This window comes from Talpa europaea (genome assembly GCF_964194135.1).
Source record: "Talpa europaea genome assembly, chromosome: 1".
NCBI lineage: Eukaryota > Metazoa > Chordata > Mammalia > Eulipotyphla > Talpidae > Talpa > Talpa europaea.
The window spans coordinates 11417642-11694722 of record NC_140073.1 but is presented as its reverse complement, the minus strand read 5'-3'; the positions used below and the strand labels follow the sequence as shown (position 1 = coordinate 11694722).

The window sequence follows — 277081 nt, the reverse complement described above, 5'->3', positions numbered from 1 at the left end:
AAAACCACAGTTTGAGACTTAAAATAAGCTAGAGAAAGTTTGTTCCAAAATTTGCTGCCTCTAAAACATATGAAGTGAATGCTTAGGTCAGGATTTCATTCACAGAAAATGCATAATAAATATTAGCTATCATCAAAATCACCAAAACCATCACCATCATCACCTATCATCACAGTATCATTGTTACCACCATCACCATCATCCTTATTTTTATCTTATTTCATTCCATGTTTCTTGGGAACTACAACTAGATCTTTCAGATGAATTGAATTTATTAAACATATTGTTGCTTGGATTTTTCACAATATTGTCACTCTAAGGAACTTAGGGGAAATAGCTGTGTTTTTCAAAGCCTTTATTTACGGTGTGATCTGAACTGGTTTCAGGTCCTGAGAACACGAGAAATGTCAGCATCACATGCTATTTGAATCTTGGGTGAGAAATCTCTTCCTGACAACGCATTTGTGAGCTCTTCCCTAGGAATCACAAGCTCTGCACAGAGAAGCCTTCCAGTCTCTGGCTCTGGATGCCCCTTTCTCCTTCCACAGGACCAGAGGGAGCCCTCGTAGTGAGAACTTTTCTGCTCAGGCATCTCACAATTGCACCAGCCAATTCTTGCACTGGTAGCTGCAGAGATATTCAAGGGCATTTCTCCTAGAATAGGGAGTTGTGATGGGTAAGATTTTAGTGTCCAGAGGCCTGGTCACTGACCCCATTAAATATCCTTGCTGAGATAATAGCTCACCTCTCTGCTGTCGCTACTTATAAGGTGTGGTATTTGTGACAGATTTTGAAGTGATGTGCTTCTAGGACACACTTTGTCTCCCATGATCATGGCAGTGAAGGACAGTAGCAGTGACATGGGCTTCTCTGTCAGGGTCTGCTGTCTCCCTCATACCTTATGCCTGGTGACATCTCTGAATGTGGTACAGTGTCTTGCAGTTTTTATTTTCATCTGCCTCAGATTATAGTGAGAGCTTTTCTGCTCAGGCAATATTAATCATTTACTTTGCATAATTTATAGTCATCTATAGTATCATTTCCTTTTTACAGGTGAAGAAAATAGGTAGAGCAATGAAGTAACATGCTTATATTTATAAGGCTAGTTAGTGATGGAGCTTGGGTGAGAAATCAGGACCATTTGGTCAAAGCCCTTAAGCTGTGACTTGAAAGCCACAGACATCTTCTGGATCTCTTCAATTTCAGTATGTTCACAGTATGGATTGGGTCATGCAGTTCTGATCCATGATCACTGTTGCCCATTTCCATGACACAACTTGTTCCCATCTCACTGGTAATTTCTTCTAACTGCCATTTGTCTTCAGAAACTTTTCTGTTGGCTGTGTCTAAAGTCAGACTTGAAATATAATTTTAAAAAAGTAGCTCATGTGCAAATGTTATCTTCATGGCATTATGATTAAAAAAATACATTACAGTCTGTGGTGGGAGGACATTTGTACACCTTTCATACTTAGAGATGAGAAAAAGTATATTGTGATAGAAGTATTTCTTGAAGATCTTCCTTACGGCTCTACCCTTTTTTCATATATAGTCATTTATTTTTGTTTTTAAAATTACATTCTAGCTATAGTGCTGGTGCAGAGTGTTCAGGAATATTGCTGTTGACAGTTTCATATCCATATTTAGGGCAACACTGTGACTTTTGTAGACTGTTGGTACTTTTGTCCTTATAGGCTTTCCCCCTCCATTGTATGAAGATTGCTATAATCTAGTTATATTTGGATTGCATTCATTTCTCTTATTTTAAAAGAAATTAAACACATTTAGGGACTACTAAAATTATCACACTTCACTATATCTTTTGTGCCTTAATGGAGAGGTCAACCTGCCAACAACATATGGGATATTGGGATATTCCAGAAAACTGGTTCAGGTACAATAATTGACCGATCCAGTCCTAATTAAATAAGGAGACTAAATCTGTCTAAAGTATCATTAGACCTTTTTTTCGCTAAACACCAGCTGAAAGGTTTATTTATCTGCAGTTTTCATTAATTGGCTCCAAAGTTTCTTTATGATATTTTTCATCTCTGCATTTCTGAGGGTGTAGATTAAAGGGTTCAACATAGGAGTTACTATGGTGTAAAACACACTCACAGCTTTGTCAATGGGGAAGGAGATCATGGGCCTTAGATACAGGAATATGCAAGGGATAAAGAACAAGATGACCACGGTGAAGTGAGAGGCACAGGTAGACAGGGCTTTGCGGCGCCCCTCAGCACTGTGGTTCCTCAGGGAGCGCAGGATGATGATATAGGAAGCAATCAGCATAGCAAAAATAAGCAAACACATTGAGCCACTGTTGGCGGCAATCAGGGGTCCCAAAGTGTGAGTGTCCATGCAGGCTAGTTTCATGAGAGCCATTACATCACACAGAAAATGGTCAATGACATTGGGGCCACAGAATGGTAACTGGACCATGAACACAATCTGGATGCCTGCGTGAAGAAGCCCTAACACTCCTGCTATTACTACAAGAAGCACACACACAGGTCGGCTCATGATGGTCATGTAGTGCAAGGGCTTACAGATGGCCACATAGCGCTCATAGGCCATGACAGTTAATAAGGTAATCTCGGCTGCAGCAAAGAAATGTTCAGCAAAGAACTGGCTCATGCAGCCGTTGAAGGATATAGTGTTCTTTTCAGAGATCAAGCCAAAGATCATTTTGGGTGTTATGGAAGTAGAGTAGAAACCATCTATGATGGACAGAATAGCCAGAAAAAAGTACATGGGAGAACCCAAAGCTGGACTGATGAAGATGGTGATAGAGATGAACAAGTTTCCTGTCAATGTGATCAAGTAGGTGATTAAAAACCCAGCAAATAAGAGTTTCTGCAGTTCTGGATTTTGTGTCAGGCCCAGTAGAACGAATTCTGTTACATTATTCATTCTTTCCATGGATTCAGCTTTGAGTGCGAGTACATAGTCCATCTGGAAAGATGACAGTAGTTTGAGTGATATTTTTAATTCAGTATTAAAAATTTCCATTACCTTTGAGTCTTGGTGTCCGGATTTGGTGGAGCTACACCATCCACTCACTTCTGTTGTTTTTCAGATTATTGTAAAGAAGAATGGAAGGAGGTTAAATTATATTCATTGAATAGTAACAATATCTTACTAATACCACAGTAATATCTAGATGTTATTAACAATGTTGAATTACAGTTGACCTCCAGACTTTCTTTGCAGCTTTAAAAATCTCACAAATTTATTTCATACTTTGGGACACATTTCACTAATAAGAATTATTTTGAATTTATATCTGTTTATTGACATGGATTATAATAAGTATATAATGTCAATATTCTTTTAAAAGTCCTCCTGTATCAGACACAACACTGTCAAGCCCTATTAGATCTAAACTAGTGGTGTCTGTGAGCTTTTAATTATTTCTGCATGTGTGGATTAATGCACATGCAAAAATAAAGACAGCTGTTGATGGATTTTTCTTATAATTTTAAAATTTGTACATATATATTTTACATTATTAATTTTTGTACAATGCATGCTTGTACGCTTTCTTCTTTCAGGTGTATTTCCCATACAGTTCCCACCACCAGTTCACCCATGAACTGTCACCATAGTCCCTTGAGCTCTTCTCTCCCTTGCTTTGATTTCTCTGCTTCCTCCCTTGCAAAATATCTCTTATTTATAGTTGCCTGCTAATTTAAAAAATTTATTATTATTGTTATTTTTTTCCTGATCCCTTATTTTGTTCCCCTGTATTCCTCCTGTAAGTTTTTCTTTCTTTCTTATAATAGCTCATTGAGTAGCATTCACTCAACAGCCCTGGATGTTGAGTCTGGAGTCCTGTCAACATAACTCTCTTAGCTTCCTTCTTCCACATTGTCAGTTTGGACAAATGTTTGGTGCAAAATCCCTTGAAAAGTTCTCACTGTCTCTTAAGTGAAATTTTCATGCATTTGGTCTCTCATTGTAGATATCACTAGGTATATAGTTCTACTCACATCTTACAAATAGAATATGATGAGGCAGGGAGTTTCCTAAGTTTTGCATTGACAAGACGGAAATGTTAGGGTTACTTGAGATAATACAATTTTTCCTTTAGTGTGAGTTAATCAATTTGGTAAAATGATCTTTTCATAAGCAATGAATAAAAATAGTCACGTGTACATGAATATATTTTTTCTCTTCAGTGTTCTTTTCCCAGAATTTTAAGAGTTAGTATATATTGTTGTTATAAACATCACGAAATATTTCATTCCTTCTTTTCCTCTTTTTCTGCTTTTCTCAGTCTGTGCCAAAAAATCCATAACTATGTATTGTTTCTGTAAACATTTCTGAGCACAGAAACCAGTATCATGACCCTTCATTTCAACAGTGGTGAGGAAAGGTATCTTACTTTGCAGGAAACTCAGTCACTGAGGTGTTTATTCTCTCTCCATGGTTTCTGTAGATGGTGATGATGTGGTTAGTCATTCTTAATAGATTTAATTTGTCACTTGTAACTTCAGTGTGATGACATGGAAGTCATGAATAAGGGAATTATTTTCAAAGTATTACAAACAGATATGTATACAGACTCACTTTAGGCATACATGTCATGCACAATGTTTCAAAGTTCTCAACAGGTCATGTGTTATCTGTATACATTACAGATAGTGTGTTTTCTATTGGTATTTTCATGTCATTTGTCCAAATTCATTTTTAGAGAAAAGGATCAACTTCAACTCACAGAATCTAAATGCAAAAGCAATGTCAGTGACAGTATATTGGTCAGATCAACTCGATTAGCTTAAAATTTTGGGAAAAGATTTAGTTATTACTGACCTGGATCTAGTTGATTGTGGATTCCTCAGTTTTCAAATGGAGTATGGTCATTGCTTTCTTCTCCTCATAGCAGAGGCCACGCAGCTGCAAATGCACGTCTCGAACTAATGTGGTACACTGGGATTCTTATTACACTATACAACTCTCCAATCTTGGACATTTTAGGGTTTTTTTTGTTTTATCAGTTGAAATAATTAGAAAATAAGTTAAGTTAGGGAAATTCCATGTCTCTAAGATTTATTTTTACTCACTTTTTTGACTTCCTATGAAAATATAAACACATCTTCAAAATAGATTATTTTGATCCCTTTGAAGTATAGTCAATCTAAATTAAAAACCATAGGACCAAAGAAAAATTCTTCAAATCAGTAAAAATAGTATACAGAATTGTAAAATGTAAAAGTGAGTCAAAATCACTTGTTGGAACATTGTTTTCTCAAACCAGTTCTGCCAAATTTTTGGTTCTTGAAAACATGGGCAATGTGGAGATAGATACATTCATTCCTCATTTAAACCCTTCTATCTCATGCTGAGCTTGAGAGCATTTTCTCCTGAACAAGTCTTCAGCTTGTTGATACATAGCTCTGCTGCTGTGATTTACTTAAGTGTCCTTCTATGTAATTCTTTCATTGACTCTGGAGAGATGTTTAAATAGACCTTCCTGACATACAGCATTTGGAAATGTATTGACCCTTTCAAGTCTTCAGAGGATTAATAATTGGCTCTGTTGTAATTTTTGTTGACGCATTAGCCAAGGTCTTTCAGTTACTCCCGCTGGCACCAACAAACATCATTAAAGCCCAGTTTTAGAAATGCAGTTGAGCTTTGTTTAAACATATGTCTGGTTACATAAGACCTGAAACCATAAAATACATAGAAGGAAATATAGGTGAAACACTACATGACATGCACATCAAAGACATCTTTATAGACACATCACCCAAAGCAGTGATAGTGAAGGCAAAGATAAACAGCTGGGACTACATCAAATTAAAGAGCTTCTGCACAGCAAAAGAGACAATAACCAAAACAAAGAGCAACCCCACCGACTGGGAGAACATTTTTGCACACAACACTAATGATAAAGGACTGATCACAAAAATCTACAAAGAGCTGATGAGACTCAACAAAAACAAAAAAGATAATCCAGTCAAAAAATGGGCAGAAGAGCTAAAAAGAAACTTCTCCTGAAGAGGAAATGCAAGTGGCCAACAGGCATATGAAAAAATGTTCAACATCACTTGTCATCAGGGAAATGCAAATCAAAACTACCATGAGATACCATCTTACACCAGTGAGAATGGCACATATTAAAAAAACTAGCAACAACAAATGCTGGCGAGGGTGTGGAGAAAAAGGAACTCTTCTGCACTGTTGGTGGGAGTGCAAACTGGTCCAACCACTATGGAAAGCTGTGTGGAGATTTCTGGACCTACTAAACATAGAGCTTCCATATGATCCAGCAATTCCACTCCTAGGTATTTACCCAAAGGACACAGAAACATCAATTCCAAAGAGCACCTGCACCCCTATGTTTATAGCAGCACTATTGATAATAGCTAAGCTTTGGAAACAGCCCAAATGCCCAAAAATAGATGACTGGATCAAGAAGATGTGGTACATATACACCATGGAATATTACTCAGCATTCAAAAAAGATAAACACATGCAATTTGCAGCAACATGGATGGCGCTGGAAGGGATCATGCTCAGCGAAATAAGCCAGAAAGAAAAAGAAAAATACTGATGGTCTCACTCATAGCAGGAATCTAGAAAACTTAAATAAGGGACCAGGAAAAAGAATAACTATAAGAAAGAAAATATCAAAATCAACAAACAACTATGAAGCAGAGACACTCTATGTGGGGGTGGGGGGCAGGGAAAGGAGGGCTTGGGGTAACAATAAGGGGGTTGTAATTGTATGGGGAATATAAAAAATAAAATTTAAATAAAATGTGAAAAAAAACAAACATGTCTGGTTATAGTTGAAGAATGATACTTAGGTTAGAATGCTTTATGATAGGGATGACTTTGGAGATTCTGTCTCCAACAACAATGAAAACAATGTCAAAGTAAGTAAATTGTGCTACAGCAAACCAAAAATCTTCTGCAGTGAAAGAACAGAAACTCTACTGACTGGGAAAGTTTATTTTGCACATCACAGGTCCAGCAATGGGCTAACATCTAAGATCTACAAAAAGTCTATACAACTCAGCCAAAAGAAAATAAAAACCAGTCAAAAAGGAACAGGCAACTTTAAACCAAACAAACCCTAGATATCCAGTTTTAGAGTTGAGGCTACCAGGGTAGAGGATCATGGAATGTTAGGAGCAAAGGGAGAAAGATACCCAGTGGACCATGGTGGAGGACTATGGGTGCTTTGGTGATAGGTATGTTGTGGTAACATACATCTGAAGAGCGCTGATACTCTAAAATCATATATACTGTTTTAAACCAGTATTCCCTCATATAAAATAATACAAAAATAATTTGATAAAAAGTTATGTTAACCTTTTCTCATCTTAACATTTATGTAGCTATTTTTCAAGATACAGTTTGTTGCTGCATTACAATATGCTGCATTTTGATGCAATAATAAATCATTCTTGAACTCTAGGTGCTTTAATATATATTTTATTTTCTGTTAGGTCTGCTTCACTGGGGTTTCTGTGATCCTCTATCTAGATCAGCTTTCTTTCGAGCAGTAGTCTGTATCTGCAAATATTTCCCTTGTCATTTTCTAGAATTAATCTGAAATTTTCCTTTCAAAGTTCTATCTTTATGCTTTGCTTTGATTAATGAGATATAATCAATTTTCTCTTTTGTACTTCACACTTTTCTTTCTGTTAGCTGTGGCACAAGTTCATCCAATATAATCTACTTTGGATATCTTTATAAAATAAAGTGCTCCACAAATTATTTTCAGCCTAAGATATCACATGTAAGATTTCTCTGTGGATGTAACTGTAAGAATTTTTACATCTTCAATTTAGGCAGAAAATAGTATTTTATACTGGAATAGCCCAGATTTCAATGTAAACGAGTCCCCTGAAATTATGCAAATAAGCACTTTTAAATTGGGGTTGAGTACTGCTTTAATTACTCTCATTCTTCAAAAACATTCATTTCTTAGTTTGTTCAATAAATGGTGCTGGGAAAACTGGGTCGCTACATGCAAAAGAATGAAGCTTGACCACCACCTCACACCATACACAAAAATCAACTCAAAATGGATTAAAGAACTAGACATAAGACCTGAAACCATAAAATATATAGAAGGAAATATAGGCGAAACACTACGTGATTTGCACATCAAAGACATCTTTACAGACACATCACCCAAAGCTGTGATAGTGAAGGCAAAGATAAACAGCTGGGACTATATCAAATTAAAGAGCTTTTGCACAGCAAAAGAGACAATAACAAAAACAAAGAGAAACCCCACCAACTGGGAGAACATTTTTGCACCCAACACTAATGATAAAGGACTGATCACAAAAATCTGCAAAGAGCTGATGAGACTCAACAACAACAAAGAAAATAATCCAGTCAAAAAATGGGCAGAAGAGCTTAAAAGAAACTTCTCTGAAGAGGAAATGCAAATGGCCAACAGGCATATGAAAAAATGTTCAACATCACTTGTCATCAGGGAAATGCAAATCAAAACTACCATGAGATACCATCTTACACCAGTGAGAATGGCACATATTAAAAAAACTAGCAACAACAAATGTTGGCGAGGGTGTGGAGAAAAAGGAACTCTTCTGCACTGTTGGTGGGAGTGCAAACTGGTCCAACCACTGTGGAAAGCTGTGTGGAGATTTCTGGACCTACTAAACATAGAGCTTCCATATGACCCAGCAATTCCACTCCTAGGTATTTACCCAAAGGACACAGAAACATCAATTCCAAAGAACACCTGCACCCCTATGTTTATAGCAGCACTGTTTACAATAGCTAAGCTTTGGAAACAACCCAAATGCCCAAAAATAGATGACTGGATCAAGAAGATGTGGTACATATATACCATGGAATATTACTCAGCATTCAAAAAAGATAAACACATGCAATTTGCTGCAACATGGATGGCGCTGGAAGGGATCATGCTCAGCGAAATAAGCCAAAAAGAAAAAGAAAAATACCGGATGGTCTCACTCATAGCAGGAATCTAGAAAACTTAAATAAGGGACCAGGAAAATGAATAACTATAAGAAAGTGAAAATCAAAATCAACAAAAAACTATGAACCAGAGACACTTTTAGGGGGGCGGGGGCGGGAGGGGGAGGGATTGGGGTCAGAATGGGGGGCTGCAATTGTATGGGGAATATAACAACAAAATTTATAAAAAAAAAAAAAATACAACCATCAAAAAAAAAAAAAATAAAACAAGTTCATTTAAAAAAATAAAATAAAATAAAATACATTTATACTCTTTGAAAAAAAAAAAAAAAACATTCATTTCTTATTAATTTATCTTTTGCAATAATAAATCTACATTGATTACAATATTGAGGATTAAAACTGTACATTTTGAACATAATGTAATAGAAATTTTCATTGGAAGAAGTATCATTTATTCAGATATTGACTTTTTATGACAGAGGATCTGTTACAAAGATTAGAAAGCAGGGAGCAGGTTATACTTAGCTCACATTATGACTACAAGACAATTATGGATTTGGTTAGTCATTGTTCTTCAAGGGTAAATAGATTTTGTTTTAATCTCCTCTCTTTTCATGAAGTATTAGCCAAGATTACTATTTTGTTAAGAGTGTTTCATGGCATTTTCACATCTGAGTTCCTAATGGTGCGGATGAAAGGGTTTACCTTGGGTTGCGGCCATTGTTTTATCATTGGAGAAAGTGATCATACCAGTTACCTGGTATTCACAGGTGGAGACAGTCTCCCAGTGCCCTTCTGTGCTATGGATTTTCATGGAGCAAAGAATGAGGCCATTGGAAATGGTAGGTATAGGAAAAATGAGCATACTCACCAGCCCACTGTTGGTGGCAACAAAAAGTAAAAAGATTTAGTGTGAGTAGAGGGATGATTTAGCAGAGGGAAAGATCACAGATGAATTCATCAATGACATTGTGATATCAGACAACCAGACCATAAAATGAATGACTGAAAGATTGAAACTTCCCCAGTCTCAGCCCCAAGCCCTGGTCACTAGGAGGCTACTCATTGTGATTATTTCATTCAGGGGTTTAACGATGTTTTATTAATGTTCGTATCTTGTGGGTAATGTCATAATTATGTTCAGATAACAAAATGTTATTATTTCTACAGTTTGATGCTCAGAATAAAGACAGAGGGAAATTTTGTTCATAAAATTACTGCCTCCAAACAACAGAAAACGAATACTTAGGTCAGAATTTTATCCACACAGTGTGTTTGTTGAAAATTAGCTATCATATCAGCATCATCAGGTCATTTTCATCATGAGCAACATTATCATCATCATTGTTTTTGTTTTGCTATCCTATTGCATTCCACATTTCTTGAGAATTAAATTAGATCTTTAAAAGATTAATTTTATTATTTTATCAGCATAAAAAAAACTTTACGCACAGTGTGATCTGACTTGGTTTAAAGCCTCGAGAACACGAGAAATGACAGTGTCACATATTATTTGAATCCTGGGTGAGAAATCTCTTCCTACATGTTTCTGAGCTCTTCCCCAGCAATCACAAGCTCTGCATAGATTGGTCTTCCAGTCTCTGGCCCTGGGTGCTTCCTTCTCTTCCTTCCACAGGACCAGATGGAACAGGAACCATCCTAGTGAGAGCTTTTCTGCTCAGGCATTTCACAGTTGCTCCAGCCAGTTCCTGCACTGGCTGCTGCAGAAATATTCAAAGGCGTTTCTCCTAGAATAGGGAATTGTGATGGGTGAGCTCTTGGTGTCCAGAGGCCTGCTCACTGGCCCCAATGTTGTGATAATAGCTCACCTCTCTGCTTTCCCTACTTGTAAAGGGTTGTATTCATTAACAGATTTTGAAGTGATGTGTTGCTAGGACACACAGTTTGCCTCCCATGATAATGGTGGTGAAGGACAGTAGCAGTGACTTGGGCTCCTCTGTCAGGGTCTGTGGTCCCCCACACTCCTTAGGCCTGGTGATGTCGGTGAAGGTGATACAGTGTCTGAACAGTTTTCATCTGTCTCATTTTCTCAGTGTGAATCATTTTTATAATTTGAGGAAGTCTATAATTTTATTTCCTTTTTACTGATGAAAAAAGCAGGTGGAGAGGTGAAGTAACATGTTTATAATTAAAGGCTAATTAATGCTAAGATGAGAAATCAAGCCTATGTGGTGCAAAGTCCTTTACTGTGACTTCTAAGCCTCAGACTCTTTCCAAATTTTTCAAAATTTCAGTTTGTTCACAATATGGTTTCTTTAATTCAGATGGGTCATCACTGTTGTGCATTTTCATGATACAACTTGTTAGCTCACTAGTAATTTCTTCTCAGCTATTTTGTCTTTAGAACCGTTTCTTTTGTATCTGAAACCAGACTTTAATGTACAGATATCTCCTGCTAAACTCTCCAGACTATCAGTCTTATTTTTGTGCCAATTCTGCTTCCAACTGTCTATCTAGACACTTGTATAACAGGAAATGTGGACTTATAATTTTTAAAAAGTACTTTCTGTGTGTGAGTGCTGTGTTCTTGGCATTGTGATTATTAAAACGTTTTCCATATGTTATGGGAAGACATTTTTAAACTTTCAAACTGAGGAGGGTTAGAAAGAACACTTTGATAAATGTACTTCTTGAAGATCATTTCTCTACTATTTTATGCTTTTTTGATACATACTTTTTGCTTTCAAAATAAAATTTGTTTAGCTGTAGTGCTGGCTACAGTATTCAGAAATATTTCTGTTGAGGGTTTCATATCCATTATCAGAGCAACACTGCGACTTTTGTGGGTTGTGGGTACTTTTGTTCTCAGAGGTCCTTTTCTCTCGAAATAATAAATATTATATCATGACTGCATTATTATAAAATGACTATAAGCCAAGTTGGATTTAGATTATATTCTTCTCTGCTTATTTTGGCCTTTGTATTCATGGTTATCTAACTTATTTTATGGTGCCATTTTTTTTTACTGCAACATAGTAATAATAATAATTTAATAGTATATTTGTAAATTTTTTCTTTATTTTTCTTTTTTTCCCACACATCATTGTTAATTTTTGCACAGTGCTTGGTTTCTCCCCCAGGTATAGTCCCCATAGTTTTCCCACCACCACAGCACCGGTGACCCATCACCACAGTCTGGTGTTGTCTTCCTTCCAAAACTCCCCTGTTTAGACCACTCTCCCTCTGCCTCCCCCACTGATACCTCAGATGTATGGTCAGCGTGCAAGCTTTGTCTTTTTTTAATTAAGAACTTTGGTCATCAGGTTTCTTTACCAGACAGTTTTCTTGACATTTAAATTACATATTTTTTCCTTCATAAGAAATAGGTAATTTTTATTTATCTTCAGTTTTAATTAATTGCCCCAACATTTTCTTCATGATGTTTTTTACTTCTGCATTTCTGAGGGTGTAGATCAAAGGGTTCAGCATAGGAGTTACTATGGTATAAAATACACTCACAGCTTTGTCAATGGGGAAGGAGATCATAGGTCTTAGGTACAGATATGAACAAGGTACAAAGAACAAGATGACCACAATGATGTGAGAGGCGCAGGTAGACAGGGCTTTGCGACGCCCCTCAGCACTGTGGTTTCTCAGGGAGTACAGGATGTAAATGTAGGAAGCAACGAGCAGAGAAAACGTGAGCAAACACATTGAGCCACTGTTGGCAGTAATGAGGGGTCCCAAAGTATGGGTGTCTGTGCATGCTAGTTTCAAGAGAGGAATTAAATCACACAGAAAATGGTCAATGACATTGGGGCCACAGAATGGTAACTGGACTATGAACAAAATCTGGATCCCTGCATGAATAAGCCCTAAAACCCCTGCCATTGCCACCAGGAAAATACACACAGGTCGGCTCATGATGGTCATGTAGTGCAAAGGCTTACAGATGGCCACATAGCGGTCATAGGCCATGACCACTAACAAGATGATCTCGGCTCCAGCAAATAAATGTTCAGTGAAGACCTGAGTCATGCAGCCATTGAAGGATATGGTATTCTTTTCAGAGATCAAGTCAAAGATCATTTTGGGTGTTATGGAAGTAGAGTAGAAAGTGTCTACGATGGACAAAAAAGCCAGAAAAAAGTACATGGGACAACCCAGGGCTGGGCTGATAAAGATGGTGGTGGAGATGAACAAGTTTCCTGTCAATGTGATTAAGTAGGCAATTAAAAATGCAGTACCTAAGATTTTCTGCAATTCTGGATTCTGGGTCAGACCCAGAAGAACGAATTCTGTTACATTGTTCATCCTTTCCATGGATTCAGGTTGGGTTGAGGCCATTTGGTCCATCTAGAAAGATGACAGTATTCTGAGTGATATTTTTAATTCAGGACTAAAATAATCTATTCTATTTTACCTTCATTCGTGGTCTCTGGGATTGGTGGAGCTATAACTTCCACTCCTGTCATTTTGTAGGGAGTTATATCGATTTAAGGAGGTTAAATTGATATTCATTGAACAGTGACCACATCTTCCACCACAGTAAAATCAGTGTTGAGTTATGATTGACATCCAAACTTACTTTCCAGCTCTAAAAGTCTCAAAATTGAATTTCTTTTACATGCTGACATAAGTTTCTATAATGACATTTAAAACAGCCTATATGTTGGTATAAATATTAATAGACATATCAATCAGTATTCTTTTAAAACTCAACTGTGTATCAGTTTTGATAGTGCCAAGTCTCATTCTACTCATATCAGCTGTGTTCTTGAATTCCATTTTTTTCTGTTGACTGAATGTGCATATACACACACACACACACAGAGACGGAACTGCAGATGAAAGTTTTTTGCCTTCTAAATGCCTGGGAACTATGCTTATAACAGCTCACTCAGCAGCCATGGATGTTGTGTGGGGCTCAACATGAATTTTTCAGATCTCTTGTTCCACATTGTTGCGTGTTTACATGCACATGGTATAAATCCCCTATGAAGGTCACTGCATTTCTTAAGGCCACTAAAGTGTGTGTGTGTGTGTGTGCACAGAAAATATATATAAATATATGTATTTATATATGCATATATAAATTTATATGTATATATGTATATATTATATGTATTACATGTATTTATATATACTATTTTACATATATGTATATAAATATTTACGTATATGCATATATAATATAAATATATACATATATACCTATAAATACCTATAAATATATATACATACATATATATTAATGCTCTAGATTGAGATATAATCCTACTCACATTTTACAAATGGAATTAGATGAGTAACAAAATTTCCCAGAGTTTCTTGTTGATAAGATGGAAATGTAAGGTCACTTGAGATAATAAAATTTTCCCTGGACCACAGAGTCCCAGGACTTTCCCATGGATTTACAAGAGTTAGCACATGTTACTAAATATCTTGTGTATTATTTCTCCCCCCAGTTTTTTTTTTTAGCTTTTCCCAGTCACTGCCAAAAAGCATAACTATGTATTTTTCCTCCAAATCTGTGGACACAGAAGTCAACATCATGACCTCTCAGTTTCACTAAAAAAAAGGTACAATACTTTTGTTTTGTTTTTAGAAAGCTCAGTCTCTGAGTTGTTCTTTATCCATGGCCTATAGATGGTGACCATGAGTTTAGTCACCCTTAATAAATTCATGAATTTGAACTTCAATATTATGATATGCAAGTCATGAAAAGAGGAGAGAATTTCACATTATTACCCACAGAAGTATACAGAATTAATTTCCTTCGGGAGACTTAAATATTGCACAATGTTTAAAATTTCTCAACAGATAGTGCATGTCTGGCCACCGTACTGATGGTTGTTTCTATTGCTAAATCGTGTCACTGTGTCCAAATTCATTTTTAGAGGAAAGGCCATCTTTGATGAACAAATCTAAACACAAAAACAGTTTCAGTGAAAGGAAATTGGCTAAATTAAGTTAACCTACTTAAGATTTTGGGGAAAAGAGTTAGTTATTACTGACCTGGATCTAGTTGAGCCACTGTGGATTTCTCAGTTTTTTAATCGAGTCCAGTCCTTGCTTGCTTCCCCTCGGGGCAGAGGACACACAACTGCACACACGCTTGGACTAACAGTGGAACTCTAGGCTTCTCATTTCTTTAGATCACTTCCCCAATCCTGGACCTTGTGGTTTGTTTTGATTCCCTTTCCAGGGTCAGTCTGGATTTTCTCAGAAAATGCAACTATTTTACTTAGAAAAATTTAATAGCTCTAAGATTTAATTTCTACTCAATTTCATGGATTCTTGTAAAAGTATAAACACATTTTCAAAATAGATGTTTTTCATGTCTCAGCAGCATATTCGATCTAAATTAAAAACAGTGGTGACAATAAAAGATTCTTCAAATCAGGAGACGTTAGTACGTGGAGCTGTGAAGTGTAAACGTGAATCAAATCTACTTGTTTGGACATTGTTTCCTCAAATCAGTTCTGCTAAATTTTTGTTTCTCAAAGAGATCCTGAGAAGTCTGGGAGAGAGTCACATTTATTTCTATGGAAGCCCTCTGTCTAACCCACTCTCCGCTTAGCTGCACTGCCTCCCAGGCAAATCTTCAGCTTGTTGATTCATGGCTCTGCTGCTGTCATTTACTTAAAAGTCTTTCTGTTTAACTCTTTCTTCATTGACTCAGGAGAAGTGTTTAAATAGACTTTCCTGAAGTACAGGATTTGATAATGCATTGACCTCTCCAGTGCTTAGAGGATTAATAATTGGCCCTGTTGTAAGCTTTGCTGAAGCCAAGGTCTTTCATTTACTCCCACTTGGCACACTTCATTAGAGGCCATGTTTGGAAATGCAGTTGAGTTTTGGTAAAACACACGTCTCCTGGCTATTAGTATGAAACCCGGGTAAATTAACTAGAAGTGTTTTATTGTAGGGCTTAGTTACTCATTTTGATATGGTAGATTTGGACAAGGGTACAGAGGCATAGGTCAGAGTTCAGAGATTGGATCTCTGAAAATATGACTTCAAAGTGGTATAGTTACCCTGAGAATGGAAACCCCAGACTTTATGTGCCAGTTTAACTTGGGAAGTTGTGACATTTTTGTAAGTTACTGACAGAGGACATTCAAATGGCAGGATTCCCAGCTATCAAAGTTTAATAATCTAAAAGTCATAGACATAGCAACCTCCTCTGGAGTGAGTACCTAGACAACAGGTTCTCATGATGCATTCAGGCTACTGTAGCCTTTCTTTCTACTCCACAGGAGTGACTCATGGGGACTTAGAGTTAAGTACTAATTGCGTTTGCACAGCAGCCATTGACAAGATCACACTCAGTCAAGCACTTGTGTATAAAGACATCCAGAAGGAGAGGGAAAAAACCCTAGAGAAAGGAACCACCACTACAATCTTCTCTGCCTCAGTTTCTGAGGTAATGAAGACATAAATGTAACTGTTCACAATCACCATTTTTAAAATCAGCCTTTATCTTAAACCAAAATGACACACTCCCACTAGTTCAGAATCTTAAAATGGAAGCAGTGCCTTCAGCTCTGTCTTCAACTTTAACTTTTGCTCCTATGTGCTGCCATGTCATTCACAGCCTGATGCTCCCTTTGGTATTTTTATTTTTTAAATTGTGATAAATATATGCAATGTGAAATTTACCATAGAACTATTTTAAGTGTGCAGTTTAGTGGCATTAAGGTCATTCATACTGTTTTTCAAACATCACCAATAGAAAAGTCTATTCAGGTCCGTTTTAATGACCACTTTGATAGTTGGGTTATTTTTTCTGTTAAGCTGCATGAGTTCTTTACCTATTTTTGATATAACCTCATAAAATATATGACTTGAGAATATTTCACCATAGCCTCTAGGCTGCCTTTTTACTCTGTTTATTGTTTGGTGGATTAAACCTGTTTAGTTTGATGCAACTCCATCTTCTATTTTTGTTTTGTTGCTTGTGCTTTGGTGTTACAGCCAAGACTTTCACCCAGCCCTACACCACAAATATCTTCTGCTATATTTTCCTTTAGAACTTTCATTGTTTCAGGTCTTATATTTAAATCTTTAATCCACTTGTACATATGGTGGAAGATAAGGGTTCAATTTCATTCTTTTGCATGAGACTTTCCAGTTTTCTCAGTACCATTTATTCAAGAGACTGTCCTTTCCTCATTCCATACTGTTGGCATCCTTGTCAAAGGTCCGTTGATTATATATCCTAATCTATATGTTTGCACAGATATGTATAAATTATATATTTACATATACATATATTTACTATCCATATGTAGATATGGAATAAACATATAAATATAGCATTATACACAGTTTTAGACAAACAACACAACACACACACACACACACGCGGTTATTGCCAGACTATTATTCCATTGGTCTATATATCTGTCTTTGTGGTTCCACTCTTAAAATTACAAAAACTTTGTTTTTTTTCTAAATATTTTTCATTTATTTGTTTATTTATTTATATTTATACAAGCACTGGGTACAATCAGAAGCGTGGGAGGGTGAGAGAATTCACCAGAGCCAGAGCGGGGAGCAGAGCAGGCAGAAGGACTGAAGTACACTGCTGAGGGGAGCAGCAGGCGGCAGGAGAGGTCTGCGCACCATGTGGGACCCTCCTCCGATCCTCTGATGCCAGGGGAGCAGCCGGAGATTGAACCGGCGCTGCAGAGGCTGCGGGCAGCTTCGCAACCCAGTGCTCAGCCGCTGCGCCACCGGGGAGGCCCAAAATTACAAAAACTTTGTAACACAGTTTGAAGTCAGGAAGTGAGATACCACCAGTATTTTTTTTCTTTGACAAAGATTGATCCTGCTACTTATGCCCTTTGCGGTTTCATATGAACTTTAGATTTTTTTTCTATTTCTGTGTGGATGCCTCTGAGATTTTGACTGGAATAGTATTAATCCTTCAGATTTCGTTGAGAAGAGTAGACATTTTGATAATATTGAGACTTACATTCCATGAATGTGAGATGACTTATTTGTGTCCTTTTTATTACATTCTTTCACCAGTGTTTTGCAGTTCTCTGTTTACAAGTCTTTTGTTAAATTTATTTTGATGTATTTTAATATTTTTTATGATTATAAATGGGATTGTTAATTTTTTGACAATAGTTTATATATAAATGTAACTGGTGTATATGTTGATTTTGTATCTTGCTGATGGCTCAACTCATCCCTTGGAGGGGGAGGAGTTGCTTAGAGTTGGGGGGGCGGTGGCTTAGAGTTCTCTATACAGTTCATGACCTCTGAAAATAGAGACATTCATTACTAACCCAGTTTGATGATTGATTTCTTTTTTTCTTGTCCTACTGCTCTGGCTAGGGCTTCCCATACAGTGTTGAATAGAACTGTATCTGTCTTTGTTCCTAATTAAGAGGAAAAGTTTTCAGTTGTTTACTTGATGAGTTGTTGAAGAAATATTTTTCAGTTTTGGGGTATGATGTAATAGTCATTGTGAGCTTGTTACATATGGCTGGTGTGATGTTGAGGTAATTTCCTTCTATTCCTAGTTTGCTGAGTTTTTTTTTTTTTTTAAATTGGGAATGGGCAGGGAATTTTTTGAGCTGTTTTTTCCATCCCTATTTATTTGAACATGATTTCTGTCCTTCATTCTGTTACTGTGTTTTATCAGATTTATTGCTTTTATATGTTGAAATATCTTTGCATCCATGGATATCCCATTTGATGTTTTCAATGTGCTGTTGAATTTAGGTTGGTAGTGCCTTGTCAGAGGACTTTTGCATTTATGTTCATCATGGATTTTGCCCTTTATTTTATTTTGTTGTCCTTATTTGGATTTGATAGCCACGGTATGGATCAGAACATTTAAATTTTTCTCTCTGCTTTATGGGGAGATGTAAAAGAGAGGATCTGTGTGAAAGGGCCCAGAGCCCACGCCCAGAACACAGAAGGTGCTTCATGAACACTGTTGTTTTTTGTTATTCAGTCAGGGATCTCCCTAAAGATGCTGAGCCTCTGGTATCCGTTCCTGAAATATCCTCTTTTCCTCCTGACAATATGTAGATTCTCTAGTCACTAGGAGGATCTGGGGCACTTATTGGAAGAGAATTAAGGCACTTGTGAGACCAAAATGCATTCAAAGGGATTAATTACGTGATGGCTTCAACATTGTTCCAACCTGTGAATGAAGAAAAAGCCAGTTCCAAAATGCCTCAGCATGTGGTCTGTGAGCAGAGACTGTCTCCCTGGGAGAGAGAAAGCACAGAGCCCTGGTCATCCCCATGTTCTCACTCCCACCTTATAAATAACCCTTCTCAGAGGAAGGAGAAAGATTTTTCTGTGACTGTGCTGATGAATATTCTTAGCAAAAATAGAGCTAACAAGTCAACTACTCCTGTGATGCTCCCTGCAGTGTTGGCAGCAGCACTTTGTTTTTGATAATCAAAGAGAGAGAAAGTGATATGGAAGATGGTAGTTATGTTGGGAAGAGGGTGAGGGGAGCCATCAGCAGCCTGAGTTCTCCCTCTGCCTCAGCTACGAGTCACCCATTTGACTTCAGACCTGCTGCCCCTAATCCATCTGAGTCTTAAATCCACCATCGTAAACATGGAGACAACTGGAGAAGATGATTTTATAAGCCATTTGATTATTCCACAAATGAAAGGGAAATGGATAATGGAATGATTCCTAGCTGCTTGTAAATGACCTGAATCCCTTTTTGGTTTTTCACTTGCTTCTTCTAAGCCAGTCAGCTCAGAGGAGTTGCTATCATCAATAACTGCTGTCAGCATGTGCTTTGCCTCAATGAAAAAACAATTTAACCCCAGCCAGGAGTTTAATCTTGTGATCTTTGAAATTTGGGACAACAAGCTTGAAACTGCTTTAGAGCACTGTTCACAAATTCACCCAGGTCCTCTTATTTTTGATGTTAGGATTTAAAGGCAAACAGAAAACAAGAGAACCCGCCTGGTGACCTGTTGCCCTCTGATACAGTTAATGTAAGTTTTCTGGATTCTGTTTGAAAAATTGAGTGAGTGAGAAATGCAATTCTAATAAATTTTCAGAGGAATAATTTTACTGAAATTCTCATTTGACATGAAATCACTTTGCTTCTTCTGGATAACTCAATAGGAGACTTTTTTCTTAGTTTGTTACCAGTAGTTTATTTTGAACACTCATAAATTTGAATCATATGATCAATAAGCTTAAATTTTTATTTGAGGGCATATAAGTTCATTATTTGGCTAAATTTTAGCCTACTGATGTTGATTGAATTTTCTTGATTCTCTTGTGCTCTGTGCGAGGGTCAGTATTAGGTCATTTTTAATCTTTATAGTAAGATCATACCCATGTCTGTCTCTACTGAGTGTTAATATGTGCATTCAACTCCTGAAGTCACATGAATTTGTTGCCCATGGCATTGAAGATGGGATGTTAGAGATGTCACTTAGTAATTATTTGTCACATCCAGGCTCTATAGAAACACTTTCAACATACTCTTTATTTATAGCTCTCTCCACCTCAGTGGGTAACAGTGCCTTTTCATGTTATAGATGAGAACATCGAGACTTTGAGAAGTTGTCCGTGGGTACATGAGCATTCAGTAGCAGAGCAAGTAAGTGAGGTTAAGTGACAGGTCAGTGCAGGGCAGCCCACAGCCTCTGCAGTTAGACTGCTGTTGTCCACAGAGTATGTTTCTGTAATGTGCTAAGTGTGTGTCTTGCTCTCTTCTGCAAAAGGAGAACAGAAACAGTAAAGTGCCTCATGGGATTCTATGAGGAATAAATAAGCTGAGGCATGTCAGGCAGGTAGGACTATGCTTGACAAAAGCTAAGTGCTACGTACATGTTTGCTCTTTTACAGCTGTCTTTAGTTCAACACTCTCCACCAGGCTTGCGGTTGTAGTAACTATATTCATCTTTTTGCAGTAAAGCTTGGCAAGAGAAAAAGGGGGCAGTTTTCTGGTCAACACAAGGATTTTCTCTCAGATATTTACTTTCTGTGGGTCTTTCTTCCTGTAATACTCCCTATAATTTCCCTTTTATCATACTAAGCATCAATCTTCAGCAGTTTGGAAGATTTAACTACTGTAAGAAGATACATGTTAGGAAAATAATATGTTGGTGGTGTGTGTAGTTAATGATTCCTTTTTGTTAGACCCAGAATAAGTAGGCACAGATACCTCCTTAATGTCACTAGGAGAATAAAGGGTGAATAGAAAAATATTTGGTGAGATAGATTCTAATTTATAGCTGCTTAGGACAGGGCACCTGTCCTTTCTATCTGCAGTGTCCTTTATATTATGTATAGGCAGGCAATGATTTAACAGACTTTAACTGATGTTCACTAATATTTTATTATTACTTTAAATCCTCCCTCTGGACAGTAGGACTGATAACTGCTGTGTCACTCAGCCCAGGGAATGCAACACCTAGAAATGTGTAAAGCTAGGGGAAATGTCATTTCCTAGGCACGATGCTGTCCACAGCCTGGAACATGGAGGGAGCAAATGAACAATGAGCAAAATGAAGAAATCGAGCAAGTATGCTGCTGCAGTGGAGTCAGGTTCTCCCACTCTTGCTTCAGTTTGTTCTACATCAGTTTGTGTTACCATTAGAAACAATGGCCACTAGTTATGTCTAGTAAATCTTACTGCAAAGTCCAGAAGAAGAATTTGATTCAAGGCGTATAGACTACTTGTGCAGAGATTTTAGGAGATCCTAAATATTCTTGTCAGTGCCATTGATCTACATCAACCCTAGAGATATTTGTCAGAGATGTTCTCCAACTGGAATCATACTCATTATCTGCCAGTGTTCAATTTCAGGAGTAACAAAAGAATTGAACATTTTTTTTTTGTAAATTATTACTAAAAATAACATGGGTGCCCAGTGATGCTGAAGTCAACAGAAAATGTTCACATTTGTGGTTAACAGAATGAATTGGCACAATAATTTTGGAGCTGAAAGGGGTTAAGAACACGGGGAAGAGGCTGTGTTAAGGAAACCTTGCATATTTGTCCACCTGTAATTCATTTGGTTACAGTTATGATTCTGTCTTGACTTTTAGGCAATACTGTACCTGCATTCTCCATGCCCTGGGGATCTATGGAAGTACCACACAATATCACAGAATTTTTCATGCTGGGACTCTCACAGAACCCGGAGGTGCAGAGAGTTTTATTTGTGCTCTTTTTGATCATCTATGTGGTTACAGTTGGTGGTAACATGCTCATTGTGGTCACCATTGCCTGCAGTTCCACTTTGGCATCCCCAATGTACTTTTTCCTAGCCAACTTGTCCTTTATAGACACCTGTTATTCCTCCTCCCTGACTCCTAAACTCATTGCTGACTCTTTATATGAGGGCAGAGATATTTCCTTTGAGGGCTGCCTGGCTCAGCTCTTTGGAGCCCATTTTTTGGGAGGTGTCGAGATCATCCTGCTCACAGTCATGGCCTACGACCGCTACGTGGCCATCTGCAAGCCCCTACACTACACCACCATCATGACCAGGCAACTCTGTGGCCTGCTGGTGGGGGTGGCTTGGCTGGGGGGCTTCCTGCATTCATTGATTCAGCTTTTCCTGGTCCTTCAGTTGCCCTTCTGTGGGCCCAATGTGATCAACCACTTTGTCTGTGACTTGTACCCCTTGCTGGAACTTGCCTGCACTGACACTTATACCATCGGTCTGCTGGTGGTGGCCAACAGTGGTGTGATCTGCCTGTTGAACTTCCTGATGCTGGCTGCCTCCTACGTCATCATCCTGCGCTCCTTGAGGTCCCACAGTGCAGAGGGGAGACGCAAAGCCCTCTCCACCTGTGGGGCCCACTTTACTGTGGTTGCTTTGTTCTTTGTGCCCTGTGTATTCACTTATATGCGTCCAGCATCTACTTTATCTCTAGACAAAAATATGGCAGTATTTTATGGTATTCTGACACCTATGTTGAATCCACTCATTTATACCTTGAGGAATGCAGAGGTGAAAAATGCCATGAGAAACCTCTTCACACAGAATGAAAGTGCAGGTGGATAATGATGTGAAAACAGGAAATAAAAACACTTTACTTCTGTAATGGAGCAATCAAAAACTTTTTTATTATATGTCATCTTGGTGCATCTCATCCATCCATTTATCTTTACAGAATTTCATGCTTTACTTTTTTCACCTGAATCCAGGATTTGATTATAAAATGACTGTGAAATACATATGGCTTGTATGTTTATTATCTCAGTTTTAGAAATGAGGGGACTGTGTCTCGTGGTTATTGATTAATCAAGCTGATTTATTTTGAAGGAACCAAATTTGATGGCACTCATCATGTATTTTTGATCATCATGTAGTTCTTGAAGCAGCAATCCATGTTGATACTTGATTTTGTGTGATAGCTATTATCGATGTGTAATACAGAACACTGAGGCAAAATACAACCAAAGGCAAATGATGTCATGCTTAGCCACCTCCAGCAGCTGGTGTCAGGCAGGTGTGGCTTCTGTTCCTCTCATCACCCCATGTGACCTCATCATGTAGCTGCTGTGTCATAGTGGAGAGTGTGAGATCTGGAAACAGAGCAACTAGGTTTGTTTTAAATTCCACACTTACTAATGGCATGGCCTTGGGTGAGTGACCAAGCCCCGACAGGTATCAAAGATAAAGAAAACACATGTCTAAATGTTACTTTAAGAATTACATTAATCTATGTACAGTTCTTCATCTACTTTTTGGCTCATTTAACTGGAATATGTTTTCCTTGACATATTATATATACCTCAATATATTTCCTAGCCTCCACAAAGAGGTTGCTTTCTTTTGCTTTTTTCTCCAATAAGTTTGATATATATGTCACACTGAGAGTGGACTTATTCTTTGAACAGTGATGCAAAGTGGTTATTTTAGTTTCCCTAACTCCCTTTTCACATTCTGAGGGCTGCTGGAATGTGTCCATTTCCACCCCATTCTTTTCCTGGTTTTACAAACTATCATCACATCTCTTCTCAGGATTCACTCTAAAGAGTGTAGGCTCCTTAACTTATAATAAATTTGTTCTTTATTTGAGAAAGAATCTGCAATTCACAATGTTGTAACATATGCACTTTTCACACAAACTAAAACATACAAGAATCAACAAAAGCAATATCTTTACTGCAAGTGTTTGAAAGTGGTCTCCAGGACTAAAAAATTCAAGATGTCATCAGGAAAAAAATGTTGTTTTACATCAAACTACTATGTCCAACAAAAGCAACATTTGCACAGAGCTCTTCGGCACAATGAAATTGTCTTCTCTTAGTGTTCACATTTGATAGTCTAATTAATAAAGGCAAAGTTTAAATGAGACCTTGAAATTTTGTTTCTATTTACTCTTTTCTGCTGTTAGATACTTAAAGTGTAATTGAGTCAATTTTCCAATGCAGTAAGACATATGAAGTCAGGGTGGGGCTCACTAAAACCGAGCTTACCTTATTGCAGGGTGCCACAACCTTATTCCAAGGGATTTTCTAAAACGGCATGCTTACTTTTTTTGCAATTTGAGACACAAATTTATTTTTTTAAGCTCTAAGTAAGTCTATTTTTTCCCTCAAATTTCATTGATTTGCTGTTTGCTTATAAAACTATAATTTCGGGAGTATAGCTTCATTCCCCACCGCCCCTCACCCACCAATGTGTGCTGACATTTCACTCCCCTCCACTGTGCTCTGCTCCGGCCTAGAACCTCCTCACCTTCCCTCTCCTGCTCCCTCCATTTATTTTTAGTTACAGTTAAAATATCAAATAGTATAAAATAATGATCTAGTGTCCCCTTGTTTATTGTTATCTGAGTCATGATTAGCAGTGGCCCACCTTACTTATGAGTGCTGCTTATTAAAAAAATTTCAACCTGCTAGAATAAAGACATAGTAAATATCAGACATTTCCTATGTGATTTAAAAGTTACTATTAATCATGTCCTCAAAAGCAGTGATTCCTCCATTTGGTGATTATGTGAATTATCTTACTTTAATACCATTTTAAAAAGTTTAGAATATAGGAAAATAAAGATGGACTCTGCGTGTGTGTGTGTGTGTGTGTGTGTAAATCTGCAAGTCTGATATCTACAGTTGATCACTGTGAACATTTTGATGGGTCTCTTTCTACTCCTCAGTGCCTATTTCTCCTCCTCTTTCTTTTCTTTCACCTCTTCTTTCCATTTGTTCTTTGATAAAACTTGATTAAATCTCTGCTATACTAAAAGGCACTCTCTGAAGTTAAATTATTTCTTTGTTAAGTTTGCAAGGCATCTTAGGCAAATAAACTTTTATGAATGACATTTTCAAAAAATGAGCATTTTCAGCTGCTCTCCTGCCTCCCTGTGACTATGCAGGTGACTTTCTTTTTCTTTCTCCTTTCCCTGTTAAACCTGTCCTTTTAAAATGTTAAAGAACAGGAAATATTCATCCTTAGTTTATGCCCTTATGAAAGGAGATGTGTGTGAAGAACAGGGTGTCTGATGGGCTAACAGGTGTCTCGTAAATGCTAGTTCCCTTTTCTGCCAGTGGAATACAGAAGAAATAAAGCTAGAAATAACACGAGCCTCTCAATTTTAAGTACAGTTGAAAATATGCTTGTGGATTAAAAGACCTGTATTTGAGATTTTTATTCCACACTCATGGTTATGTGCAAGCTACTTACAGCATAGCTCTTCTCCTCTGTGAATGTCACTTCCTCAATGAAGTTTATTTTTAAGTGAATGGCAACTAGTGAACACATACGTCAAAAACATACTTGCTTGTTTTTTAAACTTTTTTTGATTTTTGATTTTTTTATATTTATATATTTCTTACATCATTTTTCATTTTTGCACAATGTATGCATTTTCATCTTGGTTATATTCCCCATACAATCCCCCCCCCTTTATTTTGACCCCGATCCCTCCTCTCTTTGCCCCTTTCCTCACCCCCCCCTTAGTGTGTCTCTGGTTTATAGTTGCTTATTGATTTTGATTTTTTCTTTATTATAGTTATTCTTTTTCCTGGTCCCTTATTTAGGTTTTCTAAATTCCTCCTATGAGTGAGACCATGCTTGTTTGTGTTTATTTATCAAAGGAAAGTACCATATAAGCCACAGGTTGCTCCATTTTGTATGAGCAGTGTATGCAGAGAAGAAATGATTTCAGTAAAATTACTGATTAGGTGAGAATGAAAATACTAGTCATTCGCCAGCTCTTACAGACTCATACATCTTTAGCCTAGTCTCACTGTGAAGGAGGCCCCTCTTAATATTGGTTCAAACAATGATCACCGAAAGGTTTCAAGAAGAGAATTCCAGAGATTAGAAGTGTAAAAAGTTAATTTTGTGGTCTGTTCATATTAGGGGGATGCCATATGAGTTTGATAAAACACAAAAACTTTTGGGCAGACAGACTGAATTCTGATTGAGTCAAACTGTAGCTTGGTCTTGAGCAATAAAAAGACTCTCCCCAAGCCTTGATTTCCTAATCTATGAAATGGGATATCAAAATAATTGTACTTACTGAGCTGTAGTAAGAATCAACAGAGTAATTATAAATAACTGTACAGAGCAAATGCACACAAGCTGCATAATTGTTCATGCAAATATTTTATTGATGTTCTTACCACCTGTGGGTAGGATCATCATTATGTCCAAATAATAAATTGTTTTAAATGAAGAAAACGCCATGGCTTGAGGCTACACATACATTAAAGACAGAAAGAAATGAATTGATTTGTTGCCTCCAGAACATATAAAATGCGGTGAGGATTTTAATCTAGAAAGTGCTGTCATACCCATCATCATTATCATCATCACACTTATTGTCACCATTGCCATCACACTTATTGTCACATTATCCTATTTTATTATTTTTCCCAAGAGAGAGCTACAGATAGACCTTTAAAAGGTAAATTTGATATTTTAAAACATTCTTGTTTGTATATATTCACAAGAAACTCACTCATAATGAATTATGGCAAAACATCTGGTTTTTTAGAGGCCTTTCTCTATAGTATGATCTGACTTGATTTAAAGTCCTGAGAACACGAGAAATGTCAGTATCACATGCTATTTGAATCCTGGGTGAGAAATCTCTTTTTACAACATGTTTCTGAGCTCTTCCCCAGGAATCACAAGCTTTGCACAGAGAGATCTTCCAGTCTCTGGCTCTGGATACCCCTTTCACATTCCACAGGAGGACCAGAGGGAGACCTCATAGTGAGAGCTTTTCTGCTCGGGCATCTCACAGTTGCTCCAGCAATTCCTGCACTGCTAGCTGCAGAGATATTCAAGGACATTTCTCATAGAATAGGGAGTTGTGATGGGTGAGCTCTTAGTGTCCAGAGGCCTAGTCACAAGCCCCATTAAATATCCTTGCTCAGATAGTAGCTCACCTGTATGCTGTCGCTACTTGTAAAGGGTGGTTTTTGTGATAGATTTTGAAGATATGTGCTGCTAGGACAGACATTTGCCTCCCATGATCATGGCGGTGAAGGACAGTAGCAGTGAGATGGGCTTCTCTGTCAGGGTCTGCTGTCTTCTGCACACCTTATTCCTGGTGACATCTCTGAATGCGGTACAGTGTCTTGCAGTTTTTATTAATTTTCATCTGCCTCATTATAATGAGAGCTTTTCTCATCAGCAATATTAATCATTTACTTTGCATAATTTATGGTCATCTGTAATGTTATTTCCCTTTTACAGGTGAAAAAATAGGTAGAGCGGTAAAATAACAGCTTATATTTATAAGGCTATTAAGTGATGGAACTTGGATGAGAAATCAGGCCCATTTGGTCAAAGCCCTTAAGCTGTGACTTCAAAGCTGCAGACTCCTTCTGGATCTCTTTGATTTCATTATGTTCACAGTGTGGATCGGGTCACGCAGTTCTGATCCATGGTCACTTGCCCATTTCCATGACACAGCTTGTTCTCATCTGACTGGTAATTTCTCCTAACTGCCATTTGTCTTCAGAAACTTTTCTGTTGGCTGTGTCTAAAGTCAGATTTGAATTATAATTTTAAAAAAGTAGTTCATGTGCAAATGTTGTCTTCATGGTATTATGATTAATAAAATAAATTCATGGCTGTGGTGGGAGAACATTTGTACACCTTTCATACATACAGAGATGAAGTACTTCTTGTGATAGAAGTACTTCTTGAAGATCTTTCTTACTGCTCTACCCTTTTTTCATCTGTACTCTTTTTTTTTTTGTTGTTGTTGTTTGTTTTTAAAATAAAACTTCATTCTAGCTGTAGCGCTGGAATAGATTGTTCAGGAATATTGCCGTTGACAGTTTCATATCATATTTAGGGCAACACTATGACTTTTGTGGACCCTTGGTACATTTGTCCTTATAGGCTTCCCCCTACCCCAAAGATTGCTATAATCTGGTTATATTTGGATTGCATTCATTTTTCTTATTTTGGAAGAAATTAAACATATTTGGGGACTACTGAAATTATCACACTACACTATATCTTTTGTGCCTTAACTGATAGGTCAACCCTGCCAACAATATATGGGATATTGCACAAAACTGATTCAGGTAGAATAATTGGCCAATCCAATCCTAAGTAAATAAGGAGACTAAATCTGTCTAACATATCCTTAGACATTTTTTTCCCTAAACACCAACTGAAAGGTTTATTTACCTGCAGTTTTCATTAATTGCCTCCAAAGTTTCTTCATGATATTTTTCATCTCTGCGTTTCTGAGGGTGTAGATTAGAGGGTTTAACATAGGAGTTATTATGGTGTAAAAAACAGTCGCAGCTTTGTCAATGGGGAAGGAGATCATGGGCCTTAGATAAATGAATATGCAAGGGATAAAGAACAAGATGACCACAGTGAAGTGAGAGGCGCAGGTAGACAGGGCTTTGCGGCGCCCCTCAGCACTGTGGTTCCTCAGGGAGCGCAGGATGGTGATATAGGAAGCAATCAGCATAGAAAAAATAAGCAAACACATTGAGCCACTGTTGGCAGCAATCAGGGGTTCCAAAGTGTGAGTGTCCATGCAGGCTATTTTCATGAGAGCCAACACATCACACATTATATGGTCAATGACATTGGGGCCACAGAATGGTAACTGGACCATGAACACAATCTGAATGCCTGCGTGAAGAAGCCCTAACACTCCTGCTATTATTACAAGAAGCACACACACAGGTCGGCTCATGATGGTCATGTAGTGCAAGGGTTTACAGATGGCCACATAGCGGTCATAGGCCATGACAGTTAACAAGGTGATCTCGGCTCCAGCAAAGAAATGTTCAGCAAAGAACTGGCTCATGCAGCCATTGAAGGATATGGTATTCTTTTCAGAGATAAAGCCAAGGATCATTTTAGGTGTTACGGAAGTAGAGTAGAAACCATCTATGATGGACAAAAAAGCCAGAAAAAAGTACATGGGAGAACCCAAAGCTGGACTGATGAAGATGGTGATGGAGATGACCAAGTTTCCTGTCAACGTGATCAAGTAGATGATTAAAAACCCAGCAAATAGGAGTTTCTGCAGATCTGGATTCTGGGTCAGGCCCAGTAGAACGAATTCTGTTACATTATTCATTCTTTCCATGGATTCAGCTTTGAGTGCGAGTACATAGTCCATCTGGAAAGATGACAGTAGTTTGAGTGATATTTTTAATTCAATATTAAAAATTTCCATTACTTTTGAGTCTTGGTGTCCGGAATTGGTGGAGCTACACCATCCACTCACTTTTGTTGTTTTTCAGATTGTTGTAAAGAAGAATGGAAGGAGGTTAAATTATAGTCATTGAATAGTGACAGTATCTTCCTAATACCACACAAAGTCTAGGTGTTATGATGAATGTTGAATTACAGTTGACCTCCAGACTATGTTTTCAACTTTAAGAATCTCACAATTTTATTTCATAGTTTGGGACATTTTTCACTAATAAGAATTATTTTGAATTTATATCTGTTTATTGACATGAATTATTATGAATATATAATGTCAGTATTCTTTTAAAAGTCCACTGTGTATGAGACACAACAAAGTCAAGTACTAATTAATCTAAATTAGTGGTGTCTGTGAGCTTTCAATACTTTTTTTGGTGAATGAATGCACATGCACACATAGAGACAGCTGTTGATGGATTTTTGTTTGTTTTTCTCTATAATTTTTAAAATTTATGCATATGTATATTTTACACCATTGTTAATTTTTGTACAATGTATGTTTGTATGCTTTCTCCTTTCAGGTGTAGTCCCCATAAAATTCCCACCACCAATTCACCCATGAACTGTCACCCTAGTCCCTTGAGCTCTTCTCTCCCTTGTTTAATTCCTCTACCTCCTCGTTCCATGCAGAGTTTCTCTGATTTATAGTTGCCTGCTAATTTTTTAAAATTTATTATTGTTTTTTTTCCCCCGATCCCTTATTTGGTTCCCCTAGATTCCTTCAGTAAGGTTTTTTTTTCTTTTTCTTTCTTATAACAGCTCATTGAGTAGCATTCACTCAGCAGCCTGGATGCTGAGTCTGGAGTCCTGTCAACATAACTCTTTTAGCTTCCTTCTTCCACATTGTCAATGTGGACAAGTGTTTGGGGCAATATCCCTCGTAAAGCTTTCACTATCTCTTTTTTTAATTAATATTTTATTTTATATAATTCTTACATTATTCTTCATTTTTGCACAATGTATGCATTTTCATTTTGGTTATATTCCCCATACAATTGCACCCCCCCTTGTTTTGACCCTAGTCCTTCCTCTCCCCTTCTCTTCCCTCCCTCGTAGTATTTCTCTGGTTTATAGTTGCTTGTTGATTTTGATTTTCACTTTGTATTAATTAGTTTTTTCCTGGTCTCTTATTTAGGTTTTCTAAATTCCTGCTATGAGTGAGACCATCCGGTATTTTTCTTTTTCTTTCTGACTTATTTCACTTAGCATGATCCCTTCTAGCTCCATCCATGTTGCTGCAAACTGCATGTGTTTATCTTTTTTGATTTTGCTGGCCCTTACTATCTCTTAAATGAAGTTTTTGTGCATCTGGTCTCTCTTGCAGATGTCAACTGCTCTGCACTAGGTCTGTAATTCTACTCCCATCTTACAAATAGAATATAATGAGGCAGGGAGTTTCCTAAGTTTTGTATTGACAAGACAGGAATGTTAGGGTTACCTGAGATAATACAATTTTTCCTTTAGTGTGATTTCAATGAATTGCAGTAGTGTGATCTTTTCATAAGTAATGAGTAAAAATAGTTAACATGTACATGAATATATTTATAGTCTTGAGTGTTCTCTGCCCAGAATTTTAAGAGTTAGTATGTATTGTTATAAACATCATGAAAGATTTTTTAAATTTAATTCTTTATATATATATTTTATTTAAATATTTTATTTTATATAATTCTTACATCTTTTTTCATCTTTGCACAATGTATGCATTTTCATTTTGGTTATATTCCTCATAAAATTGCACCTCTCCCCTTATTTTGACTCTAGTCCATCGTGAGATATTTTATTACTTCTTTTCCTCTTTTTCTACTTTGCCCAGTCTGTGCCAAAAAAACATAACTACATAATTTTTCCTTACATTTCTGAGCACGGAAATCAGTATTGTGACCCTTTGTTCAATAATGGTGAGGAAAGATACCTTTCTTTGCAGGAAACTCAGCCACTGAGTTGTTTATTCTCACTCCAAGTTTCCTGTAGATGGTGGTGTAGTGGTCAGTCATTCTTAACAGATATAAATTGTCAGTTATAACTTCAGTGTGGTGACATGGAAGTCATGAATGGGGGATGGATTTTCAAATTATTACAGAGATGTACGGACGCACTCTATCTCGGCAAATATGTTATGCACAATGTTTCAAAGTTCTCAACAGGTCATGTCTTATCTGTGTACATTACAGATAGTGTGTTTTCTATTGGCCTTTTCATGTCATTTGTCCAAACTCATTTTTAGAGAAAAAGATCAATTTCAACTCACAGAATCTAAATGCAAAGTAATATCAGTGACAGTAAATTGGTTAGATCAACTCGATTAGCTTAAAATTTTGGGAAAAGATTTAGTTATTACTGACCTGGATCTAGTTGATTGTGGATTCCTCAGTTTTCAGATGGAGTCCGGTCATTGCTTTCTTCTCATGGCAGAGGCCACACAGCTGCAAATGCACGTCTCAAACTAAAGTGGGACGCTGGGATTCTTATCATGCTATACAACTTTCCCAATATTGGACATTCTGGGTTTTTTTTTTGTTTGTTTTATCCATCTGAAATTATTAGAAAATGGGTTAAGTTAGGGAAATTCCATGTCTCTAAGATTTATTTTTACTCACTTTTTTGACTTCCTGTGAAAATAGAAACACATCTTCAAAATAGATTTTTTTGATCCCTTTGAACTGTGGTCAATGTGAATTAAAAAGCAGAGGACCAATGAAAAGTTCTTCAAATCAGGAAAAGCTAGTATACAGAACTGTAAAATGTAAAAGTGAGTCAAATTCACTTGTTTGGACATTTTTTCTCAAACCAATTCTGCAAAATTTTTGTTTCTTGAAAACGTCATGAGCAATGTGGAGAGAGATCCTTTCATTCCTGATTTAAGCCCTTCTTCTATCTCATACTGAGCTTGAGACTAGTGTCTCCTGAACAAACCTGCAGCTTGTTGTGTAATTCTTTCTTCATTGACTTGGGAGAAATGTTTAAATAGACCTTCCTGACATACAAGATTTGGGAATGTATTGACCCTTTCAAGTCTTGAGAGGATTAATTGGCTTTGTTGTAATGTTTGTTGATGCATTAGCCAAGGTCTTTTAGTTACTCCCACTGGCACCAACAAACATCATTAAAGCCCAGTTTTAGAAATGCAGTTTAACTTTGTTTAAACATATTTCTGATTATAGTTGAAGAATGAAACTTAGTTTAGAATGCTTTATGATAGGGATGACATGGAGATTTTGTCTCCAACAACCATGGAAACAATGTCAAAGTAAGTAAATTGTGCTCCAGCAAAACAAAAAGTTGTCCTAGTGAAAGAACAGACACCCTGCTGACTGGGAGAAAGTTTATTTTGCACATCATGGGTCCAACAAGGGGCTAACATCTAAGAGCTACAAAAAGCCTACACAAGGTAAAACACTACAAGACTTACATCTTAGTAACATCTTTGAAGACTCATCACCCAAAGCAAAGAAAGTCAGAAAAAGATAAACACCTGGGATTACATCCACTGAAAAGATTCTGTACAGCAAAGGAGACATTAACCAAAACAAAGGGACACCCCACTGATTGGGAAAAAAAATTTTTGCACTCCGTACAACTGATAGGGACTGATCACAAAGATATACAAAGAAATCACATGGCTCAACAAAAACAAAGTAAACAATCCAGTCAAGAAATGGGGAGAACTTAAAAAACATTTTTCCCAAGAGGAAATGCAAATGGCCAACAGGCATATGGAAAAATGTTCAACATCCCTTATCATCAGGGAAATGCAAATCAAAATCACACCAGGATACCACCTTAAACCAGTAAGAATGACACATATAAAAAAATACTAGCAAGAACAAATGTTGGCGAAGATGTGGTGAAAAAGGAACTCTCCTACATTGTTGGTGGGAGTGTAAACTGGTCTAACCACTATGGAAAGCTGTCTGGAGGTTCCTCAGGCTACTAAAGATGGAACAACCATATTACCCAGTAATTCCGCTTCTAGGTATCTACCCAAAGGACACAAAAATTGATTCAAAAGAACACCCTGTACCCCTATGTTTATTGCAGCACTATTTATGATAGGTAAAACCTGGAAACAAACCAAATACCCAAAAATGGTGACTGGATCAAGAAGATGTGTTATATATATGCACATGGAATACTATTCAGCAATCAAAAATGATAAAACTCACGCCATTCACAGCAACATGGATGGAGCTAGAAGGAATTATGCTCAGTGAAATAAGTCAGAAGGAAAATGAAAAATATCGGATGGTTTCACTTATAGCAGGAATATAGGGGAACCCAATAAGACATCAGTGTAAAAAAAATAATAATACAAAGCACAACAAAACAAAAACAGACAATTATAAACCCGAGACATCCTGCAAGGGAGGGGGAGGGAGAGGGATCAGAGGGACAGAGGGAGGAGCACAGGTGACTGTGGTGTTGGAGCCTGGGTACATTGGTGATGGATATTCTAGGGGATTATGCCTGGGTCGGGGAGCAAATCTTTTTTAAAAATGACAGTGGGGCGTCCCTGGTGGCACAGGCAGTTGAGCACTGCACTGTGAGCCTGTCCGCAGCATCTGCAGTGCGGGTTCGATCCCGGCGGGCCAGGGAGAGTTCCACATGGTGAGGCTGACCTCTTCTGTCTTGCCCACTGCTCCCCTTAGCAGTGTTTTTTGTCAGTCTGCCTGTTCTGTTCCCCACTCTGTCCCTGGTAAATCCTCTCACCCTCCCATACCATCTGGCCTGTACCCCGGTTCTTGTATAAATATATAAATCTTTTAAAGAAAAAATGACAATGATGTAAACAATAAAAAAAATATTTATTTGGAAATGTTTTTCAAAAAAGGCTATACAACTCAGCCAAAAGAAAGGAAAAACCCAGTCAAAAAATGGGCAGAATTGTCTGTTTTTGTTTTGTTGTGTTTTGTATTGTTATTATCTTTTTACACTGATGTCTTATTTGGTTTCCTTATATTATATTCCTCTTATCAGTGAAACCTTGCAGTATTTTTCTTGTTCCTTCTGACTTATTTCACTGAGCATAATTCCCTCTAGCTCCATCCACATTGTGTGAATGGCATGAGTTTATATTTTTTGATTACTTAATAGTATTCCATTGTGTATAAAGGCACCAAAAGTTAATAAGTAAAGACAAAGTTAAAGAAAGGCTGATGAATCAATAGGATCAGTTTTTCAGATAACCCTGTCGAACCTCAGGAGACACTAGGGCATTTGCTGTAATTCATAGGTCTCCAAGCTCAGCTGGAAACTATTAAACTCTTTTATTATTTGCAGTCCCTTCCAATCTCTACACTTTTCTTTAACTCTATTTTCTGCCTTAATATTTGAATTTATTCCATTAATCACACTTCTGAAAACCACAAGTTTTTTCACTGTAATAAAAAAATATTTACTAAAAAAAATAAAGTGAAATAAGTGAAATGGACACTATCCAAAGAAGATAAATATGTAGCCAACAGGCGCATGATAAATGCTCTTATCACTTATTAGGGCAATAAAAATCATACCACCTCATACCTGTGAGAATGGCTTATATCAAACAGACGAGGTTCAGTAAGTGTTGGCGAGGGAGTGGAGAAAATAACCTCTGTACACTGTGGGAATGTGGACTTGTCCCTGCCCTCCAGTTCCTCTAGTATGAAGTGTCTCAAAATGTTAAAAATAGATCTACCATATGTTTAGGGAATTCTACTACTAGTTACCTATGCAATGAATATAAAAACACATATTGCAAGGAGTGTATGCACTCCAGTGCTCATTGTACCATATTTACAATCATCAGTTTATGAAAACAGCCAAAGTGCCCAACAACAGATGAGTAGATAACTAAGATATGGGATGTACACAAATGGAATATTATTCAGCTATAAAAAGGTGAAATCTTGCCATTTGCAGTAACATGGGTGGAACTGAAGGTGATTATGCAAAGTGAAATGAGTCAAAAGGTGAAAGACAAATAACAGATCTTCATTCATACGTGGAACAGAAAGAAACTAGACCAAGGAAAAGGCAAAATTAAACCAAACAAACCCTAGAAATCTAATTTTAGAATTGAGACTACCAGGGTGGAGAATCATAGGATGTTGGGAGCAAAAGCAGGAGACCCAATGGACTATTGTGCAGGACTGTGGGTGCTTTGGTGGAAGGTGTTCTGGTAACATACATCTGAAGAGCCTCTGATACTCTAAAATCATAAGTACTGTTTTAAACCAGTATTCCCTCGAATAAATAATACAAAAATAATTTGATTATGTTAACTTTTTCTCATCTTAATACTTATGGACATGTTTTTCAAGATAAAGTTTGTTGCTGCATTACGGGATGCTGCATTTTGATGAAGTGTTAAATAAATCATGAACTCTAGGTGCTTTAATGTATATTTTATTTCCTCTTAGGTCTACTCCACTGGAGTTTTGGTGATCGTCTAGATCAGCTTTCTTTTGCACAGTAGTCTCTATCTGCAAATATTTCCCATGTTATTCTAGAATTAATCTGAAAATTCCCCTTCAAAGTTCTATGCTTATGCTTTGCTTTGATTACTGAGATATCAGTTTTCTTTTGTACTTCACACTATTTTTTCAGTTAGCTTTGGCACAAGTCCTTCTAATATAATCTGTTTTGGATATTGTTACCAAATAAATACTCCACAAATTATTTTCGGCCTAAAATATCACATATAATTCTTCCAAGAAATAGAGCAAATACCGATGAAATTCATATGGAACCACAAAAAACTATGAATAGCCAAAACCCTACTGATTAAAACAAAGGAGAAAGGTGGTATCACACTTCCAAACTTCAAGATATACTACAAAGCCATACTAATTAAAACAGTTTGGTATTGGAGCAAAAACAGACACACAGACCAATGGAACTGCATAGAGAACCCAGAAATAAAGCCACGATTATATGAACAACTAATCTTTGACAAAGGAGCAAAGAATATGTAATGGAACATGGATAGTTTGTTCAATAAATGGTGCTGGGAAAACTGGACCTCCACATGCAAAAAAATGAAATTAGACACTACCTCTCACCGTGCACAAAAATCAACTCAAAATGGATAAAAGAACTGGACATAAGCCTGAAATCATAAAATATATAGAAGAAAATACAGGTAAAACACTACAAGACATACATCTCAGAAACTTCTTTAAAGACTCATCACCCAAAGCAGTGATAGTGAAGGCAAAGATAAACACCTGGGATTACAGCAATCTGAAAAGCTTCTGTACAGCAAATGAGACATTAACCAAAACAGAGAGACACCCCACTTATTGGGAAAATACCTTTTCACTCTGTTTCGCTGACAAGGAACTGATCAGAAAGATATGCAAAGAACTCAAACAGCTGAACAAAAACAAAATAAACAACCAAGTCAAGAAATGGGCAGAAGAACTCAAAAGACATTTCTCCAAAGAGGAAATGCAAATGGCCAATAGGCATATGAAAAAATGTTCAGCATCCCTCATCAGGGAAATGCAAATCAAAACCACACTGAGATACCACCTTATACCAGTAAGAATGGCACATATCAAAAAAATACTAGCAACAACAAATGTTGGCGAGGATGTGGTGAAAAACGAACTCTCCTGTATTGCTGGTGGGAGTGCAAACTAGTCCAACCACTGTGGAAAGCTGTCTGGAGGTTTCTTAGTCTACTAAAATGGAGCTACCATAAGATCCAGCAATTCCACTCCTTGGGATCTACCCAGAGGACACAAAAACATTGATTCAAAAGAGCACTTGTACCCCTATGTTTATTGCAGCACTATTTACAATAGGTAAAACCTGGAAACAATCGAAATGCCCCCAAATAGATGTCTGGATCAAGAAGATGTGGTATATATACACCATGGAATATATTCAACAATCAAAAAAGATAAACTCATGCCATTCGCAGCAGTGTGTATGGAGATAGAAAGAATTATGCTCAGTGAAATAAGCCAGAAGGAAAAAGACAAATATCGGATGGTTTCACTTAGAACAGGAATATGGGGGCCCAAATAATACATCATTATTAAATAAATAATAACAGTACAAAACACAGCAAAGCAAAAACAGACAATTATAAACCAGAGACATACTGCAGGGGAGGAGGAGGGAGAGGGGGAGAAGGAGGAGCACAGGGGACTGTGGTGATGGTGCATGGGTGCCTTGGGGAAGGAAATTCTATGAGGACTCAATCTGAGGGTGGGGGGAAACAAATATTATTTAAAAAATTGAAAAATTAAAAAAATAAATAAAAAATAAAAGTATAAAAAAAGATATCACATGTAAGATATCTCTGTGGATTCAACTGTAAGAATTTTTATATCCTCAATTTAGGCAGGGAATAGTAATTGATTTTGGAAGAGCCTAGATTACAATGTAATTATGTACCTGAAATTGTGCATATCAGCACTTTTAATTTTGGGTTGAGTCCTGCTTTAATTACTCTCATTCTTTAAAACTCATTCATTTCTTGTTAATCTGTCTTTTGCAATAATAAATCTACCTTGATTACAATTTTGGGGATTCAAACTACATTTTGAACATAATGCAATAGAAGTTTTCATTGGAAGAAATATTATCATTTATTCAGATACTGACTTTTTTATGAAAGAGGATCTGTTGCAAAGTTTAGAAAGCAGGGAGCAGGTTATACTTAACTCACATTATGACTACAAGACCATTATGGAGTTGGTTAGTCGTTGTTCTTCAAGTGTAAATAGATTTTGTTTTAATCTCCTCTCTTCTCATGAAGTATTATCCAAGATTACTATTTGGTTAAGAGCATCTCATGGCATTTTTTCACATCTGAGTTTCTAAGGGTGCAGGTGAAAGGGTTTACCATGGGTTGTGGCCATTGTTTTATCATTGAAGAAAGTGATCATACCAGTTACCTGGTATTCACAGGTGGAGACAGTTTCCTAGTGCCCTTCTGTGCTGTGAATTTTCATGGAGCAAAGAATGAGGCCATTGGAAATGGTAGGTATAGGAAAAATGAGCATACGCACCAGCCCACTGTTGGTGGCAACAAAAAGTAAAAAGATGGTAGTGTGAGTAGAGGGGTGATTTAGCAGACAGAAAGATCACAGATGAATTCATCAATGACATTGTGATATTAGGACAACCAGACCATGAAATGAAAGACTGAAAGATTGAACCTTCCCCAGGCTCAGCCCCAAGCCTTGGCCGCTAGGAGGCCACACTTAGTCTGTTCATTGTGATTATTTCATACAGGGGTTAACAATGTTTTATTAATGTTCAATCTTATGAGTAAGGTCACCATTATGTTCAAATCACAAAATGTTGTAGACAAAGAAATTCTACAGTTTGAGGCTCAGAATAAAGACAGAAGGAAATTTTGTTCATAAATTACTGCCTGCAAACAACATAAAAATAATGCTTAGGACAGAATTTTATCCACACAGTGTGTTTGGTGAAAATTAGCTATCACATCAGCATCATCTGGTCATTTTCATCATGAGCAACATTATCATCATCATTGTTTTAGTTTTGTTACCCTATTGCACTCCACATTTATTGAGAATTAATGTAGATCTTTAAAAGATGAATTTTATTTTATCAGCATAAAAAACCTTTACACACAGTGAAATCTGACCTGGTTTAAAGTCCTGAGAATATGAGAAATGTCCATACTGCATGCTATTTGAATCCTGGGTGAGAAATCTCTCTCTAAGAACACGTTTCTGAGCTTATTCCTGGGAATCAGAATCTCTGCACAGAGAGGTTTCCAGTCTCTGGCCCTGGGTTCTTCCTTCTCCTCCTTCCACAGGACCAGATGGGACAGGAGCCATCCTAGTGTGAGAGCTTTTCTGCTCAGGCAACTAACAGTTACTCCAGCCAGTTCCTGCACTGGTAGCTGCAGAGCTACTCAAGGGCATTTCTCCTAGAATAGGGAGTTGTGAAGTGTAAGGGCCGGACTGGGCACAGGTGCAGGTTTTCTGATCCCATGCAGACCGGGTAAAGGAGGAGTCAGAGTCCTCAGTGGTTTTGCAGGTCTTTTATTGGGGTTCACCAGGCATATGGCAGGCAGGGGTGCTGGCTGGGAGGCTGGCAGGCCTCCCAGCCCCCAGCAAGTCTTTACTCTATCTGGGCTCTCTGGCGTTCTCTGCTTCTGCTTCTCCTTCAGGTTCTGCTGCTGCTGGCTGGGGCTGCTGGCATCACCCCGTGACGCCGCCCTTAAAAGCACAGTCTTAGCTCAGCTGAATCCCATCTACCTATGCCCACACCCTATTCCAGGTGCCCGCCATCAGGCATGCATTCAGGACAAGGATCCATCATCTATCCTGATGGCGGAAGGGCAGAAAAGCCTGATATTTTCTTTGCCCTACATGATGGGTGAGCTCTTAATGTCCAGAGGCCTTGTCACTGGTGCCATTAAATATCCTTTCAGAGATAGTAGCTCACCAGTATGCTGTTGCTACTTGTAAAGGGTGGTGTTTGTGATAGATTTTGGAGAGATGTGCTGCCAGGACAGACATTTGCCTCCCATGATCATGGCGGTGAAGGACAGTAGCAGTGACATGGGCTTCTCTGTCAGGGTCTGCTGTCTTCCTCATACCTTACGCCTGGTGACATCTCTGAATGCGGTACAGTGTCTTGCAGTTTTTATTAATTTTCGTCTGCCTCATTAAAGTGAGAGCTTTTCTCATCAGCAATATTAATCATTTACTTTGCATAATTTATGGTCATCTGTAAAGTCATTTCCCTTTTAAAGGTGAGAAAATAGGTAGAGCGGTGAAGTAACCTGTTTATATTTATAAGGCTAATTAGTGATGCAACTTAGAAGAGTAATCAGGCCCATTTGTTCAAAGCCCTTAAGCTGTGACTTCAAAGCCGCAGACTCCTTCTGGATCTCTTTGATTTCAGTATGTTCACAGTGTAGATCGGGTTATGCAGTTCTGATCCATGGTCACTGTCATCCATTTCATGACACAACTTGTTCCCATCTGACTGGTAATTTCTTCTAACTGCCATTTGTCTTCAGAAACTTTTATCTTGGCTGTGTCTGAAGTCAGACTTGAAATATAATTTTAAAAAAGTAGCTCATGTGCGAATGTTGTCTTCATGGTATGATGATTAATACAATACATTCATGGCTGTGGTGGGAGGACATTTGAACACCTTTCATGCATACAGAGATGAGGAAAAGTATACTGTGATAGAAGTACTTCTTGAGGATCTTCCTTACTGCTCTACCCTTTTTTCATCTGTAGTCTTTTTTTTTTTGTATGTTTTTAAAATAAAACTTCATTCTAGCTGTAGTGCTGGAACAGAGTGTTCAGGAGTATTGGCGTTGACAGTATCATATGCATATTTAGGGCAACACTGTGACTTTCGTGGACCCTTGGTATTTTTGTTTTGTAGGCTTCCTCCCCACTCCCAGGATTGCTATAATCCAGTTATATTTGGATTGCATTCATTTTTCTTATTTTAAAAGAAATTAAACACATTGAGGGACTACTAAAATTACCACACTACACTATATCTTTTGTGCCTTAATGGAAAGGTCCTCCTGTCAAAAATATATGGGATATTGCAGAAAAATGATTCAGGTAGAATAATTGACCGGTCCAGTCCTAATTGAATAAGGAGACTAAATCTGTCTAAAGTATCCTTAGACTTTTTTCCCCTAAACTCCAACTGAAAGGCTTATTTATCTGCAGTTTTCATTAATTGGCTCCACAGTTTCTTCATGATACTTTTCATCTCTGTGTTTCTGAGGGTGTAGATTAGAGGGTTCAACATAGGAGTTACTATGGTGTAAAACACACTCACAGCTTTGTCAATGGGGAAGGAGGTCATGGGTCTTAGATAAATGAATATGCAAGGGATAAAGTACAAAATGACCACAGTGATGTGAGAGGCACAAGTAGACAGGGCTTTGCGGCGCCCCTCAGCACTGTGGTTCCTCAGGGAGCGCAGGATGATGATATAGGAAGCAATCAGCATAGAAAAAATAAGCAAACACATTGAGCCACTGTTGGCAGCAATCAGGGGTCCCAAAGTTTGAGTGTCCATGCAGGCTAGTTTCATGAGAGCCATTACATCACACGTAAAATGGTCAATGACATTGGGGCCACAGAATGGTAACTGGACCATGAACACTATCTGGATGCCTGCGTGAAGAAGCCCTAACACTCCTGCTATTACTACAAGAAGCACACACACAGGTCTGCTCATGATGGTCGTGTAGTGCAAGGGCTTACAGATGGCTACATAGCGGTCATAGGCCATGACAGTTAACAAGGTGCCCTCAAATCCACCAAAGAAATGTTCAGCAAAGAACTGGCTCATGCAGCCATTGAAGGATATGGTGTTCTTTTCAGAGATCAAGCCAAAGATCACTTTGGGTGTTATGGAAGTAGAGTAGAAACCATCTAAGATGGACAAAAAAGCCAGAAAAAAGTACATGGGAGAACCCAAAGCTGGACTGATGAAGATGGTGATGGAGATGACCAAGTTTCCTGTCAACGTGATCAAGTAGATAACTAAAAACCCAGCAAATAATAGTTTCTGCAGTTCTGGATTCTGGGTCAGGCCCAATAGAATGAATTCTGTTACATTATTCATTCTTTCCGTGGATTCAGCTTTGAGTGCGAATATATAGTCCTTCTGGAAAGATGACAGTAGTTTGAATGATATTTTTAATTCAATATTAAAAATTTCCATTACCTTTGAGTCTTGGTGTCCGGAATTGGTGGAGCTACACCATTCACTCACTTCTCTTGTTTTTCAGATTTTGTAAAGAAGAATGAAAGGAGGTTAAATTATAGTCATTGAATAGTGACAATATCTTCCTAATACCACACAGAGTCTAGGTGTTATGATGAATGTTGAATTACAGTTGACCTCCAGACTTTGTTTTCAGCTTTAAGAATCTCACAATTTTATTCCATACTTTGGGACATATTTCACTAATAAGAATTATTTTGAATTTATATCTGTTTATTGACATGAATTATTATGAATATATAATGTCAGTATTCTTTTAAAAGTACACTGTGTATGAGACATAAAAAGTCAAGCACTGATAAATCTAAATAAATCTGAATCAATTCTTTTTTGGTGAATGAAATCACATGCAAACAGACACAGCTGTTGATAGATTTTTGTTTTGTTTTTCTTTAAAATTTTTAAGTTTATACATATATATATATATTTTACACCATTGTTCATTTTTGTTCAATATATATTTGTATGCTTTCTCCTTTCAGGTGTAGTCCCTGTAAAATTCCCAACACCAATTCACTCGTGAACCATTACCATAGTTCCTTGAGCTCTTCTCTCTCTTGTTTAATTCCTCTGTCTTCTTCTTGTACCTTGCAGAGTGTCTCTGATTTATAGTTGCCTGCTAATTTTTAAAAACTTATTATTGTTATTTTTTTCCTGATCCCTTAAATTTGGTTCCCCTAGATTCCTTCTGTAAGTTGTTTTTTTTTTGTTTTTCTTATAACAGCTCACTGAGTAGCATTCACTCAACAGCCCTGGATGTTGAGTCTGGAGTCCTGTCAACATAACTCTTTTAGCTTCCTTCTTCCGCATCATTGTCAATGTGGACAAGTGTTTGGTGCAAAATCCCTTGTAAAGCTCTCACTATCTCTTTTTTTTTTTTTTTTATAAATTTTATTGTTATATTCCCCATACAATTGCAGCCCCCCATTCTGACCCCAATCCCTCCCCTCCCGCCCCCGCCCCCCTAAAAGTGTCTCTGGTTCATAGTTTTTTGTTGATTTTGATTTTCACTTTCTTATAGTTATTCATTTTCCTGGTCCATTATTTAAGTTTTCTAGATTCCTGCTATGAGTGAGACCATCCGGTATTTTTCTTTTTCTTTTTGGCTTATTTCGCTGAGCATGATCCCTTCCAGCGCCATCCATGTTGCAGCAAATTGCATGTGTTTATCTTTTTTGAATGCTGAGTAATATTCCATGGTATATATGTACCACATCTTCTTGATCCAGTCATCTATTTTTGGGCATTTGGGTTGTTTCCAAAGCTTAGCTATTGTAAACAGTGCTGCTATAAACATAGGGGTGCAGGTGTTCTTTGGAATTGATGTTTCTGTGTCCTTTGGGTACATACATAGGAGTGGAATTGCTGGGTTATATGGAAGCTCTATGTTTAGTAGGTCCAGAAATCTCCACACAGCTTTCCACAGTGGTTGGACCAGTTTGCACTCCCACCAACAGTGCAGAAGAGTTCCTTTTTCTCCACACCCTCGCCAACATTTGTTGTTGCTAGTTTTTTTAATATGTGCCATTCTCACTGGTGTAAGATGGTATCTCATGGTAGTTTTGATTTGCATTTCCCTGATGACAAGTGATGTTGAACATTTTTTCATATGCCTGTTGGCCATTTGCATTTCCTCTTCAGAGAAGTTTCTTTTAAGCTCTTCTGCCCATTTTTTGACTGGATTATTTTCTTTGTTGTTGTTGAGTCTCATCAGCTCTTTGCAGATTTTTGTGATCAGTCCTTTATCATTAGTGTTGGGTGCAAAAATGTTCTCCCAGTTGGTGGGGTTTCTCTTTGTTTTTGTTATTGTCTCTTTTGCTGTGCAAAAGCTCTTTAATTTGATATAGTCCCAGCTGTTTATCTTTGCCTTCACTATCACTGCTTTGGGTGATGTGTCTGTAAAGATGTCTTTGATGTGCAAATCACGTAGTGTTTCGCCTATATTTCCTTCTATATATTTTATGGTTTCAGGTCTTATGTCTAGTTCTTTAATCCATTTTGAGTTGATTTTTGTGTATGGTGTGAGGTGGTGGTCAAGCTTCATTCTTTTGCATGTAGCGACCCAGTTTTCCCAGCACCATTTATTGAACAAACTTTCTTTGCTCCAATGCATAGTCTTTGCTCCTTTGTCAAAGATTAGTTGACCATAAATCTGTGGGTTTATTTCTGGATTTTCTATTCGATTCCATTGGTCTGTATGTCTGTTCTTGTTCCAATACCATGCAGTTTTGATGATTATGGCTTTGTAGTATAGTTTGAAGTCTGGGAGTCTGATGCCTCCATTCCCTTCTTTTTTTTTCAGGAGAGCTTTGGCTATTCGGGGTTTTTTGTGATTCCATATGAATTTCATCAATAATTGTTCTATTTCTTTGAAGAATGACATTGAAATTTTGATTGGAATAGCATTGAATCTGTATATTGCTTTTGGAAGGATGGCCATTTTAATAATGTTTATTCTTCCAATCCATGAGCAGGGGATGTCTCTCCATTTCTTTGTGTCTTCTTCTATTTCTTTTAACAGTGTTTTATAGTTTTCTTTGTATAGGTCCTTTACCTCTTTTGTTAGATTTATTCCCAAATATTTGATTTTTTTTGTTTCAATAACAAAAGGGATGGTCTTTTTGATTTCTTCTTCTTCAGATTTATTGTTTGTGTATAGGAAGGCTACTGACTTTTGCGTGTTGATTTTGTATCCTGCCACTTTACTGAACTGATTGATGAGTTGAATTAGCTTTTCTGTGGAGTTTTTGGGGTTCTCTATGTATAATATCATATCGTCTGCAAATAGTGATAGTTTGACTTCTTCTTTTCCTATTTGGATTCCTTGGATGTCTTTCTCTTGTCTTATTGCCCTGGCTAGGACTTCCAGTATTATATTGAAAAGCAATGGTGAGAGTGGACATCCTTGTCTTGTTCCAGATCTTAATGGAATAGCTTTCAGCTTTTCACCATTGAGAATGATACTGGCTGTTGGCTTGTCATAGATGGCCTTTATGATGTTGAGGTATGTTCCTTGTATCCCAAGAACTTCAAGGGCTTTTATCATGAATGGGTGTTGCACTTTGTCGAAAGCTTTCTCAGCATCTATTGATATTATCATATGGTTTTTATATTTCTTTTTGTTGATGTGTTGGATAACGTTGATTGATTTTCGGATGTTAAACCATCCTTGTGCCCCTGGAATGAATCCAACTTGGTCGTGGTGAATTATCTTATGGATACATTGTTGGATTGTGATAGCTAAAATTTTATTGAGGATTTTTGCATCAGTGTTCATTAGGGAGATTGGCCTGTAGTTTTCCTTTTTTGTGTTGTCCTTGTTCGGTTTTGGTATTAGTGTAATGTTGGCTTCATAGAACGTGTTTGGTATTGTCCCTTCCTTCTCAATTTTTTGGAAGAGTTTGTGAAGGATAGGCACTAATTCGTCTCTGAATGTTTGGTAGAATTCATTTGTAAATCCATCAGGTCCTGGGCTTTTGTTTTTGGGGAGGTTTTTGATTACCATTTCAATTTCGCTAATTGTAATTGGTCTGTTTAGGTGTTCTATTTCTTCTTTATCTAGCTTTGGGTGATTGTAGAGTTGTAGGAATTTGTCCATCTCCTCTAGATTGTTAAACTTGTTTCCATATAACTGTTCATAGTAGTTACTGATTATTCTTTTGATTTCTGCTGTGTCCGTTGTGATTTCTCCTCTTTCATTGATGATCCTGTTTATTTGTGCTTTCTCCCTTTTTTCCTTTGTGAGCCTGGCTAGGGGTTTGTCTATTTTATTTATTTTTTCAAAGAACCAGCTCTTGGTTTCATTGATCTTTTGGATTGTTTTTTTAGTTTCAATTTCATTTATTTCTGCTTTGGTTTTTATTATTTCTTTTCTTCTACTGGTTTTGGGGTTTTCTTGTTGTTCTTTTTCTAGATCTTTGAGCTTCGAGATTAGGTTGTTTCTTTGCGTTCTTTCTTGTTTCTTGATGTGAGCTTCTATTGCTATATATTTTCCTCTTATTACTGCTTTTGCTGCCTGTCTCACTATCTCTTAAATGAATTTTTTGTACATCTGGTTTCTCTTGCAGGTATCAACTGCTCTGCACTAGGTCTGTAAATCTACTCCCATCTTACAAATGGAATATGATGAGGCAGGGAGTTTCCTAAGTTTTGTATTGACAAGACAGAAATGTTAGGGTTACCTGAGATAATACAATATTTCCTTCAGTGTGATTTTAATCAATTGCAGTAAAATGATCTTTTTAAAGTAATAGTAAAAATAATTAACCTATACATGAATATATTCATTCTCTTGAGTGTCCTCTACCCAGAATTTTAAGAGTTAGTATATATTGTTGTTATAAACAACATGAGATATTTTATTGCTTCTTTTCCTCTTTTTCTACTTTGCCCAGTCTGTGCCAAAAAAAATAGCTACATATTTTTTCCTTAAACATTTCTGGGCACAGAAATCAGTATCGTGACCCTTCGTTCAATAATGGTGAGGAAAGATACCTTACTTTGCAGGAAACTCAGCCACTGAGTTGTTTATTCTCACTCCAAGTTTCCTGTAGATGGTGGTATAGTGGTTAGTCATTCTTAATAGATATAAATTGTCAGTTATAACTTTAATATGGTGACATGGAAGTCATGAATGGGGGAATGATTTTTAAATTATTACAGACAGAGATGTACGGACCATGTTATGCACAATGTTTCAGAGTTCTCAACAGGTCATGTCTTATCTGTGTACATTACAGATAGTGTGTTTTCTATTGGCCTTTTCATGTCATTTGTCCAAACTCATTTTTAGAGAAAAAGATCAACTTCAACTCACAGAATCTAAATGCAAAATCAATGTCAGTGACAGTAAATTGGTCAGAAAATGCGATTAGCTTAAAATTTTGGGAAAAAGATTTAGTTATTACTGACCTGGATCTAGTTGATTGTGGATTCCTCAGTTTTCAGATGGAGTCCAGTCATTGCTTTCTTCTCCTCATGGCAGAGGCCACATAGCTGCAAATGCACATCTCGAACTAATGTGGGACACTGGGATTGGTATCATGCTATACAACTCTCCCAATTTTGGACATTCTGGGGGGTTTTTTGGTTGTTTTTTTGTTTTATCAGTTGAAATTATTAGAAAATGAGTTAGGGAAATTCCATGTCTCTAAGATTTATTATTACTCAGTTTTTTGACTTCCTATGAAAATGTAGGCACGTCTTCCAAATAGATTTTTTGGATCCCTTTGAACTATAGTCAATGTGAATTAAAAACGACAGGAACAATGAAAAGTTCTTCAAATCAGGAAAAGCTAGTATACAGAACTGTAAAATGTAAAAGTGAGTCAAATTCACTTGTTTGGACATTTTTTCTCAAACCAATTCTGCGAAATTTTTGTTTCTTGAAAACATCATGAGCAATGTGGAGAGAGATCCTTTCATTCCTGATTTAAGCCCTTCTTCTATCTCATACTGAGCTTGAGAATAGTGTCTCCTGAACAAACCTGCAGCTTGTTGATACATAGCTCTGCTGCTGAGATTTACTTAAGGGCCCTTCTGTGTAATTCTTTCTTCATTGACTCGGGAGAAATGTTTAAATAGACCTTCCTGACATACAAGATCTGGGAATGTATTGACCCTTTCAAGTCTTCAGAGGATTAATAATTGGCTCTGTTGTAATGTTTGTTGATGCATTAGCCAAGGTGTTTTAGTTACTCCCACTGGCACCAACAAACATCATTAAAGCCCAGTTTTAGAAATGCAGTTGAGCTTTGTTTAAACGTATGTGTCTGGTTATCATTAATAAATGGAACTTAGTTTAGAATGCTTTATGATAGGGTTGACTTTGGAGATTCTGTCTCCAACAACCATGGAAATAAAGTGAAAGTAAATAAATTGTACAGCAAAACAAAAAGCTGCCCTAGTGAAAGAACAGACACCCTGCTGACTGGGAGAAAGTTTATTTTGCACATCATAGGTCCAACAAGGGGCTTACATCTAAGAGCTACAAAAAACAACACAAGGTAAAACACTACAAGACTTACATCTTAGTAACATCTTTGAAGACTCATCACCCAAAGCAAAGAAAGTCAGGAAAAGATAAACACCTGGGATTACATCTACTGAAAAGGTTCTGTACAGCCAAGGAGACATTAACCAAAACAAAGAGACACCTCACTGATTGGGAAAAAAATTTTTGCACTCCATGCAACTGATAGGGACTGATCACAAAGACATACAAAGAAATCACACGGCTCAACAAAAACAAAGTAAACAATCCAGTCAAGAAATGGGCAGAAGAACTTGAGCCATTTCTCCCAAGAGGAAATGTAAATGGCCAACAGGCATATGGAAAAATATTCAACATCCCTTATCATCAGGGAAATGCAAATCAAAATCACACTGAGATACCACCTTAAACAGTAATAATTACCCGTATCAAAAAAAAAAATACTAGCAACAACAAATGTTGGCTAAGATGTAGTGAAAAAGGAACTCTCTTACATTGCTGGTGGGAGTGCAAACTGATCTAACCACTATGGAAAGCTGTCTGGAGTTTCCTCAGACACTAAAGATGGAACAACCATATTACCCAGCAATTCCGCTTCTAGGGATCTACCCAAAGGACATAAAAACATTGATTCAAAAGAGCACCTGTACCCCTATGTTTATTGCAGCACTATTTACAATAGGTAAAAACTAGAAACAACCCAAATGCCCAAAAATAGATGACCGGATCAAGAAGATGTGGTATATATACACATGGAATATTATTCAGCAATCAAAAAGATAAACTCATGCCATTCACAGCAACGTGTTGGAGCTAGAAGGAATTATGCTCAGTGAAATAAGTCAGTAGGGAAAAGAAAAATATCAGATGGTTTCACTTATAGCAGGAATATAGGGGAACCAAATAAGACATCAGTGTAAAAAAATAATAACAGTACAAAGCACAGCAAAACAAAAACAATTATAAACCAGAGACATCCTTCAGGGGAAGAGAAGGGAGAGGGATCAGAGGGAGGGCGGGAGGAGCACAGGGGACTGTGGTGATGGCTTAAGGGTACATTGGTGAGGGATATTCTATGGGGACTATGCCTGGGGGGAGGAGCAAATCTTTTTAAAAATGAACAACAATGTAAAAAAAAAATATATTTATTTGAAAATGTTTTTCAAAAAAGCCTATAAACTCAGCCAAAAGAAAAGAAAAACCCAGTCAAAAAATGGGCAGGGTTGTCTGTTTTTGTTTTGTTGTGTTTTGTATTGTTATTATTTTTTTACACTGATGTCTTATTTGATTTCCCTATATTCCTCTTATAAGTGAAACCTTCTAATATATTTCTTTTTCCTTCTGACTTATTTCACTGAGGATAATTCCTTCTAGCTCCATCCACATCGCTGCAAAAGGCGTGAGTTTATGTTTTGTGATTACTGAATAGTATTCCATTGTATATAAAGGCACCAAAAGTTAATAAGTAAAGACAAAGTTCAAGAAAGGCTGATGAATCAATAGGATCAGTTTTTCAGATAACCCTGTTGAACCTCAGGAGACACTAGGGCGTTTGCTATAACTCATAGGTCTCCAAGCTCACCTGGAAACTATTAACTATTAAACTCTTTTATTATTTGCAGTCCCTTCCAGTCTCTATACTTTTTCTTTAATACTATTTTCTACCTTAATATTTGAATTTATTCCATTAATCACACTTCTGGAAACCATGTTATTTTTTACCATAATAAAAAATTATTTACTAAAAAAATAAAGTGAAATAAGTGAAATGGACACTCTCCAAAGAAGATAAATATGTAGCCAACAGGCACATGATAAAATGCTTGTCATCACTTATTAGGGCAATTTAAATCATAACCACAATGAGATACCACCTCATACCTGTGAGAATGGCCCATATCAAACAGACCAGGATCAGTAAGTGTTGGCGAGGGAGTGGAGAAAAGGAACTTCTGTACACTGTGGGAATGTGGACTTGTCCCTCCCCTCCGGGTCCTCTAGTATAAAGTGTCTCAAAATGTTAAAAATAGATCTACCATATGTTTAGGAATTCTACTACTAGTTACCTATGCAATGAATATAAAAACACATATTGCAAGGGGTGTATGCACTCCAGTGCTCATTGTACCATATTTACAATCATCAGGTTGTGAAAACAGCCAAAGTGCCCAACAACAGATGAGTAGATAACTAAGATATGGGATGTACACAAATGGAATGTTATTCAGCTATAAAAAGGTGAAATCTTGCCACTTGCAGTAACATGGGTGGAACTGAAGGTGATTATGCAAAGTGAAATGAGTCAAAAGGTGAAAGACAAATAACAGATTCTCATTCATATATGGAACAGAAAGAAACTAGACCAAGGAAAAGGCAAAATTAAACCAAACAAACCCTAGAAATCTAATTTTAGAATCGAGACTACCAGGGTGGAGAATCATAGGATGTTGGGAGCAAAACCAGGAGACCCAATGGACAATTGTGCAGGACTGTGGGTGCTTTGGTGGAAGGTGTTCTGGTAACATACATCTGAAGAGCTCTGATACTTTAATATCATATGTACTGGTTTAAACCAGTATTCCCTCGAATAAATAATACAAAAATAATTTGATAAAGTCATGTTAACTTTTTCTCATCTTAATACTTATGGACATGTTTTTCAAGATGAAGTTTGTTGCTGCATTACAAGATGCTACATTTTGATGCAGTGTTAAATAAGTCATGAACGCTAGCTAGGTGCTTTAATGTATATTTTATTTCCTGTTAGGTCTACTCCACTGGAGTTTCAGTGATGCTCTAGATCAGTTTTCTTTGGCGCAGTAATCTGTATCTGGAAATATTTCCCATGTTATTATTCTAGAATTAATCTGAAAATTCCCTTTCAAAGTTCTATGCTTATGCTTTGTTTTGATTACTGAGATATCAGTTTTCTTTTGTACTTCACACTATTTTTTTCAGTTAGCTGTGGCACAAGTCCTTCTAATATAATCTGTTTTGGATATTGTTACCAAATAAATACTCCACAAATTATTTTCGGCCTAAAATATCACATATAATTCTTCCAAGAAATAGAGCAAATACCGATGAAATTCATATGGAACCACAAAAAACTACGAATAGCCAAAACCCTACCGATGAAAAAACAAAGGAGAAAGGTGGTATCACACTTCCAAACTTCAAGCTATACTACAAAGCCATACTAATTAAAACAGTTTGGCCTTGGAACAAAAACAGACACACAGACCAATGGAACTGCATAGAGAGCCTAGAAATAAAGCCACACTTATATGAACAACTAATCTTTGACAAAGGAGCAAAGAATATGTAATGGAACATGGATAGTTTGTTCAATAAATGGTGCTGGGAAAACTGGACCTCCACATGCAAAAAAAAATGAAACTAGACACTACCTCTCACCGTGCACAAAAATCAACTCAAGATAGATAAAAGAACTGGACATAAGACCTGAAATCATAAAATATAGAGAAGAAAATACAGGTAAAACACTACAAGATATACATCTCAGGAACATCTTTAAAGACTCATCACCCAAAGCAGTGATAGTGAAGGCAAAGATAAACACCTGGATTACAGCAATCTGAAAAGCTTCTGTACAGCAAGCGAGGCATTAACCAAAACAGAGAGACACCCCACTTATTGGGAAAATACCTTTTCACTCTGTTCAGCTGATAAGGAACTGATCAGAAAGATATGCAAAGAACTCAAACAGCTGAACAAAAACAAAATAAACAACCAAGTCAAGAAATGGGCAGAAGAAAAGACATTTCTCCAAAGAGGAAATGCAAATGGCCAACAGGCATATGAAAAATGTTCAACATCCCTTATCATCAGACAAATGCAAATCAAAACCACACTGAGATACCACCTTATACTAGTAAGAATGGCACATATCAAAAAAACAAGCAACAAATGTTGGCGAGGTTGTAGTGAAAAGGAACTCTCCTATATTGCTGGTGGGAGTGCAAACTGGTCCAACCACTGTGGAAAGATGTCTGGAGGTTCCTTAGTCTACTAAAAATAGAGCTACCACAAGATCCAGCAATTCCGCTTCTAGGGATCTACCCAAAGAACACAAAAACATTGATTCAAAAGAGAACCTGTACCCCTATGTTTATTGCAGCACTATTTACAATAGGTAAAACCTGGAAACAATCCAAATGCCCAAAAATAGATGACTGGATCAAGAAGATATGGTATAGGGCCTCCTCGGTGGCGCAGCGGTTGAACACTGGGTTGCGAAGCTGCCCGCAGCCTTTGCAGCGCCAGTTTGATCCCCGGCTGCTCCCCGGCCACCGGAGGAGTGTCCCACATGGTGTGCAGACCTCTCCTGCCGCCCGCTGCTCCCCTCAGCAGTGTACTTCGGTCCTTCTGCCTGCTCTGCTCCCCGCTCTGGCTCTGGTGAATTCTCTCACCCTCCCGCACTACTGACTGTACCCAATGCCTGTATAAATAATAAATAAATAAATCTTAAAAAAAGAAGATATGGTATATATACACAATGGAATATTATTCAGCAATCAAAAAAAGATAAACTCATGCCATTCGCAGCAACACGAATGGAGCTAGAAGGAATTATGTTCAGTGAAATAAGCCAGAAGGAAAAAGACAAATATCGGATGGTTTCACTTAGAACAGCAATAAGGGGACCCAAATAAGACATCAGTGTTAAAAAAATAATAACAGTATAAAACACAAAAAATCAAAAATAGACAATTATAAACCAGAGGCATACTGCAGGGGAGGAAGAGGGAGATGGAGAGAGAGAGGAGCACAGGGGACTGTGGTGATGGTGCATGGGTGCCTTGGGGAAGGAAATTCTATGAGGACTCAATGTGAGGGGGTGGGGGGAAGCATTATGATTATTTAAAAAATTGAAAAATTAAAAAATAAAAAAATAAAGGTAAAAAAAAAGATATCACGTGCAAGATTTCTCTGTGGATGTAACTGTAATAATTTTTACATCCTCCGTTTAGGCAGGGGATAGTAATTTATTCTGGAGGAGCCTAGATTACAATGTAATTATGTATCTGAAATTGTGCAAATCAGCACTTTTAATTTTGGGTTGAGTCCTGCTTTAATTACTCTCATTATTTAAAACTCATTCATTTCTTGTTTTCTTGTTAATCTGTCTTTTGCAATAATAAATCTACCTTGATTACAATATTGGAGATTCAAACTGTACATTTTGAACATAATGCAATAGAAGTTTTTATTGGAAGAAATATTTTCATTTATTCAGATACTGACTTTTTTATGACAGAGGATCTATTACAAAATTTAGAAAACAGGGAGCAGGTTATACTTAGCTCACATTATGACCACAAGACCATTATGGAGATGGTTAGTTATTGTTCTTCAAGTGTAAATAGATTTTATTTTAGTCTCTCTCTTCTCATGAAGTATTATCCAAGATTACTATTTGGTTAAGAGTATCTCATGGCATTTTTTCACGTCTGAGTTTCTAAGGGTGAGGTGAAGGGTTTACCATGGGTTGTGGCCATTGTTTTATCATTGGAGAAAGTGATCATACCAGTTACCCGGTATCCACAGGTGGAGACAGTCTCCCAGTGCCCTTCTGTGCTATGGATTTTCATGGAGCAAAGAATGAGGCCATTGGAAATGGCAAGTATAGGAAAAATGAGCATAATGGTGGCAACAAAAAGTAAAAAGATGGTAGTGTGAGTAGAGGGGTGATTTAGCAGACAGAAAGATCACAGATGAATTCATCAATGACATTGTGATATTAGGACAACCAGACCATGAAATGAATGACTGAAAGATTGAACCTTCCCCAGGCTCAGCCCCAAGCCCTGGTCACTAGGAGACCACACTTAGTCTGTTCATTGTGATTATTTCATACAGGGGTTAACAATGTTTTATTAATGTTCAATCTTATGGGTAAGGTCACCATTATGTTCAAATCACAAAATGATGTAGACAAAGAAATTCTACAGTTTGAGGCTCAGAATAAAGACAGAAGGAAATTTTGTTCATAAATTACTGCCTGCAAACAACATAAAAAGAATGCTTAGGACAGAATTTTATCCACACGGTATGTTTGGTGAAAATTAGCTATCATATCACCATCATCTGGTCATTTTCATCATGAGCAACATTATCATCATCATTGTTTTAGTTTTGTTACCCTATTGCACTCCACATTTCTTGAGAATTAATGTAGATCTTTAAAAGATGAATTTTATTTTATCAGCATAAAAAAACCTTTACACACAGTGAAATCTGATCTGGTTTAAAGTCCTGAGAATATGAGAAATGTCAGTACTGCATGCTATTTGAATCCTGGGTGAGAAATCTCTTTCTAAGAACATGTTTCTGAGCTTATTCCCGGGATTCAGAAACTCTGCACAGAGAGGTTTCCAGTCTCTGGCCCTGGGTGCTTCCTTCTCCTCCTTCCACAGGACCAGATGGGACAGGAGCCATCCTAGTGTGAGAGCTTTTCTGCTCAGGCAACTAACAGTTGCTCCAGCCAGTTCCTGCACTGGTAGCTGCAGAGATACTCAAGGGCATTTCTCCTGGAATAGGGAATTGTGATCAGTGAGCCCTTAGTGTCCAGAGGCCTGGTCACTGGTGCCATTAAATATCCTTTCTGAGATAGTAGCTCCCTGTATGCTGTCGCTACTTGTAAAGGGTGGTGTTTGTGATAGATTTTGAAGATATGTGCTGCTAGGACAGACATTTGCCTCCCATGATCATGGCGGTGAAGGACAGTAGCAGTGAGATGGGCTTCTCTGTCAGGGTCTGCTGTCCCCTGCACACCTTATACCTGGTGACATCTCTGAATGCGGTACAGTGTCTTGCAGTTTTAATTTTCATCTGCCTCATTAAAGTGAGAGCTTTTCTCATCAGCAATATTAATCATTTACTTTGCATAATTTATGGTCATCTGTAAAGTCATTTCCTTTTATAGGTGAGAAAATAGGTAGAGCGGTGAAGTAACATGTTTATATTTATAAGGCTAATTAGTGATGCAGCTTAGAAGAGAAATCAGGCCCATTTGGTCAAAGCCACAGACTCCTTCTGGATCTCTTCAATTTCAGTATGTACACAGTGTGGGTCGGGTCATGCAGTTCTGATCTGTGGTCACTGTTGTCCATTTCCATGACATAACTTGCTCTCATCTCACTGGTAATTTCTCCTAACTGCCATTTGTCTTCAGAAACTTTTCTGTTTTCTTTGTCTAACGTCAGACTTGAAATATAATTTAAAAAAGTAGCTCATGTGCGAATGTTGTCTTCATGGTATTATGATTAATAAAAATACATTCATGGCTGTGGTGGGAGGACATTTGTACACCTTTCATATGTACAGAGATGAGGAAAAGTGTATTGTGATAGAAGTACTTCTTGAAGATATTCCTTACTGCTCTACCTTTTTTTCATCTGTAGTCTTTTTTGTTGTTGTTTGTTTTTAATATAAAACTTCATTCTAGCTGTAGTGCTGGAAAAGAGTGTTCAGGAATATTGCCGTTGACAGTTTGACATGCATATTTAGGGCAACACTGTGACTTTTGTGGACCCTTGCTATTGTTGTCCTTATAGGCTTCACCCCCCCACCAAAGAGTGCTATAATCCAGTTATATTTGGATTGTATTCATTTTTCTTATTTTAAAAGAAATTAAACACATTTTGGGACTACTGAAATTATTACACTACACTATATCTTTTGTGCCTTAATGGAAAGGTCAACCCTTAATGGAAAGGTCAACAATATATGGGATATGCAGAGAAATGATTCAGGTAGAATAATTGACCAATCCAGTCCTAATTAAATAAGGAGACTGAATCTGTCTAAAATATCCTTAGACTTTTTTCCCTAAACACCAACTGAAAGGCTTATTTATCTGCAGTTTTCACTAATTGGCTCCAAAGTTTCTTCATGATATTTTTCATCTCTGCGTTTCTGAGGGTGTAGATTAGAGGGTTCAACATAGGAGTTATTATGGTGTAAAACACAGTCACGGCTTTGTCAATGGGGAAGGAGATCATGGGCCTTAGATAAATGAATATGCAAGGGATAAAGTACAAGATGACCACAGTGATATGAGAGGCACAAGTAGACAGGGCTTTGCGGCGCCCCTCAGCACTGTGGTTCCTCAGGGAGCGCAGGATGATGATATAGGAAGCAATCAGCATAGAAAAAATAAGCAAACACATTGAGCCACTGTTGGCAGCAATCAGAGGCCCCAAAGTTTGAGTGTCCATGCAGGCTAGCTCCATGAGAGCCATTACATCGCACATAAAATGGTCAATGACATTGGGGCCACAGAATGGTAACTGGACCATGAACACTATCTGGAGCACTGCGTGAAGAAGCCCTAACACTCCTGCTATTACCACAAGAAGCACACACACAGGTCCGCTCATGATAGTCGTGTAGTGCAAAGGCTTACAAATGGCCACATAGCGGTCATAGGCCATGATAGTTAACAAGGTGCCCTCAAATCCACCAAAGAAATGTTCAGCAAAGAACTGGCTCATGCAGCCGTTGAAGGATATGGTGTTCTTTTCAGAGATCAAGCCAAAGATCATTTTGGGCGTTATGGAAGTGGAGTAGAAACCATCTATGATGGACAAAAAAGCCAGAAAAAAGTACATGGGAGAACCCAAAGCTGGACTGATGAAGATGGTGATGGCGATGAGCAAGTTTCCTGTCAACGTGATCAAGTAGACGATCAAAAACCCAGCAAATAATAGTTTCTGCAGTTCTGGATTCTGGGTCAGGCCCAGTAGAACGAATTCTGTTACATTATTCATTCTTTCCATGGATTCAGCTTTGAGTGCGAGTACATAGTCCATCTGGAAAGATGACAGTATTTTGAGTGATATTTTTAATTCAATATTAAAAATTTCCATTACCTTTGAGTCTTGGTGTCCGGAATTGGTGGAGCTACACCATCCACTCACTTCTGTTGTTTTTCAGATTTTTGTAAAGAAAAATGGAAGGAAGTTAAATTATAGTCATTGAATAGTGACAATATCTTGCTAATACCACACAAAGTCTAGGTGTTATGATGAATGTTGAATTATAGTTGATCTCCAGACTTTGTTTTCATTTAAGAATCTCACAATTTTATTCCATACTTTGGGACATATTTCACTAAGAATTATTTTGAATTTATATCTGTTTATTGATTGACATGAATTAATATGAATATATAATGTCAGTATTCTTTGAAAAGTCCACTGTGTATGCGACATAACAAAGTCAAGCACTAATAAATCTAAGTTAGTGGTGTCTGTGAGCTTTCAGTTCTTCTTTGGTGAATGAATGCACATGCACACATAGAGAAAGAGCTGTTGATGGATTTTTTTTCTCTATAATTTTAAAAATTTATACATATATATATATTTTACACCATTATTCCTTTTTTGTACAATGTATGTTTGTATGCTTTCTCCTTTCAGGTGTAGTCCCCATAAAATTCCCACCACCAATTCACCCATGAACTGTCACCATAGTCCCTTGACCTCTTCTCTCCCTGTTTAATTCCTCTACCTCCTCGTACCATGCAGAGTTTCTCTGATCTATATTTGCTTGCTAATTTTTAAAAAATTATTATTAGTGTAATTTTTTTTTCCTGATCCCTTATTTGGTTCCCCTAGATTCCCTTTGTAAGTTTTTTTTTTTTTTCTTATAACAGCTCATTGAGTAGCATTCACTCAACAGCCCTGGATGTTGAGTCTGGAGTCCTGTCAACATAACTCTTTTAGCTTCCTTCTTCCGCATTGTCAGTGTGGACAAGTGTTTGGTGCAAAATCCCTTGTAAAGCTCTCACTATTTCTTAAATGAAGTTTTCGTGTGTCTGGTTTCTCTTGCAGATATCAACTGCTCTGCACTATGTCTGTAATTCTACTCCCATCTTACAAATGGAATATGATGAGGCAGGGGGTTTCCTAAGTTTTGTATTGACAAGACAGGAATGTTAGGGCTACCTGAGATAATACAATTTTTCCTTCAGTGTGATTTTAATCAATTGCGGTAAAATGATCTTTTCAAAGTAATAGTAAAAATAATTGACCTATACATGAATATATTCATTCTCTTGAGTGTTCTCTACCCAGAATTTTAATAGTTAGAATATATTGTTGTTATAAACATCATGAGATATTTTATTGCTTCTTTTCCTCTTTCTCTACTTTGCCCAGTCTGTGCCAAAAAAAAATAACTACATATTTTTTCCTTAAACATTTCTGGGCACAAATCAGTATCGTGAACTTTCATTCAGTAATGGTGAGGAAAGATACCTTACTTTGCAGGAAACTTAGCCACTGAGTTGTTTATTCTCACTCCAAGTTTCCTGTAGATGGTGGTGAAGTGGTCAGTCATTCTTAATAGATATAAATTGTCAGTTATAACTTCAGTGTGGTGACATGGAAGTCATGAATGGGGGAATGATTTTCAAATTATTGCAGACAGATATGCATGCACCATGTTATGCACAATGTTTCAAAGTTCTCAACAGGTCGTGTCTTGTCTGTGTACATTACAGATAGTGTGTTTTCTATTGGCATTCTCATGACATTTGTCCAAACTCATTTTAGAGAAAAAGATCAACTTCAACTCACAGAATCTAAATGCAAAGCAATGTCAGTAACAGTAAATTGGTCAGATAAATTAGATTAGCTTAAAATTTTGGGCAAAAGATTTAGTTATTACTGACCTGGATCTGGTTGATTGTGGATTCCATGGTTTTCAGATGGAGTCCGGTCATTGCTTTCTTCTCCTCATGGCAGAGGCCACACAGCAGCAAATGCACATCTCGAACTAATGTGGGGCACTGGGATCTTATCACGCTATACAACTCTCCAATCTTGGACATTTTAGGGTTTTTTGATTTTTTTTTGTTTTATCAGTTGAAATTATTAGAAAATGAGTTAAGTTAGGGAAATTCCATGTCTCTAAGATTTATTTTTACTTACTTTTTTGACTTCCTATGAAAATGTAAACACATCTTCAAAAAAGGATTTTTGGATCCCTTTGAATGATATAGTCAATGTGAATTAAAAAGCACAGCACCAATGGAAAATTCTTCAAATCAGGAAAAGCTAGTATATGGAACTGTAAAATATAAAGCGAGTCAAATTCACTGGTTTGGACATTTTTTCTCAAACCAATCCTGCGAAATTTTTCTTTCTTGAAAACATCATGAGCAATGTGGAGAGAGATCCTTTCATTCCTAATTTAAGCCCTTCTTCTATCTTATACTGAGCTTGAGAGTAGTGTCTCCTGAACAAACCTGCAGCTTGTTGATACATAGCTCTGTTGCTGAGATTTACTTTAAGGGTCCTTTTGTGTAATTCTTTCTTCATTGACTCGGGAGAAATGTTTAAATAGACCTTCCTGACATACAAGATTTGGGAATGTATTGACCCTTTCAAGTCTTCAGAGGATAAATAATTGGCTCTGTTGTAATTTTTGTTGACGTATTAGCCAAGGTCTTTCAGTTACTCCCACTGGCACCAACAAACATCATTAAACCCCAGTTTCAGAAATGCAGTTGAGCTTTGTTTAAACGTATGTGTCTGGTTATCATTAATAAATGGAACTTAGTTTAGAATGCTTTATGATAGGGTTGACTTTGGAGATTCTGTCTCCAACAACCATGGAAATAAAGTGAAAGTAAATAAATTGTACAGCAAAACAAAAAGCTGCCCTAGTGAAAGAACAGACACCCTGATGACTGGGAGAAAGTTTAGTTTGCACATCATGGGCCCACCAAGGGGCTAACATCTAAGATCTACAAAAAGCAACACAAGGTAAAACACTACAAGACATACATCTTAGTAACATCTTTAGAGACTCATCACCCAAAGCACAGAAAGTCAGGAAAAGATAAACACCAGGGATTACATCCACTGAAAAGATTCTGTACAGCAAAGGAGACATTAACCAAAACAAAGAGACACCCCACTGATTAGGAAAAAAATTTTTGCACTCCATGCAACTGATCGGGACTGATCAAAAAGATATACAGAGAACTCACACTACTCAAGAAAAACAAAGTAAACAATCCAGTCAAGAAATGGGCAGAAGAACTTAAGAGACATTTCTCCAAAGAGGAAATGCAAATGGCCAACAGACATATGGAAAATGTTCAACATCCTTTATCATCAGGGAAATGCAAATCAAAACCACACTGAGATACCAGTAAGAATGACCCATATCAAAAGAAGTAAGAATGACCCATATCAAAAGAATACTAGCAACAACAAATGTTGGTGAAGATGTAGTAAAAAGGAACTCTCTTACATTTCTGGTGAGAGTGCAAACTGGTCTAGCCACTTTGGAAAGCTCTCTGGAGGTTCCTCAGGCTACTAAAGATGGAACAACCATATTACCCAGTAAATCTGCTTCTAGGGATCTACCCAAAGGACATAAAAGCATTGATTCAAAAGAGTACCTGTTGCTGGGAAAACTGGGTCGCTACATGCAAAAGAATGAAGCTTGACCACTACCTCACACCATACACAAAAATCAACTCAAAATGGATTAAAGAACTAGACATAAGACCTGAAACCATAAAATATATAGAAGGAAATATAGGCGAAACACTACGTGATTTGCACATCAAAGACATCTTTACAAACACATCACCCAAAGCAGTGATAGTGAAGGCAAAGATAAACAGCTGGGACTACATCAAATTAAAGAGCTTCTGCACAGCAAAAGAGACAGTAACAAAAACAAAGAGAAACCCCACCAAATGGGAGAATATTTTTGCACCCAACACTAATGATAAAGGACTGATCACAAAAATCTGCAAAGAGCTGATGAGACTCAACAACAACAAAGAAAATAATCCAGTCAAAAAATGGGCAGAAGAGCTAAAAAGAAACTTCTCTGAAGAGGAAATGCAAATGGCCAACAGGCATATGAAAAAATGTTCAACATCACTTGCCATCAGGGAAATGCAAATCAAAACTACCATGAGATACCATCTTACACCAGTGAGAATGGCACATATTAAAAAAACTAGCAACAACAAATGCTGGCGAGGGTGTGGAGAAAAAGGAACTCTTCTGCACTGTTGGTGGGAGTGCAAACTGGTCCAACCACTGTGGAAAGCTGTGTGGAGATTTCTGGACCTACTAAACATAGAGCTTCCATATGATCCAGCAATTCCACTCCTAGGTATTTACCCAAAGGACACAGAAACATCAATTCCAAAGAATACCTGCACCCCTATGTTTATAGCAGCACTGTTTACAATAGCTAAGCTTTGGAAACAACCCAAATGCCCAAAAATAGATGACTGGATCAAGAAGATGTGGTCCATATATACCATGGAATATTACTCAGCATTCAAAAAAGATAAACACATGCAATCTGCAGCAACATGGATGGCGCTGGAAGGGATCATGCTCAGCGAAATAAGCCAAAAAGAAAAAGAAAAATACCGGATGGTCTCACTCATAGCAGGAATCTAGAGAACTTAAATAAGGGACCAGGAAAATGAATAACTATAAGAAAGTGAAAATCAAAATCAACAAAAAACTATGAACCAGAGACACTTTTAGGGGAGCGGGGGCGGGAGGGGAGAGATTGAGGTCAGAATGGGGGGGCTGCAATTGTATGGGGAATATAACAATAAAATTTATTATTAAAAAAAAAAGAAAACAAAAAAACAAAAGAGTACCTGTACCCCTATGTTTATTGCAGCACTATTTACAATAGTAAAAACGGGAAACAACCCAAATGCCCAAAAATAGATGACTGGATCAAGAAGATATGTTATATATACACAATGGAATATTATTCAGCAATCTAAAAAGATAAACTCATGCCATTCACAGCAACGTGGTTGGAGCTAGAAGAAATTATGCTCAGTGAAATAAGTCAGTAGGAAAAAGAATAATATCAGATGGTTTCACTTATAGCAGGAATATAGGGGAACCAAATAAGATATCAGTATAAAAAATAGCATTGAATCTGTAGATTTTTTTTGGTAGGATGGCCATTTTGATAATGTTTATTCTTCTGATCCATGAGCAGGGGATGTCTTTCCATTTCTTTGTGTCTACTTCTATTTCTTTTAACAGTGTTTCATAGTTTTTTTTATATAGGTCCTTTACTTCTTTTGTTAGGTTTATTCCCAAGTATTTGATTTTTTTGTTTCAATAATAAAAGGAGTGGTTTTCTTGATTTCTTCTTCTTCAGGTATAGTGTTTGTGTATAGGAAGGCTACTGATTTTTGTGAGTTGATTTTGTATCCTGCCACTTTATGAAACTGATTGATTAGTTTAATTAGTTTTTCTGTGGAGTTTTTGGGCTTCTCTATTTATATTATCGTATCTTCCTCAAATAGTGACTTCTTCCTTGCCTATTTGGATTCCTTGTATGTCTTTCTCTTGTCTTATTGCTCTGGCTAGGATACATTGGATATCTTTACCAAATAAACTGCTCCACAAAATTTTTCGACTTAAGATATCACATGTAAGATTTCTCTGTGGATGTAACTGTAAGAATTTTTACATCCTCAGTTTATGCAGAGAGTAGTAATTTATTCTGGAAGAGCCAATTACAATGTAATTATGTCCCTGAAATTGTGCAAATCAGCACTTTTAATTTTGGGTTGAGTCTTGCTTTAATTACTCTCATTCTTCAAAACTCATTCATTCTTGTTAATCTGTCTTTTGTAATAATAAATCTACCTTGATTACAATATTGGGGATTAAAACTGTACATTTTGAACATAATGCAATAGAAGTTTTCATTGGAAGAAATATTACCATTTATTCATGTATTGACGTTTTATGACAGAGGGTCTGTTACAAAGTTTAGAAAGCAGGGAGCAGGTTATACTTAGCTCACATTATGACAGCAAGACCATTATGGATTTGGTTAGTCATTGTTCTTCAAGTGTAAATAGATTTTGTTTTAGTCTCTCTCTTCTCATGAATTATTAGCCAATATTACTGTTTGGGTAAGAGCGTCTCAGGGCATTTTTTTCACATCTGAGTTCCTAAGGGTGCAGGTGAAAGGGTTTACCATGGGTTGCGGCCATTGCTTTATCATTGGAGAAAGTGATCATACCAGTTACCTGATATTCACAGGTGGAGACAGTCTCCCAGTGCCCTTCTGTGCTATGGATTTTCATGGAGCAAAGAATGAGGCCATTGGAAATGGTAGGTATAGGAAAAATGAGCATACTCACCAGCCCACTGTTGGTGGCAACAAAAAGTAAAAAGATGGTAGTGTTAGTACAGGGGTGATTTAGCAGAGGGAAAGATCACAGATAAATTCATCAATGACATTGTGATATTAGGACAACCAGACTATAAAATGAATGACTAAAAGATTGAACCTTCCCCAGGTTCAGCCCCAAGCCCTGGTCACTAGGAGGCCACACTTAGTCTGTTCATTGTGATTATTTCATACAGGGGTTTAACATGTTTTATTAATGTTCACATCTTATGGGTAAGGTCACCATTATGTTCAAATCACAAAATGTTGTAGACAAAGAAGTTCTATAGTTTGAGGCTCAGAATAAAGACAGAAGGAAATTTTGTTCATAAATTACTGCCTGCAAACAACATAAAAAGAATGCTTAGGACAGAATTTTATCCACACAATGTGTTTGGTGAAAATTAGCTATCACATCAGCATCATCTGGTCATTTTCATCATGAGCAACATTATCATCATCATTGTTTTAGTTTTGTTATCCTATTGCACTCCACATTTCTTGAGAACTAAAGCAGATCTTTAAAAGATGAATTTTATTTTATCAACATAAAAAACCTTTACACACAGTGAAATCTGATCTGGTTTAAAGTCCTGAGACTATGAGAAATGTCTGTACCACATGCTATTTGAATCCTGGGTGAGAAATCTCTTTCTAAGAACACGTTTCTGAGCTTATTCCAGGGAATCACAAGCTCCACACAGATTGGTCTTCCAGTCTCTGGCCTGGGTACTCCCTTCTCCTCCTTCCACAGGACCAGATGGGACAGGAGCCATCCTAGTGAGAGCTTTTCTGCTCAGGCAACTAACAGTTGCTCCAGCCAGTTCCTGCACTGGTAGCTGCAGAGATACTCAAGGGCATTTCTCCTAGAATAGGGAGTTGTGATGGGTGAGCAATTAGTGTCCAGAGGCCTGGTCACTGGTCCCATTAAGTAGACTTGCTGAGATAATAGCTCACCCCTCTGCTGTCCCTACTTATAACGGGGTGTTGCTTATGACAGATTTTGGGGTAGTGTGAAGGTAGGACATGCATATTTGTCTCCCGTGATCATGATTAGGTAATTGGCAGTGACCACAGTGGCAGTGATCTTGGGCTCCTTGTCAGCATCTGTGGTCACAACACACCTTATGCACCTCCAGTGACATCTCTGAAGGTGGTACAGTGTCTGCGAAATAGTCATTATATTTCAGGTGACTCACTGTTCAGTTTAAGTCTTAATTCTTACATAAGAACTTAATTCTTACCATTTAAAAGTACATCGTGTTATTTCCTTTTTATAGAATAAAATAATGTTAGAGTGGTGAAGTAATTTGCTTCCATTTATGAGGCTAATTAATGCTGGAGGCAAGATGAGAAATCAACCTTTGGAGATATTTCTAATAAGAACCATTGTGTGCAAATGCTGCTTTCTTGGGAGTGTGGAAAGTACAATGTGTTTTATTGCTGTGGTGGGAGAACATTTGTAAATCTCAAAGTTATGAAAAAGTATATCTAGATCTGTTTATCTCTATATATCTATATATATGTATTACCTTGTTCATATCTGTACCTCAACAGTAAGTGTAGTTTAGAAATATGGAACTTTTTAAGCGTTTGTGTATCATACTAGCTATTCTTCTCTGTATTGTTCTAATTTTTAGTACTTATATTTGTTGTCAAGGAGAGCACCACAGATGTTAGAAAAACTTGATAATGTCTCATGAAGGCATTTTTTCCCTACTGCTTTATCCCTTTTTTTGTATATAGTTATTTTTCTACTTTTACAATAAGATTTCCTTCCAGCTGAAATGCTGGTGATAAAGAATATTCAAGAATATTGCTGTTGATTTGTTTCATATCCACTGCCATGACAACATTGTGACTTTTATAGTGTACTATGCTGTTCTTGTTCTCATAGCTACTTTCCTCCAAAAAAATTAAAAATTATATTTTATAATGGCCTTGATATAATGGTAACTATAATCAAGTTATATTTAGATTAGATTCACTTTTTCTTCAGTGAAAATATAACACTTTAAGGGTCCTAAAATTATTGTGGTTCCTGACACTTTGGCTACAGTGCCTTAAAGGGTATGGGAGTCCTGCCCACATGTGTGGGACCCTAAAGAAAATTAATCCAGATATGATAATTCATGTTCCAAGTTTAATCAGTTAGAAGAGGGAATATGTCTCTATAAAGTAGCACTAGATTTCCCTCTAAATACTCCAGTCTCCAGATTTATTGATCAGCAGTTTTCTTCATTTGTCTCCAGAGTTTCTTCATAGCATTTTTTACTTCTGCATTTCTGAGGGTGTAGATTAAGGGGTTCAGCATAGGTGTTGCTAAGGTGCAAAACACAGTCACAGCTTTGTCAATGGGGAAGGAAGTGAGAGGTCTTAGGTACAGGTATGAGCAAGGGACAAAGAACATGATGACCACAGTGACATGAGAGGCACAAGTGGACAGGGCTTTGCGACGCCCCTCAGCACTGTGGTTCCTCAGGGAGCGCAGAATGAGGAAATAGGAAGCAACTAGCATACAAAAAGTGAGCAAACACATTGAGCCACTGTTGGCAGTGATGAGGGGTCCCAAAGTGTGTGTGTCTGTGCAGGCTAGCTCCAGGAGTGGCATTAAGTCACAAAGAAAGTGGTCAATGACATTGGGGCCACAGAATGGTAGTGGCATCATGAGCAAAATCTGGATCCCTCCATGAAGAAATCCTAAAACCACAGTCATTGCCATCAGGAAAACACACACAGGTCGGCTCATGATGGTCATGTAGTGCAGGGGCTTACAGATGGCCACATAGCGGTCATAGGCCATGACCATTAACAAGACGATCTCAGTTCCACCAATGAAATGTTCTGCAAAGACTTGGGTCAGGCAGGCATTGAAGGATATGGTGTTCTTCTTAGAGATCAAGTCAAAGATCATTTTGGGTGCCATGCAAGAAGAGTAGAAACCATCTAAAATGGACAAGTAAGACAGAAAAAAGTACATAGGACTTTTCAGGGCTGGGGTGCTGAAGATGGTGACCAAGATGAGCAGGTTACCTGCCAATGTGATCAAGTAGGTGACTAAAATCACAGCAAGTAGAATTTTCTGGAGAACTGGATTCTGGGTCAAGCCGAGTAGGATGAATTCTGTTACATTGTTCATCCTTTCCATGATTCTCTTTCAACTGTGCATGCATGGTCCTTCTGGAAAGATCAATGAGTTATTTTGAGTGATGACATTTTAAATTCAATACTAAAATATTCCATTACCCGTCTTGGGTTGATGGAGCTGCACCTTCCATTTTTCACATTTTGCAGATCATTGTAAAGATGTGTGGAAACAGGTTAAATTTATCCTTACTTTAGCTATACAAGTGAGATTACCTTTTGCTTAATTATTTTAAACTGCATTTTAAAACAGTTTTGGATTTATAGAAATGTTAAATCTAGTAGAGAGCTCCCACCCATGGTCACTTAACTTCTTATGGCTTAATTATCAAAAGAGATTACCATTGCTATGATACAATTAAGAAAAGTACTGAATTTGTTAGAAATTCAGTTTTCCTACTAATGTTCTTTTTCTGTTCAAGATCCCATCTGGGATAAACATGAGATTACTTTTAAGCATGACAATAAAAGCAAGGTGCTATGAATGTTGTCTTAAGTTGATAAACTTTCTTTCTAGCTCTTAAAATCTCACAATTGGCTTTCTTTCATTTTGTTGGGCAATTATCAGCAACAGTTACTTTGAAGTTTATATTTATCAGCAAGAAGATTAAAGATACATGAACACATTTTTTTTAAAGGTCATATCTGTGTATCAGATTTGAAAATGTGAAATTTTTATCTATACTGACTGTGCTTTGTGAGCAGTTAATCTGTCAATCAGTGCATATGCACACTCTCATATAGACCAACTCCAGGTGAATACTTTTTTCTTCCAAAATGACAGGGAACTTTTTATAACAGCCACTGAGTAGCCATGGATGTTGTGTCACTTAATATGGCTCTCAGCTCACTTGTTCCAAATCTTTCATTGTGGAATGAAAGTGGTACAAAATGGCCTGAAAAGTTCTCTGTCTTTCTTAAATGAATGTTCTGTATAATTGACCTTTCATGACATGTAGAATAATTCTCTGGACTAGAAATATAACCCTACTCACATTTAAAAAATGAAATTAACCGAGTCATTAAGTTTCCTGAGTTTCTTACTGACAGGAAAGAAATGTTAGGTTCACCTAAAACATTAATACAGTTTTTCCTTTTGACATTAATCAATTAAGATGAATTTCTAGCTTTCATTGCTAGCTGGTGGAAATATTGAATGTAAACAAGAATATATATATATCTATATATTTTCATAGAAGGATCTGTGTGTGGATTTTCAAGAGTTAGTACGTGTTGTTGCAAAACATGTAATAGACGCTTTTTTACTCCTCATTTTTTCCTCCTTTCCCCAGTTCCTGCCACAAGAAGTATGTATTTTTCCTCACACATTTCTGGACCTAGAAGTCACTATTGAGTTCTCTCTGCTTCACTGAGTGACAGAGTGAGATTTTATTTTCAGGGAAGCTCAGTTTCAGAGTTGTTTCCTCTCTATTCATAGTTTTTATGAATGGTGATATGTTGTTACTCATTCATAACAAATACCCACACTAACTTCAACGTGGAAGTCATAAAAGGGGAAAACATTTCAAATCATTACAAACAGAAATGTATCCAGTTAGTCGACATAGCAAGACAAAAAATATTTACCACAACATTGAAAAACTGACTCTAGTAGCTACCAACAGTGTCTAATCTGACAGTGTTTCTATTAGTATTTTCAAGTCATTTGTCCAAATTCATTTTTGTATTAAAAGATTGATCTTTAGTTCACAGAATTTAATTACAAAAGAAGCTGCAGTTGAATGTAAATTGTCCAAAGAAAGTTGATCAGCTGAAAATTTGGGGAGAAAGGTTTTGTTATCACTGACCTGAATCTAGTAGACTGTGGATCCCTCAGTTTTTCAGTGGATCCTGGTCATTGCTTTCTTCCTCCCAGGGCAGAGGCCACACAGCTGCAAATGCCCTGCCTGAACTAACAAGTGGGACATTGGAATTCTTATCTCTCTGTAGAACTCCCCCAATATTGAACATTTCAGTTTATTTTAGTTCCCATTATATGACTGGATTTATTAAAAAAGTGAGCTATATTAGGAAAATTCCATAGTGCTAGGAATTCATTTCACCTTTGTGGCTTCCTATGAAGGTATACTTTGGATTAAATTAAAAATAATAGGAACAAGAAAAAAATGCTTCAAAAGCTAGCCTATGGAACGAAGAATGTATCGGAGAATCAAATCTATTTCAATGGATATTGTTTTCCCAAATCAATTCTGCCAAATTTTTGTTTCCCAAAAGACCTTGAGCAATGTGGAGAAATTCCGTTTGATTCTCGACTTACGCTGTCTGTCTAACCCACACTGAGCTGGGAGCGGTGTCTCTCAAACACGTCTTCAGCCTGTGGAACCATGCCTCTGCTGCTGTCGTTCTCATAAACGTCCATCTGTGTAATTCTTTCTTTATTGACCCTGGAGAAATGTTTAAATAGATTTTCTTGGCATATGGGATTTGGTAATGCATTGATCCCTCATTACTCCGGGGATTAGATTAGTAACTTCCCTTCTGTAATCTTGGTGGGAGCATCAGCCAGCATCTTGCATTTTTTCTCACTTGGCTCCAGGAGCACCGTCAGAGGCCAGTTTTAGAAATGCATTGAACCTTGGTCAAACATATGTCTCTGGTTATAGTTAGGATGAGACAGGGGTAAGGTGAATGGAAAGCTTTATTATAGAGGCCTTACTCACTTTGGCATTGGTGGATCTGGGTAAGATAAGGGTGGTTTCAGGTGTAGTTTAGAGTTTAGAGATAAGTTTCCTAATGAAAGTATGACTTTTATAAATGGCAAGATTGCTCTTACATGGAAATCCCAGGTTTCAAATTTATGTGTCAGGTATCCTTAGAGATTTTGACATTTTTATTAGTGATTGGCTTAGAGGCAGGATTCCCAGCTACCAAAGTTTGAGCAATATAAATCATTAATATATTGACTACTTTTGAGTGAATTATCTAGATGACAGACTCTCATGAACAGTTGCAGAGGAATGTGCCTTTACACTCTGTCCCGCAGAGAGAGTATCACAGGCATTAGAGGTAAGTATTGTGCATTCATGCAGTAGCCATTCAAAAGTTCAGTCAAGTACTTATGTATTCAGATTTCCAGAGGGAGAGAAAAATGAAACTCTTTAGAAAGGAGGTTCCACTAGACTTCTCCCTCAGCTTCTGAGATGATGACAAACAGTTGCCCTGCTGAAAATCATCTCTCTGTGTTATTAACTGTTTTTTTTTAAATAAATTTTATTTTTATATTCCCCATACAATTGCAATCCCCTTATTTTGACCCCAATCCCTCCCCTCCCTGCCCCCCACTCCCATAGAGTGTCTCTGGTTCATAGTTTTTTTGTTGATTTTGATTTTCACTTTCTTATAGTTATTCATTTTCCTGGTCCCTTATTTAAGTTTTCTAGATTCCTGCTATGAGTGAGACCATCTGGTATTTTTCTTTTTCTTTCTGGCTTATTTCGCTGAGCATGATCCCTTCCAGTGCCATCCATGTTGCTGCAAATTGCATGTGTTTATCTTTTTTGATTGCTGAGTAATATTCCATGGTATATATGTACCGCATCTTCTTGATCCAGTCATCTATTTTTGGGCATTTGGGTTGTTTCCAAAGCTTAGCTATTGTAAACAGTGCTGCTCTAAACATAGAGGTGCAGGTGCTCTTTGGAATTGATGTTTCTGTGTCCTTTGGGTAAATACCTAGGAGTGCAATTGCTGGATCATATGGAAGCTCTATGTTTAGTAGGTCCAGAAATCTCCACACAGCTCTCCATAGTGGTTGCACACAACACTAATGATAAAGGACTGATCACAAAAATCTGCAAAGAGCTGATGAGACTCAACAAAAACAAAGAAAATAATCCTGTCAAAAAATGGGCAGAAGAGCTAAAAAGAAACTTCTCTGAAGAGGAAATGCAAATGGCCAACAGGCATATGAAAAAATGTTTAACATCACTTGCAATCAGGGAAATGCAAATCAAAACTACCATGAGATACCATCTCACACCAGTGAGAATGGCACATATTAAAAAAAACTAGCAACAACAAATGTTGGCGAGGATGTGGAGAAAAAGGAACTCTCCTGCACTGTTATTAACTGTTTTTAATCCAAATGACACTTTCATTACCAGAGGGGAAACAATGCCTTCACTCTATGTGCAGCAGTTAATTTTGCACCCCTTGGTTGCCAACTTCACTTAAAATCTGTCCTCTCATGATGTATCTGTTGTAGTGTGGGAGAATGTACATAATGTTGCTTTTACCCTTTAACTATTTTTAAGTTAACCGTTCAGTGATATGATGCACATTTACAAAGTCCTGTGCTCACTAATAAAAATGAGTGTATTTGTTATTGAGTTGTATAAGCTCTTTATGTATTTTTGATACCCCCTTGTAAAATACATGGTTTGCAATATTTCATTCTTTAGGTTACCCTTTCTCTCTGTTCTGGCTAACAGAAGCTTTTTAGTTGGATGTGTTCACATTTTCTGTTTTTGTTTTTGCTGCTTCTATTTTTGTGTCACATTTAAGCAATTTTTGCCCAAGACAGTGCCAAGTGGCTTTTCTGCTATTTTATTTCTTGTTTTATAGTTTCAGGTCTAACATTTAAGCCTTTAATCCATTTACATCTTTTTTTTTTTAAGATTTATTTATTTATGCATACAGGAGCTGGGGCACAGGCCAGAGATGTGGGGGGGTGAGAGGATCCACCAGAGACAGAGTGGGGAACAGAACAGACAGATATGCTGAAATACACTGCTGAGGGGAGCAGTGGGTGAGACAGGAGAGATCTGCCCTGCCATTTGGGTTTCTCCCTGGCTGGCAGGGGATCGAACTCGTGCTGCAGAGGCTGCGGATTGCTTCATAGTGCGGTGCTTAACCCTTTGCTTCACCAGGGAGGCCCTACAGTGATTTTTTGTATATGTTATAAGATAAGGATCTCTTTTCATTCTTTTGTAGGTAACTGTCCGGTTTACCAGTGCCATTTTGGGAAGAAACTCTCCTTTCCCCATTGTATATCACTGGTATCCCATCCCTTCTCCCTACTCCAAAACCTTAATGACTATCAGAGTACAAAGCTGGGGGGAGAAAGATGTGCAGGTCAGTCAGGCGATGCAAGCAATGAACTTGTGAGACATACATGTGAGCCCTGGTTGCTCTTTTAGTTGTAGCAAATGAAGATATTTTATAGGCAGAGAGCTATTCTGCCAAGTATAGGCTTCATGTATTTTGTTGTTGTTGTTAAATTTAACTTTAAGCATGCTTTATAAAATTTTATTGCTTTATAGCCCACCTACACCTTGACAGGTGGACATGTGTCACTCACCCTTCACTGAAGCTCCAGCACCACCAATTCCCTTTACCCACTTTTCCCTGTGACACCCCCAACCACCATACTTTTCAGAGTCTAGGAGGTATTTTGTTGACTTTTGCCACTTTATTTTCTTTGGTTATTCATATAAAAGGTATGAAAAACCATGTGGTAATTGTCCTTCACTTTCTGACTTATCTCACTCAGCATAATTTCCTCAAGTTACGTTCATATTGTTAAATCAACTTCAAAGTTGAGAAGAAAAGCATGTATTTAACTTAGCAGTGTGTAGATCACACAACAGTAAATCTATGTTGATTATAGCAGTTGGGATTAAATGATACATTTTGATGAAAATAATGTTATACCTTTTAAATATTTCAATTATGTGGCATATTTAGTTGGTTATGGGGTCTATTACTGAAACTTGGCAGAGAATTACTCTTCTGTATATATAGACTCAGAGATTTATCCATATATTGTAAGTTTTTATGTTGATTAGCAATGCCCCTTTGATTATGATTTGTAAATGCAGAGAGGCAAAAATAAGGCACTTCTTGTGAGTCCCTCCCTGTATTCAGAATGACTACATAATGGCATCAGTGTTGTTCTAACCTGTGAATGGGGTGACAGACAGCCCCAGAACTGCTTTAGCATCTGATCCTGCAAGGGAAATGTCAGAAGTTGAGATTGTTGTCTTCATATTAAGGGGACATCACATGGGTTTGGTAAAACACAAAGTTTTTAGTCAGACAGACTTGGATTTGAATTTTCATGGAGCCAAATGTGGCCTGATCTTGAGCAATACAATGAATAAAATCAACCCTTGGTTTCCCAAATAATGAAACAGATACCAATATTATTTTACTTATGGACAGTAGTGAGAATTAAATAACAAAATGCATATGTAGCAGTTTTCACATAATAAGCATAACAATAAAAATGCTGCAAAATTATTTAGATTAGTAATGTTTTATTGATGCTCCCATATGACCCATTATAGAGGTGGGGTCTCCATTATGTGAGAATAATGAAATGTTTTAGACATAGATGCATTCATAGGCTGAGTCTTATATCAAAGACAAAGAAATTAAGAAATGTGATGCTTCCAAAACATAAAATGAATGCTAGGTCAGGATTTTATTCACAGAAAGTGTTCAATAAAAATTAGCTGTCATTATCATCATCACCATCATCATCCTTATTTGTCTATTATCCTCTCTCATTGTCTGATTGGAAACTACCACTCGATCTTTACAAGATGAATTAGATTTTTAAAACACAATGTTGTTATAGATATTTACAAGTCATTCATAGGCGATTAGGGCAAAATACCTATATTTGAAAAAAAGCCTTTCTACAGTGAGGTAAAGTCCCAAGAACATGAGAAAAACCATCTCATAATATTTGTAACCATGGGTGAGAAATCTCTTTCTGAAAACCGTTTCTGAACTCTTCCCCAGTTTTCAGGGAACAAGTTCTAGGAGACTTACAATAGAATTCCTTTATTCCTGCGGATTGTTGTGCACATTTCCAAAACAGAGTAGGAAATGTAAATGGTTACACATTTTGTGGTGCAAAGTCACTACTTACATGAATATGCATTAAGCATGTATATCCTGTCTGTATTTACTAACATCAAAAATTACAAGTATTAAGAGTATCCCAACAATTCTGTGTATTTGACTTTGTAATGATTCAATTTGTTTCCTCCCCTGGTGTGTTTTGGCAGTGGCTACTGCCCTTTTAGACTAGAAGCTCCATGCTTCCAGGGCCGTTGTCTGTCATGTGCACTATGTTGTTCCTGGGATTTAGCAACTTGTTGTCTTTGATTAGGTAGTACCTGTATGGAATAATTAAAATGATGGAAGTGCAACTTGATTCAGGTCATTCTGACTGTAGATTTGTCCATCTTTTAGCTCCCCACACAAAAGAGGGGAAGATAAAGAGAGTTAGATTTTTCCTTCAGTCTTACGGAAGGAGATGAAAGAGTTGATCTGTGTGAAAGACCTAGACCCATGCCCAGAACACAGAAGCTGCTTACTAGGTTGTATTGTGTTTGTGTTGTTGTTAAGCCAAGGGATTCCCCTGAGACACTGACCTTCCAATATCAGTTTCTGAAAATCCTAACTTCTTCTTCTCCTGACACTAAGTGGACTTTTTGTAGTCTTTAGAAGGACACTGGAGGCAAAAATAAGATCCTTCCTTGTGAGTCCCAAATATATTCAAAGGGGCTAATTAAGTGATGACATCAACATTGTTCTAACCTGTAAATGAGGCAAAAGTTAGCTCCAAAACTGCTTCAATTAGTGATCCGAGTGACCAGGGAAATTATTCTTCCTGAGAAATAGAAAACACAAAGCACCGATCATTCCTACTTTCTTACTCCATTTATAACAAACCCTTTTTAGTGGAAAGAGGAAGATTTTCTCTGAGACTGTGCTGATGAATATATTTTTTTAAAGATTTATTTATTTGTTTATACAAGAACTGGGTACAGGCCAGATGTGCGGGCGGGTGAGAGAATTCACCAGAGACAGAACGGGGAACAGAACAGGCAGACTGATAAAATACAGTGCTGTGAGGGGAGCAGTGGGCAAGACAGGAGAGGTCTGCTGGGCCATGTGGGACCCTCGCTGGCTGGCCAGGATCGAACTGGTGCTGCAGAGGCTGCGGACAGCTTCAGCGCGCGGCGCTCAACCACCTGCGCCACCAGGGGAGGTCCTGATGAATATTTAGTAGGCACAAAACAGAGATAATAAGCCAGCTACTCCTTCTGTGAGCTGCTTCCCAGAATTCCTCATTACTTGTTTTGTTGATTGTCAAGGACAGAAATAGTAGGGAGTGGTAGGTCGTGGTTATGCTAGGCAGGGCACAAGTGGAGTGAGTAGTGACCTGATCCAGCCACCCGCTTGCCATGACTCATTGAGTTGATTTTGGACCAGTTGCACCTACTATTTCTGAGTCTAAAATCCCTCTACGTACCATTATAAACATGGAGAGATTGGAAAGTCATGATTTAAAGTAACACAGGTTCTTCGGCAAACAAATGGATGATGGAACAGTTTCCAGTTGCTTGTAATGAATGTCTCTCTTTGGATTTTCACTTCCTAATGTTGTAATACTCTTTCAGATCATGGGTTTCTGTAATCAGCAGCACCTTCCCAGTTTTTGCTTTGCCTCACTGTGAAAAACAATTAAAATTTCACCCAGGAATTTAATCCCTTGAAACAGTGAAACTTGGAGATGGTCTAGATGACTCTTTGAGAACTCTTCCAGGTCCACCATTCCATGATGTTAGGGTATAAAACACAAAACCAAAGCACTTGGCCATCTGTTGGCGTCCTCATAAACATTCAGTGCAAGCTTTCTGCTGTCTGCTTTTAGCATCAAGTGAATGAAAAATGCAGCTCAAATGAAAATGGAGAGTTATTATTTTCTCAAGTGATCATTTTTTGAGAAAGAATAATATTGCTTTTCCAGGATAACTCAAACAGGAAAATTTTCTTTTTAACAAATCATTTGTCACTGACATTTGAAATAGAAGAGATTTATCAAATTTTAATTTTGGGCAATAAATTCATTATTTGACTAAATTGTGTACAATTCATATTGATTGTATTTTGTCTATTCCTGTGTTAGTCGTCAAGATCAGGTGTTTACAATTTTAATTTCAGAGACTTTCTAGAAAACCATACTTCCTTTAGTTGAAATTTGAAATGCATGTTTAGTTTTAAATAAAAAGTTAAATATCAAACAGCTTAGAGGGCTGGTGCTGGTGCACCCTTGTTTTTTGTTGTTGAAATTCTGGTTAGCAGTGGTCTAACTAACTTGTGAATGCTGCTTATTTTTAGAATTCAACCTTCTAGAATGAACACAGAGGCAGATAGCACCAGAAATTTTCTATTTGATTGAAAAATTATAAGCATTCTTGTTACAAATATAGTGGTATGTCCACTTTGGAGTCTTTGCAAAATATCCTACTACCGAACACATGTTAATTAAAAAATCATACATTACAAGAAATTAAAATTGGATATTTCATGTGTGTGTGTTTGTTGTGCCTGTGTATAAATGTATAAGTCTGTCACCTAGAATAATCACCATCAACATTTTTTAAAGACCTTTCCTTTCATTGTCATCTTTCTATTTCTCCTCTTTCCTTCTCCTTGTTCTCTAGTTTCATTGGTTAATTAGACTGCATTTGTATTGGATTTCATCTATATTCATTTTTCTTCTTACTTTAAAAGAAATCAAGACTTTTTTTTTTAAAGATTTATTGATTGATTGATTGATTTATACATACATACATAACATACAAGTACTGGGTACAGTCAGAAGCACAGGAGGGTGAGAGAATTCACCAGAGCCAGAGCGGGGAGCAGAGCAGGCAGAAGGACCGAAGTACACTGCTGAGGGGAGCAGCGGGCGGCAGGAGAGGTCTGCGCGCCATGTGGGACCCTCCTCCGGTGGCTGGGGAGCAGCCGGGATCGAACCGGCGCTGCAGAGGCTGCGGGCAGCTTCGCAACCCAGCGCTCAACCGCTGCGCCACCAGGGAGGCCCGAAATCAAGACATTTAATGGCTTCTCAAATTATCCTGGACTCTAGACCCTGTGTCTACTGTACCTTAAGGGATATATCAGCCCTATCCTCAAATTGATTCATATGGGATAATGGAATATTTTAAGTTTAATAAATAAAGATGAAAGATCACTAGATTCTTTTGCCTGAACTCTCCATTTATAAGATTGATTAATCTGTGATTTTCATTATTTGCCCCCAGAATTTCTCTATGGCATTTTTCATTTCTGCATTTCTGAGGGTATAGATTAAAGGGTTCAACATAGGAGTTACTATGGTGCAAAACACCATGACAACTTTGTCAGTGGGGAAGGAGGTCATGGGTCTTAGGTACAGATACGAACAAGGTACAAAGAACAAGATGACCACAGTGACATGAGCAGCGCAGGTAGACAGGGCTTTGCGACGCCCCTCAGCACTGTGATTCCTCAGGGAGCGCAGGATGACAATATAGGAAGTAAGCAGCATAGAAAAAATAAGCATGCATAGTGAGCCACTGTTGGCAGCAATCAGGGGTCCCAAAATGTGAGTGTCCGTGCAGGCTAGCTCGAGGAGAGGAATTAAATCACACAGGAAGTGGTCAATGACATTAGGGCCACAGAATGGCAACTGGACCATGAACAAAATCTGGATCCCTGCATGAATAAACCCTAAAATTCCCGCTGTTACCACCAGGAAAACGCACACAGGTCGTCTCATGATGGTCATGTAATGCAAGGGCTTACAGATGGCCACATAGCGGTCATAAGCCATGACCATTAACACAATGATTTCAGCTGCAGCAAAGAAGTGTTCAGCAAAGAGCTGAGTCATGCAGCCATTGAAAGAAATGGTGTTCTTTTCATAGATAAAGTCAAATATCATTTTGGGAGCTATGGAAGATGAGTAGAAACCATCTATGATGGACAAATAGGCCAGAAAAAAGTACATGGGAGAACCCAGGGCTGGGGTGATGAAGATGATGATTGAGATGAACAAGTTTCCTGTCAGTGTGATCAGGTAGGCAATCAGTGTCACAGCAAATAGGATTTTTCGCAATTCTGGATTCTGGGTCAAGCCCAGTAGGATGAATTCAGTTACATTGCTAATCTTTTCCATGGAATCAGATTGGTATGTGAGCATGCGGTCCATCTGGAAAGATCACAGTTGTTTCTGAGCGATGACATTTCAATATTAATATATTCCATTACCTGTTTTCTAGGATTGGTAGAGCCATACCTTCCGTTCACTTCTGTTATTTTGCAGATAGTTAAAGGGATAATATAAGGAAGTTAAATTTCTCTAATTAATATTAATTGAGGAGTTAAACTCAGTAGCACCATAAAAACAAGGTGGTATTTTGAATATAGTTTTACTGTTGAATCCAAACTTTCCCTCTAAGTCCTAAATGTCTCCCAAGTGTCTGTTTTTCACATTTGGGAACAAATTCAGCAACAGAATTATTTTCACATTTTACCTGCATATTGATTAGCATGAAGATTTATATGTGTGTAAGCCAATATTATTTAAAAATTCAACTGTGTGTGAAATATGTGTCATACAACAGTTTTCCACAAGGTTATTCTTTTCTGTCAAATGAATGTACACACACATACAGAGAAAGATCAGATGTAGTTTTTTGCCCTTCAAAATGACAAGCAACTATCTTTATAAGAACTCATTTAAGAGTGTTCTCTCAGTGGCCCTGGTCCTGTCTGGCTCGTGGTGACTTTCCTTTAGTTTTTTGGAAGTGGCACAATAACCCTACAGAGTTTTAAATATTTTTTAAAATGAATTCTCTGACAAATTGATCTTTTAAAAAGATAGAATAATGCTCTGGATTTGATATCTAATCCAACGCACATTTTATAAATAGACTGAAATTTGTCAAATTTTCCCACAGTTTCTTTTGCCCAAGACAGAAATAAATGTTAGTCACCTGGGAAAATACAGGTTTTCCTTTGGACATTAGTTTAATCAATCAAAATGAACACAAAGCTTTTATAACTACTATTGGAAATGCTGAATATATCCAGTGATTATGCATGGATTTTCAAGAGTGAGTATATATTTTCATTACAAAAGATCATGAAATATTTCAGTTCCTCTTCCCTTCTTTTTCTTCTTTCTACTATCCTTGCCAAAAATCTTACTCATATTTTTAGTAAAAAATATGGCCACAGAAATCATCATTATGACTTCAAAGCTTCACTTAGAATCCTTTAGATTTTAGAAAGTTCAGTTAAAGTTCAGACTAAAAACAATTGTTTTTAGTCTCTATCCATGGCTCCCATAGACATTATGGTGACTATGAGTTAGTTATCTCAGTGGATTTACTAATTTCAGAATGGTGTCTGGAAGTTAAGGAAATGAAGAAAGAATTTTAAACCTGAATACACAGAACCAGTCAAGTTAGTGAAACATAAATATCTATAAATTTTGTAGTTTTCAGCGGCATCTTGTCTGACAATTCTCCCTATATAGTTTTCCATTAGATATTTTTTTCATTTTGTTCAAATTCATTTTTAAAGAAAATAATTAAACTTCATTTCACAAATTTAAATACAAAAACTATTTCAGTAAAAATAAATTGGCTAAATAAACTAATTATCTTAAAATTTAAGGAAAAAGATTTAGTCATCACTGACCTGGATTTAGTTGCTGTAGAGTCCTCAGTTTTTAGCTTGAGCGCAGATATTGATTTCTTCCCCCTAAGGCAGATCTCATACAGCTGCAAATTGATTCCATGAACCAACAGAAGCGATGGTATAATTCTTACCTTTCTAGATACCTTCCTCAATCATAGACATTGTTTATTTTGGTTCTCATGACAGTGTGGACTTACTCATAAAATGATTGTTAGTTAGGAATCTTCCATTTCTAGAATTTACTTTCTACACAGTTTCTTGGCTGTCTGCAAAAGATAAACACATCTTCAAAATAGATTTTTATGGGATCTTTTTTCCCTCATTTTTATTTATTTTTAATTTTATTTTTTATATTCACCGTACAATTACAACCCCCTTATTTTGACCCCAATGCCTCCTTTCCCCGCCCCCCACCCGCCCTAGAGTGTCTCTGGTTCATAGTTGTTTGTCGATTTTGATATTTTCTTTCTTATAGTTATTCATTTTGCTGGTCCCTTATTTAAGTTTTCTAGATTCCTGCTATGAGTGAGACCATCCGGTATTTTTCTTTTTCTTTCTGGCTTATTTCGCTGAGCATGATCTTTTATGGGATCTTTTAGAACCACATTCAATCCAAATTAAATATAGTGAGAGTAAAGAAAAACTGTTGAAATCATGATAAGTTTGCAGAATTTGCTAAAGAATATCTGTCATTCAAACCCACTTATTTGGACATTGTTTTCTGAAATCAAGTCTGCTCAATATTTGTTTCCCAAAAAGACTTTCAGCAGTGTTGAAGGAGTTCCTTTTATTTCTGATAAGCCTTACTTCTGACTCACATTAATATGGGAGTAGTCTTCCAAACAATTCTTCAGCTTGCTGATACATGGCTCTGCAGCTGTCATTTACTTAAAGGTCTTTCTGTGTAATTCTTCCTTCATTGACTTAGGAGAAGTGTTTAAATAGACTTTCTTGAAGTCCAGGGTTTGGTAATGCATTGACCTCTCAAGTCCTCAGAGGATTAATAATTGGCTGTGTTACAAGCTTTGCTAATAATCAGCCAAAGTAGTTTATTTTCTCCCTCTTGGCAGCCAGTAACATCATTAGAGGCCAGTTTTAGAAATGCAGTTTTAGAGCTTAGGTTAGATGTATGTCTCTGATATTGTTGAGGTTAAGATTGGGTAAGGTCAGCTGGGAACGTGATTACTGGGCTTTATTGCTCATGTTTACACTAGTGACCCTACAATAGGATATGGTGTTGTTTTAGCCATAATCACAACTGAGAGAATGGATTTCTTTCAGAATGGATTTCTTTTTTTTTTTTTCTTTTTTTAAATTTTTTATTTTATAGAGGCATGTTTTATTTATTTGTTTGTTTGTTTGTTTGTTTGTTTTGTTTATACATGCACTGGGGACAGTCAGAGGCATGGGAGGGTGAGAGAATTCACCAGAGCCAGAGCGGGGAGCAGAGCAGGCAGAAGGACCGAAGTACACTGCTGAGGGGAGCAGCGGGCGGCAGGAGAGGTCTGCGCGCCTTGTGGGACCCTCCTCTGGTGAACAGGGAGCAGCCCGGGATCGAACCGGCGCTGCTGAGGCCACGGGCAGCTTCGCAACCCAGCGCTCAACCGCTGCACCACCGGGGAGGCCCTGGATTTCTTTTTTTAACCATTTATTTATTTATGCATACAAGCGCTGGGGTACAGACCAGAGATGGGGGGGTGGGGGAGAGAATGAGAAGATCCATAGAAATATACAGCTGAGGGGAGCAGCGGGGAGACAGGAGAGGTCTGCTGTGCTGTGTGGGTCACCTCCCTGGTCAGGGATGGAACTTGTGCTGCAGTGGCTGTGGATAGCTTCATAGTGCTGTGTCTTAACCCCTAAGGCCACCAGGGAGGCCCAAACATGACTTTTCAATGATATGGTTGTCCTGAGACTGGAAACCTCAGTCTTGAAGTTTATGTTCCAGATTTTTCTGGAAGATTGAGTTTTATTTATGAGTGACTGAGAGAGAGGTGGCAGGATTCCCAGCATTTAAAGTTTGAGTAATTTAAAAGTTGCAGACATATCAACTTCTTTGGTATGAGTATCGATGCCAGATTTCTTGATATATCCAGAAACCTCAGTCATAGTCAAAGATCATTTTGGGTGGTATGGAAGATGAGTAGATTGCATTTTCTCTGGTATTTTTTTTTTAATTGTGTTAAAATATATAACATTTAACATTAAACTAAATTGAAGTCCCCTCAATCAAGGTGTATTCCTCTGCACCATGCAGTTCTCCCCTCCCAGTTCTGTGGGCCTAGCTCAGTGTCACACTTTGTACTACATCCTCCTTCTGGTGCAGTCCGTATTAGTCTCCATTGTTCACTTGGTGTGTCCCAGGTCACCCTCTGGATTTAGTGCCCTCTGGATTAACTTTCAGATCATTCCTCCATGAATCAAGCAAGGATCCCCCTCTGATCCCTCAAGAAAATAATTTATTCTGAAAGAGTTCAGATTACAATGTAAATGGTGCCCTCTAAAGGTGCAACCTGGCAACATCCATGTTGGGCTGAGTCCTGCTTTCTGCTTTCATTCCTCAAAGCCCATTCCTTTCTGGATGAGCTCTAACTCTCACAAAAATCAACCTACTTGGTTACAGTAGTTGGGATTAAAACAATACAGTGTCAACAAAAATACTCAGCTGATGGTCTGTTGATTTAAGTAATTTTATTACCTAATCTAATGATTATATAATCTGTGCCTGAAGCTTTACAGAAATTCTTGTGCCGAATGCATAAACTCAGATATTCTATATGTTCAAACATTTTTATGTTGATTTACAATGTCTTCTTTATACATGATTTGTACATACAGAGAGGTTTCTAATTGTAAGATAGTCATCATTTATTGATATTTTATGACAGATAAAGATCCATTCAAGGTTACAGAATGCAAGGGGAGCAAACTATAGTTAAAGCCATACATTTTTCCCTCAGACATTATCCTTCCTATTACAGTAATTTGAAGAAAGTTAAGGTCGTTTTTATCATTCTTGATAAGAATTGGAAGATGTGTGGGTTCAGAATTGCAGTAGAAGTGTTCAACATTCTGGATGGGTTTTTGAATTTTGAGACATGAATTTTTAGCACACCAAGTCCTTATTTAGTGGCTTTTCTTAAGGTTTTTAGGGAACAAGTTCTAGGAGACTTAGAATAGAATTCCTTTATTACTGCAGATTGCTGTGCACCTTTACTAAACAGAGCTGGAAATGTAAATGGTTACACATTTTGTGGTGCAAAGTCACTACTTATATGAATATTCATTAAACATGTATATCCTGTCCATATTTATTAACTTCAAAAATGATGTGTATATGAGAGTATCCCAGCAATTCTGTATATTTGACTTTGTAATGATTCAATTTGTTTCCTCCCCTGGTAAGTTTTGGCAGTGGCCATTGCCCTTTTAGGCTATAAGCTCCATGCTTCCAGGCCATTGTCTGTCGTGTGCACTATGATGTTGCTGGGATTTATCAACTTGTTGTCTTTGATTAGGTAGTAACTGTATGGAATATTGAAATGGTGGAAGTGCAACTTGATTCAGGTCATTCTGACTGTAGATTCCTCCGTCTTTTAGCTCACCAGGCAGTAGAGGGGAGGATAAAGGAATATTAAATTTTTCTTTCAGCTTTGTGGAGGGAAATGAAAGAGTTGATGTAAGTGAAAGACCTAGACCCATGCCCAGAGCACAGAAGATGCTTACTGGACAGTATTTTGTTTGTGTTGTTGTTTAGCCAAGGGATTTCCCTGAGACACTGACCTTCCAGTATCAGTTTCTGAAAATTCTAACTTCTTCTCCTGACAAAATATGGACCTCTGTAGTCTTTCGAAGGACATTGGGCACTTACTGGAGGTAGAAATAAGAGCTTTCCTTGTGAGTCCCAAATATATTCAAAGGGGCTAATGTAGAGATGACATCAACATTGCTCTAACCTGTAAATGAGGCAAAAGTTAGCTCCAAAACTGCTTCAGCAAGTGATCCTCATGACCAGGGAAAGTTTTTCTTCCTGAAAAATAGAAAGCATCCCTACTTTCTCATTCCCATTTATAAATAACCTCTTTTTAGTGGCGTGAGGAAGATTTTCTCTTAGACTGTGCTGCTGAATATTTAGTAAGCAGAAAGCAGAGATAATAAGCCAGCTACTCCTTCTGTGAGCTGCTTCCCAGAATTCCTCAGCACGTTTTTTTGTTGATTATCAAGGACAGAAATAGCTGAGAGTGGTAGGTCGTGGTTGTACTGGGAAGGGCACAGGTGGAGTGAGTAGTGACCTGATCTAGCCACCCACCTGGCATGACTCACTGAGTTGACATTGGACCAGTTGCACCTAATATCTCTGAGTCTAAACCCCTCTTCATACCATCATAGACATGGAGAGATTGGAAAGTTATGATTTAAAATAACACAGGGCTCTTCAGCAAAGAGAAGTGGGTGATGGAACAATTCCCATTTGCTTGCAATGAATGTCTCTCCTTTGGGTTTTTACTTCCTAATGTTGTAAGATTCTTTCAGATCATGGGTTTCTGTAATCAGTAGCACCTTTCCAATCCTCACTTTGCCTCAATGTGAATAACAATTAAAATCACACCCAAGAGTTTAATCCCTTGAAACAACAAAACTTGGAGATGGTCTAGATGACTCTTTCAGAACTCTTCCAGGTCCACCATTCCATGACGTAGGGTGTAAAACACAAAACCAAAGCACTTGGCCATCTGTTGGCATCCTCATAAATATTCAGTACAGGCTTTTTGTTGTCTGCTTCTAGCATCAAGTAAATGAAAAATGCAACTCAAATGAAAATGGAGAGGAATTATTTTCTCAAGTGATCATTTCTTTGGACAGAATAATATTGTTTTTCCAGGATAACTCAAACAGGAAATTCTGTCACTGACATTTGAAATAAAAGAGATTTATCAAAAAAAAAGTTAAATATCAAACAGCCTAAAGGGCTGGTGCACCCTTGTTTTTTGTTGTTAAAATTCTGATAAGCAGTGGCCTGACTAACTTGTGAATGCTGCTTGTTTTCGGAATTTAACCTCCTAGAATGAACACATGAGCAGATAGCACCAAGAGTTTTCTATTTGATCGAGCAATTTTTAGTCTTGTATATCAAAGTAGTGGTGTGTCCACTTTGAATTTTTTGTTAAATATATTACTACCAAGTACATATTAATTTAAGAAATCTGAATATAAGAAAATGAAATGGATATTTTGTGTGTGTGTGTGTGTGTGTGTGCACATGCACACGTAAATGTAAAAGCCTGTCACCTAGAATAATCACTATCAACGTTTTGGTAGACCTTTCCCGTCATTGTCATGTCTTTCTCCACATCCCTTCTCCATGTCCTTCATTTTGTTTGGTAAGTTAGACTGTATATGTATAAAGATTACTGTATAAAAAGTTGGATTTCAACAATATTCATTTTTCTTCTTACTTTAAAAGAAATTAAGACATTTAGCATTTTAATTCTAAAATTATGCTGGACTCCATATTCTGTGTCTACTATATGTTACAATATATATCACCCTATCCTCCACTTGACGCATATGGGATAGTTGATTATTTTAAGAAGGAGAATAAGTCTCTATGAAATATCACTAGATTCTTTTTCAAAAAGATTATTTATGCATTAAAGAACTGGGGTATAAGCCAGAGGTGTGGGGGTTGAGAGGATTCACCAGAGACAGAGGGGGGAGTAGAACAGGCAGATCTATTGAAATACACTGCTGAAGAGCGCAGTGGGTGAGAAAGGAGAGGTCTGCTGTGCCATGTGAGTCACCTCTCTGGCTGGCCAGGAAATCAAACTTGTGCTGCAGTGGCTGGACATAGCTGGATAGCAATGTCTTTAATCCCTGTGCCACCAGGGAGGGCCCATCAATTGATTGTTATTTTCTGAACTCACAGATTTATTTATCTGCAATGTTCAATATTTGCCCCCAGAGTTTCTTCATGGCATTTTTCATTTCTGCATTTCTGAGGGTATAGATTAAGGGGTTCAACATAGGAGTTACTATGGTGCAAAACACCATAACAGCTTTGTCAGTGGGGAAGGAGATCATGGGTCTTAGGTACAAATATGAACAAGGTACAAAGAACAAGATGACCACAGTGACATGAGCAGCACAGGTAGACAGGGCTTTGCGACGCCCCTCAGCACTGTGATTCCTCAGGGAGCGCAGGATGACAATATAGGAAGTAAGCAGCATAGAAAAAGTGAGCAAACACATTGAGCCACTGTTGGCAGTAATGAGGGGTCCCAAAGTGTGAGTGTCCGTGCAGGCTAGTTTCAGGACAGGAATTAAGTCACACATGAAGTGGTCAATGACATTGGGGCCACAGAATGGCAACTGGACCAAGAGTAAAATTTGAATTCCTCCATGAAGAAACCCTACAAATCCAGCCGTTCCCACCAGGAAAACACACACAGGTCGTCTCATGATGGTCGTGTAATGCAAGGGCTTACAGATGGCAACATAGCGGTCATAGGCCATGGCAATTAACAAGACAATCTCAGATCCAGCAAATAAATGTTCAGCAAAGAGCTGAGTCATGCAACCATTGAAGGATATCGTGTTCTCTTCGTTGATCAAGCCAAATATCATTTTGGGAGCTATGGAAGATGAGTAGAAACCATCTATGATGGACAAATAGCACAGAAAAAAGTACATGGGAGAACCTAGAGCTGGCGTGATGAAGATGGTGAATGAGATAAGCAGGTTACCTGCCAGAGTAATCACATAGGTGATTAGAAACCCAGGAAATAAGAGTTTCTGCAGTTTTGGATTTTGGGTCAGGCCCAGTAGGATGAACTCTGTTACATTGTTCATTCTTTGCATTGATTCAGCTTGGCTAGTGGTCTTGTGGTCCATCTAGAAAGATCACAGTCTTTTTTAATTATGATATTTTAAATCAGTAGTAAAATATTTCATTGCCTAAATAATCCTCACCCCTGAGTTTGGTGGATATACACTTTTTACTCGACTCAGCCATTGTGCAGATAGTATTAAAGGATGAAAGGAAGTTAAATTTCTCCTAGTTCCTATTAACTGAATAGTGATAAACTCATAAATATCATACAAAAATACAAACAAGCAAGTTATTACTATGAATGTTGACGCTATTTACCTCCAAACTTGCTAGTTCTAAAAATCTTCTACTTGGCTTTCTTTCATATTTTGGACAATTTCATGAATAACAGTTACTTTGAAGTTATCTGTGTCTAATGACACATATATCATTGGACACAACTATCATAGTTATATGATCACAACTTTCTCTTAAAAGTCAGTCATGTATCACGGAAGATCACTAGTTACTGTTTGTCAGTAAGTGATATTTATATATTTAGAAAAATAGAACAGTCATCACACGGAATAATGTTCTGCATGACCAATGATTAAAATTCAAAGAACTTTAGGCACTATATATTCCCATTAAGATAATGACAAATGTGGTATAATGAATATGTTAGTGGGAGTGATGTGAACATGGCGAGAGTACGTTATAGGTAGTTTTTAAATTTGTCTGTTTTCCCTCTGGAAAACATTTGGTCAGTTATTATGGTTATTTATATCTTTGACCTGTATAATCCACTTCTAGGAATATTTCCGAAGAAATAAAATGGAAGGAATACCAAATCAAACAAAAAAGGAAACAGATGTTTACAAACCATGCCAAAGCAAATCATACAATCTTTACCCATTTAATCTTGGTAAGATGATAAAATGATGGCAAAAGTATATGGAGTTTGTCAATTTTAGGACTTTAATGGATACGAACTAAATAAAAATTTCAGATAGAAAAAAAGTCATAAATCATAGTGCTAATCCTTTATTTATTCCAGCACCGTTTTCTGAGCTATTACTCCTTTCTGTCACAGGGATGCACAAGCACACACAGATAAAGACTGGCTGCACATGGAATATTTTTTCATTTGAAATTCCAAGGAGTGTTTATCATCATAGCTGTTACCATTTTAATAGCTGACTGAAGGTCATTCACTCAATGCCCTGAATGTTTTATCTGGCTGAACGTGAGTCTTTCATTTCATTCTTTGAGTATTTGGATGTGGACCTGTAAGTGGTTCAACGACCCCCCAAAAATTCTCAGTATGTATTAAATGAATTTTCCGTGTAAATAAACTTTGAGCACATAGTGCATAATATTCAGGATCAGATACATAATCTTACTCTCATTGTAATTGAAATTCAGTGAGTTTTGAAATGTCCCTGGGTTTCTTAATTGAGAGAGAAGACAGAAATATTAGGGTCAACTGAGATAATGTAAATTCCCCCTTTTGGCAAGTCACTTTTTAAATCATAGCTTAACTGATTTAGATCAACTTGAAGAGGTTACATTGCTAACTAGTGGAAATATTGAACGTATATAAAAGTGTTTTGAGGTATGCCGTTGGAGTTTCAGAGTTAGTTCCTACAATTGCAGAACATCATAATATATTTTCCTTCTCCTCTATTTCTCCTTTTGTGATTAGAACACAAAAGCATATTTACATATTTTTTAATCCAAAATTCATGGACTGAGTAGTCAGAATTTTGACCATTTTATTTCAGTAATGATGAAGAAAGGTATCTTAGTTTTCAGAAGATCTCAGCCTCTGAGTTTTCTCTCTCTATTACCTTTATAAGTAGTGTCCATGTGGTTTTCATTCTTAGTACATTTGTTTCCATCCTTTATAATTTCAGTTGGGTGAATTGAAAATCATGAAAAGGAGAAAGAATTTGAAATCACTGCTAACAAATCTATGAATTAATCTATTTAGTGAGATATAAATGCTAATCATGATATTTAATAGTTTTTAGTAGCTTCTCTTCTGGCAACATTAAAAATAATGCTTTCTTTCTGTAGATATTTTCAAGGCATTGCATGCACATTTCTTTCTAGAGAAAGAGTATCCTCTTTTCACAGAAACTAGATACAAAAAAATTTCAGCAAAAATAAATTAAGTTAATCAGCATTAGATGCGTGAGCAAAGATTTTGCTGTTACTGACCTGGATCTAGTTGATGGTGGATTCCTCAGTTTTAGAGAAGAATCATTTCTTGCTTCCCCTCAGGACAGAAGTCACAGAGCTGCAAATGGAATCCATGAACTAATAGTGAAACTCTGGAATTCTTACCTCTCTAGACTACTTTCCCAATCTTGTTCATTTTAGAATATTTTGTTCAGCATGGATTTGCTCAGAAAATGAATTGTTTTCTTCCAGAGCTCTAGGATATTATTTTTTACTTAGTTTTTACTTTTCTCTGAAAGTTTAAACTCATTTTTAAAACTTTTTTTTCCCAGTTAGAACTATGTTCAATTCAAATTAAAAAGGGAACAGTGAAAAACCTTTCAAATCAGGAAGAGCTACTATATGGAACTAAAATATGTATAAAAGTACATCAAACCCACTTGATTAGTCATTCTTTTCTCAAATCAATTCTCCCAAAATTTGGTTTTCCACAAAACCGTTGATCAATGTGGAGAGAATTCCTTTTATTCCTGGTTTAAACCTTACTTCTGACTTCCACTAAACAGAGCAGTGTCTCCCAAACAAATCTTCATCTTGTTGAACCATGGCTCAGCTGTTGTCATTTACTTAAAGGTCCTTTGTAATTTTACTTCATTTACTCTGGAAAAATGTTTAAATAGCCTTTCACAACATGCAGTATTTGGGAATGTGCTGACCTCTAAGGTCCGCAGAGAATTCGTAATTGGCCCCTTGTAATCTTTGCTGAAGCATCAACTAAGGTCTTCCATTTACTTTCACTTGGCACCAACAAACATCATTAGAGGCCAGCCTTAGACATGCAGTTGAACTTTGGTTCAACATCTGTCTCTGGCTATAGTTTAGGATGAGAGTTGGGAGGAGTACATTGGAAAGTTTATTATAGGGCTTTGTTGCTTATGTTTATGTTGGTGACCTTGGAGTAGGTTTGGAGTGGCTTTTGGCATCAGTCAGAGTTCAGAGAATACATTTCTCTCTGAAAGCATGACTGCTTTTGGTGGTCTGATTGGCTTGAAACTGAAGGGGGCAGTCCTCAAGGTTTGTGTCACATTATCTAGGAAGATTGTGACTATGTTACTAATGACTGAAGGTGCTTCAATGGCAGGATTCTCTGCTAGCAAATATTCAATAATTTAAAATCATAGACATATCAACTTCTTTCAGGATGACTGACTAAATGACGGATTCTCATGAAGCATTCTGGGGAATACAAGTTTTCTTTCTACTCTACAACAAGGGAATCATTAAGATTAGAGTTAAGTGCTATGCTTTCCCACAGTAGTCACTGAGAAAAATCACACTTAGACAGTCCAGAATGTATGATGTGTCCAATTTGTTGAGACACTTGCCCCATGTTCTATCCAAGTTGGTATATCTTGTAAGAAGACTGACCTGGGGTTTCTAACTAAATCGAAGTCCCCTCAATCATGGTGTGTTCCTCTGCACCATGCAGTTCTCCCCTCCCAGTTCTGTGGGCCTAGCTCAGTGTCACACTTTGTACTACAACCTCCCATCTGAGTCTAGTATCCCTCTGGTGCAGTCCGTGTTTAGTCTCCATTGTCCACCTGGTGTGTCCCAGGTCACAGGGCCCTCTGGATATAGTGCCTCTGGATTAACTTTCAGATCATTCCTCCATGAATCAAGCAAGGGTCCTCCTCTGATCCCTCAAGAAAAGAGTTTATTCTGGAAGAGTTCAGATTACAATGTAAATGGTGCCCTCTAAAGGTGCAACCTGGCAACATTCATGTTGGGATGAGTCCTGCCTTTTGGCTTTCATTCCTCAAAGCACATTCCTTTCTGGATGAGCTCTAACTCTCACAAGAATCAACCTACTCGGTTAGAGTAGTTGGGATTAAAACAATACAGTGTCATTTTGATAATGTTAATTCTTCGATCCATGAGCAGGGGATGTCTTCCCATTTCTTTGTGTCTACTTCTATTTCTTTTAACAGTGTTTTATTGTTTTTTTTTGTATGGGTCCTTTACTTCTTTTGTTAGGTTTATTCCCAAGTATTTGATTTTTTTGTTTCAATAATAAAAGGAATGGTTTTCTTGATTTCTTCTTCTTCAGATTTATTGTTTGTGTATAGGAAGGCTGCTGATTTTTGTGCCTTGATTTTGTATCCTGCCACTTTACTAAACCGATTGATTAGTTTAATTAGTTTTTCTGTGGAGTTTTTGTGGTTCTCTATGTATATTATCATATCGTCTGCGAATAGTGATAGTTTGACTTCTTCCTTACCTATTTGGATTCCTTGTATGTCTTTTCTTGTCTTATTGCTCTAGCTAGGACTTCTCAGGGAAATGCAAATCAATACTACAATGAGATACCTTCTCACACCAGTGAGAATGGCACATATTAAAAAACTAGCAACAACAAATGTTGGCGAGGATGTGGAGAAAAAGGAACTCTCCCGCACTGTTGGGGGGAGTGCAAACTGGTCCAACCACTGTGGAAAGCTGTGTGGAGATTTCTTGACCTACTAAACATAGAGCTTCCATATGATCCAGCAATTCCACTCCTAGGTATTTACCCAAAGGACACAGAAACATTAATTCCAAAGAGCACCTGCACCCCTATGTTTATAGCAGCAGTATTTACAATAGCTAAACTTTGGAAGCAACCAAAATGCCCAAAAGAGATGACTGGATCAAAAAGATGTGGTACATATGCACCATGGATAATTACTCAACAATCAAAAAGGATAAACTCATGCAATCTGCAGCAATGTGGATGGAGCTGGAAGGGATCATGCTCACCGAATTAAGTCAGAAAGAAAAAGAAAAGTACCGGATGGTCTCACTCATAGCAGGAATCTAGAAAACCTAAATAAGGGACCAGGAAAAAGAATAATATAAGAAAGAAAAAATCAAAATCAACAAACATCTATGAACCGGAGACACACTCTGGGGAGTGGGCGGGGAAAGGAGGGAATGTGGTCAAAATAAGGGGGTTGCAATTGTATGGGGAATATAAAAATAAAATTTAAAAAACAATAAACAAAAAACTATATAGTGTCACAAAAATACTTAGCTGATTGGTCTGTTGATTTAAGTATTTTCATTGCCTGATCTAATGATTTTATAATCTGTACCTGAAGGTTTACAGAAATTCTTGTGCCGCTGCATAAACTCACAGATATTCTATATGTTCATACATTTTTATGTTGATTTACAATGTGTTCTTTATACATGATTTATACATACAGGGAGGTTTTTAATTGTAAGATAGTCATCATTTATTGGTATTTTATGACAGATAAAGATCCATTCAAGGTTACAGAATGCAAGGGGAGCAAACTATAGTTAATGCCATACATTTTTCCCTCAGACATTATCCTTCCTATTACAGTAATTTGAAGAAAGTTAAGGTCGTTTTTATCATTCTTGATAAGAATTGGAAGATGTGTGGGTTCAGAACTGCAGTAGAAGTGTTCAACATTGTGGATGGGTTTTTGTATTTTGAGACATGAATTTTTAGCACACCAAGTCCTTATTTTGTGGCATTTCTTAAGGTTTTTAGGGAACAAGTTCTAGGAGACTTAAATAGAATTCCTTTATTATTGCAGATTGCTGTGCACCTAACTAAACAGAGTTGGAAATGTAAATGGTTACACATTTTGTGGTGCAAAGTCACTACTAATATGAATATTCATTAAACATGTATATCCTGTCCATATTTATTAACTTCAAAAATGATGTGTATATAAGAATATCCCAGCAATTCTGTATATTTCACTTTGTAGTGATTAAATTTGTTTCCTCCCTTGGTATGCTTTGGCAGTAGCTACTGCCCTTTTAGACTAGAAGCTCCAGGCTTCCAGGCCATTGTCTGTCGTGTGCACTATGATGTTCCTGGGATTTATCAACTTGTTGTCTTTGATTAGGTAGTACCTGTATGGACTATTGAAATGGTGGAAGTGCAACTTGATTCAGGTCATTCTGACTGTAGATTCCTCCGTCTTTTATCTCACCAGGCAGTAGAGGACAGGAGAAAGGAAAATTAAATTTTTCCTTCAGCTTTGTGGAGGGAAATGAAAGAATTGATGTAAGTGTAAGACCTAGACCCATGCCCAGAGCACAGAAGCTGCTTACTAGACAGTATTTTGTTCGTGATTTTCTTTAGCCAAGGGATTTCCCTGAGACATTCACCTTCCAATATCAGTTTCTGAAAATTCTAACTTCTTCTCCTGACAATATGTGGATCTGTAGTCTTTCGAAGGATATTGGGCACTTACTGGAGATAGAAATAAGAGCTTTCCTTGTGAGTCCCAAATATATTCAAAGGGGCTAATGTAGAGATGACATCAACATTGTTCTAACCTGTAAATGAGGCAAAAGTTAGCTCCAAAACTGCTTCAGCAAGTGATCCTCATGACCAGGGAAATTTATTCTTCTTGAGAAATAGAAAGCATCCCTACTTTCTCATTCCCATTTATAAATTACATATTTTTAGTGGCGTGAAGAAGATTTTCTCTTAGACTGTGCTGCTGAATATTTAGTAAGCAGAAAGCAGAGATAATAAGCCAGCTACTCATTCTGTGAGCTGCTTCCCAGAATTCCTCAGCACGTTTTTTGTTGTTTATCAAGGACAGAAATAGTTGAGAGTGGTAGGTCGTGGTTGTACTGGGAGGGGTATAGTTGGAGTGAGTAGTGACCTGATCCAGCCACCCGCCTGGCATGACTCACTGAGTTGACATTGGACCAGTTGCATCTAATATCTCTGAGTCTATACCCCTCTTCATACCATCATAAACATGGAGAGATTGGAAAGTCATGATTTAAAATAACACAGGGCTCTTCAGCAAAGAGAAGTGGGTAATGGAACAATTCCCATTTGCTTGTAATGAATGTCTCTCCTTTGGGTTTTCACTTCCTAATGTTGTAAGACTCTTTCAGATCATGAGTTTCTGTAATCAGTAGCACCTTTCCAATCCTCACTTTGCCTCAATGTGAATAACAATTAAAATCACACCCAGGAGTTTAATCCCTTGAAACAATGAAACTTGGAGTAGATCTAGATGACCCTTTCAGAACTCTTCCAGGTCCACCATTCCATGACGTAGGGTGTAAAACACAAAACCAAAGCACTTGGCCATCTGTTGGCATCCTCATAAACATTCAGTGCAAGCTTTCTGTTGTCTGCTTTTAGCATCAAGTAAATGAAAAATGCAATTCAAATGAAAATGGAGAGGAATTGTTTTCTCAGATGATCATTTCTTTGGACAGAATAATATTGTTTTTCCAGGATAACTCAAACAGGAAATTCTGCCACTGACATTTGAAATAAGAGTGATTTATCCAAAAAAGGTTAAATATCAAACAGCCTAAAGGGCTGGTACACCCTGTTTTTTGTTGTTAAAATTCTGATAAGCAGTGGCCTGACTAACTTGTGAATGCTGCTTGTTTTCGGAATTTAACCTCCTAGAATGAACACAGAAGCAGATAGCACCAGGAGTTTTCTTTTTCTATTTGATCAAACAATTATTAGTCTTGTATATCAAAGTAGTGGTGTGTCCACTTTGGATTTTTTGTTAAATATATTACTACCAAGTACATATTAATTTAAGAAATCTGAATTGTAAGGAAATTAAATGGATATTTTGTATATATTTGTGTTTGTGTGTGTGTTTGTGTGTGTGTGTATGCACATGTACATGTTAATGTAGAAGCCTATCACCTAGAATAATCACTGTCAACGTTTTGGTAGACCTTTCCCGTCATTGTCATGTCTTTCTCCACCTCCCTTCTCCATGTCCTTCATTTTGTTTGGTAAGTTAGACTGTATTTGTATAAAGATTACTGTATAAAAAGTTGGATTTCAACAATATTCATTTTTCTTCTTACTTTAAAAGAAATTAAGACATTTAGCAGCTTCTAAATTATGCTGGACTCCATACACTGTGTCAACTGTATCTTACAAAATATATCACCCCATCCTCCTCTTGATACATATGGAATTGTTGATAATTTTAAGAAGGAGAATAAGTCTCTATGAAATATCACTAGATTCTTTTTCAAAAAGATTATTTATGCATTCAAGAACTGGGCTATAAGCCAGAGGTGTGGGGTTGAGAGGATTCACTAGAGACAGAGTGGGGAGTAGAACAGGCAGATCTATTGAAATACACTGCTGAGGGGAGCAGCGGATGACACAGGAGAGGTCTGCTGTGCCATGTGTGTCACCTCTCTGGCCGGCCAGGAAATCAAACTTGTGCTGCAGTGGCTGGAGATAGCTGGATAGCACTGTCTTTAATCCCTTTTCACTGGGGAGGGCCCATCACTAGATTCTTTTTTCTGAACTCACAGGATTTATTTACCTGCAGTGTTCATTATTTGCCTCCAGAGTTTCTTCATGGCATTTTTCATTTCCGCATTTCTGAAGGTATAGATTAAGGGGTTCAACATAGGAGTTACTATGGTGCAAAACACCATGACAGCTTTGTCAGTGGGGAAGGAGATCATGGGTCTTAGGTACAAATATGAACAAGGTACAAAGAACAAGATGACCACAGTGACGTGAGAGGCGCAGGTAGACAGGGCTTTGCGACGCCCTTCAGCACTGTGATTCCTCAGGGAGTGCAGGATGACAATATAGGAAGTAAGTAGCATGGAAAAAGTGAGCAAACACATTGAGCCACTGTTGGCAGTAATGAGGGGTCCCAAAATGTGAGTGTCTGCGCAGGCTAGTTTCAGGACAGGAATTAAGTCACACATGAAGTGGTCAATGACATTGGGGCCACAGAATGGTAACTGGACCAAGAGTAAAACTTGAATTCCTCCATGAAGAAACCCTACAAATCCAGCCGTTCCCACCAGGAAAACACACAGAGGTTGTCTCATGATGGTCGTGTAATGCAAGGGCTTACAGATGGCCACATAGCGGTCATAGGCCATGACAATTAACAAGACAATCTCAGCTCCAGCAAATAAATGTACAGCAAAGAGCTGAGTCATACAGCTATTGAAGGATATCGTGTTCTTTTCACTGATGAAGCCAAATATCATTTTGGGAGCTATGGAAGATGAGTAGAAACCATCTATGATGGACAAATAGCACAGAAAAAAGTACATGGGAGAACCTAGAGCTGGGGTGATGAAGATGGTGAATGAGATAAGCAGGTTACCTGCCAGAGTAATCACATAGGTGATTAAAAACCCAGAAAGTAAGAGTTTCTGCAATTTTGGATTTTGGGTCAGGCCCAGTAGGATGAACTCTGTTACATTGTTCATTGTTTGCATTGATTCAGCTTGGCTTGTGGTCTTGTGGTCCATCTAGAAAGATCACAGTATTTTTTAATGAGGAGATTTTAAATCAGTAGTAAAATATTTCATTGCCTAAATAATCCTCACCCCTGAGTTTGGTGGATGTACAGTTTTTTCCCCCGTTATCCTTTATTTTTTTATTCATTCATTCATTCATACAAGCACTGGGTATAGTCAGAAGTGCGGAAGGGTGAGAGAATTCACCAGATTTAGAGCAGAGAGCAGAGCAGGCAGACTGACGAAATACAATGCTGAGGGGATCAGAGGGCAAGAGGAGAGATCTGCCCGCCATCTGAGACACTTACATGGCAGCTGGGAATCGAAACTGGCACTGCAGAGGCTGCCAGCAGCTTCGCAACCCAGCGCTCAACCACTCTGCCACTGGGGAGGCCCTGGTGGATATACACTTTTTACTGAACTCAGCCATTATGCAGAAAGTATTAAAAGATGAAAGGAAGTTAAATTTCTCCTAGTTCCTATTATTTGAATAGTGACAAACTCTTACAAATACCATACAAAAAACAAGGTATTACTATGAATGTTGACTGCTATTCACCTTCAGACTTGCTAGCTCTAAAAATCTTCTACTTGACTTTCTTTCATATTTTGAACAATTTCATGAATAACAGTTACTTTGAAGTTATATGTGTCTAATGACACATATATCATTGGACACAACTATCATAGTTATATTATCACAACTTTCTTTTAAAAGTCAGTCATGTATCACAAAAGATCACTAGTTACTGTTTGTCAGTAAGTGATATTTATATATTTAGAAAAATAGAACAGTCATCGCAAGGAATAATATTCTGCATGACCAGTGATTAAAATTCAAAGAACTTTAGGCACTATATATTCCCATTAAAATAATGACAAATGTGATATAATGAATATGTTAGTGGGAGAGATGTGAACATGGCGAGAGTACGTTATAGGTAGTTTTTAAAATTGTCTGTTTTCCTTCTGGAAAACATTTGGTAGTTATTATAGTTTTTTATATCTTTGACCTGTATAATCTACTTCTAGGAATATTTCCAAAGAAATAACACCGAAGGAAAACGAAATCAAACAAAAAAGGAAACAAATGTTTACAAACCATGCCAAAGCAAATCATACAAACTTTACCCATTTAATCTTGGTAAGATGATAAAATGATGATAAAAGTATATGGAGTTTGTCAATTATAGGACTTTAATGGATACCAACTCAATAAAAATTTCAGATAGAAAAAAAAGTCATAAATCATAGTGCTAATCCTTTCTTTATTCCAGCTCTGTTTTCTAAGCTATTACTCCTTTCTGTCACAGTGATGCACAAGCACACACAGATAAGAATGGCTGCACATGGAATATTTTTTCATTTGAAATTCCAAGGAATGTTTATCATCATAGCTGTTACCATTTTAATAGCTGACTGAAGGTCATTCACTCAATGCCCTGAATGCTGTATCTGGCCCAATGTGAGTCTTTGATTTCATTCTTTGAGTATCTTTGGATGTGGACCTGTAAGTGGTTTAACGACCCCCCAGAAATTCTCAGTGTGTATTAAATGAATTTTCCGTGTAAATAAACTTTCAGCACATAGTGCATAATATTCAAGATTAGATATATAATCCTACTCTCATTGTAATTGAAATTCAGTGAGTTTTGAAATGTCCGTGGGTTTCTAATTGAGAGAGAAGACAGAAATATTAGGGTCAACTGAGATAATGTAATTTCTCCCTTTTGGCAAGTCACTTTTTAAATCATAGCTTAACCGATTTAAATCAACTTGAAAAGTTTTCATTGCTAACTAGTGGAAATATTGAACATATATAAGAGTGTGTTTTGGGGTATGCTTTTGGAGTTTCAAGAGTTGGTTCCTATAATTACAGAACATAACATATTTTCCTTCTCCTCTATTTCTCCTTTTATGATTAGAATCCCCACCAAAAACATATCTACATATTTTTTATCCAAAATTCATGGACTGAGAAGTCAGAATTATGACCATTTCCTTTCAGTAATGTGAAGAAAGGTTTCTTAGTTTTCAGAAAATCTCAGCCTCTGAGTTCTCTCTCTCTATGACCTTTATAAACGGTGTCTGTGTGGTTAATCATTCTTAGTACATTTGTTTCCTTCCTTTATAATTTCAGTTGGGTGAATTGAAAATCATGAAAAGGAGAATTTGAAATCACTGCAAACAAATCTATGAATTATTCTATTTAGTGAGCTATAAATGCTAATCATGATGTTTCATAGTTTTTAGTAGCTTCTCTTCTGGCAGCAATAAAGATAATGCTTTCTCTCTGTAGATATTTTCAAGGCACTGCTTGCACATTTCTTTCTAGAGAAAGAATATCCTTCTTTCACAGAATCTAGACTAAAAAAAATTCAGCAAAAATAAATTAAGTTAATCAGCATTAGATGTGTGAACAAAGATTTTGCTGTCACTGACCTGGATCTAGTTGATGGTGGATTCCTCAGTTTTAGAGAAGAATCATTTCTTGCTTCCCCTCAGGACGGATGTCACAGAGCTGCAAATGGAATCCATGAATAGTGAAACTCTGGAATTTTTACCTCTCTAGACTACTTTCCCAATCTTGGACCTTTTAGACTATTTTGTTCAGCATGGATTTGCTCAGAAAATGAATTGTTTTCTTCCAGAGCTCTAGGATATTATTTTTTTACTTGGTTTTTACTTTCCTATGAAAGTTTAAACTCATTTTTAAAACTTTTTTTTACAGTTAGAACTATGTTCTATTCAAATTAAAACGGGAACAGTGAAAAACCTTTCAAATCAGGAAGAGCTACTATATGGAACTAAAATATGTATAAAAGTACATCAAACCCACTTGATTAGTCATTCTTTTCTCAAATCAATTCTCCCAAAATTCGGTTTTCCACAAAACCATTGATCAATGTGGAGAGAATTCCTTTTATTCCTGGTTTAAACCTTACTTCTGACTTCCACTAAACAGAGCAATGTCTTCCAAACAAATCTTCATCTTATTGAATCATGGCTCAGCTATTGTCATTTACTAAAAAGTCCTTTGTAATTATTTTCCGTTTACTCTGGAAAAATGTTTAAATAGCCTTTCACAACATGCAGTATTTGGGAATGTGCTGACCTCTAAGGTCCTCAGAGAATTTGTAATTGGCCCATTGTAATCTTTGCTGAAGCATCAACTAAGGTCTTCCATTTACTTTCACTTGGCACCAACAAACATCATTAGAGGCCAGCCTTAGACATGCAGTTGAACTTTGGTTCAACATCTGTCTCTGGCTATAGTTTAGGATGAGAGTTGGGCGGAGTACATTGGAAAGTTTATTATAGGGCTTTGTTGCTTATGTTTATGTTGGTGACCTTGGAGTAGGTTTGGAGTGGCTTTTGGCATCAGTCAGACTTAAGAGAATACATTTCTCTCTGAAAGCATGACTGCTTTTGGTCATGCTAGGCTTGAAACTGAAGGGGGCAGTCCTCAAGTTTTGTGTTAAATTATCTAGGAAGATTGTGACTATGTTACTAATGACTGAAGGTGCTTCAATGGCAGGATTCTCTGCTAGCAAATATTCAATAATTTAAAATCATAGACATATCAACTTTTAGGATGACTAACTAAATGATAGATTCTCATTAAGTATTCTGGGTAATACAAGTTTTCTTTCTACCCTACAAAAAGGGAATCATTAAGATTAGAGTTAAAGTACTATGCTTTTCCACAGCAGTCACTGAGAAAAATCACACTTTTTCAAGTACTCGAGGATAAAGACATTAATAGAGAGAATAGAGAAACTTGTCCAACCACATGGAGAGCTGTATGGAGATTCCTAAACCTACTAACGATAGAGCTTCCATATGATCCAGCAATTCCACTCCTAGGTATTTACCCAAATGATACAGAAACATTAATTCCAAAGGGCACCTGCACTCCTATGTTTATAGCAGCACTATTTACAATAGCTAAGCTTTGGAAGCAACCCAAATGCCCAAAAATAGATGACTGGATCAAGAAGATGTTGTACATATACACAATGGAATATTACTCAGCAATCAAAAAAGATGAACACATGCAGTTTGCAGCAACATGGATGGAGCTAGAAGGGATCATGCTCAGCAAAATATGTCAGAAAGAAAAAGAAAAATACCGGATGGTCTCACTCATAGCAGGAATTTAGAAGACTTAAATAAGGGACCAGGAAAAAGAGTAATTAATACAAAGTAAAAATCAAAATCAACAAGCAACTATAAACCAGAGACACACTACGGGGTGGAGGGTGGAGAGAAGGATTAGGGTCAAAATAAGGGGGGAGTGCAATTGTATGGGGAATATAACCAAAATGAAAATGCATACATTGTGCAAAAATGAAAAATAATGTAAGAATTATATAAAATAAAATATTAAAAATATAGAAAGGAGGCTTCTCAGCTTCTGAGATGATGAGGAGCTAACTGCAACTCTTCTCAGAATTACCTTTCTTTCTTCTCAGACTTTGCCTTAAACAGAAGTGATACACTCTAGAACCAGAAAGGGAAACATTGACTTCAGCTCTATGTTCATCAGCTAATTTTGCACCTCTTTCCCGCCAATTTTACTTTGTCCCTCTCTTGATATTTTTTAATATGGAAAATATAACAAAATTTATCATTTTAACCGTTTTAAGTGTATAGTTCAGTGACATTAAGTATATTTACATTGTTTTGTAAACATCACTAACAAATGTCTATTCAAGTCCTTTGTGCATTAAAAAAATTGACCTATTTTTGTTGGAGTTTTGAAAGTTCTTTATAATTTTTTGATATTAACTTCATGTAATATATTGTTTGCAAACATTTTCTCAATCTTTATAGATTGCCTTTTCACTCTGTTGTTCCCTTAGGTTATAACAGCTTTTTCGTTTGCTTGCAGTCTCATTTTCTGTTTTTGTTTTTGTTGCCTGTTCTTTTGATGTCATATCCAAAATATCAATCAGTTTAATATCATTTAACTTACCTGGCAAGTTTTCTTCAGTGGGTTAACACTTTTGGGACTTAAATTTAAATTTTTAATCTGCGAGATGATTTTTTGTGTTTGGTGTAAGGTAAGGGTTCAGTTTTACTCTTTTGCATGTGACTATTCCATTCTCCCAGCACCATTTATTGGTGATACTTTCTGTTCCCCATTGCATATTCTTGCTACACTTGTCAGAGACCAATTGACTGTATATTTTATTTAGTTTATTTCTGGGTCTCTACTCTGTTTCATTTGTCTGTGTGACTGTCTTTGTGCTCATACCATCCTGTTTTAGTTACTCATAGCTTTGTAATATAGCTTAAAATCAAGAAGAGGGATGCTTTCAGCATTTTTCTTTATCAGAATTATTTTGACTATTTTGTGGTTCCAAACTATTATTAGGACCATTTTTCACTTTTTTTGTACAAAATGCCTTTGGGAAATTGATAGATTTGCATTCATTCTATAGACTGCACTATTATTAATCATAATTATATTATGATTGAGTATTAAAAGTAAGTCAGATATCATAAACACATCTTTCCACTTATGTGTTTTTTACTTTAATCTGGGTTCTTTCTATCAAAATTGCATGGTTTCATTATCATATTATTTACTATCTCATTGGTCTGGGATTGATATGACATTTCAGTTCAAATTTGTATGTCCACACTTTCTATGACAGTTGCTCAGATATCATATCTCTTGTACCAGATGTTTTTGTTTGTATTATGTAAGGTACACATTCAGCCATAAAGGTAACTTTGTCTGTTTTTTGACCAAAAACTCCATAAATTATCTTCTGCAAGCTATAAATCTGTACCTGGAAGTGCTTTATATCCCTTCTTGCCTTCGTTCAGGGAAATGATTTATTCTTGGATAAGCCCAGTTAAGAACGTAAATTGTGTCTCCTAGAATCACTATTGTACAACACAGTGGCTTTAGTGTTGGGATGAGTCCTGCCTTAATGACTCCCATCCCTTAAACCCATTCATTCCTGGTTAGCTCTAGCTCTCAGGATAATCAATGTACCTTGACTATAGTAGTTAGATTAAAGCTATATATTTTCAACAAAATACTTAGCTGCTATGCCATTTTGTTAAATATTTTAGTTACTCAGTCTACTGATTGTATATTCAATACTTGAAGTTTTACAGAGAATTATTCTACTGAATATATAAACTCAGATTTCCGTACATTATAACATTTTTATTTTAATTAACTTTATCCCTTTGATTAATGATTTGTAAATACATATAAGTAGAAGAAACTTTAGTCATTTAATCAAATATTGATACTTTATGAAAGAGGAATCATTAGAGATAGGGAATGCAAAGGAGCAAACTATGCTTAGTGTCACATTCTCTGATTTTGAGATCATTATCCTTGCTACTAGTAAGTTCGTCCTTCAAATATGGATTTATGATTTTGTTTTTAGCTTTTTTTTTCACATGAATTGTTACTCAAGATTACTCTTTGGTTCCAGAGCTTCCTCATGGCGTTTTTCACCTCTGCGTTTCTGAGGGTATAGATTAATGGGTTTAACATGGGTGTTATCACTGTATAAAACACAGCTACTGCTTTATCAATGGGGAAGGTGACCATTGGCCGAAGGTACACAAATATACAGGGTACAAAGAAAAGGACGACAACAGTGACATGTGAAGCACAGGTGGAAAGAGCCTTCCACTTTCCATCAGTGCTGTGAGCTCTTAGGGAGCAAAGGATGAAGACATAGGAGGTGATGAGAATAGAAAAAATGAGCATGCACATTAGCCCACTGTTGGCAGCAACGAAAAGTCCAAAGATGTGAGTGTCAGTGCAGGAAAGCTTTAGCAGAGGGAAAAGATCACAGATGAAATGGTCAATGATATTTGGGCCACAGAAGGGCAACCCGAGTATAAAAAGAATTTGAATGAGAGCATGAAGAAATCCTCCGACCCAGGCCACGGCAACCAGGAGGCCACAGACTCGCCTGTTCATGGTGATCATGTAATGCAGGGGCTTGCAGATGGCCACATAGCGGTCATAGGCCATGACCGTGAGCAGGATGATCTCAACTCCTCCAAAGAAATGCTCCGCAAAGAGCTGAGTCATGCACCCACAGAAGGAAATAGTTTTCTTGTTAGTAAGTAAGTCAAATATCATTTTGGGAGCCATGGTAGAAGAGCAGCAGCCATCTATAAAGGACAAGAAAGATAAAAAAAAATACATGGGGGAGCCCAGGGATGGGCTGGTGTTAATTGTCACTACAATCAGGAGGTTGCCTGCCAGAGTGAGGAAGTAGATGACAGTAAACACAACAAACAGAAGTTTCTGCACATCTGGGTTCTGTGTCAGACCAAGTAGAATGAACTCTGTCACGTTGTTCATTTGTTCCATGAAGCCAGCCTGGCATTGGGATGCTTGATTATCTGTGAATAGCACAGGAATTGCAATTGTAGCAGGTACGGTTTGATCAAGCAAATAACGTGTTGAGTTTATTTTCTGTAAGACAGATGGAAAGCCGAGAAGATAAACCAAAGACCTAAGGTTGGGTCATGATATTAGCCACATAACGAACACCATACCTTTTCTCTCACACACAGAGAGACACACATGCACACATTCATGCTCATTGGTATACACAAGCACAAGGATGACTGATGACATGCCAGACCTCTTTCCTGTAATTGTACCTGGATGATATCGTCCCAACAATTGCCACAACACTTTCCTCCATCAAAAAAATTAAATGGATTAAAGAGGACCTGTAAAGGAGAGGTAGAGACTTGAATTTATGAGCATCTGTCCCCCTATATCTCTCCTCTAGTCACTTTGCCGATGACGTCAGCTGCAGAGTTTGTTCTTTAACTTGCTTCAGAGTGAGTATGAACTGTCAGTTGAATTCATTTGGAGCATAGGGTTGATGCAGATACACTCATATTTCAGGAAAAAACTGCACTAAGTGAAATTTGAGGCCCTAGAAAGATACACATGGCAATTAGGATTGTTGAGTTTTTACTACATTCAGCAGAACTGTCTAAGAATGTCATCAAACAAGAAGGATGAAGAACACCCTGAAAAGAATATAAGCAGCAGGGTACACTGCCACACTCCCAGATTTATTTGAAGCTTTAGAATTTATTTGAAACTTTAGAATTTTAGAAAATTTAGAATTTATTTGGAAAACTTCTGTCATGTTTAGGTTTCAGTGGCATTTTACAAATTAAAACTTTAGGTAAGGAAGACTGAAAAATTCTCAGGATATATTAGAAAGTAGATGCTTTTAAGGTAAGGAGGTGACTATTTTTCCATTCTCTTTTCTCTGATTAGTAGTTATGTGATGTGTACAGACTGCAGTCTTATGAACCTCAAAATAGAAAAATAATAAATAACACAGAGGAGTTGAAGACTAGCATTTTGACGTAGACTTTGTCCTAAAAGTAAAACTTTTGGCTCTTCACAGTCCCTAAATTCTTTTTATTTTTTATTTAAAAATTTTTTTTAAAGATTTATTTTTATTAATATAAGAACTGGGGTACAGGCCAGATGTGCAGAAGGGTGAGAGGATTCACCAGAGACTGAGTGGGGAACAGAACAGGCAGACTGACGAAATACACTGCTGAAGGGAGCAGCGGGAGAGACAAGAGAGGTCTGCTGTACCATGTGGGTTGCTCCGTGGCTGACTGGGATCCAACCTGTGCTGCAGAGGCTGTGGAAAGCTTCATAACGTGGCGCTCAACCGCCTGTGCCACCAGGGGAGGCCCACTGTCTCTAAATTCTTGATGAAAGAACTGATCCTTTTCTGTGGGTCCCCACTGGAAGATGCTTTAGACCTGTGGCAGGCTTTGGGGTTTTGCTGTGGGCCAATCCCATTTGGATGGACTTTTACCCACAAGGGGATGGGTAACTTTGGGTACTTGATTTAGAAACTATATTCTTTGCCTTTCCTGACTTGTTTCCTAATTGTATTAAAGTTCCTTGCCATTAAAAAAAATGAAAAAGAAAAATGAAAGAAAACAACTCACCCTTGAAATACTTGATTGATGTAATATTATGAAAGAACAAAAAAATACTATTTCATCCTTGAAATACCTGATTGATATAATATTAAGAAAGAAGAAAAAAATCAATATAAAATTAAGAAATGAAGATGAGAAATGAAAGAAATAAGTATTTCTTACCTCTGCAGAGAGGTAAGAAAACCAGTTATGTTCAGAACAAGATTGAATGAAGAAATTACTACATCAGGTAGCAGAAAAATAGTAGACAATAAATAAATTCAAAAACTTTTTTAGTATTTTAAAAAATATGAACAAAACTACTGATGTGCTCAATAAGAAACAAGTATGATCAAATTTAAAATGACCTTATGTTAAAATAATAATTACAAGGTTATATGTAATTCATAAAAGATTTTTCAACAATTGGATAAATGTGAAAATTAAGTCTTTTCAGGCCATCACCAATTTCCCCCACCCAAAATGCCCCCGCAAAAATCCAATTATATTAAAGTCATCATCAAAAACAGGCAAACAAAGAAATATATCTAATATGTGGATGGGGAAGAACATTTTCAAGCAAAATCTAAGTGTCTAAAATATAGGACAAAACTAATGATTTCAATATGATCCATATAGTGATGGAACATGTTAGAGCAATATTTGCATCAAGTATAGCAGAGAACCATTATTATGGAAGCTCTACTCATATCATTTTAGAAATAAGGGCAAAGAACAAAAATCTAAAAATTCTCTTTCATAAGCCATTAAAGAAATACAATTTAATTCTAGTAAAATACTCAAAAATGGCAAGTTGGCAAAGATTTATGAATTCTATATTGCTCAGTGCTGGTGAATGTGTGTTGATACATAATATTCTGGAAGCCATTTGACTATATAGTTTGGGCTTTATAACTTGTCATGTTGCTTTGTCCACTACACTTTGTACTTAAGAATCTAATCTAGATAAAAAATATGGACAAAAATTATACAGACTATATTTCACAATAAATTTTTTACAATGGTTAAAAAAAAGCCTAAATATTTACATAAAGAATAATTACATAAATTATAGTTACAAAATATCAGGTGGACATTAAAGTTATTTTAAAATATGGAAAGATCCTTCCAATATTATATTGAATAGAAAACACAAGATATAAAATTGGCTTATATATTATGATCTAAATTGTCTAAATACCCACACACACACTCAGAAAAGTATCTGAAAAAAGTGCACTAAAGATTGATAGTGCTTGTTTGAATATTGAGTTAATTATTTTGTAATCTTTAAAACTTTTCCTGATCTAATTTTTCTACAAATAGGTTATACTACCTTTATAATCAGTAAAATAATTTAGTAAAGTCTCTGCTTTTCTTAATTACACTAATTATTCATGAACATCTGTGACAATAGAAACACATGTTTAAGTCTGTGAATCAAAAACCCTTCTCACCGTGAGGAAAAAAAAAACACATAAAGATGCCACAGATTGTGCCTACCTCTGAGTGCAGGTGGCAGAGAAGTGACAGGTTCATTCCATTGCAGGCATCTTACCTGGACAGCACACTGCACCAGGCAGCAGTCAATGCCCCATCAACAACTGCTACTTTCAGTTTCATTCATTTTTATCTTAGAGATGGTATTTCCTTTTTTCACTTAGTGACTTATAAAGGATTGCCAGGATAATCTCTCAAAATGATGCTATGTTCATGAGTTGGTTTTACTTTTGCCTTTTAGGTGAGGCACAAGCATCCCAGTTCAATAAGAAATTTCTTTACTTGGACAAATTCTAAAGAATTAGGTTTCAAAAGAATTGATGGGAAAAAACCTCTAGCTTTTGGAGGACCTCTCTCTCCAAGCCACCACACTACACATTTGCCAGTCTTTCTTGATGACCAGATGAAATGCAACAGTTACTTGATCTGAGATCTAACCTGGTTGAATGTCCTGAAAATAGGAAACCATGTGAGAGCAGAAACAGCAGGAATTGGAAACCTTTATAATAGTCAGTCTGCAATCAGCCTGGAGTTACCGCCTTTGGCTGCTAGGAGTCAGGATCCAAATGGGTTGGAAACTCTGAACCAGCAGTTTCCGTGATCCATGGCTGGGTAATCTTATATCGTCTTCTGTGGCCTGTCCTTATTAACATTTTCAAGTATGGTTTCAGGGAAATATTTAAATGGTTTCTATTCAAGTGTTAGGAGTTAGGGTGGCTGTGGCTTTGCAGCTCCCTGAGGATTAGAATGAGCAGCTTTTGTCCAAGATTGTGGCCAAAACAACTTATCCTTTCTCTCTTGTGGCGCTGGCATCTGTTGCCCAGACGGTGGTGGGGCACTTGATGGGCTGGGCTAGCAGCCTCTCTATGAATAGGATCCTAGAATCTGGGAGGTAAGGTGCAGAATGTTCTAGTCCTGGGAGAATGGGTGCATGAGTCAGTAAGAGTCAAAAAGGACCCTAACAATACCCATCTCACAGAGTTATGAGGCAGGTAGCAGTGAGGGCATTTAACTCAGGGATAAACTGCTATTCCACTGCTAATGCCCTAAGGATAGGCACAGGCAGGATGGAGAAACCGTTCTTTAATAATGTAAGTCTGAATCATGCTGAAGATAAGAGAGGACCTTGAGGGCCCCTGGAAAGGTTGCAGGAGACACAGGAAATGTGGCTACTCTGAGAACGAATCCATTCTGAACGCATTGTATACATGTCAGTCAATAAGTATGGTATTTCATCTAATTCTCCATAGTCCTTATGAAGGATTATTAATTTTTTAATGTTTAAGGATATTGATGCTCACTGTGAGCATCTTCTGGTTGAGATTAAAAAAGTTAACATCTGGTAGAGCTTGGATTTAAATACAGATTACTACAAAGCCTGAGCTCTGATATTATAGCACAGTGGACACTGTGCCTCATGCACTGGGAGTGCTGGGGAGAGGATGTGTGAATTCAGAGCTGCTGAGGGTTGTTCAGAGTCTTTGCTTCTATCACCTGTGTCAGGCAGTATGCATTCTCAGTTCCCATGTGCAGCCGTGACATCAAGGAGAACATCTTTTCATCCTTCCCTAGCATCTGGAAGACCTGCCTAAACACTACCTCAGTAGTTTTAGTTCTAAAAATTTCCTGATGCAGCAGAATAGCAGTGAAATTGAGCATAAAATTTAAATTTAGGACAAGGGACAATCTCTTCATGAGAATAGCTATTTCTCAATAGACTCTCCCTTCTTTTCTTTCAATTTTTTTTTAAATTTTACTTATTTTATGTAGAAGAACTGGGGTATAGGACAGAAGTGTGGGGGGGTGAGAAGATTCATCAGAGTTCAGAGTGGGGAGCAGAACAGGTGGATCTATTGAAATATACTGCGAAGGGGAGCAGTGGGTAAGACAGGAGAGGTCTGCGGTGTCAAATGTGGGTTAGCTCCCTGGCCAGAGATCAGACTCAGGCCCTTGCCATGGGAGGGTTGAGACTTTACCCCTAGGTTACCAGGGAGGCTCTCCCTTCTTTTTTTAATATACCCTTCCCCCCACCCCCAGGTATCAGGTGGTCATATGTGTGGGGGAAAGTATGTTCCAACCCCAGGCCATACGTGAAAATCTGGATTGGTCTAAAGCAGTTATGATAACACTTTTCTCCTCTCTAGTGATTAATTTGAAAATAAGTATGAGATGCAATACTAGCCACAAGATGAGAGAAAGACTATGGGCTTTTTTTCCTGGGTGATGGTTCTCTGTTCTTAAGAGTGTCATGAGGAACAATTTCGCTTTTCTGAATAATGCCTTCTGCAAGGAATTGGGACTGGGAAGGTAGCTGAAACAGCTAAAACATGCCCACTGATTGCAAGGTGATTGCTATGTTGTCACTGGGTTTTATTCAGAAAGGTTTTTGTTATTGAAGGACATAACTTTATTTTGGGATCTGAAATACTTGCCTTTCCTGGGTTAGTCTAGATACATTCTAGTAAGTAGAGAAATGAAAAGTTCTCCTATCAATTAGAAATGTAAATTAGGTGCCTCCCTGGTGGCACAAGGGGTTAAGTCTCAGCACTATGAAGCTATCTGCAGCCACTGCAGTACAAGTTCAATTCTTGGCCAGGGAGGTGACCCACATGGCTCAGCAGACCTCTCCTGTCTTACCCACTGCTCCCCTGAGCAGTGTATTTCAGTCAATCCCCCTGTTCTGCTCCCCACTCTGTCTCTGGTGAATCCTCTCATCCCCTGCACCTCTGGCCTGCGTTCCTGTTCTTGTATGTATAAATAAATAAAATAAATCTTTTTAAAAAAGAGATGTAAATTCAAGAACATGTGCGAGGGGGAAAATCATTGCCCACATGAGTGAGTGGCTGCTTTGCTTTGACCCAGCTCTAGATCCTAGGAGTCACCTGACTGTGTAGCTGGATGAGTCTTGCTCTGTGACCAGCTGTTGGAGGAAGCCAAACACACAGTGTGGTGGACAGGTGGTGGCTGAATTGGTGGTGAGCCATCTCTCAATCTGCAAAGCAGCAGCAATTAATTGAAGAGGAAAATATAAACCAACTCAATTGGTAGAATGAAGAAGTAATTCTCATGATATGAGAAAGATATGTGGATTTTACTGATTTGGGGACAGTAACCAGTCGATGGCAATACAATATGCAAAATGGGTCCTCGGTGACTAGGGGATAAGAAACCAAGGTTATGCAATGTGTCTGGATAAAAATTAATTTAATTTTTTAAATATAAAAATTTTAAATTTAATACCTTGGAGTAGGAATTGTTGGATCATAGGGTAGATCTGTTTTGAGTATTTTGAAAGCATCATACCCTTTTCCACAGTGGCTGGACCAGTTCATATTCCTACTAACTGTATGGAGGTTCCTTTTTTCTGCTCACAGGATGGGTTTTTGGGGAGTTAAGAAGCGTTCTATCTAGAGTCAGCTATGTGATGCATTTCAGTGACACTATAAACATCTTGTAGGTGAACACGTGCAGCATTTCCAAAGTTACTTTGTCTTTTGGGTCTCATATTCCAGAAGAGCCTTTTTGAGAGAAAACATGTGGGAAGCATTGTCTTCTGTGTGCACACAAAGGACTTTGTTCAGCAACTGAGCCACAGTCACTGCTAATTGATTGCTGGTGGGTTCAGATATTATGCACATAAAGTATCTACAGTGTATCCCTGACTAGTCATAGTGTTATGTTCCCTAATGCTGAGGGTTATATCTTTGCAAACTGGACACAGTCAAAGTAACGAATTGTGGCAAACAGAAAGCAACGTCAGTATGAGGTAACTTGGTGGACTCATATTTTTAGCCTTAGTGGCTACTGGAGGTCCCTCTAGAAAGTTTGACATTTCCATACAAACAAGCAAACAAACAAAAAACAAACTAATTATAATTGGGGATGATAATATACATTTGACATTATCCTCAGGAGCCTCTTTTAAAGTTTAGTATATGTACTCAAATTCCTCAGTGGATAAGTATTCTGTGGCAACAACATGTTTTGTGGATAAACTAAAATTGGTTAAATATGCTCAAAGAGCCTAAAGTTGACACAGATCTAGAAGTCCAAGCAGAAAATACCTATATTGAAGAAAGTTTTACTGGAGAAGTATAAATTTTGGCTTTATTGGCTTTTTAAAAGGTGTTATATCAGAAAGAAGACAGACAAGGATACTTAACGGGAAGTACTATGACACAACACATGTAGCAGTATTTGGGATATAATATACCCACTTGACAATCTCACAGGGGCATGCAGTATTCTGAGGTGAAACTGTTTACCCAAATTGCACAAACCTACCAATGTCCATTGGCAACAGAACATCTGTGCGCCTTGCCAGATATTCTGTAAGGATTTTAGTTGTTGATCTTGGGGGAATTGGATCTTATGGTTTCAGTCATTATATTCAATCTTTAATTAATTTTGAGTTAATTTTGTATGTTTTCTTTCTTTTGCCTGTGGCTGTCCAGTTTTCATAACATCATTTATCGAAGAGACTGTCCTTACTCCATTTTTTTTAAAGATTTATTTATTTATACAAGCACTGGGTACAGTCAGAAGCACGGGAGGGTGAGAGAATTCACCAGAGCCAGAGTGGGGAACAGAACAGGCAGACTAACGAAATACACTGCTGAGGGGAGCAGTGGGCGTGACAGGAGAGGTCTGCACACCATGTGGGACCCTCGCTGGTGGCCAGGGATTGAACCGGCGCTGCAGAGGCTGCGGGCAGCTTCGCAACCCAGTGCTCAATCACTGCTCCACCGGGGAGGCCCTGTCCTTATTCCATTTTATATCTTAGCTCCTTGATTAGCATTAAGCTTGTAAATTAATTGTCCGGTATGTGGGTTGATGTTTGAACTCCAGCTCTTTTCCATTGTTCTTTGATTCTGCTTTTACTCCAACACCATGCTGCTTTGATCACTAATACTTTGTAGTGTAGTTTGAAGTTAGGAAGCCTGGTATTTCAATATTCCTTTTTTCAGCATTGATTTTTCATTTGATGTTTTTTGTAGCTCTCAATTTTGTGGTTTTTGCTCTATTACTGTGAATAACAGCATTGTGATTTTTAAAGGGATTGCACTGGAGATACATAGGATATATCTGTATCAATATCTATATCTATCTATTTATCTATCTATCTATCTATCTATCTATCTATCTATCTATCTATCTATCTATAGTTTTAGTTAAATAGACATTTTAACAATGTTGAGTCTTCCAGTCTATGAGCAGGAATGGACTGGGCTGATGTCTTTATAGTACAATTGAGAAATTGAGTTAGTTTCTCAACCTCCGGTGACCTCAGTCAGTGGGGATATTTCCTCAGGGATATGCAACCTGAATGAAACCCTGTGTTGTTTACATGGCATTAGAGTCCTTCGTATCCCCAGTTCATGATGCTTGAGAGCTTATGGGAGAAGTGCTTTATCATATTCTTTTCCAGATCATGAATATAGACTATTAATGTATAAATTTAAAGTTCAGGGAGAGAACCACTCAGGTAAAGATGTGTTATTCATAGATGAATTTTCTCAACTATGTTTCTAAGGCAAAATCTTAAAAAAAAAAAAAAAACAGAGATAATTAATTCCTCTGAGGGCAGAGCCTTAAGTAGAAAGATAGGTCCTTTAGCATTCTCAGTGTCTTCTGTGAACACTAAGATTCAAGAAAATGCTTTCTAATTTTAAGAGCAAAATAGGAGGGGTTATTAAGTGGTAGAGATATTTGTGTCTTTTGTTCTGTAGCTTTAGAGCTTGATGCTGAAGACAAGAAGACTCCTTTGGTAACAAGACTATCTTTGAGGGTCAGATTTATCGTAGCACTTTGCTTTCCTTTGATTTGAATTTTCAAGGCATTGGACTTGGAAAATGCTTGCTGAATCCATTTGAATAAATTTGTATCATCTTGATATTTTCTGCTTCCTGTAATATTGTTCAGTCTGTGGGGACTTGTGAAATACACATGAGATAATATGATGTTTGAACTGCTATAGGTGGTGTTATTCTTACTCCTGAGTACATTGGATCGTCTCCTTAACTACAGAGGCAACTAAGGTAAGTTAACTGGAATCACTGAGTTTTGATCCAATTTATTACATTTCCATTTTCTCGGAAAGAATTGATTACTAAATTTATTGAAACATTACTTTCCAATATTGGACGCATCACTTTTAGATGTTTTAGAGTTTTGCAGACACATTTATTCTCACTACATGAATATATCTATAATTTGTTAGGAGTAGGTTTCTATTTCATGAATTTGGAGTCAATTTGTAAGCTTTGGACTGTGAATGTAGTAGCAGATGGTAGCTGGATAGGTCACTGAGGTGTTCTTCCAGGGGCATGGCAAGAGATGTGATGATTTGGATAAAGATTGGTTGATGTAGTCATTCATTTCCTTGAAACAATGCTCTAACTTTGATGATTTTTGGGGAAAAAAGAGGGGAAAATGCCACCTTGTACTGATAGGATAATATATGAGAGGCAATTGAGAATAAAGAAGGCAAATTTGAGGTGGAACTGAGGCAGAGTGTGCAACCTTTATAGTATCAAGACATGTTAGCATGAGAGGGAGGAAAAAGTAATTTTAATGTTTTGTTGATGAAAATCTCAGCTCTACTACTGCCCTATGCATCACCAGGACCATAAGGCTGAACTGCTGAAGTGTCGAAGCCGGAGCAAAGCCTGGAAAGGGGAGCGACAACTGCAGGAGCAGATTGCCTTACTGGTGAAGGACATGAGCCCATGATCATGGATCAGCCACTGGCTGCTTAGTAGACACCAAAGACATGTAGAAACCCTGAGCAGAGAGAGGCCTTCTTCTCGGTGGCTAAACCTAAGATTGTTCAAAGATATCTGCATACCAGCAGGCCAAACCACTGAAATCCTGGGCCTGGGGTTGGTTGGTTAGGTTTCACTAGAGCTGCTACCTGATAGTAAAGTCCTGGAGCTGGCTTGATAAGGTTGCACTTTGGCTTGCAGAGATCTGTGTTGCTTCAGGGAGTGGTTGTGTATCTCTTCCCAACTTCTTGTATCTTCTCATGAAGCAGCCAGCCCTTTTTCTCCCTGGGCTTCTGGATGTGCAAGAGAGTTGCCCTCCTTTTTCTATATTGTTCATCTTTATTTCCCTCTCTCTTTTTAAAATAGGAAAATAAACATTGCAGAACAAAAGATTCATGATTGTGAACCTAGTCTGCTCCTAGAAGATCTGTATAAATGAAGTGATCACCAATTGACTCCTTCCATTGTCACCATCTCCATTCATAACTGAGGCCAGTGTGCTTTTCTGTAGACCACTGGTTCTGAAAGTTTGACCCTGGACCATCAGCATCATCTAAACTTGTTTGAAATGCAAAAATTGAGTCTTAATCCCAGAACTAGTAAATCAGAACCTCAAATATTAGGGCTCAGAGAAAAAAAAAAAAGAAAATCTCAGCTCTAAAACTGAATCCAAAAGGAAACTTCATTGAAATATGGCATTTTCAAGGAAAGAATGAACCCTCAGTAATGCTTGGGAATCTGTGTCAAAAATGCCGACTTAGGGACACTTTTCACTCTGACTCTATTTAACCTTTCTTGGATCTTGTTCTAACCAGGCAAGACTTTCTTTCCGCTACAATGGATGCGTTCCTATAATATGACTGGCTTTCTACATCCCATCCTAGCTCTGTTCACCGGAGAGTCCAATGCACTCTGAAACTCATTAACATCTGACTCTACTTTTCATACCTTAGCAAAAGAACTACAGTGGATTTCGTGGGGTCACAGGTGGTGGCTTTGGGTACCAGCCCACTTGTCCAAACTCTGGCATTGCTGATTCCCCTAAGTAAGCTGGATCTATACTGCAAAGGAACTAAATGCTAAGGAGCTAGAGATAGACATCCTGGGTTTGAATAAATCCTCATTATTTTTTTAATCATTAAGACTTTGGCCAAGTCATTGGTTCTCCTAACCAGTTTCTCTTTCTTTAAAATATAATTTAATGTGTACTAAAGGTATAAGGTAATGTACATCTATGTGTTATGAGAATACTTTTGAGACAAGGATGATAAAGGCCGAAAGTATGCACTAAAAGAGTTTTGAGGTATGTATTCCTAGATTTGTGAGGTGGAGTTTGGGACTTTTTCCTGAGTTGATGGTTCATTTTTCCTTTCTTCTTTCTCTCTCTTTTTTAAAGGTAGATCATTTCTCCTGGAATTTTTGTCACACAACTCTTATAGATGGAGAATAAAAGGAATGTAACTGAATTCATTTTACTAGGTCTTACACAGAACCCCAAAATGCAGAAAGCAGTGTTTATGATATTTTTGATTCTGTACTTGGTAACGCTCTCAGGCAACCTGCTCATTGTGCTCACCATCACCACCAGCCCGGCTCTGAACTCCCCCATGTACTTTTTCCTGACCCACCTCTCCTTGATAGACACCATTTATTCCTCTTCTTCAGCTCCTAAGCTGATTGTGGACTCTCTTCACAAGAATAAAATCATCTCCTTTAATGGGTGTATGGCTCAAGTCTACGCCGAACACATTTTTGGTGCCACTGAGATCATCCTGCTGACAGTAATGGCCTATGACCGCTACGTGGCCATCTGCAAGCCCCTGCACTACACCACCATCATGAGTCACAAGCTGTGCATTCTCCTGCTGGGAGTGGCCTGGACAGGAGGGTTTCTCCATGCGACCATTCAAATCCTCTTTACGGTCTGGCTGCCCTTCTGTGGCCCCAATGTCATAGATCACTTTATGTGTGACTTGTACCCTTTGTTGGAACTTGTCTGCATGGACACACATACTCTTGGTCTCTTTGTTGCTGCCAACAGTGGTTTCATTTGCCTGTTAAATTTCCTGCTCTTGTTGGTCTCCTATGTGGTCATCTTGCGTTCCCTAAAGAACCATGCGCTGGAGGGGAGACGCAAAGCCCTCTCTACCTGTGTGTCTCACATTACAGTGGTTGTCTTATTCTTTGTGCCCTGCATATTTGTGTACCTGCGCCCAGTGACCACGTTGCCCATTGATAAAGCTGTGGCTGTCTTTTATACCATGGTGGCTCCTATGTTAAATCCTTTAATCTATACCCTCAGAAATGCTGATGTAAAAAATGCTATGAGGAAGCTCTGGAGGAAAAAAGTAACCTCGGCTAACGATTAAACAGAATCATTGAGTATGAAGAGATAGGAATAATTATAGTAATGTCCTCTGAGCCTCTTGACATATAGATGAAGGCTTCAACTGTTACAAAGGGTTGGATAGTCTTTCAGATAGTCCTTTGAGCACAGAGCTAAAGCTCAGACTGGAATCCAGACTTACTTTCTCCCATTCCATGTTCTTGTCATCAGAACTTGTTGCTTATTACTTACTAAATATTTATTGATTACCTACAAATCTGAAATATCTTTAGAAGCCAAGAGGTATGGATTGGATTGATATTTAAATAGCCTTTTTATGTCTTGGTTACTACTAATGGAAAATAGCATGTTTAATGATATTTCTCTACTTTAAACTCTGGGCTTGATATACATTCTTCTGTGATTTTCTTGTTCATAAAATCTTGGTTTTATAGTAAAAAATATTTACTGGCATTTGTGTTAAATAATGAACATATTTCAACAGCCAGGTTCCAATCAGAATGCAGAGTACATGGTAATTTATACAGGGAAAATTTAGATACTGTTAGGAAATATATTGGGGTACTAATTATAATGGCAACAAGTTCTCTAAAGAATGCCCTGGAACATCTGTAAAAAAGATGTAATCTTACCATGTGATGATATGGATCATTGAACTTTAATGGATTATGCTAAGTGAAATAAGTCAGAAAAAGAAAGAAAAGTGCCTGATGATCTCCTTACATGTGGCATATAAAGAGACAAAGCTTAAATGAACAGACAAAAACGTAACAAACCCTTGGATTGTGACAGTAGAACTGAAGTTATCAAGGCATTAGAGCATGGGAGGTAGGAGCAAATGTCTGAAGGAATTCAGTGGATTGTGGTGGAGGGGTATTGGCACTTTGTGATGGGCCACGGTGTAGTAACGTACATGTGAACAGGTGTGTACCTGTACTCCTAACACATTGATAGTATTGTAATCCAATATGACCTCAGACTGGGAGAAGATATCCCACTATGGTACAGATCACGTAAGCTGGAAATTTCATCTCTGGGGTGCCTAGGATATTGACTGGATTCTGCCTCCAGAGATTTCGGTGAAATTGTCCATGGAAGTGTCACATCAGCATCAATGGTTGTTTCCCTCACCCATACCCCCCAACCTGCAGTCCTGGAAACATATCAGAGCAAGATGGGAAGAGAAGCATGTGTACATAAGGATATGATGCCCCTTTCAATGTCCTTTATTGACAGATTGTGACATCATGTCAGGTCAAATGCAGGGGAGAAATGCTGACAGGGTCCATTTTCATTAATACGGAGCAGGCAGTGAAGAGTGTATTTGGAGCGGAGAGGCTCTCCATTGATAACTGGAACAACAAATGCTATTAATTCTTACAACCTAGTTCATAGCATATTGAGACTCAGATATATGGTATGCTTTGACAAAGCCTTAATTTCATGGAAGAACTGAAACATACACTATAATGTGACTCTTTATCCTATATACAATTTGTTTATTACAAAACTCTAGGTCAGAATCTCTGTTCTTTGTTGGTAGTCAGTAGTTGAAATATATATATATATATATTATATTATAAGAATGAATATAAATATATATATATATAAAATTTGTAAAACTCCCAAATGAGTGAAAATCGATGTTGTCATAAAGAGGACTACACCACACTAAAAAGTTCTGCACAGCAAAGAAACCATCATCAAACTTTAAAAGACAATCTATAATTTGGGAGAAGATATTTACTAATCCTTTGTTAGATAAGAGGTAGTGTCCTAATATATAAACCTTTGGTGAGCATTCACATGGGCCACAGATATCGTTCTATTTTCAGCCATGCATATACTTTATTCTCAAATTTACTCATTACTTGTTTTGCTTCAAAATCTCCAACAAACCAACCAACCAACCAACCCATTTGCCACCACGATATTGGTATGTAAATGCAAGTCTGGACATTTTTCCTCACAAGAAAACTTCTTGCCATACTGTTTGAACTTCCACTCACTAGTCTTAGGGGTTGAGAGAATTTTCCTTTGTCACTGCTCCTCAGGGATGTTCCAGAACAGGAGTGTAGTATTGCAGCCATCAATATTGTGGATCTTGTAGAAGGCAAAGCCATCAATATTGTGGGCCTTGATCAAGATCCCAGTAAACCAAATTGTGATGCCAGATTGGAGAATTGAATGCCCCTATGTAGGACATAGACATTTTGTTGGTGTCCTTGCCAGATGTTCCACATGGATCTGGTGGTCCTCTCTGACAGATACAGAGAAAATAATAATTTCCAGATCACTAGTTGAAACCAGGCACCAAAGGTATCATAATTTGCTCAAGCAAGGAAACCACATCTGATGAAAGGGGTAGTAATAGGCTGCTTAGCTTACAGTCATCTGCTGTCATCCTCTAAGATCTGTTTCTGCACAGGTCCAGTGGGAAGGTTGGATGGGGATGTGACAAGAATCACTACCCTGCCTATTTCAAGTCCTTGATGGTGGCACTCCCTCATCTCTGCAATTCTTCCAGGAGTGCAGCATCTCTTTTGGTTTATAATTTTTCTAGTCAGAGCCTGTATTAGTGGCTTCCATTTGGCTTTCCCTACTGTAATATTCCTCTTTACAGATCAGGGAACCAATATTGGGATTCTGCCAGTGGCTGATGTGTTTACGCCAATTACACAGCAGGGCAAATAGTCACAGGATGTGTTCAGGCCCCAGTGGCTCCATTATGAGCTGTACCTGAGCTAAAACTCAAGTGATGACCTGACATCCATAGTCCCTGCTCTAACTGGGGGGGTCACAGTGGCACTTGGTTTCCTTGAATTGGTGTCAGTTTGGCGTCAGTGCCCAGCAGTCCTAGATAGGTATAATAACTTGTTTTCCCCAATGTATAATTACCCTGGTAAGAAGCAACATGTCTCTTTAGGGAGAGCTGAGAGAAGATCAGCAGCCTAAATTTATGATAGTATACCAGTTCCTTTTTCTCAAGGGGTCCTTCTCCTTGTACCCCTTCATTCTCCACTACCTGGGTTTGTAAATTGGCTCAAGTCTGAGAACTGATTGAGGTGCAATGATGCTGTTTTTATGATTCAGCTGAATTCTGCTGACTTCATCTAGAACTCTTCTACTTATAAAGATCAAGTGAAAATCGTTAGCCAACACTACAGGTCTTCTTACATCAGATAATTCTGAGTGTTGCTTTAACTATGCTGTCCATCATGATAAACATGCCCCTGTGGTGAGTGCCAGCTGAGTGCAGCTGTGAACTCTCCATGGCATGTATGCTTCCCAGCGAGGTGGCGTGCTTCCTCAGTCAAGTCTGGCCTTCAGAAAAGAATAATCACAGAGCTCTTCAAGGATGCTGGGGCTCCCTCACACACTGATTTCTCACAGGCCTTTTAAATATTAATTGATAAACTGTTTTACTTATGTTGAGGTCATGTTGGTTTACATCATTGTTTGTGATTCTTGAGCCTCCCATGGTGGGTGAATAAGTGAAATAACAAATACACTCCAATGTTGCTGTCTCCCTAAATCTTGGCATTCCTTCTTCTATATTAAACCAAGGCAGGTTGGGCCCTCTCAAGTCACTTACTGTGGGTCTATGTGTCAGTCTGCCAACTAAACAACCTGTCAGAGCTCTTTCTTATTCCCTGAGCTGCAGCAACAAAGTCCAATCTCTACACAGTGGGCCTGTTCAATAAATTCAGCCTGGTGCAAGTGTGTGTTGCTTTTATCCCACATCCTTAAGATCCATTTGCATACGGATTCTATGGGTTTCTGTCTACACATTAGAAAATTCAAGTTGTCCTTTGGAGGAGATTGCACCTTCTTCTAGGTTGTACTTTGCACCTATGTTTAGGGATCAGCTGGGACTTGAGTCTAGTTATGGGTCTAGAAGCAAAAGGGAAGTGGGGTGGGCCCCGAGGGGCATCAGCATGTCCTGCAGGGCAGCAGCCTTCCAGTTTGCTCAGGCAGAGCAGGGCTGTTCCTTGAGGGTGAGGCTGCTGTGGGGTGAGAGAATCTTTGCCTCTTCCCCTGGCTCATTTCTGTGGTCCATTTCCTCAGTTTCCTAATCCAGCCAGTGATTTATGTCAAAACCTGCATTTCATCCATAATTTTCATTTATCTCTAATTGTGATCTTACACCATGTTCTTTAGGATATAATGCATACATTTATTTCTTGAACACTATTATGTTTGGTTTTCCTAGATGCAGACTCTGAGATGGGGGTTTTTAATGAGTGTGCTTAAAAATGTCTAAATATAAATTTCTTAACTTTTTATTTTTATGAATGCGATGTATAAAAATAAATGATAATGAGGTCAATTATCATAAGGGAGAAAAAAGGACAAGGCTTCACCTGGACTTAGGGGAGCTTTGGAGAACAATTTGTATTACTTCCACCTCAAGGGAAAGGGGACCAGCCTTGTTTCTTTAACTCCTGTGGTAGGTAGTGAGTGATCACAGGTGGTCACTGAAGTGGTGGACACAAGCACCCTGATTTCCCTGGCACCTTTGTCCAGAGAGGACTGGATCTGTGGGCTGTTAGCCTTCCAGGCACGTAACAACTGGTGTGTGGGTGCCCTGGCCCATAGAAGGAGGTGAACTGGACTAAGCAGTATTCTCCACACTGCATTACCATTGGCACCCCCAGAGTTCAGGCCTCCATCCTTGTACACCCAAATCATTATAGTAACCTAACTGCTCCTCTGCCACCAGTCTTGTCTCATTCCATCATTTCCTATATTTCACTCTAACATTCAAGCCAAGCTGCATAACTCACAAGCTTACACAGCTCTTTGAACGGTACTTAGCTTTCAGCTTGGACACTATTATGAGGCCCTTTTTATCTTCCCTGTTCAGAATGCTCCAATTTCATCTCTTGCTATTTACCCTTTTGCAAACTCAGTATCCTGCTTGGTACCTAGCATGACATGGAGATTGAACAAGTGATGGTGACTTAGATGAATTAATAATGCCAGCCAGATGAATAATAAAGCCAGTGGAATTGGTCAGGTGTCCTGCATACTCTTTTTTCACCACCTGGCATGTACTATGACTTCCTTCTCCTAGGACTCTCCCCTCCATCTCATGGCCATTTGCTTTGCCAACAGACTTCTTCTGGGTCCTGTATTTGATTTCTTTTCTTCTAGGAAGTCTCTCCTCACCTGAGGGTCATGGTTCCTCTGCAGTGTGCCTTTATAGCGGCCTGTGTTTCTACCTGTGCTGCTGTTTACAACACTGTTGTCGTTTTCTACTCTTTTCTGGGATTCTTTCAGTGGATCCAATAGTCTGTGAAGGGAGGACCCACACAAGTCCCAGCAATTGTCAGTGAGTCTGATATATTCCTTAGGCTCAAAACATTTTTTGCTTAGTGCATAGAAGGGATGCATTTATATTTATCCTTAAATTGTTTGCTGTGCAGATGGAGCTGCATATTTCTAAAAATAGCTGTTAGTAATGAAATGTTATCCCAAAGTAAACTGAATTACAGAGTAATATACCAAGCAGTTCACATTCATGGGATAATAAAATCTTGCTGAAGGCAGAGAAAGTATCAAAGTAAAGGTTTGTGCATATGTAATGATTTGCTGAGAGTCTCAGTTTTTATTTCTCTCTCATCCTCAGTTTCAAAAGGAGTAAAAGCAAATTGGGATTTCCCTAAACATCAAACTAGAATGCTTCTTAAAATTTGATTCATGTAAAGGTATGAAAGAATTCTCTAGATCCCGGTATTATCTTTGTACTCTGTATTTCATTGGTACTTTATTTTACTTTATACTTTAGTTCAATATTTATCATGCACATTGTGATACCTTGTTGAAATATTGTTAAAGCGTAGGCAAAGTTTTTATTGAGTATGACTGTATGTTTAAAAGAAATTCCTGTTTGACAAGGAGATTTTTTTTACTTGAATCATTGCTCTTTCTCATGGGTTAGCAGCCTGAGATACACAACAATACAGAAGCATTCTGAAACCTACAAGGAATTTGGGGAAATGGTGTAATTAAATCATTAAACTGCTACAGAGGTTCAATGGACCATTATTTTTAGCTCTAAAATAGTTATATGATATAAAGATACCAGTAATATATTATTATACCACTATGATATCTAAAATGAAGTTATTAATGATAAATTATTGATCTTTTAGTTATAGATAATGAACTAACATAGTCTCTTGCTCAAAAAAAAAAAAAAAGGTAACTAGTACAATTACCTTATAACTCGCATAGTCACTACCTGACAGTGTATAGCTGTTGAGACTACAGTCTGGGAAATCAGATTCTGATTACTGTTCTTTGATATACAAGCTTTTGGTAATTCTACTCTCTGTCAGAAAAGTAGGGGCATGAACATTGCCTATCTGCTTGGATTGTTACAGAGATTATGCTAGTTACAATATATTTCACCGTTGCTTTTAATTTTATTAGAAAGCAAGCCTGTGAATCTACATGCATGGATATATTAGTAAAACTAAACCCCATTTGTGGTAGTATTTTCTAAATATGCAGAGTCTCTGGATGATTTTTTTCTTTCTTGCACCCTCTTTTTGTCCTCCCTCCATTGCATTGAGATATTTCTTTATCTCATAGATATTCCTTGCTGAGATCATTCACCATGTATTTTGAATCTTGCTTCAGTTGAATCAATTGTGTGCTCCAAATACACTTACTTGTCACCTGAAGTGGCTTTCTTACTATACAGTTTTCTAATGGCATCTTTTATCTGTGCATTTCTCAAGGTATAGATTAAGGGATTTAACATGGGAGTTATCATGGTGTAGAACACAGCAACTCCTTTATCAATGGACAGAGTAGCTGCAGGTCTCATGTACACAAATGTGCAGGGCACAAAGAACAAGACAACCACTGTGAAGTGGGAGCCACAGGTGGATAGGGCTTTGCGCTTTGCCTCCAAGCTGTGGTGCTTTAGGGAGCACAGAATGGCCACATAGGAGACCATCAGGAGGAGGAAGTTTAACAGACAAATGAGCCCACTGTTGGCAGCAACGACAAGACCAAGAGTGTGGGTATCAGTGCAGGCTAGATTGAGCAAAGGATTAAGGTCACACATAAAGTGATCTATGACATTAGGACCACAGAAGGGCAGTCGGAAGATGAAGAGGATCTGTATGGTGGCATGAAGAAAGCCTCCCATCCACACCACTCCCACTAGCAGGCCACATAACCGCCAGCTCATGATGGTCATGTAGTGCAGGGGCTTACAGATGGCCACGTAGCGGTCGTAAGCCATCACCGTGAGCAGGATAATCTCAGCGCCTCCAAAGAAATGTTCCCAAAATATTTGGCTCATGCATCCATTGAATGAGATGGTCTTTTCATAGAGTGAATTTATGATCAGTTTGGGAGTGCTCACAGAGGAGTAGCAGGCATCAATGAAGGAGAGATAGGCCAGGAAATAGTACATTGGAGACCCTAATGATGGGCTAGCATTTATGGTGATCACAATGAGCATATTTCCCACCACCGTGATGATGTAGATGAGAGAAAATACAACAAATACGATCTTCTGCATTTTTGGATTCTCTGTGAGTCCCAGTAGGACAAACTCTGTCACGTTGTTCCTAATCTCCATGCGTTTTATGTGATGATTAATTAAATGACCTGAAAACACAATGTTTTTTAATTAATGAACCTTGGAAATATTAAACTTCTCCATTTTAGTAAGTAGTAAACCCCTGGATTCTATTGAGTTGTGAATTCTTTTTTTTTCTTTAAGTCTTTTTTATTGAGTTAATATTAGTTTACAGCATTGGTCAATTCTTTTGAGAAAGCAAAAAGGTTATGCATTGTGGAATATTACTTAAATTGCCTTACAAGTGAAAATTCTGTTGAGTATAGACAGGAGGAAATTTTGTAAAGACACAAGTAGGGAACTTTAGTCAGTGGAGATGACTTCATTAGAACCTAACTTGAAGTAGTCACTTGCATACAGTGATAGCTAAGTCTGAAAAGAGAGGTGGAAGATGGATACAACAATGTTGTTTATAAAGCTATGGAATTTTTCATTAATCACTGGAAAATTGGGAGCCTTAGGGAATTACTGAGAATACGGATGGAAGGATGAAAAACAATTTGAATAAAAGGGAATCTTGGACATTAGTTAAAATCTTTATATGTCTTGGGTTGAGGCTCAGTATATGACTGATAATTATAATTTTAAACTATTTCAGAAGTAAGTTTTTATGAAACAATTCATTAGCAGACAGAAGTACGTGTGCACACACACAGATACATGCGGTGACACCTTTGAACTACCAAATAGGAATTAATATGTGGTATTGTGTTTACTGAATAGTTTTTCTATTTTGACCTCTCCCTCAGATCCAACTCTCCCTTCTCTATGCCAGTCCAAAACATGGTCCCCAGAGTCTACTGCAAATTACTGAATAAGACTGTGTCGTTGGTTGAGTATTACTTGAGAATCAGAAAGAACAGATCAGAATCTCGTTCTTTAAGTTGCAACTCTTTTATCTGAGATTTTATAGCCTTATATTTTCATCTATAAAAGCATAATAATACCACTTCATGGTTTGTTTTGTGAATAATTTGATGCAACATGTATACAGATAATCACCGTATGTTGTGGACACATAAAAAAGATTCATTTATTTTTATGACTGTGTACAGACTTAATATTATAGGAAGAAGAAACACTGAGCAACAAAACAGAGAAATATTTAACCAAACAATAAGCTCTAAAAGAATCATCACCAATTTTACTCTCAAAGAGGCAATAGGAATTCTCATATCCATAGCAGTTTATCCCAGGGAGGATTCTCCATGTTTGGGTCTGGATGAAACATTTGATTATTTATATCAGGTAATAAACATTTTTTTCATGTTGTATATGTGAAATATAGTTGAATTTTTTTCATCCTTATTATGATTTATAATTACTAAAGAAGGTATCTCAGAAAAAGTGTGGTGCTTGAGAATTGGTGTCAGAGAGCTGGGGACTACAATTTACTTAATTTCTATGAGTCTCAAAATTTTTGACCATCAAATTAGGTTAGTAGTATTTATGAATTATCTTTTCAAGAACTGTGTTGAGAATGAAATGCTCTATAACTACATATATCTGAAAAGTTTTAAAAATAGTCATTACATATAGAAGGTCGCAATCTTTAACAAGTATCAGCACGATTGAAAACTTACCTTAGCTGCTTTAGATTATTTCAAAGATGTTGGGGGGTGTTCAGAAATAATCTCTCCTTGAAACTTGTGATAAGTAGCTTTTCTTATGAAAAGATAAGTCACACCTGGGAAGAACCTTTTCAGATGATTCACTGTCAAATCTGTATTTGTTAAGAAGTTGTGTACATTGAACATGTGCAGTTTTGTGGGGAGTATATCATTGATGCCTTAGTAAACGTGTTTTTTAAAAAGAAAATCTTTTGAGTCTAAACCATTTCATAGAGCCCAAAGCCTCAAAACTTTTTTTTGGAACTCACTTTTAGGTTTTGGATTTAGAATGGATTCCCTGGAAACACTATGGCGAATCATCCTCTGTCCACGATTCTGGTCCTGCAGGGCAAAAGGCAGACTGTGGAGGAGACATGTTCAGATGGCCCCTCTCCCCAGGAGGAGATGTGAATAGCACCCCAAAAAATGTTCACTTGCCTTTATAGATTTAGAAAGGTTTCCATAAAGCTTCAGAGACCTTGTCTTATAGTGCTATTTTCTCCCCTAGGAATTAATTACTTCCTTTGATGGAAAGGTTTTGTCATAGAAGCAGGTAGTCTGAAGAGACAGATCTGAGAAACACCCATTCTTTTTTTTGAGTAGGGAATTGTATTCCCTGCACTTAGAACCTAAACACATGAACATCCCAATTTCCCTGTTAAGAAAGTCCATGTCATGGATTCTGGGGCGCCAGTGGAGTGTGGACTGTGATGTATTAATAGCTTCCCTGTTGACTCATATCAAAGGTAGAGTTCTATTTCTGATCAATGTTAAACCTTTATTGGGAAGGCAGTATTGCTATCTTGAGAGCTAGATCAGTGAGGGCATGACATTTAATTGGCAGTCATTTAAAACGTTTCATTTTAAAAACTATTTTTTTTCTCCTGAAATATAATGAGCAAGTAAAATTGCATGTATTTAAAGTATGTATGTGAATATTTTGATATAACTAGGTATGTGGAATAATTGCCACAATCAAGCTATTTAACATTTTCCATGATTCACAGAGTTGATATTTTATTTTTGTTGTGATGAGAGCACTGTATATCTACCCTTACTAAATTTCAACTCTGCAATACAATATTAACTTTAATTAAATTTTTATATAGATTTCCAGAAATTCATCTTGTGTAACTGAAAGGTCTCGTACCCCTTGATCAACATCTTCCTATTTCTTCCTCCTCCAGGCTCTGACAACCACTTTTTTATTCTGCTAACATGAGTCATAGTCTTGTATATTTTATAAGCTCATACACTATTGCTCTTTCTGTCTGGCTTAATTTCACTTATCACAATTTTGTCTGAGTCCATTCACGTCATCACAAATGATGGGTTTCCTTTATTTGTGGGGGGGTGTGTGTTTGAGACATTTTCCTTTCTTGTTTATCAGTGGACATATAGGTTGTTTCCATGTCTTCATTAGTGTGAATAATGCTGCAAGAAACATGAATGTAGATACCTATTTGAGATACTGACTTTAGTAGTTTAAGCTCTCTTTGCTTATGCCGCAGACCAGCACAGCAGTAGACGATGAGGCCGTCTCAGGGTTGAGAGAAGTGTGCAGGGTGGTCAGGGAGTCGGCGAAAGAAATGACAAACAGACACACTTCAAGAGAGAGTGTAAATCTGAGTGTAATTTTCTTTGAGTTGGTGACCAGTATATATATGTCTTCTAAAAGCATAGGAACAGTGAATATCAATGAAATCAGCTTGCTCTGGGTTTAGCTTATCACTGACAGGGCAGTGATTTACATCTGGACCTAGCCTCATTCCTAAGTAGATAGACCATTAGTTTTGTTTTTAAACTATATAATCGCATTTATTACTAACTACTTTTTTACCTAAACTATATTTTAATTATTACAGGGTTTAGTAATGTTTCATTTGAGTCAGCCTTGTGTTAAGGATTTCATATGATTTTTTGATTAACAAGCAATGACCTTTATAGAAGAAAGAAGGAAGTTTAGAAAGACAATAAGGGAATAAAGTTTGTAGTTCTAGAAAGACAAGATAAGGTTTTTTGTAGTAGCATTCTTGTAGTGGTTCCTGGTGGTCCTTATCTTTTGATAAGCATCTGTCTTATCTATGTTTTCAGGGAACTTTGCTGTACTTCCCCCACACACTGGTTCCTTGCCCAGCCGGACCTAGGGACCTTGGCGAAAGCCATTAGCCCTAAAGGCCGCTGCAGGGGGAGGTGCAGCATGCTTTGATTTTGGTTAATAAATTATAGCAGATTTTTTGTTCAATTGCATATGTAGTTAAACACTCTGCTTGAGTAATTTCCAGCTAGTTCAAAATGAAAGGGTATAGTACACTTGAAAAGACATGGAAAAGTATAATTAATTGGATTTATAACAAGATGCAAGTACAAACACACTTGATGGGCTCACATGGTGCCTTTTTCACTGTTCATCAAATGATATATAGTTCAGCTCAAATCTCAAATTCTTCACATTCTCAGGCACTCACTTTCTTATCCAATCTAGGAATCATCTACTATTTTTTGGCATCAACATCGCTTCCTTAAGGATACCTTCCACTTCAACCCCATCACCTCATTGCACAGATACATGGTACTGTGTTATTTTCTATAGTGCTTGCTACTTTTTTTTTTTTTTAATAGTTGAGATCTTGTATCACGAGGCCAAAGACACTCTCTGGACTGTGGAGGTAGATTTGTATATAACCTCAGTTCTGTCACTATTCACTGCTGATTTTGGGTCAGTTACCTAAACTCATAGTGCCTCAGTTTTCATTCTCTTTGTAAATGGGGATACTAACAGTGCTCATTACAAAGGGGACATCAGGTAACGTGTTTCACGTGGGACCTAGTGCATTGCACTCAGTAGTTTGTTACTGTCATTGTTACTATTGACTAACACAGTGCCAGGTACATTTTAGATGTTCCACAAACTTTTATTATTGACAAAAAGAAGACTGTAGAATCCAAGTTCTGACTGCAAGACTGATAATTATCCAAGATTGGTAGTGAATGCTAACCTTTGTTAAATGTCATGGTTTGGTCAGAAGGACCATGGGAGAGTGGGAAAAGCAGTTGGTTGCCATTTTGGCAAAGACTCCTAACATTAATTATTCTTCCGTTGAGGAAATAGCACAGAGGTGAGTTGTCTGTATGACTAAAGTCATGTCTATATATAGCAAGCACTGAAAGAGTTGAAAAGGTAGGACTGTGAAGATTTCTCACTCTGATTCGACATGGGATCCTAGACACATGAAGGAGTAAATATGTAGCTTTGCATTGAGCACAGGTGCTCTGAAAAAGAACTTAGAAGACTCAGTTTCCACAGATTTCCTCATCTAGGAGACCTTACATCATCTGCATGTATCTTGGTAACTGGATTTGCTTTTCTAGCTTTAAAAATGGCTACCATGTTTTTAGGGCTAATATTATGGCTATCAGACCAAATTCTATACAAAAACTAAAAAAACCTGTGAACTTCTGTGAGTCCCATAGAAATAGAAACCTGCTAGGACTACTGAAATTTTAATCTGCTCTCCAAGCTCATTTTAAGTACAAAGTAATATATCTAAGGGGAATGGGGGAAAAAAGTCTAGTCTCTGGGATAGTTTATTATTCAAAGCTGTCAGGTCAAGCTGAGGAATTCTAGCACACAGCATTGGTATGTAAGAGAAGCACAACATTCCTTTGCTGATTTTCCTTTGGGATTTACTGTTTTAGAAACTCTTGGATTTTTTTTTTTTACAGTAAATTTACATTATTTTAAGATAAACATGACTCTATTGCATGTACTTCGGATTGAAGCCCTAAAGAGTTTAAGAATTGAGTATGTAGAGAGCCAATTGATGACAAGTCAATAGCTCAAAACCCAAAATATTGAGGTGGGCAAAAATAACTTTTTATTCTGACCAGTTTGTATGTAAGAACCACCTGTGACTTATTTGTCATATTTTTGTTTGATATTGATACTAAGGGCCATAATTAACATATTTAATGGAAAGTTTGGATTCTCTTAAAAAATAAGTCTTAAAGTGAATCTTGCATTGACATTTTAGAACAGGGACATTTCTTCAGTAAAGACTGCTTGAAACTGGCAGAATGCTCCCAGAGGAGCCAGAGGTGAGCTGGGAAATTCGCCCAAGATGCCAACCAGTACCAGCAACACAGTGTCCCAATGCATATGGCAAATTAGAAAACAGACTGTAGGGAGTAGAAAAACCACACACAAACCAGCAACTCCTCAGGAAAAAAGCACACCACAAAAAGAAAACTATCCCCCAGATTGCAACGACAGTAACTTGGAAGAACTTCTGAGCCTTCCAGAAAGAGAATTTAAAATTGCCATGATTAAAAAAACTGACAGAAGTCATAAAGGAAAACAGTGATAAGGGAAAAATAATCAACGATCAGAAGAATGAAATTGAGTCCTTAAAGAGGGAAGTAAAAGAAATGCAGGAGAAGAATTCATGGAGGCACTAAAGAACTCTGGGAAAAGCAATGAAAGCAGAATAGATGAAATGGAAGAACGAATAAGTACTCTTGAAGACACAGAAATAAAAAGAACCAAAACAGAAAAGGAAAGAGCAGTAAGAAGGAAAAAGACCGAAGAAAGACTTCGGGAACTATCTGACTCCATGAGGAAAGGAAATATGAGTTATAGGAATCCCAGAAGGAGAGGAGAGAGATGTAAGAACAGAGAAAATATTCAAGGAGATAATTGAAGAGAACTTCCCAAATGTGAAGAAGGAGCTGGAAATTGATATACAAGAAGCAAGAAAAACACCAAACTTCCACGATGAAAGGAAAAATACAGCAAGACACATACTAGTAAACTCCCAAGAATCCAGGACAAGGAAAAAATAATGAAGCTGACAAGAGGGAAGAAACAGATAACATTCAAAGGAAAACCAATCAGGCTGACATCAGACTTCTCTGAAGAAATACAACAGGCAAGGAGAGAGGGAGGGACATAATCAACAGACTCCAAGAAAACAGATGCCAACCAAGAATACTCTTTCCCACAAAGCTCTCCTTCCTCTATGAAGAAAGAATAAGGACCTTCCCAGACAAACAGAAACTCTGGAATTTCATTAAGACTAAACCCCCACTCCAAAAAATACTCAAGGAATCCTAAAGCCAGAACCTCAGAGGGATGAATAACAATGAAAGAAGGCCAAAAAAAAGTTATTAAAAGAATAAATAAATAAAATCAAAGGAAAGACAAACACAATGGCAAATACAGATGCTAGCATATCAATATTAACTCTAAATGTAAATGGACTAAACTCTGCAATAAAAAGACACAGAGTCGCAGGTTGGATTAAGAAACAAAACCCAACCTTTTGCTGTCTACAGGAAACACATTTATCGACAAAAGATAAAAATAGACTCAAAGTTAAAGGATGGAAAACAATCCTACAAGCAAATGGACCAAAAAAGAAAGCAGGAACAGCTATACTTATATCAGATAAAACAAATTTCAAACTCAAAAAGATAAAAAGAGACCCCAATGGTCACTACATTATGATCAAGGGGACAATACTTCAAGAAGAAATAACACTCATTAAAATATATTCACCAAACGAAGGAGCACTGAAATATATCAGACAACTATTGTCATCTCTGAAAACAGACACCAGAGAAACCCCAAAACCAGTAGAAGAAAAGAAATAATAAAAACCAAAGCAGAAATAAATGAAATTGAAACTAAAAAAACAATCCAAAAGATCAATGAAACCAAGAGCTGGTTCTTTGAAAAAAATCAATAAAATAGACAAACCCCTAGCCAGGCTCACAAAGGAAAAAAGGGAGAAAGCACAAATAAACAGGATCATAAATGACAGAGGAGAAATCACAATGGACACAGCAGAAATGAAAAGAATAATCAGTAACTACTATGAACAGTTATATGGAAACAAGTTCAACAGTCTAGAGGAGATGGACAAATTCCTACAACACTAAAATCACCCAAAGCTAGATAAAGAAGAACTAGAACACCTAACTAGACCAATTACAAGCAGTGAAATTGAAATGGTAGTCAAAAACCTCCCCAAAAACAAAAGCCCAGGACCTGACGGATTTACAAATGAATTCTACCAAACATTCAGAGACGAATTAGTGCCTATCCTTCACAAACTCTTCCAAAAAATTGAGAAGGAAGGGATAATACCAAACACGTTCTATGAAGCCAACATTACACTAATACCAAAACCGAACAAGGACAACACAAAAAAAGGCCAATCTCCCTAATGAACACTGATGCAGAAATCCTCAATAATATTTTAGCTATCAGAATCCAACAATGTATCCGTAAGATAATTCACCACGACCAAGTAGGATTCATTCCAGGGACACAAGGATGGTTCAACATCTGAAAATCAATCAACATTATCCAACACATCAACAAAAAGAAATATAAAAACTATATGATAATATCAATAGATGCTGAGAAAGCTTCTGACAAAGTGCAACAACCATTCATGATAAAAGCCCTTAAATTCTTGGGATACAAGGAACATACCTCAATATCATAAAGGCCATATACAACAAGCCAACAGCCAGTATCATTCTCAATGGTGAAAAGCTGAAAGCATTTCCATTAAGATCTGGAACAAGACAAGAATGTCCACTCTCACCACTGCTTTTCAATATAGTACTGGAAGTCCTAGCCAGAGCAATAAGACAAGAGAAGACATACAAGGAATCCAAATAGGAAAAGAAGAAGTCAAACTATCACTATTTGCAGATGATATGATAATAAACATAGAGAGCCCAGAAACTCCACAGAAAAACTAATTCCACTCATCAATCAGTTCTGTAAAGTGGAAGGATACAAAATCAACATGCAAAAGTCAGTAGCCTTCCTGTACACAAACAATAAATCTGAAGAAAAAGAAATATAAAAAAACCATCCCTTTCATTATCGAAGCAAAAAAATCAAATACTTGGGAATAAACCTAACAAAAGAGGTAAAGGACCTATACAAAGAACTATAAAACACCGCTCAAAGAAGTAGAAGAAGACGCAAAGAAATGGAAAGACATCCCCTGCTCATGGATTGGAAGAATCAACATTATTAAAATGGCCATCCTACCAAAAAAAATATACAGATTCAATGCTATTCCAATCAAAATTTCAATGTCATTCTTCAAAGAAATAGAACAATTATTGATGAAATTCATATGGAATCACAAAAAACCCCGAATAGCCAAAGCTCTCCTGAAAAAAAAAAAGAAGGGAATGGAGGCATCACACACCCAGACTTCAAATTATACTACAAAGCCATAATCATCAAAACTGCATGGTATTGGAACAAGAACAGATACACAGACCAATGGAATCGAATAGAAAATCCAGAAATAAACCCACAGTTTTATGGTCAACTAATCTTTGACAAATGAGCAAAAAATATGCATTTGAGGAAAGAAAGTTTGTTCAATAAATGGTGCTGGGAAAACTGGGTCACTACATGCAAAAGAATGAAGCTTGACTACTACCTCACACCATACACAAAAACCAACTCAAAATGGATTAAAGAACTAGACATAAGACCTGAAACTATAAAATACATAGAGGGAAATATAGGCGAAACATTACATGATATGCACATCAAAGACATCTTTACAGACACATCACCCAAAGCAATGATAGTGAAGGCAAAGATAAACAGCTGGGACTACATCAAATTAAAGAGCTTCTGCACAGCAAAAGAGACAATAACCAAAACAAAGAGAAACCCCACCAACTGGGAGAACATTTTTGTACCCAACACTAATGATAAAGGACTGATCACAAAAATCTGCAAAGAGCTGATGAGACTCAACAACAACAAAGAAAATAATCCAGTCAAAAAATGGGCAGAAGCGCTAAAACGAAACTTCTCTGAAGAGGAAATGCAAATGGCCAACAGGCATATGAAAAAATGTTCAACATCACTTGTCATCAGGGAAATGCAAATCAAAACTACCATGAGATACCATCTTACACCAGTGAGAATGGCACATATTAAAAAAACTAGCAACAACAAATGTTGGCAAGGATGTGGAGAAAAAGGAACTCTCCTGCACTGTTGGTGGGAGTGCAAACTGGTCCAACCACCATAGAGAGCTGTGTGGAGATTTCTGGACCTACTAAACATAGAGCTTCCATGTGATCCAGCAATTCCACTCCTAGGTATTTACCCAAAGGACACAGAAACATTAATTCCAAAGAACACCTGCACCCCTATGTTTATAGCAGCACTGTTTACAATAGCTAAGCTTTGGAAACAACCCAAATGCCCCAAAATAGATGACTGGATCAAGAAGATGTGGACATATACACCATGGAATATTACTCAGCATACAAAAAAGATAAACACATGCAATTTGTGCAACATGGATGGCGCTGGAAGGGATCATGCTCAGCAAAATAAGCCAGAAAGAAAAAGAAAAATACCGGATGGTCTCACTCATAGCAGGAATGTAGAAAACTTAAATAAGGGACCAGGAAAAAGAATAACTATAAGAAAGTAAAAATCAAAATCAACAAACAACTATGAACAGAGAAACTCTGTGGGGGATGGGGAGTGGGGATGGGAGGGATTGGGGTCAAAATAAGGGGGTCACAATTGTATTGGAATATAAAAATAAAAAAAATAAGTCTTAGACAGCTTTGTGGTATGTCAATTTTCCTCTTCCCTTCTTTCTCTTTTCCTTCCTTCATTTATCCTTTTCTCTTCCTCTTCTGCCCTCTACTCCGCTCCCACAAATTCATGTCTGTATATTGTGAGAATTGAAGGAGTCAGAAATCGGTAGTTCTCTCCTCTCTCTTCTATCCCTTACCCCCCTCCTCTTTTATCTCTTTCCATATCACCCTCCTCCTTTTTCCTCCTCCCAAATGCTTTATAATAAATACCTTATGTTGTCTAGGACTGTGGATATAAAAATGAATAGCTCATAAGACTGGTGTGGCACAGCATTCTGCAAAGCATGTATGTGAAGATGAACGGGGTGGAAGTTCCCTGTTTCCTGGCAAACTCCTCACTCAGTCATAAGAGTCCAATCTGGAAAGTGTAAATTTGTTATGTTTTGGGATATGGATTCAGAAAATGAATTAATGAAATGAATAGACAATAAATCCCATAAAACAAGCAAAGTAAATTATGATTCAACTTTTGTGTAATGATTCTCTTAATAGCTTTTATTTTTGTTGTTATTTTTCTGCTGGCCTTTGTTTTTGACATTAGTCTTTGTTTTCCTTGTTCTGTTTTTCCTCACTTCGTTATCACAAGTTTTCGAAATATTTGTTGGAGATATTTATCACTTGTATTTATCACTTGTTTAACAAATTGAAAAAATTTAGGCACAAAGGTAAATTAATGCTATAGTTCTAATAAAGGGTAGATCCTGAAGCCCAAACCAAGCCTTAGGATTTTAAACCCATGTCTTCTTTGCTTAATGCATTTATGTTTCTCTTTCAACTTTTTCTTCTACTTTCTTTCATTTTGAGCTCTTTCTTTTCCCTCTCTCAGTAAATTCTTTATTTACTTTGGCCAATATTGAGGGTTAAAAAATGATTAAGATTACAGTTGTAGTAAAGCAAATATTTTTGCCATCAAGGACTCAGACTGATGAACACAAAGAGATGAATGTGACAGTGTGGTAAGTGCAATAATAGGCATTTACCACAACCTGTGAGATTGAGAGAAGGCAACAATAACGTTTTCTATTTTTTTGGGAAGGTGGAGGAGTTTCCAGATGGGTAAAGTAGGAAAAGTTATGGTTCAGGAATGAAATTCTGTTTTTCTTTAAAGTTTTATTTTTGTTTATGCATACAAGAACTGGGTGTAGGCCAGAGGTGCTAGGGGTGAGAGTATTCGCCAGAGACAGGGTGGGGAGAAGAACAGTCAGATCTAGTGAAATACACTGCTGATGGGAGCAGTAGGCGATTCAGGAGAGGTCTGCTGCACCATGTGTGGTAGCTCGCTGGCTAGGGATTGAACTCATGGCCATCCCTTTTATTACTGAAACAAGGAACATCAAATACTTGGGAATAAACCTAACAAAAGAGGTAAAGGACCTATACAAAGAACTATAAAACACCACTCAAAGAAATAGAAGAAGACACAAAGTAATGGGAAGACATCCCCATTAAAATGGCCATCCTACCAAAAGCAATTTACAGATTGAATGCTATTCCAATAAAAATGTCAATGACATTCTAAAAGAAATAGAACAAATATTGATGAAATTCATATGGAGCCACCAAAAACCCCAAATAGCCAAAGCTCTCCTGAATAAAAAAAGAAGGGAATGGAGGCATCACATGCCCAGATTTCAAACAGACTACAAAGCCATAATAATCAAAACTACATGGTTTTGGAACAAGAACAGACACATGGACCAATGGAACTGAATAGAAAATCCAGAAATAACCCCACAGATTTATGGTCAACTGGTCTTTGACAAAGGAACAAAGAATATGCAATGGAGCAAAGAAAGTTTGTTCAGTAAATGGTGCTGGGAAAACTGGGTTGTTACATGCAAAAGAATGAAGCTTGGTTACTACCTTACACCATGTTTGTGATTCTTGATCCTCCCATGGTGGGTGAATACGTCTGAAATAACAAATACACTCCAATGTTACAGTCTCCCTTAGTCTTGGCATTCCTTCCTCTGTATTAATTATTTTTTTTAAACATTTATTTATTTATTTATTTATTTATTTATTTATTTATTTATTTATTTATTTATACAAGCACTGGGTACAGTCAGAAGCGTGGGAGGGTGAGAGAATACACCAGAGTCAGCGGAAAGCAGAGCAGGCAGAGTGACAAAGTACACTGCTGAGGGGAACAGCGGGCGGCAGGAGAGGTCTGCGCGCCATTTGGGACCCTCACCCTGCGGCCGGGGATCGAACCGGCGCTACAGAAGCTGCGGGCAGCTTTGCAACCCAGCTCTCAACCACTGCGCCACCGGGGAGGCCCAAATTTAAGAAATTTACGTTTAAATTTTTAAGCACACTCATAGTACATGCCACCTAGGAGAAGAGTCCTTCTCCTAGGACTCTCCCCTCAATCTCATGGCCATTTGCTTTGCCAACAGACTTCTTCTGGGTCCTGTATTTGCTTTCTTTTCTTCTAGGAAGTCTTTCCTCACCTGAGAGGTCATGGTTCCTTTGCAGTGTGCTCTTATAATACGCTGTGTTTTTGCTGTGCTGCTGTTTACAATACTTTTGTCGTTTTCTACTCTTTTTTGGGATTCTTTTAGTGGATCCATTAGTCTGTGAAGGGAGGACCCACACAAGTCCCAGCAATTATCAATGAGTCTGATATATTCCTAAGGCTCAAAATATTTGTTGTTTAGTACATAGTACCTTAGTACCTTAAATTGTTTGCTGTGCAGATGGAGCTGCATATTTCTAAAAATAGCTGTTAGTAATGAAATGTTATCCCAAAATAAAATAAATTACAGAGTAATATACCAAGCAATTCATATTCATGGGATAATAAAATCTTGCTGAAGGCAGGGAAAGTATCAAGTAAATGATTGCATATAGGTAGTGATTTGTTGAGACTCTGTTTTAATTTCTATTCATCCTCATTTTTGAAAAGGGTGAAAAAAATTTGTGGTTTCCCTAAACATCAAACTAGAATGCTCCTCAACATTCGATACATATAAAGGTATGAAAGAATTCTCTAGGCCCCAGTATTATCTTTGTGCTCTGTATTTCAGTGATACTTTACTTTATACTTTAGCTCAATATTATCATGCACATTGTGATACCTTATTGAAATATTGTTAAAGAGTAGGCAAAATTTTTATTGAGTATAATTGTATATTTAATAGAAATTCGTGTTTGACATTGAGATTTTCTTTTTCAGCTCTTTCTGATAGATTAGCAGCCTGAGATACATAAACAATACCGAAGCATTCTGAAATCTACAAGGAATTTGAAAAATGTAATTTTCATTAAATGGTTACATAGGTTCAATAACCCATTACTTTTAACTCTGAAATAGTTATATGCTATAAAGATACAAGCAATATATTGTTATACTACTATGATATCTAAAAATGAAGTTATTAATTACAAATGATTGGTATTTTAGTTATAATACTAAACTAACAATCTCTTGCTCAAAAAAAGGTAACTAGTACAATTATCTTATAACTCACATAATCATTACTTGACAGTGTATTATAGCTGCTGAGACCACAGTCTGGGATATCAGATTTTGATTACTAGTTCTTTGATATACCTGCTTTTGGCACCTTGTATTTTTTTGTCAGTTTCTTCACTTGAAGTAGGGTCGTGAACTGTGCCTGTCTCATATGATTGTTACAGAGATTATGATAGTTACAGTATATTTCATTATTGCTTTTACTTTTATTAGAAAGCAAGACTGTGAATCTGTATGCACGGATGAACGGATGACTTAGTAAAACTAAACCCCATTTGGTAGTATATTCTAAATATGCAGTCTCTAGATGATGTGGAGGATGCTTTTCTCTTTCTGGCATGCTCTTATTTTCTCCCTCCATTGCAATGAGCTATTTCTTAATCCCATAGATATTCTTTTTTTTTCAAAGATTTATTTATTTGTGTATGCAAGAACTGGGGTACAGGCCACAGGTGTGGGGGTAATGGTGAGAGGATTCAGCAGAGACAGAGTGGGGAACAGTACAGGCATATTGACCAAAATACACTGCTGAGGGGAGCAGCAGGTAAGACAGGAGAGGTCTGCTGCACCATGTAGGTAGCTCTGTGGCAGACTGGGGATAGAACTCGTGCTGCTGAGGCTGCGGATAGCTTCACAGTACTGCATCTTATCCCCTTGCACCACCTGAAATATCCCATAGATATTCCTTGCTGAGATCATTCGCCATGTATTTTGGACTCTTGCTTCAGTTGAATCAATTGTGTGCTCCAAATACACTTATTTGTCACTTGAAATAGCTTTCTTACTGTACAATTTCTTCATGGCATCTTTCATCTGGGCATTTCTCAAGGTATAGATTAAGGGATTTAACATGGGAGTGACCATAGTGTAGAACACAGCAACTGCTTTATCAATGGACAGAGTAGCTGCAGGTCTCATGTACACAAATGTGCAGGGCACAAAAAACATGATGACCACTGTGATGTGGGAGCCACAGGTGGAGAGGGCTTTGCGCTTTGCCTCCAAGCTGTGGTGCTTTAGAGAGCACAGAATGGCCACATAGGAGACCAACAAGAGGAGAAAGTTTAACAGACAAATGAACCCACTGTTGGCAGCAACAAAGAGCCCTAGAGTGTGGGTATCAGTGCAGGCAAGATTGAGCACAGGATTCAGATCACACATAAAGTGATCTATGACGTTAGGACCACAGAAAGGCAGTCGGAAGATGAAGAGGATCTGTATGGTGGCATGAATTAAGCCTCCCATCCATACGACTCCCACTAGCAGGCCACATACCTGCCAGTTCATGATGGTTGTGTAGTGCAGGGGCTTACAGATGGCCACGTAGCGGTCATAAGCCATCACCGTGAGCAGGATGACCTCACCACCTCCAAATAAATGTTCCCAAAATATTTGGCTCATGCATCCATTGAATGAGATGGTCTTTTCATAGAGTGAATTTATGATCAGTTTGGGAGTGCTGACAGAGGAGTAGCAGGCATCAATGAAGGAGAGATGGGCTAGGAAATAGTACATTGGAGACCCTAATGATGGGCTAGCATTTATGGTGATCACAATGAGCATATTTCCTATCACCGTGATGATATAGATGAGAGAAAATACAACAAATACGATCTTCTGCATCTTTGGATTCTCTGTGAGTCCCAGTAGGACAAACTCTGTCACGTTGTTCCTAATCTCCATGCGTTTTATGTGATGATTAATTAAATGACCTGAAAACACAAAGTTTTTAAATTACTGAACCTTGGAAGTATTAAACAACTCCGTTTTAGTAAGTAGTAAACACTTGGATTCTATTGAGTTGTCAATTCTTTTTTTTTTCTTTTCTAAGTCTTTTTTATTGAGTTAATATTAGTTTATAGCATTGGTCAATTCTTTTGAGATTTTTGTTTCTAGAAAGCAAAAAAGGTTGGGCCTCCCCTAGTGGCACAGCAGTTGAGTGCTGGGCTGCGAAGCTGCCTGCAGCCTTTGCAGCACCAGTTCAATCCGCGGTCACCAGCGAGGGTCCCACATGGTGCGCAGACCTCTCCTGCTGCACCCGCCTCTCCCCTCAGCAGTGTATTTCGTCGGTCTGCCTGTTCTGTTCCCGCTCTGGCTCTGGTGAATTCTCTCACCCTCCCGCACTTCTGACTGTACCCAGTTCTTGTATGTATGTATAAATAAATAAATACATAAATAAATAAATAAATAAATAAATAAATCTTTTTAAAAAAAAGCAAAAAAGATTATGCATTGTGGAATATTACTCAAATTGCCTTACAAGTGAAGATTCTGTTAAAAGTATAGATAGGAGGAAATTTTGTAAACACACAAGTAGGAGATTTTAGTCAGTGGAGAAAACTTGATTAGAACCTAACTTGGAGTAATCACTTGCATACAGTGATAGCTACGTCTGAAAAGAGATGTGGAAGATGGACACAAAGACCTTGGGTATAAAGCTATGGAATTTTTCATTTAATCACTAGAAAATTGGGAGTCTTGGGGAATTAATGACAATATGGATGGAAGGATAAAAAGGAATTTGAAGAAAAGGGAATCTTGGATATTGCTCTACTTAAAATCTTTTCCTATCTTGGGTTGAGGCTCAGTATGTGACTGATAATTATAATTTTAAACTATTTCAGAAGTAATTTTTTTTTAAAGATTTGATTATTTATTTATACAAGCACTGGGTACAGTCAGAAGTCCAGGAGGGTGAGAGAATTCATCAGAGCCAGAGCAGGGAACAGAACAGGCAGACTGATGAAATACACTGCTGAGGGGAGCAGTGGGCGCGGCAGGAGTGTTCTGCGTGCCATGTGGGACCCTCTCTTGTGGCCAGGGATCGAACAGGTACTGCAGATGTTGTGGGCAGCTTTGCAGTCCAGTGTTCAACCGCTGCACCAGCAGGGGAGGCCCATAGAAGTAAGTTTTTATGGAACAATTCATCAGCAGGCACAAAGATGTGTGCACACACAGATACATATGATGACACCTTTGAACTACCAAATAGGGTTTAATATATGGTATTGTGTTTACTGAATAGTTTTTCTACTTTGACCTCTCCCTCGGATTCAACTCTCCCTTCTTTAATGCCAGTCCAAACCATGGTCCCCAGATTCTTCTGCAAATTATTGAAAAAGACTATCATTGGTTTAGTATTGTTTGAGAATCAGAAAGAACAGATTAGAATCTTGTTCTTTCAGTTGCAACTCTGTTATCTGAGGTTTTATAGCCTTATGTTCGCATCTCTAAAAGTAGCATGATAATACCACCTCATGGTTTGTTAGGTGAATAATTTGATGGAACATGTATGCAGATGATCACAATATGTTGTGGACACATAAAAAAGGACTCATTTATTTTTATGACTGTGTACAGACTTAATGTTATAGGAAGGACAAACACTGAGCAATAACACAGAGAAATATTTAACCAGACCATAAACTCAAAAAGAATCATCACCAATTTTACACACAATGAGGCAATAGGAATTCTCATATCTGTAGCTGTTTATCCCAGGGAGGATTCTCAGTGTTTGTATCTGGATGAAACTTTTGATTATTTATATCATTTAATAAACTTTTTTTCTCTGTTGTGTATGTGAAATATAATTGAATTTTGTTTCATCCTTATTATGATTAATAATTATGAAAGAAGGTATTTCAGAAAAAGTGTGGTACTTGAGAATTGGTGTCAGAGAGCTGGGGACTACAATTTACTTAATTACTATGAGTCTCAAAATTTTTGACTATCAAATTTGGTTAGTTATTTATGAATTATCTTTTCAAGAACTGTGCTGAGAATAAAATGCTCTATCACTATATATGTCTGAAAAGTAAGTGTTAAAAATAGTGATTACGTGGCCCCCCTGGTGGTGCATGGGGTTAAGTCGCAGAACTGTGAAGCTCTCCACAGCCACTGCAGCAATAGTTCAATCCCCAGCCAGCCAGGGAGCAACCCACATGGTGCAGCAGACCTCTCCTGACTCGCCAGATGCTCCCCTCAGCAGTATATTTCTGTCAATCTGCCTGTTCTTTTCCCCACTCTGTCTCTGGTGAATCCTCTCACCCCCCCACACCTCTGGCCTGTACCCCAGCTCTTGTATGCATAAATAAATAAATCTTTAAAAAATAGTGATTACATATGGAAAATAGCAACCTTTAACAAGTATCAGCACTATGAAAACTTACCTTAGCTGCTTTAGATGATTTTAGAGATGTTGGGGGGTGTTCAGAAGTAATCTCTCCTTGAAACTTGTGATAAGTAGCTTTTCTTATGAAAAGATATGTCACACATGGGAAGAACCTTTTCAGATGATTCGCTGTCAAATCTGCATTTGTTAAGAAGTTGTATACATTGAACATGTGCAATTTTTTGGGGGAGTGTATCATTGATACCTTAGTAAACCTATTTTTAAAAAACAAAATCTCATGAGTATAAACCATTTCATAGAGCCCAAAGCCTCAAAACTTTTTTTGGAACTCACTGTTAGTTTTTGGATTTAGCATGCATTCCCTGGAAGCACTATGGCGAATCATCCTCTATCCACGATTGTGGTCCTGCAGGGAAAAAGGCAGACAGTGTGGAGAAGATACATTCAGAAGACCCTCTCTGCCCAGGAGGAGATGTGAATAGCACCCAAATACATGTTCACTTGCCTTTATAGATTTTAGAAAGGTTTCTATAAAGGTTTGGGGACCTTGTCTTGTAGCTGCTGTTTTCTCCCCTAGGATTTAATTAGCTCTTTTGATGGAAAGGTTTTGTCTTAGAAGCAGGTAGTCTGAAGAGACAGGTTTGAGAAACACCCATTTTTTTTTTTTTTGAGTAGGGAATTGTATTCCCTTCACTTAGAACCTAAACACACGAGCATCCCATTTTCCTGTTAAGAAAGTCGTTGTCATGTGGATTCCTGGGTGCCAGCACTGTGTGGACTGTGATATATTCATAGCTTCCCTGTTGACTCATATCACAGATAGAGTCTATTTCTGATCAATATTAAACCTTTATTGGGAAGGCAGTATTGCTATCTTGAGAGCTAGATCAGTGAGGGCATGGCATTTAATTGGCAGTCATTTAAAATGTTTCATTTTAAAAGCTATTTTTTTCCTCCTGAAATATAATGAGCAAGTAAAATTGCATGTATTTAAAGTATGTATGTGAATATTTTGATATAACTAGGTATGTGGAATAATTGCCACAATCAAGCTATTTAACATTTTCCATGATTCACAGAGTTGATATTTTATTTTTGTTGTGATGAGAGCACTGTATATCTACCCTTACTAAATTTCAACTCTGCAATACAATATTAACTTTAATTAAATTTTTATATAGATTTCCAGAAATTCATCTTGTGTAACTGAAAGGTTGTACCCCTTGATCAACATCTTCCTATTTCTTCCTCCTCCAGGCTCTGGCAACCACTTTTTTATTCTGCTTCCATGAGTCTTACTCTTGTATATTTCATAAGCTCATGCACTATTGCTCTTTCTATCTGGCTTAATTTCACTTATCAGTTTTGTCCGAGTCCATTCATGTCATCACACATGATAAGTTTTCTTCATTTAAAAGACTGTATAGGGCCTCCCCGGTGGTGCAGCGGTTGAGCGCTGGGTTGAGAAGCTGCCGGCGGCCTCTGTAGCGCAGGTTCGATCCCCGGCTGCTCCCCGGCCACCTGAGGAGGGTCCCACATGGCGCGCAGACCTCTCCTGCCGCCCGCTGCTCCCCTCAGCAGTGTACTTCGGTCCTTCTGCCTGCTCTGCTCCCCGCTCTGGCTCTGGTGAATTCTCTCACCCTCCCGTGCTTCTGAATGTACCCAGTGCTTGTATACATAAATAAATATATATATATTTTTTAAATAAAAGACTATATACTATCCTATTCCGTTTTGATGGGGTTGCATGTGTTAGTGTGTGTGACAATTTCTTTACTTGTTTACAGTAGACATATAGGTTGTTTCCATATCTTCACTGTGAATAATGTTGCAATAAAAATGAATGTAGATATCTATTTGAGATACTGATTTTAGTAGTTTAAGCTGTCTTTGCTCAGATTTTGGTTAATAGATTATAGCAGATTTTTTTCAATTAAATGATATAATTTCACACTCTGCTTGAATAGCTAGTTCAAAATGAAAGTGTACAGTGCACTTGAAGAGACATGGAAAAGTATAATTAATTGCACTTATAACAATATGGAAGTACAAACACACCAAGTGATATATAATATAGTTCAGCTCATATCCTGAAATTGTTCACATTCTCAGTCCCTCACTTTCTTAATCCAGTCTAGGACGCATGTTACAAAATATCTTTCCTCTCTAACAGATCTTTTATTTTTTTATTTTAATAAATTGTTTTTTTATTTTTTACATCATTGTTCATTTTTAAACAATATTTGCTTCTCCACCCCCCCTCACGTGTACTCCCCATATAGTTTTCTCTACCAATGCACCCGTGCACCATCACATCAGTTACCTGAGCTCTTCCCTCCTTCCTTCTAATCCCTCTCTCTCCTCCCCTGCAGGATGTCTCTGATTTATAGTTGTCTGTTTTTGCTTTGTTCTGTTTTGTACTGTTATTTTTTTACGCTGATATCTTATTTGGTCCCCCTGTATTCCTGCTATAATTGAAACCATCCTATATTTTTCTTTTTCCTTCTGGCTTATTTCACTGAGCATAATTCCTTTTAGCTCCATCCACGTTGCTGTGAATGGCATGAGTTTACCTTTTTGATTGCTGAATAATACTCCATTGTTTATATATACCACATCTTCTTGATCCAGTCATCTGTTTTTGGGCATTTGGGTGGTTTCCAGTTTTTACCTATTGTAAATAGTGCTGCAGTAAACATAGGGGTACAGGTGTTCTTTTGAATCAATGTTTTTGTGTCCTTTGGGTAGATCTTTAGGACTGGAATTGCCGGATCATATGGTTCCTCCATTTTTAGTAGACTGAGGAACCTCCAGACAGCTTTCCATAGTGGTTGGACCAATTTGCACTTCCACCAGCAATGTAGGAGAGTTCCTTTTTCACCACATCCTCACCAACATTTTTTTTGTTGTTGTTGCTTATTTTTTTGATATGTGCCATTCTTACTGGTGTAAGATGGTATCTCAATGTGATTTTGATTTGTATTTCCTTGATTATAAGGGATGTTGAACATTTTTCATATGCCTGTTGGCCATTTGCATTTCCTCTTTGGAGATGTGTCTTTTAAGTTCTTCTGCCCATTTCTTGACTGGATTGTTTACTTTGTTTTTGTTGACTAGTGTGAGTTCTTTGTATATCTTTGTGATCAGTCCTTCATCAGTTGTATGGAGTGTAAAGATTTTTTTCCCAATCGGTGGGGTGGCTCTTCGTTTTGGTTAATGTCTCTTTTGCTGTACAGAAGCTTTTCTGTGTAATGTAATCCCAGGTGTTTATCTTTTCCTTGACTTTCTTTGCTTTGCGTGATGAGTCTTTATTTATTTTTTATTTTTTATTATTATTTTTACTGAAGTAACGTTACAACATTATATAAGTTTTAGGTGTACATGTTTAAAGACCAGCATGTGTATATGCTACATTAAGCCCACTACTAAAACCCCAATTCTATTCTTCACTATAAAATTGTTATCTCTTACCCAGTTTACCCACCCTCTTCTCGTCTTTCCTTTCTGGTGACCGCTAATTGATCTAACTGTTTAAAATTTTGTTTGTTTTCCTTAGTTCATCTGCTTGTTTCTATCACATGAGTGAAATCATATGGTACTTGTTTTTCTCTGAATGATTTCACTGAACAGAAGCTATTCTGAAGTCATCCATGTTCAAATGGCAGGATTTCATTTTTTCTATAGCTGAGTAGTATACCATTGTGGAAATACATTACATCTTCTTTATCTATTTGTCTGTTGATGGGAACATAGGTTGTTTCCAGCTGCTGGCAATTTGAAATAGTGCATGAAATAGTACTTATACAGTTTAAGTACTATTTTTTGGCATCCACATCGCTTCCTTTAGAATACCTTCCACTTCAACCCCATCACCTCATTGCACAGATACATGGTACTGTGTTATTTTCTATAGTGCTTGATACTTTTTTTTTTTAATAGTTGAGATCTTGCATCACGATGCCAGAGACAGTTCTGTCACTATTCACTGTTGATTTTGGGTCAGTTACCTAAACTCATAGTGCCTCAGTTTTCATCTCTTTGTAAATGGGGATACTAACGGTGCTCATTACAAAGGGGATGTCAGGTAATGTGTTTCACGTGGGACCTAGTGCACTGCACTCAGTAGTTTGTTACTGTCATTGTTACTATTGACTAACACAGTGCCAGGTACATTTATGATGTTCCACAAACTTTTACTATTGAAAAAAAGAAGACTGTAGAATCCAAGTTCTGACTGCAAGCCTGATAATTATCCAAGATTGGTAGTGAATGCTAACCTTTGTTAAATGTCATGGTTTGGTCAGAAGGACCATGGGAGAGTGGGAAAAGCAGTTGGTTGCCATTTTGGCAAAGACTCCTAACATTAATTATTCTTCCCTTGAGGAATTAGCACAGAGGTGAGTTGTCTGTATGAATAAAGTCATGTCTGTGTATAGCAAGCACTGAAAGAGTTGAAAAGGTAGGACTGTGAAGATTTCTCACTCTGATTAGACATGGGATCCTAGACACATGAGGGAGTAAATATGTGGCTTTGCATTGAGCACAGGTGCTCTGAAAAAGAACTTAGAAGACTCAGTTTCCACAGATTTCCTCATCCAGGAGACCTTACATCATCTGCATGTATCTTGGTAATTGGATTTGCTTTTCTAGCTTTAAAATGGCTACCATGTTTTTAGGGCTAATATTATGGCTATCAGACCAAATTCTATACAAAAACTAAAAAAACCTGTGAACTTCTGTGAGTCCCATAGAAATAGAAACCTGCTAGGACTACTGAAATTTTAATCTGCTCTCCAAGCTCATTTTAAGTACAAAGTAATATATCTAAGGGGAATGGGGGAAAAAAGTCTAGTCTCTGGGATAGTTTATTATTCAAAGCTGTCAGGTCAAGCTGAGGAATTCTAGCACACAGCATTGTTATGTAAAAGAAGCACAGCTTTTCTGATTTTTCTTTTGGGACTTTTCTAGAAACTCTTGGAATGTTTTTTTACAGTAAATTTACAGTATTTTAAGATAACTGTGACTCTATGGCATGTACTTGGGACTGAAGCCCTGGAGAGTTTAAGGATTGAATATGTAGAGAGCCATTTGATGACAAGTCAATAGCTCAAAACCCTAAATACTGAGGTGGGAAAAATAGCTTTTTATTTTGACCACTTTGTATGTAAGAACCACCTGTGACTTATTTGTCATATTTTTGTTTGATAATGATATTAAGGGCCATAATTAACATGTTTGATGGAAAGTTTGGATTCTAAGCGAGCATACCCTCTTAAAAAATAAGTCTTAGACAGCTTTGAGGTATGTCAATTTTCCTCTTCCTACTTTCTCTTTTCCTTCCTTCATTTATCCTTTTCTCTTCCTCTTCTGCCCTCTGCTCCTCTCCCATAAATTCATGTCTGTATATTGTGAGAATTGAAGGAGTCAAGAAATTGGTACTTCTCTCCTCTCTCTTCTGTCCCTTACCCCACTCCTCTTTTATCTCTTTCCACATCCCCCTCCTTTTTTTTCCTCCTCCCAAATGCTTTATAATAAATACCTTATGTTGTCTAGACTGTGGATATAAAAATGAATAGCTCATAAGACGGGTTGGCACAACATTCTGCAAAGCATGTATGTGAAGATGAACGGGGTGGAAGTTCCCTGTTTCCTGGCAAACTCCTCACTCAGTCATAAGAGTCCAATCTACAAAGTGTAAATTTGTTATGTTTTGGGATATGGATTCAGAAAATGAATTAATGAAATGAATAGACAATAAATCCCACAAAACAAGCAAAGTAAATTATGATTAAACTTTTAGGTAATGATTCTCTTAATAGCTTTTATTTTTGTTGTTATTTTTCTGCTGACCTTTGTTTTTGACATTAATCTTTGTTTTCCTTGTTCTGTTTTTCCTCACTTCGTTATCACAAGTTTTCAAAGTATTTGTTGGAGATATTTATTACTTGTATTTATCACTTGTTTAACAAATTGAAAAAATTTAGGCACAGAGGTAAATTAATGCTATAGTTCTAATAAGGGGTAGATCCTGAAGCCCAAACCAAGCCGTAGGATTTTAAACCCATGTCTTCTTTGCTTAATGCATTTATATGTTTCTCTTTCATCTTTTTCTTCTACTTTCTTTCATTTTGAGCTCTTTCTTTTCCCTCTCTCAGTAAATTCTTTATTTACTTTGGCCAATTTTGGGGGTTAAAAAATTAATAAGATAAGTTATGGTTCAGGAACGAAATTCTGTTTTTCTTTAAAGTTTTATTTTTATTTATGCATACAAGAACTGGGTGTAGGCCAGAGGTGCCTCTGGTGAGAGGATTCGCCAGAGACAGGGTGGGGAGCAGAACAGTCAGATCTAGTGAAATACACTGCTGACGGGAGCAATAGGTGATTCAGGAGAGGTCTGCTGCACCATGTGTGGTAGCTTGCTGGCTAGAGATTGAAATCATGGCCATCCCTTTTATTATTGAAACAAGGAACATCAAATACTTGGGAATAAACCTAACAAAAGAGGTAAAGGACCTATACAAAGATCTGTAAAACACTACTCAAAGAAATAGAAGACACAAAGAAATTGAATACATCCCCTGCTCATGGATTGGAAGAATTAGCATTATTAAAATGGCGATCCTACCAAAAGCAATTTACAGATACAATGCTATTCCAATAAAAATATCACTGACATTCTAAAAGAAATAGAACAAATATTGATGTAATTCATATGGAGCACCAAAAACCCCAAATAGCCAAAGCTCTCCTGAACAAAAACAGAAGGGAATGGAGGCATCACATGCCCATATATCAAACTAGACTACAAAGCCATAATCAAAACTGCATGATATTGGAACAAGAACAGACACATGGACCAGTGGAACTGAATAGAAAATCCAGAAATAAACCCACAGATTAACAGTCAACTAATCTTTGACAAAGGAACAAAGAATATCCAATGGAGCAAAGAGAGTTTGTTCAATAAATGTTGCTGGGAAAACTGGTTGCTACATGCAAAAGAATGAAGCTTGGCTACTACCTTACACCATGTTTGTGATTCTTGATCCTCCCATGGTGGGTGAATACGTGTGACATAACAAATACACTCCAATGTTACAGTTTCCCTTAGTCTTGGCATTCCTTCCTCTGTATTAATTATTTTTTTTAAACATTTATTTATTTATTTATTTATTTGTACAAGCACTGGGTACAGTCAGAAGCGTGGGAGGGTGAGAGAATTCACCAGAGTCAGCGGAAAGCAGAGCAGGCAGAGTGACGAAGTACACTGCTGAGGGGAACAGCAGGTGGCAGGAGGGGTCTGCGCGCCATTTAGGACCCTCACCCTGTGGCCGTGGATCGAACTGGCACTGCAGAAGCTGGGGGCAGCTTCGCAACCCAGCGCTCAACCACTGCACCACCGGGGAGGCCCCCCTTCCTCTGTATTAAACCAAGGCAGGTTGGGCCCTCTCAATTCACTGACTGTGGGGTCCATGTCAACTGACTAAACAACCTGCCAGAGCTATTTCTTATTCCCTGAGCTGCAACAACTAAGTCCAATCTCTGTGCAGTGGGCCCCTATCAATAAATTCAGCCTGGTGCAAGTGTGTGTTGCTTTCCCTGCTATCCTACATCCTTAAGATCCATTTGAATACACATTCCCTGGTTTTCTGTCTATACATTAGAAAAGTCATGTTGTCTTTTGGAGGAGATTGCACCTTCTTCTAGGTTGTACCTTACACTTACTTGTAGGGATCAGCTGGGACTTGAGTCTAGTTATGGGTCTAGAAGCAAAAAGGGAAGTGTGGGGTACCAGCATGTCCTAGAGGGCAGCAGCCTTAGAGGAGACCCTTCCAGTTTGCTCAGGCAGAGCAGGGCTATTCCTTCAGAGGGGGAGGCTGCTGTGGGGTGAGAGAATCTTTGCCTCTTCTCCTGGCTCATTTCTGTGGTCCATTTCCTCAGTTTCCTAATGCAGCCAGTGATTTATGTCAACACCTGCATTTCATCCATGATTTTTATTTCCCTCTAATTGTGATCTTATACCAAGTTCTTTAGGATATAATGCATACATTTATTTCTTGAACACTTTCTATATGTTTGGGTTTCCTAGATGCAGACTCTGAGATGGGGATTTTTATGAGTGTGCTTAAAAATTTAAATGTAAATTTCTTAAATTTGGGCCTCCCCGGTGGCGCACTGGTTGAGCCCTGGGTTGCGAAGCTTCCTGCAGCCTCTGCAGTGCTGCTTCGATCCTGGCTGCCTGGCGAGGGTCCCATATGGCACGCAGAACTCTCCTGCCGTGCCCGCTGCTCCCCTCAGCAGTGTATTTCGTCGGTCGACCTGTTCTGCTCCCCGCTCTGGGTCTGGAGGATTCTCTCACCCTTCTGTGCTTCTGACTGTACCCAGTGCTGTATAAATCAATCAATCAATCTTTAAAAAACATTCTTAAATTTAAATTTTTATGAATGCGATGTATAAAAATAAGTGATAATGTAAAGTCAATTATGGTAAGGGAGAAAAAAGGACATGGCCTCCATTAGAGTCTGCCTTCACCTGGAGCAGGGGAGCTCCAGAGAAAAATTTGTATTACTTCCACCTCAAGAGAAAGGGGACCAGCCTTGTTTCTTTAACCCCTATGGTAGCTAGTGAGAGATCACAGGTGGTCACTGAAGAGGTGGACACAAGCACCCCGATTTCCCTGGCACCTTTGGCAAGAGAGGACTGGATCTGTGGGCTGTTAGCCATCCAGGCACGTAACAACTGGTGTGTGGGTGCCCTGGCCCATAGAAGGAGGTGAACTGGACTAAGCAGTATTCTCCACACTGCATCACCATTGGCACCCCCAGAGTTCAGGCCTCCATCCTTGTACACCCAAATCATTATAGTAACCTAACTGCTCCTCTGCCACCAGTCTTGTCTCATTCCATCATTTCCCATATTTCACTCTAACATTCAAGCCAAGCTGCATAACTCACAAGCTTACACAGCTCTTTGAACGGTACTTAGCTTTCAGCTTGGACACTGTTATGAGGCCCTTTTTTATCTTCCCTGTTCAGAATGCTCCAATTTCATCTCTTGCTATTTACCCTTTTGCAAACTCAGTATCCTGCTTGGTACCTAGCATGACATGGAGGTTCAACAAGTGATGGTGACTTAGATGAATTAATAATGCCAGCCAGATGAATAATAAAGCCAGTGGAATTGGTCAGCTGTCCTGCATACTCTTTTTTTCACCACCTGGCATGTACTATGGCTTCCTTCTCCTAGGACTCTCCTCTCCATTTCATGGCCATTTGCTTTGCCAACAGACTTCTTCTGGGTCCTGTATTTGCTTTCTTTTCTTCTAGGAAGTCTTTCCTCACCTGAGAGGTCATGGTTCCTTTGCAGTGTGCTCTTATAGTATGCTGTGTTTCTTCTGTGCTGCTGTTTACAATACTGTTGTCATTTTCTACTCTTTTCTGGGATTCTTTCAGTGGATCCATCAGTCTGTGAAGGGAGGACCCATACAAGTCCTAGCAATTATCAATGAGTCTGATATATTCCTAAGGCTCAAAATATTTGTTGCTTAGTACATAGTACCTTAGTACCTTAAATTGTTTGCTGTGCAGATGGAGCTGCATATTTCTAAAAATAGCTGTTAGTAATGACATGTTACCCCAAAATAAAATAAATTACAGAGTAATATACCAAGCAATTCATATTCATGGGATAATAAAATCTTGCTGAAGGCAGGGAAAGTATCGAGGTAAATGATTGCATATAGGTAGTGATTTGCTGAGAGTCTGTTTTAATTTATACTCATCCTCATTTTTGAAAAGGGTGAAAACAAATTGTGGTTTCCCAAAACATCAAACTAGAATGCTCCTCAACATTCGATACATATAAAGGTATGAAAGAATTCTCTAGCCCCCAGTATTATCTTTGTGCTCTGTATTTCAGTGATAATTTATTTTACTTAATACTTTAGCTCAACATTATCATGCACATTGTGATACCTTATTGAAATAATGTTAAAGAGTAGGCAAAATTTTTATTGAGTATAATTGTATATTTAATAGAAATTCGTGTTTGACATTGAGATTTTCTTTTTCAGCTCTTTCTGATAGATTAGCAGCCTGAGATACATAAACAATAGCGAAGCATTCTGAAATCTACAAGGAATTTGAAAAATGTTGTAATTTTCATTAAGTGGTTACATAGGTTCAATAGCCCATTACTTTAAACTCTAAAAAAGTTATATGCTATAAAGATACAAGCAATATATTGTTATACTACTATGATATCTAAAAATGAAGTTATTAACGACAAATGATTGGTATTTTAGTTATAGATAATAAACTAACAATCTCTTGCTGAAAAAAAGGTAACTAGTACAATTATCTTATAACTCACATAATCATTACTTGACAGTGTATTATAGCTGCTGAGACCACAGTCTGGGGTATCAGATTTTGATTACTGGTTCTTTGATATACCTGCTTTTGGCACCTTATATTTTTTGTCAGTTTCTTCACTTGAAGTAGGGGGCGTGAACAGTGCCTATCTCAGATGATTGTTACAGAGATTATGCTAGTTACAATATATTTCATTATTGCTTTTACTTTTATTAGAAAGCAAGACTGTGAATCTGTATGCATGGATGACTTAGTAAAACTAAACCCCATTTGGTACTATATTCTAAATATGCAGTCTCTAGATGATGTGGATGATGCTTTTCTCTTTCTGGCATGCTCTTTTTTTTCCTACCTCCAATGCATTGAGCTATTTCTTAATCCCATAGATATTCTTTTTTTTTTCAAAGATTTATTTATTTGTGTATGCAAGAACTGGGGTAGAGGCCGCAGGTGTGGGGGGATGGGTGAGAGGATTCAGCAGAGACAGAGTGGGGAACAGTACAGGCATATTGACCAAAATACACTGCTGAGGGGAGCAGCAGGTAAGACAGGAGAGGTCTGCTGCACCATGTGGGTAGCTCTGTGGCAGACTGGGGATAGAACTCGTGCTGCAGAGGCTGCGGATAGCTTCATAGTACTGCATCTTATCCCCTTGCACCACCTGAAATATCCCATAGATATTCCTTGCTGAGATCATTTGCCATGTATTTTGGACTCTTGCTTCAGCTGAATCAATTGTGTGCTCCAAATACACTTATTTGTCACCTGATATAGCTTTCTTACTGTACAATTTCTTCATGGCATCTTTCATCTGGGCATTTCTCAAGGTATAGATTAAGGGATTTAACATGGGAGTTATCATAGTGTAGAACACAGCAACTGCTTTATCAATGGACAGAGTAGCTGCGGGTCTCAAGTACATAAATGTGCAGGGCACAAAGAACATGATGACCACTGTGATGTGGGAGCCACAGGTGGAGAGGGCTTTGCGCTTTGCCTCCAAGCTGTGGTGCTTTAGAGAGCACAGAATGGCCACATAGGAGACCAACAAGAGGAGAAAGTTTAACAGACAAATGAACCCACTGTTGGCAGCAACAAAGAGCCCTAGAGTGTGGGTATCAGTGCAGCAAGATTGAGCACAGGATTCAGATCACACATAAAGTGATCTATGACATTAGGACCACAGAAAGGCAGTCGGAAGATGAAGAGGATCTGTATGGTGGCATGAATTAAGCCTCCCATCCATACAACTCCCACTAGCAGGCCACATACCTGCCAGTTCATGATGGTCGTGTAGTGTAGGGGCTTACAGATGGCCACATAGCGGTCATAAGCCATCACCGTGAGCAGGATGACCTCATTGCCTCCAAATGAATGTTCACAAAATATTTGGCTCATGCATCCATTGAATGAGATGGTCTTTTCATAGAGTGAATTTATGATCAGTTTGGGAGTGCTGACAGAGGAGTAGCAGGCATCAATGAAGGAGAGATGGGCCAGGAAATAGTACATTGGTGCCCCTAATGATGGGCTAGCATTTATGGTGATCACAATGAGCATATTTCCTATCACCGTGATGATGTAGATGAGAGAAAATACAACAAATACGATCTTCTGCATCTTTGGATTCTCTGTGAGTCCCAGTAGGACAAACTCTGTCACGTTGTTCCTAATCTCCATGCGTTTTATGTGATGATTAATTAAATGACCTGAAAACACAAAGTTTTTTAATTAATGAACCTTGGAAGTATTAAACAACTCCATTTTAGTAAGTAGTAAACACCTGGATTCTATTGAGTTGTCAATTCTTTTCTTTTTAAAGTCTTTTTTATTGAGTTAATATTAGTTTACAGCATTGGTCAACTCTTTTGAGATTTTTGTTTATAGAAATCAAAAAAGGTTGGGCTTCCCCTAGTGACACAGCAGTTGAGTGCTGGGCTGCGAAGCTGCCTGCAGCCTCTGCAGCACCGGTTCAATCCCCGACCACAGGAGAGGGTCCCACATGGCGCACAGACCTCTCCTGCCATGCCTGCTGCTCCCCTCAGCAGTGTATTTTGTTGGTCTGCCTTTCTGTTCCCCGCTCTGGCTCTGGTGAATTCTCTCACCCTCCTGCACTTCTGACTGTAGCCAGTGCTTGTATAAATAAATAAATAAATCTTCAAAAAAAAAAAAAGCAAAAAAGGTTATGCGTTGTGGAATATTACTCAAATTGCCTTACAAGTGAAGATTCTGTTAAAAGTATATTCAGGAGGAAATTTTGTAAACACACAAGTAGGAGACTTTAATCAGTGGAGATAACTTGATTAGAACCTAACTTGAAGTAATCACTTGCATACAGTGATAGCTATGTCTGAAAAGAGATATGGAAGATGGACACAAAGACCTTGAGTATAAAGCTATGGAATTTTTCATTTAATCACTAGAAAATTGGGAGTCTTGGGGAATTAATGACAATATGGATGGAAGGATAAAAAGGAGTTTGAAGAAAAGGGAATCTTGGATATTACTCTATTTAAAATGTTTTCATGTCTTGGGTTGAGGCTCAGTATGTGACTGATAATTATAATTTTAATTTATTTCAGAAGTAAGTTTTTTTTTTAAAGATTTGTTTATTTGTACAAGCACTGGGTACAGTCAGAAGTCCAGGAGGGTGAGAGAATTCATCAGAGCCAGAGCGGGGAACAGAACAGGAAGACTGATGAAATACACTGCTGAGGGGAGCAGTGGGCGCGGCAGGAGAGGTCTGCGTGCCATGTAGGACTCTTGCTTGTGGCCAGGGATCGAATGGGTACTGCAGATGTTGCAGGCAGCTTTGCAGCCCAGTGCGCAACCGCTGCACCAGCAGGGGAGGCCCATAGAAGTAAGTTTTTTATGGAACAATTCATCAGCAGGCACAAATATGTCGCACACACAGATACATACGATGACACCTTTAAACTACCAAATAGGGTTTAATATGTGGTATTGTTTTTACTGAATTGTTTTTCTACTTTGACCTCTCCCATGGATTCAACTCTCCCTTCTTTAATGCCAGTCCAAACCATGGTCCCCAGATTCTTCTGCCAAGTATTGAAAAAGACTGTCATTGGTTGAGTATTGTTTGAGAATCAGAAAGAACAGATTAGAATCTTGTTCTTTCAGTTGCAACTCTTTTATCTGAGGTTTTATAGCCTTATGTTTGCATCTCTAAAAGTAGCATGATAATACCACCTCATGGTTTTTTAGGTGAATAATTTGATGGAACATGTATGCAGATGATCACAATATGTTGTGGACACATAAAAAAGGACTCATTTATTTTTATGACTGTGTACAGACGTAATGTTATAGGAAGGACAAACACTGAGCAATAACACAGAGAAATATTTAACCAGACCATAAACTCAAAAAGAATCATCACCAATTTTACACTCAAAGAGGCAATAGGAATTCTCATATCTGTAGCTGTTTATCCCAGGGAGGATTCTCAGTGTTTGTATCTGGATGAAACTATTTGATTATTTATATCATTTAATAAACTTTTTTCCCTGTTGTGTATGTGAAATATAATTGAATTTTGTTTCATCCTTATTATGATTAATAATTACGAAAGAAGGTATTTCAGAAAAAGTGTGGTACTTGAGAATTGGTGTCAGAGAGCTGGGGACTACAATTTACTTAATTACTATGAGTCTCAAAATTTTTGACTATCAAATTAGGTTAGTATATTTATGAATTATCTTTTCAAGAACTGTGCTGAGAATAAAATGCTCTATCACTATATATGTCTGTAAAGTGTTCAAAATAGTGATTACAGGGCCTCCCTGGTGGCGCAAGGGGTACAGACGCAGAACTGTGAAGCTCTCCACAGCCACTGCAGCAATAGTTCGATCCCTAACCAGCCAGGTAGCAACCCACATGGCACAGCAGACCGCTCCTGACTCGCCAACACTCCCCTCGGCAGTATACTTCCGTCAATCTGCCTGTTCTGTTCCCCACTCTGTCTCTGCTGAATCCTCTCACCCCCCACACTTCTGGCTGTACCCCAGCTCTTGTATGCATAAATAAATAAATCTTTAAAAAATAGTGATTACATATGGAAAATAGTAACCTTTAACAAGTATCAGCACTATAAAAACTTACCTTAGCTGCTTTAGATGATTTTAGAGATGTTGGGGGGTGTTCAGAAGTAATCTCTCCTTGAAACTTGTGATAAGTAGCTTTTCTTATGAAAAGATAAGTCACACGTGGGAAGAACCTTTTCAGATGATTCGCTGTCAAATCTGCATTTGTTAAGAAGTTGTATACATTGAACATGTGCAGTTTTTTGGGGAGTGTATCACTGATACCTTAGTAAACCTATTTTTAAAAAACAAAATCTCATGAGTATAAACCATTTCATAGAGCCCAAAGCCTCAAAACTTTTTTTGGAACTCACTGTTAGTTTTGGATTTAGCATGCATTCCCTGGAAGCACTATGGCGAATCATCCTCTATTCATAACTGTGGTCCTGCAGGGATAAAGGCAGACAGTGTGGAGAAGATACATTCAGAAGACCCCCTCTGCCCAGAAAGAGATGTGAATAGCACCCAAACACATGTTCACTTGCCTTTATAGATTTTAGAAAGGTTTCTATAAAAGTTTGGGGACCTTGTCTTGTGGCTGCTGTTTTCTCCCCTAGGATTTAATTAGCTCTTTTGATGGAAAGGTTTTGTCTTAGAAGCAGGTAGTCTGAAGAGACAGGTTTGAGAAACACCCATATGTTTTTTTTTTTTTTTCTTGAGTAGGGAATTGTATTCCCTTCACTTAGAACCTAAACACACGAGCATCCCATTTTCCTGTTAAGAAAGTCGATGTCATGTGGATTCCTGGGTGCCAGCACTGTGTGGACTGTGATATATTCATAGCTTCCCTGTTGACTCATATCACAGATAGAGTCTATTTCTGATCAATATTAAACCTTTATTGGGAAGGCAGTATTGCTATCTTGAGAGCTAGATCAGTGAGGGCATGGCATTTAATTGGCAGTCATTTAAAATGTTTCATTTTAAAAGCTATTTTTTTCCTCCTGAAATATAATGAGCAAGTAAAATTGCATGTATTTAAAGTATGTATGTGAATATTTTGATATAACTAGGTGTGTGGAATAATTGCCACAGTCAAGCTATTTAACATTTTCCATGATTCACAGAGTTGCTATTTTATTTTTGTTGTGATGAGAGCACTGTATATCTACCCTATTAGTAAATTTCAACTCTACAATACAGTATTAACTTCGCTTAAATTTTTATATAGATTTCCAGAATTTCATCTTGTGTAACTGAAAGGTCATACCCCTTGATCAACTTCTTCCTATGTCTTCGTCCTCCAGACTCTGGCAACCACTTTTCTATTCTGCTAACATAAGTCCTACTGTTGTATATTTCATAAGCTCATGCACTATTGCTCTTTCTGTCTGGCTTAATTTTACTTATCACAATTTTGTCTGAGTCCATTCATGTCATCACACATGATGAGTTTTCTTCATTTAAAAGACTGTATAATATCCTATTCCGTTTTGATGGGGTTGCGTGTGTGTGTGTGTGTGTGTGTGTGTGTGTTTGTAACATTTTCTTTACTTGTTTACAGTGGACATATAGGTTGTTCCCATATCTTCACTAATGTGAATAATGTTGCAATAAGAATGAATGCAGATACCTATTTGAGATACTGATTTTAGTAGTTTAAGCTGTCTTTGCTCAGATTTTGGTTAATCTCCCTCCCCCAGGCTCTCGCAACCACTTTTTTATTCTGCTTCCATGAGTCTTATTCTTGTATATTTCATAAGCTCATGACTATTGCTCTTTCTGTCCGGCTTAATTTTACTTATCACAGTTTTGGCCGAGTCCATTCATGTCATCACACATGATAAGTTTTCTTCATTTAAAAGACTGTATAGGGCCTCTCCGGTGGCGCAGCGGTTGAGCGCTGGGTTGCAAAGCTGCCCGCAGCCTCTGCGACGCTGGTTCGATCCCCGGCTGCTCCCCGGCCACTGGAGGAGGGTCCCACATGGCACATAGACCTCTCCTGCCGCCCACTGCTCCCCTCAGCAGTGTACTTCGGTCCTTCTGCCTGTTCTGCTCCCCACTCTGGCTCTGGTGAATTCTCTCACCCTCCTGCGCTTCTGACTGTACCCAGTGCTTGTATCAATAAATAAATAAATAAGTAAATATTTAATAAATAAATAAAAAGACTGTATAATATCCTATTCCGTTTTGATGGGGTTGCGTGTGTGTGTGAGTGTGTGCGACATTTTCTTTATTTGTTTACAGTGGACATATAGGTTGTTTCCATATCTTCACTAATGTGAATAATGTTGCAATAAAAAGGAATGTAGATATCTATTTGAGATACTGATTTTAGTAGTTTAAGCTGTCTTTACTCAGATCTTGGTTAATAAATTAGAGCAGATTTTTTTTCAATTAAATGATGTAATTTCACACTCTGCTTAAATAATTTCCAGCTAGTTCAAAATGAAAGTGTACAGTGCACTTGAAGAGACATGGAAAAGTATAATTAATTGCACTTATAACAAGATGGAAGTACAAACACACCAAGTGATATATAATATAGTTCAGCTCATATCCTGAAATTGTTCACATTCTCAGGCCCTCACTTTCTTAATCCAGTCTAGGACTCATGTTACAAAATTTCTTTCCTCTCTAACAGATCTTTTATTCTTTTATTTTAATAAATTAATTATTTTTATTTTTTACATCATTGTTCATTTTTAAACAATATTTGCTTCTCCACGCCCCCCTCACGTGTACTCCCCATATAGTTTTCTTACCAATGCACCTGTGCACCATCACATCAGTTACCTGAGATCTTCCCTCCTTCCCTCTAATCCCTCTCCCTACTCTTCCCCTGCAGGATATCTCTGATTTATAGTTGTCTGTTTTTGCTTTGTTGTGTTTTGTACTGTTACTATTTTTTTACGCTTATGTCTTATTTGGTCCCCCTATATTCTTGCTATAATTGAAACCATCCGTATTTTTCTTTTTCCTTCTGGCTTATTTCACTGAGCATAATTCCTTCTAGCTCCATCCACATTGCTGTGAATGGCATGAGTTTACCTTTTTGATTGCTGAATAATACTCCACTGTATATATATATATATATATATATATATATATATATATATATATATATATATATATACCACATCTTCTTGATCCAGTCATCTATTTTTGGGCATTTGGGTGGTTTCCAGTTTTTACCTATTGTAAATAGTGCTGCAGTAAACATAGGGGTACAGGTGTTCTTTTGAATCAATGTTTTTGTGTCCTTTAGGTAGATCTTTAGGACTGGAATTGCCGGGTCATATGGTTGCTCCATTTGTAGTAGACTGAGGAACCTCCAGACAGCTCTCCATAGTGGTTGGACCAATTTACACTTCCACCAGCAATGTAGGAGAGTTCCTTTTTCACCACATCCTCATCAACCTTTTTTTTGTTGTTGCTTATTTTTTTGATATGTGCCATTCTTACTGGTGTAAGATGGTATCTCAATGTGGTTTTGATTTGTATTTCCCTGATTATAAGGGATGTTGAACATTTTTCATATGCCTGTTGGCCATTTGCATTTCCTCTTTGGAGATGTGTCTTTTAAGTTCTTCTGCCCATTTCTTGACTGGATTGTTTACTTTGTTTTTGTTGACTAGTGTGAGTTCTTTGTATATCTTTGTGATCAGTCCTTCATCAGTTGTATGGAGTGCAAAGATTTTTTTCCCCATCAGTGGGGTGGCTCTTCGTTTTGGTTAATGTCTCTTTTGCTGTACAGAAACTTTTCTGTGTAATGTAATCCCAGGTGTTTATCTTTTCCTTGACTTTCTTTGCTTTGCGTGATGAGTCTTTATTTATTTATTTATTTTTTCATTATTATTATTTTTACTGAAGTAACATTACAACATTATATAAGTTTTAGGTGTACATGTTTAAAAACCAGCATGTGTTTATGCTACATTAAGCCCACTACTAAAACCCCAATTCTATTCTTCACTTTAAAATTGTTGTCTCTTCTCCAGTTTACCCACCCTCTTCTCGTCTTTCCTTTCTGGTGACCACTAATTGATCTAACTGTTTAAAATTTTGTTTGTTTTCCTTAGTTCATCTGCTTGTTTCTATCACATGAGTGAAATCATATGGTACTTGTTTTTCTCTGAGTGATTTCACTGAACAGAAGCTATTCTAAAGTCATCCATGTTCAAATGGCAGGATTTCATTTTTTCTATAGCTGAGTAGTATTCCATTGTGTAAATACATCACATCTTCTTTATCTATTTGTCTGTTGATGGGAACAAAGGTTGTTTCCAGCTGCTGGCAATTTGAAATAGTGCGTGATGAGTCTTTAAAGATGTTATTGAGATGTATGTCTTGTAATTTTTTACCTTTATTTTCTTCTATATATTTTATGGTTTCAGGTCTTATGTCCAGTTCTTTTATACAATTTGAGTACCATTTTTTGGCATCCACATCGCTTCCTTAAGAACACCTTCCACTTCAACCCCATCACCTCATTGCACAGATACATGGTGCTGTGTTGTTTTCTATAGTGCTTGCTACTTTTTTTTTTTTTTTAATAGTTGAGATCTTGCATCATGAGGCCAAAGACGCTCTCTGGGTTGTGGAGGTAGATTTGTATATAACCTCAGTTCTGTCACTAGTCACTGTTGATTTTGGGTCAGTTACCTAAACTCATAGTGCCTCAGTTTTCATTCTCTTTGTAATTGGGGATACTAACAGTGCTCATTACAAAGGGGATGTGAGGTAATGTGTTTCACGTGGGACCTAGTGCATTGCACTCAGTAGTTTGTTATTTTCATTGTTACTATTGACTAACACAGTGCCAGGTACATTTTAGATGTTCCACAAACTTTTATTATTGACAAAAAGAAGACTGTAGAATCCAAGTTCTGACTGCAAGCCTGATAATTATCCAAGATTGGTAGTGAATGCTAACCTTTGTTAAATGTCATGGTTTGGTCAGAAGGACTGTGGGAAAGTGGGAAAAGCAGTTGGTTGCCATTTTGGCAAAGACTCCTAACATTAATTATTCTTCCCTTGAGGAAATAGCACAGAGGTGAGTTGTCTGTATGACTAAAGTAACGTCTATATATAGCAAGCAGTGAAAGAGTTGAAAAGGTAGGACTGTGAAGATTTCTCACTCTGATTAGACATGGGATCCTAGACACATGAGGGAGTAAATATGTGGCTTTGCATTGAGCACAGGTGCTCTGAAAAAGAACTTAGAAGTCTCAGTTTCCACAGATTTCCTCATCCAGGAGACCTTACATCATCTGCATGTATCTTGGTAATTGGATTTGCTTTTCTAGCTTTAAAAATGGCTACCATGTTTTTAGGGCTAATATTATGGCTATCAGACCAAATTCTATACAAAAACTAAAAAAACCTGTGAACTTCTGTGAGTCCCATAGAAATAGAAACCTGCTAGGACTACTGAAATTTTAATCTGCTCTCCAAGCTCATTTTAAGTACAAAGTAATATATCTAAGGAGAATGGGGGAAAAAAGTCTAGTCTCTGGGATAGTTTATTATTCAAAGCTGTCAGGTCAAGCTGAGGAATTCTAGCACACAGCACAAGAAGCACAAGTTTTCTGATTTTTCCTTTGGGATTTTTCTAGAAACTCTTGGAATGCTTTTTTATAGTAAATTTACAGTATTTTAAGATAACCATGACTCTATGGCATGTACTTGGGATTGAACCCCGAAAGATTCTAAGGATTGAGAATGTAGAGAGTCAATTGATGACAAGTCAATAGCTCAAACCCCTCAATATTGAGGTGGGCAAAATAAAAGTTCAAAAATTAAAAAAATATGCTTTTATTAAAGAAAATATTGAGGTGAGCAAAAATAACTTTTTATTCTGATCAGTTTGTATGTAAGAACTACCTATGACTTATTTGTCATATTTTTCTTTGATATTGATAATAACCGCCATAATTAATATGCTTGATGGAAAGTTTGGATTCTAAGCACAGCACAGCCTCTTAAAAAATAAGTCTTAGACAGCTTTGTGGTAAGTCAATTTTCCTCTTCCTTTCTTTCTCTTGCCTTCATTTATCCTTTTCTCTTCCCCTTCTTCCCTCTGCTTCTCTCCCAGAAATTATGTCTGTATATTGTGAGAATTGAAGGAGTTGAGAAATTGGTACTTCTCTCCTCTCTCTTCTATCCCTTACCCCCCTCCTCTTTTATCTCTCTCCACATCCCCCCCTCTTTTTCCCTCCTTCCAAATGCTTTATAATACCTCATGTTGGCCAGGACTGTTGGTATAAAAATGAATAGCTCATAAGACTGGTGTGGCACAACATTCTGCAAAGCATGTATGTGAAGATGAACTGCATGGAAGTTACCTGTTTCCTGGCAAACTCCTCACTCAGTCATAAGAGTCCAATCTACAAAGTGTAAATTTGCTATGTTTTGGGATATGGATTCAGCGAATGAATTAATGAAATGAATAGACAATAATTTCCATAAAACAACCAAAGTAAATAATGATTAAATCTTTAGGATAATGATTCTCTTAATAGCTTTTTGTTGTTGTTGTTGTTGTTTTGGTGGGACCCTCGCCAGCGGCTGGGGAATGAACTGGTGGTGCTGCAGAGGCTGCCGGCAGCCTTGCAGCTCAGCGCTCAACCGCTGCGCCACCAGGGGAGGCCCTGTTGTTGTTTACCTGCTGTCCTTTCTTGTTGACATTAATCTTTGTTTCCCTTGTTCTATTTTTCCTCACTTGGTTATCACAAGTTTTCAAAATATTTGTTGGAGGTATTAAGAGACAATTTTGAAAGTTTTTTTTTTTTTTTTTAGTAATGCTCCCAGTAGAATAGCAAACATATAATAGCAATCATAATAGTAGTATGGTAAAATATTTAATCTTCACAGTAATCTTAAATATAGATCTATTTATCATTTGTTAAACAAATTGAAAAAATTTAAGCACAAAGATAATTTAATGCTGTAGTTCTAATAAGGGTAGATCCTGAACCCCAAACCAAGCCTTTTGAACCCATGTCTTCCTTGTTTCTTAATGCATTTATACATTTCTCTTTCACTTTTTTCTTCTACCTTCTTTCATTTTGAGCTATTTCTTCTTCCCCTCTCAGTAAATTCTTTACTTACTTATTTTAGGCCAGTATTGGGTTTTAAAAATGAATAAGATTACAATTGTAGTAAAGCAAATTTTTTTTTTTTTTTTGCCATCAAGGACTCAGACTGATGACTACAAGAGATGAACATGACAGTGTGGCAAGTGCTACAATAGACATTTACCACAACCTGTGAGATTGAGAGAAGGTAGCAACACTATTTCCTCTTTTTTTGAGAAAGTGGAGGAGTTTCCAGATGGGTAAAGTAGAAAAAGATATAGTTCATGAATGAAATTCTGTTTTTCTTTTAAGGACTTATTTTTATTTATGCATATAATAACTGGGGTGTAGGCCAGAGGTGCCAGGGGTGAAAGGATTCACCAGAGACAAAGTGAGGAACAGAACAGGCAGATCTAGTGAAATACACTGCTGAGGGGAGCAGTGGGTGAGACAGGAGAGGCCTGCTGCACCGTGTGGGTTAGTTCCTTCGCTGGGGATTGAACTCATGCCACAGTGGCTGGCAGTAGTTTGATAGTGCTGAGACTTTAACCCATGCACCACCAGGATGGCCCCAGAAATTGTATGGTTTTGAGTCTTTGTGGCTTAAATTAGTGGAGCAATTTATAGTACTCACTGGAAAGTGTGTTCAGCCATGGTGGGGAAAATACATGGATCTTTGGGTTTTTGTGATGGTGCCAAGTGTATACGGCCACATCCTGGATTGATTCTTAAATCTTGATTGGTACTACTTTACTGAACTTAAAAGTTGCACATTTGTATTGTAAATGAAAAGCAAATCAGGAAATCATAAAGAACAAAATATATGCCACCTATATTGTCACCTGTGAGAAGAGTAAAAAATTGAAACAGTTTCTATAGGTTCGTGCTTGTTTTTGTCTTCTCCCAAACTGAAAAAAAATATAAGGCACACTGGATCTTTATTCTTTAAATGAAGATGTTACATTTTAGGGATGAGTATGATTTTCTTTTCAGGGAAGTCACTGGTCACATGGACTGAATTGATGAAGAGGATGAATAATGTGACAGAATTCATCCTCCTTGGTCTGACTCAAAATATGGAACTTCAGAAATTATCATTTGTCGTGTTTTTAATTGTCTACTTGGTGACCTTGGCAGGCAACCTGCTCATAATGGTCACCATCAGCACCAGCAGGGCCCTAGGCGCCCCCATGTACTTTTTCTTGTCTTACTTATCCCTCATAGATGGCTGCTGTTCTTCTTGCATGACCCCCAAAATGCTAGCTGACACTCTTTCTGCGAGAAAAGTCATCTCTTTTAGCGGGTGTATGGCTCAAGTCTTTGCAGAGCATTTTTTTGGTGCTGCCGAGATCATCCTTCTCACCGTCATGGCCTATGACCGCTACGTGGCCATCTGCAAGCCCCTGCACTACACTACCATCATGAGCCGGTCAGTGTGCAGCCTCCTTGTGGGGGTGGCCTGGGCTGGAGCCTTCGTCCATGCGACCATTCAGATCCTCTTTACAATCTGGCTGCCCTTCTGTGGCCCCAATGTCATAGATCATTTTATGTGTGACTTGAACCCTTTGTTAAAACTGGTCTGCATGGACACGCATACCCTTGGTCTCTTTGTTGCTGCCAATAGTGGATTCATCTGCCTGTTAAACTTCCTCCTCTTGTTGGTCTCCTATGTGGTCATCTTGCACTCCTTGAGGACATATGACTCGAGGGGAAGGCGCAAAGCCCTCTCTACCTGTGTGTCTCACATCACTGTAGTCATTTTATTTTTTGTGCCCTGCATCTTTGTGTATATGCGCCCAGTGACAACCTTCTCCATAGACAAAGCCATAGCTGTGTTTTATACAATGATCACTCCAATGTTAAATCCTTTAATCTACACCCTCAGAAATGCAGAGGTAAAAAATGCTATGAAGTTCTGGGTAAAAAGGTGACCTCCATGGAGAAATAATTATAGCAACATAAACTTTCGTCTTTTAAAAGGCAAAGGAAAAGTAATGCCATTTCTAAGGTTCTGGACCTAGTGAACACTGTATGTCAAAATATGTTGATGTTGGCAGAGAGGCCTTTTAGGAAGGAGACCCAGGCAGGAAATGATTATATCACTTTAAAAATACTTTGTGTAGATTTATCGTCCATTTAGTTGTCAAACTTTGATAAGCTGTCAGAATCAACTGTCGCCTTGTTGAAATGCTACATTCTCAGCAAACAACTCAAGAGGTTCTAATTTACTCAGATCACTGTTGAATTGACATGTTTGCATTATAAACAAATTATCAGTTCTTTCTAAGCAGGTGATCTATGTATATCCTTTGAGTAGCAGTAGTATAGATTACATTTGCACTCTCAGCCTGTTAGTGGATAATCTTATGAAGACATTTCCTGGGAAAAAATATTTTCTAGCAGAAACTGTGAGACTCTTACTTCTTCATAAATCATGCAGTGCAAACTCATGGTTAATGGTAAGGAGAAGACTTACCATTTATTCTTGCTGAATTATTTGGACTAAAATTGTTATTGTAATTTTATTTGTTCATTCATATTGAGAACTTTGTTTTCATGATTTTGCTGTGTGAAGAGATTTTATGTATCATTTTTATAAGCATATTTTGGAGTGGTAGGGTTTATTATGAGTAAAATAGTCCTGAGATCAAAATTAGTTTTGGTACATGAAGCGTGAACCACTGCCTCTTTCATGTTTGTGCTAAAAGGGAATGATAGAGATATTAATAATAATCCTAATAAATTTTTGCTATCAATAAATACTCAATAGCTGTTATTATGAATATCCACTATTACTGAAATATCTCTTAACTATGTAGAACCATTCATTAATTATTTGTGAAAGGGAGGTTGAAGAGACCCTTACTTCTCCAGAGTATACTCTTGGTTCCTTTCTTATAAACTACCAGTATAGATGTGAGTTTATATCTGAGCTCTCATTCTATTCCATTGGTTTGTGTGTTTTTATTTCAGTACCATACTGTTTTGAATACTGTAGTTTTATAGTATAATTTGAAGTGTGGAATATGATAGCACCACTCTTTCTCTTTTTAAATTAATTACTTTTAAAATTGTATTAATTTTTACTGGGGTAGCATTGATTTGCAGCACTGCATGCAATGTGGGGTTATAGTTTTACACCTCTTCAGGTGTATACCATCACACCACACTTATCAAAACACTTATGAAGCATAATTTCTTTATATTTCACAAATGAATTAAATCATCTGGTATTTGTCTTTTTCTTATGGTAATTCTGAGGCTATTTTTTTCTCCTTGTACTATCTTCCTTATCTTAGTTATATGACTGGTCAGGTGGGTTTTTTTATGTAGAAATCTCGCTCTGTAATTTTGTGGAAAATCCCAGTGAATTTAATTATGCAACAATAAGTCTTGGATACATTCCAACTGCAGAACTCCTTGACTAATATCATTAGAAGGTGTAAAATCTTCAGTGATCTATGCTCCTGTTGGGCAGAGGATGCTATCCTCTTAAGATCTGATATAGTTATTTCAGGAGATGCTTTATTAGACTCAAAGCATGATATAAAAAGGGCAAAAGAAGTCCTCTCCAAATCTCAAGTACAACTATTTGACCATACCAACACAATCAAGTGAAATGGGCTAAATATTTGAATGATGTTCTTTATTACCAGAAAAGATCTTACTAGAGAAAAAAAATTCCCTGGTAAATAGCCAGTTATTACCTTATGGTATAGATAGGTGATTTGTTCACACTTTTGATAAATTACCAGAACATGGAAAAAATCTTATTTTTCTGTTTGTACTGTGGAATTTCTTTGAAATAGATCTACATGACAAGTTGTACTTCCTGGAATATTTACAAGAACTCATGGGAAAAATGAACACAAATAGCCACAGGAAACCAAATAAATCTTCAAGGAATAATACAATCATTTGCTTTTTGTGTGAATAGTGGATGGAAAAAGGACTTCTAGGTTCTTATGAGTGAGGTTAAGTGTTCTTCAAATTGTAAACAAGCTTCCACAAGGTAGGACTGTAACATCTAATTCAGAAAACAGGTTTTCAGTTTTGTGAAATTTTTTTTACTATGTAGGAAATTATATCAATTTAGTTTAAAAGAATTGAAAAGTTAAAAAGTCTTCTGCTGGCAGGAAGGGACCTTGAAATCAGTCAAGTTATATGCTATTTCAATTTTTTCATTTAACATATATAACTTAAGAAAAAGTTAGCTTCATATTCTGTGCCTATGTTTCTTCCACTATAAAATTAGAATAACAATACTTATTTCTACAAAGATTAAATGTGATAATTAAGTAGACATATATGTTTTCTAAAACATGTATGCTGTACATACTTTGAATAAAATAAAATTTTCTGAATGCACATCAATGTCATGGTTTATTTAAAAAAGCCAGTACAATAAGACTTTTTGGTGTTCATGGCATGTGAATTAAGTCCTTACTAGGAGAGAGAAATTTTAATAAATGTAAAGATCAATCAGCTAGAAAAATGGAGACTTCTTTGAGGGAAGTTCAATATCATTTAGATAAAAGTGGAAAAAATTAGAAAGTTGCTGGTTAGGACTTACACAATACTTGTCATGAACAGATCAAATTATTTTATTTTATTTTTTGACCTTAAAAATATCTATAGTAAATATAAAATAAAAAATTTTAAATGAGGTCAGCAGCATCTTTTAACCTCAAGAGGTATATTTATTTTAAAGCTAGGAGACTGATGATGAAAAGGTGATTTCTCAGGCAGCGCCACCATTTCTATCTTCTATTGACATGACCTCTGGCACATACCCTGAGCCTCAGTAAATTAGTGGATGCTCTGTGATGCTGGGATTCTACCTTACCTAAAAGGCATGACATGTAAGTATTTTGTAAACATTACTGGTTAAATTTACAATATAACTTTCCAAAAACATTTCCCATTATGTTAGATGTAAAGTGCTTCTGATCTCAGAAAATAGCATCTGAAGGAAAATTTATGGAACTCAGGAGTTGGAAAACATTTTGGATATTTGAGAAATAGCACAAAGTTTTGAAAAGAATAAACCTGGAGATTTTTAAGATGAAAATCTGAGGAGATAGGCTGGGACCAAGTTATCTAGGGTGAAGGTAAAGAGATTGGATTTTACTGAGTGTGTGTTAGGAATCAACTGCAGGGATGAGTAGAGGAGTGGTATGATTTTAATAAGAATAAAAGGTATCACTTGGGTTGTTTCAGAAAAACAGATTGTTGGAGGCTAGTGAAAACAGAGATCCTGCTAGAGTTTGTTGCAGTGGAGTAGAGGTAACAAGTTATAGTCACATTTGCATTGTATTTTAAAGGGAGAGATTATGAACTTTTATTTGTATAGTGTTAAGCAGTGTGAAAGGAATAAGAGTGCAGGGAGCTGTCAGATATTTGGTCTGAAAAATAAAATGGCAGGTGCTACTCCTAACTAGATTAGTGATACCAGGGCAGGATTGTTTATTATGGGGAATTAAATATTTGGTTTTATAGATACTTAAATGATATCAAATAGAGATACTGGTTAGGTAGTTGCATATACTACTTGAAATTAAGGGAGAAATAGGAACAGAAGGCACACAATTTTAGAACATTATAAAGGAAAAATATTGAAGTGAATTCACTAAGAAGGACATTTCAGTGAATTGAGGATGTCTGGTACAGTGATTGTAACATGTTACAGACTACGAGGTGACTCTATATGGTTCCTTTGTGTCCTTCCAAAATTCACGTTGAAGGTCCTAAGCTTCAGTTCCTCAGAATGTGACCCCATTTGGGAACAGGTTCTTTACAGAGGGAATTGAGTTAAAAAAAGATTATTACAATGGGCCAGACACAACATTATTGGCATCTATTGGGAAGGGAAATTTAAACATAGATATACACATAATGAGAACATCATGTGAACATTAATACAGTCCTCTACAAGCCCAGGAGACAGGAGAGGCCTGGAACATATCCCTCCTCAGTTTCTTCAGAAGGAGTTAACAGGGTCAGCATGCACATTTTGAAATATAAATTGCATTTCTGCAAATATCTGTCCTTTCAAGTCACCTAGTTTGTGTCAGTTTATTAGGGCAGCTCAAGCAGAGTAATAACAAATTTTTATGTGGAGAAGTAGGGTGTTGCTGAAATAAATGCTGAAAAATGTGAAAGTAGTCACTTTGGAATTGGGTAATAGGTAGAAGCTGGAGAAGTTTGGGGTGCTTGATAGAAAATGTCTAGATTGTCCTGAAGAGATTGTTAATAGAAAGGTACAAATTGAGAGTCCATTTTCATGAGATCTCAGAAAGGAATATGTTGTAGAGAAGATGTATCATTTTAGAGAATGGCTATGTCATTATGAATAGAGATGCAAGATATATAAAATCCAGGTTGCCTGTTAACTGAGGTCTCAAGTGGAAATAGGGATGATGTTATTGGAATCTACAGGGAAGGTAACCCTAGTTCTAAATTAGCAGGCTAGCATTGAGTGCAGGGATCAGTCATCTACAGCCTGTACTCATGCCGAACACGTAAATTATCTTAAGTGAGTTCTCAGTATTATTGTTTTCTGACTGAATACAACATACATCTTTCTATGGAGTTCCCTCCCTATCCTCTCTCCTCTCATTTCACCATTTAAAGTCAGCATTTGTTACTCTGGGAAGCCTACCAAGATCCCAGTTTGATTTAGATGTTTCTTAGTAAAACATGAATACATTTATAATGATACTCATTATTTAATTGTCTGATCTCATCATTATATGGTGATCACAGAGTAGCATATCAGAAAATAGGACATCCTATCTTACTCCGTTTGGTATGAGAATGTATTTTAACACAAAATTCCTAAGGCAGTTTTTGATTGGATGAGTAAGATGAAACCTGTAATGCTTGAAAAGATGTTTTTTCTTGTTTTGTAGGCAAACTCTCTCTATATAAAATCAACATCTATAAATCATAATGGAATCAAGAAGCAATGTGACTTATTTTGTCCTTTTGGGCCTCACACAGAATCCAAAGGAACAGAAGGTTCTTTTTGTTGTGTTCTTGCTCTTCTACATTTTGACTCTGGTGGGCAACATGCTCATTGTGATAACCATAGCTTTCAGTAAGACCCTGGACTCACCAATGTACTTCTTTCTTGCTAGCTTATCATTTATGGATGCCATTTATTCTTCAACTATTACTCCCAAACTGATTTCAAACTTGTTATTTGGGGAAAATACCATATCCTTCAAATTTTGTATGGTCCAACTCTTTACAGGGCATTTTTTTGGTGGGTCAGAGGTCTTTGTGTTGTTGGCGATGGCCTATGACCGCTATGTGGCCATCTGTAAACCTTTGCATTACTTGGTTATCATGAGGCAGTGGGTGTGTGTTTTGCTGCTGATAGTGTCGGGGATAGGAGGATTTCTGCACTCAGTAGTTCAAATGAGCACTATTTATGGACTCCCATTCTGTGGTCCCAATGTCATTGATCACTTTATCTGTGACATGTACCCCTTACTGAAACTCGTCTGTACTGACACCCATGTCATTGGTATCTTAGTGGTGGCCAATGGAGGAATGATCTGCACTGTTGTGTTTCTGCTCTTGCTCATCTCTTATGTTGTCATCTTACACTCCCTCAAGAACCTGAGTCAAGAAGGGAGGCGGAAAGCCCTCCAGACCTGTGGTTCCCACATCACTGTGGTTGTCTTCTTCTTTGTTCCCTGCATTTTCATGTATGCCAGACCTCTGAAGACTTTCCCCATTGACAAATCATTGAGTGTGTTTTATACAGTTGTAACCCCCATGCTGAACCCACTAATCTATACTCTGAGAAATTCAGAGATGACAAATGCAATGAAGAAGCTCTGGAGAGGAAATGTCATATCTCATGGCAAATAAGTCTGATCTTAATCATGAAAAGAGTTGTATGACCAGGCTCATCTCCCTGGAATGAAGAGTCTTCTTGAAACTGATTCACCGATCCCTTTTCTTTAAAGCATATGTCATAACTATAATAAAGAATTAGTTGTATGGTTGGTTTATAATGCCAGTTGGGTAATGTCTAGTTTATTATTCAGGAAAGTCATAATGCATATATATCAGGAGTCAATAAAAACATGTATGAATGAAATTTTTATTATTACACTGATGATTTATGCATTTATCCATTTTGTATTTTTGAGAGTAATTTTTTTGTTAGATGCTTGTCATTTTTATTTACTTTTCATTATTTGAAATAATGTTATATGTAAGTTTTTATTCAATTTCAGTTGCATTATATGTGAAATAAAGCATCAGCACTATTGCTTTTTTTTAAAAAAAGCTACAATAATAATGAATATAAAAATAGAAACAATCTGAAAGGTTATAATTAAGACACATAATCTCTTTCCATCTCTTACTAGTGTTTCCCAGTGTTCTCTAAGGTGCTCACAAAAGTCTATTCTTGAGGTGCTTCAAGTATTAATCTTTGCAAATGCAAGGATATTTGCATAGCTGTAGGTGTGCGTCTGTCTGTGTGTAAACACGTATATTTTACTACTCAACAGCTGGAAGAGCTTTTCATACCAGTCCAGATAGATAATTCTTACCAAATAACCATACCTTATAATAATACTGTACATTAATAATTATAATAGTATACCTTATAATAATACTAGAGTGCTATCCAATTCTCTGCAGGCTGTTTCTTATTTTTTCCTATGACATATCATTTTGCAATAAATATATATCCTTTTGATATGTGTTCCTATGTTATTTCATAGAAATAGAATTTTTGGGTGAAAGTATATGTATATTTAAAATGTTGATATTTAGAAAGTGGCGCTCGGATTGCAGCTGCCCAGGGCCCTGCGCCTGCTACCTAGGCTTGCGGGGAGACGACGGAGGCCCTCCCTGAGTGAGCAGGAACAAGGTGCCCAGGCAGGGGAGCGGGATTCAAAAGGCGCCATTCCCGCGCCACTGATCTGGGCTACAGCCCGCGTCCTGGAACTGAGGGCTTTGGAACTGAGACCCGGGCGGAGGCCCTCCCTGAGTGAGCAGGAACAAGGCGCCCAGGCAGGGGAGCGGGATTCAAAAGGCGCCATTCCCGCGCCACTGATCTGGGCTACAGCCCGCGTCCTGGAACTGAGGGCTTTGGAACTGAGACCCGGGGCACGAAATTAGGGGCGTGGGTTCCCCACGACGGTGGGGCACAAGGCAGACACAGCACCCCAAAGCCGTTGAGGTGTACCCTACCATCCCCGCTCTGCTCCCTGTCCCACGGGGTGGAAAATCAGCTCCCCAAGGGCTCTAGGAGAGATCTCTGGTGCCACCTAGCGACTTGACCCCAGCACAGGCTACTGAAGGAGCTAGTGGCCAGCTGGGGAGTTAGCCCACACCGGGCCCCTTCTGAACAAGTAGTCTGAGCCCACAGGGAGAGCGAGCACCCACAGCCAGGGCAGACCAGGCGCGCAGAATAGTGTGCCTGAGATCAGAAGCGCAGGGAGTGTGTCCCACATCACCATTTTAGAACAGGGACATTTCTACAGTAAAGACTACCTGCAGAAGGCTTCCTCAGGAGCCAGAGGTGAGCGGGGGAAGTTCGCCCACGCCAGACCCCCTCTGGCCTGCAGTCCAAGCCCAGAGGGGAGCAGGAACCCACCGCCGGGGCAGACCAGGCGCACAGGGGAGTGTGTCCCCACATCGGCATTTTAGAACAGGGACCTTTCTCCAGTAAAGGCTGCTTGAAACTGACAGATGACTCCTGGAAGAACCAGAGGGGAACAGAGAAGCCCACCCAAGATGCCGGCAAGTCCCAACAACACAGTGTCCCAACGCATACGGCAAATTAGAAAACAGACAGTAGGGAGGAGAAGAACCACACGCAACCTAGCAACTCTCCAGAGAAAAAGCACACCACAAAAAGAAAGCCAGCCCCCAGATTGCAACGACAATAACTTGGAAGAATTTCTGAGCCTTCCAGAAAGAGAATTTAAAATTGCCGTGATTAAAAAACTGACAGAAGTCATAAAGGAAAACAATGATAAGGGAAAAATAATCAACGATCCGAAGAATGCAATTGAGTCCCTAGAGAGGGAAAACAATGGTCAGAAGAAAGAAATTGAGTCCCTAAAGAGGGAAGTAAAAGAAATGCAGGAGATCAAAGAATTAATGGAAGAACTAAAGAATTCTGGGAAAAGCAATGAAAGCAGAATAGATGAAATGGAAGAACGAATAAGTAATCTTGAAGACACAGAAATAAAAAGAACCAAAACAGAGAAGGAAAGAGAAGTACGAAGGAAAAAGAACGAAGAAAGACTTCGGGAACTATCTGACTCCATGAGGAAAGGAAATATAAGAGTTATAGGAATACCAGAAGGAGAGGAGAGAGATGTTGGAACAGAGAAAATATTCAAAGAGATAATTGAAGAGAACTTCCCAAATGTGAAGAAGGAGCTGAAAATTGATATACAAGAAGCAAGAAGAACACCAAACTTCCACGACGAAAGGAAAAATACAGCAAGACACATAATAGTAAAGCTCCCAAGAATCCAGGACAAGGAAAAAATAATGAAGCTGGCAAGAGGGAAGAAACAGATAACATTCAAAGGAAAACCAATCAGGCTGACATCAGACTTCTCCGAAGAAACACTACGGGCAAGGAGAGAGTGGAGGGACATAGTCAACAGACTCCAAGAAAACAGATGCCAACCAAGAATACTCTATCCCGCAAAGCTCTCCTTCCTCTTTGAAGAAAGAATATGGACCTTCCCAGACAAACAGAAACTCCGGAATTTCATTGCAACTAAACCCCCACTCCAAAAAATACTACAAGGAGTCCTAAAGCCAGAACCTCAGAGCGACGAATAACAATGAAAGAAGGCCCAAAAAAAAAAAAGTTATTAAAAGAATAAATAAATAAAATCAAAGGAAAGACAAACACAATGGCAAATACAGATGTTAACATATCAATATTAACTCTAAATGTAAATGGACTAAACTCTTCAATAAAAAGACACAGAGTTGCAGCCTGGATTAAGAAACAAAACCCAACCTTTTGCTGTCTCCAGGAAACACATTTAGCTACAAAAGATAAAAATAGGCTCAAAGTTAAAGGATGGAAAACAATCCTACAAGCAAATGGACCAAAAAAGAAAGCAGGAACAGCTATACTTATATCAGATAAAACAGATTTCAAACTCAAAAAGATAAAAAGAGACCCCAATGGTCACTACATTATGATCAAGGGGACAATACTTCAAGAAGAAATAACACTCATTAACATATACTCACCAAACGAAGGAGCACCAAAATATATCAGACAACTGTTGTCCTCTCTGATAACAGACATCAGAGAAAACACATACGTAGTGGGAGACTTCAACACACCACTATCAACAATGGATAGATCAACAAGACAAAAAATAAGTAAAGAAACCAAAGCTCTAAATAAAGACCTAGAGCAATTGGGCTTAACAGACATCTATAGAACACTAAACCCCAAAAAAATGGAGTACACATTTTTCTCAAGCGCACACGGATCATTCTCCAGGATCGATCACATACTGGGGCACAAGACAAACATCAACAGATACACCAAGATTGAAATCATATCAACCATCTTTTCTGACCATGAAGGCATCAAACTAGAAATAAACCATAAAAAGAAGGCAAGGAACTTTCCTACCTCATGGAGATTAAAAACCACACTACTGGAAGACCATTGGACTAATGAGGAGATCAAAGAAGAAATTAAAAAATTTTTTGAATTGAACGACAAGGAGGACACCAATATCCTAAATGTATGGGATGCAGCAAAAGCAGTAATAAGAGGAAAATATATAGCAATAGACGCTCACATCAAGAAACAAGAAAGAACGCAAAGAAACAACCTAATCTCGAAGCTCAAAGATCTAGAAAAAGAACAACAAAAAAACCCCAAAACCAGTAGAAGAAAAGAAATAATAAAAACCAAAGCAGAAATAAATGAAATTGAAACTAAATAAACAATCCAAAAGATCAATGAAACCAAGAGCTGGTTCTTTGAAAAAATCAATAAAATAGACAAACCCCTAGCCAGGCTCACAAAGGAAAAAAGGGAGAAAGCACAAATAAACAGGATCATCAATGAAAGAGGAGAAATCACAACGGACACAGCAGAAATCAAAAGAATAATCAGTAACTACTATGAACAGTTATATGGAAACAAGTTTAACAATCTAGAGGAGATGGACAAATTCCTACAACTCTACAATCACCCAAAGCTAGATAAAGAAGAAATAGAACACCTAAACAGACCAATTACAATTAGCGAAATTGAAATGGTAATCAAAAACCTCCCCAAAAACAAAAGCCCAGGACCTGATGGATTTACAAATGAATTCTACCAAACATTCAGAGACGAATTAGTGCCTATCCTTCACAAACTCTTCCAAAAAATTGAGAAGGAAGGGACAATACCAAACACGTTCTATGAAGCCAACATTACACTAATACCAAAACCGAACAAGGACAACACAAAAAAGGAAAACTACAGGCCAATCTCCCTAATGAACACTGATGCAAATATCCTCAATAAAATTTTAGCTATCAGAATCCAACAATGTATCCATAAGATAATTCACCACGACCAAGTTGGATTCATTCCAGGGGCACAAGGATGGTTTAACATCCGAAAATCAATCAACGTTATCCAACACATCAACAAAAGAAATATAAAAACCATATGATAATATCAATAGATGCTGAGAAAGCTTTCGACAAAGTGCAACACCCATTCATGATAAAAGCCCTTGAAATTCTTGGGATACAAGGAACATACCTCAACATCATAAAGGCCATCTATGACAAGCCAACAGCCAGTATCATTCTCAATGGTGAAAAGCTGAAAGCAATTCCATTAAGATCTGGAACAAGACAAGGATGTCCACTGTCACCATTGCTTTTCAATATAATACTGGAAGTCCTAGCCAGGGCAATAAGACAAGAGAAAGACATCCAAGGAATCCAAATAGGAAAAGAAGAAGTCAAACTATCACTATTTGCAGACGATATGATATTATACATAGAGAACCCCAAAAACTCCACAGAAAAGCTAATTCAACTCATCAATCAGTTCAGTAAAGTGGCAGGATACAAAATCAACACGCAAAAGTCAGTAGCCTTCCTATACACAAACAATAAATCTGAAGAAGAAGAAATCAAAAAGACCATCCCTTTTGTTATTGAAACAAAAAAAATCAAATATTTGGGAATAAATCTAACAAAAGAGGTAAAGGACCTATACAAAGAAAACTATAAAACACTGTTAAAAGAAATAGAAGAAGACACAAAGAAATGGAGAGACATCCCCTGCTCATGGATTGGAAGAATAAACATTATTAAAATGGCCATCCTTCCAAAAGCAATATACAGATTCAATGCTATTCCAATCAAAATTTCAATGTCATTCTTCAAAGAAATAGAACAATTATTGATGAAATTCATATGGAATCACAAAAAACCCCGAATAGCCAAAGCTCTCCTGAAAAAAAAAGAAGGGAATGGAGGCATCAGACTCCCAGACTTCAAACTATACTACAAAGCCATAATCATCAAAACTGCATGGTATTGGAACAAGAACAGACATACAGACCAATGGAATGGAATAGAAAATCCAGAAATAAACCCACAGATTTATGGTCAACTAATCTTTGACAAAGGAGCAAAGACTATGCATTGGAGCAAAGAAAGTTTGTTCAATAAATGGTGCTGGGAAAACTGGGTCGCTACATGCAAAAGAATGAAGCTTGACCACCACCTCACACCATACACAAAAATCAACTCAAAATGGATTAAAGAACTAGACATAAGACCTGAAACCATAAAATATATAGAAGGAAATATAGGCGAAACACTACGTGATTTGCACATCAAAGACATCTTTACAGACACATCACCCAAAGCAGTGATAGTGAAGGCAAAGATAAACAGCTGGGACTACATCAAATTAAAGAGCTTTTGCACAGCAAAAGAGACAATAACAAAAACAAAGAGAAACCCCACCAACTGGGAGAACATTTTTGCACCCAACACTAATGATAAAGGACTGATCACAAAAATCTGCAAAGAGCTGATGAGACTCAACAACAACAAAGAAAATAATCCAGTCAAAAAATGGACAGAAGAGCTTAAAAGAAACTTCTCTGAAGAGGAAATGCAAATGGCCAACAGGCATATGAAAAAATGTTCAACATCACTTGTCATCAGGGAAATGCAAATCAAAACTACCATGAGATACCATCTTACACCAGTGAGAATGGCACATATTAAAAAAACTAGCAACAACAAATGTTGGCGAGGGTGTGGAGAAAAAGGAACTCTTCTGCACTGTTGGTGGGAGTGCAAACTGGTCCAACCACTGTGGAAAGCTGTGTGGAGATTTCTGGACCTACTAAACATAGAGCTTCCATATGATCCAGCAATTCCACTCCTAGGTATTTACCCACAGGACACAGAAACATCAATTCCAAAGAACACCTGCACCCCTATGTTTATAGCAGCACTGTTTACAATAGCTAAGCTTTGGAAACAACCCAAATGCCCAAAAATAGATGACTGGATCAAGAAGATGTGGTACATATATACCATGGAATATTACTCAGCATTCAAAAAAGATAAACACATGCAATTTGCTGCAACATGGATGGCGCTGGAAGGGATCATGCTCAGCGAAATAAGCCAAAAAGAAAAAGAAAAATACCGGATGGTCTCACTCATAGCAGGAATCTAGAAAACTTAAATAAGGGACCAGGAAAATGAATAACTATAAGAAAGTGAAAATCAAAATCAACAAAAAACTATGAACCAGAGACACTTTTAGGGGGGTGGGGGCGGGAGGGGAGGGATTGGGGTCAGAATGGGGGGCTGCAATTGTATGGGGAATATAACAATAAAATTTATAAAAAAAAAATAAAATAAATTCTGATCTGTAAAGAAAAAAAAAATAAAATGTTGATATTTATAGTTAATGTCAAAATGCAATCTATGATTGTAGCAGTCACACTTAAAAGCCCACAGTTTTTGAGAATGGCTGTTTGTCCACATTCTCAACAACCAGTGCTTGGTAAACATTTATTTCATATGACAGTCTGATTCAGTAAAGAAAATATAATTTGTGTTTAATTAAAAGAGGAAAGGTAGCACAATGGTCTGTGATGGTGGAATATGGGTGAGTTGGTGGGCACATTGTTATAGTAATACCTAGTCAGGGTATCCCGGTATTGGCTCAATTAAAAATAAATAAATTACAAAAAATTTTTAAAATCCTATTTGGATCTATTTATTGCCCAGTCATTTGTTAAATTTCGGAATACTCAGGATCAGTTTGGTTTCTTTGGTAATACAGATTCTTTGGAAATGCAAAGCTCTGGAATTAAGTATGACTGAGGATAGATTGACATTTGCTTTTTAAACAATTACTGTAATGTTTCTGAGATAGGAGATGCACTTTGATATACAATGGAATACTATTCAGCTGTATAAAATGATGAACTCTTGTGACAACATAGATGAACTGGAGGGGATGGTGCTTAGTAAAATGAGCGAGAAGTAGAAAGACAAACACTATGTTTTCATGCATATATAGAATATAGATAAACAAAACAGAGTCAGACAAAACCAAACCAGAAAACTGTAAAACTAAGGCTACTAACACGTTAGGGAGAGTGTGGAGAGTAAGAGGGAGAGGAGACCCAGTGGACTATGGTGAAGGATTATGTATGTTTTGGTGGTGGGTATAGTGTGGTAACATACATCTGAAGAGCGTAACATATGTAGTAGTGTTTCATATGGTCACCTTTTTAAAACACCTTCATTCACAATAGAATTTCCCTTGTTTTCAATCATGGTACCCTGTGGATTTGTCTTGTTAGCACTGATGACAGATTAGAATGACCTTATTAAGATATTTCCATTTTTATAACCTGACCCTATTGTAAGAATGTAAGGCAAATGAGTAAAATTTGAATGAAAATCTTCTATAAGATCAAATCAGCCAGGACTATTATCCCGCCCCCTTTTTTTCCTGTTTAGCAACTACTGTATCCCTCAGTTTGTAGCAGAGAGCCTGATACAAATAAGTGCTGAATATATTAAAAAAAATAATGAAAGTTAGATAAATAGTTATGTGTCTGAAATGTAGGTAAAATTTTGTCAACCCACAGTTACAGGCCAAAAAAAAAAAAAAAACAAATTTGAGTACTAGATAAAAGGAAAGAAAATCTCACTGTGAAAAGTGGCAAAATAAATGATGAAATCATCGTCCTTGGAAAAAAATGACAGGACTTATATTTTATTCTTGACTGGCAAATTGCCTAATGGTTCTGAAGCTATGTCTCTCCTTGGCACATCTTCACAACTCTCGGTATGTGGTAGTTCTAACAGGAGCTTCATCTATAAACATTCTTTTAACTGCAGTGGACAATCACATGAATATAATGAAGTAGAAAGCAGCCTTGGACATGCTCCAGTTGCATCACCTGGTAAAATGCCTGGTGGGAATGTATAAATAATCCATCATCTTTGTTTCTATCAGGACAGGATGGTATCCTATTCAAACTGATAGAATTCTTTAAAGAGGAGAACTGACTATCTCAAGAAATTAGTTGTTACAGAATAACCTTTGTGGTAAAATAACTATTTGGTAACTTCTTACAGGTCATATCATTTATTTGCCTTCTTTTTCTTTTAGTTCATAGACATTCCTTTCCAGTCGAACAGCCTCTACACAGAGTAGAAATAATGGTTTAAGAATTTTTTGAGTGGAATTTAGGTCTCAATAAGTTTTGAGCTTACATGTTTCCTTGAAAACGTTTAACTGGGCCATTTAAGACCCTGGATGGCTGCCGCCAGATGGAAAGGAAAGAAAGAGCACTTTGTTTGCCTTCTTGACAAATTATCTTGACATAGAAAATTGTTGTTTTTTGTGTGCACCATGGAATTCTTTTTAAGTAGATCTACAATGCAAGTAATGCTTTTCTGAAATATTTAGAAGACTCCATGAAGAAAATGGACAAGTTTCATGAAATCACATATATCCTTAAGGAATGACATGACTTTTCACTGTGTGTGGTCATACTAGGTGGAAGAGACATTTCCAGTTCTTAGGAATTGATTAATAAGTTTTTCTGATGATTGTGAGCAAGACTCCAAAAGGTAAATCTGTAACACGTAAAAGTGGAAACCAGGCTTTTTGGTTGTATGAATTCCTTTATTACGTGGGAAATTATTTTAAACTTGAGTTTATACGAATGAAAAGTTGAATAACTTCTTTTGAAATCACAGAAACTTTTAAGTCAATCGAAATTAGTATATAATTCCATTCTTGTGACTGAAAAATGTAACCTATGGGGAAATTAAACATTCTGAGTCTGTTTCTTCAGCTATAAAATGGGGCTGACAATACTTGTTACTATAAAGATGAATTATTATGCAAAAATATGGTTTTATATATGTATGCACATAGATATGTGATGTGAGTGTGTGTGCATGTGTGTATGTAAGAATGAGCATAGCATCTAATATATACTTTCGCAAAACAATTGATAGGTGTTCTTGTAATGTTAATAACCCCTTTCATTAACATGCTTTGTCTATTTCAATGAAATAAAACATGTAAATGTTTTTTCACCTTGTAGCTCTGAATTTCAGAGGGCTTCAAACTTATCATACATTAAATTTTAATATATTTTATCCATGTTTGTCCAAACACTGTATTACATAGGCTTTCATCTATTTTAGCTCATTAGCTACAAAAACTCAGTAGCCATCTATCATAATCTCATTTAAAAATTTGTGCAGCATTACCTGGAGTGGTGACTAGCACTTATTTAATGCCTTCTAGTTTGATTTAAAAATATAGTTTATTGGTTTAAAAATATGTTTTATAGTTTCATTTAGCTGTCTTCTTTTAAATTCAGACTCAGGAAGGATGCTACACAGCAGGGTTAACTGATGAAATTCTTGAGTCCTGAGTAGGAGAAAGGGAAAGAATGAGAACAACATAGATTTAAAGGGAATGTAACTTTGAAAGATGTGGGAAAGGGATGGGGCAATGAATCCTTATGTCAGCTACACTTGCAGTCTGTAAATTGGCCCCATCACTTAGCAGTGGTTTACATTTAAACCATTACTTAATCTTTCTAAGTATCAGGTAAGAAAGGGGTAACCTGTAAAATAGGGATAAGAATATTTAATTCATAGTATTGTTGTATGATTAAATCAGGTAATATTTGTACCACACTTAGCTAAATGTATGACATGTAGTAAGTGGTGTATTATTAACCTATTATTTAATGTCTTTATCCAGGATTCGACATGAGTATAAACAAATATAAGCTCTGCCTTCAGGGTTACCATATTGTAGCAAAAACTGTGAACAGATTTTCATGTTTTGTATAATGACATTAAATAAGAACCCTATTAGAATTATTGGTTCAATAACATCTTTAAATATTTTGAAAAAAATAAATGTTTTATAGTAACATGATTTTCTCTTTGCATCTGTTTATCATCTATTTATATATTTCAATTATTTCTTAAAACCAGATTGCTCTGGGCATTTTCATTAAGATAAAACTGTATATGCATACACAATAATTATATGGTTTATGTAACAACCCATGGGATATGGCTTTTTAGTTTTAATGGCATATAAATGAAGGCTCTTTGAGTTAGGGGAGAGACATTTATAAGTAGTGTAATAGTCAACTAGCTAAATGGAGACATCCTCAAGGGAAGTCTAGCATTATCAAGAAATAAGAAAACCTAGAAAATTTGTGGTTAGGATTTTATGAACTTGTCATTAGTAGATAAGAAAATTTTAAAATGAAGCGAGCTCCCATTTTAAAACATTAAGATGCATTTAATGAGATGGAGAACACCTGAGAAGGAATGGGTTTATTGTGGGAAATGAAAAATTTACATTAATAAATACTGATCACTATCTACTTGCAGGTGTCAATTAAGTTAATTATACACACAAATTCATTCATGAATTCCCCACTTGAGTATGTTAAATGCCTTAATGACTCTTCCCTTAAGTGTGACATGTATGTGACTTAACACAGGTGTATCTTTTCAGGGAATACCTTTTCCGTCATCTTTCACTTGACCTTTAAAACACGGCTAAAGAACTGCTTACTCTGGGAAGCCTTCCCAGATTCCATGTTGATTTAGATGTTCTGGTGCTAGGAACCCTTAGTGCACATGAATACATTTACAATGAATTTTACTAATCTGAATCCTCATTATGTATCAGATCACTGATAGAAGAGAACCACATCTTTTTCAAGTTGGTAATCCCAATATCTGTGACAGGCTGGACACAAACAGATTCTCGAGGCACATTTTTGGTTGAATAACTAAAAAAGATTAAAATTATAATACATTTAAATGTCTCCCTCTCTGTTTTGCAGGTGAACTGTTTCTAGTACACAGCACCTATAAGGAGGAGTAGATGGAGCCAGGGTAATGGAATCAAGGAGCAATGTGACGTACTTTGTCCTGTTGGGCCTCACACAGAATCCAAAGGAGCAGAAAGTCCTTTTTGTTTTGTTCTTGTTCCTCTATATTTTGACCATGGTGGGTAACATGGTCATTGTTGTGACTGTAACTTTCAGTAAGACCCTGGGCACACCAATGTATTTCTTTCTTGCTAGTTTATCATTTATGGATGTCATTTATGCTACATCTATTTCCCCCCAATTGATTTCAAACTTATTCTTTGGGAAAAGTGTCATATCCTTTCAATCCTGTATGGCCCAGCTCTTTATAGAGCATTTTTTTGGTGGATCAGAGGTCTTTCTTCTGTTGGCGATGGCCTATGACCGCTATGTGGCCATCTGTAAACCTTTGCATTACTTGGTTATCATGAGGCAGTGGGTGTGTGTTGTGCTGCTGATAGTGTCCTGGGTGGGAGGATTTCTGCACTCAGTAGTTCAAATGAGCACTATTTATGGACTCCCATTCTGTGGCCCCAATGTCATTGACCATTTTTTCTGTGACATGTACCCCTTATTGAAACTTGTCTGTACTGACACCTATGTCATTGGCCTCTTAGTGGCGGCCAATGGGGGAGTCATCTGTTCTATTGTGTTTCTGCTTTTGCTTATCTCTTATGTTGTCATCTTACACTCCCTCAAGAACCTGAGTCAGGAAGGGAGGCGGAAAGCCCTCCAAACCTGTGGTTCCCACATCACTGTGGTTGTCTTCTTCTTTGTTCCCTGCATTTTCATGTATGGGAGGCCTGCAAAGACCTTCCCCATTGACAAATCACTGAGTGTGTTTTATACAGTCATTACACCCATGCTGAACCCACTAATCTACACTCTGAGAAATTCAGAGATGACAAATGCTGTGAAGAAACTCTGGAAAAGAAAAGTCATTTCAGGTAGTAAATAACTCCATTATCCACCTAAAGAGAAACATTTTTATTTTTTAATTAATTAATTTATTTTTAAAGATTTATTTATTTATACAAGCATTGGGTACAGTCAGAAATGCGGGAGGGTAAGAGGATTCACCAGAGCCAGAGCAGGGAACAGAACAGGCAGAGTGACGAAATACACTGCTGAGGGGAGCAGCTGGCGGCAGGAGAGGTCTGCTACTCCATGTAGGTAGCTCCCTGGCCGGCCGGGGATCAAACTTGTGCTGCAGAGGCTGCCAATAACTTCACAGTGCTGTGCTTAACCCCTTGTGCCACCAGGGAGGACCTGCAGGTGTATTTAAATATATGCTTGCTTTTACTATGCAGTGTCTTGAAGATATTTTCATACCAGTCCATATAGATCTAACTCTCAGATTTTCTTATATTGCATAGCTCTTACCAATATTCCCTTATAAATATGTTCTAAAATTATTGCATCTATTCCTCTTCATGTCCTCATTCTTTTTGACAAATAATATTCCAATAACTACATTATTTTTCATATGTGCAAATATGATTTCCTACAAGTGGAATTGTTGATCTGCACAGTGAAAAAAATAATTAAAATGAAAAGACATCCTACTGAATGGGAGAAAATATTTGTATATTACATATCTGAGAGGAATCTAATATTTGAGATCTCATACAACTCAACAAAAAGAAAACAAATAACCCAATTGAAAAAATGGTCAGGATCCAAATAGGACATGTGAGATACCACCTCACATCTGAGAGAATGAGCCACATCAAAATGAAACAAAAAAAGTGCTGGTGAAGATGTGGACAAAAAGCAACCCTCATACACTGTTGATGGGAATGTAGACTAGTCCAGCACCTATGGAGAACAGTGTCAAGGTTTCTTAAAATATTAAAAATAGATCTAGTATATGATCCAGCATTTCCATTCCTAGGACTCTACCTGAATAATACAAAACCACTAATCCTAAGGGATACATGCACTCTTATGTTCATTGCAGCACTATTTACAAAAGCCAAGTTATTTAAACAACCAAAGCGACCAGTGATAAATGAGTGGATTAAGATGTGGTATATAAACAATGGAATACTGCTCAGCTATTAAAATGACATATTGTTTAGGAATGCAACTTTGAAACAAAACTACAACATGAAATCTTGCCAGTTTGCTACTACATGGAGGAACTGGAGGGTATTTCACTGTTAAGTGAAATAAACCAGAAGGAGACAGTCATACTTAGTGTTTTTACTCATATGTAGGATATAAAGAAACACAACAATGGAATGGACAAAACTAAAGCAAAACAAACCCTAAGAATCATTCAATCCTGAGTACCAAGCCATTGTTCCTCATCCAAGGAATTACTGTTATAATGCAAAGACTGGGATGTGGAATTAGAATACATCAGCTCTGCTATTTCCTATGATAAATAAGTTTATATTAAAAAAAAAGGAAAAGGAAAAAAAAGAAAAAAAAAGAATCTGTAGAATTGAGGCTACCAAAGGGGATTTGATCATGTTGGTAAATCCCAAGTTCTCTGTCTGTACCCAATAGTCAAGGAAATCTGGGAAGTACTCTTATTTGGATTTTATGTTGGGAATGTAGACACTACATAATCAAAACTAACAATGTCTTTTGGGCAATCACATGCTCCCAGTTTCTACTGGAGTTGTGTGTTTTAACTCAGGTTGACAATTTTATCTGATTTCTTATATGAAACTTACGAAGGTCCCTGTTTGTCTGTCCTACACTTAAGAAAGAAGGGAGATATAAGATCCACAATTAGATTAGTGAGCAGAAAAGTTTTGCTACTCTAGAGAGCAATTGATATATTTAGTTAACAATACCTACTCTGTAAGCATTGTGCTTAGTGCTCCAGAACACACACAGATAATTTGGAGTTTTTTTTTTTTTAACCACATTGAGGTCATATTTATTCTCGCATTCCCATCACTCTTTTTTTTCTTTTGATGACCATCACCTATTTGGCCCACCTTCTTCCCTCCCTGTCTCTGTTAGCCAACAGTCTATTCTCTGTATCTTTGAGTTCATTTATTTGTGTTGTTTTTGAAGTAACATTTGTTGATAACATACTGGTTTCAAGTGTATAGACTTAAAATCAACATCTGTAGACACTGCATTACGCTTACAAGAAGTCTTTGGGGTTTGTTCAGCAAGATAGCAGCAGTGTGATGAGAGTGGTGGGTAGCCTTCTACACACACACACACACACACACACACACTCTCACACACACACACACCACCCCCACCCTTTCCCCACAAAAGTGATGCAAAACAAACTAAAAACCACTGAAAGAGATACTCATTATTGGTGTCTACAATAGGAGACCCAACCTGACTGAAAGGGGTGGGAAAAACTAAGTAAACTTTGTCAAAAGTATAATGGGGCAGTGAATCTCACAAGAGGGAGGACAAATAGCTAGAGGGAGCCCCCTTTACCTGTTGACTTGGGCACAGCCAATATGGGCCTCCCAGGACCTGGCAGGCACTGGTAAGTGGCTGCAAGAGCAAGCTCTGAGGATGGAGGTACATTTTGGGAGAGCTACAAAGGTGAGGTCACAGAGCAAGGACTGCTGGTTTGAAACTGAGGCTCATAACACAGATCACCTCTAGCCTGAGGCAGGTCAGAGCACCTGGACTTCCCTAGAGAAGAGACGCTATTGACGTCCAGGCTGAGATAACTGAAAGACCTGCCCCAGCCCTAGCCCCCAAGCCCTAGGCTGACACGTCCAAAACACTTGCGCCCCCTATCTAACTGGGTACTTCTTTTTTTAAAGCTTTATTTATAAATACAAGAGCTGGGGTACAGGCCAGAGGTGTGGGGGGTGAGAGGATTCACCAGAGACAGAGTGGGGAGCAGAACAGGTGGATTGACTGAAATACACTGCGGAGGGGAGCAGTGGGCAAGACAGGAGAGGTCTGCTATGCCATGTGGGTTGTTCCCTGGCCTGGGATTGCTTCATAGTGCTGTGCTTAACCCTTTGTGCCACCAGAGAGGCCCTAACTGAGGTACTTCTTAACCTTTCCAACCTATGATAGCATGTAACTTGGTAGTAATTTATGGAAAACTACCTTAATTTTGGCATGTTTTAGATGGAAACTTTCCTGAATTAAAAAAAAAATGCTTCATTTAAGTCATTCTCACTTAAAAGATTTCAAATAAAATCCAAATCCCTTACTTAAACTCTGTATTTCCTGAAGACTGTGGTTCTCATTCATGTCTTCAACTACAGCATATTCTCTTCTCGTTTTATTACCAGCTGTGTATACTGAACTTTACGTGTCTTAAATTCTTTTCAGTGCTGAGACCCTACACAAACCAGTGCTTCCATGGAGAGAGCAACTTCCTGTCCTTTGGATCTCAGTTTAAACTTCTTCTGTTAAGAAAGGCCTCCTTTGATAATGCACAGAATTCCCCCTCCTATTTTCTATTGCCATAGTTTGTTTTTTGTCTTATTTATTAGTGCTGAATGAGATGCTAATTAAGTTGTTTCCTTCTTTATTGTCTGATTCTATTATAAGAATATAAAGTCAGTGCAGTCAGTATAAGAATATAAAGTCAGTGCACTTTGAATGATTTTTATGAATTGTCCTAATTTTTTAAAAAGATTTATTTATTTACACAAGAACTGGGTTACAGGCCAGAGGTGTGGGGGTGTGAGAGGATTCACCGCAGAGTAGGGAACAAAACAGGCAGACTGACTGAAATACACTGCTAAGGGGAGCAGTGGATGAGACAGGAGAGGTCTGCTGCGCCATGTGGGTATCTCCCTGGTGGGCTGGGAATCGAACCCACACTGCAGAGGCTGCAGGCAGCTTCACAGTGCTGCCCTCAACCTTCTGCACTACCGGGGAGACCCACCATTCATATCGTACTTCCTGACTTTAAGTAGTTACTCTAAATTTTATAATTGCATAAATAATTATTACATATAAACTGGTGACAAAAATTTTAACATACCTATCTACACTTTAAGGCAAAATAAATTAAGTATTAAATAAAAGGAAGAAAAAGTTGCAGTGGCAAGTAGGGAAATACATGATAAATCAACCTTCAGTGGAACAATCTTCACTTGGATGATGTTTTCTTCCTGACTGCTGTCATCTCATCACAGTTCTACAGCATTATGATTGATACATCTTTCTGACCCTTATTACCTAATTTTGTCTCATAGTATCTTTATATATAGATGCACTTTTAAAACTTTGTGGAAAATCCCAGTGAATTTAATTAAATGAGAATCAGTGTTGGACATATTCCAATTCCAGGACTCAGTGATTCATGTGGTTGGAACAGATAAAATGTCTGTGATCTTTGCTCCTCTCTGAGAGAGGATGCTAGTCTCTTAAGAAGTGATACAAATTTTCAGATGTTCCTTAATTAGGCTTAAAGCAAGATATAAAAATAGCATGAAAATAGCTCTCAAAATCTCAAGTCAACTTGTTTGGCCAGCCCAACACTGTAGAATGAGAAGGGCTAAGTGATTTGAGTGACATATTTATCTATTTTGAAGTTTCTAGTAAAAGACACTGACAAAAAATTTTCCTAAGAAATGGTTCCTTGCTGTCTTCTTTGTAAAGATGCGATTTACTTGTCTTTTTGGTAAGCCAGACAAATGTGATAAACCTTTGTATTCTGAGTGCATCATGGAATTTCTTTTAAATAATCTTCAATGCAAATAAAAACAATCTTCTGCATCATCAGAGACTTGGATAGAGAGCAGATTAAAGTAAGATAGACCCTCAAGTAATAATGCAGCTTTGTGCTTATGAGTGAGTTAAAAAGCCTCCTTCAGCTTTTGATCAAATCTCCACAAGGTAAGATTAACAGCAAATTGTGGGAAGCAGGCTTTGAAATTCTGTGAATTATATAAGAAGTTTAATAACTGAAATAAACTTAGATTCCAATACCAGTTTTGTCACTTAAAAAGATGTGACCTTGAAAGTTAAGCAGGTGTTATGAGCCTCAATTTCTTCATCTGTGAAATAGGATTATTGTTCTTTTTACTGTAAGTATTTAGATGATACATTAATTGAAATCCACTGTAGGAGTTTGAGCAAATGAGTGTTATAATCACAGTAAGATTTAAACATTATTATTTGTGCTGCTTGAGAACAAATTGTTAGAAATCAGAATAAAGGTGAAGAAACTTGATAGGAGGCTATTGCATTATGTCGAAAAGGTAGTGGGGGGGCAGGGAAATAATAAAATTTGTGATGTATTTTGAAAGAGTTAATGGGAATTGTTAATGTTATCAGTAAGCAACATGAGTGCAATAAAGGAGTGGACACGAGGAACACCTATATTCATTGTGCAAAGTTTAAATTTTTAGTTTTATAAATACTAATTTGATAGAAAAATTGGAGATATTGCATATACACATTTGAGACTAGGAGAGAGGGGCTAGAGTGACAAAATTAGAGTAATTTATCATTTATTGCTTACCCAGAGAGGGACTGTCCAAAGAAAGACCCTAAAAGAGGTCTTGATGAGGCATGAGATAGGTCAGGAAATGGCCTTTATAAATGGCCTTTCATTTATAATTTTATCTACTCACTTTGAATATGTAAATTGCCTTCAATCGGTCTCAAGTTTTATATTTCTATGTGGTTGTAAATATATACCTGTGTATGGAATACCTTGCTCATCTTCTCCTGTCCTTTCACTTTCCCTTTAAAACTCAATTACTGCATTGCTTCCTCTGGGAAGCCTTTGCTGTCTCCAGTTTGGTTTAGTCCTACACTGTGAATCTTAGCACTGTGTGAATTTCCCCCCTTGTGTTATCTTTGTTTTTTTATTTTGCTTTTAGCATGATTTCTTGATTTGAGTCACATTGCATTCAAACATTATATAAACTTCAGGTGTGCATTATTGAAAATCAACATATGTATGTACATTAAATTAACCACCAATACTATATCCTCCATACCATTGACCCTTTTACTCTGTTTCCCCCCTCCCTCTGGTATCCAATCACAAATTGGTCCAGTAGTCTAAATGTTTTTTATTTTATTTAGTCCGTTCATTTGTTTGTTTTTTTCCTCTGTATATAACATATGAGTAAAATCAAATGTTTTTCTTTCTCCCTCTATTTTGCTAAGCAAAATCCACTCTAGTTTTATGTATGTTGATACAAATAGCAGAATTTCGTCTCTTTTTTTATAACTGCATAGTTCTGTGGATATTTTTATAATGCCCTTTATTATAATTGGTCTGTAATTGTCTGACCCTATCATATTTGATGTCTGAAGATAGAGAACTATGTCTTATTCAACTTGGTTATGTTGGTGACATGTTTGTAACACATTTGACACAACTAGCTACTCCATACATATTCTGTTAGTTAAATGACTAAGAAAAAAATTAAAGGTCCAGTGCATTTCAAAATCCCCTCCTTGTTTTACAGGTAAACTTCTAACCTGTGAAATCAGCACCCTGAAGACTAGATGGAATCAAGGAGCAATGTGACTTACTTTGTCCTCTTGGGCCTCACACAAGATCCAAAGGAACAGAAAGTCCTTTTTGTTTTGTTCTTGCTCTTCTACATTTTGACCATGGTAGGCAATGTGCTCATTGTGGTGACTATAACTTTCAGTAAGGCCCTGGGCACACCAATGTACTTTTTTCTCGCTACCTTATCATTTATGGATGCCACTTTTTCCTCTGTCATTACTCCCAGATTGATTACTGATTTGTTCTTTGGGATAAACACCATATCCTTCCAATCCTGTATGATCCAGCTCTTTACAGAACATTTTTTTGGTGGATCAGAGATCTTTCTTCTGTTGGCGATGGCCTATGACCGCTATGTGGCCATCTGTAAACCTTTGCATTACTTGGTTATCATGAGGCAAAGTGTGTGTGTTGTGCTGCTGATAGTGTCCTGGGTGGGAGGATTTCTGCACTCAGTAGTTCAACTGAGCACTGTTTATGGACTCCCATTCTGTGGCCCCAATGTCATTGATCACTTTATCTGTGATATGTACCCCTTATTGAAACTTGTCTGTACTGACACCTATGTCATTGGCATCTTAGTGGTGGCCAATGGGGGGCTGATCTGCACTGTTGTGTTTCTGCTCTTGCTCATCTCTTATGTTGTCATCTTACACTCCCTCAAGAACCTGAGTCAGGAAGGGAGGCGGAAAGCCCTCCAAACCTGTGGTTCCCACATCACTGTGGTTGTCTTCTTCTTTGTGCCCTGCATTTTCATGTATGCCAGACCTCTGAAGACTTTCCCCATTGACAAATCATTGAGTTTGTTCTATACAGTGATAACTCCCATGCTGAACCCACTAATCTACACTCTGAGAAATTCAGAGATGACAAATGCAATGAAGAAACTCTGGAGAAGAAAAGCCATATCTGGTAATCACTAAGTGTGACAGTCACTGTGAGGATAATTGGTAGACATTAGGACCAATCTTATAGGTATGCCAAAGTCATCTTAAGTATGATGCAAATTTTCCTTTTCTGCAAAGGAATTATGATAATTATAACTAAAAAATGAACTATAATCCTGTTCTGGTAATATTTTTCCAGGTAGACTATAAGCTACATAGTGTTTTATTTATCTCTCTACCTAGAAAGATGAAATCAATATACATTATATCAATAAATAATATGTAATGAATCATTTAATGACATTTTTGTAGTGTTATGCTAATTTTAGTTTCACATATAGTTTGCAACAAATCTTAGCCATGAAATTCTACCATTTTGAATTTATTATTTTGGGTATTTGTTTGGTTATTATATATCTTTGACCAGTTTCTAAAGCTCATATAAAGTTATTTTAATTTGTTTGTTTTCCCAACGTTTCTATGGGGGAAATTAGGATTAGCTTGGGACATACAAAGCTGCCATCTTTTTCTGGAGTCACTTTTAAAGGATTTCCTGGGAAGTATCCTTTATAGTTAAAGTTACGGGAATCGTGAAATGCTTAGTTTTCATAAATCATGCGACACACTGTGAAATAAAAAGATCTGGGTATATAGGAGAGTTTTTGGTCTATATTTTCCATCATATCTTTTTGTACCATTACAGTGTTTTTTCAAAAGCATAAAATGTTAGCTTCCAGTTGGCTCATATTTGGTCTGATAATTCTGTTTTGAAATAGCAAGAGTTTGATCCTGTCTGGGCTGAGATCTCCGTGGATCTTGCCTTGTCTTCTTGCCTTCTTAGTGAAAAAGATATCTTCCTGTGTGACCAAACTCTATTTCACATAATTTTCCCCTTGAAGTTCGCACAGCTGTGTATTGACTTTTATTCTGCCTTTGGAAGTCCTGCAAGCTGCAGAGTTTCATTCATAGAGGAGGCATTAGAGACTCTGGTGTCAACTGGATTAGGATTGTAGTCTGGCTCACTAGCTAATGAGCAATGCATGCACATTTTCCCAGTTCTTGAATATATTGATACTAGTATATTATTTACTATATTATAATATTCTTTATATAAATATAATAGTATATATAAATATATAAATATGGAATTTATAAATGTAATTACTACTCTTTCATTTGGTTATTTTAAGCCTTGAATGAGATAATGTGTGTAAAGCATCCAGGACAATGTCTGGTACTCAGTTGGTGCTTAATTAATGTCCCTGTCTTTGTTGCTTTCTTCATTTGTGTCCAATTTTTTTCATCCTTTGAAATTTATGATTTATGATTCAATTTTATGTAGCTATTATATTAGAGACCATGAGGAATTTTCAGAAATATGAGAGTAAACAAAATAAAATTAATATTAAGATTATTGTTATTAATGCTGAATAATTTACTTTAAAAATGTGAATGTCACCTGTATTAAAATCAGGATAAGGGAAACCTCATACTTACATGAACTTTTAAAATGACAAATAAGAAAGGCATGACTAAATAAGAATGCATTGACTGTTATAACTTAGGCTGTAAATGTGGCAGATATTATGAAGGCATTGTTTTGCATAATCCAAGATCTATGACATTGCTGCAATTATTCCTGTCTTTAGACTAATTAACTAGACTCTGAGAAACTGAAATAACAAGTTCAAAGAGTTGTCAAAGTTGATTTGAATCTATGTAGTTTTAGATTTAATTCATTCATTCATTCATTCATTCATTCATTCATTCATTCATTCATTTATACAAGCACTGGGTACAGTCAGAAGTGTGGGAGGGTGAGAGAATTCACCAGAGCAGAGTGGGGAGCAGAGCAGGCAGAAGGACCAAAGTACACTGCTGAGGGGAGCAGTGGGCGGCAGGAGAGGTCTGTGCACCAGGTGGGACCCTCCTCCAGTTGCTGGGGAGCAGCCGGGGATCAAACCTGCACTGCAGAGGCTGTGGGCAGCTTCACAATCCAGTGCTCAACCGCTGCACCACCGGGGAGGCCTGAATCTATGTAGTTTTGTTCTAGAATTGAACTGTAAATTACTATGGGAAATATCACATTCATGACACACACCTATGTAAACATTTTCTAGTGGTGGAACATAAACAATAAATAAGTAAATACATAAAAAAGATAAAGAGTAAGTTAAGTCCTTAAAATAATAAGGAAGCGATGTGATAGTGACTCAAAAGGTAGGCAGGCACTTTAAAAAGGGGTGTTCAAAACAAGAAACCCAAGAGCAAGAATTTAGAGCATTTATCAAACCATGTGCATGGATGAGAAAAATTGAGCAAAAGTTCGTGAGTAACTACTAAGAGGCGTTTCTGTACATGGAAGGGGAATTTTTTCTGACCTGGATACATAGACTAACTACTCTCTTCTCTTCTGACTCAAGGATCAACTAGCAACTTTAACCCCATGTCATTAATTCAGCTCTAATTAAAATCTGGATGAAGCTGAAGAGAACACATAGATGTAGACACACATCTATATCTATGTATTTATACACACAAATGTGTATACACACGTGTTATACATATATATTTGTTGAAGCAAATATTACCTCCAGATGTTGAGCTTACATAATTTGTAGAGTGCAAGTTATCAGTTTAACCAAATTTATACTGAAGTGTAATTGTTGTAAATTTAACAGTTGATAAAACTACGCACAATTGTTCTTCCCTATTCAAAAATGGAGGAACCAATTTTCCTGTCTAAATCAAGCAAACACACCAGGAAAAAAATGAAATCATGGTTTTCAAGACATTAGATATCACACACTGTTGACAGTGATCACGGAGAGATGGGTCACTAACAAACTGAACCCTAGGATTGTTACGATTCATTGCCTTTACAGTGTGTCCATGGTGTGGTACAGAGAATGATGCCTAGGAAGATCTGGGGACACTCCGTGAATTGAGATGAAATTCAGAGTTGGAGGGATCAAGGCATTGAGGATTCTGATAATTAATGCTATAGAATACTGAAGAGAGGGAGAGGTCGGGGGATAGGGGGGTACAGGGAGAGGGATTGAGAGATAGGAGCAGGAGGGGAGAAAGGACGAGCAGAGGAGGAGGAGTTAGGGGAGAAGAGATGAGAAATGGGAAAATGAGGGAGAAATAAAATTGGGGGAGAGAGAATGCTGAACCGTAGAGGACTCCCCTCAATTGTCTATCAGCGTAAATACATTGGAGGAAGCTACTTGAGACTGGGGTGAATATCTACCCAGGTGGTTTAGGAAATGGGTGTTGCCATTACTCACACTGGCCCAGGAATGGTGCCCATTTTCATCAGCTGGACAACCTCACAGTTCACAGGGCAAGGACACTGGGTTGAAGACTTAGGGAGATCTTGCCTCAGTAGTGGATGTAATTAACTCTAGACAGAGCATTGCTCCAGACCTTCCTAATAAACCATAATAGAAAGACTAGGAAACAGATGCAAGATGGAAACATTCAGGGCCTCCCCGGTGGCGCAGCGGTTAAGGGCTGGGTTGGGAAGCTGCCCACAGCCTCTGCAGTGCGGGTTCGATCCCCGGCTGCTCCCTGGCCACCGGAGGAGGGTCCCAAATGGCGCGCAGACCTCTCTTGCCGCCCACTGCTCCCCTCAGCAGTGTACTTCGGTCCTTCTGCCTGCTATGCTCCCCGCTCTGGCTCTGGTGAATTCTCTCACCCTCCTGCGCTTCTGACTGTACCCAGTGCTTGTATAAATAAATAAAATAAATAAATCTTAAAAAAAAGATGGAAACATTCAAAATCAAACTATTTTCAAGCTGCTCAATTACATCTCAGAACAAACTCTAGCGTATTCATAGCAATACAAAATAACCAGTACTTACATGAAGAAATCTCAATGTCTGGCATTCAATTCATGGCTGTTAGGCATGAAAAGAAGCAGAAAATCATGTCATGCCCTTAGTAAAGAGAATAATAAACTCACATCAACCCAGAAACCCAGAACTCACACAAATATTAATAGTAATAGAGTACTAGAAAAGTAATTATTGTAGTGTCCATCTGTTGAAAAATTAATAGACATATGGAAGAGAAAGTAGTCCCAAACTGAACTTCTAAAGAGATAAAAGTTAAAATACTTGAGATGAAAGTGCTAGATGAAACTAGAAAGAGAGTAGATATTGCAGAAGACAAGATTATTAAAAAGGAAATTATCTCAAATAAAATTCAGCAAACATTTTAAGAAAGGAAATCATCTCCATGGATTGTGGATCAACTTCATGTGCCCAATGTATGTATAATTGGGATATCTGAAGGTAAGGAAAGTGTTAAAGGGCAGAAAACTTATTTAGAGTTATGCATTATCTCTAAAGTTGATGAAATCTATATAAATGCAGACCCAAGGGGCTTAAGCTCAAGAATAAGAAACATGAATATAACTACAAAGGCTTACCATAATCAAGCCACTCAAAATAAATAATACACAGAAAAATCTTAAAAGCTGAAAATATGTATGAAGGAAAAATTAGGATGATTACAACTTCTTTGTGGGAGAGGAGATAGGAGCACCATTTTTATTGTATTTAAAGAAAACATTGGGCATGATCACTTCTAGCTCCATCCATGTTGCTGCAAACTGCATGTGTTTATCTTTTTTGATTGCTGAGTAATATTCCATAGTGTGCTCAGCGAAATAAGACAGAAAGAAAAAGAAAAATACCGGATGGTCTCACTCATAGCAGGAATTTAGAAAACCTAAATAAGGGACCAGGAAAAAGACTAATTAATGCAAAGTAAAAATCAAAATCAACAAGCAACTCTAAACCAGAGACACATTACTACAGGGCCGGGGAGGTGGAGGGGCAGGGAAAGGAAGGACTAGGGTCAAAATAAGGGGGGGTGCAATTGTATGGGAAATATAACCAAAATGAAAATGCATACATTGTGCAAAAATGAAAAATGATGTAAGAATTATATAAAAAATAAAAATGAAAAACAAAACAAAAAAAATAAAGAAAACATTGGTAAGTTACTATTCTATGCAAGGCAAAAACACACTTTCAGGACATACAAAAGCTGAAAGAATGCATCAATATCATATTCTTACCTAAAATACGTTAAAGGAAATCCTTTAGAATGAGGAAAAATGACACTGATTGGAAATACACATCTGCACAAAGGAATATAGACAACAGACATAGTAATGACATGAATAAACATGGAAGTTTGAAAAAATTTGATGTCTTAAAAAGTTACTTTTTTTTAAAACAATCTTGTTTTTTTTTTTACCAGTGTAGGATTTCTCCCCTCAGGTGCTGTCACCATAATTTTCCCACCATCAACCTGCCCACAGGCCTCCACCACACTCCACTTCACTTCCCTTCTGCTTCCTTCCTCCTCCACTCTCTCCCTCTCCCTCCCCCTGCCCCCCTGAATGTCTCAGATATACACTCTTTTCAAGGGTCATTCTTACATTTTGTCTTTATTTGATCCTTTGTTTAGTTTCTGTAGATTCCTCTTACAAGTGAAACCATCCAATATTTATCATCTCTTAAAATATACATGATAGTAGTATGTTGTGGGGTTTTTAACATGGAATCATGCACAATGCATGATTATAAAACCTTAATAGCTAAAAGGAGAAAAAAGCAAGTTTATGCCCATAAAAGTACATGAAGTGGTATGCTATCATTTGATAGAATGTGACAAGTTAGATATGTATGTTATAAACTCCAAAGTAAACCAATGAAATGAAATTAAAAACAATAGCTAATAAGTCAGCTAAGGAGATAAAATGAAATAGAAACATAATACAAAAAAAGCAAAAAAAGAAGGAAAAAGGGAATAAATAACTTATGGAACATGTGAAAAAAGTAGCAAGAAGATATACTTCAAATTAATTATGTTGATAATTACATGAAGAGTAAATGAACTGGACATTGCCATTAAAATGTAGAGACTACAGATTGAATTAAAAAATCAAGAGTTATATGCCATGCATATATAAAAACATGAAAAGATTTAAAGCTTTGGTAATTCGTGTTTTCCTATGAAATTTTTTAGCTCCAATCTTCAAATTTCATTTTGTGGAGTTGCTAAACTTTGTAAGATTCTTAACAATTTTTTTAGTACTCTAATTGTGATTTCATAATTACAACTATGTAGCATTGTTAAAGATCTTTAATATCTCTTAAAATTGTTATATAGTTGTAAATTTTAACTGTAAAATATTTGATATATTACATGCATAGCGTGCTAAATTCAGTTACTATATCTAATAATTTATAAATTATTTCTCATTTGCTACATTCACAGTGTTATTATTTGCAAACTGGCAATTTTTATCCTCTTTTTTAATGCCAGTTTTTTCTTGCTTTATTGCCCTGGTTAGATTTATCAGTACACTGCTAAACTGATGTACTTATCATGGATATCTTTGCTTCATTCCTGACATTGGGAGAATATTTAGTTTTTTCCTTTTGAGATTTTTTTATAATAAATGGGTGTTGGATTTTTACCATTTTTTTTCCTGTTTATTGAGGTGATTATAAATTATACTAAATTTTGTTAATGTGTTGAATTATATTAAGTGATTTTGAATGCTGAAACAACCATTCATTGCTCGGATAAAACCCACTTTTGATAAATATTGTGATCAGAAATTTGGGTCTATGTTAACGCATATTTATCTGATTTATTTTCTTGTGATGCCTTTGTTTCACTCTGGTATAAGGGTTATGTGAGTGTATATAGTGAATTAGGAAGTATTTTAATTTTCTCTCATCTCTGAAAGTGCTTATGTAAAATTGGTACTATTAATTTAATTTTATTTTTTGTAACAATTGTTTATTTATATTTTATCAGTACATTATTTAGAAACCATGATTTTTACATGGTTTCTTCTTTTATTTTTTATTAATATTTTATTTTATATAATTCTTACATTTTTCATTTTTGCACAATGTATGCATTTTCATTTTGGTTATATTCCCCATACAATTGCACCCCCACCCCCTTATTTTGACCCTAGTCCTTCCTCTCCCTGTCCCTCCCCACCCCAGTTATGTGTCTCTGGTTTATAGTTACTTGTTGATTTTGATTTTTACTTTGTATTAATTAGTCTTTTTCCTGGTCCCTTATTTAGGTTTTCTAAATTCCTGCTATGAGTGAGACCATCCGGTATTTTTCTTTTTCTTTCTGGCTTATTTCGCTGAGCATGATCCCTTCTAGCTCCATCCATGTTGCTGCAAACTGCATGTGCTTATCTTTTTTGATTGCTGAGTAATATTCCATGGTGTATATGTACCACATCTTCTTGATCCAGTCATCTATTTTTTGGGCATTTGGGTTGTTTCCATAGCTTAGCTATTGTAAATAGTGCTGCTATAAACATAGGGGTGCAGGTGCCCTTTGGAATTGATGTTTCTGTGTCCTTTGGATAAATGCCTAGGAGTGGAATTGCTGTATCATATGGAAGCTCTATGTTTAATAGGTCAAGAAATCTCCACACAGCTCTCCATAGTGGTTGGACCAGTGGTACTATTAATTTTAAATGGAATTTATTGATAAAGCTATATGGGATTGGAATTTTGTTTTGGGAGGAGAAGGATTTTAAATAATCTACTTACAGATATTAGATGATTAAAGTTTATAATTCTCTGTGTTTAGAAAGTTGTATTTTTTCATGGAAGTGGTCCACTTTCTTAGTTGGCAAATATATTGTCATACATTCTAATATCCTTTTCTTTTTAAGGTCTGTAGAGTCAGCAGTGATGATCCCGTCTTCATTCTTGATTATTTTGTTTCAATTTCTGTTGAAAATTTATTTAAAAAATATTTCATCGATATTTCATCTTTAATTCATGGGTAATTTACAATTGTATAAGTTAATTTAGAATAAATAGGTTTTGTTTAAATATATTATTAACAATGAGTTGAATTCTATTATCAGATATATATTCTGATTTAAGTTCTTTGAAATGCATTGGAATTTGTTTTATGGCAAGTTCCATAATTATCCATGGGGAACGTTCCATGAGCTCTTGAGATAAAGAAAATTATCTCACAACTGTTTTCTCTTCAGCCCTCCTGTGTGAAATCAGACACTGTCATCTTTCCTATCTGAAACAATATCAGAAACTCAAGATTCTTACTTTGAGGGAAGAACTCTTCTTTATCTGCACTAGAATCAAGTTTTCAGTGACTTATTCTGAAATTAACTTTCATCTTTTTTGGAAGTCATTTCATTCTTCTGCAAAGACAGTTTTGCCTATTTTTAAGATCATGATAAGAACTAGAGTTTTGAGGAATTTCATTTCATCCCAGACTGGACTTTTCCCTTTTGATGAAGTCATATTTTTATGATTTCCCTCCAGAGGGCATGGTTCTGTAAGTCCTGTTCTACATGTTGATTATCCAGGGGACATCTCTGGAGATGCAAAGTCTGCCCTCAGAATTATGATTAAGGTCCCTATGAATTTAATTAGAGATCACCCTTGGAGAAGCACCAAGTGAATGACTCAACAATATGTGCTCTAGTTCAAATGTCTACAAGTGTTTATAGACCTTTATCTTTCTCTCAGAGAATGTCTGTCTATGTCAGTCTTCACATGACTGGCTTTTTCAGAAATTGAAATAATGAACTCAAACATAATAAACTATGTTCAATTTGTGGGATTATTATCCATCCTTTAGGCAACCCAAAGTTCAACTATTCCCTATGAAGACAGGCCATTATAATAATTTGATTATTTCTGGGCAAATCAAATGTTACTCCATCCTTTTAATTCCATTGGCATAAAGCAAATGTTTTAAGATATTAATTTAGACAATTCAGTTTTTTTCCCACTACAAAGTTGACTATTTTTTAACCTCAAAGTATTGATTTTAACATTTGTTTTTCAGGACAAAACTACCAACAGTGAAACTTTTGGAATTTTGTTCACAGTCAAGATTTAGACTTCTTTACTTTACTGGACATGTGCAATTCATTTTGAAAACCCCACCAATTTAAAAGAATGAGATGAATCACACTTCCTGCAAGAATGGAATGATTTGCCTGCATGGAAACAGTTCAAGATCCAGCGATGGTGCATGTATTGTGTTGTTTTGCTATCTGTGTTGCCATCAGTGCACAAAGGACCAGAACCCAGGAGGTGGACTGAATGACTCTCATTACGCAGGTAATCCAGAAAGTATATTTTTACACAAGATGCTGAACTAGCCTTTACTTTTTGCAAGAAAACATTATTGGTGTGAGAATTAAGTTCTCCTATGTGGTTCTGATAATCAATTCTGTTAGGTATCCTTTGTAATTATTAACATGTGCGAATTGACTTAACTGTAATACTCTTTGGGATATGTTTATAATATAAAGATTTAGAATAAATTTTCCTTCTCTAAAATCAGTCTTCCCAAACACTAAGTTTAGGTGTAACTTAAGTGAGAGCTTTTAAGGGAAGGCACTTTGAAATTTCATGATAAATTCAACTGATATATTTTCTGAGTATTGTTAATCTTAAAAATAGAAGATGCTAGAGCTTCTATAAAATTTGATGGGTGATTTTCAAGAATCAAAGGTATATTTTAACAAATAAACTTTTATCTCAATTCCTGTTTTCTTATTTAGAGGCATATTTTCGCATTCTATCATGAATTTATTAGTCATTTGGATATAATCTTCCTTTATTTGCTTGTTGATATTCTTTTCCTTGATATTGGTTTGTCTTTTACTTGTTAATTGGGTTAGAGTTCCTTGTCTATTTTAGATAATAACTCTGCATATCCTCCAAAATGTTAATCTTTTACAAAACTTTTTTAATATTTTGACTTTATGGTATCTTTGAAATTTCCAAGTATGTCTATTTTTGATTCAATGATTCATTAAAAAGATTCTTCCACCCATGGGAAATCATATTTTTATCAACTTGAAAGTAAATATGAAGTAAATCTTGCTTTAGATTTTCATCGTTTTTAAATATTTTTATTTGTTTATAAGCTATAAGCTCTATGTACAACTTTATTACCCCCAGGTGGAAAGATAGTTGTGGCAATCCATTTATTTAATAATATCCCTTTTCCCTACATATGTCTCTATTTTTCTCTCCATCAGTCTGTAAGATTATTCTGGTTAGGGACTATGCTTTAAACAGTCTTGAATTCTTATAAATTGAATGTACTGGAATATATTAAACCATAATATAATGCCTCTTTGTTGAATGAATAAACACATTTCTTAAAATTTTAGGAAACTTCTAGTAATCATTACATTTACAGGTATTTTTTCCTGACTCAAGTATAAGACATTAGAAGAAAAACCTATGGATCAAAGGAACAATGTGACTGAGTTTATTCTCTTGGGACTTACTCAGAGCCTCCAGGGTCAGAGAGTATTATTTGTTGTGTTCTTGCTCATCTATATTGTAACAATGGTAGGCAACCTACTCATTGTTGTGACTGTGGTGGTCAGCCCAACCCTGGATGCCCCTATGTACTTCTTTCTTGGGTACTTATCCTTTATGGATGCTGTGTATTCCACTACAGTTTCCCCAAATATGATTATAGACTTACTCTATGAGAAGAAAACCATTTCCTTCAAAGCATGCATGACCCAGCTTTTTATTGGGCACTTATTTGGTGGTGCTGAGATTTTACTCTTGGTGGTCATGGCTTATGATCGCTATGTGGCCATCTGCAAACCCTTGCATTATTTGACCATCATGAATCAAAGGATGTGTGTTCTACTACTGCTGTTGGCCTGGGTTGGTGGATTTCTGCATGCTGTAGTTCAACTTCTCTTTGTATACAACCTTCCCTTCTGTGGCCCCAATGTCATTGACCACTTCATCTGTGACATGTACCCCTTACTAAAACTTGCCTGCACAGACACCTATGTTATTGGCCTCACTGTGGTTGCCAATGATGGGGCAATTTGTGTAGTCATTTTCATGCTCTTACTCATCTCCTATGGGGTCATTCTTCACTCCCTGAAGAATCTTAGTCAGGAAGGGAGACGTAAAGCCTTATCTACCTGTGGCTCCCACATTACTGTAGTGGTCCTCTACTTTGTACCCTGTATTTTTATGTATGTGAGACCTCCTTCTACTCTACCCATTGATAAATCCTTGACTGTGTTTTACACCGTTATCACTCCTATGTTAAACCCCCTAATCTATACTCTGAGAAATGGAGAGATGAAAAATGCTATGAAAAAGCTCTGGACCAGAAAAAGAAAATGAAGTGGCTGAGAAATATTACCACCTATTTTCACTGAAGAACTGCTTCTTTCAGGAAAGCCATGTGTGAGTATTTAATTTTATTAAATTTCTCCTAAGGTTTAATGATTTGTTCATGATTAAAACATTTATTATATGAATACTTCTAATTATCAAAGACAGATCAAAGACTTTCATGTGTTAGGAAAATATATGCTCAGTTTTTATATATAAAATGTCTCTGTCAAAACAATAGATTTATGTTCCATGTGATGACTTATACTATAGTTACCATAAATTTACCTTTTATATGGAAGATTTTTTGTCATGTTTTAAGTAATATTTTTCAGAATTAATAGTGTTCATTACAAATTTCAGAAAAAATAAGAAATGTGACTTAAAAAACCTGGTTCACTCTAGCCCACACAAAGAAAGCTGTTATAATTTTTAAAGTTCTTACCTTATTTTTATATCTTCAGGGTACTTTAAATAATTTTGCTTATATTACTTAGCATGTTAGGGCTAAAGAAAAATGTTGCTTCAAAATTCTAATTTTATTCTTAAGGTGCCATAGGATATAATAACATCTGAACAATACAAGTATGCAGAAAAAAACCTAAATATTACTTTTATTCCTGATGGGAAATCAAATATCTGATTTTATCACAATTTATATTATTAAGTTCTCCACTGCTATAGACTGAACATTTGTGTTTCTCCAAAGTTCATAAGTTAACTTGTTTATAATGTGGTGGAAAATGATTAGGTCGCAAACATAGAACCCTTCTGAATGGCATTAATGCCCTTACAAAAGAGCCCCAGAGAGGACACTTGAATCTTTTGCCACAGAAGAAAACTCAGGTCAAAGATGGCTCCTTCTCGTCTAAGAAGTAGTCCTTTCTGGGCATGGAATCTGCCATCTGCCAACTTGATAATTGGAGTTCTCAGGCCTCTAGAACAGTGAGAAATTAATGTTTGTTGCTTGGATCGCCCATTTGATACTCATTCTGTTATAGCAGCCTAAATAGATAAAGACATTTGGTTAATTTTCAAATCTCTCTAGCTATTTTGTGTGATGAGATAAAAATACTGGTATTTTTACCTGGTGGCGCAGGCGATTAAGTGCAGCGCTGTGAAGCTGTCCGCAGCCTCTGCAGTGCTGGTTCAATGCCCGCTGGCCTCAGAGCAACCCACATGACGAGCAGACCTCTCCTGTCTCGCCCACTGCTCTCCTCAGCAGTGTATTTCGTCAGTCTGCCTGTTCTGTTCCCCGCTCTGTCTCTGGTGAATCCTCTCAGCCTACCACACATCTGGCCTGTACCCTGGCTCTTGTATAAAAATAAAATAAATCTTAAAAAAAAATACCGGTATTGTTTATGTCTGTCTGTCTATAAGCTACCTTCGAGGAGAGAACATTTCTGAATGTCTTTTGCTTTCTGTCCTATTCCTCTCTGTGCATGATGTCTGGGACAGAGAATCTACTTTATAAACTTGGTCAATTACTTGTGTATTCCTGAATTCCTTTTCTTCTCAAATTGCATTGACTTATCAATTGTTTGTATAATTATGTAATTTTAGGAGCACAGCCTCATAGCTCCTTATGTGAACATGCTTCACTCACCCGATGTATTGGACTGAGAATCTTTACTAATGAATTTTGATGAATTCTTTCTATATATGTATACACATTCTTTCTATGTATATATATATATGTGTGTGTGTGTGTATGTGTGTGTGTGTTGTTATGTATACTCTACAATTATTTACTCTCCTTTGACATTTCCTGTAACTATTTACCATTACTATGTTATTTAACTATAATTATCAGTGTTCTTATATCTAAAGATATTATTTTAATATTCTTTCATTTTTTCCTATCCTATACTCTTGAAAAATTCCATTCCCTTCTAGTGATGTTTTCTGAGATTCAGTTATTCACCACATGGCTTTATTTTCACTGAACTATAGGTTGTCTCTTGCACTAGAATGTAAATACCAAGACAAAAGGGACGTGATATATATTGTCTTAGTCATAATGGCATACCCAGCACCTGAGGGAGCATCTGACATTCTGTACAACTCAGCAGATATTCTCAATAAGTGACTGGACTTTGTAGTTATTGGAAAAAAATGGTGATTTTTGAAATTAGATGCCTAACTTATGCATATGATGATCAGAATCTTGATTTAAATGCCATGTATATTTCAAATACTAAATCTGATGTATTCTTCTCATATATGTAGAACATCTGTATAAATGGAAATCACAATAGGGATATTAATCATGCTATGATCCTGGGCTTCCTATATACCTAGTTAAGTAAGGTAGTTTACAAAGGCATCTGTGTTTCTCTAGTGATATCTAAATCAGGATCTGGAAAAAGTGAATATAATTTGGATTAAAAACACAAATCTTGAATGTGACAAGAATCAGTCTCTTATAGTCTAAACAAATGAGGTCTATGGAGATCCTCTTTCCTCAAATATTATATAGACATTAGATTTAAGATTTAGACACTAAATTATTTAGTATCTTCACTCTACCATGATAGCTTCTCATCTTGCTTCTTGGAAGGATGTAAAAGGCCGTGGAGAATTTTGGTGAATTGGTGGCCTTCATATTAAATGGCAAACTGAAAATCTGATATTGTATATGCTTCTGAAAATATCCTATAGGAACAGTTAGCAGCAGACAAAAGGGCAAATTCAAACTAAAGTGTCTGCTTTATATGTTCCCCCTTCTTACCCAACATGTGAAATTGCAAATATCAAAGCAAATACTCTTCTAGGCATATATTCATTCAGTAATATTTATTAAACACCTACAAGGTGACTGGCAGAGATCTAACCACACCATGAATGAGAAAACATAACCCCCACCTTTATAGGTTTATAATCATGTAGGGACAACAGAAAATGAAACTCAAGAAAATTTTTAAAGTATATTTTGTGATCACTGATGTTGAGACTGTAATTGCATGAAAAGCTATAAAACAACTGAAGAAAAGACTAGAGAAAGTCATCAGGAAAGATTTGTCCAAGGAGGTAGATGCTGATCTGAAGAAGGAAAACGATGTGATAGAGCTGCCAGAGAAGATTTCTGGGAATGTGAATACCAGCAGTGAGCAGAATTAGAGCAAACCCCAAACCTCTGAAATGGAAAAGGCTTGAATTAATCAAAAGAAAGGTTTAAAAAAAATAAAAGAAACCCCACCAACTGGGAGAACATTTTTGCACCCAACACTAATGATAAAGGACTGATCACAAAAGTCTGCAAAGAGCTGATGAGACTCAACAACAACAAAGAAAATAATCCCGTCAAAAAATGGGCAGAAGCGCTAAAAAGAAACTTCTCTGAAGAGGAAATGCAAATGGCCAACAGGCATATGAAAAAATGTTCAACATCACTTGTAATCAGGGAAATGCAAATCAAAACTACCATGAGATACAATCTTACACCAGTGAGAATGGCACATATTAAAAAAACTAGCAACAACAAATGTTGGCGAGGGTGTGGAGAAAAAGGAACTCTCCTGCACTGTTGGTGGGAGTGCAAACTGGTCCAACCACTATGGAGAGCTGTGTGGAGATTTCTGGACCTACTAAACATAGAGCTTCCATATGATCCAGCAATTCCACTCCTAGGTATTTACCCAAAGGACACAGAAACATCAATTCCAAAGAACACCTGCACCCCTATGTTTATAGCATCACTATTTACAATAGCTAAGCTTTGGAAACAGCCCAAATGCCCAAAAATAGATGACTAGATCAAGAAGATGTGGTACATATACACCATGGAATATTACTCAGCATTCAAAAAAGATAAACACATGCAATTTGCAGCAACATGGATGGCGCTGGAAGGGATCATGCTCAGCGAAATAAGCCAAAAAGAAAAAGAAAAATACCGGATGGTCTCACTCATAGCAGGAATCTAGAAAACTTAAATAAGGGACCAGAAAAATAAATAACTAAAAGAAAGCGAAAATCAAAATCAACAAAAAACTATGAACCAGAGACTTTTTGAGGGGTGAGGGGCGGGAGGGGAGGGATTGGGGTCAGAATGGGGGGGTTGCAATTGTATGGGGAATATAAAAATAAAATTTATTATTTAAAAAATAAAAGAGTTGCCAGAACCGAGTAGAAATGGAACAGATTGAAAACATACTGAAGTGATAGGGAGGTCTTAATGTTATTGGCTCTGTGTGTCCAATGAATTCAAATGAATAGGAAACTGAGATTTCATAGTCTTCACAGGAAGGATATTCCAAAATATGTAAGCTAATGACCACCCAGGGTCCTTTGTTCATCCACAGTTTCCTCATGGCATTTTTCATCTCTGCATTCCATAAGGTGTACATCAACGGGTTTGGAAGGGGTATGAAAATGGTAAAGGACACAGTCATTGCCTTATCTATGGGGTAAGTAGCTATAGGCCTCACATTCAAGAATATAGAGGGCACAAAGAACATGATGACCACTGTGAGGTGGAAACTACAGGTGGAGAAATCTTTGTGCTGTCCTTCAGACCTGTAAGACTTCAAGGAGCAGAGGATAACTGTGTAGGAGGCAATAAGCATAATGAAGATGGCCATATACATCACCCTGGTGTTGAGGATGACTAAGATGCCCAGGACCTGGGTGTCCGTGCAGGCCAGTATCTGCCATAGATCACATATAAAGTGATCTATCACATTGGGACCACAGAAGGGTACTTGGTACATGAAAAGAAACTGTACTGTTGCATGCATGGAACTCCCTAGCCAGGCTGCTCCCAGCAGCACATAGCACTTGCGAGGGCTCATGATGGTCTTGTAGTACAGGGGCTTGCAGATGGCCATGTAGCGGTCATAGGCCATGACAATGAGAACGATGATCCTCACACCACTAAAGAAATACTCTGTGAAGAGCTGGGCCATGCAACCTATGAAAGAGATGGTGGTGATATCGAAGAGGCAGTCCATAATCATCTTGGGGGCAATGACAGAAGAGTAGGTGGCATCTAAAAAAGACAAGACAGTGAGGAAAAAATACATCAGTGACCTCAGACTTGGACTTGTGACCATGGTGGCCACAATGAGTAGGTTTCCCACAATTGTTAACACATACATGATGAGAAATACAACAGAGACTGTTTTCTTCAGCTCTGGATGTGTTGTAATGCCCGAAAGAATGAATTCAGCCACATTGCTTGGATTCTCCATTTATTTTGGGCTGATATAAACACATTACTTTGAATGGGAAAATCTACAAAAGGAATATATTTTTAATTAGTAATCACTGAGTGTGTCAGAAATTTTTTGCACTCTGTCTCACACCCTCTTGACTGGGACTGACACATCAAGCAGCTGCTACCAATTATAGCCTGAAAACATCTCAGTCCTACTGATCTCCCCAGCACCTTCTCTTCCCTGTGTGTCTCTCACTTTCTCTCCTGATATTCGCTGCTCTAGGTATTTAGAAGCCCCTGATTCATCATTCTGGTGCACACATCTGGAAAGAAGTAGTTCAGAAATCTTAAAGATATCTGAGATCATTGGTAGATAGGAGCCACTGGATAAATGGTAACCAGCTTAATACATTATGAGTTTTCTCACCTCTTACACTCAGTGTCCCCATCCACAGCCTCCATTCTAGGTTCCAAATAAAATACCTACATATAAACCTCTCTCTCAGATTCTGGTTTGGAGGAACTTCCACCTGGGAAGTATCTTCGTTTTTCAGTAGACACATCCAAGAAGGAAGAACTGGAGGCATTTCATTTATTTCCTATGCTTATTGAGCATGTAGAATGTGTTTCCCTGAATAGCCTAAGGACATTGCACTTACATTCCTTCCATCTGTATTCCTCCCTTCTCAAATGAGATTATTTTCACATATATCTGATATTCACTATGTCCCTACCATGTCTTACTGTAATAACCTATGATATTTTCTTCCATTTGGAACCTGACTTAATTTCACTATCCCATCCTGAGCAACTCTTCTCACCCTCACCAACATTAGCACTAGCAGGTTGGGCATTGCAGCTCAATATAAATGTGCTTTTATATAGAGAAATATAATTTTAAAATCCAGTTTATCTTTGAATGACATGAAAGTCAGAAATTTGAAGTGTCATTAAACTACATAAGCTTTTTTTCAAAGGTAATTAGTAGGAAAATAAAGTTTAAGGAAGTTTGTATGGGAGCAAAGCAGAAATATATAATACACACATGCACAGGGAGAAAGACAATGTATGAAATCATAAAATATTTCTAAAGCTAGCCTTGGACATACAAGCTATTCCTGTTCCTCTGCTCCTCAGAGGACATCTGTGAAACATAAATACACTCTTTCATTTGCTCATTTTGGAAGCAAGTTACTTAAATTTTGATAATTTTCCAGAATTGATTAAAGTAAATCAAGCTAAAAATTGTTGATAGTTCAAGGTCCCCTGTGCTGAGGCCACAATTTGTGTATAAATAAATTAGATGAACTACTCATACATGCTAAGTATAGTAGTCTTGTATATTGGTGATTCAGTTATTTCAGTGATTTTGAAGAACTCTAAAAGGAAATGTTTAATACTCAAATAAACTTGTAAAATTACCTCCAAAACTTGGTCTGATACATTTGTAACCTCCAAAAGCCTGATGGCCCCAGCAAATAGAAGGTGGAGGGTATGCAAATAACATTTCTAGGAACATGGAAGTTTTGCCAAAGGTCTGACTCCATGCAGAAAATGCCTACATGAACTTTCATTTAAAAAAGAGCTGAAAATCATATCATATTAGAATTTGAACTTTCTTAATCTAAGTGTGCAGGCAAATAAAGCAGGAATTGCTCTGGGAACATCTATCATTTCATGGTGTTATTTGGAGAGGACCAGGGCTGGTAATGGTTTAAAGATACTTGTAAGTGTCCAAAGACTTAAATAGGAAACGACCCTTGTGGTTGGTAGAGGAATTTAAATGTCATCTACTAGAAAAATAATTGCCAAAAAAGGCAGTCAGTTAAGCTGCTTACAAAATCATTCATGGAACTATGCCTGTCATTTGGCAATATTTGTAATTTGCCATTGAGCCTAATTTGTAAATAGTTTTTTTTAAATAAATTTTATTTTTATATTCCCCATACAATTACAACCCCTTTATTTTGACCCCAATCCCTGCTTTCCCCTCCCTCCAGCCCCGTAGAGTGTCTCTGGTTCATAGTTTTTTGTTGATTTTGATTTTTACTTTCTTATAGTTATTCATTTTTCTGGTCCCTTATTTAAGTTTTCTAGATTCCTGCTATGAGTGAGACCATCCGGTATTTTTCTTTTTCTTTCTGGCTTATTGCGCTGAGCATGATCCCTTCCAGCCCCATCCATGTTGCTGCAAATTGCAAGAATTTATCTTTTTTGAATGCTGAGTAATATTCCATGGTGTATATGTACCACATCTTCTTGATCCAGTCATCTATTTTTGGGCATTTGGTTTGTTTCCAAAGCTTAGCTATTGTAAATAGCACTGCTATAAACATAGGGGTGCAGGTGCTCGTTGGAATTGATGTTTCTGTGTCCTTTGGGTAAATACCTAGGAGTGGAATTGCTGGATCATATGGAAGTGGCACAGGTGGTTGAGTGCTGCACTGTGAAATTGTAAATAGTTTTTAATCTATATCTCAGAAGAAACATCATTAGTAAGATGTCCTTTGGGTAACAGACCTGGGCTAAAAGAGGGCAGCATGTCATTTTAAATGGCACCGAATTTGAAAATGTGCAGACTTGCATCATTCCACTTGTATCCCTTTGAGGCTGTGTCTGTACTGGCTGAAATGCTGATCACTGTTCCATGAATTACTATCTCCCAGACAGAGCTTCACTGGAGCCAGGCCAAGCTGATGGTCCACAAACACACACACACAAAATTATAGTTCTAACCATTTTACTGCTTGCTCCACCACTAACCTCTCATCTTCAGTACAGAATGAGCACACACTGTGCCATCTATCTGATAACAGCTACAGATAAATAAATATGATGTATTTTTGGCTGTTTAGTAAGTACCTGGACTGAATTTTTCTGTCACCTAGTCTGTTGTTCTGTTTATAGCTTAAGATTTATATTATTAAACTTGTGTCACTTAAAATGGCTAGTCAGTTGCCATTATTAAGAATTAAAAATTAGTACTCAGCCCAGAAAAAAGGACCAAATTCCTTTTCACTCTTTAATAATTAGCATTCCCAAATAAAATGTCTTCGAATTAGAAATGCTGGGTTTATAGCCTTCTTTCTTATATTTATAATGTAAATACTCAAAGATAACAATTAGTTCACTAATGTATTTGATAATGTACTCTAGGAAATCTTCTAAGAAGGAAGAGTCTCTAAAATTGCTGAATAGCATCCACACAACTGATGAGCCATGCTTTGCTTGTGGGTTATCCTTACCAACATTCTAAAATAACCCTACATTCATTTTTTTTATTTTTTTAATTTAAATTTTATTTTTATATTCCCCATCCAATTACGACCCCCTTATTTTGACCCCAATCCCTGCTTTCCCTGCCCCCCACCCCCCATAGAGTGTCTCTGGTTCATAGTTGTTTGTTGATTTTGATATTTTCTTTCTTGTAGTTATTCTTTTTCCTGGTCCCTTATTTAAGTTTTCTAGATTCCTGCTATGAGTGAGACCATCCAGTATTTTTCTTTTTCTTTCTGGCTTATTGTGCTGAGCATGATCCCTTCCAGCTCCATCCATGTTGTTGCAAATTGCATGTGTTTATCTTTTTTGAATGCTGAGTAATATTCCATGGTGTGTATGTACCACATCTTCTTGATCCAGTCATCTATTTTTGGGCATTTGGGTTGTTTCCAAAGCTTAGCTATTGTAAATAGTGCTGCTATAAACATAGGGGTGCAGGTGTTCTTTGGAATTGATGTTTCTGTGTCCTTTGGGTAAATACCTAGGAGTGGAATTGTTCTTACCGAACCACTTATATTCCTCAGTCTTTTTCTTAAAATAAATATTTGTCTTCTAAAGCATTAGCTTATAAATTTAGGGGGCATGCTAAGTAAATTGATTAGCAATAATCTTGTACCATTTGTCATTAAATAAACCTGCACAAAGTTTTAAGTTTTTTATTTCACTCCAGTGCCTTCTTAGATTGGAGAATTTCAAATACACACTGGCATTAACAATAAAAGTCTCTTGTTCATGTAAGCTTATGTTTCACTATTAATAAATGGCTTGCTCTTTGGTTTTAGATTGCAATTATTTTCATTTTATTCTTCTAAAATAATAGGTCAGGAGAAGCTTCTAAAATTATAGAATGCCCTGGAAGGATCATGTAGATTATCTTAGTTCTCTAGAGCATGATTCCTCAGTGAATTTAATTTTGAGCAAGCACCCTTGGGGACAATTGTTTCAATACCTCATTGAAGTTAACCCAGAGAACATTTTTCCTAGGGTATTTAGTGTCAGGATGTAAAATAAAAACAGTTACCTCATCATGAACCATCTTAGAAGAGTCATATGAATGCTTTAAAAATATCCAAAGTCTGTTTCTCTGATTATACAGCTCTCTGCATTACTGACTAAAAATATTATTATAGGTTTCTTCAATTAATTTGGTCAATTAAACATGGTGAGATTTTATATTTGATTCTTGATACATGTTCTCAGTGACTACTTTCAAATTCAATGATTCATCAGTTATATCAGCTTTATATTTTTGAAGACAACTCTGCGCAATTTCATTACCCAAAATGCAAAATGTTCTTCACAGTTGGAAGTTGGTCCTATTTTGTGCAGGCAGAGAGAGATATGTCTATGTCTGACAAGGTGTTTTCAAGTGCAGTGAATAAATGTATCCTGGTCTTTTCTACACAGTCATATCTGGGTTGATGGGGAATGATCCTGACATTTCTCATCAACAAACCAAATATTCACTTGCCAGGACCAAAGATAGAGCAGAAGTCTGGTTTTGGGATGAACGACCAAAGAGGAAATAGAAAGGTAACATATTTATCAAACCTTTTATTGTTTTGATAAATTTGCATAAATTTCTGTGGTTGAAAATCCATTATAAATATTGTTTTACTGCAATATATTGTCAAATGGCATAGTACAAATCTATTTCATTTGTGTTAATTTTCTTTGTGGGTACCTCATGTGTATTTACATTTTTGAGCATTCCTTAATTTGTTCTCATTGAGTATATAAAGAACTTCGAAGAATCTCACAAATGTTTGAATAAGAGGTCTTTATTTATTTATTTATTTATTTTTTGTGGGACCCTCGCCGGCGGCCAGGTAACAAACCAGCGCTGCAGAGGCTGCGGGCAGCCTCGCAGCCTAGCGCTCAACTGCTGTGCCACCAGGGGAGGCCCTAAGAGGTCTTTATTTTTAAGGAAATGCATAGACAAAGTATAGAAATTTTGTATTATTCTGAAACAAAGTAATAGTTTTTAGTAGATTAGAATGATTACTTCATATGAGCATTTTAAATAGTCAAAATACTTATAAGTTACTACAAATGTATAAGGCACACTCAGATTCTGGATTTATAAATATTATAATGTGTGTTTACTATCCCAACAGATCCAGCAGATTATGGGGAAAATAGGTATAAATGAATTAATTGTAAACTCTCCACAAGTCAAGGGATTAGATCCTCCAACGGATTTCTCTCTTAAAAACTCTGACACATCCCCTGCTTGTGGATTGGAAGAATAAACATTATTAAAATGGCCATCCTTCCAAAAGCAATATACAGATTCAATGCTATTCCAAAAAAAATTTCAATGTCATTCTTCAAAGAAATAGAACAATTATTGATGAAATTCATATGGAATCACAAAAAACCCCGAATAGCCAAAGCTCTCCTGAAAAAAAAAGAAGGGAATGGAGGCATTACACTCCTGGACTTCAAACTATACTACAAAGCCATAATCATCAAAACTGCATGGTATTGGAACAAGAACAGACATACAGACCAATGGAATCGAATAGAAAATCCAGAAATAAACCCACAGATTTATGGTCAACTAATCTTTGAAAAGGAGCAAAGACTATGCATTGGAGCAAAGAAAGTTTGTTCAATAAATGGTGCTGGGAAAACTGGGTCGCTACATGCAAAAGAATGAAGCTTGACCACTACCTCACACCATACACAAAAATCAACTCAAAATGGATTAAAGAACTAGACATAAGACCTGAAACCATAAAATATATAGAAGGAAATATAGGCGAAACACTACGTGATCTGCACATCAAAGACATCTTTACAGACACATCACCCAAAGCAGTGATAGTGAAGGCAAAGATAAACAGCTGGGACTACATCAAATTAAAGAGCTTCTGCACAGCAAAGGAGACAATAACAAAAACAAAGAGAAACCCCACCAACTGGGAGAACATTTTTGCACCCAACACTAATGATAAAGGACTGATCACAAAAATCTGCAAAGAGCTGATGAGACTCAACAACAACAAAGAAAATAATCCAGTGAAAAAATGGGCAGAAGAGCTAAAAAGAAACTTCTCTGAAGAGGAAATGCAAATGGCCAACAGGCATATGAAAAAATGTTAAACATCACTTGTAATCAGGGAAATGCAAATCAAAACTACCATGAGATACCATCTTACACCAGTGAGAATGGCACATATTAAAAAAACTAGCAACAACAAATGCTGGCGAGGGTGTGGAGAAAAAGGAACTCTTCTGCACTGTTGGTGGGAGTGCAAACTGGTCCAACCACTGTGGAAAGCTGTGTGGAGATTTCTGGACCTACTAAACATAGAGCTTCCATATGATCCAGCAATTCCACTCCTAGGTATTTACCCAAAGGACACAGAAACATCAATTCCAAAGAACTCCTGCACCCCTATGTTTATAGCAGCACTGTTTACAATAGCTAAGCTTTGGAAACAACCCAAATGCCCAAAAACAGATGACTGGATCAAGAAGATGTGGTACATATATACCATGGAATATTACTCAGCATTCAAAAAAGATAAACACATGCAATTTGCAGCAACATGGATGGCGCTGGAAGGGATCATGCTCAGCGAAATAAGCCAAAAAGAAAAAGAAAAATACCGGATGGTCTCACTCATAGCAGGAATCTAGAAAACTTAAATAAGGGACCAGGAAAATGAATAACTATAAGAAAGTGAAAATCAAAATCAACAAAAAACTATGAACCAGAGACAGTTTTAGGGGGGCGGGGGCTGGAGGGGAAGGATTGGGGTCAGAATGGGGGGGCTGCAATTGTATGGGGAATATAACAATAAAATTTATAAAAAAAAAAAAACTGACAACTCCTATGAATTGTGAGTATTTATTTTTCACTGTAAATGCAGATATAGCTTCATCATTGTGAGTAAAGATATTTAAATGTGCATATGTACAATGAACTGCTAGAACCCAACCCCTCCAGCCCCAAATGCCTCTTCTAGGCAGCTGGTCTCTTCTGCTGCTATATCTTAAAGTTTAGAATTTGATTTTCTCATCTTTCTTTGCTCTGAAAGTTTAATATATTTTTTAAAAGATTGATTTACTTATACAAGAACAGGGGTACAGGCCAGAGGTGCAAGAGGGTGAGAGAATTCACCAGAGACACAGAGGGGAACAGAACAGGCAAATGGACCGAAATACACTGCTGAGGGGAGCAGCGGGCAAGACAGGTAGGTCTGCCCCGCCATATGGGTAGCTCCCTGGCCGGCGGGGATCAAACCCGCGCTGCAGAGGCTGTGGACAGCTTCACAGCACTGTTCTCAACCTGCTGCACCATTGGGGAGGCCCAAAGTTTAATATTTTGAGAGGCAAATTCTGGTACTGATGCTAAATTAAACTTCAGGCCCCCTCTTATTTGATTTATCAGTAAATCCAAAATGCCTCTACTCTCAACTATGTCAGGCTACCCAAACCAAGCTGTTTAGCATATTTAGGACACGTTTCATTCAGTTTTTGGTCTTTGTCAGTTTCTATTTGCCTTTTCTCAGTTATCTCTTTTTTTGTCTTGTGTCCTTTAATACTCATTCTGATGTTTGAGTACAAATTCGTTTGTCCAGAAGAACAAAGGCAAATAATCTCCTGCCCTTTCCAATTTACCATCTATAGATGTAGACAGTGAAACAGGAGCATTGCAAATAATCTTCTAGTATAAAGGTATACATATTACATTGAAACTTGACCCCAGAGCATATCTGATATACCCTAAAATGATTTATTTTTTTCAAGTAAGAATGAATGTCTCATATTCAATACAAACTCAGATAACAGAAGACTTATAATATGAACAAAATAGCTGTATCATCTATTACTGCAACTTTCTAATAACCTTTAACAGGCTAATTCAGATTGATTACCGTAAAGACGTTCTACCGGAAAAACCACTATGGTAAGAGTTAGGAGAAAGATGACAATATCAGTAATTCAGAAAAACACATGTAGAAAAATAGTAACATTTTAAATATAAGTTGATATAATTTTCCCAAGATAATGAAATAAAATCAAATACTATTTATAAAATTTGAGTGTAAAATTCCTTCTACTACACCATTATTCTATCTAAAACCTTTATTTGGACATTCAGAATCGAATTACTGTTAGCAATAATCAATTATGAACAGTATTACAGAGTAGGGAAATGTCTATATAGTCCACATTCAATTTGATTTATATTCTCCATTTCTTCTTCTAATTGCCTAGGTTGTAATAAATGTTAATTGAATTTGTGACTGTGTTCCCCTTGTGTGTATTTTCAAAAAAAAATACTGTCATTGTACCTTCTTTCTTGGAAAAATTTAATACATTTATCTGCTCAGGTGCACTCTCATGAGTTTTCATATAAAGTTTAATAAGCATATCATGAACACATGTCTACTCAAGGTAAACCTGGTTTTTATATCATTATGGGTAACTAATTCCTGATTCCTACTGCTTGTGGCAAAGTAGTTTGGAAGCATTATCTAAACATAAGACTATAATTTTATGCTCCATGCACTACGTATAACTTTACATAAATATATAAAATATATATATAATATATTAAGCAATGAAAAAAAAAGCAATGCAATGACTGAAAATACAATCTTTGTGAGAGGTATTGTGGAGAAAAAATTGGTATATCATCTCACAGACACATCTCCTCACATAGGCCTTCTGAATAGAATACAGAACTTTAAACTGAAATCGCTTCATTGTTGAGCAAAACATTTAGGAAAAAATGAGGCAGTGTGGGAGGAAAAAGTAAATAAGTAAAGCATCACATTTTTAACATTGTGGTCTTCAATTGCCATCTTCTCAAATTAATAACTGGCCTTTTGTTTGTAGTCTCTGGCATTTGAATTCAACATCTTCAGAAGAACACATGGGGAATAGGAACAATGTTATTGAGTTTGTCCTCCTGGGACTCACCCAGAACGCTGAGGGACAAAAAATTCTATTTGTCACATTTTTGCTCATCTACATTGTGACAGTGGTGGGCAATATGCTTATTGTGGTAACCATCATGGCCAGCCAGTCACTGGGATCCCCCATGTACTTTTTCCTGGCTTATTTATCCTTTATAGATACTGTCTATTCTACTGTCATTGCTCCCAAAATGATTGTGGACTTGCTGCATGAGAAAAAGACCATTTACTTCAAGGCTTGTATGAGTCAGGTCTTTATAGAACATTTGTTTGCTGGTGCTGAAGTCATCCTTCTGGTGGTGATGGCCTATGACCGATACGTAGCCATCTGTAAACTTCTTCATTATTTGGTCATCATGCATCGGCGGGTCTGTGTTCTCATGCTCCTGGTGGTCTGGACTGGAGGTTTTCTGCACTCAGTGGTGCAGTTTGTCTTCATATATCAGCTCCCTTACTGTGGCCCCAATATCATTGATAGCTTTGTGTGTGATGTGTACCCCTTATTGAAACTTGCTTGCACAAACACCTACCTAGTTGGGATCTCACTGATAGCTAATGGAGGGTTAATTTGCACTGTCATTTTTTTCATACTTCTACTGTCTTATGGGGTCATATTATGTTCTCTGAAGTCTCATGGTTTGGAAGGGAAACACAAAGCCCTCTACACTTGTGCAGCCCATATAACTGTGGTCTTTTTATTCTTCGTTCCCTGTATCTTCCTGTATGCAAGGCCCAATTCCACCTTTCCCATTGATAAATTTATTACTGTGTTTTTCACTTTCATAACTCCCATGCTGAACCCCTTAATCTATACTTTGAGAAATGCAGAAATGAAAAATGCCATGAGAAAACTTTGGAATAAAAATGTGACCTTAGCTGGGAGAGGGGTGTAGGTATCCTGAAGATCATGATCTTCATTCTCTCATAGAATTAGATAATGCTTTCACAATCAGTAACTACATTTAAAAAAATCACCTTCTCCTATCACTGACCTATTTAAGATAAAAATAAATCACATAGATTAATGATCATCTAAGTGGAATAGATCATATCCCTTGGAGACCAAGACAACTTATGGCTTTAATCCCTTTTATAGGTAACCATAATATGTTAAGATTATTCAATGAACATATTTTCATTATGTCATATTCTTATTTGTGGGGTATGGTACCTCCCTTTTGCATGAAAATGTGACTTTATAGAGCTCGTTCATATTTAGTTCAAAGAATTGAAATTAAAAAAATAATTCTTACTGCTTAAAATATGTAAATGTAATTGTAATAATGAATATCTTAGTCAAATTAATTTTATTAGCCTATTTTCACAGCTGAAGCTAAACCAATGAGACATGAATTTTGTTCACTTTATACTGTGATGGTACCATGTGGATGATCTTGTATATTCTAATCAAGTTTTGGATCAGAACATTAAGTTGTTTAATCGCATTTGTACTTCCAGATCATTTGGCCTTATGCAATAGTTGAAATAGATGTTTAAGTCATTTATATCTAGTAGATCCCCAGATTCTTTCAACTTTACATTAACTTTCTGAGTATATATTAAAATTTTTTTAAAACAGAATGAACATTAAATAATGAGAATAGATTTTTCAACTGTTTTATTATTATTTTATATTGACATAATCTTTCATTTTATTGACATGACAACAGCATATGATTCATAGGTATGGGTTCAGATCTCTGCATATGTAGTTCCTTTTAAGACACTTACCACCAGGGTACCCATAACCCTCCACCCATAATCCATGGGGCCCCTCACCCCCTTTGCTTCTCATCTCCTACCCTCTTCCTCTGAGATCCTCAATTCTGCAAATTTCTAGAGTTTGCTTTGGTTTACTTTTGTCTGTCCCTTTGTTTTGTTTCCTCACATTCCATATGTGATTGTTTTATGTCACAAATCTTTCTGATTCTCTATAAATCTATATTCTTGACTTAGTTATAAATGGAAGGTGTCTTTGCTGTTTTCTGTAGCACTTTTGGATATGAACTCTTTAATATAAATACCACTTTTTAAAGTCTTTCTCGCTTGCAGAGCATGCCAGAAGGAAAGGTCTCACTAGAAACCAATCCATTTGACACCTTAGTCTTGGACTTCCAGCCTCTAGAACTGTAGCAAACTGGATGTCTGTCCAGGTAACCCAGCCTGTAGTTTATTGTTATGGTAACTCAAGCAGACTAATGAAATGATGATGATGATAAGATATAACCTAGGTTTAGTGAGCCTAAGGCCTGAATTGAATTATCTGAATTTAGGTATTATCCAAATTGAAGAAAGTCATGACTCCTATCCAATCACCAGATGTGAATAGTGTCCAAATCCAGAGCTTTCTAAATGATGGACTCATCAGGTATACAGGAATAGTTAGTTCATGATATCACCACAAATAGATGGTCTAAATTTTCATCCTGACTTTTTTTCTGCGAGATCTGAAATCACTTTAAGGATAATATTCTCTGGGAAAGAGAAATACTCAACTCTTTCTAAGTAGATTCTAAACTAATACTCATTCATGGGCGGCAGATGCCACAGTGGTTGATTGGTCAGGAAAACTGACTGAAAATGAAAGAATCGTGACCCAAAGCTATCAAAGTGAGCCAAATACTGTATATATACAACTAGCCTACATGTGTCTGCAAGAGCCATCAAGTTCCAAATTAGGTCCTTGATCACTGCAATAAAGGCCAGTTGGTAAGCTAAATATAATGCCACAGTTTAGAGACACCAAGGAAATTGGACAATTGCTGGTTCTGAGTTTTGTTACATTCTCACTGAACTTGCTTATTTGTTTTGGGGTTAAGGTGGAGAGAGAGGCTGAATCTGTGTGGAAAATGAAAACTTATAAATCTTATTATCATTATTAATGTTTTGCGATTTGCCATTAGACCAGAAAAAAACTGTAGGATAGAATCAAAGGAGATATTTGGTTATGCTCATTCAACACCTTCATTTCTCAAAGCAAGCCTTACAGGGAAATGAATGAGATTAGTTGAAGTAATTATACAGATCAATTAGGCAAACAAAACAAAGCCTTTTGTTTGAATTTCTAACATGTGAGAATATCAGCTATTTCAAGTAAGAAAAAGATAATGTGACTGTACAATTTTGAGATTGTTTCTTTGTTTTCCTGCATCTCAGTTACTTTACATGCAAAATAAAAAGAATGAATTAAATACTGTTGAATAACCCATTGAATTCTCAGTGCCTAAGATTTTATTATTTATTCATAGATCAATTTCTGTCTTCCATGTACTTGAAATATCAGAAAGCTGTCCTTCTTAATGAAATGTGAGACCCAGAATTATTGTTTTCTATAAAGTCACACACAGTCCTGTATTTTCCAGAGGCTTCTGAATGGAGAATTCTTAAAATTGACAGTGAACAATGTGGACTTAGAAATACAAACCCTGACTTTTAGCTTTTTTTCTAGTTTCTTTGGATAAAAAACTAGTAGATTTCTTTTACTATTTCTTGTTTTTTTGTAGTTACATCTAAAACTATACATTTCCAATCACCCAAAGCTAGATAAAGAAGAAATAGAACACCTAAACAGACCAATTACAAGCAGCGAAATTGAAATGGTAATCAAAAACCTCGCCAAAAACAAAAGCCCAGGACCTGATGGATTTACAAATGAATTCTACCAAACATTCAGAGACGAATTAGTGCCTATACTTCACAAACTCTGCCAAAAAATTGAGAAGGAAGGGACAATACCAAACATATTCTATGAAGCCAACATTACACTAATACCAAAACCGAACAAGGACAACACAAAAAAGGAAAACTACAGGCCAATCTCCCTAATGAACACTGATGCAAAAATCCTCAATAAAATTTTAGCTATCAGAATCCAACAATGTATCCATAAGATAATTCACCACGACCAAGTAGGATTCATTCCAGGGACACAAGGATGGTTCAACATCCGAAAATCAATCAACGTTATCCAACACATCAACAAAAAGAAATATAAAAACCATATGATAATATCAATAGATGCTGAGAAAGCTTTCGACAAAGTGCAACACCCATTCATAATAAAAGCCCTTGAAATTCTTGGGATACAAGGAACATACCTCAACATCATAAAGGCCATATGTGACAAGCCAACAGCCAGTATCATTCTCAATGGTGAAAAGCTGAAAGCAATTCCATTAAGATCTGGAACAAGACAAGGATGTCCACTCTCACCACTGCTTTTCAATATAATACTGGAAGTCCTAGCCAGAGCAATAAGACAAGAGAAAGACATCCAAGGAATCCAAATAGGAAAAGAAGAAGTCAAACTATCACTATTTGCAGATGATATGATAATATACATAGAGAACCCCAAAAACTCCACAGAAAAACTAATTCAACTCATCAATCAGTTCAGCAAAGTGGCAGGATACAAAATCAACACGCAAAAGTCAGTAGCCTTCCTATACACAAACAATAAATCTGAAGAAGAAGAAATCAAAAAAACCATCCCTTTTATTATGGAAACAAAAAAAATCAAATATTTGGGAATAAATCTAACAAAAGAGGTAAAGGACCTGTACAAAGAATTATAAAACACCGCTCAAAGAAATAGAAGAAGACACAAAGAAATGGAAAGACATCCCCTGCTCATGGATTGGAAGAATAAACATTATTAAAATGGCCATCCTACCAAAAGCAATATACAGATTCAGTGCTATTCCAATCAAAATTTCAATGTCATTCTTCAAAGAAATAGAACAATTATTGATGAAATTCATATGGAATCACCAAAAACCCCGAATAGCCAAAGCTCTCCTGAAAAAAAAAAAGAAGGGAATGGAGGCATCACACTCCCAGACTTCAGACTCTACTACAAAGCCATAATCATCAAAACTGCATGGTATTGGAACAAGAACAGACACACAGACCAATGGAATGGAATAGAAAATCCAGAATAAACCCACAGATTTATGGTCAACTAATCTTTGACAAAGGAGCAAAGACTATGCATTGGAGCAAAGAAAGTTTGTTCAATAAATGGTGCTGGGAAAACTGGGTGACTACATGCAAAAGAATGAAGCTTGACCATTACCTCACACCATACACAAAAATCAACTGAAAATGGATTAAAGAACTAGACATAAGACCTGAAACCATAAAATACATAGAAGGAAATATATGCGAAACACTACGTGATATGCACATCAAAGACATCTTTACAGACACATCACCCAAAGCAGTGATAGTGAAGGCAAAGATAAACAGCTGGGACTATATCAAATTAAAGAGCTTCTGCACAGCAAAAGAGACAATAACAAAAACAAAGAGAAACCCCACCAACTGGGAGAACATTTTTTGCACTCAACACTAATGATAAAGGACTGATCACAAAAATCTGCAAAGAGCTGATGAGACTCAACAACAACAAAGAAAATAATCCAGTGAAAAAATGGGCAGAAGAGCTAAAAAGAAACTTCTCTGAAGAGGAAATGCAAATGGCCAACAGGCATATGAAAAAATGTTCAACATCACTTGTAATCAGGGAAATGCAAATCAAAACTACCATGAGATACCATCTTACACCAGTGAGAATGGCACATATTAAAAAAAAAAACTAGCAACAACAAATGTTGGCGAGGGTGTGGAGTAAAAGGAACTCTCCTGCACTGCTGGTGGGAGTGCAAACTGGTCCAACCACTATGGAGAGCTGTGTGGAGATTTCTGGACCTACTAAACATAGAGCTTCCATATGATCCAGCAATTCCACTCCTAGGTATTTACCCAAAGGACACAGAAACATCAATTCCAAAGAACACCTGCACCCCTATGTTTATAGCAGCACTGTTTACAATAGCTAAGCTTTGGAAACAGCCCAAATGCCCAAAAATAGATGACTGGATCAAGAAGATGTGGTACATATACACCATGGAATATTACTCAGCATTCAAAAAAGATAAACACATGCAATTTGCAGCAACATGGATGGTGCTGGAAGGGATCATGCTCAGCGAAATAAGCCAGAAAGAAAAAGAAAAATACTGGATGGTCTCACTCATTGCAGGAATCTAGAAAACTTAAATAAGGAACCAGGAAAATGAATAACTATAAGAAAGTGAAAATCAAAATCAACAAAAAACTATGAACCAGAGACACTTTTTGGGGGGTGGGGGGTGTGAGGGGAGGGATTGGGGTCAAAATGGGGGGTTACAATTTTATGGGGAATATAAAAATAAAATTTATTATTTAAAAAAAAAAGAAAAGAACAGGGAAAAAGAAAAAAAAAAAAACTATGCATTTCTCTCCAAAAGCTGCAATGATTGTCTTTCTGTTGAATATCTATTTTTAAAATGTTTGTTGTTATTTCTCCTGCTTATTTTATGGGTAGTTTAGATTTGTGTTCCTTAATTTGTGAATGAGGAAATTTAGTTATATAATTTTTATTAGTTGCTAGTTCAATGCTATTATCATCATCAGGTAATTATTCCACATGATTTATGTTTTTTGAAATGCTTTGGAACTTATTTTCTGGCATAATATGCATACATTTTGGTGAATGTTTCATGAGCTCTTTGAGATAAACAGAATTGTTCCATCAATTTTCCCTTTCTCCCTTCCATGCTAAATCAGACACTCTCAACTTGCCTGTTTGAAACTCAGTGACATACTTAAGATTGTTATTTGTGGGAGAGAATTCTGCTTTGCCTGCATTTGAATCAAGTTTTAAATGAGTTGTTCTGACATTAACTTTCATCATCTTCTGGAAGTCAATTCAGATATCATCTACAATGACAGTTGAAATAGATTTGCCTATTTTGAAAGTTATTATTTAAACAAGAATGTTTTCATATATTTCACTTTTATCCTCTGGACTTCTCCTTTTGGTGGTTTGATCTCAGGCTTTTCTTTTGTGACTGCTCTTGCACCTCTCCCCCTCCAGAGAAAATGGTCTGTCAGTCCTCTGATAATTTTCCTGGTGGCATTCTCTGGAGATATATAATCTACCTTCAGAATTATGATTAGGTCCCAATGTATTTAATTAGGGAAGAATTGCCCTTGGAGATGAGCCAATAGAGTGACTCAACAATGTGTGCTGTAGTTCAAATGTGGACAGAGTGTATAAAGACCTTTGCCCTTTCCTCAGACAGAATTTGTATCAGTCTTCTCATGTCTAGCTTGGTCAGCATTTGAATGATGAACTCAAAACATGATAAAGTATGTATGCTACATGAGCTTATAATCTCTCCTTTGGGCATTCCAAAGTTCAACTATGCCTTGTAAAGAAAGAACATGACCTACAAAATATTTGTGTGGACAAGTCACAATTTTCTCTCCCACAAAGTTGACTTATTTCTAACAAAATATATTGATTTGAATATGTTTTTATTGGGACATACTTTGGCAACAATGAAGATTTTGTGTCTCTTTGTTCAGACTCAGTTAAGTGATAGGATATTCATATTCATTTTGAAAATCCCAGTCATTTAAAAGGTAAGTTTTTCCTGAGAGGCTAAAATGAATCAGACTTCCTGCCAGCATGGAAAGAGTTGGTTATCTGGAGACAGTTCATGGTCCAGTGATAGTACCTGTGTTCTCTTGCTCTATGTGTTGCCTTCAGTGTATGAAGGACAAGGGAGAAGAATTATCACAGCCCAGGACGTGGAGTGAATGGCTGTGTCATTATGCAAGTAACCCAGGAAGTATATTAATATGTAAGGATCTGAACTATGTTTTACACTTTACAAGAGAGCTTGATGGCTTGGGAGTTCACAGTCTTTAAAAAGTTGTCCCCTGTGATTCTGATCATCAGTCCTGTTAGGAATTCATTGTGATTCCCTAAATATATAGGGTTTGCTCAACTCTGTAATGTTCATTTAGACATTTTTGTACTATAAAGATCCAGAATAAATTTACTTTCTGTAACATTATTATTTCCAGAATTAAGTTTAAGTGTAAATATTTGGGGATTTTTTTTAAAGCTCTATTTTTTAACATTTAAAAAATTATTTATTTATTTATACAAGCACTGGGTACAGTCAGAAGTGCAGGAGGGTGAGAGAATTCACCAGAGCCAAAGCAGAGAGCAGAACAGGCAGAGTGACGAAGTACACTGCTGAGGGGAGCAGCGGGCGCAGCAGAAGAGGTCTGCATGCTATGTGGATCCCTCACCAGCACCCGGGGATCAAACTGGCCCTGTAGAGGCTGTGGGCAGCTTTGCAGACCAGTGCACAATCGCTGCACCACTGGGGAGGCCCAATATTTGGGGATATTTTAATGGGAAGATATTTCTAAACCTCATGTTGTATTCAGTGATAAGCATATGGAGCATATGGAGATTTGCTTGAGTGACTTTTGAGAACACACGGTAATGTTTATTTAATAAGCAAGCTGCAACTTTAATTTCTGTTTTTCTGCTTAGAGATCAATTTCATCATCTTATCATGCTTATTGGTATTTGAATGTAATATTTAAAAAATTTGCTGTTGACATGATTTTCCCACTTTCCTATTGGTTTGTCTTTTATTGGTTAATTTCTTGAATTCTTTCTCTGTTTTAGATATTAACTGTGAATGTTCTCTAAATTGTCACTATTTTCACCAGACTACTTTTGTCTATTGACTTTATGTTATCTTTCCCCAAATCCTAAAAATATTGAAATTGTCAAATAGGGATATGTAAGATTTCAGTGATTACTTACGAAGATTCTTGTACCCCTAGAGTTTATAAAGTCATCTTTTTTATTAACTCTAAAGTAAAAATAAGTTTTGCTTATATTTTTTAAAACTCTTGATCAATTTTTATTTATATATAACATGTTAGGAATGAGTAGTTTCCAGAAGGAAAACAGTTAGCTTAGGAACAGTTAGTTAGGAACAGTTAGTTCAAGAGCAGTTAGTTAGGAAGAGTCAGCTTCAAGAAGGAGAGTTAATTACTCATTTACTCAATAATGTGTCCTTTTCTGTAGATGTTTGTAATCATTTGTCTTTCCAATCATCTGGAAGATTATTGAGGTTAGGGACCATTTTTTTTTAATAGCTTTGTATTTTTCTATACATAAAGAAATATATAGTCAGTCCTAACTCCTCTCTGTGGAATCAACAAACATATTAACTTGAAATCTCAGAAATCTCTAGTAATCATTCTATTTCCAGGTAATTTTTTCTTGAATCTGAAATAAGATATACAGAAGAGCCAATGGATCAAAGGAACAATGTGACTGAGTTTATTCTCTTGGGACTTACTCAGAGCCTCCAGGGTCAGAGAGTATTATTTGTTGTGTTCTTGCTCATCTATATTGTAACAATGGTAGGCAACCTACTCATTGTTGTGACTGTGGTGGTCAGCCCAACCCTGGATGTTCCTATGTACTTCTTTCTTGGGCACTTATCCTTTATGGATGCTGTGTATTCCACTACAGTCTCCCCAAATATGATTATAGACTTACTCTATGAGAAGAAAACCATTTCCTTCCAAGCATGCATGACCCAGCTTTTTATTGGGCACTTATTTGGTGGTGCTGAGATTTTACTCTTGGTGGTAATGGCTTATGATCGCTATGTGGCCATCTGCAAACCCTTGCATTATTTGACCATCATGAATAAACGGGTGTGTGTTCTGCTGCTGTTTGTGGCCTGTGTTGGAGGATTTCTGCATGCTGTAGTTAAACTGCTCTCTGTTTACAACCTTCCCTTCTGTGGCCCCAATGTCATTGACCACTTCATCTGTGACATGTACCCCTTACTAAAACTTGCCTGCAGGGACACCTATGTTATTGGCCTCACTGTCATTGCCAATGATGGGACAATTTGTGTGGGCATCTTCATGCTCTTACTCATCTCCTATGGGGTCATTCTTCACTCCCTGAAGAATCTTAGTCAGGAAGGGAGACGTAAAGCCTTATCTACCTGTGGCTCCCACATTACTGTAGTGGTTCTCTTCTTTGTACCCTGTATTTTTATGTATGTGAGACCTCCTTCTACTCTACCCATTGATAAATCCTTGACTGTGTTTTACACCGTTATCACTCCTATGTTAAACCCCCTAATCTATACTTTGAGAAATGGAGAGATGAAAAATGCTATGAAAAAACTCTGGACCATTAAAAGAAAATGAATTTTAGAGAAATGTATCACCTATTTTCAATAAAGAGCTGTTCCTTCCAGAAAGTGTTACATAAACATTTAATTTCAGTAAGTTTCTCCTGAGATTTAATAATTTGGGCATATGAAAGATACTTATTATATGAATATTTTTAGTTTTATTGTAAAGATCTTCATAATTTCTTAAAGGTATTAAAATATCATAATATTTGGGAATATATTCAGTTTCTGTATGTGAAATGTCTCTTTGAGACTATGTACTTTGAAACTACGTGATGAGTTATGCTATAGTTCAAATTGTAATTTTATTTTAGGTAGTGGAAGTTTTTCTCATTCTTTCTAAAATAATAATCTTAATAGTTTTTACAACTAATAGTGTTCCTATCAAAAAAATAAAATAAGATGTAAATCTTTGTTTTTTCCTCTCCACAAAAATAATCCCACATTAATATTTGGGGTATATATCTCATTTTTTATTTTTAAGATATTTTAAATACAGTAACTTTTGCTTACATTGCTTAGCACATTAGGTTGACGAGAAATGATGCTTTAGAGTTCTACTAGTAACTATAAGGCTAAGTATACAATAAGAATGTGAATGAACAAGCAAATAATAAAAATAACTAAATTTTATTCAGTTATTTTACAGAAAAATAACTAAATTTTACTTATTTTCCCAGTTGGGAAATCATATTATCTCCTGAAGTAGAACAGCTTTGCCTGGTGTTATATTTTCATTAAGATGATCCATTAATCTTCACAGATATCAGTAGTTTAGAATACCTGATACTATCTTAGCTATTTTTTCAATATCCACATCTCCTGTATTTTTTTAGTATTTCATAGCCTTCTATAAAAATTCAGATCCTGCTTTTCATATATAAAATTAGTATAATCCATAATCCCTGCCCTTCAATTATGTCAATTAGATTTTGACACCAAATATTTTGGATGACAAGATTATTAAAAATGTGAACAGTATGTGACATTCTTACCTCTCTTATTAATAGAATGAAGCAATAAAGAAGTCAGAATGTGTCTTTTTTATTAGATACTATTCATAATATCCTTTCTTTCCTAACTGAATCAGACTCAAGACAAAATATTATCTGTTTCTAATATGGCAGGAAGCTTGTGGTCAAGAAGCTCGAGACACAGGCTCTCTTATTTAAACTGAGTTCCTGAAGGTTAAGCTTTGGGAGAACTGGTCTTGTCCATGGAAAATCAGTGTATAAGACTTTATATCCTGATTTTTATCCCTATTATTACTTGGAGATTTCTTATATCTTAAGTCTTTTCAAATAATACTGTTCAATAAATATCAAAACATTTTATAAGTTTATATAATTAAGTCCTCCAGTGATATTTGCAGATGGGAGTCTGGGGAAATGATTAGGTCATAAAGATAGAACTGTCATTAATGGGATTTGTCCTTTATAAAGTAAGTTCCAGGGAAATCCCACTTAACCATTCTGCCGTGCTCCTCTTCCTCCTCCTCTTCCTTCTCCCCTTTCTCCTTCTCTGATGTGTTCCCCTATCACTAACATACTGTTTCAGGGGTTAAGGATTTCTGGTTTTAAAATTTTAAACTTAAAAAAATTTTTGAGTAAGGATTTTAAATGTGTATAAGTAGTAGAGTTAGTCTCCTCTAATTAATTACATATTTTAAGTTTCTTGATATTTCAAATTATTTATTATTCCTGATAAACATAAGGTCATTTTGGAAAGTTTGAAAACTGCCCATGAGATATATTTGTAATTTCATGGTTCCCCATATTTATTTTGAGCATAGTTAATATCTTTTTCCCTACTATAAAAGACACGTTTTGTGAAGTCTTAATAAAAAAATTTAACCATCTCCAAAGTCTGTAAATAAATTTTGCCTTTTTGGTTTTCTCATTCAAAAAAGGATTTCTTTTATTTACAGTGGAATCATGTTTTTAATGAGTTGATGAAACAAAAGCTCAGTGTGTTTTACTGCCATGAATTACAGCATAATCTCAAAAGATATGGGTGTACGTCTGTGTCCATCATTCATAGGCCTGTATCTGACAATACACAGTATGTATTCCTCACATACTCAGGTCTGTCTCCTATCTCATGTTGTTCTCTACAACCACATTTAGGTGGGTATCGATGATATATGTCCATTGTGTGTGTGTCTGTAGGTGAAAAAAAATTGGTACATGGATGGCATGTGAAACTGGTGGGTCAGTATCTGACTATATATATGAATGCATTTGTTTATTTGATGTACATGTAATATATATCGATGTATATCTGTATATCTGTGTATATGTTTTTTATATGCTCTCACACACACACCTGTATCTATATACAGGATTGCATTTTACCATATACTATTCTGTATCTGAATTTATATAACTTTAGGGAGAACTTGATTATAACAGTTCTTTTCCATGTGGCATGGATTGAGGTCACCGTCTAGTATTTAGCTGATTGTGGGGATTTTAGGGAGGATACAAATTTGACTTCACCCATGTAATGGTGCCTTGACAGGAATGACTGAAAACAGGCTCTTGGGAGTTCCTCTCCTTCTTTGTGTAGATACAGAGCTACATAAACCTGGTCTGTCCAGTGAGGTTGTTGGACTTGTAAAATGGCAGCTTATGTCTAAGAGTTAAGATCTCATCCCATGTGAAATGAGATCAGCTTGAAGACCAGGATCCCAAGTTCTGAATCCAGACTGCTTCTACACAGCAAAGGAAACAATCAACAAATGAAAAAGCAGTCATGGAATGGGAAAAAAATATTTGCAAAGCCTGTATCTTATAAAGGGTTAATGTCTAAAACATTGAGGAACTTCCGCAACTCAATAGCCAAAAAGCCAAAAAAACAAACAAACAAACAAAAAAAACAAAAACAAAAAACCTACTAAAAAGTGGGCTAAAGACTTAAATAGACATTTTCTAAGGAAGACACACAAACATACAAATAGTGAATCAGAACTAGTAATAGTACTCAATATCACCAATCATCAGAGAAATGCAAAACAAAACCACAGTGAGCTATCACCTCGCAAGTGATAGAATCACTATTAAATATATAGTGGATAGAAAATTCTGGTGAAGAAGGCGAGAAAAGGGAACCCTAGTACACTATTGCTAGGAATGCAAATTTGTTCAACTACTTTGAGAAACAGTATGGAGTTTCCTCAAAATATTCAAAATAGAACTACCACATGTATAAGCAATTATCCCTCTGTAAGAATGTCAAATAAGCATCTTGAAGTGGTATCTGCTTCTCCAAGTTCATTGTAGCATACTCAAAATAGACAAGACATGAATACAATGTAAGTGTTCACGGAAGGATGAATGAATAAAGAAAATGTGGTCTATGCACACGCAAAAGGATATTATTCAGCCATCAAAAGAAGAAAATCATGCCATTTGCAACAAAATGAAAGGACTTTGATGGCATAATGTTGAATACATCAAACAGAGAAAGATGTTGTATGATCTCAGTTATATATGGAATTAAAAAAAAAAATCAAGAATGAGAGTGGTGGTTGCCAGACTTGGGATTAGGGAAATAGGGAAGTGTTGGTGAAAGGGTATAATTTTCTAGTGATAAAATGAATAAATTCTGTGGATCTAATGTCCAGCATGGTGGCAGTAATTAATAATATTGTACTATATGCTTGAAAGTTACAGAGAGAGTTTAAATAAGTGTTTTCGCCAACACATATAAATTACAATTGTATAAAGTGATGAATGTGTTAAGTAACCACTTATGATAGTTATTTCATAGTAAATTTCTATACTAATCATGTCTTACACCTTAAAGATACAAAATGTTACATATCAATTATGTCTCAATAATATTGGCAAAACATAAAATAAATAAAATTAGATTTTATCATCTAAATAAAAAGAAATCTCTATGAACTTGAAACACGCTATTTCTTCCTCATGCCCTATGTATACTTTTGTTGCGGGAGGAATGAGATAAGCAAATAGACTTATGGTGCTCTTTTTAGTACAATTCTCTTAAAATTTTTGAAGTAAATTTATTAGTTTACTCCATCAACAAGGGCCACACCCACAAATACCTTTGAGACTGGTCATCCCCAGTCTTGAGATAAAAGTCTGTGTACAGTGGCATAATATGCTTAAGGTTCTCAGAAATATTTTTATATAGTTAAGAGAGTTTATGAGATACCTGTAAAACGTTCCTAAGTCTTAACATCTACAGCGTTAAGATAACATTTATTCAAGGCTAATGCCTATTTCTGAAGTTTTCTCTTTGGAAAGTTTGAGCATGAAAACCAATTTTAATTTCTGGAATCATTAAGTTCTTGTTCCTTTATATTTTTCCTTAATTCTACTTGAAAACTTAACAGATACCCTTTTAACTCATCTCTATGCATACTTTATCCTTTTACAAGAGCATCTGAAAACATATACTTAGGAAAATATGAGCAAACATTGTTAAAAGCAGGCAGTTTCAAAAATCTGCCAGAATTCCTAGCTGAATCCACCTATTTATATCAGTATATTTTCTGTGATCCCATCACCAGAAGAGGAGGTGGCAGAACATTTCCTGCTGTAGGTAACTCAAATAACTTTAACTTCAGCCTCCAAGAACCATTCCTCTGAACTCTTAAATCTTCACTTACAGGCTCCATGAAGACCATCTGTCTGCCATTAGTTTTTTGTTATCAAAATCAATAACTTATGCTTTAAATATTTCTTAACCAAGCACTAACCTTCCTGGTTTCACTTTTTGCTTCTAGTTATCTCTTGTTATATGGCACAGGATTCCAACTTCTTGATATTTAAATGATAATCTTTTTATTTTATCTCAAAGCTTGGTGGACTAGGAATTTAGGTAGAGGTTGGCTATTTTTTTCCTGTTTCCAGTGAATTACTTCTTGTTATTTAATTGATATTTGGGCAATCTGTAGGACTCAGAACTATGCAACTGTGATTAGGGCGCAGCTGCACGTGACACCCACGCCCACACACTGGCGCCAGCCCCTTATCTTCCCTGGGAAAGCTCGGGGGCAGCCAGGTGGCAGCGCCTTGTGGTACTTTTCCATGACTTGATGGACGCTGTGTCTGTCTGGGATGTGGGGGAGGGGAGCTGTTGTTCCTTCTGGGTCCCTCCTGCTGACCTTGTCCTCAGGAGGCAGCTCAGCTGGGTTTCTTCTTTTCAAGAAATGGAGCTTCAATTTCTGTAACTTCCCCAGGCCCCAGGCTCTCAGTGTCTCAGCCTCAGGGAGCCTTGAGCAGACATTCTGATTGCTAGGACTTCCTTTGGCAGGGGAGGGGTATAAGGGAACCTGAGACTGGTTCTACCTACATGTTGACCTAAATGTTATTGGCCTTACCTAAACATTTCCTAATATGAAACTCATAAATTATTATTTCACTTTAATTTTTTTTTTCAAATTTAAGACTTTCATATATTTGGCTTTCTTGGCAAAACCCAAATCTTTTTTCCCCAGGAATTATGCTGATATATCCCAAAGAGGTTAAATCATTTGGATTTGTTTTAAATTGTCTAAAATGCAAATCTTTAAAGATCTTACATTGTTTTTTTAATTTAAAACTGTATGATGTAAAAAGCCAGGGGCTATGTCTGCACATTTAAAGGAAGAATGATTTTCCTGATAGAATGAGATAAGAGATTTCTGTAAACACAGATTTCTGCCCAGACTAGAGTCTATCTTCAGTTGGTATCTTGTCCTCTAGATGCTACTTCTTATATTTCACTCATTGCTAGTAGAAACTTGTGAAAGGTCCCAATTACTGGGATGAATTTGGCGTGAGATAGAAACTTGCTTTTAATTAGGGAGGAAGTGGCCTTAGGGATAATTTGAATGACTGAGAGGCTAAGGAGCCCTACCTGAGAGAAAGCTTAGTCATCAGTGAGTCCAGGGAGTTAAATCCCAGCAATTGCCTTGTTAGCTACAAAGGGAGATAAATGGCCAGATATAGTAATGTCATCCTAAATCCTCAATCTAAGTGATGAACTTTTTGGTTGCCTCACTTACGTGGTCATGAAGGAATACATTCAAATATCTGATTTCAGTGTTAAAAGCTTGGGCTTTATTTTTTTGGTATCATCAAATAATGGACTTGGCTTAGCTAATTTCCATTTATAAGGCCATTTTTGCATCACCATGTGAACTACCTGCTTTGATTGTCTTTTAAGAAATTTTCCTAGCAGGTAAGAATGCTGAACTCTGTTTGCACAGTAAACACTTATATTCTATTTTAGTGTCTCTAAGTTCTAGACATCCATGTGGGATACATCCATACTTGAAAGACTGGGGTCATGGGAGCTTGTGTGACAGTGTGGAGAGGGAGTCCTTGGGGCTGTTGCTAGACCCACTGATCAAGTGCACATTTCATATTCTGCGGTCACATCTGGATACACAAGATCTCACTGCAGTCACCCTCGGTGAGTGAGTGAGTGCTACTTTAAAGACCAAGGGAAAAACCCAGGAGGTAAGTGCTCGAAACAACTGACACAGTATACTTGTTGAACATTCATGTGATACATTCAAATAATAGCTGGTGTCTTAAATATCAAATCTTTTCATTAGAGGAAGTCTGAATTGAGAAACTTAAGTTATCAAAATGAAAAAATTAACCAGAATACACACAATGGATTTGGTTTTAGTATTATAACTTAACAGATGCTTATTGTCCACTTTGCAAAATAACAAAGGGAAACATAATGCTTTACAAATAAACTAATGGGTTTATAATGTTGGTTCATGGCTTATTATTTTTATATGATATGCTAATGTTATATTACTTTTCAACATTTGAATTAGAGAATTTTAAATTGTATATCAAATGTAATAAAATATAAGGGACTAAAATGCTGGTTCTGTTCTGGAAGTTTGATTTGTGGGATTTCATATGTGAGTCTTTTAGAATTATCACAGCAACCATGTTTGTATATATTCATGATGAAAATCCATGCTCAGGCAAGTATCAGATTTAATGTATTTAAAGAGATAAAACTCTAATTATAAAGTATGCTAATGGGTATTTTTGCTATGGTGAGTTTGTAATTTAATCTTTAAAAAGACATTCTTTTTAATATTTTATTTTATATAATTCTTACATCATTTTTCATTTTTGCACAATGTATGCATTTTCATTTTGGTTATATTCCCCATACAATTGCACTCCCCTTATTTTGACCCTAATCATTCCTCTCTGCCCACCCTCCCCACCCCCGTAGTGTGTCCCTCATTTATAGTTGCTTGTTGATTGAAAGCTGTGTGGAGATTCCTCAACCTACTAAAGAGAGAGCTTCCATATGATCCAGCAATTCCACTCCTAAATATTTACCCAAATGACACAGAAATGTTAATTCAAAAGGGCACCTGCACCCCTATGTGTATAGCAGCACTATTTACAATAGCTAAGCTATGGAAACAACCCAAATGCCCAAAAATAGATGACTGGATCAAGAAGATGTGGTGTATATACACAATGGAATATTACTCAGCAATCAAAAAAGATAAACTCATGCAATTTGTAGCAGCATGGATGGAGCTGGAAGGGATCATGCTCAGCTAAATAAGCCAGAAAGAAAAAGAAAAATACCGGATGGTCTCACTCGTAGCAGGAATTTGGAAAACCTGAATTAGGGGCCAGGAAAAAGACTAATTTTAAGACATTCTTAAGTGATGTTGATGATATTTTTAAATAAAGAAGTATTAAATTACTGGTTTCATAACCTAGTAACACTATCTTCCAGTTTCTACAGTGATGAAATCTGTGATGACATACTATATAGAATATTTTATATAGTCAAATTTTACTCTAGGTAATTTAAATGACTAAGATTTATTATGATGAACTCCCACATTGATGGTTTATGGGTATGGTCACTAGATCCCATAGAAAGTAAGAACTGAAAAAATCATATTTGGATATGGACTGCCTTATACCCTTATGTTCTCTGCAGGTGTTTATCAATCTACTCTTTAAACAATGGTAGAGCTCCTGAATCAAATGGCATCAGAAATGTGAATGGGAAATGTAGAATATTGGTCACAACTGGCTTCTAGAGATTCTCAGCTTCTTCAGTGCATATCCTTCTCCCTGCCAAGTCTTTGTGAATGGAAAGATCTTGTCTACATTGAGGTTTAGTAATTCTGTAATTTTCCTGAGTAGTGAATTTCTGAGTGCCTGTGTGTGTACATAGAGTTGAGTGATTCTTTTCTCTTGTTTAATTTTCTAGGGTCTCTGAGGAAGAAATATTTTCCTTTTTTATTTTTATTGTGATGTTCTGTGTTTATTTTTTATGGCTTCTGAATTTTCCCAGAGTAACCCCTGGAAGCCTAGGTGATTGGACTTTTAGCATGAAAGGAAATCTTACAGAAGACTTTTAAAAGACTATTCACTTTATGATCACATTAATGTTCTACTTACTTGCTATATTCATTTCTAAATATAATTTATCCTTTCTGATTTGATCCTTCTTTTCTTTAATTTCCTACTTTGTTCTGTTATTATTCTTCCTGCTTCTAGTAAAAATACATTCTATCTTACATAAATATTCCTACTCATCTATAATTAAATATACAATTCCCAAGACATAAATCTCTTATGATGCTCAAAAGTGGGTTCATGAGTTGTAGACATAGCATTCTTTTTATCCTGAATGATGTTTATGATTCTTATCAAATTGACAAATGTATAGATGGACTTTTTTTCCTGATGCAATGTTCATAGTAAATCCCTGAAGAACATTAATAGTAGCTGTCTTTGATTGAGCTCTTACCATGTATCTGGTAATGTTTCTAAGTAGTTTACTTATAATAAAAAAAAAATACTAATTGGTAGGCTCTGTCTCTGTATTCTAAAAATGATGAATCTGAGGCTCAGGTTGGTTTATGGTGTTGCCAAGGTCACCAAGATAGTGGGTAGTGGAACTAAAATTCCAGCTGCAGCTCCAGAGTCCATTAATTTTTACTGTGCTGCTGTTTTCTCTTTAAAGAGGTTTTGGGTCTTCAAGATTCTCACTGAATGAGAAACTTGGTCTCCTTATCAAATCCCATTTGCCACTGACTAGAATTTTTTAAGTAATAGTGATACACTTGGAAATTTTGATTTAATTATAAAATATGAAAGACAAAAATGGTCAGCAGAATAGAATAAGGTGGTGCTGCAGTATGATTTCACAGGAGTTGGACTGGAAAGGATTCTGAGATCATGTGGTTTAATCCTTATATTTTCCAATGAGTATGTAAAATAGAATTAAATTTTGTAAATGAATCAATTCTCTGTCTTCTTATAATAGCTTGAATTTTTTCCCATGATATGATCCTTTTTAGAATCTGAGCACAGAAGTTCTATATTTGAGCACTCTCAGTATTGAAGAAACATAAAAATATGTTCCATTGCCCTCTGTCTCTATTTTCAGTGATTATTTCTGCTCCCTCATTATTTATCTGATTACAGTAGTTTTGAAAATAAATAAAAGGTGGTAATATAGTGGTTGTGAAAATCACTAGTCAGTTCATTTCAGTTCAGAATAACTAGCAGACTTGTGTTAACAAAGGATATGGAAATTGAAAGGAGAGAATTAAAACTCCTTATAAAAGCTGCCAGAGTCAGACAAAGTAATTATTATAGGGAAAAATTTAGTATATAATTATTTACTTATTTGATACAGTTCAAAGTTCAGTTTCTTGAAATTTATTAAGAGATTCTTAAAGGCTGATCATCTGTATGATATGCTGAGCATCAATTAGAGAATATCATAGTATTAAGTGAGTTATTCCAAAGGAGACATTGTTTTTGGTGCTATAAAGGTTATGTTGTAAAGGTATTTACCACACAGGCTATCAGTTCAGAGGACTGACTGCGAGTTTTTTAGAATGTGTCACTACCAGCAGAGACTATATTCCTGGAGACTGAGAATTTACTCTCTGCTCTTCACCATTGCTGATGTCTGTACCAAGAACTGACATAGCTTATATAAGGCTCTAATGAATACATGACTGACTGATTAGTCTTTGGTTACTCTATAGACGATCTACTGAGACTTAGGGACAGAACCTCTTACTTTTTTTGTTAAAGATTTATTTATCTATACAAGAGCTGGGGTACAGGCCAGAGGCATGGGAGGGTAAGAGGGTTCACCAAAGACAAAGTGGGGAGCAGAACAGGCAGATGGACTGAAAGCACTGCTGAAGGGAGCAGTGGGTGAGACAGGAGAGGTCTACCCCGCCATGTGGGTATCTCCCTGGCCAGCTGGGAATCGAACCCCTGCCGCAGAGATTGTGGACAGCTTCACAGTGCTGCCCTTGTCTCGCTGCCACACCGGGGAGGCCCAGAACCTCTTTTAAGCCCAACACAGTCAGCCGAGGAGAAATAGACTGGCAAGGCAAGATGAATTGGTACCTTGGAAGGAGCTTAGTAGATATTTCCTATATGCTTATGTGTGTAAAAACAACTGGGGAAGATACAGTAATGGAGATGTGCTCCATAATACAATGAACAATTCACAGCCTGTTCACCATTTCATTACAGGTTCCCTTCTCCAGAGCACTCATCCCTGAAACAGGCTTCCTGGAAAATTAAATGGGACATAGTAACAATGTCACAGAGTTTATCCTCCTGGGCCTCACTCAGGATCCTGGTGGGCAAAAAGCATTATTCGTCATGTTTTTACTTATCTATGTTGTAACAATGGTGGGCAACCTGCTCATTGTGGTGACTGTCTTTGCCAGCCCCTCACTGGGGTCCCCCATGTACTTCTTCCTTGCTTATCTGTCCCTCATGGATGCTGTTTATTCCACTGCTGTGTCACCCAAAATGATTACAGACTTGCTCCGAGATAAAAAGACAATTTCCTTCCCAGCTTGCATGGGCCAGCTATTTATAGAACACTTATTTGGCGGTGCTGAGGTCTTCCTTCTGGTGATGATGGCCTATGACCGCTATGTGGCCATATGTAAGCCCCTTCACTATTTGACAATCATGAATCGAAGGGTATGCATTGTGCTTCTTGCAGTGGCCTGGGTGGGAGGATTTCTGCACTCTGTGGTTCAACTTCTCTTTGTGTACAACCTCCCCTTCTGTGGCCCCAATGTCATTGACCACTTCATCTGTGACATGTACCCGTTATTGGAACTTGCCTGCACTGATACCTACTTTGTAGGCATCATTGTGGTTGCTGACGGTGGAGCCATCTGCATGGTCATCTTTACTCTACTCCTAATCTCCTACGGAGTCATCCTCAATTCCCTTAAAGGTCACAGTCAGGAAGGGCGGCGCAAAGCCCTGTCCACTTGTGGTTCCCACATCACAGTGGTGGTTCTCTTTTTTGTTCCTTGTATTTTTATGTATGTTAGACCTGTTTCCACATTTCCCATCGATAAATCCATAACTGTGGTTTTTACTGTTATTACCCCCATGTTGAATCCTCTCATATACACCTTGAGAAATTCAGAGATGAAAAATGCTATGGAGAAACTTTGGTGTAAGAAGAAAACTACTGCTCGATAAGAGTGTGTCCCTCACACTGAGCAAATCTGTTACTAGTAATAAAGAAACAGTCAATAAAACTCTAACAATGGTGATTTAGTCAATTCAGTGGATTCTCTAGAGATTTTTTTATGCAAATATCAAAAGAGCATAATAAGTTCTCCTTTGAGATTAGAATCAATATAATAGAGAATTTCAGAAGGATGTATAAACAGCATAGTATTTGTCCCATTACAAATAACAATAAAACTATATTACCTTGTAACTTTATTTTTCTCAGTTTATATATTGAAATGAATGTTTAGAAGAAACAGGCTTTTCAAAAGTAAAAGATGAACTCTCTTTGAATATTTATATTCACCCACATTAATAGGAAGTAATTTGGCTAATAACTGAAATATATGTCTGAGACAATGCAGTTATTTTTAAAATATAGTGTTCATTTTTTTCTATCAACAGAGCAGCTTTCAGTAGTTTCATTAGGTATTTTGCCTTTTAAAAATATTTTTCATTTTTTTAAATTGTATTTTTTTTTTTTTTTTGGTTGAGGTAATAGGTGATGATGGTTTACAGGACTGTATGTATTTTAACATTATAGAATAACACTTCTTCAGATGTATGTTACCTCATCATTGCTACCATCATAATCCTTCAGCAAAATCCATTAATTCCCTCCTTTTCTGTTTGTTCTCTACCCCCATCACCAACACCTCCTCTGGTAACCTTAATTCTACAGTCAGATTTCTAGAGTTTTCTTGATTTATTTTTGTCTGCTTTTTTGGCTTCTTTATATTCCATGTATGGTGAAAATCCTATATTTGTGTTTCTCCTTATGACTTTTTTACTTAGCATAATCCCATCCAGGTTTTCACAAATGGCAGCACTTCTTCTTTTTTTTCTTTTTAATGACTGAGTAGTATTCCACTGAGTATGTATGCCATGCCTTCTTAATTTAGTTGTATATTGTTGGTCACTTAGGCTGTTCCCATAACTTGGTTTTTGTAAATAGTGCCACAATAAACATGAGTTGATACATACATTTAAATTAGTTTTTCCCCCTTTTTTGTATTCTTTTGATAGATACCTAAGAGTGGAATTGTTGATCACAAGGATTTGGCCCCTATGGGGCTATTGGTTCAGTCCCTATGGAAAACAATATATGGAAGTTTCTCAAAATGTTAAAAGAAAATCAATCATATAGTGCATTTTGCCTTTTAAAATACTTCTATTCCTAGGTATTTACCCAAAGGACACAGAAACATCAATTCCAAAGAGCACCTGCACCCTTATGTTTATAGCAGCACTGTTTACAATAGCTAAGCTTTGGAAACAACCCAAATGCCCAAAAATAGATGACTGGATTAAGAAGATGTGGTACATATACACCATGGAATATTACTCAGCATTCAAAAAAGATAAACACATGCAATTTGCAGTAACATGGATGGCGCTGGAAGGGATCATGCTCAGCAAAATACGCCAGAAAGAAAAAGAAAAATACTGGATGGTCTCACTCATAGCAGGAATCTAGAAAAGTTAAATAAGGGACCAGGAAAAAGAATAACTATAAGAAAGAAAATATCAAAATCAACAAACAACCATGAACCAGAGACACTCTATGGGGGCTGGGGGGCGGGCAGGGGAGGGATTGGGGTCAAAATAAGGGGGTCGCAATTGTATGGGGAATATAAAAATAAAAAAATTATATAAAAAATAAAAATACTTCTATTCCTCACATCAGTGTTTGTGCACTTAAAAATTAGGATCTTTGAATGGGAGAGGGAACCTGGTTTAAAGATACTATCAATGTGCAGTTTGTTAGCTGGTATGTGACAATCTGATAATTGACAATAGATTCTTATTCTTGATAGAAGATATGAAACCATACTAATCCAAGCTATGGGCATATTTTTATGTTTCCTTTCTAGTTGTTATGTGTATTTTTGCTATTTTTTAAAGATTTATTTATGCGTATATTACTTATGCATACAAGAGCTGGGTGTAGGCCAGAGGTGCAGGGAGGGGCTGGGAGATGATTCACCAGAGTCAGAGGGGGGAGCAGAACAGGTGGATTGACTGAAATACACTGCTGAGGGGAGCAGCAGGCAAGACAGGAGAGGTCTGCTGTGCCATGTAGGTTAGCTCCCTGGTTGGGGATTGAACTCATGCTGCAAGTGGCTTCTGATAGCTTCATAGTGCTGAGACATAATCCATTGCACCACCAGGGAGGCCCCATTTTTGCTGTTCTTCAGAGTAAATGCTGATTAATTTTGTTCCATATGTAGCGATAAGGATAAAATAAGGTGCTGTAATATAGAAGCATAAGAAACATGTATATTTTGTAATGGTTACTTTTCTAACTAAAACAAGACTTTAGAACTTATATTTAAGGTATATTTTATGCATATCCGTTAATATATGCAATCCATAAATTTATAGTTTCTTCTTCAGAAATTGTTAATATTGAAACCACTTGTATAAAACTCCCTGATACTATTCCTGTCTCTTCCCAGCGGTAATCCCAATGCTAATATTTTTGCTATTCATAATTAAAAGAGGAACTACATATGCATGTATCCTTAAGGTATACATCCTGCTTAGAACTTCATGTCTCTGACCTGAATCTGAATTTTATTTACATTATATCTCCCTGAGATGTGATCATGTTGCTACATGTCTCTCTGGTTCTGAAATTTCCATAGCAACTTATTTTTTTTAATGTCTCAGTATACCTCAGATTATGTATCCATTCAGTCAATGGCCTTTTGGGTTTTTTCCCAGTTTTTGTAATTATACCTAGTGCTACTATGGCCATCCTGAAAAAATATCTTTGAGTGGTAATTAGGGTATTTATATGTTCACTTTCACAGAAGTTACACTTTTCTTCTACAGCCTTACTAAAACTTGATATTGTCAGATGTTTGATATTTTTTCCAAATCTGATGGTTATATGACTTCATTATAGGTTTATTTTGCAATCTTTATTACTATTGAAGTTAAGCATATTTTCATGTTTATTGGAGATTTACTTTTTCTACTTTCTATGAAATGCATATTGATGTATTTTGCCTATTTTTCTAAAGTAGTTTTATGTTATTAATTTTTAGTTTTTTGGACACCTGTGTACAAATTCTTTTTTTGTTTATATTTATTGCAAAATTTTCTTTTTGGTGCTTCTCTCATTCAACGGAATGAGAGACTTTCAAATACAGTTTTTATGTGTACAGTTAACACTTCTATGTCTTACTTAACTAATCATGTTCTACTACTTTGTGGTTAGGAAAATATCAAGTAGTGCAAAGTTGAAGAAATTTGAAAAAATGGTGAATTATTCAGAATTGAAAACAGTGTTAAATCTTTACTACTAGACAGATGCCAGATGACTTTACTGGCATGTGGAATATAGGGAAGTCAAACAAAGGAACAGACAAAAGTAAATTGAAGCAAACTTTTGAAATTTAAGTGTAGAATTGAGGCTACTAGACTGGGAGGGAGAAGGTTGGTAGCAAAGAGGGCATGGGGACCACTAGGCAATGGTGAAAGATTATGGGTGCCTTGGTAGTAGGTGTGATTTGGTAATACACATCTGAAGAGATGTGAACCTATAATATATCTATAATTCAAATACAGTGTGATAAACCAATATTACCTAATTAAAAAAAAACAATAAAAATAGCCATAACAAAAGAAGGGTCACTTCACAGAGCTCATCATTGCCCAAATGATGGCCACTGTCAGAAAGTGCCAGAGGAATTAACACCCTGAGAGTCATCAAGTAGTGATCATAATCTTTTATGATTTTCATGCATTGATGGAAACTAATTGAGAGCTAAAAGGCAAATTTTCTTGCTTGATGTCTTTTGTAGAAGTCAGATTTCTAAGGTCCATAATAAGGTGGATAAGTTCAATTTGATCTGTAGGAGGAAGTAAGACACATCCAAAAATAGCCAGCCTTTATTGCTGCTGCTATTCATTTCTGACTTTTGGATAAGAAATAAAACTGTCACCAGCACAGGGAACATAAAAGATCTCTTCTGTTTTCCCTATCATCAACTAATTTCAACTCAGACATGCTCCTACTTAAAATAATAAAATATGAAGCTAAAATGCCATCCATATGAATTTGCAGGGGGTACATTCACAAAGAAAAGCATAAGGAGCTAAAAAGATGATTATATAAAATAAAATGTCTGCTTTGGTCTAAGATGCAAAACCTTGTCATGTGGGCAGTTAACAATCATTACTTTTCAACCACTGATTTTATATTCCTTTTACTTTATGCAAATTCCGTGGTTGGCAGAGCATTTTATCCAGTTGGATGATTCATTACCATGGGAGTTAAATCTGTTACAGTTTTATTAGTTTGCTTCAGTTTCTCATAGAGGTTTACTTGGCATGGGGGTGGAAGGAGGGTTTAAACATAGCCTTCCGTGCTCTGTGTAGAGAAAACCAATTTCCATATGTTAATTAGGATGTCCGGTTAGTACAGAGGTCTTTCTGTTTCATCATGGGGAATTCCCATAACCACAGGTCAGCTACCATTTAACATTTAATGGAAAAATAACTATTCATTGGTACCAGCTTTTTGCCGAGGGCACAAGGGATTCCAAACATACTCAGTTTTATGTATAACAGTTGTAAGGGTGATGAGGATCACTTTTGAGTGATACATTTGAACATTAGATCTGTTTATTCTGATATTGGGGGGGATGGTTTGATTCAGATATAGCTACTTCATGGTTTGTCTTTCCTGTGTGAAGGAAACTAATGGGTGAAGTAAGGGGTAAAGGTTTAGCTGCTTTGTCTAAATGTGGAACTTCCTGACACCATGCCTGCTCAGAGCTTCCTGTGGTATTGACTGAGCCTTTGCTGCAGCTGCCTTTCCTGTCAATTTCTATCACTACCCTTTGTTTGTTGTTTTGCTAGAGGTATTATTCCTGAGGGTAGATGCCAATAAATCAGCATACAAATCTCTATATTAGAAACTATTTCTTTGGGAAATTCATTTTTGTAACAATTTACTTTTTGCAAGATTCCTCTGGGAGAGGTCATGAGTTAGATAGTGAGTCTCATTTTCTACTTCCTTCTTACCATGCTTTGTTTTACTTTGTATGGATTTTTGTTTTGTCTTCATTATGAAGTCCTGCAGTGAAGTTTCTATATGGAGATAATATGAGACTCAATAATGATTTCTAGATCATGAGTACCCTTGTGTTTGTTGGTTTTATTTTATTTATTTTTATAGCATAGTCATATTTCTTTTTAGTATGGAAAAATGATTGGTGTCTCTTTGGCTTCATCATTCTTTTTTTGTTTTCTCAGGGCCTTCACTGACTATATAGAGATTCTTACCTATATAGACATTCTTACCTCCTTATTTTATTACCACCTAACCTTTCACTGAGGGATCTGAGACCATCTACCAGGGTAATGGTCCTCTGGAAAAGTCATATTTAAATATTACTGGAGATTGCTGGAATGTATTCTAAACACATTCATTCCTGAGTGGCATATGCCACTGTGACCCACTTGTCAGAAAGGTGAGAGAATATTGTCCCAAGGTTATCTCAAGGGCTAGTTCCTCCAGGGTAAAGATAAACATCTTGATATTTAGAAAACCTGAATTCTTATTGTATATCTGCCACCATCTAAATGTGCAATTTTGGGAATTTTTCTCATTTTCTTCATATGCAAAATAAAAAGAATGAATTAAATACTTTTCAACAAACTATTCTTAGTGCTTGAGGTTTTTTTCATTTATAGATCAAATTATCCTTCATGTGCTTGAATTGTCAGAAAACTCTTAGTACAATATGAAATAGGATTATTATTATTTTGCTTAAATTGAAGCATGATTGAAAACTTTACAGAGATTTCTGATTGAGTGCTCTTAAATTAGACAGAGAACAATGTGGAACTGAAAAAGCAGAATCTGGCTTTTAGTTCTCCCACTTACTATTTATTCCATTCTATGGCAACGGAAATAAAATATTATAAACCTCAGCTTTTCTATCTATTAGTGGGGGATAATGTGATAATTTTGTAGGGTTATTTGGAGACTACATATGAAATTGGATTGCCGATAATATAATGGTATATGATATTTCCTTTTAACAGAGAATTTAGAGCAGATGAGAAATGGGTAGACATACTGATGTGTTTTTAGCTAGCTTAAAAAAGTAAATAAAAAGTAGTAGTCATTATAAAATCTCCTGAGAAAAGAAATGGGAAATACTCAGAGGAAGAAGTTGACATATTTCAAATTCCCAATTGTTTTTTTAATTTTTTTAATGCTTCAATGAATCAGAGTGAGAACGGTCTTCTCTAAAGCTTTTTTTGAAAGATGAGTGTTAAAGAATCATGCTGACTACCTTGGTAAGTTTTTATGTGGGAGGTGATGTGGGGCCAAGGTCAAGATCAAGACTTGGGACCAGACAAACTTGAATGTTTATTCAGGTCTGCTTCCCATTAATATGTGCTGGGCTATGAGGTTTAATTTCTCCATATCTTTATATCCCTACCTGTAAATTAGAAAGAGGACCCTTTCAAGCATAATGCGTTTTGAGAAATATTAAATGAGATAATCTATACAATATGCTTTATAAATAGCGCAGATTTGTAAAACTCTTCATTGATTAAAGATACAAAGTAAATAGAGCAAAACTATATTTTCATAGTTTTATTGTTATTTGAAAGTCACATACAATAAACTAACATGCATTACTCTGAAGTAGTAAGCTCCATGGAAGTACCTAGCAAACCTAAAGCAGTCAATTAATATTAGTTTTTATCATTACCTATAATAATTATAATGGCTAATCTTCACACAGAACTTTATACTTTCCCAAGTAATTCATATCTCCTAAGAGGAAAGTAAGCTTAATTTCCTCAGTCTTAAGTTCTCAAAACCTGTAATTTTTCTGAGACAGAAAAAATGGAAATAAGAGATATGAAAGTAATGTTGAAACATTTAACAAGGTATTAACTTTTCACAAGTGTCTTAAATGATAAAAATATGAAGATAAATAAAATGAGAAAATACATTAGTTTCAACATTACCATAAAATATGAAAGTAGTTTTGCTCTATTTGTGTATTTTTTCAATGCTTAATTTTATGTTTTTCCAAGAATGTTTAAGGTTAATAATATAGTAAAAGAGATCATATATCTATAAGATTGAAAGAAATTGGAGAAATGTTTCTTTAATTACTAAGGTGTAAGAGATTCCTTATGTAAATCAACAGAAATGGCTTAGAGCTTTTGTACTAATTGATGTTGAGTAGATCTGTATAGAGTTTGGTTCTGAATGAGAAACTTTGCTGGGGATGTGTTCTTGGTTGTTCAGATGTGTTCTTGTGTAAGTGGTTAGTGTAGACAGCACTGTTATTGGTGGAAGGTGTGGCTTCTGATATCACATTTCAAAACTAGCAAACCTAAGGACTTCTGTCTCTGCCTGCTTCTACTCCTGCTCCTCTAAGAGTGTCCTCCACACAGTAGCCAGAACCATCCATTTTCAGTAAGTTAGAACAGGTGATTCTGCTGTGAAAAATCTTCCAATGGTTTTCCTCTTCTCTTAGAAGACAGTCATTCCCCTAGCAATGATCTACAATATCCTACAAAATCTGCCCTCAGTCAATCCTATTCAATGTGCTTCATTTATGTCAGCTATTCCTGATATAAATTTATTTAGCAGCTATACAAGAGTGCAGATATTTTTTAAAGAAAAAATATTTAAGAGGAAAACTATTTTGTCATTTTTATTTACTTACAAAGGAAAAAATACCACCTTTCTTCATCCATGGAACCCTGACAAGACACAGCATACTTAACATGCAAGATTAAAAATAGTTTGATTCTTACCAAGATACAGAGAGCTTAAGGGAATGTGAGATGCTAAAGTATCCAGGGCTAGGAATAGCTGGAGGGCATTACCATAATTATGCCTAAGAGAAAAGGAGAGGCAGTGATTATAGGAAACCAGAAGTTCTTTCCAAAGGGGTGCAGCCTCAGCTAGGCATTGAATATTAGAGAAGCCGTTGGAGGGAACCAGAAAATAAGTAACATGCCATCATTTTTTAAAATTATTTGCCTTCTCACCTAAAGTTAATACTGCCTGTTATCCAGAAGGGAAGGGAAGCAGACCAGAGAAGTCGCCCCCCCTGGGAGGAGAGTAGGAGCATAAACCTGAAGGTGAGAAAGGGGTAGTTTACCTTTTAGCAGTTTATTCATTTTTTTCCAAGACAGACAGTAAGCTTCTTGTTTAGAATTATTTGGAAAAAAGACAACAGGAGTAATAAGAGTCATACCACTTATTTGTTGACCTAGTATGTATGAAAACTATGAGTCAGACCCTGCACCTTGTGCTTGGGATAAGAGGTAAATAAACAACATAGATACAACTGTGAGATACCTGAAGGGCTTTCGAATGGAAGAGGGTGATGACAGTGATACCGTAATTTCAGGTTTTCAGACCAAGTTTCCCATCCAGGAGGGGATCCCAAGCTGCAGGGGCAGCGCTGAGGCCCAGCCACTGGGCCTCTAGGGGTTGGTGTCTCATGAAGCCACAGCAGAACTTCGATGATGCTCAGGCAAGCAATCGAAAAAAAAAGCAGATTGATTTAGAGATAGAAAAAGTTTATTAAGGAGAAAAGGAACAGAAATACAGTGAGACTCCCAGGCTAGTGGAACCAGGCCAGGGAGGGGCAAGGAAGCCAAAGCGGAGTCATGCCTTAGGGAATATGGACCTTCTTTCCCTAATTATTCTAAAGCTCCACTAGTCTCTTTGTGATTGGCTAGTTCTCGGTGGTCTCACTCACTGCCTAAATGTCTCTGTGCCCAGAACTAAGTCTCAGTGTCCAAGCCCTTCCTTATCTTAGAGTCCTTTTCCTTTATTGTCCTTGTCCAGGAATGTCCTATTGCCCCTACTTCTGGGAAGTTTGATTAGTCCCCTTTGGAATTTGTTGCCCTTATCTCTGGAGCCTTCCTTTAACGCTCCTGAAGTGCCTGCACTTCCCATGAAGCTGCATAATTATTCCTAACTTGCCCTAGGACTCAACAGTATTCCAAAACGTTCAGTGTGAATAACTAATACCGACTATAACAACAACTAATTTATGTTTTTTAAATAAAAATTTATGATCTGTATCACCTAAAATTAAGAAATGAGAGAAGAGTGAATTAGACTTTATCTGTGTATAAACAGTATGGGCCAGACCATTAGTTGTGCAAATCTTTTTTTTAACATTTCAGGAAGAGTTTGTGACATTTCCTACTGGCTGAGATGCAATCTTTTTGTTAGCTGGTGAGCTCCCTATGTGGGTGTCTTCTAGCAAAGGGACACTCCCTGCCATTCAGAGGTATTAAAGAAAGATTTCAATATCAGAGAGCATCAAAGCTTACCCTGCTTATAAAAGGAACTAGTAGGACATTTCTTCTCCTCTTCATGCTGTGAAAGAAAATTCCTTATATTTTCTCACACCCTGCCCAGGGTATACATCTGTAGAGATTTGAACCTATAGCCACCAAAGCAGATAGAGATGTAAACCTACTTTACCACAATAAACATAATTTGGGAAACTAGTTTATATTATTAAAATGGTGTTTGACTTATCTGAAAACCTCGAATCAAAGTTCTCATCACCTTACTATTGAGGATATTGTCTTTACAGGTTAACTACCACTTCTAAATTCATCTGCATTGAAATAAAGAAGACAGGATGAATGTCACTGAATTCATTCTAATGGGACTTACACAGAATCCTCAGATGCAGAGAATTCTATTTGGAGTGCTGCTTATCACCTACTTTATCACCGTCACCAGCAACCTACTCATTGTGATCACTGTAATCTGCAGCCAGACATTGGACTCCCCAATGTATTTCTTCCTGGCCTTCTTGTCTTTGATAGATGCATCCTATTCCTCTTCCATAGTACCTAAAATGTTAGCTGACTTGTTCTCTAATTCAAAAGCTGTCTCCTTCAATGGCTGTATCACGCAGCTTTTTGTGGAACATTTTTTTGGTGCTTCAGAGATTGTCCTCCTTGTGGTCATGGCCTATGACCGCTATGTGGCCATCTGCAGACCTCTGCACTATGTCACCATCATGAACTTCCGTGTATGCTGTATCCTGGTACTGATGTGTTGGTCAGTGGGTTTTCTCCATTCTTTTGGACAAGTTGTACTTACTTTCTGGCTTCCATTTTGTGGCCCCAACATCATGGATCATTTCATGTGTGACATTTTCCACTTGATACAACTTGCCTGCACTGACACTTTCCTAGTTGGTCTCTTGGTTGCTGCCAATGGAGGGGTAATTGCTTTGATCACCTTTCTAATGCTATTGTTCTCCTATGTGGTCATCCTGTACTCCTTGAGAGGCCATAGCTCTGCAGGGAGGAAAAAGGCCCTCTCTACCTGTAGCTCCCACATCACAGTTGTTGTCTTGTTCTTTGTGCCTTGTATTTGTATGTATCTGCGACCGGTAGCTACCTTTCCTGTGGATAAAGCTTTAGCAGTATTCTACACTCTTGTTACTCCCATGTTAAATCCTATTATCTATACAGTGAGGAATACAGAGGTAAAAAATGCCATTAGGATGTTATTAAACAGGAATGCAATTTCAGATAAATGATTCCACATGAAGATTTTATTTCTATCATGAGCTCTATATTTTTTTGTTTCACTGTTTTAAAGACCTTTCTATACTTTTCGTCTAGTACTTATAGCACCTTGCAAGGTAGTTATTAATATGATTAATATTAACTAGTCATGAAGGAAAATGAAGTTGAAAAAGTTAATTCCTCAGCTGGATGTTAAAGACATCATTCAGATCTGATTCTTATAAATACAGATTTGATGCTCTTTCAACCATTTCAAAGCATGTGAGAAAAGGCAGATTTATATTAGAACCTCTTGTTTTGTGGCAAATTGAAAAACTGTCTTTTTAAATAGAGTTGTATAATGTACACACATTTATAAACAGCTGATACTCAAAAGGCTGCATTGCCTACTTGTACCTATGACTACGGAATTTAGGAAGAATATACTTATCTATGGCTTCTTGGAAAACAGTTGGTATATATCTAATGTTTACTTGTGAAGATAAGAGCTCTATTTAAACCTTTTTGAGATGTTTAAAATATCCTCAACTGGTCAAAATGACCTTATGAAACAAAAAATGTAGTGTTCTTATTTTTATAGAAAAAGTAGAGGTTATAAAGTTTAAGGAATTAGATCATATTATATATCAACTTTGAGCCGAAATATTCTTACTCTATATCTTACGATCTTTCATTATACAGAATTCCTTTGGTAGCAGTATTTGCCTTTGGTTTATTATATAAAAAATATTTATTGAATACAAGACATAGAAAGTGATTTCTTTTTTTTTTTTTAGAGATTTATTTATTTATTTTATACAAGAACTGGGGTACAAGTCAAAAGTGCAGGAGCGTGAGAGAATCACCAGAGCTGGCACGGGTAGCAGAACAGGCAGATGGACCAAAGACACTGCTGAGGGGAGCAGTGGGCGAGGCAGGAGAGGTCTGCCGCGCCATGTGGGGTTCTCCCTGGCTGGTGGGGATTCGAACCACTGCTGCAGAGGCTGCAGACAGCTTCACAGTGCGATGTTCAACCGCTGCACCACAGGGGGGCCCGAAAGTGATTTCTTTTTAATGCTTGAAGAATAAAACAATAGAAAAAGCAATAACAATACCCACCACCATCCCTTCTACTCCTTTCATCCTTTCTCCTATCACCTTCTTCACATATGGTGAACTCAGTTCATTTATCTGTGTCCAATAATTTTTTATTTTGCTTTGTTAGTTCAACTACTTTGTTTCTTCATAATACCCATATATGTGAAATCATCTAATACATGTTTGTACTTGTCTGGCTAAGTTTATTTCCCCTTCCATTTTGCTGCAGAGGGCAAAGTCTCATCTTTCATAATAGCTGAATAGTATTCTATTTTGTATAAACACTATTTTCTTTATCCAACCAACAATCAGTGAGTATTTATGTTGTACTCATATCTTTGCTATTGCTATAATAAACAGTCCATGTTTATAGTTGATGGCTTCATGCTTTTTGGTTAGATACCCAGAAGTGGAAATGCTGGATCATATGGTATTTCTATTCTTAGTTTTTAAAAAAAGATCCTAACTGCTTTTCCAAATGGCTGTACCAATTTATATTCCCACCAACATTGTATAAGGGCTGATTTTCCACCACATTGTCTCCAACACTTGTGTGCCATTCTTAGAAGGATGGAAGGATATCTTACTGCATTTTCCTTATTAGAAGTGTTAATAAGCATTTTTTTTTCATATGCCTGTTGGTCATCTGTATATCCTCTTTACTAAAGTATCTATTCAATTTTTCTGCCCATTTTTAAATTGCATTGTTTGGTTTTTTGTTGTTAAGTTGGGTGAGTTCTTTGTATTCCTTTGACATTAATAGCCTATGTGTTGCATGATGTGTAAATATCTTCTCCAGCTTGGTAGACCATCTTTTTAATTTGCTAATTTTTTTCATCATGTAAAGACTTAAATTTGATGTAGACCAGGTTATTTGTTTTCACTTTTATTTCCTTGTCTATAGGGGTCGAGTCTTTAAAAACATCTTTATTATTAATATCATGGGACCTGTCATCTATCATTTTTCTATATATTTTATGGTTTTGAATCTTATATCCAAATTTCTAATCCATTTTGAATTTATTTTATTTTTAATTTTTTAAAGTATTTATGCATATAAAAGCTGGGTGTAGGTCAGAGGTGCAGGGGAGGGGGGTGAGAGGATTCACCACAGACAGAGGGGGGAGAAGAACGGTGGATCTACTAAAATACACTGCTGAGGGGAGCAGTGGGTGAGACAAGAGAGGTCTGCTGTGCCATGTGTGTTAGTTTCCAGGCTGGGGATCAAACTCGTGCTAAGGTGGCTGCTGATAGCTTCATAGTGCTGAGACTTAACCCCTTGCTCCACCAGGGAGGCCCTGGAATTTATTTTTATATATGTAGTTAGAGAATGATCTAGTTTTATTTTTTTCAAATGTGTCTGCCCAGCACCACTTGTTGAAGACATTTTCTTTTCTCTGCAGTCATAAGCTATGTGTCAATATATGTGTGGATTTATTTTTGGGCTTTTGATCTGTTTCATACATGTATGTATCTATTTTTATTATGCTATACTGTTTTAATTGCTGTAGCTTTTTTACATAGTTTAAAATTGGTAACATGATGCCTCCAGTTTTTTTTCTTCTGTTTCTCAAGATGATTTTAGTTATTCAGGGTCCTTTATGGTTTCATATATATTTTAATTTTTTTGGTTCTAGTTTCTTGAAAGATATCATTGGAATTTTATGGACTTGCATTAAGTCTATATGTTACTTTGGTAAAGTGGTCATATTGACTATCTCAGTTGTTAAACCCTTTGTGTTTGGATTTGCATTTTGGAGATAGACTTTACTATTGTTTCCAGGAACTTCACTTTTGAAAAGAATATCACTATGGACAACCTTCACTGATTTAGATACAACTCTTCTCTTTTTTCTTCTTATATTACTCTAGTCTTAGGATCCTTGAGCAATATTTCTACCCTTCACTATAGTTAGTCAAGTAGAGGCTGTTGGACCATTTAATGAATAGTTGTGGATGGATTTCAGTCTTTTATAAGGTTGGACAAAATGAAATTGTAAGTTCATGCTTATTTTCTGATGTGATTGTGATTTTCATTCCATATTTGAAGGACAAGATCAAGACATTTTCTTAGATGATACCTTATCAAAATACATATTCATTGTGTTTGTCTAGATCATACCAAAGCCTTTTTCAAACTTTATTTGGCACATACTACTATAAATATCATGACATTATAAAATTCATGAGTCTAACAACCTAGGTTTAAATACATAGTCTCAGTTTTCTTAAAACATTTTCTGTCATGTTGCTCAAAGATAACACACAGTCCAGAGTTATGTATAGTATTTTTTCCTTCTTACTAAAGAGGCAAGACAAGATATCAGAGGAATCCAAATTGGAAAATAGAGGTAAATTATCTTATTTTCAGATGACATAATAATTTACATAGAAAATGCAAAAGAATCCACTAAAAAACTAGCTGAAATGATAATAAAGTGGTAGGTTACAAAATGTGTATACAAAAATCAGTTGTGTTTCTCTATGTAAACAATGAACTAGAAAAGAAGGCAACCCTATGCACAATATCATCAAAAAGAATTAAAAACCTAAAAGTAATTTAACAAAGGAAATCAAGGACCTTTGAAAATTAAAAGATATTGTAAAAAGAAATGGGAGAAGGTGAGCACAAAAATGGAAAGATATTTCCTGCAAATGGACTGGAAGAATTAACATTGTTAAAAAGGCCATCGTACCCAAGTTTCCAAGTTTCCAAGTTTCCAATAGCATTCTTAAAAAGATAATTTCCTGGCCTCCCCGGTGGCGCAGCAGTTGAGCGCTGTGTTGCAAAGCTGCCCACAGCCTCTGCAGTGCTGGTTCGATCCCCGGTCACCAGGCGAGGGTCCCCCATGGCGTGCAGACCTCTCCTGCCACCCGCTGCTCCCCTCAGCAGTGTACTTCGTCACTTTGTCAATCTGCCTGTTCCGCTCTCCCCTCTGGCTCTGGTGAATTCTCTCACCCTCCTGCGCTTCTGACTGTACCCAGTGCTTGTATAAATAAATAAATAAATAAATCTTTAAAAAAAAAAAAGAGACACATTTGCAAAAAAAAAAAAAAAAAAATTCCAGAATTTCATATGGAGCCACAAAATATACTGAATAGCCAAAGCAAGCTGACAGAAAAGAGGAAAAGTGATGGTATCACATGCTCAGACTTCAAACTATACTGCAAAGTTATGGTAATCAAAAAAGTATGGTACTAGAACAAAGGTATATAGAGCAATGGAATAGAATTGAGAGCACAGAAATAAACCTGCATATCTATGGACAGTTAATCTACAACAAAGGAGCCAAGAATACAATGGAGAAAGAAGAGCTGCTTTAATGAATGGTGCTGGGAAAACTGGAAAGCCACAAACAAAAGAAATTGGATCACCATCTTATACCATACACAAAAATTAACTTGAAATGGACTTATAGCATAGATGTAATATATTAAATCATAAAATACATTGAAGAAAACAGGCAAAATTCTCCATGACATAGGCTTCAATGATGTGTCTGTGCATTCATTTATGAAGGCAAGAGAAACAAACATGAATGTAAACAAATGGCACCACATTAAACTATGAAGCTTCTGCACAGTGATAGAAATTATCCATAAAATAAGAAGACATGCTAGGGCCTCCCTGGTGGCACAAGGGGCTATCCACAGTCACTGCAGCACTAGTTTGATCCCCAGCCAGGGAGCTACACACATAGCACAGCAGACCTCTCCTGACTTACCCGCTGCTCTCCTCAGCAGTATATTTCAGTCAGTCTGCCTGTTCTGCTCCCCACTCTTGTCTCTGGTGATCCTCTCACCCCCTACATCTCTGGCCTGTACCCCAGTTCTTGTGTGCATAATAAAATAAATTTAAAAAAAATAAAAAGACATACTATGGAATGGGAGAAAATATTTGTACATCACCCATCTGACAAAGAGCTGATATCCAAGTGTAAAAAGAAGTTATACATTTCAACAACAACAAAAAAACCCAAATAACCCTATCAAAATTGGACAGAAGAGCTAAATAGTAGACACTTCTCCATAGAAAAATACAAATAGTCAACAGGCACATGAAAACATGCTCATCATCAATTATCATCAGAGAAATGCAAATCAAAACCACAGTAGATACCATCCCACACCAGTGAGGATGGCCTGTATCAAACAGAACAGAAATAAGTGAGTGTTGGTGAGATTGTGAAGTAAAAGAAACACTTAAACAATTTTGGTGGAAATATAGACTGGTCCAGCATCTTTGGGAAATATTATGGTGGTTTCTCAGAATATTTAAAATAAATCTACCATATGACCCAGCAATTCCATCACTAGGTACCTATCCAAAAGAATGCATGAACACTAATTTGAAGTGATATATGCATGCCTATGTTCATTGAAGTATTATTTGAAATAGAAAAGTTAAGGAAACAGCCTAAGTACCCAAGGGCAGATGAGTGGATTAGAAAAATGTATATATACACAGTGGAATACTACTCAACTACAAAAAGTGATGAACTCTTGCCATTTATGACATGGATGGAACTGGAGGACATAATGTTAAGTGATGTAAGTTAGAAGGAGAAAGACAAATACCAGATGGTTTCATTTTTATGTGGACTATAAAGAAACAAAGGTTCAGACAAAACCAAACCAAACCAATAACAAATTTCATTGAACTGAGGTTATAAGATGGGAAAAGGGGGGAAAACAAAGTGGGAGGAGGCACAAGTGGACTATGGTGTAGGACTGTGGGTGCTTTGGTGGTGGGTATGGTTTCATGACATATGTTTGAGGATATCAAATAGCCCAGATTATAAGTGATCAACTCAATTTTGTATCTTGCCATGATGTTTTGTCTCTAGGTTTGCTTATAGAAGGAGTTAGAAATTAAAGAGAAATGCTATCAAAGTTCTCTTTTGATCTTCAGTTAAGTTATATGAAATAATTGTGTTGTTGGTAAGATCTTCTAATGATGGTGGAATACCCTTGAGGTCTAATTAGGCACTGCTAAGAAACTTCATAGAATTCACTTGCAAATAAGGTATGTGCTAGTAATTGTAAAGCTCAAGAGGAAGGCTTTATCCAAAGGTGCCATTTATAAATCAACAAAGATATTTATTGTAGTTGAGCAAGTTGGCTTGTTTCGTTTTTGCAACTTAGCTTCTTTCTTGGAGAAAACAGCTGCCTGGCGCCCTGTCCATGGAACTAATGTAGACAAGTCCATAGGTGAGATTTTATTCCAAGTAATTATATAATTATGAAATCTCAGGTTTAAATGGATTTTATAAATTATGTAAACAACTCTGGCTCCATCAATTTGAGGTTTAAATCTCTTCTAACTGTTCAAACATCAAGTAAGATAGACTCAATTACAATACTGCCAATTTCAAACTGAAAAATACCTCAGAGACTTTTATTCTTATTGATATACATTTAAATTATTTAGAATCATATTACATATTCACACTTGCATCAAATTTTTTTTCTGCATAATATTACAGCATAACATTTTCCCTATGACATTGCATAATTTAAAAAACCTCTCTTAAAATCTATACTTAAAGAGATGCACTATATTTTATCCATTTCTCTAATATCAGATACTCTACACCATTTCTTTTTCTTTAAAGATTTATTTATTTATGCATACAAGAGCTAGGGTGCAGGCCAGAGGTGTGGGGGTTGACCAGATTCACCAGAGACAGAATTGGGAGCAGAACAGGCAGATTGACTGAAATGGACTGATGAGGGGAGCAGCGGGCAAGACAGGAGATGTCTGCTGAGCCATGTGGGTCACCTCTCTGGCCAGGAATCGAACTCATGCTGTAGTGGCCGCAGATAGCTTCATAGTGCTGAGACTTAACCCCTTGTGCCACCAGGGAGACCCCATTCTACATCATTTCTAAATTTTTTACAGCTCTTAATAATTGTGTTGAACATATTTGTACATAATGATTCCTGTCTTTTAAAAATATTTTGCCGTAGGGCTTATTTATAGAAAGAGTATTGAGTCAAAGAATAAAGACAATGTATTTTCTAAATCACTTTTAATGATTTTGTGTTATTCTTACTTCATGAACACTTCTGATATGTTGTGCTAGGCACCCTCTGAAAAACAAGATGCTATAAATTTCTGCACTTTGTTTCTCCTCTGTGTTCTCTCTCTCTCTCTCTCTCTCTCTCTCTCTCTCTCTCACACACACACACACACACACACATTTGATTTTCATCTTGGATAATTAAAAAATAAAAGCCCTGTCTATCTTTGATAGGAATATAATTTTTTTCTTTGCAGAATACATCTTACTATGTTTATAATTCCTTCTTATTTTGTTTTGGAAATTTATGTCCCTAAATTTGGTTATCTTATTTTAATGCATGATCCTGTCACCAGGAATGATGGCTGGTGCATGTTATGTGCGGATGGTCAGTGAAGGCATGAGAATGAACAGAGCAGAAGTACAAAGAAATAAGGGAGGATCATGCATCTTGGGGATGTGTGAGCAGCTGCTGGTGGTGATAAAGTGTTGGGGCAGGAATTACTAAAGGACTTTAGCAGAGATCCTTTTATGACTTTATGCAGACAATGAGGCATCTATATGTATAGTCAATTCCAATAAATATTCATTGAGTGAGTTAACTTGTAAGGAAATGGAACTTAAAACAAGTAATAGGTTTTATATGTTTGTGTGAGTTTACATGTGTATATATGAATATATATATATAGATAGATGATACATTATTTGGTAGTCTGTTTCATTATTTTCTTCACATTAAATCTATGTATTTAAAATATTGAAATGAAGGGTTTCTTTTGGTCAGAAGATTTTTATGGACTGAAATCTTTTTTTTTTTTTTTTTAAATTTTCTAGAGGCATGTCTTATTTATTTATTTATTTAATTAATGTTTGGTTGGTTGGTTTATACATGCACTGGGTACAGTCAGAAGCGCGGGAGGGTGAGAGAATTCACCAGAGCCAGAGTGGGGAGCAGAGCAGGCAGAAGGACCGAAGTACACTGCTGAGGGGAGCAGCGGGCGGCAGGAGAGGTCTGCGCGCCATGTGGGACCCTCCTCCGGTGGCCGGGGAGCAGCCGGGGATCGAACTGGCACCGCAGTGGCCGCGAGCAGCTTCGCAACCCAGCGCTCAACCGCTGCGCCACCGGGGAGGCCCTGGACTGAAATCTTAATCAAGAGATTTTTTTTCTTAATCACTGAAGTTGTACGTTTACCAAGAGTGACTATGCTAAATTGCATCTAGAATAGAATTTTGAAGACTAGAAATGTCAGTTTGCCATCACTATTATCATCCTGAAAGATCCACTAACAGGCCCCTTCCTACAGGTCATTAAGATTTTTATTCTCGGGCCTCCCCTGGTGGCGCAGCGGTTGAGTGCTGGGTTGCGAGGCTGCCCGCAACCTCTGCAGCGCCAGTTCGATCCCCGGCCACGGGTGAGGGTCCCACAAAAAAAAAAAAAAAAGAAAGAAAAAGATTTTTATTCTCCCCTATTAAATATGTCAGAAACTATTAAACTCGTTTCTGACATTTTTATTGAATAATCAACTTCCTTCAAAATTTGTTTCTCATAGAGAGTAATGACAAACAGTGTGGGAGAACAAGAGCACTTGATTTCCTAGTTTTGTGCATTGGAAATCTTGCTTGTTCTTACGGCTGAAGATGCAGGATGTGTGGCAATTCACCAAGCATTACTCTTCATCAAATAGGTGCCAGACACTGCAGATTTTATTCCAATCACTGCATTAGGCACAGCAAGGGAACACACATGAACATCATCTATTATGATGGGTGCCAGGGAGTGTGAGTCTAATAACTGATACATTTCCCTCAAGTGCCTGCTTATTTTAGACATGGACTGACCATGTCTTTCTTTTTATTTATTTATTTATTTATCCATTTATTTGTTTGTTTGTTTATTTGTTTGTCTGTTTATTTATTTATTTGTTTGTTCGTTTATGCAAGCACTGGCTACAGTCAGAAGCACGGGAGGGTGAGAGGATTCACCAGAGCCAGAGTGGGGAACAGAACAGGCAGAGTGACAAAGTACACTGCTGAGGGGAGCAGCAGGCGGCAGGAGAGGTCTGCGCGCCATGTAGGACCCTCGCCAGTGGCCAGGGATCGAACCGGCACTGCAGAGGCTGTGGGCAGCTTCGCAGCCCAGCACTCAACCACTGTGCCGCTGGGGAGGCCCCTGACCATGTCTTTCTTAACACAATTTATATTTACATTCTCCTGGAAGAGGGGAGACTCTTACCAATGTGTAACACCTGCCAGTCAAATTTGGAATTGGAATTCTTTTTTTTTGGGGGGATATTTATGTCCCTAAGTTTGGTTATCTTATTTGAAAGCACTATCCTGTCACCAGGAATTGATGGTTGGTGTATGTTATGTGAGGATGGTCAGTGAAAGCATGAGAATGCATAGAGCATAAATATAAAGGAACAAGGGAGGATTTGGAACTAGTGAATCCAGATCTCATATGTATAGAAAGTCCCCAATATATGATGACTCATTATTATTTTCCATTTTTTTGATGGAACAGAAGTGACACACACATTCAGTAGGAACTTGACTTGGAATTTTGATTTTTTGGGCTAATGACAAGCCTATGGTATTATCTCGTGATAATAGATAGTGGCAGGAAGCTACTCAGAGTCAGCCGTGTGTTCACAAGGGTAAACAACTGATACCCTACTCAATTTTGCACATTCAGTAGAGTATTTGATAAATTACATGGGCCATCCCAACCTTCCTTATCCATAGGATTGTGTTAGGTGATTTTGTGCAACTGTAGGCTAATGTGTATGTTCTGAGCAAGGTTGATGAGACTGAGCTAGGGTATTAACTTAGGTGTATTAAATGCATTTTGGACTTAAGATATTTTCAATTTATGATGGGTTTATCAAGATATAGCCTAATGATGAATTGAGTAAGATAAGCACAGCCCTGTATTTTCTCACTAAAAAATTATACATCAGGGCCTCCCCGGTGGCGCAGCGGTTGAGCACTGCCCGCAGCCTCTGCAGCGCCGGTTCAATCCCCGGCTGCTCCCCGGCCACTGGAGGAGGGTCCCACATGGCGCGCAGACCTCTCCTGCCACCCGCTGCTCCCTGCTCTGGCTCTGGTGAATTCTCTCACCGTTCCGCGCTTCTGACTGTACCCAGTGCTTGTATAAATAAATAAATAAATATTTAAAAAAAATTATACATCAAACATTGCCCTATAGATGCTTTAAGATGACAGCTACCATCTGTCTTTCATGGAGGAATTGAGAAAGAACTGAAGCAATTACTGGGGTTTTGAGGAGAAGTTACAGTGAATATTCTATTTTTGCACAATGAAATCCAGACTACAATCTTTCTCTGATTAATAAGTAACTTTCTTTATGTCGTTGTAGGAAACTCAGCTCCCAGGAAATTGTTCCTTTCTGAATGGATCGCCTTCTGACTCCCAACAATGTGACTGAATTTATTCTCTTAGGACTCACACAGAATCCACATTTGCAGAAAATATTCTTCATTGTATTTTTGTTCGTTTTCCTATTTACTGTGCTTGCCAACTTGTGTATTGTCATTACCATCTCCCTCAGCCCCACACTTTCTGCTCCTATGTATTTCTTTCTCACTTATTTGTCATTTATCGATGCCTTCTACACCTGTGTCACCACTCCCAAAATGATCGTTGACTTGCTGTTACAGAGGAGAACCATCTCCTTGGGTAGCTGCCTGACTCAACTCTTTGTGGAACACTTCCTGGGAGGGTCAGAGATCATCCTCCTCATTGTCATGGCTTATGATCGCTATGTGGCCATCTGCAAGCCCCTGCACTACATGACCATTATGCGACAGGGACTCTGCCGCCTTCTGGTGGTGGTGGCCTGGATCGGAGGGATCGTGCATGCCACTGTGCAGATTCTTTTCATGCTCCACCTGCCTTTCTGTGGTCCCAATGTCATTGATCACTTCATGTGCGATCTCTTTCCACTTCTGAAACTTGCCTGCAGGGACACCTATAGGCTGGGAATGGTAGTGGCAGCCAACAGTGGAGCCATGTGCTTGCTCATTTTTTCCATGTTAATGGTCTCCTACATAGTCATCCTGAATTCACTGAAATCCCATGGCTCTGAAGGACGGCGCAAAGCCCTCTCTACATGCATTTCTCACTTCACTGTAGTTGTGCTCTTTTTTGTGCCATGTATATTCACTTACATGCGTCCTGTAGTCACCTACCCTGTGGATAAGTTGGTTACTGTGTTCTTTGCAATCTTCACTCCCATGTTAAATCCTATCATATACACAGTGAGAAACACAGAGGTGAAAAATGCCATGAAGACTTTGTGGAAGAAGAGAGTAAGTTAGGCCAAGAAAGTGATGATGAATGTAGATAGGGAAGATTATATCAGTTAAAACCTGTGAAAGAAAATTAACAAACTTAGCAGGAAAAAAAAATAAAACAATGAAAAACACCGAGAAACTAGTATTTATTGAATATTTCATAAATGTTAAAGACCTTTGGTAGATGCTTTTTATAACTTTTAACATAGTTTATCAAGGCTTCAATGTGCATAGATTCTTGTTAAAAAGAGAACAACTATATCCCTAGTTTGATGATTCTAGAATACAATTTCCCCCAGCATTTCACTAGTACTTATTAAACTCTTCATGCATATGTATCTTAGATGAAATTGGCTCTTTCATAGGATCTTGGTAATAATTTTAAAAATTTTTGCTTAGCTTACAGTAAAGCAAAAAGAATAGAAATTCTTAGCTATATGAGAAAGGGACAGTTGGGGAGTGCAAGAATCTCTGCCCATTTATTATTTTATCTATCAGAAAGAGAGAATCTCAGAAAATAATAATTTATAACTTATCTCTACTTTTTTTTTTTCTGGCCAGGAAAAATAAGGGAATATTTTGAAATTGCTGCTGCTTTGGGATTATTTTCTTAAATAGTTTGGTCATAGTTTTTCTTGAACATAAGTTTCTCCTTTTTCCTTACCAAGACTTGAGAAGCCATTTGAAGCAATTAGGCTAAACATTGTTTTATTTAATCTTCACAAAAAGGCATATGGCAAGAAGTTTATAGATACTAGTACTAGCTGTCTGAAGAGATAGAGAGACCTCTGCCCCGGCTAACTTGCACTCTCTTGGTTTCTCTTGTGTCAGAGAAAGATTATCTGATGGTCAAATTTGAACAGATGGATCATCCTTTATGGGACACCAAGAAAAGTGGGATGTAATGGGCTCAAGAAATGAAAATCAAATTCAAATGGTTGAATTTCAAAGTGATGTGGGTGGGAGAGATCGAGGAATATTGCCCTAATTCATGTAAGTGGTTTGGTAAGAACGTAGGGTAATTTTAGAATGTTGGTAAGGTTAATGCACAAGCAGAGCATGGCTCATCAGTTGTGAGGATGCTATTCAGCAAAATTAAGAGACTCTTCCTTCTTGGAAGATTTCCTAGAGTACATGATCAAATACATTAGGGAACCAATTTTGATCTTTGAGTTACACTGTAAATATAAGGATGAAAGTCATAATCCCAGTATTTCTAATTTGAAGATATTTTATTTGGGAATGCTAATTATTAAAGAGTGAGAAGGAATTTGGTCCTTTTTTTTCTGGGCTGAGGTCTATTTTTTAATTCTTAATAATGGCTACCTACTAGCCACTAGATGTGACACAAGTGTAATAACACTTTTTTTTAAAGAGTTATTTATTTATTTATACAAGCACTGGGTACAGTCAGAAACGCGGGACGGTGAGAGAATTCACCAGAGCCAGAGTGGGGAGCAGAGCAGGCAGAAGGACCAAAGTACACTGCTGAGGGGAGCAGCGGGCAGCAGGAGTGGTCTGCACGCCATGTGGGATCCTCCTCTGGTGGCCGGGGAGCAGCTGGGGATCAAACCAATGCTGCAGAGGCTGCGGGCAGCTTGGCAACCCAGCACTCAACCACTGCGCCACCGGGGAGGACCACAAGTTTAATAATACTCTTAAGAGATAAAGAGAGTCACAGTTCAGGTACTTACTAAGTGGCCAAGCATACCTCATATTTATTTATCTGTCGCTGTTATCAGATGGCACAGTGTGTGGTCATTCTGTTATTGAAGATGAGAGGTTAGTGTTGGAGCAAGTAGTGAAATGGTTAAGACTATGATTTGTTTTGTGTTTGTAGAACATTGGCTTGGCCTGGCTCCAATGAAGCTCTGTCCTTGGAAAAACAGATCATGTCTGGGGTGATGGGAATTCTTGGGGACAGTGATTAGCATCTCAACAAGTACAGACACAGCCTCAAAGGGATGTAAGTGGAATGATGCAAGTCTGCATGTTTTCAAATTCTGTGCCATTAAAAATGACATGCTGCCTTCTTTTAGCCCAGGTCGATTACCCAAAGGACAGCATCTTATTAACGATGTTTCTTCTGAGATGTAGATTAGAAACTATTTACAAAGTAAGCTCAAAATATTGCTAAATGGCAGGCACAATTCCATGAATGTTTTTGTGAGCAGCTTAGCTGGCTGCCCTTTTTGGCAATTTTTTTTTTTTTTTTTTGTTGTTGTTGTTAGATGACATTTAAATTCTTCTATCAACCACCAGGGTTGTTTCTTATTTAAGTCTTTGGGCACTTAGCATATCTTTAAAACCATTAGAAATTCTGGTCCTCTCCTAGTAAAACCATGAAATGATTGGATGATTTGTTCCCAGAGCAATTCCTGCTTTATTTGCTGCACACTTGGATTTAGTAAGTTCAAATTCTAATACGATGTGATTTTTAGCTCTTTTGTAAATGAAAGTTCATGTAGCCACTTTCTGGATGGGGTCAGACCTTTGGCAAACCTTCTCAGATCCTAGATCTGATCCTATTAAAAATTTCCTTTTAATTTGAAGTTTTTTGAAATTACTGAAATAAATGAATCACCTATATACATGCACAACTATACTTAACATGTAGTAGTGCATCTGTTTTCTCTATATACAAATTGTGGCCTCAGCATGGGCAGACTTGAGATATCTACAATTTTTAGCTTGATTTACTTTAACCAATTTTGGCAAATTTTCAAAATTTAAGTGTCTTCCTTTTGGTCTGAATCCAAAATGAGCAAATGAAAGAGTGTGTTTATGTTTCAGAGATGTGCTTGGAGGAAAGCAGGAACAGAAATAAATTGTATGTCCTAGGCCAGCTTTAGAAAGATTTTAGGTTTCATGTATTCTCTCTCTCTCTCTCTCTCTCTCTCACTGTTTCTATTATATATTTCTGCTTTGCTCTCGTATCAACTTTCTTAAACTTTTTTTCAACTAATTACCTTTGAGTGAAGCTTATGTAGTCTTTTTCTTCTTTATAATTAGTTAATGATAACTTCAAATTTCTGAGTTTCACTTGAAGATAAACTGGATTTTAAAATTATATTTCTCCATCTATACAAAAGCACATTTATTTTGAGCTGCATTGCCCAAGGTACTAGTGCTGTATGGGTGAGGGTGATTGGAGTTGCTCAGATTAGGGTAGTGAAATCAAGTCAGGTTGTATAAGGATTAAGCTTCCTTCTTTCCTCCTATTTATAATGGTAGCATAACTTCCATCTTATAAAAGTGCTAGTGTAGATATTTTTATATCCACTCATCTCTCAAGAAACCAGAAATGAGTTTAGAACAGTTACTGGCTTAAATAGCCCTTATAAAACCCTTTCTTAAGAGACTTGTGCTATTGGTGGTATGTGTGCCATTGGTTGCTCATTACAAATGAAGACCCAGAGACACTCAATAAACACAATGTGTTCACATTATTATACAGGATTTTACTGAAGACATTATTTAGTACCATAGGAAATCTCACATCAGAAACACATACCCACACTAAAGTCTACCTTTTGGATTCAAATTCAGGATATATCACTTACTAATTTTATACACACACACACACACACACACACACACACACATATATATAATTGTACTAATTGTGTGTGTATACTTTCGACCAACACAGGTTTGAACTTCACGGGTACACTTATACACATATTTGTGTTCTTTTTCAGTAAATATTATCAGTGCAAGAATCATTAATTGTAAATAAATGTCAGTGTCTTTTCCCATATCTTTTCATTTGTGATCTCTATATTAGTAATATATATACCTTCTGGTATATATATTTTGTATCATATAAGATAATATTGATATACGCACAAACTGGTGATTCATCTTGTAAGCAGACAAAGGTAAACTTCAGGTATTTATACTTATAGTCCAGTACTATAAATTTATTTTCTCTTTGTGACATTTTTTTCTTCATAACACTTTCTTTTCTGTAGATTGCTTTATTGTGAAATGCACTGTGTGTTACATAACACATAACAAAAGATGTGATCATTAACCATTGATGTTATTGGTAAGGCTTCTGGTCAACAGCAGGCTATTGGTAGTTAAATTTTTGGAATGTCAAGAATTATAAAGGGATTTTTAACTACAGGCATGGCAAGTCTACACCCTGCATTGTATGTAAGTGTATATATCTCTATCTATTTTTATATTCATTTCTGCAATATATACATAAGCATACATACACATATGAGTTGACCCTTAAGCAATATGTGTTTGTACTCTATGGGTCTATTTGTGTGGGAAATTTTTTCAAACAATATTATCAATACATAGTCATTTTATCTGGAAATGAATATGAATTTATTCTCATCTGTTCATTTGATGTTTATGTATAATGCAGATAGTTATAATATATACGGAATCTATTGTGGAGTTGCCATTGAATTTGTTGTTGAATTTTATTCTAGAAATGATGATGCAGATATAGGAGGCATCAGTATATCTCCCTGGATTGTTATGAAATAGAATTTTATCATGAAATCCTGTGTGTCCTTCAATACAACTATTAGAGAAGAACTATGCCTTATTACTGATGGTGATGTTGCTCTAGGAATGCTGGTTTTGAACTTGGCTTCATGTTTCTTGCTTTTGGGAACTTGGTGTCATCTTTTCACCACTGTAAGCCTAAGTGTCTTATCTCTAAATGGAAGAAAATATCTCATAAGATATTACACTGACTAAAACATATTGAATAACATAAATATGTGAAAATAATCCAATTTCAGAAGGTAGAAATGCAGATGGAAAGAATAGAGTATCATTTCCTTAGGATTTGACCTGCCAGTCTTGTAGGCTATTCAGCTAAGCACATTGTACATGCTCAGTGAGCATATGGAACAAATGAGAATTTACCTGAAAAGTCTCAAGTTCTTGGTTCTTGGATATAGTGAGTGATAAATGAAGGTCAGCTTCCCAGTTTGAAGTTCCTCCAAGTAGAGACTTAGAGATAGGATTGTATGCAGGTAGTTTATTTTGGAACACAGAATGGAGGCTGGGGATGGGGACCGTTAAACAGGGTAGAAGAGAAAGTTAACCCAGATTATGTTAAGCTGCTTACCATTTATGCAGTGGCTTCTATCTACCAATAATCTAGGATTTCTTTAATATTTGTTAATGCCTTCTTCTTTCCAGATGTGCATATGCACCAAAATGATGAATCAGGGTCTTCCATATGTCTCGAGCAGCAAGTCTTAGAAGAGAAAGTAAGAGACACACAGGTGAGAGAAGGTGCTGGGGAGGTCAGTAGGACTGAGTCATTGTCAGGCTATAATTGGTAGCAGTTGTTTGATGTATTAATTCCAAGAGGATAAGGAGGGTCAAGAGGCTGTGAGACAGAGTGCAAATAATGTCCAGTATACCCAGTGATTGCTAATTACAAATAATACCATTTTAGATTTTCCAGTTCAGAGTGATGTGCTTTCACCAACCCATAGTAAATGGAGAATCTAAGCAATGTGACTGAATTCATTCTTTTGGGCATTACAACGAATCCACAGCTGAGGAAAACATTATCTGTTCTATTTTTCGTCATGTATGTGCTAACAGTTGTGGGAAACCTACTCATTGTGGTCACCATGATCAAAAGTCAAAGTCTGAGGTCACCGATGTATTTTTTCCTCACTGCCTTGTCTCTTATGGATGCCATCTACACTTCTGTCATCGCCCCCAAGATGATTGTGGACTGCCTCTCCAGTATCACCACTATCTCCTTCATAGGCTGCATGATCCAGCTTTTTGCAGAGCATTTCTTTGGTGGTGTGGGGATCATTCTTCTCATCATCATGGCCTATGACCGCTACGTGGCCATCTGCAAGCCCCTGCACTACATGACCATCATGAGCCCTCGGCTGTGCTATGTGCTGCTGGGAGGGGCCTGGTTGGGGGGCCTTATCCACGGAATCATCCAGGTGATCTTCATGTATCAAATTCCCTTCTGTGGTCCCAATGTCATGGATCACTTTATATGTGATCTATTTCCATTGTTAAAACTGGCCTGCATGGACACCCAGGTCCTGGGTATCATAGTCTCCCTTAACACTGGGGCGATGTGTTTGATCACCTTCCTTATCCTTATTGCCTCCTACACAGTTATCCTCTGCTCCTTGAGGTCTTATAGCTCTGAAGCACGGCACAAAGCTCTCTCCACTTGTGGCTCCCACCTCACAGTGGTTTTCTTGTTCTTTGTGCCATGTATATTCTTGAATGTGAGGCCTGTGGTTACTTTCCCCATAGATAAGGTAATGACTGTGTCCTTTACTATTGTCACACCCATGCTAAACCCTTTGATCTATACCTTACGGAATGCAGAGGTGAAGAATGCCATGAGGAAATTGTGGATGAAACAAGGGACCCTGGGTGGTCATTAGCTTACATATTTTGGAAAATCTTATTAGGACTATGAAATTTCACCCTCTCATTCATTCAGATTCATTGGGCACACACCAATAGTATCAAGAACTCTCTGTCTCTTCAGTATATTTTCTGCTCCATCCCACTTTGCATAGAGATCTTGTCATTTATTTTTTTTAAACCTCTCTTTTGATTAATTCATGCGGTTTCCAGTTCAGAGTTTTGGTTTGCACTAATCTGCTCACTGCTGTATTCACATTCCCAGAGATATTCACTGGCTGACTCCTTCACATTGTTCTCCATTTTCAGATCAACACTCTCCCTCTTGGACAAATCTTTCCTGATGACTTTCTCCTTCAGTTGTTTCACAACTCTTCATTCTGTTATATCCTCAGCATCAGTGATCACAAAATATACTTTAAAAATATATACTTGAGGGCCTCCCCGGTGGCGCAGCGGTTGAGCGCTGGGTTGCGAAGCTGCCCGCGGCCTCTGCGGGGCCGGTTCGATCCCCGGCTGCTCCCCGGCCACCGGAGGAGGGTCCCACATGGCGCGCAGACCTCTCCTGCCGCCCGCTGCTCCCCTCAGCAGTGTACTTCGGTCCTTCTGCCTGCTCTGCTCCCTGCTCTGGCTCTGGTGAATTCTCTCACCCTCCCACGCTTCTGACTGTGCCCAGTGCATGTATAGACCAAACAAACAAACAAACAATAAATAAATAAATAATACATGCCTCTATAAAATTAAAAAAAAATATATATATACTTGAAATTTAAATATGCTTTAAAATTTATTTTCAAATAAGACTTGAGTTTCATTTTCTCTGCATTCTCAGCAAGATTATACTCCCTATAATGCAGGATTATGTTTACTCATTCAAGGTACGTTTGGATGTCGCCAAGCACCTCATGATTATGCTAAGCTAAATACACTTCAAGGAGAAAGATGCACACCAGATGGTATCACTTCTAGGTAGAATATAGAGAAACCAAACTAAGGATCAAAGACAAACTTTTAAACCAAGCCTTGAATGCTGACCATGGAAACGAGAAATCCAGAGTCGTTAGTGGAAGGAAGAGAGCAGGGTGGGGAGAGAGCACAATGGACTTGAGTGCGTTGGTAGTGGGTGTGCAAGGAGATTACACCTGAAGGGTAATACCTGTAATTCCAAAATACTAACAAAAATGTAAACCAGTGGTACACCAATAAAAATATTTAAAAAATTATTGGATGAATGTATGTCTAAAAGTCTTTGTCTACTTTGATATTTGCAATTTCATAGGCTGGGTGAGAAGTAGGGGTGGATAAATAAAACAGGGACTTCAGGAGAGTTTGAAATTTCCCTTTTGTCTGCTGAAAGTTGTCCATTGAGGAAGCTTTCAGAAGCAAGTCCAATCTCAGATTTGTAGTTTGTGATTTAATATGGAGGCCACGAATTCACCAAAATTCTCCACTCCATTTTTCATCATTTTGAGAAGCAGGATGAGAAGCTATCATGCTGGAGTCAAGAGACTAAAGAATCTAGTGTCTATATATTCTAATTTTTTTCCGAGTGCCACAAAAACATGGTATATTAATACCTCTATATTCTTGTGAGTAAAGAGGAACTCTTAAGGTTTTTTTTTTTTTTTTTGACTATAGGAGATTGATTCTTGTTGTTACATTCAGATTTGGGTTTTTCTTAATCCAAATCATGTTTATGTTTTCCAGATCTTGCTTTGGATGTCACTAGAGAAACACTGATCCGTTATAAAACTACTTTACTTAACTAGGTATATGGGAAGATATATTGGGGTCGTAGTATGATTAATATACTGTTAGGATTTTTGTATGTCTATATTATATACATGTGATGAAAATAATTACAATATCAGGTACAGTGTTTCAAACAAGATATTTAAATCAAGGTTTTTAGTTTTATATACAAAAAAACTAGGCACATAGCTTCTATAATCACCATTTTTTCAATAACCACATGGCCTATAGTTTATCAGGAATATTTACTGGCTTGTACAAAATGTCAGACTCTACTCCAGATACTCAGTATACAGTCATGACTAAAACAATTTATGTCCCCTTTACAATTCTAATGTAAGAGACAACCTATAGTTAAATGATAATAAAGTCACATAGTGATAACTGATTCTCAGGAAATTGTACTGGGTGATGTATGTGATTGTGTAACCCTAGTTAGGTGGACCGGGGCTTTGCTGTGAGATGATAACTAAACTGATGTCTGAATGTTGTGATAGGGCCAGCCTTAAACACATTCATGGGAAGAGCATTCAAGGCAAGAGAGAAAAGCTGGTGCAGTAACTCTAAGGCAGGAAAAGGTCAGGATAATCAGGTCACACTGGCAAAGGGGAAACCTGTTTGTGATTAGACATGAAAGATAATAAGAGTCCTGATCAAGGAATACTATTATTTTTAAAACTCATCTTCAAAAAGAGCATGGATGTCAAATCACTCAACAAAAATAACAATTTAAAATCAAATCCTTTATGGACTTAGAGAAGATGCAGCTATTTGACATCAAAACTTTGCATATGGGGCCTCCCCTGGTGGCACAGCAGTTGAGCGCTGGGCTGCGAAGCTGCCCGCAGCCTCTGCAGCGCCGGTTCGATCCCCGGCCACCGCGAGGGTCCCACATGGCGCGCAGACCTCTCCTGCCGCCCGCTGCTCCCCTCAGCAGTGTATTTCATCAGTCTGCCTGCTCTGTTCCCTGCTCTGGCTCTGGTGAATTCTCTCACCCTCCCACGCTTCTGACTGTACCCAGTGCTTGTATAAATAAATAAAGAAATCTTAAAAAAAACCAAAAACACAAAAAAAACTTTGCATATGGTTTCCATTCCATTCTTTTGCTATGTCAGTAATAGAACATAATATTTATTTAGAAAAATATATACCAGTGTAATCTAAAGGAGTTTACTTTTAAATGCATCTGTAATTTGCCACTAGAAATATAACTACATATAAATAACAGCCTTACTATAAATTCCTCATACATTTTACATAATATATATAATATTATATAATATATATGTATATATGTATACATATTATATACATGTACATATTTTATATATATACATACACACACATATACACTTCGAAGTTGAAACTGGAATATCTATTATTTTTAGAAACTTTGATGTTATTAGGATTAGTCTGTTGTCAAAACAAATTCGGGGAGAGTGAGGAGGCAAAATTCCCAAGGTCACAGTCACAAGAGATGGCTCACAGCCCATACAGGTCATGGTCTTGAGGGCCCCGGAGCCAACTCTGGAGCAGCCCCAACATATGAAAGAGTGTTAAGAAAAGAAAGAGCCTGGACTCTTCTAGGAGAAGTAGGAGCAGAGGTAGTTGCTTTCTCTAAGGGTACATGAAGTTGAACTTGATTGCAAAGTGAGTACAGAGGATGGAGGGGGACAGCTGAAATTATGATCTATCTGACTTCGTATAGGAGTTTACAACTGTCTAAAGTTTGTAGTGTAAGATTATATATTATATTAAAATGTTAATTCCTCCTATGCAAAAAAATTATATTAGAGAGAGAATACGATTCTCAAATACTTTATCCTTTCTCTGAACAATAAGATGATAGAAAATACAGTATTGTGAGTTTTAAACTTATTTCTAAGTTTTATTATAGCACATTGGTATTAATATATCACACATTCTTGACATTTTATCTTCTTGATTTTGAAATTCAAATATTTGTACAAATAAGCAGTTATAATTTTTATTTTAATTACTCTTATAGAAATTCAGTGTCTTGTCTTCATGTAGAGTTCTAGTCACAGCATTATGTACTATTAATTTGTTTTAGTCTGATTTATATAGACTTCTTCCTATTATTGAATATTTAAGATATTTTCAAATTTTTACTGTTATAAGTATGAAATGCTGCCTCCTTACAATTCTGTAATAATTTTTAGGGGTGGGGTTAATGATATGAAGAATAAAAACTTGTTGATAATTCTATTACTTAGTAAACAATTTTCTAAAAGAATTATATGAATGAAATAATTTCATTGCAGTTTTAGAATTGAAAATAATATGATTATGAGTAAGATGCATATTTTATTCTTAGGATCTGTTTAATTTTCCAGTTCATTTTGTGTGTGCAGCTTTACTTAAAAATAATGCTGACATCAGTATTTCAACCTTCTTTTGGGCTTTTTGGTTGCCAATCCCATTATAATAACTGTTGAATTTGTTTCCTGTGGGTCAGGTAGCTTAAACAAGGGCTACTTTCTCTAGTTTATGAGAGTGGATGCTTCAGTGACATATGGATATTAAGTGATAAAGCAGGACTATACTTATTTAATAGTGAAAACTGAACAATGGTTGTATGATTTTTCATTAAATATCTTGGAGTAGTTGTAGATTAAGGAAAAGTTGTCAAGAAAGTGTAGAGAATTCCTGTATACTTCGCATTTAGTTTCCCATGTTCTCTTACTTTACCTTAAATATATTTGTCAAAACTGTGACATAAGTATTGCTGTGTTACTCTTAAACAAAACACCATTTTATTTATATTTAACTGATTTTTTCCACCACTGTCCCTTTTCTGGGATGCAGTCCAGAGCAACTCATTTAGGGCAATTACTCTGAAAATAACTTAAAATTGTAAACCTTATGATGATGAAAACATTTGATATTGTCAGAGTTTTAATGCTAATATTGGAAATTCCTTTTATTTTGAAAAATAGATTGATTTAAAAAAATCTTTAATGAACATTTTAAATCTAAAGTGGTTCAATTCTTAGACACTCCTCAGATTAGAGAAGTGAGAAGCCTAACAATTATATTAATATAGAACTGTGGTATTCTTTTCACCTCTTCACAATTTTGGCTTTTTTTTTTCCTTGTGAAGCTCCCTTGAAGAGAGTCACATATGGGTCTGAGGGCCACAGTAATTTATTCAGGGGTTATTAAGAACTTTTAAAAGCGTTGAACAATTAAACAATATTTTATCTGCACTGTGACCACAAACACATTTTATATTGGCAAATAAATAAAGGGATAAGAAAAGATAGTTTTCAGTCTTGATCATGTTAAAACAGGAATTAGGAGTAAAAACATCGTCACTTCTGGGGGTCCACAGCTCTGGATCTTATCTTGACCATTCATTGTGATTTTTCCCCCTGTGCTTCTAACTGCATAACTGTTTTGATGTGTATTGCCTTGTCTGAATCTCACAAGAAGAACTCTATTAGTAGGTGTTCTTAAGAATGCCTTAGAAGTAGCATATGAGACTTTGAGAGGTTTAAGTAAGTTGTTTCAGGAAATAAAAATTACTAAATAGAAATGCCTAAATTTGAACATTGATTTGTCTGAATCTGCAGCTCAGCATTTACTCATTTCTTTCTCTCTCCTGTTTTGTCCCCAGGATAAGCTGATAACTGATTAATAAGCTGATAACTGGGCTGTAGATTAATAGTCTTTACTTTTTGAAACATTTTTAAACTTCTCTATTGCCCTGATAGATTTTGTTTAAACTCTTTTTCCCATGGTGACAGTGTGCACATGCAAGCAGTCTTTAGGAATGCCTACTGCCCAGTAATGTATTGGATTAAATGGTTATTTTAAAGTAAGTAAAAGATTTATTGGCATGTGCAACTGTATATTAGTTTTATTAATGGTGTAAATATTTTTTATTTGCTTAAAAGTAAACTTTAATTCTTAATAATTAATAATTAATAAACCTCTTTATTTTCATATTAAACAGATTATATGTACACACATATACAACAGCATACATATATACATATATATTTATATATAAAAATTTCTGTTATATATATGCAGGTGAAGAATCCATCTTTTTTTGACTGTCTCTACCTATGGAAAATGACCTCAAATATTGGATTAATTATCTGGATGATGCATGGAGAAGCTTTCTAAGGGTAAGGTGACTGGCTTTTTAAAAGAGAGAATGGTAGCCACTATTGGTAAGGGCATTTTATCATAAACAACATTTCATATTTTCCAACTGAGCCTCATTATAATCCTGTGAGATGAGCAGGGAGGTATATAAATGAACAGGTATTCCCAGGGCTGACCTTGAATGCATTAGGCTATATTGTATGAATAATTAGCAAGTAATTAATAAAGTTTCAATTCTCTAGCTACATCAAATACACATTTTTATTGCTTATGTGGTTGATGCCAATTTCTATCTGCATGTAATTGAACCATTACTTCCTGAATTGATAATCATTTTCCTCTGTCCTCATCAAGTGACCACATTCAGACATGAACAAAGGAATCAGAAGGTTTTAATCCCTACCTGTGGATGGAGGCAGTAGAAAATCTATATGGCTCTGAATTTCTTGCTAAAATAAAGAAAACTACTTGTTCCTTTCTGGGTTGATATAATGGGAAGAACTTGAGTGTGGGAACCAGAGTTTCTGTACTAATATTTTAGATCTGGTTTCTGTTAGTTGTTTTATTTTACAATTTTTGGATGATTTTCCTACCAATGAATAGAGATAAGAACATTAAACTTGATCTGATTTCTTAGGGACTATGCCCTTCAACAGTTGCTTTTGCTGCTTAAACTGGAGATCATCAACATTCCTTAGTTGATGATGAGCAAATTGCCCCCACTTATAAACTTACTTTAAAATGGGGAATGAGGAGAAAAAACACTTAACATACACATAAGTATGTGTCTTAATGTAGAATTGGGGGCTTTCCCATAGATCATTCTCTTATAAGAAGTTAATTAATTCATTATAAAGGTCATGTCATTTTAGACATTTTAAGAATCATTGGAGAATAGCTGGACATTTAACCCCAATTAAATAGCGTGTCATTCCTTCTATTTGTATGTAGCTCAGTGTCTGATCAGGGATAGTCGTGCAAATATGACAATACATTGCAGTCCTCCCTTCCTCAGATTTGGATGTGGATTCAGAAACCTCCTCAACAATTTACTCCATTAAACCAGTACTAAGTGATCAGAGCTGGCAGCTGAGATACAAGCTATTTCTCAGCCCACTGCATGTAGATACTTCTCCCATTTTGAACTCTGTGTTTTAAAAACTATTTAATAATTTATTTTCACCTCATCTGCTAGACCTTCCACCACCATCTTTAATGAATTTTTAATACTGTGTTCTCCATGATGACATAAGCACAGAAGATTTTTTCCACATGGTGACACTGGCATCGTGATGACTATCTTAATGCCATAAACTAGCCTTATAGAAATTTTTCTTTCTCAATATTGTGGGTCCTATACCCTCACTCTGGTGTCTTTCATCTTTTGCTGGAAGTCATGCACAACCAAAGCTTTGTAACAGAGTTTGTCCTCATGGGACTTTCACAGAATCCAAATATTCAGAAAATTGTCTTTGTTGTATTTCTGTGTGTCTACATTGCAACTGTTGGGGGCAACTTGCTCATCGTGGTGACCATCATCAGCAGCCCTACACTCCTGGGCTCCCCAATGTACTTCTTCTTGGCTTTCCTCTCCTTCTTGGATGCCTGCTTCTCCTCAGTCATTGTCCCAAAGATGATTGTGGATTCTCTCTATGAAAGGAAAACCATCTCCTTTGAAGGCTGCATGACCCAACTCTTTGCGGAACACTTCTTTGCTGGGGTGGAGTTGTTTGTGCTCACAGCCATGGCCTATGACCGTTATGTGGCCATCTGCAAACCCCTGCACTATTCCTCTATCATGAACTGGAAACTCTGTGGGATTCTGATGGGAGTAGCATGGACAGGGGGCTTCCTACATTCTATTTTTCAAATTATATTCACTTTCCAGCTACCCTTCTGTGGCCCCAATGTCATTGATCACTTCATCTGTGACTTGTACCCATTGCTGGAGCTTGCCTGCACTGACACACATGTCTTTGGACTTGTTGTGGTTGCCAACAGTGGTTTTATCTGTATCATCATCTTCTCCCTGTTGGTTGTCTCCTATGGTGTCATCTTGATCTCTCTGAGAAACCACAGTTCTGAAGGGCGGAGGAAAGCCCTCTCCACCTGTGGGTCTCATGTCGCCGTTGTGATTCTGTTTTTTGTCCCCTGTATTTTTGAGTATGCACGGCCTCCAGCTGCTTTCTCTTTTGACAAGATGGTGGCCATCTTTTACACCATCTTAACTCCCTTGTTCAATCCTTTGATTTATACCTTCAGGAATAGGGATGTGAAAAATGCCATGAGGAAACTGTGGAACAGATTATTGTTGGCATCTAATAAAAAAATAAAGCATTAAAATTTAAAAATGGCTTATAGTTATTAGTAAAAATGTTAAACTTTCTTAAACAAAAAGTGTATGGGGATGGACTATTTGATGGATATAAGTAAAGCAATATATCAGACTGTGTATATAGAGGATCTGGAAAAAAATATTTTCACTCTCAGATTACTTATGAATCCTGATTTAGCAATTTTCTATACTCATCTGAATGAAAAGTGTTGTATTTTATGTTTTCTTAGAATTCAATAATTAAAAAAAATTAAAAGAGAAATACTCTGTCTGACACCTCGCCATTCATTCCATACTTTGAAAAATCCTTTGTGGAAGTAAGTATTTAGAAATTATAAAGTGCAATGCAAACTATTTCAAGTGGGAAGAGTTTCAATTCAGGACACTGATAGATTTTGAGGTTGCCAGAAGTTTTCTTTCTGTTGCCTCCTCTATCTGAAAATGGTGTAATCTATACTCAAATGTTCTTGAAGAACCTTTTCCCTAAGGAGGAGTTACAGGGGTTCAGAGTTCTGAAGCCTTCTGTGGCCTCAGCACAGAGTCTACGACATGGCAGAAGTTTCTATATTGGGTGTCCTTTCATTTGAAAAATTTTGGCTAGAGCTGATGTTTCAGGGACACAGTTACAAGACTGGGCTGCCTGTTCTCCAAAACTGGGTTTTTAAGCTCCTATACAATTTTTGCCAAGTTCTAGAACTACATCCACTCCCACTTTCTGGTTCAGAGGCGAGTGCAGTTTGTCAGGAAGAAAGAAGCTAAACATGTCATGAAATGTGTCAAAGGAACCTTTCTAAAATTGTTTCATCTGCTTGCCTTCTGACTTTCAGTATCCTCTCCCCTGTCTCATCTTTTGCTGTCCGTGCACATAATTCCCCTTGTTTCTTCATGTCTGCTCACAAGTCACCCTCTCCTGACTTCATTCAGTCTCTGTCCTTTTCTCCTCTTCACCCTTATTTACTTAAGTATTAATTTATGCTTTGGTATTTGCTTCATCATGCAGACTAAGAACTTGATTTGAAGTTGGTATCTATTGGCATACGTCTCTGATTGCTCAGGATTTCGCTTTTCTAGGATGTAATGGACTTGATGGCCGGGACTTGATGCTTATGTGACTTGTAGGGAGAATGCCAGAGAGAGGGGCTGTCTATTAGTTTTCTACTCTACTTATAGCCACATGTAACTATGCAGAAAGTAAAACTTTCTGTACAGAGGTCAGAAATTATATATAGAAAACAATGCAAATGGCTACACCTACTTTGCAAGAAAATGTTCTGTTCAAATGAGAAACAAAGATAACTTGCTTAAATGATAATATTTAAATGAAGAATGAGGATTACATTATTAAATAATATGAAGCAAAGAAGATAGAAGTGGATGTATATTTAACTAATGATAAAATATTTTGTCTTAATTAAAGAGTTAAAGACTTGGAGTATCCTTATGAACATTTGTTATTGAAATATTTCCTAATGTTGAATTTAGGTCCAGAATTGACTTCTTTTACTACATAGGCAAGAGCTGTACTGATTTTTCATGCTGAAATTATAACTTTCAGTTAGATAACCATATTTCGCCCTCTTATCTGCCCCATATGTCACTCAAATTAATTCATATTAAATATCTCTACTCATTAAATATCTTTGTCTTTACAACTCTCTGACTTTTATTTGTTAAACATGCTAAGTTCTGAAACAAACTTGGTCCTACTATTTTATTTTATGTGAACTTGCTGTTAACTAGTAACTAAGATTCTCTTTATGTTAGAATGAAAATATTCAATGCTATTAATGATACAAAAACAACAAAGTAGAAGTAAAAAGGTGTTTGACTTTAAAGGGTATCAGTCTAAAAATCTATTGCAAGCACAGAACTTCTTGGCAGACATTACATGAAGTTTTTCGTATCTTAATGAGAAAATTTATACCACCAGATTAGTGATTTCATACAACACCATATATCAACATGCTAGCACCGAAATCAATTACATGCTACCTTCCCTCCTACCACAATAAGTACCTTATCTGTGCTCCTAACCAAAGACAACCAATCCAATTAATGCCCTCTCTTGCTTCCCTTGTGCCATCCTGTGTTGATCCTACATGAATGATGAGAAACATGACTGGTGTGAGTGGGACCATTTTCCATTGTAGCAGTCAGTTTCCATCTATCCTCCCTGCTGATGGCAATTTGTGGAAGGCACAGCTGTGGCCAGTGTTAAAAAACATAACATTTCAGGAATGTAGAAATTATGGCTTAAAGAGTCGAATGGAAGGCATGGTTGTTGAAATGTGAGAAGTTCTATGATTAGGCTATAAAATTCTAAATAGCTAATTTAAAATGACCGATAAAAGTCTTGTTCACATTTTCTTGCATTCTCTGGTCATTTCATTTATGTTTGCATTCATTATTATTATATCAGTGTTGCCATGGGAGTCATTGAATGACAATATACATGGGCAGCCTGATAATTCAATGTCATGATGGTTATGATGTGAAACAGTTTGTAGAGTCAAACGTTGGCAAATGTGAGGTGAAATATGTATATTCATTTCTGAGAAAAGAATAACTTTGTACCACCCTTATGCAGAGAATTGTGAATTTAGAGTATGCTGCTTGATATAGTCATTCTAGTTCTAGAAAATGACCCACAGAAATGTTTTGAAATACAGATAAAATCAACTATGTGTAAAACTGTTCACCAGCACTTTCTTTATAGTAACAAATAATTAGAAACATTCTACATGAAAACCCTGGGGGAATAGTTAAAAATTTCCATATATACATAAATGAGCTGTAGCCTGCATGAAGGGCTGAGAAAAGACTGAAGGTCTATGGGGCGTGGAAAGGGCCCCGAGGAACCCAGACAGAGAAGCAGCAGAGCCTGCCGCCTGGTGGCGAGGACGGGTGATGCGGCACCGCTGGGCATCATGATGGCGACAGTTGTGGGGCGGGGGCTAAGCCCAGAGCGCCCAGAGTATCCACACACCCATTTTACCATTATCACCGGGTGGGGCTAGTTTGTTGAGACATCTGTGGTCACTGCTAAATAATCCTGAGCAAGTTTTTTTATTTTTATTTATTTTTATTTTATATATTTTTTACATCTGTTTTCATTTTGCACAATGTATGCATTTTCTGCTTGTTGACTCTGCTTTTTACTTTAGTTTTTTTCATGGTCCCTTATTTAGGTTTTCTAGATTCCTGCTATGAGTGAGACCATCCGGTATTTTTCTTTTTCTTTCTGGCTTATTTCGCTGACCATGATCCCTTCCAGTGCCATCCATGTTGCTGCAAATTGCATGTGTTTATCTTTTTTGAATGCTGAGTAATATTCCATGGTATATATGTACCACATCTTCTTGATCCAGTCATCTATTTTTGGGCATTTGGGTTGCTTCCAAAGCTTACCTGTTGTAAATAGTGCTGAGCAAGTTTTTAAGTCCAGGTAGACCCGTCTGCCCTTTTAGTGCCTAC

At 37.0% G+C, this 277081-nt stretch overlaps 24 protein-coding genes and 1 pseudogene across 27 annotated transcripts; 13 read left to right on the top strand and 12 right to left on the bottom strand.

The window, feature by feature from the left end:
* Positions 1–1992: 1992 nt before the first annotated feature.
* On the bottom strand, positions 1993–2922 carry LOC311171359 (olfactory receptor 4C45-like; the record flags this gene model as incomplete). The annotated part of the gene is made up of 1 exon (XM_084234122.1): positions 1993–2922. The coding sequence occupies one exon, from the start codon at positions 2920–2922 to the stop codon at positions 1993–1995; it is 930 nt and encodes a 309-aa protein (XP_084090248.1).
* Positions 2923–12034: 9112 nt separating this feature from the next.
* Positions 12035–13297, bottom strand: LOC311170266 (olfactory receptor 4C45-like). The gene has a single exon (XM_084232647.1). It carries the CDS (start codon positions 13252–13254, stop codon positions 12292–12294), a length of 963 nt encoding a protein of 320 aa, XP_084088773.1. The 5' UTR covers positions 13255–13297; the 3' UTR covers positions 12035–12291.
* An 8698-nt stretch (positions 13298–21995) lies between these two features.
* On the top strand, positions 21996–22922 carry LOC311171499 (olfactory receptor 4C3-like; the record flags this gene model as incomplete). Its single annotated transcript, XM_084234411.1, has 1 exon — positions 21996–22922. The coding sequence occupies one exon, from the start codon at positions 21996–21998 to the stop codon at positions 22920–22922; it is 927 nt and encodes a 308-aa protein (XP_084090537.1).
* Positions 22923–28518: 5596 nt separating this feature from the next.
* LOC311171390 (olfactory receptor 4C45-like) lies at positions 28519–29448 on the bottom strand (the record flags this gene model as incomplete). The annotated part of the gene is made up of 1 exon (XM_084234202.1): positions 28519–29448. The coding sequence occupies one exon, from the start codon at positions 29446–29448 to the stop codon at positions 28519–28521; it is 930 nt and encodes a 309-aa protein (XP_084090328.1).
* An 11792-nt stretch (positions 29449–41240) lies between these two features.
* Positions 41241–42161, bottom strand: LOC311171551 (olfactory receptor 4C45-like; the record flags this gene model as incomplete). The annotated part of the gene is made up of 1 exon (XM_084234510.1): positions 41241–42161. One exon carries the CDS (start codon positions 42159–42161, stop codon positions 41241–41243), a length of 921 nt encoding a protein of 306 aa, XP_084090636.1.
* Positions 42162–56023: 13862 nt separating this feature from the next.
* LOC311171431 (uncharacterized protein) lies at positions 56024–66688 on the bottom strand (the record flags this gene model as incomplete). Its single annotated transcript, XM_084234267.1, has 2 exons — positions 56024–57152; positions 65771–66688. The coding sequence occupies 2 exons, from the start codon at positions 66686–66688 to the stop codon at positions 56190–56192; spliced, it is 1881 nt and encodes a 626-aa protein (XP_084090393.1). The 3' UTR covers positions 56024–56189.
* Positions 66689–76741: 10053 nt separating this feature from the next.
* On the bottom strand, positions 76742–77701 carry LOC311171365 (olfactory receptor 4C45-like; the record flags this gene model as incomplete). Its single annotated transcript, XM_084234135.1, has 1 exon — positions 76742–77701. One exon carries the CDS (start codon positions 77699–77701, stop codon positions 76742–76744), a length of 960 nt encoding a protein of 319 aa, XP_084090261.1.
* A 7421-nt stretch (positions 77702–85122) lies between these two features.
* LOC311170277 (olfactory receptor 4C45-like) lies at positions 85123–86085 on the bottom strand (the record flags this gene model as incomplete). Its single annotated transcript, XM_084232658.1, has 1 exon — positions 85123–86085. The coding sequence occupies one exon, from the start codon at positions 86083–86085 to the stop codon at positions 85123–85125; it is 963 nt and encodes a 320-aa protein (XP_084088784.1).
* Positions 86086–94534: 8449 nt separating this feature from the next.
* Positions 94535–95497, bottom strand: LOC311170288 (olfactory receptor 4C45-like; the record flags this gene model as incomplete). Its single annotated transcript, XM_084232668.1, has 1 exon — positions 94535–95497. One exon carries the CDS (start codon positions 95495–95497, stop codon positions 94535–94537), a length of 963 nt encoding a protein of 320 aa, XP_084088794.1.
* Positions 95498–101888: 6391 nt separating this feature from the next.
* On the bottom strand, positions 101889–122660 carry LOC311171459 (olfactory receptor 4C46-like; the record flags this gene model as incomplete). Of its 3 annotated transcripts, none has more annotated exons than XM_084234320.1 (2): positions 101889–102584; positions 122400–122660. In XM_084234320.1, 2 exons carry the CDS (start codon positions 122658–122660, stop codon positions 101898–101900), a joined length of 948 nt encoding a protein of 315 aa, XP_084090446.1. The 3 variants fall into 3 exon arrangements, with proteins under 3 accessions (XP_084090446.1, XP_084090445.1, XP_084090447.1); XM_084234319.1 differs by having other exon boundaries at positions 101889–102626; positions 122442–122660; XM_084234321.1 differs by lacking the exon at positions 101889–102584 and having other exon boundaries at positions 121734–122660.
* Positions 114150–115079, top strand: LOC311171314 (olfactory receptor 4C12; the record flags this gene model as incomplete). Its single annotated transcript, XM_084234049.1, has 1 exon — positions 114150–115079. One exon carries the CDS (start codon positions 114150–114152, stop codon positions 115077–115079), a length of 930 nt encoding a protein of 309 aa, XP_084090175.1.
* A 14508-nt stretch (positions 122661–137168) lies between the features above and the next one.
* Positions 137169–138095, bottom strand: LOC311171530 (olfactory receptor 4C46-like; the record flags this gene model as incomplete). The annotated part of the gene is made up of 1 exon (XM_084234469.1): positions 137169–138095. The coding sequence occupies one exon, from the start codon at positions 138093–138095 to the stop codon at positions 137169–137171; it is 927 nt and encodes a 308-aa protein (XP_084090595.1).
* Positions 138096–151674: 13579 nt separating this feature from the next.
* Positions 151675–152600, bottom strand: LOC311171540 (olfactory receptor 4C46-like; annotated as a pseudogene). Its single transcript has one exon. The product of its transcript is annotated as an olfactory receptor 4C46-like (transcript).
* A 10464-nt stretch (positions 152601–163064) lies between these two features.
* On the top strand, positions 163065–182445 carry LOC311171288 (uncharacterized protein; the record flags this gene model as incomplete). Its single annotated transcript, XM_084234014.1, has 3 exons — positions 163065–163969; positions 178462–178526; positions 181493–182445. The coding sequence occupies 3 exons, from the start codon at positions 163065–163067 to the stop codon at positions 182443–182445; spliced, it is 1923 nt and encodes a 640-aa protein (XP_084090140.1).
* LOC311171376 (olfactory receptor 4A47-like) lies at positions 168994–169923 on the top strand (the record flags this gene model as incomplete). Its single annotated transcript, XM_084234149.1, has 1 exon — positions 168994–169923. One exon carries the CDS (start codon positions 168994–168996, stop codon positions 169921–169923), a length of 930 nt encoding a protein of 309 aa, XP_084090275.1.
* A 6470-nt stretch (positions 182446–188915) lies between the features above and the next one.
* Positions 188916–189845, top strand: LOC311171228 (olfactory receptor 4A47-like; the record flags this gene model as incomplete). Its single annotated transcript, XM_084233880.1, has 1 exon — positions 188916–189845. One exon carries the CDS (start codon positions 188916–188918, stop codon positions 189843–189845), a length of 930 nt encoding a protein of 309 aa, XP_084090006.1.
* A 10265-nt stretch (positions 189846–200110) lies between these two features.
* On the top strand, positions 200111–201028 carry LOC311171571 (olfactory receptor 4A15-like; the record flags this gene model as incomplete). The annotated part of the gene is made up of 1 exon (XM_084234538.1): positions 200111–201028. One exon carries the CDS (start codon positions 200111–200113, stop codon positions 201026–201028), a length of 918 nt encoding a protein of 305 aa, XP_084090664.1.
* Positions 201029–203334: 2306 nt separating this feature from the next.
* Positions 203335–206211, bottom strand: LOC311171141 (olfactory receptor 4C6-like; the record flags this gene model as incomplete). Its single annotated transcript, XM_084233782.1, has 2 exons — positions 203335–203378; positions 205176–206211. 2 exons carry the CDS (start codon positions 206209–206211, stop codon positions 203335–203337), a joined length of 1080 nt encoding a protein of 359 aa, XP_084089908.1.
* A 9049-nt stretch (positions 206212–215260) lies between these two features.
* On the top strand, positions 215261–216285 carry LOC311171079 (olfactory receptor 4A15-like; the record flags this gene model as incomplete). The annotated part of the gene is made up of 1 exon (XM_084233646.1): positions 215261–216285. Exon 1 carries the CDS (start codon positions 215350–215352, stop codon positions 216283–216285), a length of 936 nt encoding a protein of 311 aa, XP_084089772.1. The 5' UTR covers positions 215261–215349.
* Positions 216286–224560: 8275 nt separating this feature from the next.
* On the top strand, positions 224561–225604 carry LOC311171936 (olfactory receptor 4A47-like). Its single transcript, XM_084234972.1, has one exon. The coding sequence runs from the start codon at positions 224567–224569 to the stop codon at positions 225482–225484; it is 918 nt and encodes a 305-aa protein (XP_084091098.1). The 5' UTR covers positions 224561–224566; the 3' UTR covers positions 225485–225604.
* Positions 225605–236041: 10437 nt separating this feature from the next.
* On the top strand, positions 236042–236978 carry LOC311170994 (olfactory receptor 4A16-like; the record flags this gene model as incomplete). Its single annotated transcript, XM_084233529.1, has 1 exon — positions 236042–236978. Exon 1 carries the CDS (start codon positions 236052–236054, stop codon positions 236976–236978), a length of 927 nt encoding a protein of 308 aa, XP_084089655.1. The 5' UTR covers positions 236042–236051.
* A 9689-nt stretch (positions 236979–246667) lies between these two features.
* LOC311170914 (olfactory receptor 4C12-like) lies at positions 246668–247588 on the top strand (the record flags this gene model as incomplete). The annotated part of the gene is made up of 1 exon (XM_084233407.1): positions 246668–247588. Exon 1 carries the CDS (start codon positions 246674–246676, stop codon positions 247586–247588), a length of 915 nt encoding a protein of 304 aa, XP_084089533.1. The 5' UTR covers positions 246668–246673.
* A 10499-nt stretch (positions 247589–258087) lies between these two features.
* Positions 258088–259014, top strand: LOC311171484 (olfactory receptor 4C3D-like; the record flags this gene model as incomplete). The annotated part of the gene is made up of 1 exon (XM_084234359.1): positions 258088–259014. One exon carries the CDS (start codon positions 258088–258090, stop codon positions 259012–259014), a length of 927 nt encoding a protein of 308 aa, XP_084090485.1.
* Positions 259015–264470: 5456 nt separating this feature from the next.
* LOC311171392 (olfactory receptor 4C6-like) lies at positions 264471–265400 on the top strand (the record flags this gene model as incomplete). Its single annotated transcript, XM_084234204.1, has 1 exon — positions 264471–265400. One exon carries the CDS (start codon positions 264471–264473, stop codon positions 265398–265400), a length of 930 nt encoding a protein of 309 aa, XP_084090330.1.
* A 7268-nt stretch (positions 265401–272668) lies between these two features.
* LOC311170833 (olfactory receptor 4C15-like) lies at positions 272669–273613 on the top strand (the record flags this gene model as incomplete). The annotated part of the gene is made up of 1 exon (XM_084233285.1): positions 272669–273613. One exon carries the CDS (start codon positions 272669–272671, stop codon positions 273611–273613), a length of 945 nt encoding a protein of 314 aa, XP_084089411.1.
* Between the last annotated feature and the right edge of the window lie 3468 nt (positions 273614–277081).

What these genes read in the sequence shown, in the direction of transcription:
- LOC311170266 (XM_084232647.1), bottom strand. Translation starts at nt 13,254, where the DNA reads ATGGACCAAATGGCCTCAACCCAACCTGAATCCATGGAAAGGATGAAC.
- LOC311171936 (XM_084234972.1), top strand. Translation starts at nt 224,567, where the DNA reads ATGGATCAAAGGAACAATGTGACTGAGTTTATTCTCTTGGGACTTACT.